Source organism: Melospiza georgiana, chromosome 21 (genome assembly GCF_028018845.1).
Source record: "Melospiza georgiana isolate bMelGeo1 chromosome 21, bMelGeo1.pri, whole genome shotgun sequence".
Taxonomy (NCBI): Eukaryota; Metazoa; Chordata; class Aves; order Passeriformes; family Passerellidae; genus Melospiza; species Melospiza georgiana.
The window spans coordinates 3,411,300-3,614,793 of NC_080450.1; the positions used below are offsets into that span (position 1 = coordinate 3,411,300).

Here is a 203,494-nt window from a genome sequence, read left to right on the forward strand (position 1 = left end):
CTCTTTTTTTTTTCTCCTCCCCTTCCCTGGGCTCGGAGCGCAGCTGCGGAGCCCGAGGGTCGCTGATGCTGGCGGGGCCGGTACCGGCAGGCGGGGGGGACCGGTCAGAGCCGGACACGGAGCCCACCCCTGAGAAAAGCTTGGAAAGTACTTTTTCTCATGGTTTTTCTACGGTGTAAGTTGGATTTTTTTTTTCGCCTATTTGGTTTGGGGTTTTTTTATAATTATTTTCCTGTGGCTTTTTAAAGTTCCTTCCCTCAAAGAAACTCGGGGGAGCCGGGTGCGGGTGCCGAGGCTGCTGCAGGTGCCGGAGCCCCTCACGCTGTCCCCGTGTTCTCCTAACTCCCCGCCCGTGCTGAAGGACCGCTGCTAACGCGGTGCTGGCTGCTCATGAATCCCAGAAACTGCTTTGCATAACAGTTTTATTTTCATGGAGTAATCTTCCCTGTTAGCTGTGTTTTCAGGCTCTTTGGCAATCAGTTCTTAATACCTCGGCTGCTTTGCAAACTGGCTTTTTCAAGGCGTTACCGACTTAGCTGCCGTGGATGGGTGCCCTGTGCTCTGCAAAGGCTGTTGTGCTTTAGGGCAAAGTGGACAAGAAACTGGGGGAAAGCAGCTCGCTTCAGGATCTTAGGAAAGTTTATCACCAAAACAGGATTCCAGTGTTTCTTAAAAACTTTTCCTTCCCCTTTAATTGAAATAAGATCCAGAACATTTTAGTATTGGATCTTGCTGTAAAATTTACATTTATATTTAAATTTACGTCTAATGCCTCGTAACTCTTTGAAGAATAACCACCAGCCAAGCCTCGGATGCATTACCACTGCAAGAAAATACTTGTGCCCAAGAAGGTTTTCAATATTCATCAGTAATGCATTTATAAAGAGAGAGCTCCTTGCAACAATGTAAATACACGAGGAAATAAATCTAAATAAATCCTTTGCATTTGCCACCCAGTGTTAAATCAGTCTACTTTTTAATTCAGCTTCAGAACTAGCTGGGAGTGCAGTTGTGCTGTCACAGAGAAGAGTGTGGGTGGTCCCAGCCTCAACCCAGGAGATGCCATTTCAGGATAAAATGAAAAATAATAACCCTCCTGTGGAACTTGCCATGGGCCATCTCTGCTGTCCCTGCTGCCAGCCTGACACCTTTCCCAGGGCTGTGACTTGTGTTTTCCATGGGCACTGTGCAAGGAACAGGGATCAAAGAAAGCTGAAAGCATGTTTAGGATCCAACTAACTTTGTGTCATTCAGTCCAGGTTGTTGAAATGGAGTAATTCCTTTTCCTTTTGAGGCTGGTTGCCTTTGGTTCCTAGTGAGCTTTATCTTACTGGCCATTTTTTAATGTTAGAAAATGCAAAAGTTTTCTTCAAAATAAATTATAATTAGAAAAAGCAGTGGAAGAGAGAATTATCAATGTATGCATATTTTTTAGATATAAACACATATCCTCCGAAGTTCAATTTGGAGAAGACAGAAATTTAGTTGGGTTTATTTCTCACATAAGCTTTTTTTGAGTCCATTTGTTCTGACAGTATTTTTTTATAATGTGGGAAGAAAAAAACTGTGTGGCAGTGGCTGAGTTGTTGGAGGATGTGTGCAGTGAGAGACCCCACTGTTATCACTCTGTCTCTGCTGATTAAAGTTCCAGATTGGATGTACCAAGAGGCACAGGCTGCTGTGATTTCAAGTTCCACAGTGGATGTACCAAGAGGCTGCTGTGAAAAGGTGGAAACTCTGCCCTGTAGGGACAGCCCCCAGAAAGGAGCTGGGGAGGACCATGGGAGCAGGGGAATCCCAATGGGTAAAACACAAGGTGGAGATGTGCCCTTGCACCCACTGCTTTTAATGATCTTGGCACTTTAACCCTTTCAGCCTCCATGTGAAGGAGGTTTTAGTCTGTTTTGTCCAGTGTATTGCCTAAACCCTCAGTGGAGGTGCCAGAGCTGGGCAGGGAGCCAGCAGCTCTGGCCTGGGGGTGGCTGCCAACACTGCCCTGTTCAAGCAGAGCCTGCAAGCTTGGAACAACTCTCCTGTTTCCTTGTGCTGTCCCCTCCAAGCTCTTTCAAGGTCCTTGTTACCAGATTGAAAGATGAAGACTTTTAAAAATTGGTCCAAAACAAATGGGGCTCCAAGGGCTCATTAACCTTGGAAATTCTGCTCAAGGTGAGAATCAGAGCAACTAGCTTAAGGGATGAGATCCCAAATCCAAACAGCCTAAAAAAACTAAACTTGACTTTAGAGCCACTTCTGTGGTAACATCTCAGGAGGCAGAGAATGGCCCAGGAACTTGAACACACAGATTACCTGGGAAGAAAGAGACTTCTTGTAGCTTTCACTGACACGGTTCAATACAGTACTAAAGGATAATTAAACAAAATAAAATTATTATATATCTTATTATTGTAAGATTATTATATTCCTCCTACTGTGAGAGGAACTCAGTATCTATATGAGATATTTCTTTCTCTTTCCTTGATGTGCATTACCCCAGTGGAAGCTGCAATTCTGCCTTCCAACCTCTGCTCTCCACCACATCATTCACAGCCCCCAGGATGAGCTGGCAGCCAGGCTGGGACTGAGCCCTGGGCAGGGCACAGAACCAGATGTGTTACATGCTGATTACTGCCCTGCATTTCCAGAACTGTCCAGACTTCCTAAACTCCTGGAATCCAGTGGGGTTTCATGGCAAGAGGAGAGCTTGCAGTGCTAGACTGCCCAAAGAGAAAGGGAGCAGGGGCTGACATGGAGTCTGGGGGGAGAAGAAAAGCAACAGTGGACGTTGGAAATGTAAGAAATACACAAGCAATAATGGGGAAGCACGAGAGAGTAACAAAGACAAGGAATTCCCACTCAGCATCATGAGACTTGACAGGATTCAGATCCTCAAAAGCCTAACAGTGATATTTCTAGGGACTCATTATAATGATAAAATTTTCAAAAACCTTCTGATAAATGCAGCAACATCAAACTCAGTTCCACATGTACATTTTTTAGGATTTTGAAACCTTTCAAATCTGAAAACAGCAATTTCTTACTGGATGTTCAGAAAGCCCACCCTGCCAGGACCATGTGTGCAAGGAATCCCTGACAAAGCCCTAACACAGTGTCTCCCTGCTCTTCAGTCAGGATCCTGAAAGTGATGCTGGCTCACAGGGCTTCCCCTGCTCTGTGAAGCGAGGAGCCATGCCCTGCTCCTTGGGGAATCCAGGCTCCTTGCCAAAACCAGGGTTTGAAAACCTGGGGCCACTCAGGGCTGCCAGGCTCCCTGCCATGAGGCAGAGATGTGAGCAGGGCTCTGAAAGGTGTGGCACAGGTTCTGGCACAGCTGGAACTCTCAAACCCTCACTTGCTCCAGGCCTAATGCAGACTTGGTAGCCAAAAAGCCCTGGAGCTCTGACTCACCCATGGGCTGCACACTTGCAATCACAACTGCAGCCTGTGAAAACAAAACTATTCTCATGATTTGAAACTTACACTGCTACTTTTTTCTTTCTCTTCTGCTTTCACAGGAAATTCAGAAAATCAATTTCCATTCTATGCCCAAGTTCACTCCCATTTCTGGGAACTGGTATTTCATGAATACAGAAATCTCCATTTTCAATCAGCTCCACTCATGATGTCTAACCAGAATGCAGGAAAAAACATCACAATTAACATGTAAGAGTAATAAGGACATAACAGAATACATTCAGCAGGGAATTGCCTCCCTGACCCTGCAGCCCAACATCCCAGCAGGCTTCTCAAACAGTTCCTTCACCCCTGAGCAACAAAACAACAGGAGGCCTTTCTCAATGCAAGTGCCAGACAGATTGCAGCAACAGCAGCAATGTTTTTATTGTCTTAGCACACTGGGCCTTTACAGATTTTTGAACTCCCTCAGAAGCAGCAATCATGGGAAAGTAACAGAAGTTAAGTGGTTTAGCCTCTGCCACAAACAAGGCAGTGGTAGACCTGGGATTAGATAGCAACAGTAGTTCTTAGTCTTGGTAAACAATAAAGCAAATTCTTTCTAAGCAGCCATTAATGGCTGGTTATTAGGCTGAAGAGTAGCAAGTTTTGATTTTCCAGCATGAAAATTCCCCTGGAATTTCTCCAGACTCCTCTAATGAACAGATGATCTCAACTTTAATCTTACTTTATAATTATCCATGGGTAAATTTCAACATGGACTCCTAAAGCACATGTAATTTCCAGAGCAAGTAATATTCAAACTAATTCATTTCTCCTTTGATCCACAAAATGAGAGCATTGAGAAGCAACCAGCAACAAGGGGATGTTGAGGGTACACTGAGGAGACAGAAACTATAAAGGTCAGAGTAATGGGATGGTTTGATCCCACACTGTCAAGATCAAAGATCTTCAGTCTCTGTTCATTTTTTCTTTTAAGAAGCTGGCATGTCTTTATGCTGACCTTTGAATTGCTCATGGAGGACTTAGATCTGACATATATCTGCATTCTTGAGATGAACTGGCACCAAAAATGTAGAGGTTTTTTCCTAGCAACCTGAATGTGGCAACCTTTTCAAGACAGACTCAAGAGACACTTCCATTTTCATCAATAGTAGTCTGCAAGCAAAAAAAAAAAAAAAAAAAAAAAGAAAAAAACCCAGCAAACCCAGTCTTAACAGATTATTTTCCACTCACTTGGAGTTACCCTATAGCTTAATAATTCCAGAGTTTTGTTTTAAAACTTCTATTTTAACTTTGTGATGTTTGGGGAGAGAAACCCTGAGGGATTCTTGCTTCTGGCAGCAAGAACTCAGGACAGAGCAGAAATCTCACCCCGAGGAAGGGAGGGACTCTGCCTTGGGGACTATGCTCCAAACCAAGACCAAGGTGTTCCAACTGCAAACAAAAATCTCTTTCAGATCCAAAGGCTTGATCACTGTGGATCTTTGGCACAAATACAGACCATGGAAGAGAACCTTTATAATCTTTCTGAACTGGCTTTTAAGGAGATACCTGAGCTGTTGAAAGATAAGAGTTTTTCCATGTTCTTTTTAATGCTGACAGCAAAAGATGGTTTGTGAGGGGAAAGAAAGCAATTCCCCTCTCCAACAGACTCATGCTCTAAATGCAGCCAAAGGCAGCAGGGAGGGATGGAGCCTGGACAGAGAGGGAGGAGAATCTACAAGAAATCCAGAAAGAGCAGCCAGGGAACCACTGAAACATTCTACTCTAGGATAAAAAGGAAAAGAGGGCTGGCTGGGAGAACAGGTCCAACATATCTGGTAGAAGCATCAGAGGTTTAAATGCTTGGGGTTGAAGATTCCAGACCAGACTTCAACTGGAAGGAAAATGTTTATGATAAGAACAGGGAGAGGCAAGTTCCCACTTCCCCTGATGACCCATTGTTTCCCTCTCTGACAGCTCCTGCCTCAGTTTCCAGATGATATATTGTTTTCTAAGCTATCTGTGCATTGTTCTGACAGCAGCCAGTTTTGCTCATGCTACTGAATCCTCCCAATGGTCAGAACATCCCATGCTCACAAATAGTCATGACAAAATTTTAAACAACTTGTACAGCTGGGATTATAATAGACTTAGGAAGTTGGATGGTAAACATTCTGTACATTCTGCTCCTCTTCCTTCCCTTACTGATAGTTCAGCTGCCTTTTTGTTGTTCAAATGCAGTGAGCTAGATTGGTAAGGCTTTGAAAGTTAAGAGCCTTCCAAATTACACTCCCAAACTTCCCATCAGCTATGTCCAAAGTCAGCATTTCAAATGCAAATCACTGTTTACAAGCTTCCATCTTTTCCTGTCCCTTCAGACTTGCCTCACTCCAAATCTCTGTCTGGAGCCTCCCAATTTCTGTGTATTCACATGGAAAGAGCATTGGTCTGAATGAAGCTCAGAGTGCTTGCAAGGAGATGGGATTTATGTATGTCTCAATATATCACTTACAATAGTAGTCTCTACTTAATTAATTATGAACTGAATGCTTATGGCTAGCATTAAAAATCATTCTAAACCAGAGCAAATTCAATAGAAGTTCCATTGATTCTTAATACACTATTTGTTCTATTTTACTTCCTCAAAAAAACAAACCAGGGGGAAAAGTCCACAGCTTCCCTTCATTACAAGGAGGTTAAAGTAAATAACACAACATTATCTGCTCAGAATATAACACACATGATGAGAAGCAGCAGCTTCAAAGTACCAGCTTAGATAACTGATTAATTGCCATTGTAGCTCTTACAAACTGTACCAGCAAAACAGGCAAAATCAGTGACTTGCAGCAAGCAGACAAAGGTTTAGGTACTTACTCATGTATTGATTGCAGTTCACAATTAATTAATAAATTCTAACTGTAGCACCAAATAAGAAAAAGCATTATTCTTAAGCATAAACATCATTTTGTTCAAAGAGTATCTTGACATAACTTTACACTATTATCATTTCAAGTTACCTCTTTGTAAAACCCTAGGATTTTATTATTTACAGTATATCCTCTCAATCACAGCCTCAAAAATAGTCCTGTAATGAAATAACCACAGAATTATATGTTAGACAGGTAAGGGTTCACATTGAAAAAAAGAAATCACAAGACTATTATCATACAGGCAATACAGTTTTATTCTGTTCTTTCACCAATTGTAGCAAAAACATTTAACAACTGAATGAATAATCAAGGGAACTTAATTGTCAACAGGAATTTCAGAATTATGTTCTAAATTTTAGACCAGGAAGGCTTGACAGGGAGAAAACAAACCATATACACACTTGTAATAATAGTCTCTATTATGAAGATTTAATGCCTTCTTTAAAAGCACTGAGATTATTGAGGCACCTTACTGCAGGTTATGGATCATCTCTTCTTTGGCAATGAGATGTGTGGTTTTGTTAACTAGGGCCATGAGGGAGTTGAGTTTGTGAGACCAGTCATTGAGTATATTGTTTGGGTCCTTAGGCCTCTGGAAATTGATAATTCCTGCCAGCCTGTCTACTTTAGCAAAGATGGTTTTGTTAACTACTAGGTTAGACAAGAACTCCTCCGATTCCTGCAAAGACAAACAGCACTAAGTCAAGAAAACAGCATTTTTACAAACCACCAGAATTCCTCCCAAACAGCATGAAAGCACCAGGGACAAGATTTCCTTTATACATGAGTACAGCTGTAACAATATTGTATTTTAAAAATGAAGGATACTTTAATATTACACATGCTGGCAATGCAAGCTACTAGCACAAGCTATTAAAAAAAAAACAAAAACAAAACCTTTTTGTTTTCTATTGACCTATACCTGATTATTTTTCAAAAAATTAATGTTTAATATACAACCCCAACAGACTTTTATACTTTGGAATACTTGGCTACACAGATACCAGAACAAGTCGTGTGGCAAGCAAGGCTTGGGAAAACCCCAGTGAATTACTGACCACTGCCAAAAAGGGTTTTTCTGAGTTTGTGGGAAAAGCAGATTCCATGAAAAGGATAAAGCTTTTCATTTGCACTCAAAATACCAGGATGTGTCACTCTACTTGGAAAGCTCTTGAAAACACAAAGGGGGATGGCAGGAAGACCCCTCCAGCCTTGTTCCCAAAGTGCCAGCAGCCATGCACAGGGACATTTACAGGTGAAGGACCCTCTCTGCAGCTGGTTCTCATCACTCACTGACAAGAACCTTTTACCACTGAAACAGCAAACAAGGAGCTCCAGCATTTACACAAAGCCTTGAAGATAAATGAACTTCTAAGAGCAGCTTTTGCCTTATGGGCATGTGCATCATGAAACTGAGTTTAAGGTTCAATGAACAGTTTTCCAACTCCCATAAAGGCAGAAAATCAAATCAAACAAGAACATTACTCTGCTGAATAATCACATCTCTGCCACAAACACACCCCCCCTTATGAGAGAAGGCTGAGCAAAGCAAGACTTACATCAACAGACAGATCCAGGAGCTGTGCCATTCTCTTCATTGTAATTCTGGTATAATACTTAGCCATTATTCTAATATTCTGGAATAAAAGTGTTCAGAGTAGAGGGTTATGTGCAAAAAATAATTGAAGCAGGCTGCAAAAATATAAAAGTCCATGTTAAAAGGAGATTAGGAACTGTAGTGCTCTAATGGCAGTCCAGCATGGGGGACAGGAGGGGTTGTGAACAAACAGCTCTGTTGCTGGTGGAAGGTATAAAAGTCTCTACATGATAAATAATTAAGAAAATAAATAAACCAATTATGAATTTAATACAAAGCAAGACTTGCAGATTTATGCTTTATTGAAACATGAATGCTAAATCTCATTTGAGTGCAATATGATCTTTTTGGTGGCAATTATGCCAAATATAAACATGCAATAAAAAGATATGCAAGCAAATAAAACTTGAAATGCAACAGAAAAGAGACCTCACCTGCTGCTTTATTAGCTACTTTTCTGTCTTCTTTGTGATTAAAATACAGCAAGCAGAAAGCATTTTTAGCTGAGGCACTGAGTAAAAAGCTGATGTTCACAGACACTGATACTTACATGTTCCACAACTCTGTTCTTTAAATCTTTCCATCTCTTTTCCCCTTCCTCTGTACAGCCAAAAACATCTGTTGCAGGACTGTCAAGGGATCCTTCTCTCAACTCCTTCCCATATTCTTCAACTAGGGCACTCCACCTCATCAGCTCCATGGTGGTAAATAGTTTTAGGAGGTCTCTAAATGGTTTAGTACAGTTGGATTATAATCCTGTATTAATAAGCCTGGTTCATACTTAAAATAAATCAAAGGCATAATTTTAAATGTTTTATTCTTATTATCATAAATAAGGGGGGCAGCTAAAGTCAGACTTTTTCTAACAAAGATCTTTCTCTTACAAGAGAAAGAACATTTATTTTTACATGCATTTAGTTACATTTATTTTCACATACAACAACCATGACATTTTTGCAGTATTCCTAATGCAGCATTAAATTCAGAGTTGCTTACAGCAGACTCAGCATAAAGAGATTTACTTGCACTGTTAGGGAGAGACTTTTTAATCTAAGAATTGGTTATTAGAAAGGATACTTACTTATACTTGGGGATTTCTTCTAGCTTTTTGTCACTACTAATTCTGTGCACCAAATCAGACTGTTCATTGTCATAAGGTGAAAGAATAACATAAAGAACAACGCTCTTCAGTGCCTGTTCAAGAGGAAAGAGTCTGGTTTTTTTCCCCATAATTAAACAGAGGAACTTCCAAAAGTGATACAGAGCTTAGAGTTTAATATGTAGATGATTTAAGCTCAGTATATTAAGAAATTAGGGTGAAATTGATGTTATCTTTCAGAAATGAACTGTGGTACATTTAAATTGACACAGGTTAACCAGAATTCTAGTATTTCAAATACATGAAGAAAAAAAACTTTTCAAACATGAAAGACATCTGTACTGCACACAACAGCACCACTGAGACCACACTTGCACAGCTGTTTGTAATCTCTACACTTGTATGAAACAGTTCAGACACTGTCAATTTCAAAGGTAACAAAATGAAGATGTTGATAAAACTTTATTTTGAAATCAACTCCATCATCTGTTTTCAACTAACCAATTTGTTAATACAACCATTTAAATAAAAACAGACTGATGAGCTATTTCATCCTCTGTACACTGATGTGGTAAGAAATGGGGATTTGTTACATGGAAATGCAGTGATTCTGTAAATAAAGTTTTTTACCTGTTGCCACTTTTCACTTTCAGCCTGGATGCAGGGAGTGTCATAAATGGCTCTGTAGTGCTTACAGATGGAGAGGTAGGAGCCTTCATGTTGATCCAGCTGGATCATTAAGTTGTAGTATTTCAACTTTAGTTTCTGAAACAGTATCAAAAAGTCCAATTAACACAGCTCCATGACATGTAAATGGAAACAGCTGAACCCCAGAAAACAGAGGGATTTAAATAAATACACTTGGACCTGAAGAGAGGCAAGTCAGATTAAAATTTGGGTGGAGAGAGGAAGAAAGAGTAAGAAATCCTCCAATTACTTACTTCTGTGTTTTCTTCTTGAAAAAACTTTGTATTAATTTTTTTGCTGATAATCTGAGTCCGAATATAATCCTTTACAGCTAGGCAGAGTCTCATCTGCTCCAAGATAAATTCTACACGTTCTTTCTTTTCCATTGAACCGTAGGTTTCCACCTGAAATGAAATTATAACAAATTATTATTGCCAAAGCCAAATCAAGTGAAGGCTTAACTGTGCCAGAAGAGTGGGAGGCTGTCTGGAGGGAAAACACACCAAAACAAAACAACAGAAGAAAAGCTACTACAGAGCAAGGGAAAATGGAATAAAGGTTATCCCATTTTAATTATTGCCCCCACTTACACCAAGGAATCCACCAACACTTAACTCAATGCACTAAGTAGAGAACTGAAATCTACTTTCCAAGTGGAAGATATTCTATGTAACCCAACCATGAGATGAATAAAAGCAGTTAAAGCTGAACTGCACTTTCACTAACAATAGTTCATCTCATTCCAGGCATTTCTGCAAGCACACCTGACTCAGCTTCTAACAGTCTGAGAACAGCCAGAATTAATTGCTATTGCTGATGCAATTCTGAGCTCTGAAGTGTTACCTGCAACTCCTGCAGAATGGAGGCAGCCTCTTTCACCTCCCCGTTCTGCTCCTTTATTGTTGCGAGCGTCTTTGTCAGGCGAGCACGTTCGATTTCCACGTAGATCTGAGGGCAGGAGGAAGAGTTTAAACACTGGAATTCTCTAAAGAGGAGGGCAAACTCTGAGACTGCAACCCCACTGGAAATACACCTGCTGCTGTCATCACACAACCACTTTATTTATTGTGTATCCATCCAGAACACTGGCACTGTCCACAATATACATTGATAATATAAGATGGATAACCAACACACAAATTTTTGGCCCAAATTAATCCCAAAATTAATGTCTACACTGACCTATGACTCTTTCAGCAAACACAAGGGATATGGACTGTGAAGAAAGTATTGCATATCTTGTCTGCTAGAATATATCAAAAGATCTGGGAAGTTAGACTTTAATGGTTAATGTGTAGTAAGCACCATCCTTTGAATTATTTCATTTACTCCTAACCAGCCATTAATCAACAAGACTTGATCATTAACCATTTAGACTAACAGATAGAAGTCATAAAATTGACACAAATTTGCCTAATTCAGAATTCTTTCTTTTCTTAAAACAAAAGGACTGCAATATAAATAACTCACTTGGTATCACCTTCTGGTTATCATAACTATGTTTCTCCTTGCTAAGTGCAGGAGAAATTAAATTAAACCTGCTCATTTCCCTGACAAATTCAAATACATAACATTTTAAAATGTGAAAAGGAAATGGCATTTTAGAATTTTGAAATGTATTACTAACTATATTAATTAATAACACAACCAGATACCTACATCATAGGAACATGACCAGTGTTTCAGCATGTGATTTAAATATGGAAAATATCTGCAGTCTTTTGGAAGGAAATAAACTACTTGGCTTGTCAGGGTAATTTAAAAATTAGTTTTAATCTTACTTGCACAAGATTAAAAAATAATACTAAGAAACTATATTTTTAAAGAAGGCAAATATTTTTATTCTACCTTTTAGACACCGAGTCTTAAAACAAAACCTTACTTTTCCTTCTGTGACCATCCTCAATGTGTCGATCAAGCGCAGTTTCACTGGTAAATCTGTGATTTCTTCAACGTAAGTGCAGCACTGCTGGACCATTTTAGCAACTGCCTGATGTGAAAACAGAGGGGAAAAACACACTGTGGTTTCAGATTTGTCTAATGAAGTCAAGCTGTAACACTCAGAGTAAGTAATAAATAGTTTCACATCCCACTGAAGAGACTCATTTCAGCAAACAGCACACAAGACACATCTCCTCTCCTGGATTCATGGAGATGTGTACAATGATGCTATGGACTGATGCTACAAGGCAAACATGATGCTCTTCTGTCATTTTTTCCTCCAGTTTTTTCAATATTGAAAATAATCCATGCCATGCACTTCTGTCCCGAAAAGCAACTTGTTCTGCCAAATCCACAGGACTCACATGGACTGGAGAACTTCTCTGCTTGCCCTAAGACCTGCATGGCTGAAGAGATCTGTACCTCCTCTTAACTGTGTGCTCTACCGTCTCTCCTTGGAACAGCTGCAGATTCCTCAGGAAATGAAGGAAAAGGGAGGATTTCTTCCTTCATGGGAATGTGCACTTCCAGTAACAAGGCTGGCAAAGCTGGTGAAATTATTATTAAAATACCTACTTCTAAAAAAATCCCAGAATTAAACTTCTAGAAATGTCTTCCTCAAGAAGTTCCTCAAAATTCAACTGGAACAATCCATGCCTTCAGCTACAGTCTGTGCAAACTAAACTGTACTCCTACTTTTACACACACTAGTGAAGATCCTGCACACTAAATGACAGGTAACCTTTTCTTCCTAAAGCAATGATGCCATTAAAATCACCTGTTGCTCAAACTGAACACACAGAGTGCAATAAACTTCACACTGCCTTACATGCAAGTGCTTTATGCCAAAGTATACCAGTTTCAAAAGCAAGCATGCAAAGCACACATTTCATATGAGCACAATAAAATGCAGTAACTGTGTTTAATATACATCTGAACAAGGAATATGGAATATCTGAATAATTAACAAGGAATATGTCGGCAATACACACTGAGGAGAGTGCAAAAATGAACCACCATCTTTACACAGAAAGTCCCTACACACATGGGGAAACTAGAGACATAATACAGCTCCAAAATACAGTTTCATTTTCTGTTTCAAACAATTAAATTCACCTGTTTTAACTGACTTCTTCTCTTTGATAGAAGAATAATATTTTCATTAAGAGCATCCCAGTCTTTAGCTTCGTAACACATTTTCACTATGGCAACCAAGATGCGGGATGTGGAGACCATGTCAGAAGCCTGGAACAAACCAAGAGTGCGTTAGAGACAGGATCAGCAACCTGCAGCCTGCAGCACAAAGGGGAAAAATCACTGGGGCTGGTCTCACTGATTTGCTTTTTAAAGAAAACAAGGACTCATACTCCAAGGATACTCCAAGGATGCTCCCAGTGCCTTCACTGTAACCCAGTGAATGTAAGGTGTGTGCACATCCCAGCATCCCCACACAGCACTCACCGTCCGTGTTTGCTTTTCCAGGGAGAGAAGGTTTTCAATGACTTCCTGCAATCTTCCTTCCTAATAACACAGGCAAACAATTATCTCAGTGAGTTCAGAACAAAATTCAGTTTAAACTGAGAGTAAATAAATAAAAATACAGACCAGCCTGTACACTATTTTTTTTTCCTTAAAAAATGCATGCACAGCACTTACTTTAAATACACAGTTCTACACAGAGATAAAACTGGAGAGGTACCAGTTTCATTTTCACACAACACATGCTCTAAGTTGTCTGCCTCAGGAGAGAAACCTGGCAAGTTTCAGACAGGTTTGGTGAGCTCACACTCACTGAGCTGCATGGAAAATTCATTTCTTCTCTGGCCAAAACAGAGTTTTCAGTGAGATCAGATATGCAATTAAATACCTTGGCCAAAAAAATTCTTCTCCTATTACTTTCACCCATATTCATATCTTAATTACAGTGTATTACACAAAGCATTAATTACAAGCTTTACAGGCTAAGCATGGAATTCTAATAGTTCTGGTTTTGGAGAAGTTTTCAGAACTGTATTTGCCTTTGTTTGGATATCACAATGTACTTTTAGCCCTAAGTCACAAATCCTAGCAAATATCTAGTTAAGAAAAACTTAATATGGGTGAGTTTGTAACAGCCCATGGCAAAGGTGGGGCTGCAATAAAAATTAGAAACTAGAAACAAAAAATTGTTAGAAAATTAGTAACAAACCAAAGAAAATGAAAAGTTGTTTCTAAAACATCCCAGCTGAAATATTTTAGACTACACAGAATGGATGTAGTAGGATGTGCTCAAGTCAAGGCTGTGCCCTTACTGCCACAGAGTTTATGTGTTTTGCACAATGAAACATGGCCATGGTGTCCATTCCTTTGCAGAGCTGCACCTGTGGGATGAAATCCCTGTGCCTGCTCTCCATATAATAATCTTAAAATAATCTAAGATGTAATTTTTTTATCCTGGATCAATCAGAGCAGCATGTAAAGTGTCAGATGCCATCCTGCTGGGCCAACAAACGACAGCAACGACAGGGAACCTGTGGCTGCCCCACCCCTGAGGTGTTCAAGGCCCACCTGGACTAGTGAAAGGTGTTCCTGCCCACGGCAGTGAGTGGAATGAGATGAGATGAGATTAAGGCCTCGTCCAACCCAAACCATTCTGGGATTCTATGGTTCTGTCTTTTCTGAGATCTGAGCTGTACAAGAATCTTCAGGCCACAGAACTTTTCCATAAAACACCGATGCTGCATCGCTGCGAACCCCGTGTAACACACCCTGCGGTCACCGGGGCGGGCTCACAGCGTTGTTTACTGAGCCCAAGGAGGCAGAGACAGCCCAGAGCCCGTCCTGGCCCTGCGCCTCCATTCCAGCTCCCCGGGGCTCGCAGCTACCCGAGCTTGGGGATGCCCAGCGCTGCCTGTCCAGCCTGACCCGGGATTGTTCCACGCAGGCAGCTCTGGCACACAGAGCCCGGGCTGGACAAGCAATTCCGGGGAAGAGCCGCGGCCCTTGCGGTGCAGCGGGGCCCTCTGGTCTCCTCACCCGCGAGCTGCGCCCCGAAACCTCGTCCTGTCTCAAAATCACAGAACAGGCTGAGTTGGACGGAACCCAAAGGATCATCGAGTCCATCTCCTGGCCTTGGTTCTGCACAGGACATCCCTAGGAATCCATTTATCTGACAGTGCTGTCCAAACATCCCATGAGCTCTGGCAGCGCTGGGGCCGTGACCGCTGCCTTGGAGAGCACTTTCAGTGTTCGGCCACCAAGCTCCCTCCTGCTCGCCCTTCCACACAGCCCTGGGACGGCGGACCCGTTCACTCCTTCCCCTCCTCAGCACGGCACGGAGAGGCCGCGACCGGACCCGCACCGGGGCAGGATGCGGCCATGGCTCGCTCCGCGCCGCCTCCACGCGCGGCCTAGCGCGCCATGACTCAGCCCGTCCGCCCCGCCAGGCTCCTCTCCCGCCTCACCTGCGCCAGCCGCTCGCACTCGGGCAACCTCTGGTCCACGGTCGCGCTGTAATCCACCTCCATTTTGACGATGCGGCCATCGGCCCGCTCCGCGCCGCCGTCCGCCATGTCCGCCCGTTCCGCCGCCTCAGCGCTCACCGGAACCGGCCGGGCCCGCGCGCAGGCGCGCCGGGGGCAGGCCCACGGAAGGGCCCCACGCCGCGGCAAGCAGGCACTGCCGTGGGCAGCCTCGGCCGCCTCAGGACCCGCAGGGGGGAGGTGCCAACTGTGAGGGGACCCCGCCGGCCACGGCCCCTCTGAGGGGAGCGGGGCCGCGATCTGCCCTTCTGAGGAGATCTGCCCCTCAAACCGTCCTTCCGAGGGCATCTGCCCTTCAACCCGCCCCTCTGAGTACATCTGCCCTTCAACCCGCCCCTCTGAGGGCATCTGCCTTTCAACCCTCTTCTCTGAGGGCATCTGCCCTTCAACCCGCCCCTCTGAGGGCATCTCCCCCTCAAACCGCCCTTCTGAGGGCATCTGCCCTTCAGCTCGCCTCTCTGAAGGGATCTGCCCCTCAACCGTGTCCTCTTGAGGGCATCTGCCCTTCAACTCCATCCCTCTGAGGGCATCTGCCCTTCAACCGTCTCCTCTGAGGGGATCTGCCCCTCAACCCCCTCCTCAGATGTACCACTGAACCCGCTTCTCTGAGGGAGCCCACCCGGCCCACGGCCCTTCTGAGGTGACCGGGACCGCGATCAAACCCGAGGGGATCTGCTCAGAAGGTGGATCCCGTACCTGCTCCTCTGAGGCGTTCCTCCCTCAATCCCTCTCAGGGAACCTGGACCGCAATGTTCCCCACTCAATGGATCTGCCCCTCAGTCCGCACCTCAGCCCCAGCTAGGCGGGGAACTCCCCGGCACCCACAAAGGGGAGCTGTGAGTTGGTGCCAGATGTGGCGGTGACATCTCCCAGTGACATCCCGCAGTGACATCTCCCGGAGTGCAGTCACTGCCCGCAGTGTGCCCCTCAGCACGGCCACGAGGGGACACAGCTCCCACAGACACGGTGTTGCTCGGAGTTGGGGGTGTGAGGCAGGTGGGTTTGTGTTCTCCCACTTTTGGGGGCAGCCGGGCCATGTGGGCACACCCCAGGTGTGGAGCACTCTGGGTTCTGTAGCTGCTGATTTTACCTTGGGGATTTCACTTAAGTCTGTATCTCATTCCATACTTAAGTCTTTTAATATCTAGCCTTGCTGGAGAGGTGGAGGAAAAGTGTGACACACCATGGGTTTTAAGGGCACAAGGATCCTGATCTAGACAGTGTTGTACAATCAGTGTGTTTGAAAAGTTGTGAGATGTTGGTGCAACGCCTTGCGTGCAGGTGGCCATCATCTCCCAGCACAATTTCATACACTACAGAAGTTTCATTCTCTGGGGAAATCCAGAAAAAATTCCCTCATGTGTGCAAGCAAACCTCAAATACTCGGGGAACACCCTGAATCAGAATCACAGAATGGTTTAGGTTGGGACTTTAGGATCACCTAGTTCCAACCACCTGCCATGGGAATCTTTGGGTAGTATTTAGGATTTCCAGAAAGAGGAACTTACCACGAAATTACATTCTGTGCTGTGTTACTTTCAGATCATACTGTACACAGACCAACATGGTAACGTGGCAAAAGGGTATTTGAGATAACTGGTTTAAATCTTTTCTTGACAGAATTAAGACTGAGTTCTTACATCTGCTGCACTGGTGTAAATTCAGAGTAATTCAATTAAGAGAATACAGAGCTCCAATATTTGCAACTATGTCTTATACATGCCTTCCAATTAGCACAGCACAGATCATGAGCTTTGAATCACTTTCTGTTTGAACACAAACTTGATTTGCAAACTCTGCCAACAGAATTTATCCATTATCCTTAATCATTTTTACTTCATTTCAGTTGACTTAGGTACTGAAAATACATGCATGTATCACACAGAGTGTATCAGTTGTTCTTCCCTAACTCTGGCCATTTACAAATTTTTACAGAGCTTTTATTTTTACAATCTCATTCTTTTAGCTCATGGTAATATTAGTATATTTTTACAGGTGATGGATTGGGAGTGATGGCTTCCAGGGAGGTTAAAAGTCACATACTAATCTAATTGAACATAGTCCCATACACAGTAATTTGGTTCAGACAAGTGAGTGAAAGTGGAAGAAAATAAATGCCTTTTGCAATTGCTGGGTTTTTTTCCCTGCATGGGTATGCTGGGAAAGGAGGAAGCAGCTGTTGCCTCCAATACAGAGTCCCTGAGTGGCTAAAAAAGAAACTAAATTCTTATTCAAAAATCCTCAGTGAAACACCCAAACAGCTTGGCTCTGTCTCTTACTCTGAAGTGACACTTTGCTGACACAAGTCCATCTGGAGTTCATACTCAGCACAATTTAACATATGGGCTTTTCCCCCCAGGTCAGAAATGAACAATGAGTGAAAAATGTCTCATTTTCATAACAGAGCATCCAGAGCACGCTGCAGAGGTAAGACTAAAAATTTCTGCCAATTCATGGGAATCAAACCCCAAAACTGAGGCAGGAATGCTTGGCAGGCACTCCTGGCTTGTGGGAGCTGAAGTTTTGTGTCTCAGCATGATCACTGGGAAGCATTTGGGGAGGGTGCTTTGGAAAGAGCCTGGGCACTCCCAGCAGGGAGTTGTGAGGGATATCCTTGGGGTCACTGCTTTCCCCCAGCAGGGAGTTGTGAGGGATATCCTTGGGGTCACTGCTTTCCCCCAGCAGGGAGTTGTGAGGGATATCCTTGGGGTCACTGCTTTCCCCAAGACTGAAGAATGTTTTGCTGCAGGTATGGGAATTGGCCTTGGTTTCCATTTTGTTCAGGTTCTGTATTTGACACGCTGCTTTCTGCAGATCTTTGTTCATGTACACGGAGCTGTAAGGTTTGCTTTATGCTGAAATCATGTGATAGGTGATAAACCAGTTTAAGTCTTTCTCCTGGTTTTATTGAAATCAGTGTCCTTGCCTATAGCTGGGCAGCATCAAGGCCCCTTGCCAAGTTCAGGTTCTTTTACAATGTGTTTCAGCAGAAACCAGAAATATTGTTCCCAGTGGAAGAAACCACTAAAAAAGCACTTAAAACTGAAGAATGCTTTAGATCTGAATGAGGATTGCCTCTCATCTGTGGGTAATACCACAGAGTCACAGAACCACTATGGATGAAAAGACTTTTAAGATCATCAAGTCCAACTTGTCAGCCCAGCACCACCACTATATTCACCACTAAACCAAGTCCCCAGGTGCCACATCCAAACAACATTTTTGGACACTTCTGGGGATGGTGACTCCACCACCTCCCTGGACAGCCTGTTCCAATGCTTCAGAACCCTGTGAAGAAATTTTTCCTATATCCAGTCTAAACCCTGGCATTGCTTGAGGCCATTTCCTCTCTTCATTTGTTCCCTGGGAGAAGAGCTTGACACCCCCCTCAAGCTGGCCCCTCCTGCCAGGGAGTTGTGGAGAGCCAGAAGGTTCCCCCTGAGCCTCCTTTTCTCAGGCTCCAGCTCCCTCAGCCACCCCTGGTCCTCCAGGCTTCCCCAGCTCCATTCCCTTCTCTGGACACGCTCCAGCATCTCCATGTCCTTCCTGCGGTGAGATATCACAAGGTATTGCCTTGGTTTTGCTGTTTTGCTTGGAATTCCAGGAACACACAGTACCAACATTATGAATTACAGCCACAGTTTCCATATTTATAAATGGCTGTGTCAGATTTGAGACAGAAGTCTCATTAAACACATTGTTCATACCTCAGTTGAAAATCCAGACTGTTAATAGAGCTCTCAGATTTTTTATTTCTTTGTGTAGGTGTTTGCACTTCCCTGGGAAGGCAGGGATGTGAAATATTGTGCCATTATTGCAAGGGGCTGGCAAACAGACATTGCTGGCTCCAGGAGATGGCACTGTGTCCTCTGGGCTGAGAATAATACCCACAGCTCTGAAATGTACATCCAGAACCAATGAAATTCTGAGGGGCTTTTGCTCTTTCTTGTTATGAAACACACATTTCATTGTAGACCTAAATTCCTCTTTAACTGTCCCAAATACAGTATTTCATCACTTTTATATTTTGCAAATAACTGCTATGTGAGTGCAGATGTATATTTTACCATTATCTTTGCAGCGTCTTGGGCTTTGCTCTTACAGTGCTTCTCTGCAATCCAGTGAGTGGCTTTGTAGCCACTGGGAGAACAGCAGAAACAGCAGGATGAGCATTTTAAACATGAAATGCTGAGGTTGTGTAACAGTTTGGGGTTCCCAGGTAGTTTCAGAATTGGGTTCCTGTGCATTTCAAGTTGCAACTTAATGATGGGTAAATTTCTCTGAAAAACACGACCCCCAAGCATATTAAAAAACTATTTCACTGACAAATTCCTCACTGAAGGAGGGGGTGAGACCTCCTAAAACGGTTCTGGCTTTATAGTTCAGCTAGGAGGGAGGCATTTTTTCACTGAACTTTCTGAGTGTCATTTGTAAGTAAAAAAACGATATGAAAAAAGGGGGTTATTTGTGCTGCAAAATGTGCTGGCTGATAGCGGAGGGTTGACCAGAAGGGAAATGGGTGAGGCCTCCATATCCTGTGTATGTCCGCACCGAGCCCACGCTGTCCTTTCCTTTTGTACCCGAGGCTCACGGGCTCGCCGCTCCTGCGCGGGGGTGTAAATGCTCTGCAAGGTGCCTTGTCACGCGTAGGGCAATAAACTTCCAAACCCCGAGAAGTCTTCACGGCAGAATGAACTGAAATCGCGAATTCTTGGGGCTCCGCGCTGCCGGTGTCCCCTTGCGGGAGGCGCGGGCGGGCGCTGCCCGGAGCCCCGCGGGCCGGCCCCGCTGAACCCGCCCGAGCGGCGGCGGCCGCTGCCCCCCCGCCGGCCCCCTCCCTCCTTCCTGCCGCCCCGCTGATGTCAGCCGAGCCCCGCCGGGGCCGCAGCCGCTCCGCGCCCGCCCGTGAGCACCCCCGGCCGCGGCTGCGCCGGGGAACCCGCGGCCGCCCGCCCGCCTGAGCGCCGCGCTGCCCCCCCTGCCCTCCCCCGAGCCCAGCGGGAGCCGCGGCGGCCGCAGCCGCGTTGCGGCGGGGAGGTGGGAGCCGCGTTTGGCAGCCGGGGAAGGCAACGTTATAAAAAGCCTTTGTCTTGGGAATCGGCATCGCATCTCTCCTGCCGCCCGACGTGCTGCCGGCGGGGGCGAAAGCCACATTTTCGGCTCGTTTGTTCTTTTCGCCGCCCCAGGCATGTCTTGACACAGCCGCGAGAGAGCTCGGCGTTTCCATGCACTTCCGACGGATGTCTTCGGCTGGGGCGAGAGCGGTGGGGGTTTGAGACTTTGTAGCGTATCTCGGTGCGAGCGTCCGTGAGATTCCCATGATCGCAGTGTGAAGGAGGAAGAACTGGGAGAAAGAAGCGGTTGTGGTGGTTTCTCTTCTTGCTGGGTCAGCCTTCCTGGATGGTTGCATTACTGTCTTGTGGACACATTGTCAAGCGCGCACAGAGAAAAGAGGCTTAATTCTTTCCCCCCGTGTTTGGTTTCCGTCGTGATCTCTGTGCAGAAATCACCACTTTTCTCCCAGTTCGCCGGTCCGCACTGAGCAGCAGGAATATGCTCATGAAGGAGTACCGGATCTGTATGCCTCTGACAGTTGAAGAGGTAAGATCCGCGCTCGTACCGGAGAGGCTGTTCCTTACCGAGCCTTTGCTCTTGCAAGGCGAATTGAGGTTATATTTGTTTTGCTGAATATTTTTTCTTCGTGTAATGAACTTAGTCGGAGATGACTGGTTAGAGAGGAATGTTTTTATTGGAAAATATAGGAATCCTGCAGGAACGAAGGTAACTTAAGTGTATCAAAAGCACTGTGTCATGAAAATATTGATTATAAAGATTTTCCAACCAGATTTTTAAGAGGAATTTCATGCATATTTGCAAGGGAATGTTTTGTGCTGAAATTTCTATCTGATAAAGCATTTGTCTAAAACCCAGATTCTAATCATATTTCACCTTTACTTAAAATACCCTCGCAGCTGAACATGGCCTGAAACTCCAGTACAGGTAGGGAAGAGAGGCGATCATTTATTAGTAAAACTTTTGTCATTTAAAGAAGTCATTGAAAGTCAAACAGCTCTTTGTCGGTGTTCTGAACTCTGTGTTAGGAACATTATGTTTTTATTTATCTGCAGGCATCCCAACTGCTCACTGTTTTAATTAAGACTAATACCCACACGGAGTACACGTGCTCCGGAGTTACTGGTGCTCATGGGGTGTTTGTGGGTACAATTGGGTGCCCAAAGGCCTGATGGCGTTTGGAAAGGAGATGGTGCTTTATGGTTTCGTGTCCTGCAAGTACAAAAACACTTCGGTGTTGTCTTATTTGGCCATTTCTGCTGCGGATTTGGCATCGCGGAGGGGAGCGAGCCCTCTCTGAGCGCGCATTTTGCGCCGAGCTGCGCGCAAAGTTCCGCTGGTCCCGCGGGCGGCGCTGGGGCCGCCAGGGGGCGCCGCGCTCCGGCCCCGCCACGGCCCCGCTCCGACCGTGCCACAGCCCCGCTCCGGCCCCGCCACGGCCCCGCTCCGGCCCCGCCACAGCCCCGCTCCGGCCCCGCCACGGCCCCGCTCCGGCCCCGCTCCGACCGTGCCACAGCCCCGCTCCGGCCCCGCCACGGCCCCGCTCCGGCCCCGCCACGGCCCCGCTCCGACCGTGCCACAGCCCCGCTCCGGCCCCGCTCCCACCGTGCCACAGCCCCGCCACGGCCCCGCCACGGCCCCGCTCCGACCCCGCTCCCACCGTGCCACAGCCCCGCTCCCACCGTGCCACGGCCCTGCTCCGACCCCGCTCTGACTCTGCCACGGCCCCGCTCTGACTCTGCCACGGCCCCGCTCCAGCCCCGCCACGGCCCCGCCGGAGGGTCCCAGCCGAGGGTCCCGGGCGGAGCGCCCCAATTCGCTCATTACCCCGCTAATTAATGCGCACATTTGTTCTTTGGCTCCATCCAGGCGAGTGTTTTGCCGCACAGTTTTATTTTTTCCAATATATGAGCAGAAGTCCTCGCGGGTGTGAACAGAGTAGTCGTCTCAATGGTTTTTTTGTCGGTATTTTCAGATTTGGCAAATTAACAGTTCTCTAAAAGTCAGAATTGGAACTGCCAAATATTTACTTCAGGCTGCTCAGGAAATTCCTTTTGCTGGGAGCAGGAGCTAAAACCACCATATACATGAAGTTACATAGACATAGGTTTAATTCTAGCATGTTTCCATCCAAGTTATATCATATGCTGTGATATTGGATGGCATTTTTCTTTTAATACCTAATTTTCTTTGTTTATTGCATTACTCTAATGTAGACAACGTTTTATCCAAGCCAGTTCCTGATGTCCTTAGACTACCACACTTAGTTAATAACAGTTCATTACATCATCAGAAGGGAGCAGATCTAATTTATTTTGAAACATTATTGTTAAACAAGATTTCCTGATGCAGAAAAGTTCAAAAATCTTCCAAAACAGGAATGGTTGATTCATGATGAGGCAGAAGGCAATGGTGGATGTCATTTGTTCTCTAGAATGTTAACAGAATTAGTAAAGATACTCGATTTTGTAGTTTCTCTTATGTTGAATCATCCATTATTTAATCCAAGCACAGTAGCTGAGATGCCTGAATGAGGAACCTAGAACATGTCTGATGTTTAGCATCAATTTAATTATTATAAAATGAACCAGGACAAAACTTTAAAATTAGCAAATACCTTATTTTTCTTATGGTATTTGCACACTAAAGAAGTCCCACACTGTATTTCTCATGGTGGTTCATCTTTGTGACATTTCTTGCAGTCTCAGGAATGTGGTGTTATCTTATTTTTACCCTCAGCTGCACATTAACTACCAACACAGTGAGATTTTTTGCCATCTGTGTAGAACAAGGTGCTGCATTGTGCACTTGTCAGGAGAACATCATGGGGCACTGCTCACCCTTGCAAAGGCAGGAGCATTTTGGTTCTAAGAGGCCCAAAGTGCCTTCTGCAAGGGTGCCAAGTCACTCTGGAGTTCAGTGGGCTCAGGGGGAAAGGCACAGGGGCTGCAATGTCCTGCACACTCTGGTGTGCAGTGCCACTTGGGGACCTGACCTGCAGGGACACCACTGGCACTTCAGCACCCAAGAATTTTTGAGGTCCTCTCTCAACAGGTGTGGGAAAAATGCAGTACAACAGCATGGCTTCCCTTTTTATGCTGTTTCTCTCACATAGACTTAATACACTCTGTTTTTTCTGTTGTTTGGATGTTCTGCCTTTTATCCTGTGCACTTTATGCATACATCCAAAAGCACTTCCCTGAGCAAATTTCTTTTTTTAGCACTGCCTTGCCAGTTATCCATCCGTAGAAATCTCACAACATGAATGAGAAAGAAGTATGTCCTTAATTTGTGGCATTGTCGCCAACACCAGAGCGGTCTCCATATCATTCCTGTGGAAATAATCTGGCACAGGCAAGAAGATGAAGTGTTAGCTTTGTCAGCCAAGCACCTGTATCCAATCTTCTGCAGTCAGATTCTGTGTGTAATGTGAAAAATGTGCAGTAAAGTGTTGTGTAATGTCCAGGCAAGTAACTGGGAGTCGTGACCTCGCCTGTAAATACCTGTGCAGGCAGCAGTGGAGGAGCTCGTGCTGCTCTGGCTGACTGTCACCACCTAAATTTATCTCTAGAGAAGAGTTAAAAACTGAGAGATGTCAGTGGAACAGCAGCACTGGCTCCAGGTTTAAAGAGTTTCTGGCACTGTTGTGGGTAGGAAATTCCTTCATTAGCTACAACAGATCCTGTTCCTGAGGCGTTCTTTCCTTGATGCCCTTATTAGATAAGATACCCAAATATTTATAGGAGGTTTGTTTATCTACCTGTCTGCTTGGAAGCCAAATGCTTTCTTGCAAAGAAAACATCTCATGGGAAATGCTGTTTGCTGCAGGCTGAACTGTTGTGGTGTATTTTGAGCCAGGATACAGGAGCTGGAGATGAATATTTGTTCCTTGTCCATGAGCACCAGGAAAGATGGGTTGTTCCAAGAGTTCTTGCTGAGGTGCAGTGGCACCACACTACAGTTCTTATTCAAAGCTGAGCCTTCCTCAGTAAATTGAATTTTTGACAGCTGTTCAGGTCTGTTACGTGTGCACAGTCACAAGCTGCCTGATCAGCTTTAAAATATTTTGAGAAAGGATGCACCGTGTTGACTGCTAAGCAAAATAATTACATCTGCTGAAAGAACTTTGCAAATAAGGTCAGGATGGGACTGTTGGTTGGCAAAACCAATATGATTGCCAATGAGAAGTCACTCTTTACCTCATTTGTGGTGCTTTTGGCAAATTGAATCCATTTGTTAACACTGAGACCTTTTAAATGAGCAAAAGCCCTTTCCTTGCATTAGTACATAAAGTGAGTAAAATCTGTTCCAGCAGTTCCACAGGATATCTTACCAGTCTTATTCCAGCTGCAATTAATAAATAAGCCTGCTGCTTGGTTATTTTTCCCCTTGCATTTTCATGTGTTAGTTCATTCTTACAAATAGCTTGTTACATCATATGAGAGAATATTATAATAGGCTGCATTGTGGGTTTTAAATATCATCAGTAAAAAAAACCACATTCCCAAAGAAGTGAAAAGAGCACCAAGCAATTGAAAAGAGCAGAAATGCTAAAAAATTCTCAGGCTTGGATCTCATTGCAATCAGAATTCCACCATTTTTCAAAGGAAGGATTTGTGCTTTAGAGATACCTATATCTGAAAATGTAGCCCAAATGTGATAGGTTAGTGTGGTACTGAACTCTTCTGGAAGAGGCAAAGTACAGTGAAATTCTTGATTTGTGAGCATCTGTGTAAACAGTGATTATTCTTAGGGAAATAGATGGAAAGACATTTTGCTGGAAATTTGTGATGAAAATTGAGTTGTTACTGCTGTAAAATGCTATGAGTGATGTGAAGCTGGGTTGTGTAAATTTGAAAGCTGAACATCAAATAAACTACAGGACTCATAGGGTTTTTTCCTTGGAAATAGGGATGACCATTAAGGCTTCTGTTCGTTTTGAACTGTATGTGCATGGCCAGTCCCTAAAGTCCTGGCAGGTTTTTCTTTCCTTTGTTCTTTATTTCAACCAAGATTATCTCTGCTGAGGCTGGTGGAATCACTCCCACTCTGTGTTTTAAATAAAAGTCAAGTTGAATCTGTGGGGAGCACTGCCTGCATGAGGTGTGGAGGAACAGCTGTATTGTCATGAATACAAACAAGCAGAGACCTGCAAAATGTCTGTAAATGCAGATCATGGTTTTCAACAAAAAGTCCTTTCAGCATTAACAAATTCTGGTTTTAGAGGTGTTATCCTTGCTGCTTTATAAAAATATCCATTGTTTAGTTCTTGCTTCAAACATTACGAATTCTCCCAGTGTGGATTATTTACATAAAATTATTTCAACAGCATCTGTGTAAACAGCATTTGTATCCTCTGAATCTTGTGTACACTTCTGCTTTAGAAGATTTCATAGCTCCCATTTTGTGTACAAGGGTACATGTTACAACATGTTTTATTCAGACAGATTTAAAGCTCATTGAAAGCATATGAGAAAGGGTTGTTCTGCCCTGAGAGTCAGCAGGTGTTACAATATTTGGACATAACTATGTGTATGTAGTACAGCAAAGCCTTGAGTTGGGTATAAAGTGTAAAATAATTTTTTTTAAGTACAGTGATCTGCTGCAGGGCAAACTACATCTACTCATCCTGCAAACAGATAGATTAAATAATGGTCAACTTTGTCCATTTTCTTAATTTTCCAGCTATAGTCACAGAACATATTTTCAGGAATATATAAATGTATGGAGCATTTGTAAAAGCAGTATGTTGGTCATGAGCAAGAGGACTATAAACAAACTAAAGATGAAGTCATCTTATCAAATTTCAGTTATTTTAATTACTCGTAAATGAAATTGTACTTGGACCGTGTCATGTCCATGACCTCTGTAGAAAATGTTTATCTGGCATTTTTGAGCTGAGGTTGCCCAGCAGAAACAGAGGCTTATTGTGCTGTTTTAATTTAAGCTATCAACAGCTCTAATGCATCTCACACCAATCCCTTTACAATAATCTGAATTGCTGTGAAACATGAAGGACCTTTTGCTGTAGTTCATCATCCTGCCAGGGACCCTTCTGAGAACAGCAGCAGCCTCACCTGCCTTTTGCAGTTAATACAATGGAGGCCCTGACACCTTGGTCTGAGGAGGATTCACAGTTAATTATTGAGCTGGAAAACCTCTTTGCACCATTCTGAGCATATTTTTACCCTTTAAAAGAATTCCTTGTGTATGTCTCTTATCAGCAAGGGGTTGGATGTGGTTTTGGTGAGCGGTCATGTCTACTCTCCTCACACTGTGCTGCACTCAGTGTGACCTTAAATTCACCTTAAATCTTATGGCCTGGCAGGAGTCGTTGGAACAGATAAAGGAGAGAAAGCACCAGAAGTTAACTCCTAGCACCAAGGAAGAATATCTATTCCATTTTATTTTGGACCATGGTCTAGTTGCAAGAAGGAGCAGATGAAAGTGAGAGCTGGTTTTTAGCATGGGAAAAAATAAACACCTTGCTTTGGTTTGGCCCTCTTACATTACTTGTGGTCAGCTGTAAAAGTACACAATGCAGAGCAGATGTCAAACCTTCACTGACTTCCACTGCAAATAGAAATCTAGAAATATGCAGTTTCCCCCTTAGTCCTGTTTGCACATTTCAGCATAACTCTGTAAAAGAAACAAGACAAACTTTATTCTGCAGACTTCAGTGTAAATCATTAAAAAAATCTTTCTGTGGAAAAGATTAGATATTACCCAAGGAACACCAGACTTTGACATCCATCTCTCTATCTCTCTTGTTCTGTCTTTCCTTGTCGTGTTTTCTATAAGATGTGTATATATATATATATATATATATAAAATGAAAAATACCACACATGTGATTTGAGGGCTTTGTTAGCTAAGTACAGGCCCAGTTTTGCATTTCCCACAAAAGAAAATGCAGCCTGTTGGTGCTTTAGGACATTTTGTAGCTAAAGCCCTCTACAGAACCTTGATGCTATCAAGAACTCCATGAGCTGTGTTTGTTTTTGAAGCATAATGTAGGTTTGGAAACAGAAGAGCAGGGGGAAGAAAACACTGAATGTCAATACTGTCTTTTAAAACAGAATTTTCTGTTTTATTTTGGGGTGGACTTTGTCTTGCTGAGAACATGAAGTTCTTGTAAGAGTTGATGTTAATGTTGAATGATCAACACTTCTGAAATTCTGACAACTTCTGTTTATGTACCTAGTAATGAATGGAGATGTCAATATTGGTGTCTTGAAGTTTGATAGCTCTGATATATCCCATACATTTTCCAATAGTCCAGTCTGTTTGATTTCTTCATTCTTCATAATTTTAAAGTTAGAAATAATATAACTACATAGCTATAATAATAACCAATATATATAATATATATTGGTAATTATTATAGTTATATTATTTATAACTTAATAACTAATATGATATAAGATATAATGTTATATATAATAGATAGTATATACTCTATAACTATATAGAAATAATATAACTATACACATTTTCATGTTCTTGACTGCATATATTATAAAAAATTCAGGTGATTCATAGTTCTGAAAGTCTGTAAAGCCCTTTAGATTAGAGAAGGACAAAGATTTTTGTACTAATTGGGAAAAATTACATATTATATTTTCCTTCATGAGTATTCATTTGAGTCTGATAGGCATTTGCATTGTTAAAATCTGTCAGAGTTCATGTTCTTGGGTACAAAAGGCTGCCCAGTCAGATAATGGAAAATCCATAGTTTCTAACAATGATTCATTCACTGAACTCTTCTGTGTGACTGTGAGCTGACAAATGTGATCCCCAGGCTGCTCTTAGAGAAGCAAGTCAGTTGTGGATGCTCAAATCCACTCAGGCTTTGCATTTTGGCTGCCCAGCCTAACACACAACCAACCATTATATACTCTGAGCATGGATAACACACACATGCCAACCCTTGAATATTCTCAGTCATTGTGGGTAAGGAATAACCCTTTGTATCCTTAATAATGGAAAACTTTCTTGGAATTTATTTTTTCCACTGAGTTATAATTTTCCTTCTATTTATCTTTATCTTCATGGGTTGATAGAGCATCTATCAGGATCAGCAGTAGATTTAGTGAGACTTTCTACCAAAATAAAGCAAATAATGACATTTCATGCAAATTTGCTGTGAGAGCCCTCCAGTGCAGCCTGAAGAACTCTCTGCAGGGATGTTGTGCATGTATTTAAGTGTAATTGCCAGTGTCTGCAGGCATCTCAAAAGCAAGGAGAAAGGTGCTCCCCAGGATTATTGACTGTGTTCAAAAAGGAGTGAAGAAAAGGTAATTTAGACTTCAAGTTGGACTAACAGATGGATTTACACTCTGTAGGTGGAAGAACCAGACTTGAACTTCACCTGTGTTTAAATATAATGCTTTTAGTCTAGGCTTAGTCTTGTTTATTTCCTTCTAAATTCATCATTTCTTTCCAATTTTGGTTATAAGTGATCAGCCAATTTTGAATCCTTGGATATGTATCAAAAAGCTATTTTTAATTTTCTAAAGTACAATGCAGGGTGCTAAATTGTAGGAATGACATCTTAATGGCTCTTCTTGGGGAAAAAAATATGCATCTTCCATCTTTTTCTTGTTTGTGGTTAGAAAATGCTGAAGCAGTCTTGGGTTCTATTGGTTTTGTACTTTTGCAGTTCCCAAGGTGGATTTGCTGTGCACCCTCTGAGCTCCAGCACATCCATAACTTGCACACACACTTCATTTAAAGCACCAGGAGTCATGTGAGTCACAGGACATGAATGTTTGTGCATTTAGTAAAAGACTTCTTCATATGCTCTCCAGAAAAATCAGGGTCTTTATTTAGGAGTTTTTACGTGTCTGTTCTAAGATTAGTCCTGCCCAAGTGATTTAGGAGTACTGAGACTCTGTGGGAATTGTTTTCTGTGAGCATGCTGAGAATGCCCTATTTTCCATTTCATCACACTTAATGTCATCTTAGGTTTAATGTGTTGACCAATTAATGACTGTGTTCAGGGTTTTTTCTGTAAAAATATTATTACAATGCATGACAAAATAATTGTGTGATAATGACACTCCAGTGTGACACACACTGTTGCTTAAGTGCTTGATTAACAATCAGCCACTGATGACAAATACAACTAATTTTTGAATATATTTTCAGGTTTTTGCTCTCATTTTATATGAAAGTTACTAAAATAACCTTTTGTGCTAGTGGCACCATCTTGCTTGAAAGGTTCCCAAAATAAAGAAATCTGCCATGAACTAAAAATTGTCTTTATCAGAAAGGTAAAAACAATGATCATTCCACTGAAATTCTTACCCATGCCAAGCTTGGCTCTCTCCTGGTCATACATGGATGTTTTTAAATAGTCTCACTTGAACACTGGGCTGAGTATGTATAATCTTATCTTCTGAAAGATGCTTGACAAATTTATCCAACTACTTCTCTGATTTTGTCAAGTTTTCTTCAAAAGTGCAAATTAGCTGACCTCTAGGTAATATTTTCATTTAATAAATTAATTGTACCACGGCTTGCAATAAGCCAAATGAAGCACATTAAATACACACATGATTACAGTCTTAAATAACCTACCTGCTTCTTTTGTCCCATAGACTTGATGTAAAATTGATTTAAATCTTCCTTCAGTGGGACAGTTTTTATTTTGCTTCACTCTGTGTGAACAGAGACACACTCAGTGGAAATTAGACCATAGTAACACCAATGAGTGCTGTCACTGATGACAGAGAGACCAAGATTTCACCAAATATGTGTGATAAAACACAGCATATTTTTAGAACAGAAATGTTGAGAATTTAAATTCCATTTTAATTGCATGGTGTAAGTCTGAAATAATTCCATTGACCTCAGGAGATCCATAACAGATTTTTATCAGTGTGATCAAAAATTGACTTTAACCAATGGCTGTAAACGAAAAGAAAATGTAAATTTTTCAAAATCTGTTGTTCTGAGCAAGAAAGAGACCAAGCTGATGTCTAGATCTTTATTACTCTTGCCTAACCTAAATAACATCATCACCTGCTTAGAATAAGGCCCAAGATTTGTGTCAAAACTCTGAAATATCTGTGAGCCAACATTCAGTGAAGTTCTTGCTGTCCTCACAGCACAGCCTTCTCAGTCCCTCTTTGCTCTCAGTGTTCAGCCCTGGTTTTGCAGAGCTTTGATTTCCTCTCCTTTGCCCACTTTGAGCCCTGCTCCCTGGGAGGTGGGGGAGCCTCTGCAGCCCCAGGCCTGGGCCCAGCTGGCAAAAGCTGCTGCTCCTGCCTGGCCTGGGCTGTGCAGGGCAGGAGGAAGTGCCCGGCAGACTGCAACAACTGAGAGTTCAGCTCCCTCCTGAGCACTCAGCTCGGGTTGAATCCCGGTGTTCCCTCAGTTACCATGGCCCTTTCTCCCAGAATGAAGCTAGAGACCAAGTTCCAAAATTTCTCCAATGTCTCAGAGGGTTGCTAAGTTTATTTGTATTTCTACACTATTTGCTATTCAGTTAAGCCCTTTTTTTTTTGTTTCTTTTAATTTTTTTCTTTTTTTTTCTCCTCAGGGATGATTCAGTATAAAAACATGTTTGTCTATATTAAGGGAATTCTGTTATACATTTGGGATATGTTGGGATTTTTTTCCCCATTAACTTCAGTGGAAACAGAATAAAGCCTAAATAGGGATTTTGTTGTTTTTGTTGTTAATTTGTTCTCCACTGATCTGCTATTGCTTATTTTCTCCACTATCTCTGCTTTTTTTCATGTCTGAACTTGAACTTGCTTGGAGTCAAGTGATGCCAAACTTCTAAATCTGTTCTGAGGGAGTTTGAGATGAGGCAAACAGCATTTGAGTGGAAATGTTATGTCATAGTAACAAATGCCTATGGATTAGTTAGTTTATTTCCAGGACCTCATGGGCTATACATTGCTATTTATAATTTAACTTTCTCAAGCAGCCACCACTGTGTTTATGTTGCCATGGTGTTCCTTGCCATACTTGAGGGTGGATAGTAAATGCTATAATTGAAAATTGATACTCCCACTGAATTAAGGGTAACAGGTGGTTATGTTTTTATTTAATCATGCTGCAAGCATATTACAAGTTAAATGTAGATACCTCTACTCCTGCCTCTTTGCCAAGACATTTTCAGACACGCCAGTTTGTCTTCAGTGGCCAGAACTGGAGTAAACAACATGAGTGATGTGTCTTGTGACAGGCCAAGGAATGTCCGTGGCCATCAATGAGCATCCTCCACTTCAGAATCAAAAGTTCTTGTGCAGGAGGGAAGGAGCTGCTCTGGTGCACAGGGCCAAGTCTGTCTCACCCCCCCGGGGGACTGAGCTCTGGGTACAGCTCTGCTTCCTGCCCAGCACCTGAGGAGCAGCCATTGCTGTTTGCTCGTGATCTCCCCACACTGGCCCTTTACCTCATCCCAACTCTTCATTTCCTTCTCTTTTCCACCAAAGTTTTCCACATTTCCCATGTAGGCAAGACACATCCCACTATCTCAACTATTCCAAGCATCCCCCTCTCATGACCATAAGAACAGCTTTTGATTAAATTTTGTCAACTCCAATAGAATCAGTTAAATGGTATATCTACAATACATAACACATTAATCTATAATTATCTATAATAATATATAATATAATGTAATATAATGTCATATCATATCATATCATACAATCTAATATAATACAATGTAATATAATATATAATATATGATATATAATATGTAATATGTAATATATAATATATAATATATAATATATTATATATCATATATCATATATCATATATCATATATCATATATCATATATCATATATAAATATGATATATTATATATTATATATTATATATTATATATCATATATCATATATCATATATCATATATAACATAATATAATATATAACATAACATAACATAATATAATATAATATAATATAATATAATATAATATAATATAATATAATATAATATAATATAATATAATATAATATAATATAATATAATATAATATAATATAATATAATATAATATAATATAATATAATATAATATAATATAATATAATAATATATGTAATATATATTTATAATATATAAATACGTTTTCACATATGAATATGTACATATTTTTCCATTCTTCAGAGTAAAAAGACAGAAATACACAGATACTATCCTAAATTACTCTTTACATTTAGATGGAGGGGAAAAGGTGTCGTAGATTTTTCTCCCTAAAATATTCTAAGATGTGAAAATTAAATAATTCAAAATAATTTCACGCTCTGTATTTACTGCAAAAAGCAATATGCCCAGGAGTATAAAGTAACCAGGTGCAAATACTCCAGTCAGGGTAGTGTGGTTATTATCAAAGGCATTTATAAAATAAGTGTTAATAGAGCCATCCCAAGGATGCCTAATTGGTGCAATTGTGTGAGCACTGAAGTGCAGAGTGGAGCTGCTGCCTCAGTTCTGCACAGCACTCTCCTGTTGAGGATTTTTGTGCCGTTTTTAGAAGCAGCTGTCAGACTTTGGTCTTTATTAAGTTTGGCTGACTGGATCCTCCAGTTTTTCCTATAGCTATAGGATATAAAATGAATTTTCAGGAACAGGAGATAGGTGCATGCACAGAGTTTTGTCTTTAACTCAGTTCAGGGTTGTTTCTTGTTTATCAATTTTCCTTTCACATTTTACCATTTTGTAAAGCAAAACCAAACAAAATAACTTTCATGGATGGCATGTTTTGTCATATTTTGGGTTTTAAGCTGGTTTACAATGGCTGGAAATGTCCATGTTATTTAAGCCAGTGTCACTTGCTTTGTACACAAGACCAAGAGTCAGAGACCCCTAAAGCTTTGCAAGGGGGTCCTGAAGGCCTTTTACAAGCTCACAGCAATTGCATTCCTTTCCATGGGTTGTTATACTTAACATCTTTGTTTGCAGGCCTTTTCCACTATTTTGGAAGTTAGACTTGCAAATTAAGTGAGCTACTTCAGGCTTATGTTATAGGTAGCACTTGATTGAGTTTATTGTTACAGACATTCCCTAGGGCCACTCACAAACCTCCATGTAACAGTAAGTGTGCAGGAAAGCATTAGGCTTTGAAGTGTTCATGCATATTTAATGGTAAGGGAAGGAGAGAACTCAGCATTGTAGCCAATTCAAACCCATGACAAGAACAGTGAGTCAAGGAAAAAAATTGGAGTTTGCAAGATGGTTTTGATCAAAGGGAAATAAAAAAAGCATTGCTGAAGGTGATTAATGTAGATTAGAAGATCATGTGTTTTAAGGAGCATGTCTTGGATTCACAGATCTAATGGAAATTCAGTCTCCAGCTGGGGTTTTTCTTGGCCTTTCTGAGTCTCCCCAGCTCATCTGTCCCTTCACCTCCTTTTGGAGATGTAGGACCTCTGCTTTCTCCTGGTGCTGGTACTAAGTTTGAAAGTCCCAGAGTCCTTGTGTGAACCTGTGCCTTGGAGCTGCCTGAATCTGCCATAAATAGACATTGACCTGAGAAATAACTCCCTCTTCTAACCAGTGTTACCTGTGTGGGCACAAGAGCAAGGCTGGAGTCAGGCTGCTGCTTCAGCAAGGTCTTCATCAGCCACAAACCAGAACTGAGTCTTGAAGGTTCTGAAAGCTTTACCACTGTGCTTTACCAGGCTTCATTTTGTTGAGTTTATATCAGGTTATTCCACACTTTTCCTAAGCAGTTACCTATGAATATTCATTCTTAACAGTCACGATTCTCCGTGTGAAATTGTAGCATGAATTTTTATCTTGGTGTTGATGGGTGGTTCCTGATACTCCCTGCTCCTGTGCTGTGTTCATTCCTCTGGTACCTTGCTTTTTAAATACAGATTATACTGCAGTGAAAATGCTCCTGGTTTAAAACATTTTTTACCCATTTTGTCAGTTAAAAGAAAAGGGAAAAGGAAGGGGAAAAGGAAGGACACAGAATGCATTTTTCAGAGAAAGGAATTTAAATAAGGTTTAAAGCAATAGAATTCACTCACTCCATCAGGTGACATTTAAAAGTATTTTTCATTTTTTGGAAACTGGAAATATAAGGAAACCATGCAGGAAAAGGAATAGAGTTGCTGATTAAATGTTTTATCATGCAATCACTGACATAAAAATAATGACAGAGCTGTTGAGGAACATTTTTGCCTGTCTTATCTTGCAAACCCTTCTTTTACTGTTGGACTTTTGACTCTTCCAGCCAAGAGTTTCAAAGCAAAAGGTCTTTTAGCTCTATCAACATTTCATCACCCCACTGATTTATGTGTGCAAATTGTTTGCATATGTCAGATTTAAACAAAAACTGGTTTGGAGGCACAGCAAACTTTGCAAGTTGACATATGAAGTTCACCTCAGGAAGTCAGCTGAAAATTTGGTTCCTTGTGTCCTTTCTGTAGCAAATGGGTGCACTGCATCTGCTTGTGATATTCTAGAAAACAGGGAAAGAAAAATTATATTATCAAAGCCTAAAAGGTGTAGAGCATCCATAGAATTTTTTTTACTATTTCTCATGCTTGTATATTGATGCTAGTTCAAAACAGTTTCTGAGGCTTCAAAGATTGATTATTTCTTCATATGTTGCATTTATACTTATGGAATAACGAGTTGCTGGGGTTTTTTCCTGTTAAATCTGTAGCAATTTTTATAAACTCAAAAAATATGCAAAGTCTTCTGTGAAAGGTTTCTTGACAGAAGCCAGCATTTCAGTGTATCTGTCTAATGAAGCTGCTCAGGGAATGGCTGTCATGAAAATGCAAAGCCCTGTGGGTGGCATAAAGCCATTCTGACATCCTGAGTATGGGATCCTTTTCAGGCAGACTCTGTACAACTGCACAAATTAATCATTACCTTGAGATAGGATAGCACTGGGATGTGCACTGCATTTTCATCAGAAGGAGAAATGACTCCCCCAGGATGGAAGGCTCATGTCCTGTATCCCCTGTGTCCCTGCCCTGCCAATAGGGGAGGTCTGGTTTCCTCTCGGAGACCTTGGGAGATGTTTCTCTGTAATTTCACACTGCCCAGCCCTGGGGCTCAGCTGTACCTCTCTGCTTCAGAAGCAGAAGCAGCAGAGCTGTGACACAGGCTCACCAGCAGGAAACTGGGACCTCTTTGCTTCCTCTGTGTGTAGAAGACCACGGTGAATCCTAAGTTTTCATCCCCGAACTCTTCCATCTGCAGTGCTGAGGTGACCCTGTGGTGAATTTGAGCTAAAGAATTTCAAGCTGATGTCCCAGGTGTTCATTCTCTCTAAGGTCAAGGAGATAAAGTTACTGAGCTTTTCATCTAATCAAGAGTTGCTCTCTGAGCCTTGCAGGCTGCAAGTGATCACTGTAACTGTATCCTCTGTGTTCTCTCCTTTTTTCTCTTTGTACTCTCTGTAATATGCCTCCCACTCCCTCTTTTAAATCCTTTTTGTAGGAGGTTAATTTTGAAAATGTAGCTTTCCATCCTTGTTGAGTTCAAGTTATCTTAAGTTGCTACAGCCAATGTTAATGATGAGTGGAACACTCAGACCCACCACAAATTCCTCTGGGATTTAACTGGTGCCCTCTCCAGTGTTAAAAATTCTTTGTCTATTTATTTCACTTTGTATTGCACCTTGTAAACAATGATTTGTCTATGCAAGGACCTTCCTTATGGGAAATTTGTTTCTTTTAGAGCGTGGGGGAATGTGCTCTCAGGGACATGGTGTGACTCTTGGGGATGTCCTGTGCAGGGCTGAGTTGGACTTGATGATCCTGGTGGGTCCCTTCCAACCCAGCATTTTCTGTGATTCTGTGGCCTTGGCAAAATGGGCTTTTGATATTAAATTGGCCATTATCTGCTGGGTCTGCTCTGGCTGTGTACCTGCTGACCTCCTTAAACACAGATTAACACATGACTTCTCCTCACTAAAGCTGTCTTGAATTTCACTCTGTGTTATGCATTCAAGCTGTGCTAGTCACACACTTTTTCTTCTTTTTCTTGAGTAATAGGAGCCACTCTCATATGCTCTTTCTCAATTTTTTGTTCAATACATTGAATAGATGATAGCAAATGAAAAGCATATGAAAAGCAAATCAATACAACTCCTGTCTTACTTGGTGGAAGTATAGAATTATAATTTAATCCCAACACAACATACTGAATTAATTGTAAATGCAGAGATGCAATCTTTAGAATACAACTGAGATTTTTTTTTACCTTGGCTATCTGCTTTACTACATGTAAGCACTAAACTTCAATAGAGGATTTTTGATTACTGTTTTTTAATTGTTATTCCTTTAAAACATCAACTATTTGAGGACTGTTTCTTAAAGAGAATCACAGAGGTAGCAGTAATGCTAATAGTTAGGATTTCAGGCAGTTTATTAATATTTTTTGCAAGTAATATCAGTGCACCAGTATTTGCATATTATATTAGAAGTTGTTTTGCCAAGTGCTGGTTGGCAGGATGTCATGTTCCCTGCTTTCCGTTTGGAGCTCTTCTGATTGTTGCATCTCTGAAAGGAGCTGATGTTTGCTTTATTTTAGATCCCAGCTCTTGCAGGATGCACAGCATCTAAACTAACAGGGTCCTGTGCTCCAGGAGAGATTCCCACTTTGTCACTGCCAGGAGCCAACACGGTCCTGATGCTGTTCCATCCCCACAGCCCTGCTTCATGTCCAGCACACACAGAACTGTCCATCTTGAAAACAGAGATCCATTCCTATGTCCCTGTTTAACTTTGATTTGTAGTTAGATTTTTGCTCTAACCTCCTCCCTGGCTGTAAATCAGTACATGAGAAGCACACCACGAACACCATCTGCAGTCAAACATTTGATATGCTTGTCATTAATTGACAGCATTCCTGTACATGCTGGTCAGCAAGATCAATGCCCTTCTCAGGTCCACTTCTACACAGTGAAGCCAGTGGGAGTTTCCCTTCTTTTGCACTAAGAATACAAAAATATGAACCTGAGAGAGAATTCATTGAATGAGGAGCTGTGTGTGATGTACAAGACAATTCTGTCCTGAGCTGCACTCTGTAGAACTCTGCTGGCTTATGTAAAGTGCTTTGTCTTACTCTCCCACAAAGTACCATCAGTCATTTTTGCATATGACATTCACATTTTTGTGTTCTTTAAACTGTGCTAAACTGGTACCAGAGAACCAAATTATGTTAGAAAATTTAAACTGTCTCCTAATGACTCCTAATAAAATTGTAAACCTGATTATTTGCTGAATTATATATAATATGGACAAAAAGGCACAAGATGAAGCAAGGTTTTTTCTGGTCAGTAGATATCCAGGAGGAATGAGCCTGGCTCAGTAAGCCAGAACATTTTTCTGTTCTGGCACTTCTTGCTTTGCTGCCTCATCTTCTTCAGCAAGAGAGTTAATAATCAAAAATCCTCATGTGGCTCCTTGTTCTGGAACTACAAAATTGCATTGTCCTCTGCTGATATCTAAAATCCTGTCCTCCTCAGGAGAAAACCTGTTTTCCTGATCAGAAAATTGAAACATTCCATGACTACAAGTGCAGGAATCCTGGCAGCCCCAGTTGTGCTCCACATTTTACGAGCAATGACATCAGCAGACTTTGGGACCTTTTTGTTTTGCTGCTCGTGCTCTCCTGTGGTGGCTGCAGTCCTGGAATTGATGGCCCGTGGAAGCTTTTGCTGCCAGGAATGGGGGAAATATGCAAATAGAATAATCTTCTGAATCATCTTGTAGAAGGCATTGCTGTAGTCTGAGGCAGAGTTTTAAACTATCAAAACATGCAAATCACGTTTGTGTGAGTGACACAGTGAGGGTGTCCCTGTGCTTAAGTAGGGCATTACTCAAAATAGTACAATTCCAGCTTTCCATGGGAAAGTACTTTCTGTTCAGTGAGATGTTTTCTTTCTCTACCTAGTCATCAAAAACACCATCAATCCCCTTTCCAGTGAGGCAAGCTTCTGTGGAATGTGACATTCCTTACTTCACTTACTTGATAAGAGCTGTAGACCTAGATTTGTACAGAATGCAACTCATACTTTTTAAAAAAAAATATTTCTTTATGCTTGAAAAAGGCCTTGTTCAGAGGAACTTGGCATCAAAAATTTGATTTTCTGGCTAGATGCAAGACAGGTCAATTCACTCTTTCTGTAGTTTTCATGTACCTTAATGCAGAGAAGGAAATAGGAGTGAGTTTGTTGGAGTCATGATATAGAGTGTATGGTTGGAAATAATTCAAAGGTAACCTCCTGTTGCTGCTCTTTGTGTCTGCTGAAGAAAAGAACATTTTTACAGCAGACAACAGTCAGATGATATTTCAGAATTTATATATTACAGAAATAGAATATACTGTGGCCATTATAATGATGCTACCAATTTAGTGAATGTTTTTGCTGGAATGGACAACATAAATTAAAATCTCTACAGGCTATAAGCATATTATTCAGCCAGCTGCCTTCCTGGACCTTCAGGCTTGATCTTCTTTCCTTTGCATGCATGGAATTTGTGCAGGCATCAAGAGTTTCATGCCAATAAATGAGGTGGCTGTCAAACAAGATCCAGTGAACAGAGGTGATCCCACTTTTCCCCCCTCAGTATCCCATAGTGTAATCGCACACAAATATATCATGGATCTAAAGAGAAGCTTTAAATCCTCATAAAACACAGGGACGTGTGTGTCATTTTTCTGTTACTTTGCCTCACTTCTGTTTGTGTCCTGTAAAATAAAATGTTTGAGCCTTGCCACTAATTTTTTCAGTTTCTATGATCTTAACCATTTATGATGATGCACCAATTCCTTTTGAAGCACAGAATGAGGTGTATTCATGCAAGTATTAGTCCTGGTGTACGTGTCCTGATGAATATCAAATTAATAGCTTGGGTCACAGAGGTTAAAAGGAATTTCAAGTGCTGCTCTAATGAGGACAGACAGGAACATCTTTTGATACCTTGCACTGAATTGAAGCACTTGCCTATCTGATATACTTGATAGTGGTGCCCGCTCCGCTTCCATAATTATGGGCCTGTCAGCATTTCCATTACTAACCCCTATATTACAGCTGAAAATATCACTCCAAGATGAAGTTTTGTACAAAGCCTTTCAGCTGTGAACGAAGAAGCTTTCAAAATTAATTTTGCTGCTTCTCCAATTTAAAAAATGAAGTTTTGCTGTTGCTTGCTCTACCCTGTATTAATGTTTTGTTTTCAGAAAAAAAACCCCACAGGGTCAAAATACTGATGTTTGTTTCCTGTAGCATGACTATAACACATTGAAAAGATAAGAGCTGAAAGCTGAGTGCTTTTATTTAACCACAAAAAAAAGCACAAGCAGGAAAAAGCACATCTGCAAGCTGCCACTCTGAGCTCAGAGCCACCTCACTTCATTTTCACCTGTCTGCAAAGATTTCAGTAGCCTCTATCCTTCTGCAGAGATTAAAAAACAGCAGGGAAATTAAAACTTTGGTATCAACATAGACTGATTAAAACATTGTTATTTAAGAGTTCAAGGGCACTTAGAATTAGGAGGTGCCAAAATGATTGTTGCCCATAAAATTTTGGTTTCCTGCTTTTTGAATATATTTTCTATACAACTGGCTGCTGAAAAGGCTGGGTGTGCTTGGGTGTGAGCACCATGTTTTCACCATGTAATTTTTTTGTCTTTTTTTCCACTAACTTACATCTCTGAAACTGTAACCAGTGTCTACTGTGGCTTTGAGTGATCCTTATCACTGAAGTGTCCGAATATTTACTAAATGTTATCAACTTATTTTCATTACACTTTGTAGAAGTTCTATAATGTTGCTGATGACTGTATTGAGACAATAGTTGATAATATTCACCCTTTTTGAGTATCTAAAGTATTTATGCTCTTTTTTGAGTATTTAACTCTTGGAGCTTGATTTTGCAGGGTGGAATTGGAATAAGAGTTCTCATAGCCGTTAGCAGCTGGCAATCTGGTAAATATTTATTATTTCTCTGAACCAGATCTCTTGTGTCGAGTAGGTACCCAGATGATGAGAAACAAGAGAATAGCAATTGCTTGTGAAAAATTTGGGATGAAGTGGTTTGGTTTGTGTTGTCTCCATTGCTCAAATGTCATCACTCCTCATCCTTCTGCATCACAGCTGGGCCCTGGGGCTGGCCATGCCCAGAGGACACAGCTCATGTGGAGTCCTCACTTCATGTGACCTTGAGCTGCCACTGTTTGCCCTTCCCAGAATGTTTTTCAGCACTTCAGCAAATGGAGCAGAAGCCCTACGTAAACTCATCCACATTAGTATGCAACTGCCTCAGATAGGGAGAAAAAGTGGTACATGATTATTTAATTGTGCCAGTGTTTAGGTACCCAAGTGCATTTAGCTCCAATCAGACACCCATCCCTTTCCCAGCTCCTGAGGGCCTGGCTTTACAGGCTGAGCAAGATTTCCTTCAGCAGAGTTTTTGTTTGTAATTATCTTGGGGGATTTTGCAAACCCCTGAGAAAAAAAGAGTTTGACTATCACAGAATCACAGAATGGTTTGGGTTGGAAAGGACCTTTAAAGGTCATCTGGTCCCCACCCCTTGCCATGGGCAGGGCCAGCATGTGATGTGTGATCATCCTGCCTCATGTGAGCTGCTGGCTCTTATCACCAGTGCTGGAACCTTGGGATGCACTGCACAGGCTGCTGCACTTGAGATAATGGAAGTAATGGATAAAATGAGCATTTCAAATGTACACAGTGCCATATGGGAGAAGAGAATAAGCAATAGAAATAAGTCTGTGATAAAGAACACAAGAAACATATATCCTAAATATAGTAGGATCCGTGAGAGTGTGCAGTAAGAACAGAGTATTTTGATAATTCTTCTGGAAAGCCCTAAAAAGCTTCTTTGAGAATATGGAGCTGTATTTGCAAAGACTTAAATTTAAAGGTTTCTATTTAGCCAAGGGATTTTCATGCATAAGTATTTATGCAAAGACTACATGTCTGTTGAATTTCAAATCCCTTTCCTAGCTCCCTGTAGGCATAAGAGCCTTCCAAAGTAAAAAAAAATCTGACATTTATTTCCAATACAATGAATCATTTTTATTTAATAATTGCTATTATTTTTACCAGCAACTGAAACATTCTGGAGCCATTTCCATTGTGGCTCTCTGAGCCTGAAGTAGACACAGTAAAACATCATGCAATTAAAATTCAGTGAAGTTTTTAGCAGCAGGAGAATAATCTCTTGCACTGGCAGTTGTTAGCCAGTTAATGACTGGTCAGCTGTTACTTTCTCTGCTCATACTTTAGATACAAATCTCTTCAATGTAAGTGGCTCATTTTCATTTACATGAACCACTTACTGCTACTGATAACGTGAATTTTAAATACAATTCTGTTAACCGAAAAATACCACTACATATTTACACAATACACTGATTATGTCAGTGTTAAAAGAAATAGTTGATGATAACATAAACTTGTGTTTTACTTAACTGGCAATAACCTGCTGCAGTATCAACATCATTGTTAGCAATATAAACAGGCAGTGAGTAAATACACAACACATGCACTGAAGTGCCTTCGTTGGAATTACTGTCAGAGCAAGGCTGGATTCAGTCAAACTGCCAGCTGCTTTTGATATTTCAGACCAGATTCAGCAAGACAGTGGCCGCTGTCAAGTCAAATACGGATCAGCAGGAGATGAGAATGATTATTTGGCTTCAGTTATGGAGTCCTTTATATTTTGTTTCAAAAAACTAGTAATAAAGCAGAAATTATGGTTAAGAAAAGCTGAGAGAGCTAAGAGGATAGGGACAGTGCTGAGGGCAATATTGGGTTGGTTGTCTCCACCTGGATCACCTGCAAACGTTGGCCTGAGTGTTGGAAACAATCTCATCATGGGAGCACAGAGCAGTTCAGCCAAACAAGCCAGCCCACACTGAGCTTGCACTGCACTCCATGTCTGTGTTATCCTTCATTTTTTCATCTTGTTTCACAGGTTAATTATTTGATAGCTCTTAAAACTCATCTTCTTTCAGCATCTTTTTCATATAACCTTCAAAACCACATTTAATCTTTCATGTCAAGAAAATTCAAGGCAGTTCCACTTCTTTGAGCTCCTCACTTAATAAATACTCACACAAATCTTCAGGCTGATGGTGTTCTCTGAGACACTGTCTGACATGGATTTCTTCTATCTTTATTTATAAACCAGCACATTTTTGTTCATAGTTTTGAATTCTTGCAGGGGCAATTGCAATTTTAGGAATTTCAATGAAGTTGTTGTGATGTGTAAAAAATCATTTTGAGGATGATACACAATGGTGAGAATTCATTTAATGTCACTTTTTCCTTCTGTTGTCATTGGAAGAAGAAATGTCACTCAAATGGCCTTAAGGAAACATTTGGTCTATGGATGAGTGGAGAGGCAAGCGTGTCTCTGCAAGTTTCAGATTGCATTTCTAGACTTGAGAAATTGCAAATTGTGCTTCATTGTTTCCCTAAATGTGTGTCCTCACAAAGCTGGGACAGTGACACCGCAGTGACGTCTGCCAGTTACTCACGTGGCAAAGTACTAAATGCAGAAAAGCTTTCACATCATTCTGACTTCACAGGCTCCTCAGCTGCAAAGATAAAAGCATCCATTTTGTAAAGGTTGAGAGTTTTGTGATATAAATCTCACCAATGGATAGAAAAGGACAGGAAAGAAAAGGAGCTAAAAATGGAATGGCAAGGAATAGTGTAATATTTCAGCCCTGCAGCACTGCCTTCAATAGTAAGTGGAAAACCAATGCTAGTTTGATCTTCCTGTTGTAATAAAATTACTGAATTATCCTTTCATGTCCACAGATATAAAAAAAAAAAAAAAAAAAAAAGAAAAAAAAAAAAAAAAAAAGAAACTTGATTGTTCATAGGTATTTATTGATATGAATGACCTTTAGCCATCCTGGCTGTCTTTGTGTCAGGGAAGTCAGTGCTTGAATGGCTGGGGCTGTCAGGGCTTTGTGGCACAGCTGAGGACTGGAATAACTGTATAAATAGCAAGCTTCAAATTCAAACCTTCTGGCTGTAGAAGAGCATTTTGTGTCTCTGTAGCACACATCAGGTCTGAGAGGAAAAATGGAAGGTCTATTTTTAAGAAAAAGAGCCTTCCCAAGTTAAGGCAGCTACATGAGAGTTTGGGTCTCCAGTTTGTGAGTTCTGGCACCAAAAATGAAGTGACTTTCAGGGAGTCACCTGCAGTCAGGGTGTTCTTTACCAGTCCTGTGCTTGGTGCTGCTCAAACAGTTTCCTAAATTTTGTTAGGAGGCCACCAAGAGCCAGGTGCATAATGATCCATAATGCTGCATAGTCATCCTTGTTCTATCCATCTTATTTTGCCCATAAAAACAAAAAACAGAGGAAGGTAGAGGACTGCCATGAGAGCTGGGATTTGTACCTTTGGGGGGAACTGTGATGCAGATTTGCTCCATGTGGAATTTTCTGGCCTTCATGAAGGCAGCATCGACAAGTAATACAGGAAATATTGTATGAACCCAAGGCTGGAACTCACACTTCATTTTCTTTCTTCCACTCACTGTCATTCAGGTGCTAGGATGCAAATCTTGGATTTGTTCTCAGTAGCTCAGGAAGAACTGGGCAATGGGAATCCTCTGAGCTGTGAGAGAAGAGCCCTGACCCATCACTAAAACCAATTGAATTAAACACAGTTTGCCTTTTTGGAAGCCTTGTTTGGTTGTTGGATCTCAGCTTTTGTACTCTCTGTTGATGGTCATTATGTGTTTGTGTGTTGGAAATTATTGGAAGAATGAGAAAATAAAGCAATAATCAGTCAGGCTTGCCAGATTCTGTAGTTTTAATGTCACTAAGTGCCATGGGAAAATGACATGAAAGCACTTGTCATCCAGCAGCCTGAATACAGCCTTGCATCTTTCCTTGCCCTAAACCAGCTTTTTTGCAATATTAACTTCTCTTCTGTGTTTAGGCCTCACTTTTAAACACCTTAAATATTTTTCAGTAGTAATTATTGGTTTTGCAATTTAAATTTAAAGAAACAAGTTGGAATAAAAAGTTTCTTTTGATTTTTTCATTTCTACCCCCTTTTTTACAATAAATATTATTCTTAAAACCACTGCATTATCTGTTCTATTTTATTATATATCTGGAGTACTTTTTCTTTTCTAAACTAACTTCATTTCTGTGTGTTATTTGTTTATTTAGTGTGAGTTATTGATGATCCAGATTATACCAGGTGGCTGTGGAGCTAACTCAGAATCACAAGAGAATGGGCACATGGCAGGTTTAGTAGGGTCAGCTGCAGTATACAGAGTCTAAAGAATATAGTGGATAGTAGAATATACATAAACCTTGTGTGCAGTGATGGCTCCCACTGGGAATGCCAGAATTCTTCCCACATATTGCCCTACTTGCCAGCATTTGTGCTCACAGCAAGATGACCACTTGGCTCCAGCAGAAGTGACACTGTGAGCTTCCCACAGAGCCAAACTGGTGGCTGCCCCTCGTGACAATTGTGACCAGTTGAGGCAGCAAACTGCTCATTATCATCCTTTCAATCAAAGAGTAGAATTAGATGCATTAATTTATTTGGGTTTAGCTAATTGTCTGTGGCCTGGAGAGAAGAAAATATTAAAGAAGCATTGCTTAGATGGGTTGTCTGTGGTGGCTTTGCTAATCCAAGATTGGGATGTGGGTGTATCAGATGCTGAGGATCAAGGAAGGTGCAGCTGAGGAATGTCCCTGCTCTGCTGTTCCACTGTGCAGCTTTAATTTGTGTGTCTGAGGTGCTGGAGACAGTTCAGCCGTGGCAGGGAGGAATTCACAGTGCCCAGATGGTTATCTGCCTCTCAGGAGAATCCTGCAGTCCACACTGAGCACAAGGCAAAACAACCACCAGAAAAAAAGAGAAAGAGAAATAGAGAATTTCACTTTCCAGGTTGGGTAATTAACCATTAACATTCCTTATTCTGTGAATGAATGTGAGAGACAGAGGAATGGAATATTCTAAAGATTAACAAGTGTCTGGATCCTGCAGGAACAGTTTGCCATGAGCTCCCACTAAAGCTGTTCCCTGAACTATTTTGCTAAAATCTTCCCAGTCAAGCTCCCAGGCCCAGCATGAAATACCACATGTTAGAGGTTTCACTGTTTTGGTAACACCTGTCAGGCTGTGTGACATCCTCTCCTCTCTTCCCACCCCAAAAGTTTTCAAATAAGGGAGAGAGATTTAAAACAAATCTGAGAAACTGTCCACAAGGGCACTTGATTTGTTAGTGAGGAAATTCTTCAACTGGCATTTACCCAGCCTTTGGGCTGCTGAAGAAATCCCTGAGTATTCCCATTAAGGCATGGCATTATCTGGTTAACAAAGCTGAGTTCATAAAGTGTTTGGACTAAAAAATTTTGTCATAAAAATGTTTCACAATCACAAGCCTATAGAAATAGTAGAAATTATCTAAACCACTATAAAAGCAATGTTTTAACTTAAAAGTAATGCAGACATGTACTGATATACATGTTTGACTGAACCACATGCATTTAAAAGTATGTTAGACTGAAATGAGATTACTGACCAACCTGTGAGACCTGTTTGGGCGTGGACATTTTTAGTGAGTTTCATTCATGTTTTAATATTTTCTTCCATTTTTTTTCTGTAATGATACCTTTTTGTGTTTCCCAAGGAATAATTTACAGGCACATGACATATGTCAAAGAACTCTCTAAGTTTGTCTGAATTCTTTATTTTTATGGAAAGTAATAGAGAAGGTCAAGCTGTGTTGCCATGCAACAAGTTTGTGGTCTTGCTGTCTGGTCTTTCTGCATGCTATAAAAAAATCAAAAACGAAGGAGATAAAGAGCTTTCATTGGGTTGCCATTGCTGGAGCAACCACTTCCTCTCTGAGTCTGAACCAATGGCAGGAGCATTTGGGGAGTAGAAGGCCCTGGGTGCAGGAAAGGAAGTGATGATCTCTTTGTAACTGTATTTTTAGACTCTGGTGAGGAGAGGCTTTTGTTCAGCTTGTGTGTGTGTGGTTTTTGTTTAGGGTTTTGTCAATTATTGAAGTCTACAGCAGAATGCTTTACATGAATTCTCTGACTTTTTCCAAACCCAGCTTTTTACAGGGTGTGTGCACTTCAAGTCCTTGAGCTACATGTTTTCCATTTCAAACATGTGTCCTAGCAGATTCCAGCCTGGAGTACTCACGTAAACACTGCTGCCATGAGAGTCTCAGAGCACGGTGGTCTGAGGGGCTGCAGGAAGAAAACCAGGTTCTCTCTACAGAATTCTTATCTGTTTATACATTTTGTTGTTATGGCTTTCAGCTCCATTCCCTGGTGCTGCAGAACACCATGAACTCTTATACCCAAAGGATCAGTTCCAAGTGACGCAGCTGGCTCTAACTAATGAGGAAGTGGTTAACTGGGCTAGGGAGTGCAGGAAGGCTGTTTGCTCACTTATGTACAAAGCTCTCTGCAGTCAACAGGAGAGGCTTTCCATTGCACTCAGCAGGATCTGTTCCAGCTCAAGTGGCCTTTGGAAACTTCTTTGCACTTGCAAGTTTCCAAAAGGCCATATCACAAAACAAAATTCTCATGGTGGAAAGAAAGATCTTCCCATTTAGAGGTACTGAGAATCTGCTTTATCTGTTAGTGGTGGTGTAACAGTATCATTACTTCTGGTTTTGGTATCCAAAGGGGTAAGGCCAGGATATCTGCCCTAGAAGAGTTTTTCAGTTCCCTGGTGCATGGTCAAGGTTCCCTCAGCCCCACTGGATTCTCTCAGATGCTGATATCTGCACTGATAAATTGCCAGTTGTGTCTTACAGTCCCTGCACAGACTCTGTGGAAGATAAAGATACATATTTGTTGTATAAGCTTGAGAAATTTTACCCAAGCATTATCATTCTTTCTAATCTTCCTAAGTGTGATGAACCCACGTAATTCTCCTGTGTTGGTTAAAATCTGCAGGTTTTAGTTTCCTGCACCTCCCTCTGCAGTGTTTCCAGGTTCTGTCCCAGAGGAGATGCTGTGTTTGTGTAATGTTCTAGACTTCCCTTACAGAGCACTAAAACCAGACGAGCTCTGGTGGAATGCCTAATGCTGTGGCCCATCTGGCAAAAACATCTGGAGAACATACAGCTTCACATTCCTGCATTATGATAAAACTGAATTAAGCCTATAGAGTCCCCTGTCAGCAATTCTTTGCCTCCATCCTCCCTTCAGTCTACATGTGGTATGGAAAGAATGTCTGCTCTGGAAGCTTTTCAGTCAGGAATGTGGTCCTTCCTGGAAATTTTGCTTATCCTTACGTAAGAGCTTCTGGTAGTGCTGGAAGGCAGCAGCTCTGCTCAGCTCTACATCATCAGAGAACTTGCACCTTCAAGGTGGAGAAGTTTGAAATGAAAGCTTGTGTGCTCTAACTCCAGACAAACCCGTGAGCACCCTGACACCTCCAGGGTGGGCACCCTCAGGTGTCTCAGCTGCTTTTTGCTCTGCAGCAAAACCCAGGTTTCTGCCCGAGAGTTTATTTGGCTGCAGTTTTGATTTTCCATAAAGTAGAAGGCAAACAGATTTCCCCCCTAAATGTCCTCCCAAGATTTATTACAGATTCATACATGTAGCAGAGACATAGGTACAAAACTAATAAGTTCCTATGGCAGTGATTCATTTCAGCATGGGGGGATTTTGTCACAGATATATAGAGTAGGTACTTAAATTACAAATGTTTGTTCTAATTAACTAAAATGGAAAAATTATATCTTCTTTCAGTATTAGTTTTTAGACTTCAGTGTATCTCAGAATCTTGGGAGGAAAGTATGTCTTAATTTCCTACTTATGCAATTGCTCTCATGTGCTTCCTTCCATCAGATGACTTCAGATAACCTTAATATTTTCATCATCCTGATCCCTGTGTGAGATGCAGAGATGCAGGAGTGACCTCAACTATTTACAGTCACTGGATTCTTTATAGCATTTGTTTTATCCACAGGATGCAGGAATAAAACAAATGCAGTTTAAAAATTAAATTGAAGTCAGTTTTATTTTAGAAGATCAGAAAGTAGAATGGAGTACTTCTGATAATAAAATGAAATATTCTGGACTGTGAATATATTTTTATTTCATTGTAAGTAGCAAACAAAATTTCATTTTCTTCTGAATAAAATATCAGAAGGCAGATTGGATTTGTCTTGTTCAGCTTGTTACTACTAAGTACTAAATTCTGATGCTGTTTTATTCATTGTAGATTGTGCATACTAAGAAAGTTCTCATTTTTCCATATTTATAAGCAGAATTATATTGCCTAAAATGCGTTGTAAGGAACTTGCTTGCCAAAAAATGTAATTGCAGAATTATTCCCTGCTGTGATTCTGACAAAGTTTATGGAATCCTTTGTAGTCTCTTTGGTGCTTCTAAACTCAAAGTTTACTCAATTTTTTTTCTGAAAGCATTGAATTCTCTGCACTTGAAAGTTGATGGTGTTGGCGTGAGAGAGATTTTTCAAGTCATAAAAATGAGTAATTACTGAAGAAGAGTAATTAGAGAAAAGGAGCCTGAGGGGAAAGAAGTTCTACTTAAACATTAAGGAAATACCATTAGCCATGCAAAAAGAGAAAATAATTTCTAAAAGCGTTAATAGATGCACACGTGTTTGGTCCATTTGTAGTTAAAGATAAACCTAACTCTCAAGTCTATTTCGGCACTTCATTGAATTTTGACAGGGTCAAAGGACGTATGAAACTCTAAATACACCCAGCTTAAACTGAACTGAATTAAAATAACCAAATTTCTTAAATCCTGCACTTCACAGAAGTCAACCTCCCTGTTCAAAGGCAGCTTTGCAGCCCTTTGACACATTGTGTGCCTGGCTGGCCACAGCACATCCCAGCTCTGGGAGCTAAAATGTGTTTAACATGCAGGGCACAGGAGTCAGTTTCTTCTCTTCCCCCCCACAAATCCTGTTCATTTTAAAGGAAAAACAGGTAACAGCTTTTGCTGTCAGGTTTAATAGAGCAAGCTTCTCCATCAGCATCACTGGGCCATGGAGAATGTTCCATTTCACTGTGAGTGAAATAGAGTCCTGTGGCACCCCATGTGCTGGGAAGAGATTGGTGACAGGGATCAAGAAAAATGCCCAAGCTTTTCCACTCTGACTGTTCTTGGAATATCTGAAATGGAAATAGTGTTTTCCTGGAATATCAGGAAAAGAGTTTATGTCACTGAAAAACCCTTAGTAACCTCTACAAAAATTATGTTGCAGTTTTACTTCATTTTACTGCATTCTAAGTTAAAATTTTAAGATATTTACTGAACAGGCTTTAAATTAACAACGACCTCATTAATGACTTGTGGCAAACAGATAAAATTTGTTTTTGCCTTAGAAAAAGATTCAGTAGTGTTTGATAGTTATCAAACTGACTGTGCACTGTAAAGCAGAGTGAACTTGCATGAAAGGCAGGAAGCTGGAATCAAGGCAGGGCATGTTTGCAGACAATCACCAGGTACTCATGAACAGGGCTGAGAAGATGTGGAGGGACCTGGTCACTGTGCAGCACTGACAGACTGCTCAAGACACACACTAAATCCCTTTTAGCTGTTTTTATGTGCACAGAGGAGTTTTGAGACAGCCTCCGGAAATGTATCTGCATTCCTTGCAGGAAATACATGGATAAATCTACATAATAGAATATCATCAGTATTTATGTACAAAGCACATAGTGTACATGCTGGGAAAATGTAACCAGCTGACTCACTGTAAAATATTGTTAATAAAAACTGATTCTTAAAAATTGTATGAGCTTGTACACTCCAGATAAACAGCTGGCTTTTCTCAATAGCACAGCTGGTGTAGAAGCATAAAATGACTACAATTTGAACAAGACATGAGCTATATTTGGCAAACCATTTGCATGAAAGCTGAACATTTGCAACTTAATTTTCATTTATTTTAATTTTCATTGTACACCTATTAAGCAGAGACCTAGACCTGCTCCTGTTGGTTTCAGTAGCACTTGTTTAGCTGTAAGCCTCTATGTGCCAGGGGATTGTAAATTTGGAGTGGGCCATGTTGCTTCAGCTGAAAGTACCAGAGGAGGATACTGACTTCCAACATCCAGCGTGTCTTTGCTGAACTGTCATTCACGGGAATTTAGGCAGATAAAGCATCTTAAGGATGTAATTTCTTCCTTGAAAAGGCAAAGCAAACATGAAAGCAGCAAGAATGGCACTTCACAGCATGCAAAAGTCAACTGTTCCTACTGCAACTGTTGGTTTGTGAGGCTACAAAAGCATGTTCCCATGAATTTGGGCAACAGTAAAGAATACTGCTGATGCCAGTCAGCAGATGTGTCGTGCTTTGTGATTCACAGATGCATGCAGGAATTAGTTGAAAGAAAAATTTCAAGCTCAACTCTAAGCTCTGACTGGTCAGATTCTTTATAAATTACTGCAGGGAGTGACATTTATACCACCAAATAATTTGCATGATTTGCTGGGGCCTCAAATCACTGCAGTGAATTATGCTGAGATTTAGACTTTAGGACCTAGATGCTTGATGTTATTCCTTGATTGATTTTTTTGTACAGATAAAAACAGATTTCCTTTTGAGGACAATCATTTAGAAGTCCACCTTTGCTCCTGGAGCTATTTTCTCATATTTGTGCTTTGGGGGCAGCCATTTAAAATACCAGTTCATAAAAATTTCTTTGCACTTCCGATGTTTCTACATGACAGAGAATGCAGTGCAAAGGTGCCTGGTTTGCTCTAAACATCTTAGCTTAGAAACAAGAAGTCAAACCATGCATTAGTGCAGACTCCACAGTGCTGTTTGGCCAGGCTAAAGGAGATTTAGGGTCAGGTCAGCAGGCTGGGAATCTGTGCACAGCACTGCCCTGGGCTGTAAGAGCCACCCCCTCCTGCCTTCTCTGTTTACCATTCATGCTTTCCTTGCAGAATTTCCCAAGCAGTCAAACCCAGCAGTTCTCTTTTCACAGGACCCTAGCCCACAATGTCATTATTTTACCAGGAAATCACTATTTTGGAAATGTAAACCACTACTTTCACACTGGTAAATTGTGCTACATAAGAGAGACTTCCAAGTTCAAATTTACATTGAATTTATTTTCTTCCTGCTTTCTTTCCTGCCTCTCTAGGAAAAAAGGACTATTTCAGTGGCAAGTTATCTTACTCTGCAGTGGTTCCAAGTCTGACTGATTTCTCTCCATAGCAGTAAAACCTTGAGCTGGTGGTTATCAAGAAATACCCACCTCCACTGCTTGCAAAGTCATAGCCCTGTGCCCCAACTGAAACCAAACCAAACCAAATTCCTAATTCCAAAAGCAGCCAATACAAGGAGGAGCCAATACAAACCCACCCATACATGAAAAATCAAATAGCAGCACACTGCACATTCTTCTATTCTTGTTAAAACCAATCCAGGAATGTTAATAACAAGGCAAACAAATCACTTTGTCGGAAGCTGGAGCTTGTGTCATGGAAAAGAGCTCCTGAAATGATTGTTAATGGCCATGAATCATCACCTGCAGGAGTCTGGGGATCAGAGGGCACAACCTCAGAGCTCCAGCAGCCAGGCCGGTAATCGTCCACATGTGAGGGAATCAGGATTCACCCATTGCAGATGAAATGGTGTCTAATAATACTAACATGAAGGATTTATGGTTAGTGAGGGAGATTAGAGAAACCACTTCTCCTTAAGTAATTATCATTAAGAATTAAGAAGAAATTACAGGTGTGTCTTGTGGTAACAGCACTGAGCTGGAATCGTGGAGGCTAAATTCCCTGCTCTACCACAGACATATTTTTTAAGGTTGATGTATTAATTTCTGTTTCAATTAATCAAATATGAAATAAGGTGAATACTATCTTTGCCTGTGTTCAGTGGCTAACTGGAAGCTTTTCTTATCTATAGCAGTGTAGGGCTTAGGTCTTGATCAGGACCTGAAAACAATGCCCTCAACATCAAAACAAACACAAAGGAAACCTCAGTGTACCCTCCTAAACAAAGATATTTACTCAAGCAAGTACATTTCCAAACAGTTTATTCCAGAGGTAAAACTGCTGGGAAGAGATTGCTGGGAGTGATGGGCTGTGCATGTTTGAAAAGTAACTTACCTGGGGATCACCATGTTTGTCTCATGGTGGTTCTTTGAGGAATAATCAGCAATACTTTTAAATAATTCAAAATGTGGAAAAGTGATAAATAATATTCCTATTAATACTTTTAGTAAAAAATATTTAAAACTGAGTCCTGGAACACATTCACAAGGAGCACACAGAGCATCTTGCAAAGACTAAGACTTAAAAATAGATCATAAATGTATCAATCAATTTTAGGATTGTTTTCTGTGAATGAGACAGCATTCTATAAATCAGAATTCCTTAATAAAATTGCTACTCTTTTGCCATAATCAATGCCCTTGGTTTCAGTGTAGCTGGATTGATATAACTGATAATGAAGCTGATTAATTGTATTTTCTTGCTAGAAATAAATCTTAACTAAATTGAGGCCAATGACAAAACAACTATTGCCATCAGTGGAGGCAGGGTTGAACCTTCAGAGCTGCCTCTGTGCAGGAGGACAGAGCTGTTTCATTTTAGTTGTTGCTGCTTTTTTTTCTTTTTTTCCGTTTTACCTTTGCAATTTTCTGAGAACAGGACTAGAAGCCACCGGCGTGTTTTAGCATGAACTTGAGAAATACTTTCCACTGTCAAAATGCAGCTCAGCAAACAATCATTACCCTGAGCAGGCAGAAAAGACACTCAGTGGCTTCTGGACTGCAGCTCCTCTCTGCAGGAAGGGATCTCACCACAGGCTTAGAACAAAAAATCGAACAAATTGAAATGGCAGCACCATCCCTGACGGTTTAGTGTAGTTACAGAGAAGTAAATGTAGATGAAAGTGTTCAACCATTCTTTTGAATATGAGAATTATGTAAGATGAAGACAGTGATAAATCTGTTACATTTTCTGTGAGCATTCAGATAAGAACTTCAAGGAGTCATATGAAAATTTCAGACACAAGATCATTTTGGCATAATTTCTCCTTTGAGAGAGTTTTATTTTTTATATTCCACCTGAAGTTTGAAAGTTTGTACTCTGAGACTTGCATTAAATCAAAACCTGAGCAATAGGCAGTCAGGCTGAAAAAATTCAGACATGTTTGTACGAAGATTTCTTGTGCAGCTCCTGCTGGAGATGGTGGGAGCTCTACAAATGAAAGATGGGTGGGGTGGACCCTTTTAAAAATTTTTTTCATTTTTTTTTTTTCTTTTCCCTCCTACCTAAAGGGATAAAAATGTTTCTGGTCTCACTCATAATTTTAACCAAAATCAGATTGACCATCCTTATGCTGTTGCTAGCATGAACCTTGTTTCTTGTGTGACTAAATCCTAACAGCAAACACCATCTGCCTGTTGAAGGAGCAGGCAAGTCACCACCGAGACAAAGTCTCACTCATTAGGGCTTGGGAAACATCAGGGCTCCTTTTCCACATTCTGTGCATTTGTTTATTGAATTTCTTGCTCTGATATTGAATAAATTTTCCCCTATTAAACTGAAGATTTTACAAAGAGTTTTGCTCCAGATCCAAATTCATATCAGGTGCCATTGTGTGAAATTTTACTGAATTCCTTGAAGCAGTAGATGGTCTTGGAAAATTATCTTACAGCTAAGAACACAGAAATTCAGGCTGTGATAGAGCAACATAAATAGTAGTGGCACATCAGTTTACCCTTGCAGCAATAATGTGTATCAATTACTGTTGTGAAACGATTCTTAAGTGCTATTTCTCCACAATATCCATAGGAACTAAGAAAAAGCTGTGACTTTTTATTCAGGCATTTAAATTCCAGCAAGTTCTAAAAGGCACATCTTTGCCTTGGATTTTATTCATGTAAATAGAAACATACACTTGAAAAAAAGCTATTTTATCTGAAATAATAGATGTGCACTCTCTGATTTAGTAAAGTACTATTATTTTGGAAGTTAACATTTTCCATTCTGCTCTAGAATGATTTTAACATCTTGTACAGCAGGTAGAAACAAATGAATAGCACACCAGAGTGCTAAGTTAGCTACTTTAAAGTACATTACAAATATGTTTCCTTTGCTGAATGCAGCTGCTTTCCAGCAGGACTGCCCGGTCACTCCAGTCCTCAAGAAAGGTCCCAGAATGGGCTCCCTTGGAAGGGACCTCAAAGCTCCTCTTGTCCCAGCCCCTGCTGTGGGCAGGGATGTCACTGCCTGCACCAGGCTGCTCAGGGCCCCATTCAAGCTGCCTTTGAAGGTGGATATTTCTCCTGGACTGGTGTCAGATCCACAGCTCTGGAAAGTCATGGTGCAGAAGGCGAGGAGCAGTGGGGTTCCTGCAGCAGAGCTGTCCAGCAGTGGTGCCTTCTGTTCCTTCAGCATCTTCCAAATGGGAGGCACCACGCTGGGCTGCCTGGACACCTTCTGTGAGATCGTGGGCATGATTGGAGCATGTGGGATTTTGAGCCTCAGCTGAGGAAAACCTTCCTTTAGGCACTTTAGCATCTGGAAGGCAGTTGCTCTGGCAGCAGTGAGCCTCATCTGCAGAGTGCAGTGGGCACAAGGCTTAGCCCCCTTAAACTTCTGCTCAGATTCATTTGCAGTCTTTGGGATTTGGTATCTTGCAAGCATTTTGTGGTGGGATGGGTCCATCCATGAAAGAATAACAACCACTGTTAACAGAATGTGGTGTTGTGGGGGTATCTCTGGTCCATGATGCTGGAGCAAATGAAGGCACCAGTACCACCCCACAGTTGGTTGTCAGTGGGAAAGTATATTTATCTTGATTTGTCTGAGGCAACATTTCCAACAGAAACTGGGGTGTTTGTATTTGACCATTAAAAGTGAGAGCAAAATTGCAAAGGACTACATGGACATAGGAAATTGATATGTGCAATTATGAAACACTTTCCAGAAGTGTCCATGGCAACTAAAATTCATAACTTTATGGGATAACACAAATCCCAATAGAGATCATGATCGAAATATTGACTTTATGTCAAACTGTAATTCCTCTCTCTACTCATCATCTAACCTTTTCATATTCCACAGGATACAAATTACTGACCTCTTCCTTTCCATTAGAAGATAAGGACCTTATCACCTTCCCTCTTTTCTGCCATCCTTATCACTCTACAGGCAGGAAGTCTGTGCTCCCAGGTGGTCTAATTGATACATATCTAATTAAAGGCAAAGCATTTTTTCTCAGCTTGTATTCAGCTTTTAAGTGTGTTGCTTTGATTTCAGACCCGAAGAACAGCTTTGTGTGCCTGAAATTTACTCTTTTTCAAACTGTACTAATTGGTCAAATCCAATGTACTACAAACTTTGCCTTCACTAATACATTCATTTTTGTTAGAGAAAAAGAGAAAACAAATTGTCATGGATCTAGTTAAAAGCTATGTGTGAGGTCTGCAGATCTTCAGAGCCTTTGAGATTAGGACAAAATGTTCAAATATGATGAGATAAAGGATTCAGTAGAGACAAAGGTAGAGAAGTGGATTAGCAAGTAAAACAATGTTAGGACTTAGTCTCTTAAATCAAGATGCAAGTTCCAAATCTCTTAACTTCTTGTGGCCTGTTCCTGTAGGGGAAAATATTGGGATTATGCAAAATGGAGGAACTAATACAAGAATTGGGGAAAAATTGGGATTATGCAAAACTGAGGAACTACTAACCATCCTCCTATTCCTTATCATTTTGTTTAGTAAGACTGTCTTGTTGCCACTTGCTAATAAGGTTTGTTATGGTTTGGGGTTTTTTCTGAGCTAATTGCTCTTTTGATTTGGGCTCTTTAAAGTATGTGATAGGATTGCTGTTATAATATGCAATAACCACAAGAATCTCATCGAGTTTTCTGAGGACAGACTGTCACAAGCCCTTTGTTTGCTTGTGCTGAGCTGGTACTTGGCAGCTTGTGTGGCAGCTCAGCCATTCTCTAAATTAACAGGTTGTTCTTTGTATTTGAGGGGGGATTGATGTATTGAAGTGATTAGCATGTCTATGCCTAAACAAATTGCTCTGAGGAAGAGAGGGTTCCAATCAAGAAAACTGGATAGGTCCAAACACCTATCAGGGTTGGAAGAACCCTGGTATGTTCCAGAGTATGCAAAGGACTTGAGAATAAAATTTTAGACTAGAATATGATTGGGAAAGTAGAATTTTACTCTAAAACCTTGGTTAATGAAAGTTCAACAATGTATTTTTGTTAGATTTCTTTGGAGGCAGAAGCCTTGATGCAGATACAAGACATAGTGAGAAAAACTCAAGTGCAACAATTTATTTTTCTGTGATAGCAAAGTTGGGCCAATCCTCACAGTGTTTGGCTTCCTAAGTTACTTGAGAGTCTACAGGAAAATTATCATTAAAGTGCTTAAATGCATTTTAATAATATTGCCAAGTGACTCAAACTTCTTTTTTTCAAAGGACTTGGAGCCTACATGTGTTTTTTCTTAAGAGCTGGTGCTCCTGTCTCTGTGAACCAGCCATAGTTACCCCAAATCTTATTGCAGGGCTCCATTGTGCTGGCAGGGCAGGAGAATCCTGTGTCCCACAGCATTTTAGAGTTCACCTGCTGGTTGAAATCCCTTTACATTTCAGCATGTGGAAGCACTTTATTCACTGTTTACTTACTCTTAACTAATATACTTACAAAGTCTAATAATAGAGGACTGGCCTAATTCTTTACATTTGTATGCAGACAGATTTTGTTATTTTTCCACAAGTGACACCATGGACTTCATAAGCTAATGGGAAGACCCCAAAAATACTGGTTTTCACTTCAAACTACCTTTTATTTACACATAGTAGTATATCATTGACTAAGATTGGCTTTTGAATACATGTGCAACATAAAACTAACCTATTTTTTCTTTTTTTGCCTTGCAGTACAGAATTGGACAGCTGTACATGATCAGCAAGCACAGCCATGAGCAGAGTGACCGAGGGGAGGGTGTGGAAGTGGTGCAGAATGAGCCCTATGAGGATCCCAACCATGGCAATGGGCAGCTAACAGAAAAACGAGTCTATCTCAACAGGCAAGTGCAGTAAAACTCCCTCTCCCAGCATGGGCTGTAAGAAAAATCTGCAAGGAATGCAGGCAACAGCCTTTCCTTTTCAATATAAGATGTTCCCATGAATACCTGCTGCTTCCTGGTAGCCATGGGGAGCTGGGACAGATCAGTGGTTTGAAATAGAGGAATTGGCTGTTGTCCCTTCTAGACCATCTTCTCCATGAGAAGGAATTGTACCTTAGAGTTCAGGATATACTGAAAGACAGAACTTTTGTTTTCTTTTACACTTAATTGTTTGACATTCTGTTTTCCAAAATCATTGGGGAGGGGGAGCCAATAAACTAAACAACAAAACCAGCAAAGACCTACCCTCCAAGAAAAACAAAACTGAACCTTTAAAAAGCTTTAAGTTTCTCTCACTCATAATCATGTCACAAAGGCAGCATTTTTGCTGACTGTATTCTGCCTCAGCAAAGTTAATTGATATTATGAATGACCCTTGTACAATGTCAACCTTCTGGATCATTAGGCTTAAAGACATGGTGGAAAATTTGGGGGTTTTCTCCTTGAAGTTCCATCATTTCTCAGAGTGAAGTGTTTGTCTTCCTGTGCTGAAATGATGCTGCTGAGGATCAATGTCTCCACACTCACAGGCTGGAGATGTTCAGATGTATATATTTGTGCAATATGAGATATAGTGCACAATCTGCTCCCATTTTTACAGCTGCTGATTTAGTTGGATACCACTGCTTTTTCTGAAGTTCTTCTTTTCCCCTGGACCTGTTTCATTGTATTAAACTGATGCTCTGCAGCATTTTTGAAGTGGGCATACAAACACTGAGGCTATTTCTTCTACATTACAAGTTCCTCCTGCACTGCAAACCTGACATATCTAACCTTAATTCAGGCCAAATTTAATCACCAGTGATGATGCACACACACAGACACAAAAGAGTTCAATAATATATAACTTGCCAACATTTAATATTATTGTAATTGTAAGTGTTCTTTCACAGGCTAGATACAGAACTTTAGAAAAATCAATATATGTTTTCCCATAGTAGAGCTCCCACAAGTTGTGGGGTTTTTTTAAATGTTTCTGGGTATTTCTTTCCTGCATGTTAAAAATAAGGCTTTAAGCATGGAAGAGCATATTCAGAATTGTCACTTCAGGGCAATTCAGAATGACCACAAGAACCTAGAAGCCATGTACAAACCATATTTGAGAAGCACTTGATTCCTGGTAGTGCAGGCAATGGAACACAGGATTTCTTAGCCAAAGATGGGTACAAACACTGACAAAGCAGATCTTTGTGCCTGCAACAACTCAGGACAGTTACCTAAAGCTGTGGTGGATGTTTGAAGTCAGGTTCACTGAGTTTAATGATAATTCTGAATCCTCCATCACCAGATTTTTTATTTGAATCTGGCAGTGGTGTCACAATCCCACCAGATACTGCAGTACTGTTGTAGCTTTGTGGAAAGGATCAGGAGGTTTTCAGGCTGCTGTGGATTTTGCTGGGAGGCCAGGATGTCCCTGGAGGATTTCACTCAAGGAGATGTGCTCCCATACAGGATGTGCTGGAACTTCTCCTCTGCTGCCTTGCTGAGGAACTTCCACCAGCACAGTTCTGTCCCTCAGCTTTTCTTCTTCCTGGGTCCACTGCCCTAACAAACTTTGCTTTGCTCTATTTTGATCTGAACTGATAGCTCGCAAAGAAATTTGTGGCTGAACTTCATCTGAATGGAGAAGAAATAAGGAAAACAAAACAAAACAAAAAAAAAAGCTAATGTGATCCTCATACCTGTGCTGCTGAAATAGAGAAATTAACTTTTCTTGGAGTGGACCTTGGAAGAATTTATGTGTCTCTGTGACTGGGACTCGCTACCAATTCTGAGTATAATCTGTGTTTTGCTCATAAAGTTATTTTTTTCAGGATGTTCTGTACTGGTGAAGATAGGTAGACAGACAAATATGCTAAAAACAATAACCAAAAAAAGTGCAAAATGAGCAGATGTATATTTTCTAGTGTCAGTATAACCTTAGTTATATTTAGAATTGTTTATTGCCTCTTCTCTCCTGCTGGAGCAATGTTTTCAGAAGCTGAAAGTCTGCATCCTCTGGTATTTATAATTTAGGCATCAGAGCAAAGTTTAGCAGGGGTAAGGGAAACATTCATGGAAACACTGACAGAGGCTGACAAAATAAACAGAAGATCTGATACAGGGAGGTCTATTATGCAGGATGTAAAATACTGCTTAAAAGCCTGTACACAAGAAAGGTTTATGTAAAGAAAATAATCCAGTTTTGAGTAATGTCATCAAAGAGCAAAAGTCAATGCACTTGGCTTTGAATCTGTAGATAATGTACTAACATCTGCATTTTGCCTCTGGACAAATAAAATATTTATATGTAGCCAGATCATGGTTAAATAAGCCTTAATGATCCCAAATGTATTTTCTTCAGAATTTTGCTAATATGGAAAGTTAATTTACTTCCTGCACACAGTTATCTAAACAGAACTATTTCAAACATTTACACTTGGGAAACTGAGGTTTGGAAGCATCTCCTGCAGTTCAGCACAGTCTTGGCCTGGGTGCTCTGCTCGATGTTTTGCCAGACCAGCACCATTTGAACTGAGTTCCCCAAGCTCAGGGATGTTTGTGGTGTCCAAGGGCTGCTGTCCTTGGAATAACTAGTTCTGCATCTTTTGTTCCTGGCAGCCTCAGTGCTTATAACTGAAGTCATTAAGAGAGGGTTGAAAGATGAATTAGAGTGAACTTGCCTTTTTGAATATTCCTTTTTTCATCAGTTTTTGTACTCTCTGTGACCAGAGTGCTGGAAATGAGAGATCCAAGAGCTGGGTAAAAAAATGCTGCCACCCTTCCATAGTATTATTCAATTCCCCTTTAATGATCCCTTCCAGTGGTGTATCTGTGTCTTTGATTTCTGGTTCTGCTGCCTTTGCACCACTGCACTGGTGAGTTTTCTTGACAGAATGAGCTCTGAGCTCTAATGTCAGTTCCATTAATTCCCTTCACTTTTGTTATTTACTCTTCCCATCAGCAAAAGGGGACTAATGCTGCCTACCAGCCTCACGAGGTGTTTTGAGTGATCTGTTAACTTTAATATAAAAGCTTCCTACTCAGGAATTGCTGTTGGTAGTGTGGGAACAGCTGCGTGCCAGGTGAGCTGAGCACGAGGGTTTTGGTGCTGACAGAGAACATAAAGAAAGAAAAAAGAATCTGTAAGAGGAAATAATGGATTCAGGATCGAAGTGGACTGAAATACCACATTTCCTCCTGACCTCTTGTTGGAGAGTGCCTCCCTGTGGCTGAGCACACGGTGCCACCGGGACACCTTGTTTGGCCTCACCTGTTGAGGTGGCCAAAGGTCCCAGGCCATGAATTCCCAAAATGAGCAGCCTGGTTCAGCCCACTCCAAGGTTGCTTCTCTGACCCTGATCTGCTCAGAGCACAGCTGAGGCAGAAAATGAAAATTCTCCTGAGAAGTTTGGGTGTTGCTTCTTCCCTCAAACACCTCACAAATGATGGGCATGTTTGGAAGGATCTTTATTTCTACAATACACAGAGAAATAGTCATAGTATGTTCTAAGTCATAATATATTCTAATAACATAAGTCATAAGTCATAAGATATTCTAATTTTATATTTTCTTTTTACTTTCAGCAAGCTGCCTAGCTGGGCTAGAGCAGTTGTTCCCAAAATATTTTATGTTACAGAGAAGGCCTGGAATTATTATCCTTACACAATCACAGGTAAGGAATGTGGCAGAAATGATTGCTGCTTTGTGGTTTGAGGATAGTTTAGCTTATCTTCAGAAGCTCCAAGTTATATATTGAGCTACAAGCACCAAGTCTCTTTAACATCTCCCCTTGAACTGGATATATTTTTCACCGTATATTTACTGGTATCAAGAAATGAATATTATAAATTAAGGATAGGTAAATACTGGAGTGTTGTGTCTATGCAATTTCTTACTTGCAAAGAAAACATCAGGTGCTTGGATTCTGTCTGACTTGTGTCCTTTATTGTCCCTTAGACTTAAGTCAAATATAAATTTGTAGACTATCTGACACAATCATTTTTATTATTAATGAGTTTTTACTGTAAGGATCTTGCATCATTGTTTTATTTCATGTTTCTCTTTTTTTCTTTTCTCTCTTCTTTCTTTTTTTTTACAAACGGACAACTGGAAATCAGAATACACAGTAAGTTCTTCTTCCTCTTTTTATTCCAAAAATAGAAAATTGATGTAAAATATAATAGTAAAATCCAATCAGATCCCTTCTTAATATAACTTATTTATTATGCATTCAATAGTGAAACCTTATTTTAGTTATTTATAGTTTATAGTTTATATTTATTACTTATAGTTTAAGCAATTTAAAGGGAAATTTGAAGTTATTCTAAGGGGATCCTATAAATTATTTTTCTTTATCACTTCAAAATAATTTGATATGTTTTTACTTACTGACTCTAAGAGAGAACCTTCTGTTAAAAAGGGTGAGGCTTTTAAGGTTCCAGTTGTTACATGGAGACATGAGAACAGATTTTATTTATTGGTTTATTAACTTATAAAATGCTCATCTCTGGTATAGTATCTGGGAAACTGTACAATCTGTAGACAAAATTAAAGATAATCTGGGCACAGTGCCCAGAAAAATCATCTATTCCCTCTCGCCTAGCTAAGGCAAAATATAGCACATAAATCATGAGAAAAATTGTTTAAATATGCTGGTCTCAATAATAGCAGTAAGTTTCCAGCAGCCTTTGGAAGGTGAGGAGGTTCCAGGTGAAGGAACCTTTCAGAAACTCCTCCTTTGATTTAGCTTGAACTTCTGACTGCAGGTAAAACATAATGCAGATGTTTCGTTTTAATTCTGCAGTGTTCAAAATGTTTGTGCAGATTTTTTAAAAGCTCATAAAGCACAAAGTGGAAAAAAAAATAGTGTGATAAAAAGAAAAAAAAATAAAGGGATTTAAAGGCTCTGATCTGAAAACTAGAGATCAAGAGTTACAACTGTGATAGCCAGGTTTGGGAACCCAAAGCAACAAACTGTGCTCTCCAATATGTGCTACAGGTAATTAGAATATTCATTTGATTTTAAATGTCCCAGAATGGACAGCAGTGATCAGGGACAGATTCTCAGCTGGTTTTGCCAGAAGAGACTTTTGGTAGGGTCTGTCAGAGTTCACATTAATTAAGGTTTACCTTTGATAGCACATTTAGTTTTAGGCTGGGAAGTTGACGTTTGCTGTGTTGAACTGATATCTCTCCATGGTAAATTTTTTCTTTAACTGAAAGTAAATTTGAATCTTTTAATGTGATTTTTTTTTCTTTAACTGAGAGAGACAAGTGGGGATGATGCAAAGGGTGGTGGCAGACAGAAATATGTGTCTAAATTTGAAATGCAATACATTATTAAAGCCAAACAGCAGTGCTGTACTTAGAGAATCTGAATCAGGAGGTGATTTCTGTCTGAGCTGGTGAAACAACACCTGGTGCAGGCTGGAGGAAGGTACAGCTACAGAAATGTTCCAGAGCATCAGCAGAAGTGTTGAAGAGACATATAAAGAAAAATTAAATCAGTCCAGAAATTTGGAAGGTAGGCAAAACAATCACTAAGTGACACTGAAGCTGCCTAGGGGAGCTGGGGACTGATTACCATGGAGCAAGGAAACAGAACTAGAAGTACTGGGAGGAGATAAGGGAAACTGTACTTCAGACAAAAATCAAAAATATGTATTAATGGAGCTGATAGGGTATGAATTTATCTTCATGGAAAACAGACAGTGCCTTTGCCTCCAACTGTTGAATCTAGAACAAAAATGTTAAACATACCACTGGGAATAATTGCTATCCTTGTCTGGAATATTTCTCTAAATTTGATCTTCTGTATTCATTAGAGAATTCTGAAAGAAAGAATGAATAAGCCCACAGACATCGCCCAAAATATGTAAGATAGCTTGCAAACTCTTTTCTTAAAGATCATAAATTATTTCTGAAGGGTCTGTGGGAAATGGTGAGAGTCAAATTGAGCCTCATTTCAAGGAAACTCATTCTAAAGGCAGGCCAATAATTGGATAAATAAAGCATAATCTTATCGAGTCAAGTACGTACTGCTCTGTGGTATGTTCACACCTTATTAACCTTGTACACTCCACTCTAAATATAAAGAGAAGGACCTTAAAGGCTCAGCATGTTATTTCAGTGTGTGTTAGTGCTTTGGAAGAGGATGTGAACAGCAGACTGAACCTTACTGACAGTCTTAAGGTTTTTCAGTTGCAAAATATGTAAGCTGTTGAGAAATAGAATTCAAACCCATACTCTGGCATTTAGAAATGCAGTATGGAATAATTTCATCAATCTGATTCTCCTGTGAACATTATGGAATTCATAAATACAACCTTCTTAAAGACCTGAAATTAGGACACCTAAGAAAAAATGCTCATCAGGCATTGAAAAATAATTTTCAGAATATTGTTCTGTGCCGTGGTTGTATAAAAAGCCAAGAGCAATTGGATGCATGAAAACAGGAATGGAAATTACACTGTCATGATGTTAGTCCTCTGTAATCTGGATCCAGTTATGGTGGCATCTGCTTGAAGCAATGGTATTTGTTACACAGCAACCCCCTAAATCTGGCAGCAAACACCACATCTGCTACTGGGTATTGACAACCATGTTAACAACATGTAAAACAAAAGCCACACTTGAGATAACGAGTTTAACAGAACCATTGCACAAGTGATGCTTTTGTGAGGTGCAATTTGTGCTGTAGGGTCACATCAGGAGAGCATTTGCAAATGCACCTGGTTCAAGCTGCCATACAAAAGATTTCCTCTCAGGAAGGTGACACATGGGGGCTGTCCCAAGAAATGCTGTATCAGAGCTGGAGCTAGTCCTTGAAAGCTTCCTGCTGACATGGAGAGGGAGGAGGAAGTCAAAAAATACTGTCAAAGCTGGAGCCAAAGGAAATCATCCAATTTGGGGGTACTATTTAGGGAATAAGATATTCCTGTAAAGTTCAAAGTTTTGGTGGTTGGGATGTTACTTCAGACCTGTATGTGAGAAAGTGTCTTCAAGATAGGCACTGCAGCTGCTTTGGTTTTGATCTTGTCATTAGAAACCTGACAAGATATCTTGCTAAAATACATGTTGAAGTTTTATCTACAAATCCATTTATTTTGTGATTAGGTTGATGTTAAGACAATAAACCTGTGAAATGCAGCCCCACAGGGTAACTCCAGTGGATTCCACTCTATAAACAATCCCAGACCTGGGTGTGGTCAGGTTCCTCCTGCCCAGCTACACCGGCTCCTGGGCAATGGGTGCTGGTGGCTGCTGCCTTTGGGAAGAATTCCTTTGCTAGTCAGGGCCTGGGGCCTTTTTCCCTTGGAGGATGGACACAAGATGCCTTGCAGCTCTCAACAACCCCTTGTGTGCCAGCTTATCACAGCCTTTGCAAATATGTATCTTTAGTGGAAAATATTTATGCTGTTCACAGTGGCAAGAACAACTGAACTTTCAGGAAGCTTTGTTATTTTTATTTCTGAGGTTGCCCAGCAAGATTAGAAATAATTAACTAGAAAGCAAACTTGTGTCTACTGCAAACCAAACGAAGAAGAATTGCATAGAACTAAGTTTCTTTACCTGCATTGGGATATTGTTGAAAAATAAACAGCCCAGAGCAAATATCCATTTGACCTGCACAAGTGACAGTGGAGATTCTGGACAAAAAAAGAGAGGAGCCTCAAGCAAACAAACAATCAGATCATGTTTGGTGACTAAACCATGGTACAAAATCTTCATGTGATCGAAGAACACTGAAAATGAGCCAAAGTTTAGCTCTCAAGCTGGAGTAGAAAGTGGTTAGGAAAAATACAAAGAGAATTTAAGCAAACTCTTCTGGGTTTGAAGGTGCAGTTCAAGTGTTTACCAGGAATCAGTTCAAACAGATTTTCCTGCCCTCAATGGCTTTGGTGGTGTTAGCAATATTTCAGTTCTGGGGCTGAAATTGAAAAACAACTGGATAATTTTTTTATGCATAATTTATGGACAATTGTTAGTTTCACAATTATATAGACAAAACAAACATTAAAATGGCATTGTTTGCTTTGTACAAGGAGGAGGAGCATTGCCTCAACTTGCCAATGTCCCAAACATCCTGATGAATAGAATATAAACCCAGAATATTTATGAAAATCAGTTATGGAACAGAAAGCAGGAGACAGCAATTCCTTTGATGATTTATCACAATGACATTTATTCTTCTACAGCAAATGACTGAGGAAAATAAAATTATGTCATCTGGTATGTGTCAAGGCCCCAGAGTGAGAGTTGCTAAATGGTCCATTACTGACCTGCTGGTTTCTGATTACTTTTGAGAACAGGCATGTTTTGTGCTTCACTTAGCTGCTGGTTTATCCATGAAGTAAATTATCTGGAAGGAATGTTTTTGTATTGTTATTTTTATAATGAGATGACTTGAGAAGGAAAGCAGTTGTTTCAGATAAACATTGCTGTAGAGTTTTTTCCTGTGTTCTCCTTATCTGTTTACCAGCCCTTGAAATTTGGATCTAACCCCTCACTCTTCAGGGCTGAAACTTTGCTGCAGCCTGAGGATTTGAAGAGTCTGCATCAAAAATGCAGTACAAAGAATCCATACTGCAGGATTAGAGCCTAATGCAAAGTTACTACCAGCATCCCCCAGCTCAGAAAACAGGCTCACTGATGCCATTGTCCTGGGAAAACACAGATTTATTTTCCTTAGTAGAGGTTCCAGCAAAAGGAAGGACCTCTGTAGTATTTATAAGAAAAAAATAATACATTTTTTAGAGAGCTGCAAACCTGTATTCTCATTTAATAGCTTAATCCCACTGAAATGAGTAACTCACAGTGCTTGGGAGAATTCCCCTTTTTCCAGCACTGCCTTATTCCAAAGCAATCCAGCCCCCTCTCTGATAGATGGGACTGTCATTTCCACTTGTGCACGCTGCTTTTCACTTCATTTCTTCTTCAATAAGCAGGTTACTGTTCCCATGTATCAAAGAAAAAGATCCTGAGGGAAGGCAAAGGCAGAGATAAGAATTTTATAGCAGTTGGAGGCAACTTGTTACTCATCGTTCCATCTCCAGGTTATTGTACACAATACAAACTGGTTTTCTTCCTTGCCTTGTTTATGAGAGTTTTGCTCCCTTGTTTATTTTTAAGCCCTGTTTTTGCATTGTTCTTTTCCTTTCCACTCAACAGCACTTTTGTTTGCTGTTTGCCACCTTCCTGTGCTTATCTTGCTTTCCAAATTCTCCTCCCTCTCACTGAGTCACATCTTCCAAATGCCATCACCCTGCCCAGCCCTTTCCGTCTATTCTCTTCCAGCCTTGTCACCCTGATTGATGCTGGTGTGTGCCTGGGTGACCTGATCACACAGCAGCTCTGTCTGCAGCAATCTGAGGGGAGTCAATAACTCCCCATTGTCCATTTTCCAAAAAACATTGGATATTCCACCTTCCATCACCCCACAATTCCACATCCCCTTTGTCGCTTACAACAAAGTTGGGACTCCACTTCTCTTTCCCAGGTTCTTGATCTTCAATAAAGAAATGCTGTTGTTACCCCCTGAGAAGCAAAACAGTGCCCAAAAATTTTGAATTTAAAGGATGTGATATATGGGAGTTACCCTATGGAAAAGATTTCATTTGCTTAACACTCTCACCTCATTGTAGCAGTCACTTTGTTCTTTGTCTTTAGGCTCTGTGGAGATCACTCTCTAAAAATCCAGTTCCACCTGTGTTGTCAAAATAATGCATATGTGACCATATAAAAAAATCATCAGTCTGAGAAGTGGTGGAAGATGAGAGAGAACATTTGCATGAAATGTCTGCCTTGCTGGGCTTTTATGTTAAGATTTAGGGAAATATGCTTCTGCTGCTTAAAAAAAAAAAAAGTGGGATTAATTTTTACTGTGCAGAAATCACTGCCAAGGATTGTGGATTAATATTCACAAGGAACAGGAGAGGTGAAGAGCAAGGATGAGGTCTCTCGCAAGTCTTTGAACATTCTGCAGGCAGAATCCACATGGAAAATGAAACCAGCTGCAACAGCAGTGATGAACTGACATTGCTCACACAAAGCAGGTTCCAGAGGGTGAAGAAGCCTCTCCCAGACCAAGATATTTGCTGAGAACTGCAGTAATTCCCACAGCCACCTCAGGTGTAATTACTGCACCGAGGTGAATCTGACAGCCCTCTGCATCCAATGATTGTCACACCCTGCATGTGTTTGACTGTCTCTTTAAGACTTTGCCAAGTGTTTTGGCACACTTCGGTTCTGCCCTGCTCTTGTAAGTGTTGCTTATTGCTATGGCAACGCTAATCAATCATGGTGCTAAAAATAGGCCCTGCGTTTTTCAAGAGGTTATATGTAGGGAATTGCAAACACAACTGGGGGCTGTGCTTTCCATATGCTGCTTTCATTCCCTTCATTCTAACGTGGAAATGCCCCTGCTCACGCTGGTAATTACTGGTTCACTCTCCTGTTATTGCACTGGTGCTCCCTTGAGCCTTCAATCTCTCCTGGTTCTTCCAAAATTGAGGTGCCAAATATAGAAAGTTTAGGAGAAGAAAAAAAACAAAACTGAATATTCCCCTTGTCTTTTGAGTGTCACAGGTGTGCTAGGGTATAAAAATTTTTAAAGGACTTGATAAGACATTTAAAAAATCTGGAGGTGACAATACCTGGAGATGCCTCCTTTGAGAGCTTTTCACAAAGACACCGTATCATTGAAGACACTGTGACTGAAGATTTTGAATTATTCTGTAGAACTTAGGTTTAATTTCGAGTTAAAGATTGAACTTGCCACTATTTCATTCCCAAGAGGGCCCTTGCAGGCTGTAGAGGCAGTGAAATGGAGAGCTGGAAACAGTGCCCTGTGCACTCCTGTGTGTGCTCAGATCGATCGCCTCCAGGTCAGGGCTGGAAGAACACGGGCCCCAGAGGAGGCAGAGCACAAAGGGAGTGGTGCTCAGAAGAAAATAAGAATCTCCTAAAAGGTTTATTACCTACTATTCACTCCCCAGTTTGTTTCTGACTGTTGCATAACAATTTTAATCCCCAGTTAAGTAAATACGCCGCCACTTGAGGGGAAAAACCCAACTTTGTGCACGATGAATAATAGTCTTTTGAATGATGCATAAACAGTTTTCTGGTTCTGCCAGAGCCCTCTGCCAATTAGTCAGAGTGCAGCTGATGAATCATGAGACACATTCTGTGAAATGTTCAAAAATTTGGACCCTGCTAAGTGTTCCCGTAAGGCAGCGAGACCCCCCACAGCTGCTGGAGCAGTGGTTGCCAGCCAGTTGAGTTCTCAGAGGGATTTTTGCGGTGGAGGACTTCTGGTGGATTTGAATTTTCATTTGGGGTAAACCCATGTTGCCATTTATAATCTCAAATTAGGTTGTTACAGTTCTCTCCTTCATGCTAAGCACACAGGGAGGCTGCCTGTGGGTGGCTTTACAGAAAGTGGCTCTCTAATGAGGTGGCTTGAGGTAAATGGCACCATTCTCTGCTAGTCTAAGGAACCTTGGTCTTTTCTTAATGCTTCTTTTTGAAATACAAGGTTAGAGGATCTCTTGTTTTAATTAGAGTTTAGATTCTGGGTCAGAGGAATCAATCTCCAGCCAGACTCAAGCAGGGTCTTGTTGAGCTGCTCCAGTGCAGCCTCACATTCAGGACATGGAACGGTGACATTTCAGTGTCATGACCTGACTCATTGCTGGCAACCTCCTGACAGTGATTGAAAATAGCAGGCATTTCTTTAATACCAAGGTCAAAGGGAAACCTGACATTTGCTTTTATTCATAATTCCCTCTGAAACTGCACCTGTGCTTCAGATCAACAGCATGAAGGGGGTTTCGCCTTCCATGGCACCAGAACCTTATTTTGAGGAATCTGCTCACTTGTTTTTTTCAACAAGGATTGATTCTAGATGTGCTTATTGATAATGGATATCCTGTGATCAGAAGACTGAACAATGACTTGTTGGGTGATTCCCAGTGAAGGAGGGATGAAGTTGCTGCAGTCTCCAAGGAGCTGCCTTCGATTTCAGCTGTTGCTCTACACCTGGCTCCTAAACCCCCTCTCCCTTACTCACCAGCCCCTCCCTTGAGGAACTCTGAATGTTTTCAAGCCTGGACCAGCAGCAGTGTGAGCACTGAGGTGTCCAAACCCTCCTTGTATAACCTGGATGCACAGCCCTTGGAGGAGTCATTTGCCACAGGGGATTAGTGATGCATCACACAAGGAAATGCAGGGAAAGCCTCGGTGACTAACAGGGAAGATGCTGAACTGGTGTCATTCAGAGCTGGTTAGACAGCTGTTCTATCTGCTGTCTGAAAAGTTGCTTTGAAGGAACTGTGAAATGATAAATAAAATAGATTTGAAATATTTATTATGATGGGATTATGTTGCCTAGTAATATAAACTCTAGCCTTCCTAAACCAACTAAGCTGAGCAATCCTCAGAAAAATAAATTTATCCCCATGTAAATACAGAATGTTAATCTTTAACAGGAAAACATTGGTGTATTCTTCTTTTTTCTTTTTTAAGATTTATTTGGATTTAGTAAAAAAGAATTTTCACAGGGGTTCATAAACCATGAATTCCATATTAATTTCATTAATAGGAAATTATGCTAAAACTCATTTCTCCAAAAATTAAGAACAAGCCCTCACATATGAAGGCATTGCTGTCTGTTTGGTCAGGACCTGCATCTGGTGAAGTGTCCTTGGGTTTTCCTATATGGGGATGGACTGGTCTATAATGAGGGGTATCCAGTTGCTCTCAAGATCTCAGTGAATTGAATTTCTAACAAGACATTCAGGACAGTCATACTCTTGGGCATAGTGAGCATGAAAACCATTGCATCTAATTATTCCAGACTGCTTGTACAGATTTATTTATATCTTCATCATAATTTTCAACTTTTAGATAGAATCTCTGGATCCCTCCAGAATCATCAAACCTTTCAGGTTTACATTCTGGGAACATTTTTTTCTTGAAGTAATCTGAAAAAAATAAGAAAAGTGATACCAAAAGGGATCTGAATGTGTCAGCTGATGAAGCAAGGCACATTTCTCGTGTTAAATATATTTTTCTTTTGTTGCAGTGTTCGTTTTTGCCTAAATTCTCCATTCATATAGAGACAAAATATGAGGACAACAAAGGAAGCAATGACAGTGTAAGTATGGCACCTTGTGCAAAAGTTGATTTAATGCTCTTGGTTAACCACAGTCTGTCTGGGGCCTGGAGGTCTCTCATTTGGGAAAAGGCCCCAAATTTGTGCCTTTGTCCCTCCCTGGGTGTCCTGCTCTGGAGCAGCTGCAGAGGAGTTCCCTCTGAAGTACCAGGAGGTGAAAGATCTGTGTACCCACCTTCCTTTCTGCCTCTTCTTTCTATTTGTTCCTTCTCTAAACACAGCATCATTACATATGTGAATTTAGTCATTATTAAATTTATGGAAAGTAAAGAAAAGATGACTGGGGTTTTTTTTGGTCTGCTTGTATTCCACTTTCTGTGTTTCACATTATTATCTCTGAATAAAGGGGGTTGGATTCCAAGGAGGTGTCAGGAAGAACAAACAGGAAACTCAACAATGGTCAGAGATGAGAGATCTCAGAAAGCAGCCTGGGGAACAATGGCTGTGCACTTAGGTGATGCTTTTGGCAGTCACTTTCCCAAAGTTAAAAATTTTCAGAGTTAGAGATGAGAAGGACAATTGACTATGTAAAATCCTCTGTAGAGGAAGGGTGGGAATGAGCAGCCAGCAGCTGCTGATCAGAGAGGCTCAGGAGCAGAAGGCAGGAGGTCAGTCAGGCTTTGCTGTGCAGAGAGCAAAGCAGAGTCTGCTTTTTCTTGCAAAAAAAAAAAAAAATAAGAATAACTTTCACTAAAGCCCAGCATGTAAAAATTGAACCCTTGGGTTCATACACAAATATGTTTCTTCCTGTTTCGTTTTGGTATGCATTGGTTGCAGACTTGTGGGAAGAGGTTTCTTGTAGGCATGAAAAGTTTAAATGTCTGGAAATTTGATCTGTAAGAGAGACAATGATGGGGTGTTTGAACTCATTCTGGTAAAGGAAAAAGGCAATCAAGCAGATTTTAAGGGGTCTTAGCACAGCCTTGCAGTGTTTTGGGGTGTCCCTGCAGCAGCCCTGGGAAGAGGAAGGTGTTCTGTTCTCCAGGTGGGAGGAACATTTCCCTCAGGCCCCTGGGGCTGCCTGTTACTGAGGCTGACAGCTGTTGCACTGCTTATGGCAGAATAATTACATGTACAAGAACAAGGTGGAATTTGGAATACTGCTTTTGGCATGCAGACACTTTCCCACTGGGAACATGACAGGGATCATCTATTAACCACCAGATACCAACCACTCACAGGGGCTGCCTCTCTAAGCCAGATCAGTGTGGAGTTAAAAAGAAGTGTATTACATTACCAGCTAGATGAACATTGTGTAATTTATGCACTTTTTAATGTTCACTTGTGTTTTTTGGCAGCACTTTAATTCAGAGCAAGCCCACGCCTTTGGTTTTGGGAGGGTGCAGACTAATTTTCTGGTGCATTCTAATGTCAGCAGTGAGCAGACATGGTCTGGGCTGCTGTCTGACAGAGGAAGAACTGAAGCTATTTAAGTAGAGTGAATTCTTTCAGTGTGTCAGCTTGTGGCTAAAATACTGTGAATCAAACCCTGAACAGTATCCAGCCAGGGAATTCAGATGAAAGTGGCACAGAGGTGGGATACTCCAGTGATGTAAATCAAAGAAACTCTATTCTGCTTGAATCCAGCTCTTCCAATGTCATTTTTACCAGACTGCCAGTGGGGCAATATCATATTACCTTTCTATTGCAGCACCTGAGTCACAGACTAAGGCAGTGTTTGCCTAGATTAAGAGATTTCACTGACCCCTGCTTGAACTGAGGAGGAGAAAGAGCAGCTGAATTAGAGGGTTGCACTCCAGCCCTAATTTCCCTGATTTTGTAATTCTGAGAGCTGTGCTGTTCCCTGGTGGGAACACAGTAAACCAGTGAAGATCTACATTTTTGTGCTCCCATGACCTTTATCTGGGACCACAGACATGACTGGTACAGCCCTGAAATGCTGGAAGGTTCCTAAATATGGAGAGGCTTCTGTTAATCCAAACACCTTGGAACCAGGAGCAGGAGTCAACCTCATTTCCATTGCTCAATGGGCAGGCTTAAACCTCCCCTAAGAACTTGCAAAGTGCATTTCTCCTTTGTGACAGACAACTTTAGATTAAATGTCACTGTTTGTCTGGGTAGAAAACAACAGGAAGCATAGCACCCATTCCTATAGATTTCCATAGATACCCTTATTTTCCTTCATTGCAACTATCAGCCTTGTTCTGATGAAGAAATAATGAATCCAAAAAAAACTTCTGTAAATTTTGCAGTTCTAATGCAAAATAGACTAAATGAATATTAATGTTACAGTAATGAGGGCAATAATACAAATCTGTTTTTAACTCAGCTATTTCTCAATGTATTTTTTTAGATCATAGAGATTTTTTTAAAATCTTTGCACTCTGATCTATTCTTCCATACTGTCTGATAAAGTAGATATTGATTGTGAAAAGCAATACCTGGACATCAGGATACTAAAACTAATTCCACTGATCCATGGAAGAAAGCAATATAAATGGCCTTGGGTTCCTGTCATTTGGATGTTATTAGAATTATTTCATTTAACATGTTGTGTTGTCTGGTATAATTCTACCTAATTATTGCAATATATCTTGATGCAAAGTTCCTACTGATTTTTCTTCCCATTTGGCATGACAGAAGATAGTAGTGATACTAGAGAAACATGGTATCTGCTCTGGAATCTGATTTTTCTATGTCTTAGAATTCATTTTAAGCTATTTGAAATGTGTTAAAGCATTCTTGTTCCAATCTGTTAAAGTTTGTGGTTGATTTGCACAAATATAAATACTGACAGAAGAACAATGGACAATAAATATCTTTATTTAGGCAACCTTGTGTAGTAGTGCAGAACCATAAATCTACTGAGCTGTGATTTCAGTGCTCAGAGCAGCTGATTTTAATGTATCCCATGTAGTTGTTCCATGGCAACTCTATTCTTAGAAAAACAGAGCCAGTGTTGGATGAGCATGTGAGTACATCAAATATTGTCCCTGCTACCTTGTAGCTTTACAGCTTCATTAACACTGTCAGAAATTGGACCAGTGAGTCAGGCCAGTCACTATTTCCTCTTGCAGATCTTTTAAATTAAAAGTCAGCTTCTTAAAGAGAAATTTTATTTTGATTTTACTTTTGTTTTAAATTACAAAATGGAATTTTTAAAAATTAGAATGGAGATGGAAATGACATGGGAGGTGGCATCTGTAGAGTCCATGGAAATATTGCTTCCCTTTGTACCCTGGGCAGTGCTGGGCAGGGGAAGTGCAGGGGCTACAGCTCAGTGGGCACAGAGCAGTGCAAAAGGGCACAGCAATCACACCCTTCTCCCAAAGCAAAATTTGCACTTTGGGAATTTGAATATAGATAGATAAAGTCTGTATTCTGAATATTTAAACCATAAGGGACATCTCACAGAGAGAATTCTTACATGAATGAAAGGGTAGAGGCGCAGGCAGGAGGGTGGGAGTTACTGCTTGTGTGTCAATAAATTGGGTGTGTGCTTTCCATGAGAACACTTCCTCAAGCTCTTTTTTATTTGGACAGGTATTTTCTTTCATCAGTCCGTTGACTGCTCAGTATTTGTGTCACAAAGGACTAATTTAGTGGAACTGTCATCTCCCTCTCACTGTTTCAGTGTGCACCACAGACACAGGTTTTGGTTTTTTCCTTTTCGTGGGGAATGCACCAACTGTGCCTTGCAATCAGCTGTGTTGGTTCCAGGCCACACCATATGGCTGCAGTGGCTGCAATCAGTGCCCAGCCATGTCACACATGGCAGAGCCACCCTGTCCCTGCCTGTCACCCTCTGCTGCTGGGAAATGCCTGCAAGGCAGTGGAGGTGCAGCAAAGGCAGGCTGGGGACAGACACTGCTCAAGCAAATCACAAAAACATTCCATTTATTCCATTTTCCTATTTGTTGCACAAGCATCATTATGTTTGACTGATTTCTGATTTGTTTTGTTTTGTTTTTTAGGCACAGAATTAATTGCTGCTGATATTTGGGCAGTGATTTTTTGCCATCTGATGGTGTCTGGGGAAAGCAAAAAAAAAAAAGTACAGCTTGTCAAATAATTCAGAGGTTGTCAATAATGAAAATTCACAGTATGTAGAATTTCCTGTGCCTTGCTCTTTGTAGCATAATATTTTTCTCTGGAAAACTCAGTGTCTGGATCTTGATTATGAAACTAAAGTAAAATAAATTTTAGATATGGCAGCTAAAAAGAAAATCCATTTCTAGTTTGGTTGAGTTTAGGGTGGCTTTTTCTCTATTTTTGTCTCCTATCTTAGTAATGTGGAACTAGGTTGTAACAAACTTGAATATAGCACATGGAAATTAAATGTAAATTCACTATTTAAGGCAACTGCCATGAAACACTGATTTCAGCTGAAAAGGATTCAGCTGTGCCCTGGTTTAACCTGCACCACAGGATCTCACTCTGGAAACTGTCAAAAGGATTGCTGGGCATCACTCAAAAGATGCAAAGTCAAAGCAAGGGACACTTGGAGGGTGGTTTTATTTGCACCTGGACTTTTCCTGTATGATGGTACTGTGTATCTCATAATTTGCAATGATTTTATGATGCTTTTCCCCCTCTAAAAAGTCTGAAAAGATGAAGGCAAACAAGTGGAAAGGTTGGTCTGCAATTCCTCCTGAGGGAAGAGCTCTCTTTGTTGAAGTGCAGATCCTGTGTCCCAAGCACATATGGCTATCACAGAACATATGACAAGGCCCACACTGACAGAGTGTGAACAAGTGAGATGGTTGTGCCTCTACTTTTTCATTTTTCTAAATGAACTACTGAAGTTAGTCAGTAAATCTGGCACTTGAACTGGATGTGACTTAAAAAACTAATCCCAGTAAATATTATAGATAGTCTATTGAGGTCTTGGAAGCACAGCTACTTTGGCATAATTACGTAAAAATCCAGTTCTCTGTCCAGAAAGCACAAATCTTAATGAGATATTTCATAAGAGATGGAATAATAGGGGAGTCATGACATGAGATCAAAAGGAGCAGGGAGCAAGGCTGCAGATAAATATATAACTGCCTCTCCCACTCTGTGGCACACAGGGATATTCCCAGCCAGTTCAGGGAGCCAAATTTTCTTTTCTCAAAGACAGATTCAATCTTTTTCCATAGAAAAATTGCTCCCAATTATGTGTGTCCACATAAATAGTTTTATCCCATGAACAGGTTCGAAGTTGGTCAATTCCTGTAATCTCTGCCCAAATAAATCTCAAAAGGAAATTAGGGAATTTGGAAGTAGCTGAGGTTGGAGCATGACTTACTGAAAAGTTACACACTGATTGAATTCCATGGGTCAAGTTCTGAGTTCTGAGGATTTTTCCTTCAGAAAAGTGAGAGCTCCAGTGCTCAAGGTGTGCAGCAACACTCTGAGGAGCAGCCAGTGATTCTGGCCACGGCAATCTGCAGAGATGAGAATTTCAAGGTGGAGAGTATATTTTGTGCATTTTTCTAATGGAAGAAAAGAATTATTCTTGCAGTCCTCACCACAATTACAGCCCTGCCATGAATTAGCTGTCTCTTTACAGCCTTCTGACCACAAACTCCTTCTGTTTAGGCTGGAAAAAAAAAAAACATTTTGTAGTAATGACAGAGCCAAACACCTTTCCAGCTGGTAATCCCTTGGATGGCTCCTTTGCTCTTGAAGATGGAAAACAAACATCACAAGAGAGAATCATGTATTATGAAACAAAGCCAAGCCAGAGGCACAGATGTGACTCTTGGAGTCCTGGTGGTGCAGATGAGTGAGGAGTTTGCCAGTGTGGATGGAATAAATGCATTCAGCAGAAATTGGCTTTATGCTGTTTATATCCAATCCAGGTCAGCTATGGAGATTGGCCATAAAGTTATATTTTAGATTAACTACATCTGAATAAAATTGAAGCCAGCAACTTAGCCTAAACATAGAAAAAAATAAACAGATAGGAAAAATGCTTGTAGAAAATAGGATATTAAATTTCCCATCATATCCTAACATGATTTTCTGTTCTGACTGTGGCTACCAGGAGAAGGGAAGTTGCTAGCAAAGCATGGGCCAGGACATGTCCTTGCAGGGCAGGAGGGAAACAAAGGAATGAAATTTAAGTTCACCAGTCCTTACCTTTCTGCAATATCCTGGATGAGCTGTTATTCTTGAGGTTCTGGAATCACCTGCCTGGGGGGATTTTGTGTACTTTTCTTTTGGTTTCTGGTTGGTTGATTGGTTGGGTTTGAAGTTGGTTGGTTGGTTGGTTGGTTGGTTGGTTGGTTGGTTGGTTGGTTGGGGGTCTTTTGTTCTTTTTTAGTGGTTTAGAGTTTTTTTGGTTGTTTTTTTCGTTCTTGGTTTGTTGGTTGTTTTGTTTGATTTTTTTGGGGTTCTTTTTGTTTGGTTGGGGTTTTTTGGTTTTTTTTTTAATTTTCACCAGAAGAAACTATTGACAGTCATAAAGGCCCAGTTGAAACCTTCCTCCCACTTTCTGTCATTCTGTGGGTGATGTAGCCTAAACCATGCTGAGTTTTCATTCCTCCTAGGAAAGGGAAATATATAAATGTTTGTTGTAAAAAAGCTGTCACGTTACTCTCCCCAAAATCAAACCAAAACCCACGGCAAAAAGGCCTCTTCAGTCTGAATGTTGCTCTTTGTTTTCCATTTGATTGTGTATATTAATCTCAATTAATTACTTGGCTTCCAAATGTAAAGCCTGTCCAGTTCTTTCCAATATAATATTTAATATTCTGTCTTCTACATCATCTTCTTAAGGATACAGATTGTTCTTACCATTCAGTTTCTGCACATTTGCAAATACAGTTGCACAGATTGGGAGCCTTATGCTTCTTTTTGTGGCCTTTAATCTTTTCCTTTAAAACTTTTCAGTTTCTTTAGTGTCTTTGATCCCAGCCACAATAAACCCATCGTCCCTACAGGATTTCAGGCAATCCAAGATTCTGTGGCCAAGAGAGGCAATAAGAGAATTAGAGCTAAGAAAGAAATCAGTCTTGTTCTCTAATGACTTCTTATTTTCAACTGCTGATAGAATGAGAAGATTAAATCTCTAGCTGCAAATCTTGTGAGGACAATCTGAGAAAAGGAGAAGCATAAATGATTAGACAACAAGTTCTGCTGGCAAAGGGAAGTAAGAATGTCATTCAGCAAACTTCTGGAATAAAGGAAATGGTCACAGACAGCCTCGGCAGCAAATAAGGCATCGTTGAAATGGTTGAAAAATTCCTCCTGGTTTTGACAGATTGGCAAAGGCATCTGTCATCCCCACTTCCATCACAGCATTTTAAAGAGAGAAAAGGAATTTAGAACTATTTCCATACGAGGTGAAATATGTGGATCAAGTCTGGGACAGAGCAGGGCACATTTCTTTGCATAAGACACTGGGTAATAATCTCCATTTACGCCATTGCAAATGGGCAGAGATTTGCATGTGCTTGAATTTATGGGGCTTGTTCCTAAACCATGCACAGATTCAAAGCCTCAGCTGATCTGCTAATGTCCACTTAAGTCCCATTTCCAGTATTTTAGAGAGATTATGGTGAAATGCATCTTACTCCAGAAATAGTTCAACTGATTTCGTCAGGGGCTGCTCTGTATTTCTGAATTTGTTTAGGAAAAAAGCAAGCAAGGGAGCTTATAAAAGGTGACCTATATTATATATATAAACACAGAAGTGATTTACACCAATGTACCCAATTCAGAGAAGGAGCACAACAGGAGAAGGGCTTTCCTTCAAAGTTCCACATTGTTCAAATAATTAACATATTTCTTGCAAAACAACAATTGCAGAAGGATAATAATACAAATAAAACCAGGTTGGAGTTTCTCAGTTCTTCAGCAGTTTCAGATGTGTGAATATGTTACATCCAGCTCAGTGAGCATTCAGTGCTGCCTGTTTTATTCACTACCAAGATAAGTTAAAATTGTAGAGTCAAACTTCAGCTTTTCCTGTATTTGAAAGACAATTTCCTGAGCAATTTTCTTCCTACCAGCTGGTTCCTGTGTTCCCTGGAGTCCATTGCTCTTTTGAATGCTTTAAATGGGCAGCCCCTATGCTTTCAGAAATAATGAAGTAGCATTTCTGTTACTAAAGTGTTGCTGGCATTTTGTATTTTTAACTGTTCCTCTAGAATTTAATTAAATCAAGAGAGCATTCAGGGCATATATTTAAAAAAAAAAAAAAAAGAAAACAAAAATATTTTTGCTTCCTGGAAATATCAGCTATAGAACATTGTGCCCTAAAGGAAAGAGCACATTGTGAGCTTATTACTGCTCCTGACAGTGGATGCACAACTTCCCTGAATTTCATGGCACTAATTCATGGTAGCCTTTTAGCTCAGCGCTGTTTCCAAGTCTCAGAATCATGAGGAAAATGTATTGCAGACACAGTGGGTCACTGAGATGCCTAAATAATTAAATTATGGATACAGGCACAGAAGGATATTGTGCTGCAGCTGCAAATGACCTGGATTTTCAAAATATCTCCATCATTCACCTTGCATGGAACAGGAGGCTTGTGTTCCAAACAAGGTCCTAAAGGATTGAAATGTGTGTGCATGGATGGGCTGGGGAAGCTTGCAGCTTCCACTGGGGCAGTTCGGCCACAATTTTCATTTTCAGTGTAACAACAACTCTGACTGTTCCCAGCAAACACCTGCACATTGCTGGAGTCCTTAGAGGGGAAAACCCCCTGAGACCAGAGAGTTGGGTTTTTTACAGTGACAGACTCTAGTACAAAGAATGGAGAATACAGTAAAAACAATCCAAATTGTTGACCTTGCTGTTTTTAAGCAAAGTCTCCATTCTAAAAAAATCCAAGGAAGAGCAGCAGTGGGAGCAGAAAGTGCTGAACACGATGTGAGCAGTAGGGTGGAGAATGTGTTCCTGCAAAAACTCGAATATTTTACACAAAGCTGTTCAGGCACTTGCCTAAAATACATTCTGTTGCACAAGTCATTGAAACTGCTTGTAACAGTTATTCCAGGTGGATTTTGTGAGGATGCTGTTCTGTAACAGCCTTGAATTTCTTTAACTCTTGCAGATTTTTGACAAAGAAGCAAAGGATCTGGAGCGAGAAGTCTGCTTCATCGATATTGCCAGCGACGAGATTCCCGAGCGCTATTACAAGGAATCAGAGGTAAGAGGCAACTGGGCTGTGAACATAGGAATCACAACCTTTTTATTTTTGTATAAAATCTTGCTGCTCAGTAATATCTCAAGAGCCTTTGGTCAGAGGGGAAGCAGCCAGCAGCCTCTCTGTCCAGATTGCCCAACACTTTCTTTTCCAGATAATTCTTTGAAATGCTTTCCTACCCTTATCAGAACACACCCTGAACCAGACCTTTGATATTCACCTGAATTAGTCCAAACCAGAAAAGGCCCTTCCTTTGCACTGTGAGGCTCAGTGAAGAGTTTGCAGATCTGAGCACTTTTAAACACCCCTGCTGTCCTGACTTGCATCCCACCCTGATCAGTGAGCCCTGCAAAGTGCCCAAGCCCAGCAAAGCACAGATGTGCTGCAGTGACAAGGGGCTGATGCACAATTACTTGAAGGGAACAATGTCACAAGACCAAGAGGGACCGGAGCACACTGCAGACTGCAGCAGATCTGCCAAAAAGCATCAATGGCAGCAGGCAGAGTCACTCAGAAAACTCCCTGGGAAATTGCTCCCATGTATATTTGATGGAGCACATCTCTGAAGAGCATGCTTCTTCTAGGTCAATGCAATTCACTGCTTGAAATCAGCAGCCACCATGCAAATGAAGATGAGGTCTCAATGTTTTAATCTCAGAGTTGATAAATGATGGTTCACAACAAGCAGCTAGAGAGGAATGATCAGATCTATGCTCGCATTTAATTTTGGAGATATGATTTGCCTCTGGAGCCAAGTCTATATTCATAGCTGGCACTGAGTATGGCAGCTGTTTAACTATCTAAAACGAGACTACATAATCATTTTTAGGATAGAAAGTGAGGACTTGCCAAGGAATATATTTCTATACTATAGGAGACATGATTTTCTGACTAAAAATATCAAGTACTTTTTATCTTTCCATTTATATAGATCCTATTTTGAATGCTGTGTACGGGTCATAAAGCAAAACTGTGCCTACAGTAGAATGAAAAGTAATTTTATTACTTTCTTTAGATAATGAAACCTATCTGTTTAGTACCAAAAATTATATAACACCTCATGAAACAGCTTATTGGTCCCATCATCTTATCTGAGCTCCACGGCTTCTGGTTCCATTTAGGAATGAGCTGCTAATGGAACAGGTCAATAATATGACTGTACTTTAAAGAAATCCTGTGAGATTTTTCATCTCATTCTCTGCACTTCAGAACCTGTAAACACAAAGGTGACAACCAGTTTTGCAACTTTCCTGCTTGTTTTTAATAGCCAACCATTAAAGCATAATTTCCCTGTGATTAATCTCCTGATACAGAAAAACAGGCTCATTTTAAAAGAGAAAAGCATTTCAGAGTCTTTGTGATGCTATTTCAAAGTCAAATTTAAAAACCAGATTCCAAGCGAAATGGAATTTTATATGGGTTTAAACAACAAAAATAGCCCAGCATCTGTTGTTTTTTTCTGTACTGATGGATGATTTTTCTGTTGACTACCAAATTCTGTTTCAGAATTCATACAGAGCAGCAAGAACACCTTTAGTATTTAACTGTGTACATGCTGTAACTGATAGTGAATTAGTAATAACTGAAAACAGTGGATCTTCCAAAGTTTACAACCTTGGGAGTTTTTATGTTACCATATGACGAACATGAAGCCAAATTCCCATTTCTGATGAGGCCTCCTTCATAATTTAGAGACTATAAAAAGATTTTTTATGTTTTTAAATGTAATGTCCGTCTGCTTTCAATCAGAACAGTAATTCTATGCAAATGAGAAAGGGTTTGTGTTTCCCAAATAGCAGCTTCAGATAAACCCAGCTTGTGTAAGCTTTTGAAAGGTATTTTAGTTGCACTAATAACAACAATTTGGCTGCTTTTAAATCATGTAATCTGAACTGATACAAAGTTTAAAGATTAAAAGTGAAGTGCAATCCTCAGGATTTAACAATTAGATCCCACAGGATAAATGTCCTGGCTCCCATCCAGAAAGACCAATGAGAACAATTTTAACTTCAGGCATGCCAGTAATCTCTTCATTTCAGTGGCTCTTCCACAGGCTTAAAATACAGCAAGTTCTTTTTCAGGGTCAGCATGTTTGGCAGCTTCTAGAAATGAGCTTTAGTTTTCTTTACACCCTAACGAAAGCTCATTCCTCTTCAATTAAAAATATACTTGAGATTTAACAGCAAATATCATTATTTAGCTGTAATACTCCATCCTAGAGAGTGGCTTAAATAATTTAAAGCCTTCATACACTATTTTCTCTGCTTGCCCTGTGCTGGGACTTATGAGCCTGATAGAAGGTAGGAGGACAAAGCCACTGTGTCCTCCCACCTATGATCTAAAAAGTAGTTTTTCAGTTGTCCTGACATGAATCTTAAAAAGAGATTTCATTTTCATTTCCATAATAGTGATTCACACATAAAAAGACAAAATATATAAATAATCCTTGTATGTATAATATTCCATTTGAGTTGAACAGCTCATTCTCACCGGTGCTGGGAGAGGAAATGTGTTCCACAAAAATGTCCTGGCTGAAGGGAAAATGATTGAATTCAACTTTGTGCATATTTGCTTTTCTCTCCTTCTAAATATTAACTAAAATTGAAAAGTGAAGAATCCAGTTAGCTGGAGGCTTCTGGAGAGCTGCTGCTTCATTGCAGGACACTTCAAGGGAGCCTCTCCCAGGAACACTGGGGGATCTCTGGAGCAGAATCCTCCAAGTGATTGGGATGCCCTTAAGGATGAGGGGCTGGCAGAGGGCACAGGGGACTGAAATCTCCAGGTCAGTGGTGAATCAGGAGGCAGATTTGGGAGCTATTACACACCCACAGAGTGCAGCTCTGTCGTGGGGCTGAGCTGATTTCTGCCTTTGTGGAAGGCTGGAGGAGGTGAAACTGCAGCAATTCAGGTATCCTAAAGCAGGTGACCTCCCCTTACCTTCATGAGCATCTACAAACTCCATTGTGAAGCAGCCACATCTCAAATACAGAGCTTTCTTACAAGTGTGGGCCCAATCCTTCAAGTTTTAAGTTTAAATGTGAGGTTCCAAATGGAGAAAGGTTAATTCTAGACCCCAGCTAAGAAATTTACCTGTTTGTCTGTGAGGAGCCCTGTGTTTTCCAAACCTGCATGTACATATTGCATCAGGGACAGAATTTTGTTTTTCTGTACAGAGAATGTACCAGGCAGGTAAGAGTAGTTGTACATTTTGTGAAGTCATTTCCTTGTGACTTTAGCATCAATGAATATGTATCAGCAGCTATATAGACAGATATATTTGTCTGAAATATAGAAAAGAACAAAGCTGAGCTGTGCTGAGGAGTGAGGGCCCCCAGTGAATCATTCATGAAATGAAACATTTACCGTGGCTGTGAGCTACTGAGCAAAATGTTCAGTGCGAACATATTCAAGTTCTCAGAATTAACAATGTTTCATTTCCTGTTTATAACAAAGCAATGGAGAGCTGGACAAATGGAATAAACTTTCCAGGCTGCTTCTAAACAGATTCCATGCAGCTGCTGCAGTTTTCTTCTTCCATTGCTGGCTTTTCTCCTTCAGCACAGCTGCTCTGGGACAGGTCCACCTTAGGGCTGTCCAAGTGCTTTCAGAGTAGCAAAGCCTCTGTCACATCACTAAATGATGGCAGCTGAAACAATCCAGTAAGTGTGGGCACCATGTCAGCTCAGGAGTTCAGGGAAGGATATGAAAAGTATGAATATTTCCTTTTCCTTACTCACTTGGTGTGTGAGTTCACATAAAGGCTGGCTGGATTATCATATTTTAACACCTCAGAACTGTCCCAATATTTACAGTTCTTAAGTATTTAGCTGGATCTTCCAGAAAATACCATTTAATGGAAATTTTTTTAGAAGTCCTTAAAAAATGACTCTACATAAATGTCTGTGGTAGCATCTCTACATCAATAAATCTTTCCTGAGCACTGCCTAAAAAAGCTGAAATCTAAAACCTAGCAACTACAGCTGATGCTGAAATGCCAGATGACAGGTATTAAACCCATGATTGGTTCTGAAATTCAAGATAAAACAAAATGGTCTTCAGCATAAAGAGGGAAAAAATGATTGCACTTCAAAAGCACCATGATACTGCCATAGGAGTCTGAAAAATTTAATCTGAAAAAATTCATCCAGGCATTAAAGAGAAGGAAGGATCTGAGAGGGCAGGATGCATGGCACAAGCAGGGTGCACTCTCACCTCTGGCAGCTCCCAGTCAGGCCTGGTACCATGGCAGAGCTGAGGGCAAGGGTGCCAGGCAGATTTGCAGGTTTTCTGTAAACAACAAATGCATTTCATTATTTAACTCTGAGTACAAAGGAACAGGTCAGAATTAATTGTAAAAAGGCATTGCAAGAACCCAGGGCTGGGTTTGCTTCCTGGAAAGGACCTTTCCACTCCACGTCTGATGCACGTGACATCCGTGAGGGAAGTTAAATAAATAAATGCTAAATGATAAATAATAGACTCCATCAATAAACACATTGACTCGAGCTCTAAGTAATAAAACCTGGGAGAGTGCTAGGTTTGAATCCATATCCCACATCCAGAGGCTTTTATTTCATTGTAATTTTACATTTCATTCTCAACTAAGCCCAGCTCACGGGTTGTGATGTTTCTGCTCTGCTGGCAGAAGTGCTATTTTTAAATCACTCTGCACCTGGCAATAATGTATTGCAAATACAGAGTAGGTTTTGCTCCTCTAGCAAAAGGATTTGCCAGATGGGCTTTCCTAATAAATTGTGTCTGATAAAAGGACAAGAAGGTTATTTAAACAAAAAGATTTTAGCTGTGCCATTACATTTAAAACAGATTGAGGATTTTGCCAGTAGATAAATCAAGGGGAAAATAGTGAATAGACTCAGTATTCTTTGCATGATGCCTTCTCTGGGAAGAAAGGCATGGGTGTCTAAAAGCAAAAATAAGGAACACACAAAATTAATTATCTAAATAATAACATAAAAGTGGGGTCAGAGCAAAGTTCAGCTTGCACAGCTTCTAGGTACAGGAGAAAAGCTTCAAGTACGTGTGCCACAAGTGCTGCTGAGAGAGGCAGTGCTGGGTACCAATATAATTTCTGTTTGCTTTTAATGGAAAATTATCAACCCTGCCTCATTTTTTTGTTATAGAAGGACCTTGTGTGCCTAATTGCAGAAACAATTCCAGGTTGTGAGTCTAAATTTAGCAATTTGAACCCACGAGTCAGGAACATAAAATCATTCTTGTCCAAGTTCTCATTAATTTCAGTAGGCTTTGGATCAGGCATTGAAGAGCAAATTATGAGCAGTCCTGGTTCCACCAAAGTCCTCTGGCATGGCCTGCTGCCCATGGCTGTGGTCAATAGCACAGGCCTAGGAAAGGTGTAAAAATATAGAGTGAAATGTAGAGAATCATCCCCTAAAGGCTTCCTTGTATGATCCACAGCACAGAGACAGAATTTGTGTGTTTCTAAACCAGCCATGATGTTGTTAAACATGTAATTTTGTAGCAGCTGGGTTAAAGCTCTGGGATATTAGTTTTCCTTACAAGGGCTCACCTCTGTCAAACATTTGTGCCCTTTGAGCTGATGGCCCAGCCATGGAATTCTCAAGTTGACTTTGCCCATGTCAGTGTGCCTTGCAGCCTCTGAGTCTCAGCTCCCTGAGCAAGCACTCAGGAAAGTCTTTAACACCTTGATCTTTCACACAGCAGCCTGGGAATCTGCTCCTCTGAGCTCTGGCTTCCATTCATCAGGCTGCAGTTTTATAGTAGCAATATGTTAATGTTTCCAGAAAGGCAGGAATTTCCCTAAGAGCTCTTTGATGGGAGCTGCTGAACTGGCTCTTCCCATGGAGCTCTGCAGCCAACTTGTGACTAATCCTCATGTCCTTCAAGAAAAAGGGACAGAGTTAAGGGATGCAGAGGTGCCATCTCTGGGTGCTGTTAAGGGAATTTGCACCTGGGGCTGATGGCATGGATCAGTTGCATTGCAGTTGGTGGGTGATTTGTGGGCCACCAGGTTCAGAGTGATCCCCACTGTGTGTCCCCTTGTCTGCTGGGTTAAACTCACCAAACCAAACCAGACCCAACCCATAAAACTTGGCAATCAGCAGTTATTCATTATTTCATTTTTAGTTAGAATTTCCTGCTATTTGATACCAACTCAAATTGATTACATTAAATCCCTTTGGACTGCACTGAAGTTTCTCCATTATAGCTCTGGTTATCTCTGAAGGATTGTGAAGTACAACACTCAGAATTATTAAAGAGTGTATCTGAAATGCTGAATCAAGGCAATGGCTCCATCACACCAGCACTGTGTGTGTGTGTAAGAAATAGCAGACCCTGACTTATAGGAAACTATTTTCCTTTTTAGAGATCCTTATTTCACAGTGGAATATTTTGCAACCATATTTGAAATTGTATTTTCTGTAATTTCTTTTTTTAAGGAACCTCCAACTAGAATGTTGTGTCTTTTTGAATATTATGTTTTCTTCCCTTTTTGCTTTTTATTGGTGTTATTATTATATTGATTGCTTCAGGCAATGATCAATTATTAAACAGCTCTTTCAAAGACCAAATGTGTAGATCCATCTGTGGTTGAGCTCTGTTGGGTGACAAGATTGGCAGCAGCCTGTGACCATGGGCTGTGCTGTACAGGGGGTGTTGCTCTGATAAATGATGATGCTGAACTGTTTTATGGTGATTTAACATTGAAACCTTATTATAGTGTGAGCTCAAAGTCTCCCCTTTGCAAAGGCTGTGTCAGCAATAAAAGCAGTGACTTTCACAGGGAGGAAGGACTCTCACCTCATTAGAGAGAAGCTTTAGTGGCAGAGCTTCAGTTTAGGATAAAACCAGAAGTCAAGAGATAACTAAACAGCAGGAACATGAATGCTGGTGATACATAAACTCACACTGAATGAAGCAAAATGTAGATCAGAGTAGTTATCAGTTTTTTGTGGTTTTTCTCCTGATTGTCATCCATTTAATGCATAATTTAAACACTGTTTAAGTACATGATTAACTACTTTTACAACAAAGGATCTTCCCAGACCTCAGCACTGGGGAAAGAACACAGCTGAGCACTGCTGGTTACTCTTCAGGACAGATTTTAGAAGCTCCACTATGAATTTTCTGAAATGACATAATTTTCAAGTTCTGACAACCAGTGCTTAACCATAAATTATTTCTATTTACAAGATATAATTAGCAGGATTGGACATAAAGGGAAATAAAATTATACCAATATGGAAAATAACACTTTCATAGATAAAACTGTATCTTGTACAGATGAATGTAAACTTTAAAAAGATGAACCAATGCCTTTAATGGTTTTATGAAATTATGTTGTAATTTCAAAGTTGCAGTTCCTTTGATTTCCCAGTTTCTGAAAGAGAAACAGAGTTGGGATTACTCATGTCTGCTCATGACTTAGTTGTAACCAGAGATGGACAAACTGCAGGAGTTCCCCACTTACCTTGGGATGAACAAGTGCACTTCAAACTGAAGGTGGCGTTGTCAGGGTCAGTGTGGAAGTGTCAAAGCCCCAACTGGACACAATTTCAGGAGACAGGCACAGGTGGAAAGTACAAGCAGTTCACACCAAGGGGCAGTGGAAAAACAGCCTCTGAAGAAGCCACTATTTTTATTTTTTTCCCAAGACCATAAGTAACCCTTGGAGTGCACTGCACTGTAATGACTTGCAGTAACAGATTTTCCTACAGCAGAGAACAGCAGTCCTGGATGATATGATTGTCAATGCTGCCATTGATTCACTGCCAGGCTTGGATTTTAGGATAGCCTAGCACATTTTAAAAGTCAATTTCCTATAACTTTTCTATAATGTTTATTAGCATGTTTTGTGTCTTCTCACAACTTTTACTTTAGCAAATTGACAAACACAACTTCCCCTCCTGCATTTCCCTGTATGTTTTCTTTGTTCTGCAGGATCCCAAATACTTCAAGTCACAGAAAACTGGGAGAGGCCAATTGAAAGAAGGCTGGAGAGAGACCCATCAGCCAATTATGTGTTCCTACAAACTTGTGACTGTGAAATTCGAAGTCTGGGGACTTCAAACCAGAGTAGAGCAATTTGTACACAAGGTCAGTGAAACAGGAGCTGTTTCTTATCCTCCACATGAGCAGAACTCGAGCATTCACAGGAATGTGGCAATGGCTTTGGAGAAGCCTGGGAGCTCAGCCCAGGCTCAGACCTCTCACAAGGTCTCAAAGAGCTGGAGCAGAGCCCAGGACATCACTCCGGGTACAAAAGTGACAAAGCCCAGAGCTGCTCAGGCCTAAGGTTGAGAAAAATTACCAATAACATTTTCAGTGCTGTGACCAATTTATGAGCTGAGGTATCTCTGGGTGCACAGGGGTCCCATACACACAGCACTGAGGTGAAGAATCCCTTAGAAACAGACTGTCTAGTGGGAAATCAGTCTACTAAAAATTCCAACTTCCAATCAGTCTACTAAAAATTCAATTAATGAATAGCACAACTACAAGGTGATAACATTTTTCATAGTATTGACCTGCTACATGTTTGAAAAAACTGAGAGGGGAAAAAAAGAGATCCAGAATGTCTAATTGGCCAGAGATTATTGGTGTTGTCACTACACTGCAAGAGTTCTATTGTCATTACATTGCAGGGTTCCCTATTGCTGGATCTTTGTACCTCCTTGATGTTTCTCGTAGGCAGCTCCTCTAGGCACTGACTCTTCCTTCTTCTCACAGCAGCCAACTGACTCCAGTTCCCTTTCACCAACCAAGCCACTCTTTTATAACACTCTTCTTCTTATTGGCTATAGCTGTGGCCTGTTAAAGTCAGGCCTGCTCCTGATCTTTAATAATTAACCCAGTTGCAATTCTTTTAGGGGGTTAGATTACTTTCTATACTATCTTTATTTACTTATATTCCACCCCCCTACATATTGGTATTTCTACACATTCCAAAATGGATTCCTTGCTAGTCAAAGCCAGGATTCAGTGCTGGCAACAGATCCAGTTCCAGTGGGAAGCTGGAATAGGAGCCCTTCAGGGCCAGAATGACATTTTAGACACAGAACTGCCAGAGGGTTTCTCACTTCAATCCTGTTGAAAGACACAGATGAGATGTTTTGTTGCTGCTGGGGCCTTTAACCCTTTCCTTGTTTGCAGGTGGTCAGAGACATCCTGCTGATCGGTCACCGGCAGGCGTTTGCCTGGGTGGATGAGTGGTATGGTGAGTGTCCTCCTGAGCCAATTAACCTGCAAATTAACCCTTCCAGGGGGCTGGGACAAGCCTGGGACAATTAACAGCAGGTTCTCATCTGCTTTCATGGATCATCAGGTCCTAGTGTGAATTGTTCATGGAGGAGGTGGAACCATGTTAAAGATCATCTCCTTCCACCCCCTTCCATGGGCAGGGATTATTCCACTAGGCCAGGCTGCTCCAAGCCCCATCCAGGCTGGCCTTGGACCTTTCCAGGGATGCTGGATTTGGGCAGCAGCCAGGGATGCCTTTCCATCCCAGCATGTCAGTGGACCTGCCCCAGTGCCTCACCTGCCCTGCAGGCAGGAGTTTTCTGTATGGAGAACCTTGTGCACGTTTGAATAAAGCTCCTTCTTAAGGCTGCCTTAACTTGCAGCCATTTCCATCCTGAAGATTCCTAAGGCTTCTGACCCAACACATTTCCAGCTTTTTAGGAAAGTCTGAAACTATTGATATGGATTGCAACAAAGAAAAGATGGAGCTTTTCTGAAAAAAGATGTAGATAAGCATAAATCCTATGGGGTCTGATTCAGCAGCAACTGCCTGCAAAAAGTGCTGGAATCCATGAGGCAGCTGTGGGAATGTGGGCACTTCCAGCAGGACAGAGCAACCTGAATATCAAACCAGTAATCACAGTGTCTAAAGAGAGCTCACTGGTTTGTACCTTTTACATGCATTTTCTGTAAGACATATCCATCACCACAGCTGCTCTTAAAACAGGCTCTGAGACAGGCCATGGAAATGCCATAGGAATTTGACAATATATTTAGAATGTTTATTTAGGCTCTCCTCAAGCTTCAGGAAACACCAATTTGGGCATTTCATGGGTGAGGGACAGCTCTCACCAGAGCTCAGAGCATTGTGCATTGCTCAGGGAGTCACTGCTGCAAACCCATCTCTGAGGTGTTACAGCCCTGCACTGGAATTCAGCCTCCAACCCAGTGGGCTCATTGTTTGGAAATAGAGAAAAAATTGCTTTGAAATCACAGTGTTCTTATAAATTTAATACTTCATTAAAATCTTGTGCTGTAATGGTCATAAAAATCCTGAAACTGCTAAAAATATCTTTTTCTATTGGGATAGCTGTAAACTAGTGAGAGAATTTTATATCCAATGAGAAAGTTCTTCAGAGCAATTTTTTTTTTAATTTTAGATTTGTTTCTTTTTTTACCTGAAATAGAACAATTCATTCTTTTCCCTGCAGCAAGTCAGGAAAACTGGTAACTTTAAATAAAACAGCCTGATTTCATGTAAAAATTGAGCCAATAAATTTGCTCCCAGTCTACCCAAAATATCTATCCAGTGAGAGATGGAGAATGTTACTGAGGAGCAAGGTGTCAGCTGCACTTTAGCAGAGTTACTGATAACAATGACAAATGAACAGCCATGAAGTCAAACATACCAAACAGGTTTAGCTCAAAAACATTTCACTATAGATTTTCCCCTCCTAAGTCTAAAATCTCCCTGCCAAAAATACTCTTTCTACAGATGAAATACTGTGTTCACAATTATCTTGTGGATTTTTCCTTGTCAGAGTGAGCCTTTTTACTAACTAACATAGTGTATTTTTAAATGCTTAATTATCAGCGTAAGTACAAAACCTAAAAAATCTGGGCTTAATAAAATAGATATAATAATCTAGCATCCAAAATATAATTTTAAGTGTCTATTAACACCTTTTGAAATTAAAGTTTGAGAAAGACCTGGAGATGATGGTAGTCAGATAAACTGAATCAAATAATCAGTGTAATAAACAATGTGTTATGTTAATGACTGGTTGCTGTTACTGACCTTGTAAGTATGAATGTGTTTTGTCATTTAATTTACTGAACTCTATTTAGTTTTATTATTAAGAAATTCTATTTTCTCAGTGTTACTTACTAATACAGAGCATGTTCTGTGCTTGGCAAAGTGCATCCCAGCATGTTACTGACACAGCTTCTCAGCTTGTTTCTCATTCCAGACAACAGTAAAGACAGATAGAGTATCAGTTAGGGGTATTCAATGTTTCCTTCTCAACTTCCTTGATCAAAATTTCAGACTGCATTTGTTTTTACTGATGAATTATGACATCAAGCTGAAGTTGTATCTTGCCTTAAAAGCTGCCTCATAAAATGCAGCAGGAGCCTCAGAGCTGAGAGCAGGGAGTGGTGTGATCCAAGAACTCCCAAATCCCAGTGGCACATCATAAACTTGAGGAATATGGGAGCCTCAAGAGCAGATCACAGTGCATGACCAAAGGGGCACCCATTTCAAGCAGACTGTGCCAATAAAATGCTCTTTAAGTGTTTGGAGTCAAAAGTTGATGGTTGTTTTTACAAGGCTCTGAAGCTACCAAAGCATCGTAAAGAGCAGCCCAAACCCTGCCACTGCTCCTGCTCTGACTCCTCACTCCCCAGGGCATTTATGGAAAGCCTGGGAATACTCAGAAGAGTCACAGGCAATTATTGAGTTCTTTATGTTTTCCTGGAGCTGTGGTTGGTGACAAATGCTGTTCAAGGTGTTACCATTGCCTGGTGTTCCACAGCACCTGGCAGGCTGTGCTGGGCAGTGCTCAGTGACCCTGCTGCTGGGATCAGCCTCACTTGAGGGATATTTCTAATTTTCATCATTCATTCAATTGCTTGAGGCTACACAACCATTAACATCCTCACTATTAATTCACTTAGCAGTTTAAGTGTTAGTTTCTGGAATCTAAAGTGGTGTGGGCTCTAACACTGTGATTTTTTGCTGGTTATGAGATGTACAATGCAAAGTTAACTAAAACTCTTTTTGCAAGTGCTGGAAAGGTAAGTAAATATTTATAATATTTCTGTATCTGTCCTTTATTCCAAAGGATCTTCTAAATTCTCTTTAGAAGATCTTGGCCTTTGCCAAGGCCTGCACTTCAGTACTACCTGCCTACCTTACATTACACAGATACTCCTGAACAACTTCCACTCCTTCCTGTTCTCTGACTCCCTTTGACTTAACCTTGCACCTTCCTTGGCTGACACAACTACCTTTATGAGGTAATTTTCATAAAGCTAGTTGCTCCTTGCTTTTTAAAAAATCCTTTGTTGGCTTCTGCTGAAAGACTTTGTGTTCCTAGAACCTTCTCCTTAGGAAAAAAAAAAAAAAAGTTTGCACTGAATCAATGGAAAATGCCAACAATTTTGAACTTTTTACAGATATGACTATGGATGATGTTCGAGAATACGAGAAAAATATGCATGAAAAAACCAACATTAAAGTTTGCAACCAACATTCATCTACTGTGGATGAAATAGAGAGCCATGCCAAAGCAAGAGTATGTCAATTTTTGAAACATATTGCCCATCCTCAGCCAATGCATCTGCACAGACCAGAAAAGAGCAACCAATTGCTGATCAGCCAGTGGAATTTTGGGGAGGTTTTGCTTCAATAAGAACAGAATCTTTCTCCATGAAGTGCAATGATTTTGCCTTTGGTTTGCACTGTGACCCTGCCAGTTATGTAAGGGAGGGTGGGGTTGGGCTCATATACAGCTCCCTGGCTTCCAGGAAACACAATGCTCAAATTTCACTTGGATACATAAAGAGGAAGTTAAAGAGGATTTTTACTTTCTATTCTTTCAAGAGTTAAAAAATGCAGGAGTTCACAGTGGTCTAGTCAAAAAGCCAAGAACATGGGGAGTGGAAAACTTCTATGGGATTCACAAAATTCTTTCTTTCACCAGGAAAAAAAATCTAATGAGTTATTCACTCTTTTCAAGGTAACTTTAATGTTACTGTCATTGATTAGCTACCAACAAGGTGGGAAGTATTTTCAAAAGTATGCAGCAGTGTTTTGTGGAAAAGGGCAGCTTTCTGTGTATGTTCTCTGGTCTGGAGATTTCATAAAGTACTTATTTACCTAATCCACAAGTAGAGGCCTAAATTTAGAGGTTGATACTCTCTGCAAATAGAGAAGATGCAGCAGCCCTTGCCCCTGCAATGTCATTATTCCTTTATTTCTGCTAATGGTGCTGTGGAGCTCAGTGCTGGGTTTAGCCATGAAATCAGTGTGGGGCAAGGCTTGAAGGGCTCCAAGTCTTTCCTTGGCTCTTGCTCAGTGCCAGCTGGCCCCAGCCTGAGGAGATGTTGTCTGCACAATCCCTGGGCAGGTAATTCTTGTGCTTGTGACACAGCAGCTTCACTGACATCAAGGTTACTCCTTAGCAGAGAATCAGTTCAGATTTTGGCTCTACACTTCAGGATCTGGTTCTGAATGAAGTCTGCCACCTGTAGTTTCCATGTGGAAAAATTGTCATTGAGGTCAGAACAGAAGTTGTTATTAATGAAAAAAAGAAAGTGAACCTGAGTCTTCCTAGCTCAGTGTAAGGACTGTTTTACTTGAGTGTATATCAAGCAGAAGGAAATTAAAGCAAATATAAGCTAAAAAGTAAAAGTCAATTGAAGTGTTTAATGTCTGAATAAAAAATGAAGAGTCCTGGAGGTCCCATTCAGTAAGATTTCCCTTCAAAGGACAGTGCACTGACAAACCTTCCTGTCCCCTTCATTTGTCCAAGACAGCTTTTGGTTCACAGCATACAGAATTCCTCAATCAAAATCCCTGTGATTTCAGTGGGATTTGGGACACTTTGAGTGCAGAAATTCTCACCCACTGTTACAGGGTGTGAAACGAAATGTAAACCAGCAAAACAGGTTCAAACCTCTCTCCAACATGAGTAGGTACAGTTCCCCTGGGACCATCTGTTTATTGCCAGCACTTCTGTCAGATCTGCAACAGGCAGATTCTCACTGCTAATGGTGCCAGTGTGGGCTGGAGAGGTCCCTGCAGTGTGGTGCAGGGGGAGCCAGCACCGTGCACGCTTTTATTTCATGTAATATTGGAACACAACAGAAAGCTGCTTCAACAGCCAAGGTTGCACGTGTCTGCAGCTGGGTAGGGGCAAAAAGCATCAGTGCCCTGGAAGAACAGGATTTTATCACAAATTTGGTAATCCCCACTGCCAGCCCTATGCTTCAGACACTCGAATATGTGAGACTTCTTAATTGATTAAAAGACTCCTGGTTTTATTTCTACATTTTTGATCTTTCGTGGCTCAAAGAATCTATAAATGGTCTAATGAAATACTTCAAATTTATGAATTTAACTTGACATTCAGCAAAAATCTTAACATTGCCTTCAGTTGGCTCGGTGGGCGTCTTGCAGGCACTGCAGACATGGAGCAGCAGGTTCCAGAAGATCTTTGCTGATTTTCTGCTCAGCTTCCCCGGTGGTAGCAGATGTCACTGCCGTGGTTTATCGCAGGTTCCGCACGGCTCCGCGCTGGGATCGCGCTGCCCTCTTGCGGGGCTGGGCAGCACCGGGACAGCTCCGGGACAGCTCCGGCAGCTCCGCGCCCTGCCCGCCTCTCCTTCCCCAGGGCTTTAATCCTCATCTCCTCTGCCTGGTTCCGCGGGAATTGAGCATTTGAATCTTGCGGCTTTGTCAAGGGAGAGAGAATTCTTCAGGCTTTATTGGTGGCAAAGCAAAACAGGCTTGGTCCTTGCATGAAGCTGCAGCTCAAGTCAATGGAAGGAGAGAGAATTTTTCATCCCTTGATAATTACAGCAGATGAACAAACCATGACAACCCTTTGCCCACTTGGCCTTATAATCGAAATGAAAAATTTAAAACCCTTTTCAAGTTTGAAAGTTTGAAGTTCTGAAAAATGCTACCTGCTGACTGTATCCAAATGTACTCTTTAGTTGCCTGTGGAATAGCTGGGTTTTGCCAGCAATTCCAGAGGCAGCAATCTTTATTCAGCTCAGACCCAGGTAGAGGAACCATTAGGACGTGATTAATGTACTTAAAACTTTGTTTCCTTTACACTGTGCTCATTGTGCTCCAGTCAGTGCCTTACAATGGGGAGGCATTCATGCGGAGAAGCATTTAATGAGATGCGTGATAAGCAATCTTCCCTGCTTTAGGATTTGGATGGAAGTAGTTTAACTGAGTTAATGAAATGATTATTTGAAATTATTCTAACATGCCTTTGTGTTTCATTCCTTCTCGTTGAAGACATGACAATGGATGAAGTCCGAGAGTTTGAACGAGCCACTCAGGAAGCTACCAACAAGAAGATTGGGATTTTCCCACCGGCAATATCTATCTCTAGCATTTCCATGCCTTCCTCAACCCGCAGTGCTCCATCTAGTGCTCCATCAACCCCTCTCTCCACAGATGCTCCTGATTTCCTAACAGTTCCCAAAGATCGGCCTCGGAAAAAGTCTGCTCCAGAAACTCTCACTCTTCCAGATCCATCGAAAAAAACCTTTTAAATTAGCCCTGCATGTTTCCTCCTGATAAGCCATGTCTGCCACAGCAAGAGTGACATAACTCCATTGCTCCAAAGGTCGTGCTGGTTTGTTAGTTGGTTTTTTTGTTTGTTTCAGATAAACTTTCCGGTGTGGAAAGATGACTCCTTTCCTCAGACTCGATCCTTAAAACCTTCTGAAAAGTGCATGCAAGAGAAAGTAGTTTATATATTCCTAAAGTAGTGTTTCAAGCCATATGGTGCATCTTACTGCCACCAATGGAACAGTCTGAGGGGATGCTATAAACGAAACCCAATCTTTCTGTAGCAGTACTTTGCCTGCAAACCCTCATCTAGGTCACAGCATTTATAATTAGGAGTAGGTATTAAGTAAATCTGCCAAGGACTTCTGAGGCAAATTAGTGCCAACTAGAAGGCAGGGTTAACAGAAAAAACCCTCCCATTTTCTTCTTTTATAACCAATTTTAAAATCTTTCCCACTCTCAGGCTTCTCCTGTGTGTTCATAAACCTTTGACCTGTAACTCATTGTACTTGAACACCAACAGATCCACATTTTGCTTAATATGACTCAGGATTTGGGGCCTAAAACACAAACCACAAATCTTTTCAAACCTAAAATATCACTGTATCAAAGCCCCAGTTGTAATTAATTATATTGACTTTGAGGCCATTGAACTATTTCTACCTTGCACAGAATTTGTAACAGGAACCACCTATTTCTTGTAGATAATGTATTTTACTATCCTTGTCCTTTTGTGAGCTCAGAGTGTTGGTGTTCATCAGTGGTGTTCTGTGACATTGGAAAAAGCAGCTGAATTGTGCCAGTTGAGAAACAAAAGCAATGAATTCTGTCTTTTCCTCACTGGAAGAAGAGCAGTAGTCAGGCTGGGAGACCTTGAATGCAAAGGGAAGAAAACAGGAGATTCTTTTTCTTTCCTGCCTTGAATCTCTGCTAAACAGAACAATCTGACAGAGCTGGGTGCAGGCACTGCCTCATTGGGGAAAGGGACAAAATCAGTCACTTCAAAAAGCAAACCAGTGGTGGGTGATGTTGAGGAACCAGAAGTGATCTTCCTGGTGTGTGTGTGTATGAAATCACTCCTCAATCTCAGGAATTCAATTGTTGACAAGGATGTTTCCCAGAGGGAGGTGTAGATGGTGGAAGAAGGAGAAAAATAAATGGCAGGAGTGGCTCTTCCTTCCTTCTCTTCAAAGCATGAACTGGGTGAGACCCTTTCCTCCTGCCCCCTCTGTGGGACACTCTGCTCTCCCCCACAGCAGCTGCTGCTCCATGGCTGCTGCAGCTCCTTCCCTTGGTGACATCAGGGAGCCCCTGTCCAGTTCCAGGGAATGACAGCTCCTACCTGAACCATGATCCCAGTGGGTGACACTTTGTGCCACCACTGATGGTTGATGGATGGAGGAAAAAAGAGACTTCTCAGAGCTGAGCTGTGCCTGAATATTGAACACTCAGTTTGGGGGTGCCCAAACCTGGGGCACAGTGGCTGAAATGCTCTGAGCTCCTCCTCTCTGGCTGCAGGTTTTGTGAAATGAGTGGTATTTGGGAAGAGGTTTTAGGAGCAGCAGCAATTCCACTGCCAACCTGCACTGAAACAAGTGTTCATTTGTCTGATAGTGAAAATCCTGCAGCCAGCAATGTCCAGGAGCTCTCTGCAGGTTTGCTGTGGTCCTGCATTCTCCCTTGTCCTCTCCATGGTTGGCTTTGCTTTTCTCTCCAGAGCTGGGAATTCTGACTCATTGCTGACCTGATGGGTGATGCTGCTTTGTTTAAAAAGAAGCTGCTGTAACACTGCAAACAAAACTTTCCTACATTGGTTTATTATTTCAGCTTAACCAGGGTGCACATTATGGAATCATAGGATCATGTGTAATTTTTTATTGTAATTATTGATTTAGTGTCAAGATTGGAACGTTGCCAGCAAAGGGAAATCTTTAAAAACATAAAACATTGTTTGGTTCTATTCTCATTGCCTGACTTTGGCCCATACAGAAATAGTTCAGGTCTGCTCCACCTGAAAGTCTGTTTCAATGGATGTTTAATTTGTCCAAGACAAATTTGCTCAGCTCTATTCAGTGTCCTGGTGCTCATGTGACTGTTTCTATTCACATTTGGGAATCTGGGTTTGACACAGATTGTTAGACCACAGCAGTTCCATCTTTACTCATTTTAACTGATTGATTTCCAATACATTGATCAGGATATTAAGTAGGTTTGGGGACAAGTCATTTGTGAAAATCACTGAACAGGACAGATTTGGATATCTGCCTGGTGGAGATGTAAGAGAGAGAGACAGATCCTGGAGTGTCAGAGTGACAGAGTGACAGAAGCCTCCCTGCTGTGCCCAGCTTCAGTGTCCCCACCCTGGATGCAGCACTGGCAGGGTCAGGAGCAGCCACTCTGCCTCTGCTGCTGCCCAATCAAGGCCAATTAAAAGCTCTGTAATGTGTCCCTGCTTTGGATAAGAGTGCCCCAGGTTTTCACTGATCATGCTGAGTTCTGCCTTGCAGTCCCCAGCACTCATCACCCAGCTGGTCAATGACAGGATCTTGAAATGCCTTTTTCTGTTTGGTTGGCTGCTATTTAGGGTAAGAGAGCTTTTTCTAGAATATTCCCAGCAGGCACACATGAAATGAAATGGGAAGGAAGGTCTGAGTATTTCAGTGTAACACCTTGAGGGGAAGGGATTGTTTTCAGTGCTGATTTTTCCCTTTCTGTTGTGTTTTCAGACATGTTTATTAGGATTAAAATAGAGAGTTTTGCAGGTGTTCCTGACTTTGTTTGCAAAGATAAACGCTGTCATTATTTACTGGGTGCAGCCTCAGAGCTTGGTGAGCACAGCCTGTGTTCCTCTCCTCTGCCACAGTGACAAGAATCCCATGATGCAGCCCTGCTAGGACTTGGCAAGGAATTTTTTATCAAGGAGAATACAGTTCAGAGCAAAAACTGTGATGAGTTTGTTCAGGTTTCTGTGAAAACCTCCAGGCTTTGCTTGTACTTTTGTGTATTTTGGATAGAACAATCATTACAAAACAACTGGCAATTCAGTGCAGCTTCAGAAGGGTCCATCTCCTAAAATATCAAAAAGGGAGGGACCCACAAAAGTTGTTCCTGAAACCTGTACTTAATGGGATTTCTTATGAATGTAATGGTTAATTTTGTAAAGGACTGGATAAATACTATGGAAAGAAACTCTTTAACCTTGTTCTTTGGCTTTTTTGATTATTCTGGAAGGTGATTTTGTGACATCTAGTAGCCAATTTGCATTAATTGCTGCTGTAGAGACTTTGAAACTGAAATATTTGTTCCTTGAATTTCAGTTTGTAACAAGACCGCTAGACTTTGCTAAAACTGCTTTGAAGCTTGCTGCACTATAACTTCAAAACAATGTGTTATCCTTTGAAATAAGCCAAATGTATATGCTTTTTATGAATTAGTGAGTGCAGTAAGAGAGAATTCAAAATCTTGTCAATAGGAGATTTTCTGTTGCCATTGTTTGGACTTGGTTTTCTATGTGTAAGTTAAAATTGCTAAATAAGTCTAACAATGTTTTGCTTTAAATGAACAGCATGGTCATTGAATTATGATCTCCTGTAGTTTTGTGGTGTCACTAAAGCAGGTTTTATTGGTTTCTTATATTTCTGTGATAATTCCACATGATTCTGTTATGTCCAGTAATTAATTTCTGTTATTTAGAGCACTGATGGCAACATCAGGCAATGCATCACCACCGTCAGAGAAGGACCAAGTCTTGATTTGCTCTGCACGTTCAATAGTGCAAGGCTCAGCAGGAGAATTTGACTGTCATTTTTCTCATATCACTTAGTTTCTGTTTTTTTCCAAGTTATTTATTATTTTTAATATTGTATTTTTCGTTGCATTTTGTTGTAAATAAACTACCAACAACTATTCTTTACAACAGTGGTTGTTTTCTCTTACCGAGTCTCCTGTAGGCAGAAACCTCCTCACTAACATGTAACATTGACATTTCTATCCCAGCTCTGAAAGTCACTTCCTCAAAATTAAATAGCACAAAGAATTAACTTTGTGAGGAAAATTTAAAGCACTTGCAGCCTCTCCTGGGTTCTGTTGTGCCCCAGGTCTGTTAAAGGTTTTACCGGGGCAGTGCCCCATCGGTCTGGCATTAACCCATTCACTTGTAAATGACCATTTGGTTGACAAGGAAGTTTTCCATTGGGGAATCTAATTCTTTATGCAGGATTTGGCAGCTCAGTGCTGTACCAAGTAACTGGAAAAGACTGGAAAAGAGACCACTCGAATGCTCTCAGGCTTGTCTCCAAGTCAGTTAATTTTACTCATCAGAATTTTCCCTCGCACAACGGTTCTTTATAAGCTTTTACACAGAGACTTCACTTCTTCCATGGAAACGGAGCCTTCCCTGCTCCAGAGGAACGGCAGCGCTCATTCAGGACGGAAAAGCTTCCGGGCAGCGTGGGACAGGGCAGGGGAACAAAGAGGGGACTGGAAATGTTTTAAACTGGAAATGGGACGGCTCAAAGGGGACAGAGCCCGCGCAGCCCCGGGGACACCTCGGCAGCCGCTGGGTCACCGTGCCCGGCCGTGCCACCGGAGCCGGGAGCGCCCGAGCGGGTGTGGACAGTGACCCCAGGGACCCGCACCGACCTTCCACAGCCGGGGCTCCTGGTCTCGGGCACGGCTGAAATCTGCACATGCTCAACATCCGCACAGGGAAACACAGCGCGGTGAAATCCCGAACGGGACCCCCCGGCTGCGCTGTCAGCGGGGCCGGGCTGCGCTGCCCTGGGGACAATCCCACCCCCCCAGTGACACTGCCCAGGGCACAATGCCCGCCCCGTTCCGCTGCCCTGGGGACAATCCCCACCCCCAGTGACACTGCCCTGGGGACAATCCCCGCCCCGTTCCGCTGCCCTGGGGACAATCCCCACCCCCAGTGACACTGCCCAGGGCACAATGCCCGCCCCGTTCCGCTGCCCGGGGACAATCCCCCCTCGGTCCCTCACAGGGCACTGGCACGGGCGCGGCCGCTGCCCGGGACAGCCCCAGCCCAGCGGGGCCCGCGCGCACCCTCAGCCCCAGCGGAGCCCTCAGCGCCCGTCCCGGGCACATTGACGCGCACGTGACCGCCTCATTAACATACGCGTGACCTTCATTCCCAGAGACGTGACCCCGCTCATCGGCGTGCACGTGACCCATTCATTAGCGTCAATCTGCGCCCTCATTAGCATACAGCCGGCCTTGCCGTGGGAACGCCGCGGGAGCGATGGGGACAGCCATCGGACAGCGGCGGCGACAGCCGAGTGAGGGCAGTGCCCGCGGCCCCCGGAGCGTCCCGCTGTGGGGCGCTGTCCCCAGGACAGCTGCCATCGCTCTCCGCACCCCTCACAGTACTCAGGGCCCGTAACGCCTTGGGAGTGCAGGGGCCCGCAGCCCGCAGCCCTCAGCCCTCAGCCGCTCGGGGCAGGCGAGACCCGGCCGGGCAGCGCCTCACGAGAGCACCGCGCGCTCCCTGTCGCGACAGCGCCGGGACCGTCCCGACCCCGGCCGGCCCCGCCCCGGGTCACGCGGGGGCGCGCGCGCCGCGCCAATTCTCGCGAGAGCAGGGCCTGGCCAAGATGGCGGCGCTGTGCGAGAGCTTCACGCTGCGCGGGCCGGGCCCCGGCGGCGGCGGCTCCGGACTCGACCCCGGGCTGTGCCTGGAGCCGGGCCCGGGCAGCGACCTCGTGCTGCTCACCGAGCGCGGCCGGGCCGCCACGCTCTTCAAGGTACCGCGCGCGCGTGCTCGGGGGCAGCCCCGGCATGGGGGGTGTCCCGGGCAGGGCCGGGGCCGCGCCGTTTCCCGTGTTCCCTCTCTCCCGGCTGTCCGGGCCAGGCCCCGCTGTCCCCGCCGCCATCCCCGTTGTTTATTCCCACTGCTGGGCTGGCTCCAGCCCGGGAGCGGTGCCGGCTCGGCCATGCTCTGCCCGCTGCGCTCCCTTTGCTCGGGAACGCGGGGCGGCTCGGGGGCTTGTTCGCGTATTTCTCCTTTTGCTGATATTCTCTGTCCGTTCCCCGTCCCAAAAACACTTCCCGAAGCCACAGACGCGTGTCCCTGCAGTGCCAGGTCCTGCGCTGTCAGCTCAGTGTCAGCTGCCGTCCTGCGGGCAGCAGCAGAACTTTAGTTCGCAGCACTTGAAAATGAAAATGTGTTCTGGTCTCTGTTATTCAGTAGACCATAATAAGAAACTTTAGGGCGAGTATTTGAGTTTCTGTGTTTAGTTGGCTATCACATACACAAGGTTGGGGATTGCAGTGACAGGACAAGCAGGAATGGGTTTAAACTGACAGAGAGTAGGTTTAGTTTAGATATTGGGCAGAAATCGCTCCCTGTGAGGGTGGGCAGGCACAGGGTACCAGAGCAGCTGTGGCTGCCCCTGGATCCCTGGCAGTGTCCAAGGCCAGGCTGGACAGGACTTGGAGCAGCCTGGGACAGTGGAAGTGTCCCTGCCATGGCTGGGGGTGAGACTTGGTGATCTAAAGTCCCTTCCAACCCAAACGATTCCATGGTCTAAGTGGGTCGATGATACAATCTCCTTTGGGTTGTTTATTCCCAGTGCCAAGACCATCTGTGAGAACACAGCTTGTTGTAAATACACTCAGTGCTGTAAATACACCCAGTGTACTCCTGAGGGAGGAGAGGGGCTCAGCGCCCTGGCTGTGAATCACACAGAGCAGGAGGTCAGACTGCAAAATCCACTGCTCTTGGTCTCAATAACTCACCCTGAAATAGAGGAGAAAAAGCACAAGTCTGTGTGTGATTGTATGAGTCAGTAAAAACAAATGCCACTAGTGATAAAATGAATATTTGCCCTTTGAAGAAGCCATGCCTTGTACCTGTGCTTCATGGCATAAACCCTTCAGACTGTGACAGGTCAAACTTATTTCTTACATGAAAGGAAATCTCATTAATGGAGAGTTCTTTCCTGTTATTCTGAAATTGTTAGAGTTAGAGGTGGAAACAGGTATGTTCAAGAGGAATTTCTGAGTAAAGCAGCCTCCATATGTGGCTGTCTCTCATTTCCTTTCTGTCATGGAGAAGTCCCCAGAGTGTTTCACATGTTCCATTTGACTGGCATTGTCCTTGTTCTCACTCCAGATTTCGGATCAGAAGCCCCTGGGCTGTTGGTCAGTCAAGCATGGGCAGATCCTCACCTGTCCTGTCGTGTGCAACTTTGAAACCCACGAGTACATTGCAGTTCATGATGACAAGGTGAGAGCCTCACCCTTCTCTAGAGGGAAAAGGAGTTGGGGGATCCTCCTGAGGGATGCAGGTAGGAACAAATCAGCAGTGGGACATTTCTGGTTGAGTGTGGGGAGCCCTCAGCACACTGGTAATATGTGAGGGTACCAGTTGTGGGTTTTTTCTGGGTCTGGACTGAAGGCACTTGAGACAATAATTCATGTTCAGACTCAGGTGTTTGTTATTTCTTATCAGTAAAACAGTCTCACCACTGTGACTTTGGCAGCTTTTCATTAGAAGGCACAAAATGGCCAACAATCTCTTGTTCCAAGGCCTTTTAAGACTAAGCTATCCAATTAAGAGCTGACACCTGGATTATTTTCCCTTTTAACCCAGTAACTGATCCCAGAGAGCCCCCAGTGCAGACTTTTCCACCCAATTACAAAATGCCACCCAAACCCAGGATGACAGCCTGTACCCTCCATCTTGCTTCCATCCACAACTTACTAAAAATCCCAAACCATCAATTTCTCACCAAGTGATTCACCTACACTGCTCTCTGTGATCTATTTCACACTTTTGTGGAGGCTTTCTCCACAGATGAGGGTCAGAGTCAGTGCTCCCCTGGGGGTCAGGGCACCCAGAGCAGACACAGAAATGTTTCCTGTGGTGCCCTGGGTTTGCACAGTGCCGTGAGCAGGTTCTGGCTGAGCACCATGGTCTGGTGGCCTTGCACACAGGAGATGCTCAGTGCCTGCTGCTGCCCTCCCTGAGGATGAGTTACTTCTCCTCTTGCAGCCTGGGTGACATTTACAGCTTTGTGGTGCTGGAATGGCTCCAATAGCTCACACCCCCATCCTTGTTTTCCTGCTCTTGTTTCACAATTCAGAGTTTCTCTTGTGTTTATGGAGCATTTGCTTGGATCATGCTGAGCCTTTGGCTTTTCATTGTTGAGAACTATCACTCCTGGCCTTGCATTGCTTGTGAAAATCTGTATCTCACCTGTCTCCATCACTCTGATCTACTTTAATTCAGAGTTCTGCTGTGTCTTTTTCTTTATTTCCAGCTCAGGATTTCTGAGCTTGGTTTCTATTCCTGCTGTTTCTGCTCCCCCCTGGGGCAGTTCTCCCTCAGGTTGCTCTGAATGCTCCCTGTTGTTTCCTCCTGTTGCAGTTGTTGGTATTTTGAGTGCTGAGAAGTCTGTGTGTTACTGCTTTATCTAAAAATGATGCTTCTCTTAAAGGTTTTAAGAATATGGAAGAATGAAGACCTTAACTTGGACAAAGCCTTTAAAGCAACAGTAAGTGTCCTTCAGGTGTTCTCTTTTTTTGTTTTGGATCCTGGTGGACAGAAAAACTGCCCCAATTTTCATAGTATTGGCCATGTTACATTTTAGCTTAACTTGTGCTTCATGATGTTGTGGAGTATTGCAAGGAATCCACTTGCACTGACTTTAGCATCAGAATATTTCTCCTAAAGTGATTTTTATACCAAGGCCAGCATTTCTGAGGACTTTCTGAAGATGATGAATTGTGTTCAGTCACAGATCTCCATGTTCTGCTGGTTGATGTGTTAAACATCACTTTGTGTGTTGCTGTAGAGCAGTTGTGTCACCTCCTGACCCTGTCCTGTATTTTGTGATGTGATTCAGGAATGTGATGCTGATCAGGACATTTTCCTGGCTTTTTTTTGGGGTAGTGATTTACATTATTTGTGGCATTTCAGCAAATCATCAACATTCAGATCTACATTATTAAGACTCTTAAAGCTTCCTAATTTTTCTATTAAAAGTGTGAATAATGCACTAATTAATCACTTAAGTTTTCAGGGATGTGTAGCAGAGAACAGAGATGTGTTTTTGCTCTTGCAGCTGTCAGCAGATGTGTACAGGATCCACTCCCTGCCCCAGGGGGGGGCCCTGGTGCTGTTCAGGGGAGGGGGGGTCCGGAGCCTGGATGTGCTCCTGGAGGCTCCTCAGCAGGAGATCGAGAACCTCATCTCAGCTGAGACCATCAGGTCAGTGGGGCCTCTCTGGGAGGGTCTTGCTGAATTCTTGGACTGTGAAAATTGGGGAAAATCAAAGACTGAGATCATGGAGTTGGGTGCTTTCTTCCAACGTGTGGGTTTTAAAATCTTAGAGTTATTTATAGAGATTTCCTAAAAATTATCAGTGTGTAGTGCTATGACTTTCTGTATAAACCTGGAATTTGGAGGATGTTTATCCAGCTTTCTGTTTTTAGGTGGAGTGGAGCTTTTATGGAAGGCCAAGAACCTGTCTTAATTTTCATTACTCAGAAAGTGAGTTAAATATTTTTTATTTTAAAAACTCTCCTAGCAGGAGACCTGAGTGCTTTTATCAAAATCCATCACTGGTTTCATTTGATTTTTTCAAGCTTTTAGTAGAATCATTATCCTGATTTAAATGGAAGTTGTGTTGCATTCAGGGCTAGAGCTGGGCTCTCAGAACTGCACAGAACAGTTAATAAAACGAAGTACAGTGGACATTGTGTGACTCTTCATTGCTCATTGTGAAGATCTATTGAATAGTTCGTATGTTTTTAAAAAAGGAATTATACCTGAATCTGTCTTTATGCAAATGTTTCTTCCTGTAAATCCATTTGTTGCATCAAATAAGAATTTTCTTTACTTGTTAGTCTGCAGATAACTCCAAATAATTCTGTATGTCCTATAGAAAACACAATTTCCTAGTTTTGCACAACATCCAAAGTTAAGCAGTACTGATATCTGAATTTCTGTTACATCTTCTTTGTGTAAATTAAGGAAAAACTTTCTTTTCTTTTTTTTTTTTTTTATTTTAGGATAAGGATTTTTTTGTCTATGTACAGAAGCCTAAGCTGAACAGTCTACACAAATACAAGCTTGAACAACAGAAATTAGCCAGGCCACTGTGTTTCACAGCACACATTACAAACCAAACTGTCACACTTCTGTGCTTGTGTAAGTTGTATTTGTTAATGGGTTGTGATAATGAAGCAAAAAATTGTATGAAAGGACATAATATGTTCATATTTATGAAATGCTGTTTAATATTTTTAGGTTTTAAGCTTTCTAAAATAGCTACAAGTAGTAATGAAAGATTCCTGATACTTTAATGGTTACAAAGGCCAACTGTTCCTACCTGTGATCACTTGTACCCTGCAGATCTCACTGCACCTTCATTGCTGTACTTTTATTTTGCTGCTTTGGATTATAAAAAGTCCTTTAAATATCCTGCATTAATTCTTCTTTCAGCAGTCACTGGATATTGGGGTTTTTTTTAATGTTCTTTTGCCAAATTATATCAAACAGGTTTTTTCCACAAAAAAACTTTGTAAAAGAGTGATTATTATTTTTCTTTTGACAGATACCAATCATTGTGTGTATCAGGTTCTGATACCTCTACAGCAAGATACTGAAGAAGAAGAGGAAAAAGAAGAAGAAATTTTGTCCAAGTCACTACTACTAAAACTTTCAGTATCTGGAGCTGCTCTGAAAGGAACATCTTTAGTTGTCCTGGACAAAGACCACATTGCAGTGTTGGGCAATGTCCCTGATCCTGGGAGAAAGCCCAAAGGTAACTTGAAAAATCATCTTAAGCTATTGTAAGGTCTAAAATGTCCTTGGGCAAAGCACTGGGTGTGAAAACTGCTGTCTGTCTTGTCCCAGCCTCTGCTTTAAAGCTCTTCACTGGAAACCCAGCATTTCTCTGAATTGGGATTTAACCTGGGTGATGTAATTCCTAATGCTAAATCTGCCTGAGCTCTTTTGAAACAGTTATTTCTGTTTCCTCAGCGTTTGTGACTGAAAGTAGCAAAGGCAGATGTGCTGCTTGTGTTGCTTTTTGGTCTCATCCATCTGTTACTTCCCTCAGAGTTCCTGACCATATGGAATACAAAATTCCAGACGTTGCAAACCTGCAAGGATCTGCCCCAGGGGACCAGTGGCCAGGTGAGGCTGAGCCCTGGCTTTGGCTCCTGGGCCTTTGTGCTTTTGGCAGCAGGGCAGGGAGTGTTGGGCTGCAGAGCTCTGCTGCTGCTGGGGGAGCAGGAATTGCAACTTCTGCAGCAAAATTATTGCTGACCAGTTAATGAGCACTCTCTGTCAGAATATTCATTGGGAGAGTGGTGCCTGTAGGAATTTCTGTGGCCATTTAGTGCTTTATCACTTCTCATGATCATGATTATTTGGTGTGAATGAAATCACTGAGCACAAACCCCAGCAGTGTCTGTTCTGTTCAGGCAATTTGCAGTTGAAATCCTAAATGATTCTGTGAACACCTGAGCAGCACTTCAAGCTATTCCAGAGTCAGATTGGTGAAATGACACCTAAGGAATAAATGCACTAGTGAAGTGAACCAGAGCAGCTGACTGCTGTTGTCTTAAAATTGCACAAGAGGAAACTTAAAAAGTGAAATTTACAGAGGACTTAATGCTTTGGAGCAGCATTATTGCCCCCTATATTTTAGGACATCCCTGGAAAAATACTCAGCATTTGTAATTTCTGTATTTAAAATCAGCAGTTAATGAAGGTTTGCTAGCAAATGTTAAACCTACCACAAATAATTTAAAATATTCTGATCAGTGACTTCCAGTTGAAGTTTACAGTAAGGAGTTACACATGAGTGCAGGAACTCACATTTCTGCTTATCTCATTTATGATACATTTTAATATTTTGTAGTTGTGGTGTTACGAGGAAAAATTTTTTCTAATTCATGGGAAAGTGCTGACTGTAATTATGTACAAGTGTGAAACATCATCCTTGGCAGCTGCTGTGGGAAAGCTCAAGGACAGTCAAAGCCTTGGTAAGATTATTATTTTTTTTTAACAATTACAGTGAGAAGACCTTGCAAAAGGAAGATGTCTGAAATGATATAAAAATTATTTTAACACAGTCCTATAAAATTAATTCATTGAATCTAAACAGCTTGAAGCAACTTCACACTGTCCTTTGTTCCTGGCTGCTAAATTTACTGGTGCTGGGAACACCAAAGCACACAAATGTCTGAGTTTATTGTGGCTTCACTTAGCCTGGGTTGTCATTCAGATCCTGGAATCACTGAGAACACTGGAATGCTGGTGATGAACACTGAGAACAAAGTGAAATGTTGTCTCCTAAAAAGAATTTTCAAAGAGTTTGTGGTTGGATAGGGCAATGTCAAACCTTAGTTTGTAAACTTCAGTTTAAAATTGTACTGTCACAGTGGTTTTAAACCCTGCAGTGGTAAAACACTGCAAGTAATGCTCAGGATAAATTGTGTAATAACTTTCTTCTCCTGCTCCCAGAGGCAAAATGGAGGAACAGTATAAAAAAAAACTCATAAAATTACCCACTGCTGAAATAAAACTGGCAACTTTCTTGGCATAAAATCCCTTGCATTATAGTTTAGAAAGTATCTATTAGCATAAGAAGTTGATGCAATATTCATACTTCAGTAAATGTGCTGTAAGTGTTACCTTCATGCAGTTTCATTTGTGTGTTCCCAGATGTGTCCTCGTTTGTGAACTGGAATACCCTGGAAGAGGAAGAGCTGGTGGCTTCCCTTGAGTCCCAGGAGTCTGTAGCTCTGAAAGCAGAGTCCAGAATGAATGTGAGTTAGCATTGGGGTCATTTGGGGTTGTTGTTTGTCTTGTCTCTTCCCCATGCTGCTGCTCTTAAGTGTTGCAGCAGAAAGAAATTTCAGTTTATCTGTTACTGATTGTTTCTAGCACTGTTTCTGGAATTAAAATTAGTAATTATAGTCTGGACAGCAAGTTGACACATGAAGTGTCCTTTTATTTTGCTTGAAATCCTTAAACATTTTGGAGCTGAATAATAACTCTGTGTTTTTCTTCACCACAGTTAAGATCAAACAGGAGCACTGGACGATCAGGGTCCTTATCAGTTGAGCAACTCTTAATAAGACTCAAAGTAAGTAACCCAAATATCCTCAAGTAGTGTTTAGACACTCAGAATATTCTAGGTGTCTCTTTAGCTGTTACTTCTTTCCACATATCAGGGTGACCAAGCTGCCTTGAGCAGGTGAGATGAAGGATTTTGTTATTGTCATTTTTGTGCATTTGGGAATGATGAAATTAAGTTTTGTCACAGGAGTGTATTTTGATAACTGTACATGGCTTATAACAGCTGAGTTCTGGAAACTTGCACAAATTTGTTCATTTTTAATGACAGTCTCTTACAGTAAATAAGGGAGGATATTTCATCTGACCTTTGCTTGTTTAGGTTCTTATTTATGGCCTTAATTTTGTTGAAGGCATTTTGGCCATAGGAAGATGGAGGAATTGTCAGGAATTCCACTGTAAATTCAGCAAAAAGCTCTTTAGTTCCTTTCTAGAACTTGCTGCAAGTGCTCTGATAGCTCTCACAGGAAGGGAAACTTACCTACAGTTCACGTGGCATTGTCACTGATGGAACAGGTGATTAATGAGCTTGCCTGAGTTCAGAGTGAGGAACCTCCTCATTTAGCTCCTTCATGCTTGAGAGAATCTATCCTATCAAAACACAGAGTGGTGAGGGATTTCTATAAATTTTTGTAAATTGAATTCCAAAATAGATCTACTTCTATTCTACTTAATGCCACCTTCTAATTAATGCCAGGGTAGTTGTCAAACATGTGCCATGCACTTCTGAGTTGCACAGTATTTGTCTTTTCCAGGATACTTCTAATTATGTGGTGGAAATTGAATTGAAAAAACTAATAGCAAGAGCACCGACCCTAGATCTGCAAGCTGCCATTGGCTGTGTGGTCACTGCCCTTACAGACAGATGTAAAAAAAATCCAAAGTTCTACCCTCAAAGTTTACTGCAGGAGATCGTTGAAACCCGGGACTTGTCCTACAGGTAATGACTCTGCATTTTTTAAAGTGTAAGGAGTAATTTTTAAAATTAAAGTAGAAATAAAATTTTTATAAGCTGCTCTTGAATTATCAGAATTTAGTACCAAAGATGTTTATTTTCTTGTTGGTGTTTTACATAAAATTCCATCTGGGGAGGAAGATTACTACTACTACCTGAAGTGTAGTTCTCAGTGTGGACTGTGCAACCTATTAAATTCATATTCTTATAGTTTATGTCCAGATTTAATGGCTGTTGCTTTGGAGCAAAAAGACCTGCAGCTCTTACAGATCTGCCTAGAACGGTTTCCAGATATTCCTGAAGAAATCACTTATGCTTGCCTGAAAGCATTTTTAAGGTAACTCCAAATCATTCTTTCCTTTTTTTCTTCACCAAATTTTAGTCTGGTTTTGTTTTCATAATAAGCTTCATAGAATTCATTATATGTCTTGATGACATTGCTGATTTTAAAGCTAATAATTAAAAGTGTTAAATGTCTGAAATTTTCTTCTACAGCACAAGTGAAGACCATCTTAAAAGTGTAGATGTCAACCTGGATTCTGCCATCTGTTACGTTGATGTTGAATGCAATGACATGGAAGTTAAAACTGAAATTCTAGAAAATGGTTTCAGTGAAGAGATGGACCAGGACATGTGTGATACCAAAATCCCAAAGGAAAGGCAGAGTGATGGTGGATCCTGCCCTGTTGGGCTTCAGAAGGCAGCGTTGCTGTATCCTCTGTGGGGAAGTGTGACAGTGTTCACAGGGGTCTGAGGATGAGGGAAGAGATGAGGATCTGACTCCATGTGTCAGAAGGATTGATTTATTATTTTATGGTATATATTGTATTAAAACTATACTAAAAGAATAGAAGAAAGAATTTCATCAGAAGGCTGGCTAAGAATAGAATAAGAAGGAATGATAACAAAGGTTTGTGTCTCAGACAGAGAGTCTGAGCCAGCTGTGATTGGCCATTAATTACAAACAACCACATGAGACCAATCCCAGATGCACCTGTTGCATTCCACAGCAGCAGATAATCAATGTTTACATTTTGTTCCTGAGCCCCTCAGCTTCTCAAGAGGAAAAATCCTAAGGAAGGGATTTTACATAAAAGATGTCTGTGACAGGGAAGGGCAGCCAGAGCTCTGCACGTGCTGTGGGTGTTTGTGTTTGCTATTGCCAAAGGCACAACCTCTGCTACTGCTCAAGGTTTGAGTTCTCCTAAGAGCTGTTCCTACTCAGTAGAAAAACTGTTTAAATATAAATAGAAATATTTAGCTTTTAGAATGTATCTACACCAATTTAAACTTAGTTTTATTACACTTTTGCAATAATTTTTCTCTACTTAAGAGCAAAGGTATCAGTGCTTTGGATATTTGCCTGTTAAAGCACATCAGGCAGTTACACTCTTGTGGGGGACAGAACTGTTCAAGTTAAATCTATTGTAATGATTCAGTTGCTGTAGATATTTCATTATAGAAATAAGATTCAAATAGAGCTTCCCTCAAAAACCTGGAGAAATATTTTCTTTAGAATTCACTCTGCTTTGAAGAAAGTGGTATTTTTCCTGCAGTGTTGTTCCCTTAATAGCACCACACAGAAATGCTGTTCTCCATTCACCTTACACTGAAACATTTCTTTTGCCCCACCTGAAAAACCTTCCAGCTCAACAAGCTGTTGTAAGTATTTTAGCATTAAAAAGTATAAAACCACTTATTTTGTGGTGAAGGGAAAAGATTTTTCTCTATTGTATATGAGAAATTCACCATTTTTTCAGGAGTCTGAATAACAAACTAATGCATGAAAATGAAATTAGGATGCCTAATATGATTTAATATTAAGGAATATCACATTTTTCTATATACTTATGTAATTTTCTTGATATTTGTTGTCCTTGCTTATTTTAGAAGATGTAAGTAAGAAACTCTCTTTATGACCCAGCATACCTGGAAAAAGTTCATATTCTGTTAGCAAGGAATAATACCTTCCCTTGATTTAGATGTTTTTTTAAGAAAGGAAAAAGACACAGTAATTTAGTCAGTCCTATCAGAAACAGGAGTTTAGAAAATATGGGAAAAAACCTCTGTATAATCCCAAATGTAATACAAATCTAGATCACCTCAGTTTAGGAAAAAACCCCACCAAACTCCCCTGTTTCTCAGAATCTGAAATATAACTTCAAGAACTGTGTGTACCTGAGCATATGTGTGATTTTCCAGTGATTTTAGAAAAGCCCCACACATCAAAACAGAGCTGATCTCATCTCTGACACATTTCCTGGAACAGTGATTACCCCTGAATGTAATTTACACTGAATATTGCTGGGAATTTTCAAACATCCAGGTATGGGTGGTGTAAGAGAACCATAAAACTTGTTTTTAATGTGTAGTATACAGGCATCTATGTTGCATTCAAAAGCAAAAAAATTAAATTTTAAAAATCCTTATGACTATTACCATGTGCAGAACAAAACCCCTTGGTCTATTAAATGTTTGTCCCTTACAAATATTCTGACTTTTCTGCTTTCAGCTATTTCTCAGGTATTTATATTACCTGTATGTGAAATGCAGTGAAAAAGTGAACACCACTCTTCCTGGAATACGTTCTCCCACAATAAACCAGGTGAGCAGCTCATTCTATCCCACAATAAACCAGGTGAGCAGCTCATTCTATCCCACAAAAAATCAGGTGAGGAGCTCATTCTATCCCACAAAAAATCAGGTGAGCAGCTCATTCTATCCCACAATAAACCAGGTGAGCAGCTCATTCTGCTGTGCTTCCTTCTCTTTTTGGGGTGTGTAACTGAAAAGTTGGGAATATCTAAAATCAACTGACACCTGCATTCATTCTACCAAGAGCTGTCCATCAATGCAACCTCTATGAAGTCAGATGTAACACTTTAACAATCAAAATGCAAATATTCCTTAAAATATGCCTGAACATGTGAGCCCATGCATTTTGCAGTAGAAGTGAATGTCTCAGAGTTCAGCTTTTAAAGGCAAATGTGTTATTTCCAGACTGGGAAGTGTAAGTGGACTTTCTTTGTTTCTCTTCAGATCATGGATTGGATGTGCCTGTTGCTTGATGCTCAGTTCACTGTCATGGTGATGCTTCCAGAAGCAAAGGACTTGCTTTCAAACCTGCATAAGTTTGTGAGAGCCCAAGTAAGTTGCATCTTCTGGGATAATTCTTTGATTTTCTGTTGGATTCAGAATATGGATGTTGAGAACAGGGGGAGACAGACAGCAACAAATTATATAGTGAATCAAATAATGTCTGTCCTCCTCTGTATGCTCCTTCCTGAGCTTGAATTGCACTTGCCTCTGTGTCATTTGGATTTCAAAAGCTGTTTCATTTGGTTTAAATATCTTAAGCTGTGCAGAACCAGAGATAATTCCCCAGTATGATGATGTACAAAAAGAAAGGGAGATTATATTTTACTATAAATGTCTCTGTTTTCTTCCCTTCAGGTACGGTTCTACTCAGAACTGAACAAGATTGAGGGAAGTTTGCGGGAATTACAAAGACTGAACCACCTGAGAGAATCTCAGACCTATTCTATTGAAGTGCTGGAAATCGTTTGAATTTGAAGCTCATTAACACATTTATTTTGTATTGATTCCTTTTATGACAAGGATGTATTAGCACTCCATATTGGGGCTGTCAAAAGTTGTTTTCTACGTAGGAGGAGCCTGGTTACTCTGTAGCTACATGGGAGTTGTAAGTTTGAACCTTGTGTATTAAAATCTCTCTTTTTGACTGGATGAGAAGCTGGATGTTTGCTTATATTTTCATGTAGAATTCTGAGATCATGAGAACTTCCTAGAATACCACACAATTCTTGGCTAAACACAAGATGGTTGTGGCAGAAGTGCTGAGGGCATAACTTGCTCCCTTGGGCTGTGGAACTGGGAAAGAGCTGCACACACAGTTAAAAAGCTTGAGTCACTTTGGAAGGTGACATGTTTGGTTGTATTTGTACACTGTCAGTACCAAATGTATGTACAAGTGTGAAAAAAACCTCTGCAGTAGCAGCTGAAGATGTATAGAGGGGACTTCTTGGTGCTGGTAGTAAGTTGCTTTCAATATTTTGGACAAGAAAACTTGTCTTGAATTTAAAATAAGAACATTCTTACCTATATCAGTTTGTTTTCTGTAAGTAATTTTTCAACTACTGAACACCTCAGCTTAGTTAATGTCACCTGTGCTGCTTGAATTCTAGCATTTCAAAGTATATCTTAGATGGATTTTGACTCTCTTTGAAATACAAAGAACTAAAGTTTTATGTAGACAACATTTGTTGAAGATTTTACAGCTATCTGTTGACTTATTCTTCTGATGAGGCAATCACTTAAAGCTGACCTGTTACAAGATACTGATGGGACTATTCATCTGGAATAGGGAAAAATGGGAGAGAAACATAATGCAGAATTTCCTGGAGTTGAGTATGAGGTGGATTGTTGGGGACAAGATAATCAGTACATTTTCAGAACAGCAAATATGATGTTATTTTTACTAATTATCTGATGGAATATTAGTAGAATTCAGCATATCAGTATATTGATACACTTTGGTTTTCATCATCTAAATAAAATGACAATTGGAACTATATTGAATTACCTCAGCAAAAGTCATGTAAGCCCTTCCTTCCTTGCTACACCTACCTTCCTTTCTGCTGCTGAGCTCTGGTGTGACATTACTGTTAGAAAAATGCCTGTGGAACTGATTTGAGAGCTGAACACCTGAAGACAATTCCTAACACAAATAGTTTGGAGTGAAGGACTGGACAAAAGCATCTCAATAATTTAAGCAAGAGCATGTGCTCACTTGTTCTGAATGCCATCCAGCTGTAGGTTCAGCTCTTTCCCTTATCCTTGGAGAAAGGAGCCCACCCAGACAACAGCTTGGAACAACTGGGCTGTTCATCTTCTCCAGAGTGCCTTGTCAAAGGAAGCTTTTTCTCCATCTGTCCTAAGGATGGAAGCAGGGTAGAGTTTCCACCCACAAATTCCTTTTCCTGCTGTATTCAATTCACTTATAAACATGCTCATTTAACTACCAGCAGACTCCAAACTGGAGCTCCAAATTCCAATCAGTGTATTCTGCTCTACTGAGTGGAATGAGCAGGTTTTGGGGTTGGAGTTGATTTCTCCACTGAGCTGTGTTGGAAAGGACTAATTTACATCCTGTCCCTGAAGGTAACACCTCTCTGTGCACCCATTTCTCCACCTACAAAATGAAAATTCAGTGAGCACTTCCACATCACCAACTGATAAGGGATGGGATTAAGAGACAGATACTCTGGTTCACAGTTCAGAAGCACATGATTCTCAGCACCTTTGATCTACCACAAATACACAAAATCCAGTGTTTTGGAGGTGTTAATGCTCTCAGAATGCAGCAGGTACCTTTGCTAGATTCTCAGTGTATAGATGGCAGAATGCACAGGTGTTTTTCCCATGGTACCAGAAGGAGATAATGGAAATGTGTGTCTGTATATTCATGTATTTAGAGTTACCACAACCCTCTGCCACCTTGTGAGAGGTAGCAAAAATCAACCCCACATAAGCAAACTAAAGGTAACTTGGAAAGGTTCAGAATACAAATTGAGTAGAAAGAAAGGTGTAAATGGAGTTGGGCAGTGTTGGCTGATGCTGTGTGTCATCCTGTGTTCAGGGCTTTGGGCCTGGGCAGCTGCAACACTGAATATAATAAAAGACCTGCAGATAAAAAGCTGGATATAGAGTGCAAAATGGGCTAAACCCTGCAGCCATTGTTGTGTGCTTGGTGCTGTGGCAGGTTTGTGGGTTTAATGAGGTGCTCGGCCTGAGCAACAAGTTAATGTACAAAAGGACTTCAAAAATTACTATTGAAGAATGCAAATTAAATGATATATTGGACATGTCACTGCCATGTTTGTGGCATGACCAGTGGTGGGTTTTACCTTGCTCAGATGTATAAACAAGGGACTGAAAGAAATGAACATGCAAACTGATTTTCTAATGATAAGGCTTCTGGCTTCTCTGAAATCCTGAGGCTGTCTTGATCTAGCAATGAAAAGGAAGGCTGATTGTAGGAAATACAAGATATCTGTGTGCCTTGGGCTGACGTTCAGGTTGTACTGCTTTTACTTATGAAACTGATACCCTGAATCCAAGTGATGGCATTGCAAACTCAACTGTGCAACTGGTTTTTGTTGATTTTTAGTTCTTTGTAGGCTCTGGCAAATGAGACAACCAGAGGGAATACAAAGCAGATGAAGCCCATCTCTTTTCCTAGTGCTCCAGAGAACTGGAAACAGAGAATAGAGAAAGCGGATGGGCAAAACGGTGATGGTGGGTCCGTGTGTGATCTCAGTGTTTGCTTTACACGGCGCTGCCTGTGTAAGGGTGAGCTGTAAGTGGGGTTTAAGGGGCGAGGAGTCAAAGCGCGGCCAGAGCTGAGTGCCAGTGGCCAGAGGAGCTGCTGGTGCCGATGGCGGAGGGAAGCGACTCCCGAGGGACACCCGGGGCTCTGATTTGGACGGGGAACGAAGACCCTCGTGGGGAGCCCCTGCCCAGGGCCTGGCCCGCACCTCGCTCAAAGCTGTTCCCGATGGGCCCGGGGAGTGACCCCGGCCACGGGCCCAGCGACCCCGCTGTGGGGAGAGGGTGAGGCCGGGGCAGCGCCGGCTGAGGGAGCGGCGGCGCCGGGACCGTGAGCTGCGACGGGGGCGCGCTGGTGCCAGCGGAGAAAAGGGGCAAGCGGAGCAAAAAGGGGCGAGGAGTGGTGCCGGTGTCTGCGGTCGGTGCCGGGGTCGGATTCGGGGTGGGGGTCGGTGCCGGCGTCGGTGTCTGGGGTCGATGTCGGTACCGGTGTCGGATCCGGGGTCAGTGGTCGGTGCCGAGTCCGGCTTCGGTCCGGGTTTGGGGTCGGTGTCGGGCTCGGTGCCGGGTCCGGGTTCGGTGTCGGGCTCGGTCCAGGCTCCGCGTTGGGTCCGGCTTTGGCGTCGGTGTCGGTGCCGAGCCCGGGGCTCCGGGGCCGCCCCGTCGCGGCTGCTCCCTCACGGCCGGGGCGGGCGCGCCCCCTGGCGGCGGCGGCGGGCGCGGCGGTCACGTGAGGCGCTCGGGGCCTGGTGCCGCTTCCCCCAGTCAGCGCGGAGCGGCCGAGGCGCAGGCGGGGAACAAGATGGCGGCCGGCGGCGATCCGGAGCGGGGCGCCGGCGATTCGCGTTGAGCCGCGGCCCGCTCGGCCCGGCCCCCCCCCCCCACCCCGGCCCCGCGCCCTCCGCGGGGCGCGGAGCTTGCCCGTAGCCGCCTGTCCGGACTCCGAGCGCCCTCCCGAGCCGCCCTTCCCCTCCCTTCCCCCTCGGCCAGCGCCCAGCGATGCGGGGCCGGCGCGGCAGGCCGCCCAAGCAGCAGCAGCCGGCGGCGGCCGCCGCTCCGGCGAGCGCCCCGGCCCCGGCAGGCCCCATCGGCGGGCTGCGCTCCCGGCAGCGCGGCAGCAGCCGCGGCAGGTGGGCGGCCGCGGCCCAGGCGGAGACGGCGGGGCCCAAGCAGAAGGGAGCCGGCGCTGCCCAGGCCTCGTCGCCCGCCGCCGCCGCCTCGCCCAGGGGGGGCGGCAAGAGGAAGGCGGGCGGCGGCGGCAGCAGCACCCCCGGTGGGGGAGGCAGCGGCGGTAAGGGCAGGGGCAGGGCCGGGGCGGCAGGAGCAGGGGGAGGAGGAGGCGCAGGAGGCAGCTGCAACAGCCAAGGCAGGGCTGCCTCGTCCAGGAGGAGCATCAGCAAAGTGGTGTACGACGATCATGAGAGCGAAGAGGAGGAGGAGGAGAGCATGGTGTCCGAGGAGGAGGAGGAGGGAGACCCCGAGGATAACCAGGACTCCGAGGAGGAAGAAGAGGAGGAGATAATGGAGGAAGAGGACGACGACGACTCTGACTACCCCGAAGAGATGGAGGATGAAGACGATGCCAGTTATTGCACTGAGAGCAGCTTCAGGAGCCACAGCACCTACAGCAGCACCCCAGGTAGAGAGTCCGTGGGCGAACTCAAACAAGTCGAGGGCACCCCACATGCTCCCTCTAGGTTGGCAAATACGCTCCGCACTCCCATGCGAGGATGTGAGGGATGCCCGCAAGCACTCCCAGGGAGAGGGGATGCAAATAACCACTGGCAGCCCCGGGGACGCGGGGAGCATCGGAGGATGCTCGGATGCGCGGAGAGGAGCGGGGAGGGCGGGCGGCACTTGCTGGAACAAGGGGATGCTCTGCAAATGTTCACGGGGAACCTGGCGACCGCAGAAACGCGCGATCCACCAGGACGTGTTGCAAACAATGTCAGAAGTGTTGTGGAGCATTCACTTCAAATTTAAAAACAAGGGAAACCAGAGGCATGCCTTGCAAAGAGATCTTTTCAATTAAATACAGGAAAGGCTGGCTTGTGCTTGCAAATACAACTTGATGTTGAAAGGAAAGGAAGCGCATGTGAGTTGAAGTGGCTTAAAAAACCAAAAGACTATAAACACCGAGAATTTTCAGGCTCTTGAGGTCAGAGCTATAACTGGATCCAGCATCTACTGGCTTTAAGACAAAAGTAGCTTTCCAAGGAGGGAAATGAGGTGCATTGTTCAAAATGGAGATTGCATTGTTATAGTTTGGGGAAAAGTGCACAGGGCCTCATTGCAAGGATGTAAACCTAGCTGGAGTTCAACACAAAGATTAAAAGGTGGAGGTTGAGTCAGAGGTCTTGCATTTAAACGCTGTGTTTATCTTAAGGTATGGCAACCTTTAAAACTCATGTTGGGGTTAAAATTCATTAAACATAATAGTGATTAATTTTTTTCATTCTAATGGAAAAATTGGGATTTTTTAAGGTCTGCATTTCTGTTTGTCCTTAATTGGTTCCTTCACCAAGCTTCAAAAATTCTTTTATTTAAACTTAAGCACTTTGGATTTATTTGAACTTGTTCCAGAATGGAATTCGAGCTTACAATATTTTATTTTATTTTTATTTTCTTTCTTTTTTTTTTTTTAAGTCTCTGAACCAGGAGAGTAGTTCAACTTATAGGTAATTTGGGCTGCAGGATGGCAGACACTGCTGTTGTTCCAGTATTTGGCCACTTTGGAAGGGGGGAGGAACAGGTTGTTGGTGTGAATGCATTGCATCTTAATTAAAAAAGGAATGTAGTTCCGAGTAGTTAGCTGATGACTTTTTAAAAGGGGGAAGTACTGGCTGCTAAATGTGTAATTTATTTTTATTTTGGTAAGTTAATGATATCAGCTCATTCTGTGACTTCATAATAGTACTTTAAAAAGCTCTATAGGTTTTTCTATATATTTTTTTAACTTATATCCATATGCTTCAGAGCCTAAATGAATCAAAATAAGTACATACAGTACTACATTTATTTAGAGATAATTTTTAGAAGATGTTAGTTTACCTGTTGCAGGAATGTCCTGCAATCAAATTGAAATTTTTTGGATAAAGATTGAGACCTGACTTCACAGAAGGAAAGCTCTAAAATACTCTATTGACTTTTAACTCTCCATTTTCTTCTTAGTTGTGATAACTTTCATTTTTATTACTTTTTTGGGAGTGCTTATGTCAGGGAAATAATATTTTTCTGATTTTAACTGGCTAGGTCAGGATAATATTTTTTACATGAGCATCCAGGTTTAAAATGAGTTCTGCAGAGAATGGGTGTATGCCATTTTTCAAATGTGCTAAGTGTTTTGGCAAATCAGGAGATAGCTCTCTGTGCATTGTTGTACAAGCATAGACAGGTTTTATGTGGTATTCAGGTGTATCAGAAACCATTTTGATAATTTATATGTTTATTTCTCACTTGGTCAGGATAACTTAACTTTATTAAGAGAAGTGTAAGTGTAAGCATTTTAATCCTCAGGTGCTTTTGCTCTCTACTGAGAGTTAGAACGTTTGTGTTGTTATTTTGGCACTTTACTGGTGGTTCTCATTAGCTCAGTGTTTGCCTAGAGGTCTCCCTCCCTCCTGGATACATTCTTGCCCAAAGTTTTCATTCAGGCAGCTCCGTCCGTGCCTCCTCCTGGACAAACACCTGCCCTGGGAGCCAGGGTGGCACTGATGGGAGTCTGAAATCCCAGTGCACTGATGGAAATCTGAAATCCCAGTGGCACTGATGGGAGTCTGAAATCCCAGTGGCACTGGTGGGAACCTGAAATCCCAGTGGCACTGGTGGGAACCTGAAATCCCAGTGGCACTGATGGGAGTCTGAAATCCCAGTGGCACTGGTGGGAATCTGAAATCCCAGTGGCACTGACTGGAGTCTGAAATCCCAGTGGCACCGATGGAAATCTGAAATCCCAGTGGCACTGGTGGGAACCTGAAATCCCAGTGGCACTGGTGGAAATCTGAAATCCCAGTGGCACTGGTGGGAGTCTGAAATCCCAGTGGCACTGGTGGGAATCTGAAATCCCAGTGCCACTCATGGGAGTCTGAAATCCCAGTGGCACTGGTGGGAGTCTGAAATCCCAGTGGCACCGATGGAAATCTCACTCCTGGCATAATCCAGCAGGAGATGCCAGCCCTCAGAGCAGCACTGGCAGCAGGGCAGGGTTTGTCTCATCGGGATCTCTGTGTCTGACAGGGCAGAGAGGAGGGCAGAGCAGGGCAAGGCTGCAGTTGTCTCCCGGGTTCCTCCAGGGGCTCCAGGTGCTCCCTGAGGTGGGGTTGGTGCTCAGCTGTGTTCAGGTACAGGGGGGTTATTTCATAGCCCTGTGTTTAGATACAGGGGTGTTATTTCATAGTGTTCAGATATAGGGGTTATTTCATAGCCCTGTGTTTGGATCCTGGGGTTATTTCCTAGCCCTGTGTTCCATACTGGGGTTATTTCATAGCCCTGTGTTCAAATGCAGGGGGTTTATTTCATACTGTTCAGATACAGGGGTTATTTCATAGCCCTGTATTTGGATACAGGAGGGTTATTTCCTAGCCCTGTGTTAGATATAGAGGTTATTTCCTAGCCCTGTGTTCCATACTGGGGTTATTTCATAGCCCTGTGTTACATACAGGGGGGTTATTTCATACTGTTTAGATACAGAGGTTATTTCATAGCCCTGTATTTGGATACAGGGGGGTTATTTCCTAGCCCTGTGTTCCATACAGGGGTTATTTCCTAGCCCTGTGTTAGACATAGAGGTTATTTCACATCCTTGTCTTGCAGCCAGGCAGGGTGTAACAGTGACAGAGCTCCTGTGCTGGGCTGCAGGGCTCTGAGGAGCGTCTCCTCCCTTGGCTTGGACGGGCTCCTGACAGAATTTTTACCAAAGAGATGATGAACAGTCCTCTCCCCTTACCCTCCAACCACTTCCATGATGTACTCTGAGGGGCTGAAGAGTTTTTGAGAGCTGGCTGTTGAATAATTGCCATCCCAGTCAAACTCTGCTGCCAGCCAAGCTTTTACACATAAATCACATCCTGCTTAAATGGGGAATGGACTTGCTGCAGTTTTTTCTAACTTACATATAACAATGAATTAAAAGATCACAGAGCAATGTTTCTGGCCAAGAAAGCTTCAGGTTTTGTGCTCTGGTGGGAAGCTTATGATTTATCTTGAACTTAGATGTAGGAGTACTTTCTACTATAATATGGTAATAAGTTAATATTATTATAATATAAAATAATATTATTAAACTATTTAAAGAAGTGGAATCTTAGAAAAGATAAAATGCCTAATATACCACTTAATCATGGTACAATAAAAACATACTGTGTGAATAACAATTATTTCTTTTTATTCTACTGGATATACTTTTGGTGGAGGGATTTTGTATGTGTAATGTCCCTTCCCTCTCAGCCCTTTGCATCCCCAGAAGGTGGATATTGCTGGGACAGGTATCCTGTATAACTTGTATCACTAAACATTTTTGCCATTCCCTGCCCAATGTAAATTCCACTTGAGGCTTGTCACTGTTGCATTATAGTTACTAAGTATTTTTCATATGTTGCAGAATTTTAAGAGAAGGGTTTAATGGTGATGCCTAGAAGTGCTTCATTTTTTTGTTTATTGATTTTTCTTCATCAGAAAACTAGTTTTAGGAAGAGCTATACATCTAGATTTCAGCTGAGATCATCAGTCTGTCAAACAAACAAGTACACAATATTTATCTTAAAATACAATAAATAATAATTTTAGTTGGATTTGGCTTGTCTGAGCATTTGCAGGGATTGACCATTGCTTCAGTTAACCAGTTACTTGCCAGTGTGCTTTTATCTTCAGAGTGAGAGAGTTTAGCTGGGAACCAGGTGCTGCATTTGGTGTGTCTGTAGTAATTTTTTATCTGAACATGTTTTCATGCTCTTGAAGAATTGTCTAAGTGGAGACACTGAGATACAACATTGAGATATGCAGCCTCCTTTGTCTGCCGTGGGAGAAGATTTACCATCCTCCCAAACACCTCACCTGGGGTACCCTGTTCTCTAAATTCAACCTGGTGTGCTCTTATTTTACCATTTACTGATCTGCACTTTGATTTGTGCTCTGGAGGGAAGGGTCACTGGTTCCTCATGCCAGGCTTGGAAAATGTAGGGAACAATCCTTGACAAAGAAATTGTGTAGAAGGCCAAAGGAGTAAATCTGGGGCTGATCCTGCTGCATTGACTTGTAAATTGGCAGCTTTATCTGAGGAGAGCTTTGTCAGGCATCTCAGGAGCTCTGAGCAGCAAATACCTCGCCCTGATAGAAGTATGTGTAAGAGATAATGTGCTGGAATTACTTTATTGGGCAAACTTTTTCTGTAGATCTGCAGTAAAATTCTGTCAGTGCTCATTGTGTTGCATGGGACAGGTGTAAGGTGAATAAATGTGGATTTTAGTGAGTTGGGGGTGGCTCTCAGGGCTCACTAACTTATTAAATTTGTTACAGCTTATCTGAGTGTGTCCCAAGAGATTGTCTAGCTGTTCCTGAGAATCATTTTGCTTGTGCTACCTGTGGTTTTGTTGGTTTTTTTCTTTGCCTGGGTTCTAGGCACTAAAGGGTTGTGCCTCACTCTGAGTCCTTCTCTCACCTGCTGCTTGTGCTGCATTTGCATTTGTTCTCCAAATGTTAAAATTGTTCCATAGAACACGGGGGGTTTGTATTCCTGGCTCCTGGGGGTGTGCTCATGGCCATAATGTTGGGAAATTAAATTCTTAAAAGTGAAATCAGTTGAGAACCCTGGTTTGATTTAAAAGTGCATGCTGACAGGTGTGCAAACTGAAAAGGAAGCAGCCAAAAGTTTCACAGTTTAAAAGAACATAAAGAGCTACTTTTGTACAAGCAATGCAGGAATCAAACTTTACTTGGGAACATGTGTAGGAATTTGTGTGATGTGAGTGCACTCAGGATCTAGTCTAATAATCAGAGATGTTTTAATTTGTTTTGCAACTTCCAAAGCTTTTTTTTGTGCTTGGAATGCCTCATTTTTAATGTTTGTTTAGTTCTTAAGTTTTATTTATGGCTGGATTTTTCTTTTCTCCAGACTAAATCAATAAATTTGGGTTAGGTGTGATTACTTCAGAGTAATATTCAAATTAAAGCTGCACCTACAAGTAGTTACAAATGCATCTTATTCTCTTAGAAAAATTTTCTGGGAGAGACTTTGACTGTGAATATTAGAAACATGATTATCATGTTGGCATTTTTAAAAGAGAAGAAACTGTTTTGTGAAAGTCAAAGCCTTTCATTTCAGCCCATCCCAAGAAAAATATTTAGATTTTTCTATTTTGGCACTACTTTTCATAATATATTCTTATTTTATGTTGAACTCATTCATGTTACTGCTGTTTTTTCTTTGGTGGAAGCTGAGCAAACGTTCTCCCAAGAGGTTGACTTTTAATTAAAGAACCAGTTTGGATATTGCTGTGGCAAACATTCAGCTCTATCCAGTTCCTGCATTCTGCTGTGAAAGGAAAGAAAGAACACCAAAAAAAAAGGTTTTCTTACACATTGTCATCAGGTGTTTCCAGTTTTCTCAGTGATATCTAACAAAACCTCCTGTGTTGCTGTACAGGCCCATTTGAAACGTGCCTGCTGCAAAGCAATAACATGGGACAGCAAGTGAGTGTTTGTTAAAACCAAACCAAAATAGGAGGGAGTTTGAGGGCAGGAAAAGGCAAAGTTTCCAGAAGGAAGGAAAATGTAGGAGAGGGCATCTTCTCTGAGGAGTGCTCTGCTCCAGGACATTGTATATAACTGGCAGCTGGTCTTTATGTTGAGGAGTTTTTGCAGTGACTCACGATCTGGAAAACAAAACCAGCCCAGTTCTACTTTACTAAAGATGGACTTTCATCTAAGAGTTCTGTGGTTTTGACTTGGCTTGTGGAGCTTGAAGCCAAAATTTTATTCTTTTTTTGGGGAAAATTGAAAGTCCTTTCTGTGGTCAGTTAGTGGAGTGTGACTGGAGGGGTTTGTTCTGTATCTTCCCCTCCTGTAGAGGTTGCTGAAGTACCTGAAACTCCTTGGTTTCTTTTCCCTCCCCAGTGTCCTACCAAGCTGATCCTCTCCATGGCACCTGAGAGCAGCAGCTAAGTGCTGGGAAATGATGGGGAAAGGAAACTTCTGAGACAAGTGAAATGAGACCCGTTGTGAACTTCCAAATCAAGAGAGACAGGAACCAGTGTTTATTTTTTAGGCCACCACTCTGTCCCTGTTTAAACAAGACAGTGGTTCTGGCAGGATATTTGTTCTGAAGGACATCCATCCACCAGTCCAGAACCTGAAATATTGGGCTGAAAGGCTCTGTTTGCTGGAGGGGAGGAATGTTTAACATCAGTGAGACAAGGCCAAACTGGATTTTTGTGATTTTTGTTAGCCTACATGTGTAAGGTGATTGAATACAACCATAGCTGAAGAGCATGAAACTGTGTCCTGGACGCTGATGTCTGTAGTTTATTCAGATATTCTGTTTATATAAACCAGCAGATGTGTTAAGGATGGTTAAAGTAGTTTTAAATTCTCTATTCTCCCGTGGTAAAGAGTAGATATGGCTTTCCCTTTTCTTCTTTCAGTCTGTGAATGAAAGTGGGGACAAAGTTTTTGATCCTTTTAAACTCATTTCAGAATTCATTTCTGAATTCTGAAAGGGTCAGCATTTGAACCAAGTAGGTTGAGTAGATGCAATTTAAAAAAATAAAGCAAGGTTTGGGTTTTTAAAGTAAATTCTGATTTTGGATGTTTAGACTGTTACTTGAGTAACTTTGTTTTATTTCAAATATCATTAGTGTGTTTGCTTAAATATTTGTAATAGAAATTATTTTAGTAGATTATTCTAAGTGTAGACTATAATTATCAGTATCTGATAATTGTAATGTACCATGGAAATAGAATTGTTTACTCTTTAATCTTAATTACAGGCAGCTCTTTAACTAGAGAATTCAAAATAGTGACAGGTAACCACTGCAGACTGCTCCAGCACTTGGGGAGACACAGTGAAGGATTTGCCATTTAAAAGAAGCTTGTGCCAGATAGAAATATAAAGCTCAGACACTCCAGGGGATCTGGATCCTGTCAATATTCCAGCTGTGGCAGCAGGAGGCAATTGGCAAATCAATTTTTTTCCACCAAATAAAGCTGTGGAATTTGAGTGGTGTAGAAGTGGACATTTTCTGCCTTTGTACTGCCTCAAACTTGGAGGTGAAATTTGATTCAGAGGCTTGGTTAACATGCAGAAACTATCTCAGAGTCTCTCATTTGCATATCATAAAACTTGAGTATGTTTTGGGAAACTTCAGTGTGGGTAAATTGAGAGTAGATTTCTTGAATTTAGAGTAGTTACATGAAAATTCTGTTTAATGTCTGGTCAGTCAGGTGGTGGTGCTTGAAGGAGAAGTAACCTGCCAGTGCACCTGCTCTGCAATCCCCTTGGTGGTTTTGGGGTTAAACAAAGCAATTTCTATTTGAAACAAAATTTCCCTGTGGGGGCCCAAATCCTTGACAAATGACAACAAGTTAAAAAAAAAAAAAAAAAAGGTTGTCAAATCCTAGTATTTCTTAAATAATTTAAACTAAAGTGTTTGAAGTGGCCAGAGTTCTTTGTGGGGCTGTGGGGTTTTTGTGTCTGTCGCTAAATGTTGAATTTAAATATTGGCCCACTTGCCTCATGAAAAAGAAGATTGTCTTTGAAAGTGAAGAGCTTGAAAAATTGTATGTGTTTATTGCATTTTTCAACGTTTGAGGGATTTTCTTTTGTGTTTATGAGGCACAGTAGGGTAAACATGGACTGTGGCCTTCAAAAACCCTCACACAGGAGGTGGAGCTGCTCCAAAGCAGGGTGAGCTGTGTGGGTTGTCAGCACACTGAAAAATCAGCAGTAAAATAGCAACATTTCAGCTTAAAAAAAAAAGACTTGTAGCACTTTGACATCATTATATATTCCATTGACCTGCACTTTTAATTCCAGTTCAGCAGCCTCTTGCTATGCTTCAAGATTTATGAGCACCTTGGCAGAGAATGTCCATCCTTCTCACTGGAGATTATTAGATTGCTTGGATTTGTTGGTTTGGGTTTTTGAGGTTTTTTTTTTAAAGGTATCTGAATGTTTCTTGAGATCACAGTTGGTGTATTGGCCAGTAATACATTGGAGCACAAATTGCTGGGAATTTCTGAATATCCAAATCACACTTTGTGACTCTCTTCTCAACTTCAAATTCTCTTCATCCCCAGTACAGAGAATATTAATAACAAATTGAAAGTGAAATTGGAAAGAAAAAAAGCCAGCATAGAAAGATTTTAAATGCTGTGCCATCAAGTCATTCGAGAAAAATACAGTTTCTTTCTAAAATATTCTGCATCTTTGAATACTTGCCTTTTTTAGCTCTGCAAACCAGTTTATATTTAGTTGAGAATTGTTCAGAGCAGTTCAGTGTCCAAAAACAGAAATTATTTGAGCTCTTGAGCTGTGGTGTGTGGTTTGCAGTGTGGATGGGGAGTGTTGAGGTGCACAATATCAAAATGTGCTGCAACTGTCAGGCCTAACACAAATGAAGCACACATGTTTTAACCCACTCTGCTTCTCCTATTGTCTGTTTTATTATTGCTTTTGAAATTTCTGCTCTTTATACCAAAACAAACAAGAAAATTCACAAATTGCTTTAAGTAGGAGATGGAATGGTATGACTAATGCAGCCACAGGTTGTGTTGTGCTTGCACCAAAGTACAATTCTTTATTGTGTTATTATGACACATTTATATCCTGATAACACATTTCTTCTAGATGTGTAATAGCACCAGTGTGCTTCCTTTGTAAGAGGAAGTGTTAGAGATTAACTTTTTCAGAACATATTAGGAATGCCTTGTTTTAAAGTTCTTTTTTTATTCCCCTATTACTTTCATGTGACAGATCTACAAGTGTCTTTAAATTGCACCAGTGGAGGTTTAGATTACATATGAGGAAACTTTGTTTTGCTGAAGGGTTGTAAAGCACTGAATGCTGAGGAAACTGGTGTAGGTCACACCTCTGGAGGTGTTCTGGGATGTGTGGATGTGGAACTTGAGGAGATGGTGGTGGGGCTTGATCCTGGAGATGTTTCCAACTTCACTGGTTCTATGGTTCCATCCCATGCTTATCTCATGGTAAAGAGACATCAGCAAAATTGGTGTTTGGAGTCCATTTTCTTCCAGCAGTGTTCCTTCACTCTGTTTTATCTTTGTCTAAAATTACTGGGGGGATTTGTCACTTCTCATTAGTTGAGGCAAAGCAGGGTTAATGTCCTTGCTGCTCTTTCTTGAAGGGCTGTTTCATGGCTTTGCTGTGTGACAGACACATTTTTCTGCTCTAGAAGGAATCCTGGTTGATATCTCTGCTGCCTTTTGTGATGCTTGCACTCTGTGAGGGCCATCAGGGATTTCAGAGTATCTGTTCTTGGTGTCCTGCATGGCCAGGACTGCAGTGTTGAAGGAAACTTCAATGAACTTCAGGTTTATTGTGTGGGCATGGCTTCTTTTGCTTTTGGGGTGCTTTAATTAAACCAGCTGTGGCTTATGGGATCATGTTGGTAGAAAAGTTGAGTTGAATCTAGAGAACACTTGCTTTGTGCCTGGCTGTGAAACTGCTTTGTCTTTGTGTGTTTGCCATGATTGAACATTTTCCACTGATTAGTGCAGAGGCATGTTGGAAGACACTCATAGAAACATTCCTTCACTTTCCACAGTCAGAACTCAAACTTGGAAAGTTATTTTTGTCCACAGATGAGGTTGATCTGTTACTTCTGTAATGGAAATATCTTGCAGTTATCTTCTATATTGTTTGGGTGTGTAATTTGTTGTACAAGACTTCATTCTTTAACACTGAAAAGGGAGAGCTGTGTCTGGTGCCTTCTTGCCATACCAGCCTAGGAGCTGATTTATTTTTCTGGAATCATTTGTTGTGCCTCAAGTTGTTTCTTAGAGGTGGCTTTTCTTTCTGGCAACTTTTTTTCCCTTTTCAATGCATTAATATTTTAATGATGGTGTTTCAGATTCAGCAGGATCTGCCTTAGCAGTTAGACTTATTTTCTGTATTTCTGGGGGTATTGAACTGAGTAGGGTGAGTTGAACAAATGCCACAGAGAACCACTTCCATTTAATGGTAACATCCAAGCTGACTGCAACTCACTTTATCTCTTCATTTTCCTCCCCAGTTTTTGGGGAGATGTCCTTATCTGCAGAATATGGTTAAGAAATTATGAATGTGAATCTTAAAATTCCAGAATATTGATTGTGTCACTCTTCAGTGTCACAGAGTTTAATAGATGTCCCATTTTAATGAAGTGTGTGTGGGAAATGGCTGCTGTGGATAGCTGCAGTTTTTCTTTGGATTTTCTCTGTGCATAAAATACATCCTGCTGCCACTTGTCTATAGACAATGGATAATTTTGGAATTTAGTTGTTGACCAGAATCTTAGTCTGCTTAGTAAGAGGACCTAAAACCCATTTTCATCTCAGTTCTTGGATTAAACATAGATGATGGTTTATGAGGTTTTCTCAACTTGTTTTTTTTCTAGAAAGGGAAATAAGCTTAATGAGTGCATCTAAAACTTTTAACTGATAGCTGAGAAATAGTTGCATGTAGCTGGTTATTCTGATAGAAGATTAAAATATTTCATCTTTCAGGTAGTGTCATTTAAAAAAACATTCCTTTTTTTTTTCCTTCTGCTTGGCATCAAGGACAGTGGAATCCAAGGGAAGGAAATGTAGCATCTTATCTGAATTGACATCTGAGACTGAATTAATTATGCTCAGTGTCTTTTAGGTAGTAAAACAGCTCTTTAGCTTTTATTGGTAAACTTCATCCTTCTGTAATTTTGCCTTTTCATTCTGTGGATATGGCTCCTATTTTATTGAAGCATGAGGGTGGATTGGGGAGGTGGTTGTTTGTTTGTTTTGAGAAATTGAGAATTTTTGAAATATTTTCATAAACCATCACATTTACTTCCTGGTTTTGGTTTGTAGGTAGTCAGGAGAAACATTCTAGTTAGAAAGCAGTGGGCAACATGCTTTAGGTTCTCTTTTGTATTTTAATTTGGTTTAGATTGATGTCCTATGACATCTGCTTGAAATGAGCTTTCCTGGATGCCCTTGCTGGATAGGAGAATAATTGCAGTCATTTAATACAAAATATCTGTTTGGAGTGTGATGTTGAATAAAAGTGAGAAAAATTATTGTTTTGGCTGCAGGAAATGTCTTTCTTTTTAAGTAGTTTAAACAATTACATTTCCATATATCATTTTAAAGCATCAGTAGATGTGTATTGTGTGGGAAATGCAATTCCTGTATGTGTCTAAAGCAAAACCTCAGATATCTTGTGTTTTATTTTCATACTGTTAGTTAAAGTATGAGATGATTAGCTGAGTTAACACATTTATGTAACTGTGAAGCTTGTGAAGCCTTAATTTGCATTAGTTCAGAATGTTTACACAGTGATTGATGACAGATATTCAAATACACTGACCTGTGAGCAGCAAAATTCTTACTGTTGTTTCTTATTCCAGGTAGGAGAAGACAGAGAGCACATCGTCCTCGTTCTCCAATATTGGAAGAAAAAGATATCCCACCCTTGGAGTTTCCTAAATCCTCAGAGGACTTGATGGTGCCTAGTGAGCATATAATGAATGTTATTGCCATCTATGAGGTACTGAGGAACTTTGGCACTGTTTTGCGCCTCTCTCCTTTTCGTTTTGAGGACTTCTGTGCTGCTCTGGTAAGTCAAGAGCAGTGCACACTCATGGCAGAGATGCACATAGTGCTGTTAAAAGCAGTTTTACGTGAAGAAGACACTTCAAATACTACCTTTGGACCTGCTGACCTCAAAGATAGCGTTAATTCCACTTTGTATTTCATAGATGGGATGACGTGGCCAGAGGTTCTGCGGGTATATTGTGAGAGTGACAAGGAATACCATCATGTTCTTCCTTACCAAGAGACAGAGGACTATCCTTATGGACCAGTAGAGAATAAAATCAAAGTTCTGCAGTTCTTAGTGGATCAGTTTCTTACCACAAACATTGCACGTGAGGAGTTGATGTCAGAAGGGGTTATTCAGTATGATGATCATTGTAGGGTTTGTCACAAACTCGGGGATTTGCTCTGCTGTGAGACCTGCTCGGCCGTGTACCACCTGGAGTGTGTGAAGCCGCCCCTGGAGGAGGTGCCCGAGGACGAGTGGCAGTGTGAGGTCTGTGTGGCACACCAGGTGCCCGGGGTGACTGACTGTGTGGCTGAAATCCAAAAAAACAAACCCTACATCCGCCACGAGCCCATCGGCTACGACCGGCACCGGCGGAAATACTGGTTCCTGAACAGGAGGATCATCATGTGAGTGAGCCAAGCACTGCATCCTTTCTGAGCAATTACACTGTGTGTTTAATACTTCATTTAAATTGCTGTTTCATCTTAAAATTGCTCTTCCTTTAGATAAGGCTTGCTGTTTTGTAATATTGCTAAAGACCATGTAAATAATCCATATTTATCTCAAATTAATATTCTCATAATCTATACATAAAAACAGGACCTCAGGCTTAATATTAATGTGCCTAAAACACATAAATGTGAGGCAAAGAAAGGGAATATTAATGAAAACTCCCCAGCTTCTTGTAGAAGTTACTGAAGAGAAGTTTGATTCTATTTATGATCACACAGTGTGTAGGACACTGCTTGTGGTCTGTCACCTGCTTAAGCAGTGCTTGGCTGCCAGGTGCTGGTGCCAGTTTGATGCTCTGCCTTTGAAGCTGAAACTTTCAGAGATGCTCAGAGGGATTCATTGTTACTAGAAATGTAGAAAGTGTTGCATTGAACGTTGTTCTGTAGTGCAGAGAAAGTCATCACAGAAAGTTGTGCCTGTCTTGGGGGGAGGTACTGTGTGTGTTTCACACAGTTTCCTGTTACTGGTTGGTCTCAAGATACAAATGTACCTCAAAATATTAATAGGAAGCAAACCCTTGCTGGTGAGGGCATTGTGCCCTGGATTTTACTGAAAAGTTGAATCTGAAAATCATTTCTCACCAAAAAATGGCTAAAGATTGGTTTTGTCATAAAAGACTGTTCTTAGCTAATTGTTCTCATAATGGAGAAGAAACAATATTTAAGTGAAATTAGTGGTATTGTTAAATTAGGAGAAATAAGAGACTTTAGCAGAGCTCTGAAAACTCAGAAACAGAGTTTCCATTCAGTGTTACAGAGAAAATAAACCACAGCTGGGTACCTTAACAGAATTTCATACAAAGCAGGTTCCAGTGAATGTTAAGATAGTAGCCAGCGTGTTTAAAAGGGACTGTGAGGTCTGCTGATGGTGTTACATCTTGCAAAGAAGACACTTCTGAGGGCTCATGGTATTCCTTTAAAATGTGGGGCTGTTTCTCTGGGGTATTGTCAGCTGATGCTTTGAGTATTAATTATCTCTGCTCTGTTTCCTGTGTTCTTCTTTCATATTTGTAAAAAAAGAGTCCATGTTTGATCTTTTTTCGTTTCTCTGGGTTATAAATGTCACAGTAATGCCAAGTAACCTTTCAAAGGATGCAGGGAATCTTTTATACTCTTCTCTTTTTTTCCCCTATATATGTGCTCCGTGGTTATACTCAGTGCCATGCTCCTCAGTGAGGGGTGGATCACTCAGGTGGTTCACCAGGATGGGATGGGCACCTGAAGTTGTTGATATCCAATTATTCCATTGCTTCCTGCTGAATTTCCTACCTTTTGTTTTCAGAAAATGTGTTGAAATTTTGATTTTCACAAAAAAGCTTGGTTGTGAAGGATACACAACTGGGATTATTTTTGCTCTAGTTCCTTGTGCTTTAATAGCTTAGGGTTATCTCTGCCTTGGTTTTGTATCTTCCTCCTCAAACTCTCAAGGAAAAGGTTGTTCTAAAGATGGATTTGTCTTCACTGCTCTCCTGTACTGGCAGAGATCTGGGAATTAACATTAGAAAATCCAGATCACTCAGGAGCTGATTTTGAGCTAAATGGGCAGACTTTGTTTCTTCCCTGTATGTAGGCAGATAGGTAATTATTTTTAACCAAACTTGATCTGTGAAACAATGTTTTTTTCCCAGTGAAGTAGAGTATTTGATGTTCAGAAGGTTTTGATACAGGCAATACTTCAACATACTTCAAACTGAAATGAATCACGCAGGTGCTTCGTGATCCTTTGAAATCTGCACATGTGAGAGTTGTTTCTTTCTAGCACATTGGTAGTAATTTTAACTGCACTTACAAGAGACATCTTCAAAAGTTAAATGTGTTGAGTTTTTAAAAACCAATATTTTGCATTCCTTTTAGGTGTTCTGTGGGCAAATTATATCATAAGAGGTCAAAAGTAGTACACAACTTAATTCCAGGGAAATGCAACCTTAATAACTCACATAGACATTAAACTCTGTAATTTCAGTTTTTAAATTCAGTAAGCATGCTGTATTGCAAACCCAACTTTTTTGCATATATTGACTTATTTATTAACTTATTTATTTATATATATACACACTGAACAGGATCAAACCACACCTGAGATCTTGGATAACTGAAGGGTAACTTAAAGGATAACTGCCAAATGCTAAAACATGAGATTCATGAAATTATATTATCATATCAACTTTATTAAAATGAGTAGAATATATTCCCCAATGCCATGTGATTAAATGTATCAGAGGAAACTAATAGATCTAAAAATAATCTGCACAAATACCAATTTGAAATCCTGCCCAGGAGGATTAGAGAACTGAAATCTTAAATTCTTGGTGGTTTTGTTTCTCAAAAGGGTTTTCAGAGCTTTTTACTTCTTCTCCCCTCTTCCCCTTTAAATGTCATAAATCCAACCTAGTGCTGATTTTCCTGCCTTTTAAAGGGTTTTGTAGGCTTGTTCCCTGATACTTTTGTTTCCATCACTGGCCTTCTTTAAGCCCATCATTGTGGTTTTGTTTCTCTTTTCCACTTCTTCCGTTTTACAGAGATGGAAAAGTGGACACTGAAGGAGTCTCCTCATGAACAAATATCAACAAAATTAAAACAAAAAACAGGCCAAGAGCAAATGAATTCCTGATGTTTTTATTTCAAGCTGTTTACAAATTAAGGAGGATGCCTCTGGGTCAATTGCATTTGTTTTACTTGTGAAGATTATTTCTGCAAGTTATTAACTCAGGAAATTTGGGACTTTGACTTGTATTGTCCTTCTAAACTGCTGCAGTGTTTTAACAAGTTTATCTTTATAGAAATATTGAGATACTTTGGATTTATCAATTATCTGTGAAAACAGATAATGAAACACTGTTTGGCTTTCATTTTGATAGCAGAAATAGGACACACATTGTTATTCCTGAGTTGTGTGGATCTTCCTCAACAGTCAAAAGCAGTTTCAGCTTTTTTTGTTTGCAAGATTTGTCATGCTGTTTATGTTCTTAGGGGGTCCTCCTCTATTTTCTCTAGTTAATTAACAAGGATTTGGATCTTCATTTGAATAGATTGTTCTAAACAATTTCCTGAATTCTTCAGTTTCCAACTGTATCATCATGGAATTCAGGAAGTATCTGCTACTTAGTGCTAAATATTTTGTTATCACCTTGCTTGAAAGGTTTGATTATCTTCTATGTTGCTTTTATCAATCTTTAAACTTGTCTCTGCAGCCTGCCAGTGAATAGTTCCTGGCAGCCAAGGAGGCTGAAAGAGGTAGGAAATAATCATGTGATTCTTTTCTCCTCCTTGGCCTCACACATTGTGTGTGACTCAGCTGAGTCCCCCTGTCCAGCACCAAGCTGGCAAATCTGCCTGGACTGCCTGAGAACAACGCTGGGAGCTGCTCCTTGTCAGCCTTGGACATTCCAGCTTTTTCTCACAGCCCCTCTGATTTCCTCAGAGGGTGAAAGTCGTGTCCCTTTAGTAAACACAGGAGGGTGTTAAGGGAAAGTTAGCTGGAATTATATAATTGTTAATTTAAGCCTTATCTAAGTTGGCCAAAATGGATTGCATGGAATGATTCCTGCTGTGTGCTCCAAGTCCTCCCCTGGCACACATCTGAGTCTTGGAAAGAAGTCTGGCCAGAGATGAGCTTGGTGTAAGCACACAGACCAACCAGTTTGTGCCATTTCACATTGTCTGTGCTTTTTCCAGAGAAAACTCTTCAATTCCTGAAATTCTCTTGTTAAGGTTGTGATTGTCTTCAGACCAAAACAAACTTTGTGCTCAAACCCTGATATAAATGAAGTAGAAGGGTATTAAAATACTCTTGGATAACCTCATTGTCTGTTTCTAGAATATTACCTGAGCAGTTCTTTAATGGGCAGGACTCAAATCCCACATGGAGGGATCAGCTCCAGGTGCTTTCTGCAGATGCTCTTGGTGGTTTGATGTCTCAGCTCTGCACACTGAGCCTGGGGTTTTCTGGTCTGCAATACAGCAAAGCTTTACTGGTGCTGAAGGCTTTTCCTTGACTTATCCAGGGAAACTGGAAACAACAGTTCATTGCTTTTCAGCCCAATGGAACCTTGCAAACCTAGAATAGAAAGAGCTGATGGGAAGGGAGAAGCCAGATGCTGCTTGGGAGGCTCAGGTGACACAGACTCACCCTGTCTGCATTAGTGCAGCTGGAGCAGTCTTAGATTTGCTGAATGGGGGGAGAAACATGAAAATAAGAAAACACTTGGATGGCCACCATGAAAATAGAAGCAATGTGTACAGGATGCTTGTCTGGCAGATGGATGCAGGCACAGCCTTTCCTCATGGAGAGGAATATGAGAATATATTGTCAGACTTATCTCAAAGGTCTTTTCCAGCCAAAGTGTCTCTCATTTTATATAAAGCATTTATATTGTTGCATATCTAGGTCATATAAGAGGATGTATAAATGGCATTATCTCTCTAGCAAATAATCCTGTAACAGCCACAACAGAAGGGATCAAAATGAAAGATTCAAGTTCCCTTTTTGGTCAGTTAAGAAACAGAGTAATAACAGCATCACATTCTACAGTCATATTTGCCAGGAGCACAGCAGCCTCACAACTGCTGCTCTGCAGGGTCTTGCACTTGCCATTTCCCTTGGCCACTTGCCTGGCAAAACTCAGAAGGCACCCATTCCCTGTCCTTTTTAGTTAAGCATTTTATTTCATCCTTTTATTTCCTCTCACTGTGTAAAGCCCCATTCTTGCATTCTCATCTCCCCCTCCATCTTGGTTTTTGGGCATTTGCCTTTATCTTCCTCTTCTGTGGCTTTTGTTCACCACCAGTAATGAAAGTGCTCTCATTCCTATTGTTGTTAGTAAATAACTCTTGGTTTAGAGGAAACATGGTTTAAACAGTCATTTTTCTTTAACATGGAAGTTTACAGGCCTAGAATATTCCATAGAGTGAAATGATTGTCAGTGTTCAGCTGTTACATTTTGGTGTGTTGTACATGATGGTCTTTCTGAAATGAGCTGTTTTCTGAGAAAACTTGTCAAACTTAACAGGTTGGTGTGGTTAAAACTAATGGAATATTGGCAGTTTAGAGGAATAAATGGGTGAAGCAGAATTAGTTGCTTTTCATGGGCAAAGGCCTTTACAATAAAGATGCAAGTTTCTTTCAAAACACCAGGTTTTATCATCAAAACCTAAAGTCTGTTCTGTAATAAGGGTTGTGACAGGTGAGTAGTTGAATTTTGTGTAATACTGCCTCTACTAACTTCACAACCACCTTATTTCAGCAGTGTTCTGTTTGAGTTACAAATATTAATTGTTTCACAAATGCAGACTGGGAGGCAGTAGAACAACAAGGATCAAGTTGCCTTAAGGTTGTTTGTCTTTCTGAATCCCTGAAGCCAATTTGTGCCATTTTTAATGTGTGAGCCACAGGAAGGGACCCAGTAGAGAGGAACCTGCAGCAAACCCCACAGGGGCAGAGGTTTGAGATTTACAGTCAGCTTCCCATTGCTGTCAGCACCCTGGGTTGGGGCTCTGCAGTGCTGGCACAGGGGTGCCAGGGCAGCAGGAGTTCAGTTCCTCTGCCCAGGTGGGGGCCAGGCTGGGCATCAGTGGCACCCGCATGGTGTGGGGAGCACTGGGATGTGCTGTGGAAATTATGGGCTCATGCCAGCCTGGATCTGGCTCGTGCCAGCCTGGATCTGGCTCATGCCATTCTGGGTCTGGCTCTTGCCAGCCTGGGTCTGGCTCATGCCAGCCTGGATCTGGCTCATGCCATTCTGGGTCTGGCTCTTGCCAGCCTGGATCTGGCTCATGTCAGCCTGGGTCTGGCTCATGTCAGCCTGGGTCTGGCTCATGCCAGCCTGGCTCTGGCTCTTGCCAGCCTGGATCTGGCTCTTGCCATTCTGGGTCCGACTCCTGCCAGCCTGGATCTGGCTGCTGCCCCCCAGGATGGACCAAGCTGAGCTGAAATCCAGCAGCTGCAGAACCACTTGGAGCATCCTGCCTGTGCCCTGCAGGCTCCAGGAGAGTCTGGAGTTACCTGAGGTATTGATGGAGCTCCCCTGGGTCTGTGGCCCTGCTGAGGTGCTGTTGGCACCAGGAATTCTGGACTTGTGGAGTACTGCAGATTAAAAATGTAGAAATCCCTTGATCTTTTCAAAGGGATTGTGCTGTGACTCATCCCTTCCTGGTGCTCTCACAGGTGGATGCTGTAGGATGCCAATATAAAATATTTTATGAGCGTGACAGTCTATACTTCGAATTTTCTGACTATGTTTTTTCCTGAATACACTGCCAGAAACTACCATTATGGATTCGGGACTTACAAATTGTTTCAGATTTAGTAGTAAATTACTGGTTAAAGAAATAGTAAATATAATAAGAATAAACCTTGTTGTCAGACTGGACAAACGAGTTTTAAGGAGACTTCAAAGCTTTCCTGAGGAAGTTGTCATGAGAACTGAGGGGATGAAGAAAGGGAAGGAAGCAAGAAAGGAATATTGGTATTAAACTGGGTGCATATGAGCAGTGTGATTTATTTATTCCCACTCAGGTATTGACATTTCACAGTGCTCTGCAGATAGCAGGTGATAGCAATTTTTGTCATTTATCCAGATATTTTAAAATCAGTATTTTTTAAACACTCCTACAGAGAGGAAGATTCAGAAAGTGAGAAGGATAAGAAAATCTGGTACTACAGCACCAAGATCCAGCTGGCAGAGTTAATTGAATGCCTGGACAAGGATTACTGGGAGGCTGACCTATGCAAAACCCTGGACGAGATGCGTGAGGAAGTTCATCGGCACATGGATGTGACAGAAGACCTTACAAACAAAGCAAGGGGCAGCAACAAGTCTTTCCTTTCTGCAGCAAATGGTAGGAATATTTGGTGTAATGAGAATAGATGCTGCACTTTGAATCAAACCTAGTTTATCTTACATCAGAAGCAGGATTTATGTCGTGTTGTTTGTGCTCCGTGGCTCTGTAGGTGGTTTGTTGTTTCATGTTGACAACATGCTTTATGTTGTAGATGAAATTTTGGACATTATCAGAGCAAGAAAAGGAGAAATAGTGGAAGATAAAAACACAGGAGATGAGGAAGCAGAAAAGGCCAAAAGTGATGTTGATAATGACCAGACAGATGCTGAGAGAGACAAGGAAGAATCTGGAGACCAAGATAAAATTGAGGAAACACAGAGTGAGCAAGATGTGGAAAAAGAGAAAGCAGAAGGTAAAGAAACTGACTGTGCTTTAACAGCTCCATTTAAGTGAAGTGAACCCCCCATTTATTTAAGTGTTGATGCAATACTTTCTTTGTATGATTCTCCAAGATATTTCTGTAATAGGTGATATTTGTCAGTTCCTTTGTGCTTTGTTGGAATTGTTCTTGTTAAGTAATTTCACCAACTTTCCTACTTCTATACAGCTGGCTCCTAGATACCCTGCCTTGAGGTACAGGTGGCACTTACAGGTTGTGATCAGCATGTTTGTAGTAAGCCACAATTTTTAACTTTTTCCTACTCACAATTGGTTTGTTCTTTGATTCTGAGACAATACCATCTCATAGCAAAAAAAGGAAGGGAAAAAGCTTGCTGTTTTTCAGCATTATCAAACAAACAAAGCTGCTGAAGTTGCTTTCTATGGATGATGCCAAATGACATCCTAAGGCATAATAAAGAACATCCCTGAAGTTTTGTTGTGCGTTTTACTGTAGAGGCAACAGTCGTTGGGGATAAAAGTAACTGTGTGACCTGCAGCCCTGATGACAGCACCACAAACCCTCCTGCAGGAGAGAATAGTTGCTCTGAAGGGAAGGACGCAGTGGGGTGTCAGTCAGAAACCCTTGATAGCAACAACGTGGCAGAGAAGAAGGTGGCATCAGAGCTCCCTCTGGAACTCTCAGGTACAGAAGGCACTGTTACCAATGCCTCTGTAATTTGGGGAATCTGTTTTTCTCTCTGATTTGTCCACTAAAACCATTCCCAGCATATGTCACTCATGCTGTTTGCTTGCAGTGCCATCCTTTACTGCTACGTTGTCATTATTAACATTTCAAAGTTAATTTTCTTGCAACTAGTGCTTGAAATTTGTGGTCCTCCATGACATTAGCATTTGTATCCATGCCTTCCAAAGACAACTATGGCTAAGCTTTTTATTTTCTGTTTTCTCTATATTTTATTTTTCCATAGTGATCCGTAATGATTGTTAGCATCCTCTCAAAGTTTATTTCAAATCTAATTTGCTGCTGGCTTGTTTATTATTTTAACCTCTCATTTACTGTATAAATTACTAACAAAGTGTTTTCATTCATGAGAATAAACCACTGCACTGAAATGTCAAGATTAAAATTATCATGCTGGAAATTTAAACAGATTTCAGAATTATAAGCACAAGGGTTATTGTATTTTAACATGTTTTGTTCTGCCATGTCAGTGACTCAAAGGTAATAATATACACTAATTAAAATCAGACAAACTTGCTTTAGGAATAAGTGGGAGTTGATTAAGTGTAACATGAAGCATGAGTGTACTATTCTAGAATTACTTTATATTACATTTAGAATTATATTCTATTACAGGATTTACTACATAACCAAATGTTGTTCTAAACAGCTGATCACCTTTAAAATTATCCAGATTTTCTTTTCAGTTTTATTCTCAGTTCTTAAAATCTGAACATGTGTGATGTGAACATACTTAGTGTGTTATGTTTTAAAAAGGGGTAGTAAATGTTTTCTCTCCTACAGAAATAGTTCTCCACGCAGTCACAGTCTGCAGCTTTTCAACTTATGAAAGTCAATGCATCCAAACCTTGTAATAAACTTTTCTGAACAAGAGGACAAATGAAAGCTAAGATTAATCTGTAATCTGCAAGCCTCATAATACACTTTTTAAGTACAGGAAATGTCCTGATGTACAAGACAAAATCCATATATTTTTGATACATGACCAAATATTTTTGCCAGTTCTCCTATTTTTTATTCCCTTTTAAAGTTAAAATAACTGTGTAAAGATTTAATGGAAAAGATACAGAGTATAATTTTGTTTCAGACACCTTTATGGGTTTGTATTTTATTTTAAAGATTCACTTACATAGTTATCATTATTTATTATGGTTTCACAAGTACTTTTCTCCTTCCAAAGCTTCTGAGTTGTATATTCATGGACTCTTTTATGGTAGGAAAGTGTGTGTGGAGGTTTTTCCTCATGTCTAATTCACTATATTCACAGCAATGTTTGTGTTCTTACTATGAAATTCATTTTGAGACTGTCAGAGAGAGATACTGAACCAGGATCAGTGAGGCAGTTATCTCCAAAAGAAATGGGAAATATGAGTAAAATCCAGAGATAGATGAGAATGTCTGTTACCATCCTTGTTAAATGCAGTTTGGATATTAATCTTTATTAAGAGTCTGCTTTGGGTGCTTCCATTCTTCTCCAAACAGCAGCCATGGAAACAGATCCATTTCTCCTCATAGTAAGAAGGGAGGTGGATCAAACAGTGGTGGTCACCCATTTGGCACAGTCAGAAATCAGGATGCATTCAGATTAGGGATCCTCTAAGAATTCAATATTTATCTGATCCATCCTTCTGCTGGGAGTGAATATTTCACAAAAAACAAGTTTTGTTCTGTCACTCTTAACAACATCAGAATCCCTGATGCTTTGGAAGAATTCTAGAACCAGGCAGATCTGGTAGGTTTTAAACAGCTGAGCTGTCTCCCTCTGGCACTGAGCCCAGGAGACATTGCTGGCTTTGCTGTTTTCAGGGATGGGGGCTCGTTCCTTCTGGGAGGGTGCAGGGATTTATTTTGAGGTGGCTGCAATTCAGTGATATTTAGGCAAAAATTCCTCCTGGGGCAGCACAACAGGTGAGGTGACAACAGAGTCCAGAGCTGTCAAGACAGTAACAAGGACAGCTGGGGACCAGGAACCCATTTGAAGCCACATCAAGATCCATCAGATCAGGAAGGGGCTGATATTTTAAGTGGGCTGATATTTAGAGTGGTGCCAATGGAACAGAAATCTGTGGGATTCTGAGAATGAAGGTGCTGAGGAAGAGAAAATCAGAGACTCATCGGAAAACAAGGGAAATTGAAAGGTGTGTGCTCTGAGGAGCAGCTAAAGAAAATTAAAAGAGAAAATCAGATGCTTCAGGAAGACCAAATTTTGTGAATTCTAAATGCAAAACGATCTCAGGATTATCGGTGTGTGCATCTAAAGAAAAAAAAAATCTTGGATGAAATACAAATGTATTTTAAGTAGAGATATGAATTTCAGTTCTTCAGAGATGTAGAAGTTGAAACTGCTTGAAACAGAAAAAAAAAAAAGAACTTTAATGGACACAGTGCTCTCTAATATTTTCTATGTGTTTCCCTGCAGTCCAGCAAAACACGTTCATCTGCATTTTTTTAATGAAAACTTTAAAAAGTTGCATTGATCCAATTCAAAAGAAAAAACTAAAACTGAAGTTGTTCTTTTGTAGAAGAAACTGGTCAGATGATCCCCAGCAGTGGCTCTGCTGCCCCTCCACAGGCAGATGTTGAGAACAGCAGTGGCAGCGAGCTGGGCTCTGGCCAGAATGACTCCATTAAGACTCTTGATGATGCTGAAAATGCAGAGAGGGGATCCCAGGCTTCAGAGGATTTAGGTAATAATAATAATAATGATAATTATATTAATAATAAAGATGATAAGGATAATGACATCTCCAACTTCCATTTTATGCATATTTTCACTAAACTTTCTGTTCTTTTTGTAAATTCCCTACATCAGTAGAAAACTTCCAATTGTTAAATTTGTTTTAAAAGCCTTTTTTTATTCCTGGGCAGGAGAGAAATCCAATGGTGACAGAAGTGATTCTCCAGGGGCAGGGAAGGGCACACCAGGCTCGACACGGATGCTCACCAGATTGAGAAATCCAGACAGCAAACTGAGCCAGATGAAAAGCCAGCAGGTTGCTGCTGCAGCAAATGAAGCAAATAAGTTATATAAAGAAACCAGAGAGGTTTGTGCACATCTTGGAAAACTTAAAGAACTACAGAAATGTTCTGAAAAAATGTTAATTTCTTTAAAGGATACTAAATTTTACTGAAAATTTTTAAAAAGTTATTTTTTTCAGGCAATGGAGGTACTTTTAAAAAAGGCAGTAATAATAAATTAACAAGTGGTGAAATTGTTGTATTACAGGAAGCTTTTCCCCCCCTGTCCTTTGCTCTCTTGAGTGCTCTCTACAAAGTGATGGCAGTGACCCAGAGCACTGGTGTAGTTGTTTTGTATGACTGGGTTGTTTGTTGTCTTGGTTCTGGATTTTTTAAGGAGCCCAGTTTTTCCAGGAAGGAAATGCTCAAACATTGGGACATTTTTGCAGTTAATTGTCTGAATATTATTTTGTATACTAATTTTATTTTTTATAATTGATTTTCCATGTAAGTTAACACTTAGTGAATTTATTGGCAAACAGATTAGTCCAGTGATGTTACCTATGCCATGTTTTCAAAGTCCAGGATCCTTGTTTCTCAAGCTGCATGCCTGAATTCTCTGATGTACCAAGGAGGGGGTTCACAGAGGGCTTACCTGAGTTTAATGAAGCTGCTTTCCCAGAGCTCCCTCCCTCCATAGGCACAATCAGAACAGCAAAACAGGTTCCTGTTTGGTCTGAGAAGTTGGATGATGTTTTTTAATGTTAAATTTGATCTGGGAATATCCTAACTCTGTAGACAGGCAGTGATGAAGTACATGTATTGGTGTTTGGATGAACAGTTATTTGTTTCTACACACTGGTGCATTTTTATTCTTGCACTGGGGTATTTTTATTCTTTTATATGTAGACATTTGAAGCATAAATCATTAATAAGAGAAGGAATTACTTTACAGATTCCCTGAAAAGTTTCCAATATTTCTTTCATAAGGTTCTGGTGGTGAACTCCCAAGGGGAAGTGTCCCGAGTGAACACCAAGAAGGACGTGGTGATTAAAGGAAATATCAACAACTATTTCAAACTGGGGCAGGAGGGGAAGTACCGTGTGTATCACAACCAATATGCCACCAACTCCTTTGCCCTGAACAAGCACCAGCACAGGGAGGACCATGACAAGAGGAGACACCTCTCACACAAATTCTGCCTGACCCCAGCTGGAGAGTTCAAGTGGAACGGGTCTGTGCATGGCTCCAAAGTTCTCACCATATCCACCCTGAGGCTGACCATTATTCAGCTGGAAAACAATATCCCAGCATCCTTCCTTCACCCTAATTGGGCTTCCCACAGGTAAATGAATCAATGGAAATACATATTCTCATATTTTACTTGTGGTTATGCTAGCAGTGGTAATAAACAATAGTCTTTGTTTTTTCAAATCTGTGATTTCCAAGCTATGCTTCACTATAATAAAACAAAATATGTGTTTATGATGAAGGCTAAAAGGGCTGTACACTTGAGTAAATTATTACTGCAGGAGTTTTTATCCTAACATGAAGTCTTCTTAAAATGGCAAGGTATGTTTGTTCATGTATATGTTTCAGATTGTTCTCTTTTTTCCAATTTAGGTCTAATTGGATTAAGGCTGTTCAGATGTGCAGCAAACCCAGAGAATTTGCACTAGCACTGGCTATTTTGGAGTGTGCAATCAAACCAGTTGTCATGCTGCCCATCTGGAGGGAATCCTTGGGGCATACGAGGTAAAATTAATAAATACTAAAATATTGTTGAATATGAGAATTTTACTTTAGCTTGCAATTGCTAGTTCCTCTAAGCCTATAAGAATTATATTTAAATTGAGATAATCATTCAGCAATTGAAGTGTATTTTCTCAAACAGAAAGAGTGAAAAACCATGACAATATTTTTATAGTGTCATTGCTCCTGTGTCTGTTTTATCTGAGCCACAGTCTCAAAACTGCTAAAACTCTGGGAGAGTAGAAGAGCAAATTTCAACACTCTCAGTTCAGTGGAGTCTGGGTTTTGTCTCTCATTTTGTCATAGGAGCAGAAAATAAATGTGTCTAGTGTTAGACACAATTGCATCCAGCTGTGTTTGCCTCACTGAAATAGCAAGAAAAGTGATGTTCCTGTTACAAGTAATACCTAAAACCTGATAGTGAGCATTGCTCTTAACTTCAGATATTTAAACTTATTCAAAGGATTATTAGGTGCTGTTGACATCTTACATTTGCTTGCAAAATCCTGTACTTAAATGCACTTAAATCTCTGTGGATCAGATTACGCAGAATGACAGCAATAGAAAGAGAAGAAAAGGAGAAAGTGAAAAAAAAAGAGAGAAAGCAAGAAGAAGAAGAAACAATGCAGCAAGCTACATGGGTGAAATACACATTTCCTGTCAAACACCAGGTGAGGGTTTCTGTTGTGGGAAGTACAAAGAAAGCACAGAAACTGTTCATTTCTGACTCTCTTTCTGTTTTTCATTTAAACTTAGAGTGTTCATATCCTTGTGTTAGTCCTACATGGAAATAGGAACCATGGCCATGCATTCAAGCACATGATCTTGGTCTGAACTGAATTTGATCTGTGCCATGCTCTTATTGACACTGCCCAAGTGACATATACTGGTCTGCAAATGCAGCCTTTCCTTATGGAAGGTTCTAGGGGGTTATTAGAATCTTGTCTGTGTGTCTGTCCCTGTCCCACTCCCTCTCCCCAAAAAATCCAGCCTTTGAAAGGTTGTATAAAACAATGGGAACTACTGTAAAAACCTCCATATTCTCCTACAGTAGATATTAACTACTTTTGTTGGAGTAGTTCTTTGCTCTACACTTGTTGAAACAAGGATGCAGGTGGATTTAAAAGCTCCTATAAACATTAATAATGCAGCTAATAGTATCATTAATATTGGGGTTTTTTTAATATTTACAGGTTTGGAAGCAAAAAGGAGAGGAATATAGAGTAACAGGATATGGTGGCTGGAGCTGGATTAGTAAAACCCATGTCCACAGGTTTATGCCCAAATTGCCAGGAAATACTAATGCAAATTACAGAAAATTGCTATCAAGTAAGTGTCTACAATGCTTACTTTTTTTTAATTGTAGTTATTAGTTAACATTTCTTTAGGAGACTTTAGGAGTAATTTTCCACCAAATCTTTTGTGGATATCTGGTAATCTTGGTCAGTGTAACCTGTTCAATTGTCACAGACATTTTGTAGCTACATTAAATTGCTTCAATTATGTTTTGTGTAACACTTGTACATCTTTGTATAACCTTATTTAAATTAAAAGTAAATAAAAGTTATGTAGAGCATCAAAACAAAAAACCAACATCTTAAATATTGAGGGTGTGTGTGTGTGTGTATATATATATATGCAGTAGTGCACTGTTTAATCCCTGGTGTACTAGATGCTTAATTCTTTTTCTGAATTTCACTAATGGCGTGCAGATGATTTGAGAGGTAAACTAACATGCATTCAAATGTGGCAGAGTACAAAAAATACTCTGGATAATTGAAATAATTTAATTTGTTAATAGCAAAGAGCGAAGATGAAAAATGCAACTTGGATAAACGAAAAGGTGCAGCTAAGGTAAAAGCAGAGAAAGACAGAGCAAAGGATTCTCGAGATCTGCAAGCAAAAGAAAAAGATGTTTCAGAAACCTTGGAGAAAGTACAAGTAAAAGAAGAAAAGTTGCGTGAAGACAAATTAGAAGTTGACTCAATTTCTGAAAACTTAGATCATGCAAAAGACACAGGTGATAATCTTTTGTTATTGTGAAACTCATGTTATTGCATGAGTAAAAGCATAGAACCTCAGAAATAACTAGTGAAAAACTGTGTAACAGATTTTGTCAAGAAATCTAAAATGTTAAATGATTGCCTGTTATCCATTGTGGTAGTGTCTGAAGCTTTTGTTCCTTTTTTAATTGCAATCTTTTAATATGCTAAAAGCCCCATTTATTTCTTAGTACTTAATGTAAAAATATAATTTGTATTCATTACTGGGGAGCTCACTAACTCAGAGTTACTTCTTCTTCACAGTGGCAAAAGACACCGATGGTGAAAACGATAAAGTCATCAAAGAAGAACCTATGGATGTGGATGATGTGAAAATTGAATCCTCCATAAAAGATGAGGACAGTCATTGTAAGCGGGATATAATCAATGTCAGTGAGGGATTTCATTTAAGGACTTGCTACAAAAGGAAAGTAAAATCATCAAAATTAGATGGGCTCCTGGAGCGGCGAATCAAACAGTTCACACTGGAGGAAAAACAGCGTCTAGAAAAGATGAAGCTGGAGGCTGGTGCTAAAACTGGGGGCATTCGACCTGTGAGCCCCCAGAAAAACACAGAGGAGCTACAAGTGAGGAATGGGAAGGAAGGAGGCCAGTTTGGCTCTCCTTCCCAGGATCAAAGCTACATTTCAGACAAGACCCAAGCTGAAGATGCAGAACAGGACTGTTTGCCCATCAGCAAAGCTGGGGATGAAGATGAACCTTCCTTGCCTTTGTCCAACAGGCTCTCAAAAGAAGGGCAGCTGCTGGATGAGGACTGCCCTCAGTCCTCTGAAGGAGACAGCTCTGTTCAGAATGATGGCAGAGCAAACAACCCTGAGCCTTCCACTGCTGATAAACATCAAGGACAAGAGGCTCTTGGGGAGTCTGAGAGCTCTTTAGTGGATGGCTTGAAACAAACCAGTGCAGAAGGCAGAATCAAATGGGATGTTTCAGAAACAGCCCAAAAACCCTTGAAACAAAAGCTGCCTATTACCAGAGTGTCTCAGCGAGAACTTGGAAACTTAGGACCACTGGTACCTGAAAGCAGCTGTAGAAGAGATGCTGTGGGCACTCTTGAAAAACCAGACTCAGAAGGGGATTCTGAACAGCAAAGCAAAGATCCAGAAAACAATTGTATGATAAAAAGCCATATGGAAACCATGTCCTCTCAAGAAAGTGAAATGGAGGAAGAACTTGCTCCTGTAAAGACTGAAAGCAAATCTGAAAAGATGGTATTTCACCAAAAATCAGCTAATAAAGATCTAGAATCATTTAAAACGGGGCTGATTTCTGAAAGAAACCTTGAAAGTCAAGGTCTGGAACACATGGATGGGGAAAATGATAACAAAGATTTACTGAGCTCTAAACTAACAGAGGCTAATGGTCGAAAGAAAGGTCAGGAACTGAAAGTGGAGACAGGTACCATGAACAAATATCTTGATCAGACAAATGTAAATACTATTACTGACAAAAAGAGTAATAAAGATGAAGAAACTGAGACAGAAAAAGAAAAATCATCATTTCAAATGAATGGAAAAGACAATGACATTAAAGCATTATCAAATGATGACTGCTTAGTGAAAAATACCTGTGAAGCTAAGGCAGGGGGTGATATTGAACCAAAAGTTAATAATATTAATAAAGCCATTCCAGAACATGAAATAAAACCGTTGACTTTTAAGGAATCTTCAGTAAAACCATTCATGAATGGTGACATCATGGGAGAGGACACAAAGGATAAAAATAATGTGGCCTCAAAGTCACATCTGCAGAGTTCAGCTGAGTCTGGAGAGAGTCTTCAGCCACCAGATGAAGTGCCCAAGTGTGTGCAGAAAACTGAAGAAAAGCAGCTTTCTCCTGAGAGATCTGCCAGTGGGGGCTCTGCTTCCCTGCCAGCACAGCCTGTCTGTAAAGAAAATAACCTGAACAGTGAAACAGAATCTATGGAGACTGAAGCAAGTGAGGAGAAGAAAGTTGCTCCATCTCCTGTAACCTCATGTGAGGAATCCATCTTGAGCAGTCGCTTTGCTGACCAGAATGGAATAAATAAAATGGAAAATATCAATGGAGAAAGTAAAATGAAAACTGTTATTACTGAAGTGACTACCACAACCTCAACTGTGTCCACAGAGTCCAAAACGGTGTTTAAGGTAGCAGAGACTGGAGCTGCCAGTGATGAGAAGACCACAGTTGTTTCCTCTACAGAAAACTGTGCCATCTCCACTGTCACCACCACCACCACTGTCACCAAGCTCACCACTCCAGCCTCAGAGAGTAACTCTGATGTCATCTCTGTGCAGGAGCACAGTAAAACAGTGGTTACCACCACAGTCACCGACTCGCTGACCACCCCAGAGGGCACTTTGGTGACTTCCATGACTGTCAGCAAAGAATATTCCACAAAAGACAAAGTGAAGTTAATGAAATTCACAAGACCCAAAAAAACTCGTTCTGGAACTGCCTTGCCATCTTATAGGAAATTTGTTACCAAAAGCAGTAAAAAAAGCATATTTGTTTTACCCAATGATGACTTGAAAAAGCTGGCCAGGAGAGGAGGGATCAGAGAGGTTCCTTATTTCAATTACAATGCAAAGCCTGCCTTGGATATCTGGCCATATCCATCCCCAAGACCGACATTTGGGATCACTTGGAGGTACATACCTTGCATTTTTAAGAAAAAGTCTAGGATGTGATGAAATTAATTGATTTTTTAAAATACAAGTGATACACATGTTTATTCCCAAATACGCAAATTTTGCTGGTTTTTATTCAGTCTTCTATATTATTTAGAAATAGCATGGAAATCCTTTGTCCTGTTGGTTTGGTTGGGTATTTTAAATTTATTTTAAAGTATAATTTTATATTCTGTTATTAGGTACCGACTCCAAACAGTCAAATCATTGGCTGGAGTGAGCCTGATGTTGAGGTTATTGTGGGCATGTCTCAAGTGGGATGATATGGCAGCTAAAGCTCCCCCTGGGGGAGGAACCACAAGGACAGGTATTGTTATTTTCAATTTCTGGTTTTCTTTGCAAAAGCTTTTGCTGTAAATTCTGAGTGTTACACTCAAAACATTTCTATAAAGACTCGCTGTCAGCTGTGGCATTTGAATTTTGTTTGTTGCTTCTCTGCCTTGAGTACACTGGGTTGATTGGAGATTTAGCTTTATTTGTTTCTGTTATTAATGTGCTGGGACTAATTTGTTGCAGAAACAACTGAAACTGAAATTACAACAACAGAAATAATCAAGAGGAGAGATGTCGGTCCGTATGGGATCCGCTCAGAGTACTGTATAAGAAAAATCATTTGTCCCATTGGTGTACCAGAGGCTCCAAAAGGTTGGTTTGTTTATTTGCTTGTTTAGACATTCCCCCCACCCCCCTGTAATCTAGAGAAATTAAAGTAACTGGATCTTTATGCTAATTCAGCCCATCAAGGGAGCAAATGCAGCTTGCCAGGAACTATTAATTTACCTATGGGAAACAAATGCTGCATTTAACAAGTGGACATGATTTATCTGAAGCTGAAAGGCCTTCCTGTTTATAAAATGGGGACTGAAAACATCCCTAAATCTTGGTTTACACTTCAGTTTCGTTTTACAGTATAGCTTAATGTGTGTGTTTTGACTGCTCTCTAAAGAAACTCCAACGCCCCAGAGGAAGGGACTGCGATCGAGTGCCCTCAGGCCAAAAAGGCCAGAAACACCCAAGCAAACAGGCCCTGTTATAATGGAAACTTGGGTAGCAGAGGAGGAGTTGGAACTGTGGGAGATCAGGGCATTTGCTGAAAGGTAAAGTGAGCTTTTAAAGAAAGTAGTCTTCATTTGTGTGATTGTTAAATAAAAGTTCCCCTGGAGAACACAAAGCTGGTCACTGTGATCAATGGAAACACAGCTGTGTTGGGTTTTTACTGGGCCTTTTGATAAAGTTACAAAGCTAAACTATCTGCTGGTACCTAAACTAAGGTATGCAGATATTTCAGATTTGTTAGAACTAATATTGTATTAATTTTTCTGTACTTATGAATTAACTACTGTTAAATGCTAAAAGGTTATTACTGTAATGCATCAAAAGGCTGTAGACTGCTTTTGGCATGACTTTGTACAGTATTTGTTAAATACTTCTGTAATCCAAAGAAAATGACTGTGTACAAGTAAATTGAGCCTGAGAATACTCAAGTCATAAGATGCATATTTTCAGCATCATGTGCTTAAAGTTGGAACATTTTTGAGTCTCTTAGAGCAATTTTAAATGTATGTTATTGCATGGGTTCCTTGCAGTCTCAGATGTGATTATAAATTCCAGTTTTGATTAATAGTTTCCTGTAAGATGTTGCAGTGTTTTAGCATTAGGATATTTCAGGCATGTTGCATGCAACTTCAGTAGTTTATTTCTAAATATTTTTAAAGCTGTGACCAGTTTTTCAGTGATCTTTTGTCTTGATGGTTGCTCTTACAAGAGCAGTTAAACTGAGTAAAACAAAATGCAGTTTGATGGTTGGATTTTATGTGGTGGTATAACTCACTTTTGCTTGTGTCTTTGGCAGGGTGGAGAAGGAAAAGGCACAGGCAGTTGAACAACAGGCTAAGGTTAGTGAACAGAAGAAGGCAGAGGAGTTCAAGGCCCAATTGGAGGCTCAGCTAAAACACCAACGTTTGGCTGCCCAGCAGGTGGGGAGCTGTTGGTCATCCCAGCAGTCAGCAACTGCACTGCTCAGCACATGCATCATAGCCTGGGAAATGCAGTCAGCCCTTGCTTACACCATTTTCAAATATTCCAACTGCAGATTAAGCCATCAAACAATGCTGCTGCCACTGTATACATCTGTTATTTTGAAACAGGGTTAATGCAAAGGTTTGTTCTGGATTGCCTGTTTTTCACCCACGTCATTTGTAACACTTTAGGAAGGTTTAGTTTGTTATCATTTTAAAGAAGGCTGGGAAGCACCATCTCCAGGTAAGCTTCTCAGTGTTCTGGGTGTGGTGGAAAGCTGCCTTGGAATACAGCTGACTTGGGAATACAACTGCATTTCATGCTTCACTCAAATTGAATCTTTTGATTTTATTTTATCTTACGTTATCTGAGTTAAGCCCATTGGTAATTTTATTTAAATATATGTAGATATGTATATGTATTTATATCTAAATGTATGCAATTAAAATTAGGAAATCTGATGCCATATTGATATTCCACATAACATTATTAAGAACTATGCTTTTACTCAACACATTCCTTCTTCATTACATCTGCCCTGACAAAAACCCTTTAATAGTGAATGAGTGCTTCTGATTTGTGGGCATTACTGCAATATAGTGCTGGAATTTAAATTAGATAAATACAGATATAATTCCAGTAACATAGGAAAAAATGTTAGATTAGTTGACATTTTAGAAGAGCCTGCTGATACATCCCTTCACTAAGGGAATCTCTAGATTTAATATGCTTTTTCAACAGTTACACCACAGAAGGTCACTGGGTAAGGTAAGGGATTTTGAACCTAATTTTTTTTAAGCAGGCTGAAAACTGGATTTAAATTTAAAATAATAGTTCTTAAAATTGCATTCTCAGTGGTGAAACAGAATGATACAGTCTGGTTTTTTCTGTAAGTGGCAGGATCTCAGTGCAGGAAGCTCTAAATTTAGGAATGCTAATAGTAAACTCTGTGTTGATGATGATGTACCAATTACTGACATAGATGCATGTACATGGTCAAAGCCAAATATAGATGGATATTTTTAAAAGTTTTTTAAATCTTTCTGATTAATCTGAGACAAATTAATATGTTGTGCAGGTTTTTATAAGTAAAATGTGCAGTGAAATTAACATAAGGCAAGGATTTAAAAGTTGTTATAAAGGAAAATTTCTGGCTGTGTATTCTAAGCAGATTTGTAGTTCTGGAGATCAAGGAGCCTATTCTTCAATCCTCTGCATTTGAACTAAAATCCTAATTTGAGCTAAAATCCTACCAGAGGCCTTTATCTCTCAACACTGGGTAGAGACAATGTTGATGTTGTAAAATCTGAAAATACAAATTATCTCTTTATTCCGTTTTTTTCTGACCAGAAGCGGCTGGAGCAGCAGAAGCAGATCCCTGCAGGAGGGGTGGTCCCTGCAGCCAGCACAGCCAGCAGCACTGCAACCACAGTGTCCACACCCCAGAAAGTCGTGGTGGGCCCTCTGACAGGCCCTGTCCCCACAGGAACCAAAGTAGTGCTCACCACTAAAGTGGGGTCTCCAGCTACAGTAACATTCCAACAGAACAAGAATTTCCATCAAACTTTTGCTACTTGGGTTAAGCAAGGCCAGTCTTCAACAGGTAAGGAATCATTTGTCATGGAAGGAGCATTGCTGGAGTTCATCCTGTGTGTGCATCACATCACATCTTCTCCAGACATGCAGCGTTATTACATTTCTGGTTGTCTTTGCTCTTAACTCTTGCTATGCCAGAAGGACATTTCTGAGATTATATCTGTCTAGTTTCTCCTTGTTCTGACTTCTGCTAGGAAGACTCATTTCTGACCTGTCTCATCAATTACTGACAGTTTTTGTGCCAGTATCATTCATGAAAGCATTCTGTGATGTAACATACTGTTTCCAATAAAGAACCTTTACCAAAGAAAGCATGACACATTAAAAAAAAAAAAAAAAAAAAAAAGTAAAAATAATCCTGTAGTTTGCTGTTTCATGCTTGAAAAACAGTCATTTCATTGACTAATGATTCTCCTCTAAACCTGCCTGTTCTGTGTGCCTCAATAGCCACTAGCACAGCTGCCAGCTCAGCCACAAGCATTGCCAGCACAGGGCAGACCTTCCAGCTCTCAGGCAGCCCAGTAACGATGGCAGGGAAAGTGATAACTAAGCTGCCACTCCCTGCAAACAGCAAGATTGTTGCCGTCAATGTGCCATCAACTCAAGGAGGTAGGGCAAAGGGAACTGAATAAAAACTGTATTCCAGCTTGCTGTTTAATTCTCCTTTGACACTATTTTCCCAGTGAAGTAAACTATGATGTGAAGGGGGAAAAATATATTTTATATATATATATAAAAGTACAAGTTTCTACAGCTTGTTCCCCCTGTGTTGCATATTTGTGTCTGTAAGGGGAAAAGTGCAAGTTTTTTGCCTATAAATTATTCTGCATTTCACAGCACAAAATTAGGAGCTTTATTTTGACCTATGTGGAATGAAGCATGGTTTTTTTTTTGTTATCTAAATCAACAAAGAAACTTTCTTCACAAAAGTATTAATGCCTACAGCTGCTCTTCACTGATGAGCAGGAGTTTGGCTCCAGACTAAGATTAGCATTTTTGATTCTCTCCTCAAGAAGAGGACTTAATTTTTTTGAGATTTATGTATGTACATTGAACAGAAAAACTCAATTCTCTGTCTCCATTATATTTAGCATCTGAGCACATCATGAAGGCTGCAGATTTTGCATTGAAATTTCATAGGTGACAGGAGAAGCATTGCCCATTTTCTTCAGCACCACATTGTTGTAGGTGAAAGGTGTTTAAACTGCTCTCCTACATTTGAAATTAATCAGATTATAGCTTTTAATGGTTGTATAACACTAATTTGTGGCACTCTGTCAATGCAAGGACTTCTTTGCAGTTACCATCAAACTGATCTTTGTGAAGATTCACACTTTCCTTAATCTTTTCTAAAACATCTGTTTCTTAACTTAAAATGTAGTTGGACTATTGACAAAGTATAATGCTGCTTCTTTTTACATTATGACAAAGGCTTTCCCAAGAAATGTTGAAAGACTCAAAGGTATTTTAGAAACCTGGAGACTTGTGTTCTAAATGCCACCCTGGAGTTGCATTTACTTCTTTTGCTGGCCATTATGTCATTAATGAATTCTCAATTTTTCTTTAATTAGGTGTGGTTCAAGTTCAGCAAAAGGTATTGGGTATCATTCCATCAACTACAGGTGCAAGTCAAACCTTTACTTCATTCCAGCCAAGGACAGCAACTGTAACCATTAGGCCAAACACCACAGGGACATTAGGAACAACAAGCACTTCACAAGTAAGATGTTTTTCTCAATACTATTAAATTCAAAAAAATGTAAGTGTGTATGGTATTTAGCTCAAAAAAAAAAAATTAAATGTGTAGACTTTAAGTTAGGGGCAGATATTAAAAGTTCTGGCTAATCGCTTCTCAATAGTTTTGACTCGTCACAGCAATGATGTGTATGGATCCTTTATTCCAAAGAGGTACAAGAGTTGGGAAAATTAAAACACAGGTGGGAAGCCATTCAGGGCATGTTCCAGGGGCTTTTGCTCAGGCTGACAGGTGCTGTCCCCTCTGTGTGCTCAGGTGGTGCAGGGGACGCCGCTGCGCCCCGGGATGACGGTGATCCGGACCCCGCTGCAGCAGCCCGCCCTTGGCAAGGCCATCATCAGAACGCCTGTAGTGGTGCAACAAGGTATTCTGCCAGCCAGTAGGTTCACTTTAATATTTCAATTCCCAGTGTGAAATCCATGGTTTGTTTCTTCATCAAATCATTGTGTCCCAATGCAAGAATCCCTCGTTTTGATGCTCGATGAATGCCTTTTTCAGCTTTTGGATGTGTTTGTTGGAGGCTTTGTCAATAATAATAATAAGGTTCTATATTATATAATAATATAATAACGTTATTAAATATATATTTAATAAGTATATATAATAATATAATAAAATTATTAAGTAATAATTGTATTTATCATTTACACATTAATTTTAAGTCAATTCATTTGGGAAAATAAACCAAAACAAAAAAACCCCACAAAACTGAAAAACCCTAAAAACCCATAGAGTAATTGTGCATTGAGAAAGCCCTTTTTTTGTATGTTTTATCTTAAAAAGAAGCTCAGCGTTTGAAAGTTCTTTATATGCATGCAACTGTAGTTAAACTATTTTGCAGACATTTTTCAATCACACAAATGGTTTGTAAAGAACATTTATGTGCAAACTGCAGCATTTGCTTCACCTGTCTGATCACCATCACACCCCATTGCAATTTGTGACTTAGGGGTTTGGTGTGCCTACAGTTAAAAAGTTTAAAATGTGTTTCTGAGCTCAAATTCTTCTCTTACAGGTCAGACCCAGCAAGTGGTGACTCAGATAATCAGGGGTCAGCCTGTCTCAACAGCAGTTTCTAGTACCAGCACAGCTTCCTCCAGCACTGGGCAGAAAACCATCACAAGTTCTGGGACAGCCCCTCAACAAGTTCAGCCTCAGACCCCAACACCTCCCCCTCGCCCCCAGCAGGGCCAGGTGAAGCTGACAATGGCCCAGCTCACCCAGCTCACACAAGGGCAGGTAAAGCACTGCACAGCCCTGGGTGTGGAAGTGTGCTAACCCATCCTGCCTTTGCATTTCAGCATTTAGTGCCTGTGCCCTTAAATTCATGTGTCTGGCTTCATTTAGGATGAGCATTGGCATAATTACAGACTGAAAGCAGCTTAAATAGTAAATAAATATAATAAATAGTAAATACAAAGTAAGTAGTTTTAATGGTAAAGTTTTAATGCTTGCTTCCTGTTGTACTTCCCAGTAAGGTAACTGGCATCAGGAGTGTTCAGCAGCATGAAAAAAAATTGTTTAGTAGCAGTAAGGGACATAATTATTCTGTATGGTCTGTTTTGTAGACATTCAGATCATAATTTTGATTACTTGTCTTTTGATTTGATGTGAAGATCTAGTTTGCATTCATGCTATCCAGAATCTCAGAGGAAAAGTTGCAGTATCTGTGAGCAGAGGAGGAAAAAGTTCTTACAATTTCTGTTCAGATCATGGAGGTCTGTTGGCAAAAAATAAGTTGAGAGTCATTTTTTGGGTAAAAATAAATGTCTGATTTACCACAACATCTGTTCTTCAAACTATAAATAATTCATATAAATGATTGCAATGTACAGACTGCTTGTTGCCAGATAAGGTTTTTTGTAGGTGGAACAAGACTTGGAGTTTAAGCTGAAGGGGAGGGTAGGTTTAGATTAGATACTGGGAGGAAATTCTTTGCTGTGAGGCTGAGGAGGCCCTGGCACAGTTTGCCCAGAGCAGCTGTGGCTGCCCCATCCCTGGAAGTGTCCAGGGCCAGATTGGTGAGGCTTAGAGCAACCTGGGATAGTGGAAGGTGTGGGTGGAATTGGGTGAGTTTTAAGACCCCTCCCAACCTAAACCATTCTGTGATTCTGAGTTTCTACACCAAAGACTCAGAGTTGTGTTGGGTTCTTTGGATTCACAAAATGTGTCAGTCCAACCCAGTCATCTGTTGGCAGTAGAAAAGTTGAAAGAGTCCTTGAGTGTTTCATGATCTCAGATGCTGGTTTTAGATTTTAGGAGTATGGTATGTGATAAAACCATTGAATTCTGCAATCCAAACCCCTAATTGTTCTGATTTTCAACAAAGTCTAAGAATTACATCACTAATACATCGATATTAACTTTTTTTTTAGGGTGGCAGTCAAGGCTTAACTGTGGTAATTCAGGGACAAGGTCAAACTACTGGTCAGTTACAATTAATCCCTCAGGGTGTGACTGTAATACCTGGTCCAGGACAGCAGCTTATGCAAGCAGCTATGCCAAATGGTACAATTCAGAGATTTCTGTTCACCCCACTACCAGCAGCTGCTACTACAGCTAGCACAACTACAACCACTGTTTCTACTTCCACCTCGGGTAAGCACCGTTCTGTTCAGCAGAAAAAAAACTTCCATTTCAATTGCATGGGAGAACTTACGCAGCTGGAGGTTGTCTGTTCCTGCAGTTAATGTTGTGAAAAATGCCAATCACTTGTTTTTTTAAAATTTTAAAAGTAATAAAATGGTTATAAAATTAGTAATACAATTAGAGTAATAATAATTTGGACAGTTTGAATTAGGACAATATGAGACAATAAAGACAAAGAGTTATGGACCTCTGGGTACCTTTTCTGGGCAGCACGAGCCCAAAAAAGGATCCACGTTAACAAAGGATTAACCCTTAAAAACAATAGCCTGTTGCATATTCATACATTTCATACATGATGCATAAATTCCATTCAAATACAGGATTCTGTCTGGTCATTATCAGCTTCTTCCTCTGAATTCTAACAGCGCCTTTGAGGTGGGAAGAAGTTGGTTTCTTCTGATAAATTCTTTTTCTCTGAAAGATTGAGGTGTCCTGTGGCTGCTATATCGCTGCAAGTTCTTCCTTTAAAAAAAGTATCCCACATAGCATAGTTTCTATTTTAACATTTTTTTATAACCTAAAACTGTATTTACCACACTACTTAAGCGAATTAATACAGCATTACTTTCTAACGCAACACATATAACATTCATTTTAATATTTGCAAAAAGCCAATCATAAAATACGCATTTTTCACAATGTGTTGGAAGTGCATTGCAGAGTCTGTTGAGTTCCTGCACAGAGCTTTGCAGCAGTTCCAGAGGGTTTGGGTTATCAAGGCTCACAGCCGTGCCATTTGCAGTGATGGAGCCCTGGTTTGTGTTTGTGTGTTCAGAGCTGCAGCTTCGCAGCAGTTCCAGAGGGTTTGGGTTATCAAGGCTCACAGCTGTGCCATTTGCAGTGATGGAGCCCTGGTTTGTGTTTGTGTGCTCGTAGCTGTGCCATTTGCAGTGATGGAGCCCTGGTTTGTGTTTGTGTGCTCATAGCTGTGCCATTTGCAGTAATGGACTCTTGGTTTGTGTTTGTGTGTTCACAGGTGCGGGGGAAGCCAAGCCGGCTCTGCAGGTGGCTCCAGCAGCGGCCGTGTCCGCGGGGCAGGGCCCGCCCCAGGCCCAGTCCCAGGCCCAGCCCGCGGGGGCTCAGGCCCAGCCCGAGGCCCCGAGCCCGGCCGAGGCTCCCGCCGAGCCCGCAGCCCCTGCCGAGGCTCAGCCCTCCAAGTCCCCGGCTCAGTCTCCAGCCCCGGCTCCGGGGCTCTCTCCAGCGCCGCCCGCGGGGCTGCCCCCAGGCCAGGCCCAGGCTCAGCATCCAGCTCAGGTGCAAACTCCAACCCCACTGCCTGCTCTGATGGGCCCCACGCTCCCAAACAAATTCCAGCTTGGCTGCAGCAATTCCAGCCTCAGGTTCAGACCTCGGGCACAGCCCTTGCAAGTACTCAGAGTTTAAATCAGGTTCCTGTGCAGTGCCCAGCTCATCCTCAGCTACAATTTCAGCAGCCTCCAACAGGTGTTACTGCAGTGCCCCAGCTCCAGCAGCAAGTGGCAATCCTCTGTCAGCTGCAGCCCCGTGCTGGGGCTCAGATCCCAGCCCAGCAGGGCAGTGTGCCCCACATCCAGCCTCAGTTACCCCTTGAGGGCCAGCCCAGGAGCCCAGCTCAGGCTCAGCAGCTGGCCAGGGTGGTGGCAGTGCCAGCAGCTTCTGTGCAGGGGCAGCTGCACCCAGTTCAGCAGCTCAGGGAGCAGCAATAGATAGAAGTTAAACGTGAGCACACCCTTCAGGCTTCTAATCAAAGTGACATTATCCAGAAACAGGTAAAGTTAACAGAAGGAAATTAACACTTAATGAATGAAAGAAATCTAATTTCAAATGCCTGTTCTTGTTAACAGTGTTAATACATTTGATAGGCAGTTAATTTGATTCTTTCAAAGATAGTGCACGATTGCTATTGGCAATTTAAGGACATGTTCCAAGTTAATTCAGCACATCAAGTCACTTGTACCATGTTTGCATTCTGCTGTCACCTTGATTCACTTTACCATTAGCTGCTGGGACAAATCCATCTCTATTCTCAGTTCAGGAAAGATAGGTCAGAGCTAGGAGAGCTGCTGGACAGAACTTTCACGTGCAGAACTTTCCTTAACTGAAAACTGAGGTTCCACAGAGGTATCTGAAATGTGGCACTGTTGGATGGCTGCAGGGCTTAAAAATATAGAATGGATGATTACCACTTTTAAAATAAAACAACCAGTCACTGAGGAAATACAGTCAATTTACATTTAGTTCCTGGGTTCAAACTTGACATAAGCAAAATATCCCATTCTGGGGGTGGTGGTGTTCTTCCTCAATTTCTTTTTGAATTTTCAAATAATGGTTTTAAACAAGCACTGCTCCCCTGATAAAATCAGCTTTATAATAAATGACACTTTAACTTAGGAAATGTCCTGGTTCTCCCCATAATACTGTGAAATACTGGCTAAGTTTTCATCTTTTATTTTGGATTCTGTATCATCCTACAGGTGGTTATGAAGCAGAATGCTGTCATAGAACATTTGAAACAGAAGAAGACACTGACTCCAGCTGAGAGGGAAGAAAATCAGAGGTGAATGTGCATCACAGTGTATTTGTAGATATCAAATTTTTCATTTATTGCATCTTTTAATGGTTTCATCATGAAATGCTGATTTGTAAAAACCTGCTTAAAGAAGTCTTGCAATATAAAATTGGTTAGAGTAACACTTAAAAGTAGCTTTCATAATGATCTTTATTTCATCTTCTATATTTCAATTTTTTTTGATAATATGTGTTTAAGTAATATTGCATATTGTGTTTGAAGCTTGCCAGTTTTTAAACTCAAGTAAAGAAGCACAGAATGGAGAATTAATGCTTCTTGCTGCAAAAAAAAGCCTGGATTTTGTTTGTCCTTTATCATGGCCATGTGTTTCCATTCTTGTCCCTGGACATCCCACTCTGCAGAAGGAGCTGAAGAGTTGGAAGACAGATTGACAAACTGAGAGATTTTATGCTTGAAGCTGTTAAACAGAAATTTGGAGTGTTTGTCATTTGTCTTGGGATTATTTTGACTCCTTTTCACACATACAGTTGCTCCAATTAGATAATCACAAGTGTGTGTCAGATACTAAGAAAAAGAAGAGTATGTTCTATAAAATTTTGATCATCAAATCACAAGCTCAGTTGATTACAACACCACCCCTGGGTGCCACTCCTTTACTGTTCACAGTTGCATAAAGAAAAAGATGTATTGGATATGCTTTTCATTTCATTGTGTCAGATAACCAAATAGGTGTTTCGAGTGACAAAAGCCCAATTTAAAAGAAAGATGAAAAAAAAATAGTTCTGACTAGCTTGGTGGTGCAGCTGCTTTTCCATCTCACTGATTTATTCTTCTTCAAAAATACGATATGGGGATCTTTAATCTGTGAAAAAAACAGACAAAACCAAGTAGATACAGGGCAGGTATAAAGAGCAAACTAAACAAAATTGTATGACCCTACAAATATTTGTGTACATATTCCATTTGTCATCCAAATCCAGCTGTCTATCAAAGGATAAAATATCTGAGACCACAGAGTTGCCAGCAGCTGCTTGTCCTGGCCATTGCTATTCTGCTGTTTCCTCTCAGCTCAGTGGGAGTTGTTTTTCATGGTCACTCTGGCAACAAGAAGCATTTGGTTTTCTAATGGTTTTGGAAAAGAATGGGGAAGGGAAAAGTAAATTCAGAAGAACCCAAATACATTCATTTTCTAATTGAAATATAAAGCAAAATAAATTAGAGGTGCAAAACAAGTGAGCAGGAAAATAGATTTATAGTTGAAGGTACAACAAGGAGACAAAAAACTCATCTTGAGCTGTCATTAGTGGAGAAATTGAGAACTGTTTGTAGTGAATTCTATACAGTGAAAAGTGTTTGTCAGTCCTTATGCCAAAACACAAAATCTTAGTAGTGTTTCACTGGAGCATAGAAATGTCTGTTTTTTAAGTTGCAGGCTTCCAACTCACTTTCATCCTGCATTAAAATAAAAATGCAGCTCCTTCAAACAAATTGAGGAAACTGAATCGAGCAAAAATCTCTCTCATCCTACCAAAGCCAAAGCTTTGTTGGGAATCAGATGGGGGAGGGGAGGAACAATTAGTACTCAGATCATTTAAGTGAAATTGGGATTGGCCCTCTGGAGCCTAACAAGGGACTTGATCTCTCCCAGCAGTGCTCTAGTAAATAAGCAGGAGTGGAAGCACTGGGTGTTGCTAAATTTACCTTGTACATCTTAGGAAATACAATAATGAGCTTGCAGTGACTGGAGAATTGATTCTGCATTCTCAACTGGGAATAAACAGGCAGGTCAGCACAATGTCCTTTTCCTTTCTTCCTTCCCCAGAATGATTGTGTGCAACCAAGTGATGAAATATATTCTGGATAAGATAGACAAAGAGGAAAAGCAGGCAGCTAAGAAACGGAAGCGAGAAGAGAGCGTGGAGCAGAAGCGGAGCAAACAGAACGCGACCAAGCTCTCAGCTCTGCTGTTCAAGCACAAAGAGCAGCTGAAAGCTGAAATTCTGAAAAAAAGAGCACTTCTGGACAAAGATCTGCAGATTGAAGTGCAGGTAAGGACAGAGTCTCGAAGGCTAATTTGATGTTAAGCTGGGGAGAGTATCTCTGTGTTAATGTTTGTTTATTTAGTGAGATTTTAAGGAAATTTACAGGAAGAGGCTGTGGTTGTGGATCTCTGCAAAGCTGCTCATATGTCCTTTGAGGGCCTCTTGGTTTTCTTCTGGACTGAAATTACCTTCTTTCATGAAACAGCTTCTGATAGGTTACAGCCAATGGGCCATTGTAGCCCAGGAATGTCATCCCTTAATGTTATGTGAATTGTGGTTCAGAACATGAAAAAATGCATATTTAAATGGATTTAATTGTTTTCTTTTGGTTAACCTTGGGGATTTTTGCCTAGATTTTAACCCTGTCTTGCAATAATCATATGAAGTGCCTCCCTCTGTTTATTCATTTAATACACTTCAGGAGGAGCTAAAGAGAGACTTGACTAAAATTAAGAAGGAAAAGGAGCGAGCCCAGGCAGCAGCAGCTGCTGCAGCCGCCGCAGCCGCCGCGGCCGCCGCCGCTGCGCCACCAGCACCGCCACCAGTGCCACCAGCACCGCCACAGCTGCCAGCTGCCAGTGTCACCTCCTCCTCCTCCACCACTGTCCCCGTGCCAGTCTCCTCCCAGAAGAGGAAACGAGAGGAGGAGAAAGATTCCTCGGCTTCCAAGTCCAAGAAAAAGAAAATGATTTCTACTACCTCAAAGGAAACGAAGAAGGACACAAAGCTTTACTGCATCTGTAAAACGCCTTACGACGAGTCCAAGTGAGTAGCGATGCCCCAGCCCCTCCTGCATGTCCTCAGCTTCAGGGTTAGAGTCAGCTCTTAGTGCCAGGCAGTGCTAGAAGTGGAGCTAGTGGCAGGTTATTGCAGGGATCACTGAGGTGTAGAGAATAAAGTCTCTATTTCCACTAGCAGATATTAACATCCTTGATTGATACTGTTCCTGTGCGTGGTTTATATTTTACTGTTTGCATGTCTCCATTGTGTGACCTTCCTGTCTCACATGCACATACTCCTTTCTTTTTTCCCTCCGCTCTGTTACTCTTTCTTTTGCTGTTTTGCCTCTGCCTCAGAAGCAAGTGACAATTTGGTTTGAGCAATTCCTTCTGAAGAAGCAGTTGATGTTCTTCAGAAATAGCTTCGGTACTGTCTTCCAATAAATGACTTTTTTTGTAAGGCTGTACCGGTAAAGGGGCCTCTGAGTCACTGGACTGCAGTTCACTTTGGACAATGTTTCAGGGAGAAATGGTTTCCATGCATTATTATTTGTATGCTGGGGTTGATAAAAATGAATATTCAAGCATTTGACAAAGTGAATACTGCAGTTTTCTGTAGTTTGATTCTGACTGTGAATGAGGACAGGTATTTACCCTGTGTGCAGTGCTTGTGGAGAAATGGTGTAAATGCTGGAGTGGAGAATCCAGAGGATTCCAGGGAATAGAGTTCCATGTTGCTGCTTTAGCTAGAGATGACTAACAGCAGTAGTTAGTAATGGTTTTCTCACATCTGAGAGCTGTGCAGAGATGTATGTATGGTAAATTTGACTTTGGGCCAATTCCAAGTAAGTGTCAATAGCCAAAAGTAAGAACTGGCACTGTTTGATTGTACTTTAAGGGCTGATAACAGGGAAACCACAGATCTGGAGTGGTGCATTCACTCCATGGTCATGGTTCTTTGTTCCAAGTTTAGGGCCAGGACTAGGGGACCTCCTGAGGTTCCTTCTAGCCTTGTTTGGGTTTTGATTATGTCTTTTAACAAAGTTGAGATATTTGAGGGTTTTTCACCTTGGTTTTGAGTAGCTCTGACCATTGCACTGTGACTTCAGTGTGGGAAATGGGGCTGCTCCTTGGACTGCCAGTGCTGCAGCAAGAGCAGAATGATGCTCTGGCTGTTCTGTCACTGTCACCTCTGAGAGGTGTCCCCAGCCTCACTTAACTTTGTGTCAGGTTTTCTGTCACCCTGTGTACTTAGGAGGGACCCAGTTCCCTGATTGTGATTCCAGAGGTTTGTGTGTTACTGCATCTGGACTTAGTGAGTGAGCAAAGGGATTTGTTTGTCAGACTTTGTGTTGACTCCAGTGCTCATAGAGTGAATTTTGGTAGCTTGAATTGAGAACTGTGCTTCAGTGCACTGAATAAAACTTCAAGAAAAAGAAATGTTAATAATTCAGTACTATCCCTAGCAATATGATTGAGCTCTGCTGCTTTGCTTTTTGTGAATTTTAAATTTGATGTTCCTACAAATGATGTCTGTACTGTTGAAGTACAGAATCCTTTTGCTCTTTGGCAAGGAATTAGTCAAGTTTTAAAACAGCTTTCTGAGAATTTTTTAAAATTTTTTTGTATATATGTAGGATCGTCCTCTTTGTGCTGGTGTCTCTTTTCTACTTCAGAAAAGATGGGTGTGCTACTTGAAAAGCCAAGTTGTGGTATTTTATGAATACCCTGTGTGTTTTCTTTTGTGCTGTGCATTTTATTGCAGATCTCTTATGTTTAGTTCTCATTCATGATACTCCAGGATTACAGGGATTTGCTGGTACTGTTTTCAAGGATGGTCAGTAGGGATATCTTTATAAGATTCCTACTGAGATTCCAACTTATTTGTTAAATCATAATGTGGCACCTGCTCCACATTGCAGTGGCAAGGTTTGGCATCTACACCTGGATGCAAATGTGCTCCCACATCACCAGGAGCAGCCACAGCCCCCCTTGGGAAGGGGGTGCAGGCTGAGTTGCTGAGAGTTGTCAGAATCAATGTCTGGCTGTTCTTTATGGAAATTGGGTTGTGTGATATTTATTTTAGGATTTGCCTGACTGAAAAACAAGAGAAAAGGCAGAATCTGAACATCCAGGATGTGTGCAGAGGCCCAGGAAATCAGAGATGCTTCCTGTGGAACCTGGGGTAGCTGCTGCCCTGTGGGTGCTGTGGTGTCCCCAGGGTGTTGCCTGCAGGCTGTCAGGGGGGCAGGAATTCCCACAGCAGCACCTGCCAGGGGGTTGGGGTCTCCAAAATCCAGGAGGATGGAGGTTCTGAGTCCGCTTGCTTTTGCTCAGGCAGAGAGAGTGGATGTGAGCGTCGCCCATGTGGTTGTCACTGGTCACAGGTGTGTTCTGAGAGATCCATACACCAGTTACAAACATCCTGGCATAATATTGTACACTTTTGTCACATCATTCTGTGCAAGGTCCCATCCCCATGATTCTGTCCCTGGTTCCCTTCACTTTGTGTCATACCATACCTGGTTCTGTCACACAGCTGTGTCTGAGAGGAGACATTATTCACTCCAAATCCCACTTTGTCACAGTTTTAAGTAGTTTATTATCAGTTTTTCAGTGCACACCCCCCCAAAAAAAGAAACCACCAAAATTTAAAATTAACAATCATGCCCTGACCCCATTTTCTTTGGTATCATGTTACACCAAGGTGTACCTACACACTGCTGGTTGCATGTTCTTGTAGTGTACTCGTAACTCCTAGTTGGTGTTTGCGCTTTGCTTTTGTTTTTTAAATTAACTGAGACCTACATTTTCAAACCTTAAGGAAATGTTTCAGTGGCTTTTGAGCTGCAATTTTGAAAATGTAAACCTTTTCCTTTGGCCTTGTCTTTTTGTGCCTTTGACAGTTTTTCACACACGCCTTGAAGTCAGTAGATTTTTAGCCTATGGCTTTGTCAAAGTCTGGTTACATATTAATATGTACATATTAATACATGTGCATTTTGATGAATTGTCAAATTAAAATTGACCCAAGTGACCTTACTGCCAGTCTAGCTGCAGCATGAGTTGTTAGTTTGTAAGGAATAGGGAGCAGGGAAGCTGAGACAGAAGGTAGCCCAGCATCAAATGCATCAGACAGAAATGCAGGGAAAAGTGCCATGCCATTTGAAATGACAATTACATTGTCATTTTCATTGTGAACACTTTTAGGTTCTATATTGGCTGTGATCTTTGTACTAACTGGTATCATGGAGAATGTGTTGGAATCACAGAAAAGGAGGCTAAGAAAATGGATGTGTACATCTGTAATGAGTGTAAACGGGCACAAGAGGGCAGCAGTGAGGAGTTGTACTGTATCTGCAGAACACCTTATGATGAGTCGCAGTGAGTTCGGATAAGAACCTCTTATTCCATGTCTAGGTAGCAAAACTGCTCTGACTGTGCTTTCCTGTTCCTTGCAAAGAGTAAAAAACGAGTTATTCTGCATATATTGTATTCGTTCGTAATACAAATTGCTTTCCAGTAATTGTCTCCCCCTCCCGAATGTTTCTGTTCAGTAAATGTTTAGGAAAAGTGAAGTCCCTCAGGGCAGTCAAAATGTATTGTGGCTTTTCTTTTTAACAAACTACTAAAACACCATGTACTTTAAATTGGGATTTATTTTCTTTTTTTATTTTATTGTCTTTAACAGGGGATGGTTAGAAAGACTGAAAGATCAATGCTGTATTTAGTGGATCTTTTTGTGCTTTAATCTGATCTGGCTGGAGAATATAATTTTAGTATGGGGGGTTATATGGTTGGTATATGATCATATATGTGTGAATTATATACATCTTTTTCTGTAAGGCTTTGTGTCATAGAATACTCCCTCTGTACTCAGTTACAAGGCTGAAGCTTCCATATGAACAGTGCTTGTATGCAGTGAAACAAGCCCTAGTTGTAGTCCAGTTTGTGCAAAATGCATCTTGAATTGGTTTGGATACTGGCTGGGTGAGGCTTCTGGCTTTACACTGTTCCTTTCATCTCTAAAGCAGAGGAATTATTTTTGAAATCTTGATTTCTAGAAAGTATAAAATCTAGGAATGTGTTTGAAATGGTCTGTAAATACAAAAGCAGTTGGAGTAGAATTTGTCACTCTGAAATCTGACATTACCTGTTGTCTTTAATCATGCCAAGTATCTGCTTGTGTGCAGGGGATGGCAGGTTGATGTGGTTAAATGTGAGCTGGATTTGAGGCAGATGAAGGCTCTGACTCTTGGTTTGGCTCTTGCAGATTTTACATTGGCTGTGACCGGTGTCAGAACTGGTACCACGGGCGCTGCGTGGGCATCCTGCAGAGCGAGGCCGACCTCATCGATGAGTACGTGTGCCCCCAGTGCCAGTCCACTGAGGATGCCATGACTGTGCTCAGCCCCCTCACTGATAAGGACTATGAAGGCTTGAGGAGGGTCCTGCGCTCCTTGCAGGTGAGGATGAGGATGGCAGCACCAGGGAGTGTGACAGACACAGTGGGTCTGGGAGGAACAGGGGATTTCTCCTTGTTAGCTCTGAAATTTGGGGAATAGCAAAGCTGTGCCAGCTGCAAACCTGCTTGGTGTTACTGTGCTGAGGAACTTTTACAATAATTAGTAAATTACTGCTCCTGAGTGGGTGAAACTGCACAAACCCTTCAGTGAAAGGCTTTAGAATCCCAAAAGGCAGAGTGGGAGCCCACCTGCACAGGGTATGGAAGGTGCAGTGTTCTGTTCTCAGATCAGTTTCCTTACTTTAATTGAGATTTCAGGAGTGTTCTCCCAGGGATCATTATCAGCATGTAACTGATGGCATCCTCACAATAAGAATGATGTACACTGTCTGATATTTCTGGTTTGTCTGTCACTCCCAAATAGGCTTTTCTGCTACAACTATAAGGAATTTTTAAGAATTCTGGTAAAATTCTTAAAATTATGATAACAGAAATCCTGTAAGTAATATTTTGCATTGTCCTGTATTTTACATACATTTATAAAAGTGTATTAATTTCAGGGTACTTGAAAGCACTCTCAGTAAATTCATGCCATACTTTTCCATGCAGCCTGTTCAGCTCAGTATCCTGTTATGTCTGAATTTCAGTTTCCTGTTTTGAAGCCCAGCTACTGGGTCACTGACATTTAAAACTTTACCCAATCATCAGATGAGAACTGGTTCCTTTTCATATAATGCTGCACTTCTTCCTGAAATTCAACTCCAGACCCCAACAGATAAAAGGATGAAAATATTTACCTATTAGTAGTGCCTAATTTAACTTAATTGCATGTTTTCATTCTCTCCTGTTTCCCTGCCAGGCTCACAAGATGGCATGGCCATTCCTAGAACCAGTAGACCCCAACGATGCCCCAGATTATTATGGTGTCATCAAAGAACCAATGGGTAAGTGTTGGTAGGAGCAGCCTCAGTGAGGGGCTTTGGCCTTTGGAATAACAAGTTATTAATTTAATTATAATTCATTTCCTGCTGACCACTTCCAGCCATGTTTTGCAAAATACCCAGGTTAGGCAGGTGAAACCCTGTGATTCTCACTGGTACATTCAGAAGTTCCTGAGGGCTGTTTTATCTGCTCTTAGGCTGACTCCTCCACCCTAAATGCTGCCAGTCCTGCAGATGAATGTGGAAGTCAGTGCAGCGATAGGAGAGAATTCATTATTTTAAATTTCTGTATTCAAAGAGGAATATTTTCTTCTGTCTCTGTAATGAGCTCCAAAGGTTGGGATGTACAATCCAGAGGCTGAGGAGGAGGTGATGCTATGGAAGTGTGACAAGCACCTTAAGATGGAGTTCAAAATTATCTTCATCTGACTTGATAGTATAGTAAATTTTGTATTATGTGTAATTTGTCCTTAAAGCTGCAGGGAGAAAAAGGATTCAGATGTTGTGAATGTGGGCAAAGTGGAAGGGGAGATGTTGCAGCTTTCCAGTGCTTTAATTTGATCTTCTTAGATCTCACCAGTTAAAACTGGATAAGCACTTGCATGTGAAACCTCCTAGGAAAATCTACCTCCTGACAGAAATGGTGTTGGGAACGTTTTTCCTTTCCTTACAGTATTGAGGAATTTCTGAGTATTATAATATACAGTATTCTGGAATTATCTGAATTTCCAGATCTGTAAATGAGAGCCAGTGTGTCATTTGACACCTACTCTTTACTCATCCTAGAAATAGGAAAGTTCAGTTTAGTATCTTAGCAAACATGTTTTGGTATTTTGACTGAAAATAATATTTTGTTTAGGAATTGTGTCCTTTTCCTGTTCCAAAGTTTTGGGCTGTGCTGTTATGACAATGTGAACAACTCTGATTCCATGATGGATGGGTTAAAGTTTATAAGGAAAGCTCAAATAACAGAATTATTGATGGAGCAAACAAAAGCGCATTTAACCCTTTCTGACTTAACAAGGAGAAGACATTTGTAATACAAGTAAATCTGAGTAAAATACACCAGATAATGGAGATCTATCTGCAGTTGTTTGCACAGGTTCTGGCATTACTGGCATTTCAAAATAAGCACCTCAAGGCATTTTCCAAGGGCAGATAGTTGGTTTTTTGGCTAAAAATGCCACTGGACATTTACTCAGCTATATTTATATTTGACAGGTTTTGTTCCTCTCTCTGTTTTTAATTGATATTTGCATTAGAATGTGACAATTACTACTCACATCACCATTTCTGTCTCCTTAATGTGTGTGGTCAGTAAGGATGAGAGTTCTGGCATTTTGCATGACCCTGCACTTGAAATCTTTCATCTGTGCCATGTGTAATGTGCACATGCCCACGAGAATTGATAGCTCATTCAAAGCAAGGCAGAAATTCAAAAAATAATTAGTAGGTGATGACTGTTCCATGTCCAGGGTACCTGGATCCTCATTGTCTGACCTTTTCCCTTCATTTCTTCAGAAAAAGTGGGAGCTCCTTGCAAAGGTTTTCCCTGGTCATTCTTGCATTTTATTGAATTTCCCTGCACACAACATATCCATGCCCAAGGGTCTCTGCTGAGGGAGAGCTGCTGCTGTCAGCAGTGACCACCAGAATTCCTGGAAAATCCCCTAATCTGGATAATGCCTTGTTTCCCACAGTCTTGACAATGTAGATTTCTGTTTAGGATGAAAGTCTCTGATTCAAATAATCTTTGGTTTCTTTAAAGACCTTGCTACCATGGAAGAAAGAATCCTGAAACGTTACTACAAAAAGGTGACGGAGTTTGTGGCAGACATGACCAAAATTTTTGATAACTGCCGTTACTACAATCCCAGTGACTCCCCTTTCTACCAGTGTGCAGAAGTTCTCGAGTCTTTCTTTGTACAGAAACTAAAAGGATTTAAGGCAAGCAGGTAAGCTGGAGTGTTCCTAACCACAGGTGTTGTGCTGAAATCTCCCTTCTAAGCCTATCTTGTATTTGCACAGGGATTTGCTGTTCCATGTGCTTTCCTGGAAAATTTGTGCAAAATTAAGGCTTAAATATGATTTCATGAAGGTTACTTTGGAATGTTTATTCAAAAGGAGTTGTTTAAAATATGGGTATCACGAATTTGCAAAATTTGAGTGATGCTTCAACTCATTGCTGCAGAAAACTTAATAATTTCTGATCGGGGCAAATGCTGTGCCTGAGTTGTGCTGATGTTCTACTCTGCAGTAAATACTTCTTATGCTAGTCAGAGACAATCCTGCTGTGAAGGTAATAATCCAGTGAAAGAAATTAAAATACTTCAGTGTTACTCCTTCTCTCCTCTTTTTATCATTTACCACCTTTGAAACAGGGGAGTAAGTAAGGTTTAAAGTAGGGTATGGAAAATGGAACATAATTCAAAATTTACCTTTCAAAATTAAACTTTTCATATTATTTTTTTTTTTTCTGAAGAAGGGCTGATATAGTGTGTTTCCCTTACATAGACATTCCTGAAAAAGAATATCCATTTTTCTTTCCAGTTCAATACTGTAATAATGATTTTTGTCAGGTAGTTTTCAACCCATGTTTGTGTCACTGCCATGAGCTGGGTCCCCAGCACTCCCCGTGCTTTCCCCTGATTTCACTGCTGCATCTTTTTTGTTCTTGTTTTTCATTTATACCATCCATCTTCTTTCTTTTCTTGCAGATTGTGATAAAAGTTCTGTAGTCTGAACTTTTTAACTGGAATCAGAACTGGATGTTGGGGTCACTTTCTTTTATTGTACAATCCAATGACATTAAACTGCCCTAAAAATCCAGATAATTTGTCTAAAAAGTAAATGTTGTTTCTGTTGCCAGCAGTCACACTGCTGAACATAACTGTATTAGCAAAAATGTTCCATTCCTCAAATACTGTATTGAGAAAAATGAAAAATTCATCGTGGAAACCTTGTATTTTATTGTGTTAGTTTAAGTCACTAATAAAACTGTGAATGTCAAAGAGGAGTTTTCTGAACTCTGCTTAGAAAAATGTGATTTTAACATGCCTGTTCAGTTTTTTCCTATTAAGTTAATCCAAAGACTTATTGAATAAATTTAAGCAAAGTAGACCTTATTATAAATATTAAAAACTAAAAATGTCTTTTTTCTTTCCTTTTGATGAACTACTATTATGTAAATATGTGAGTAAAACTGATTTCAGGCATTTTGGAATATCCCAGTGACACACTGCATTTTCCAAGTACTGAAATATTTGTATTCTGGAGGAGAAAATGGGCTTAAAATTCAGAGCAAGAATTATTATTTTTTCTGAAGGGGCAAAAAAATAAATGAAAGCAACATGGTGGTAATTCCCTTATTGTGATTTATTTTTGGCTACACCTTGCAGCAACTGTGTTCTCCAAACTGAAGGGTGCTTAATTCTTCACTTTCTTCTGTATTCTGCAGGTCCCATAACAACAAACTGCAGTCTACAGCTTCTTAGAGTTCAGCGTGTTAACCAAACACACGAGCAAGGATCTGGTTGTCTGACAATTTTTAATTAAGGAGCCAGATGTTTTTAGTCAGGTTATCCTGACAAGACTCGATGTAAACTGCGTTTTTATTGGTCACAACAGTCAAATTATATTCTTGGCTTATTTTGTCCAAAGGACAAAGAAATAAAAATCAGCAGCACCACTTTCTTGTCAAGATCAAATTGTTGTACTATTGTGGCAGAAGCAGGAAAACTTTGTTTTGTTGAAGGAGAGAGAGAAAGAGAGCAAGAAAAAAGATACAGTAAATGGGGTCACGTTTAACTCCATGGAAATGCCACGTCTGTTCTTCAGTGAAGAAGCTGGTTTAAAGTCCACACAGAAAACTTTGACTGTATTTATTTATTGTTGCAAAAAAGACGCTTTTTTATTGCTGCCCTCATTTGTCAGCTAATTATTTTTTCTTATAAAATCCAGCCCTGGTTCCATGTAATCCATTCTGTATCTTAACATGATTCCTGTAGGTAAAAGTACAAGAAGACCTCTAGATGTCTTTTCTTTCTATGAAAGGAGCTGCTATGTACACATGTGCACACACACAGGACTGGGAATCAACAAGGAGTTTATCATTCATGGTAGATAAAAACAAGCTTGCATAAAATTTGGGCTGAGTGGTCACGGACTACAGACTCTGTTGCCTTGAATATAACAAACAGTACAATTTGTCATTTACTCTGCACCAGACTGAACTGAGTAAAATCTATTTGAAGGTATCTTGTTTGTAAACATTTGTCAGATTCTAATTTTTTTTTCTTTTGTATTAAAATTCAAAATATGGATGTATATGAAACAAAATAAATGGAGATCATTGTTCTCCCCACAGCAGTAGGTGTGTTTGAGTGTGCGCTGCCACGTGTGTGAGACACTCTGGGGATCTGTGCAGGGATTGCCAGGAGCAGGGGGGGGAATGGCCAAGGAGGGGGACCCAACCCCATCAGACATTGCCACAGGGGGCCTGAAGGACTGTCCAGGAGGGACAGGGCTGGAGCTGTTGGTGAGGTTTTCCTGCCCACTGGAGCTCAGTGACCTTTGCCAAGTGCTCTGGGATTGTGGAGCACCACCTGTAATTGTGTCCCTGGGGGCTCCTGGGCTGCCCTGAGGGGTGAACTGCAGCCCAGGAAGGTGCAAACTGCAGATGAGGAGGTTTTTCCTTCCCTGTGTGTGACTGACTTGCTCTGGTCCCTGTCTGTAGCTCCCAGCCTGGTTTCTCTGCAGCTCCTCACCCACCTGAGCAGCTTTTGCACTGACTCACAGTCAACTTCTGTTCTCCAGTGGTTTGGGATTTACCTGATTTATGGATAAGCTCCTTTTGGGTTTAACCTCACACCTTGCTATGCAAGAACCTCTTCTGTTATTTTTCTTAAAAAAGATGTTGCTACTGACCACCCTTTCTTACACTTCCAGCTCAGGTGTTCAGGTTCTTCTGGGGGGATTTTCTCTACTAAAAAGCCGTGTGTTTTTGTACATACAAATGTTGTCATTTAACCAATCTGTGAAAATTACTAATTGTTCAGTGTGGAAACAATAATCCATTTATGCTTCTGAAAGTCAAAGAAGAGTAGTTGCATTTAGGTTATGTTGTCCTTTGAAGTTTTAAAAAAATGCTGCATATTGTAAGCATTGTGTTTTAATGGGACAAGGAAAAATCTCACCTTTAACAGCACTGGGACATATCCTGCATCTCATCCCAACTTCTCAGCATTTCTGTACTATTTATTCATACCTAACTCCATATTGACATGGTTGAAACCTTTCCTACCTGTAGGCAATAGATTGCTGTTTTTAACAAATTGTGGCAAAATGAAGAGTACTTTTTTGTACCTTATAGGACATATCATCCTAGACAAATAAAGTAATGTGTTTGACATGGATTTGGTGGTGTTTCTAATGAAACATTGATCATGTTCTTGGATATAGGTCTTGGCTTTGCCAGATCATATGTAACTGAATCAGGTTGATTAGGGAAATAATCCATCCATGCAAATTAATGCTGAATAATCACCCAACCCAAACCATTTTGTGATTCCATGAGAGCCTGTTTCAGTGTGTTCAGTGTCCATTGGGCAGGTCAGGGTACTTCTCTGGATTTGCTAGTGCTGATGTTTTATAGTTAAATGCTGTTACAGAAAATAAATCACTTGTAATTAATCCCCACCTGCCATCAAGCGTAAAGTTCATAAGATTTGTGATCTCTGCTCAGTCCTTGTCTTCTTTGTATTTTATAAATTATTGCAACAGTTGTTTTGAAATGGTCATATGTTGTGAGATATTGATAATGTGAGCTGTGCCAACTTGATTTTCCTTTTCTGTCTCCTCCAGCTTGAAGCAATTATCCTCAATCTCAGTTCAGTTCATGCAGAAGTTAATGGAGATTTAAAGTACAGTAAGAAGTTGGCCTTACCCAAAAGCCTTGAGGACTTTATCCTGGACAGACAGGGTGAGAACAGTTATTCCCTTACACCCAGATTTCTGTGTGGTGGCAGCAGAATTTTCCATACCTGTCCTGCTGGAAAGGAAATTACTGACTGTGAGGTACCAGAATTACCATGGCAGCTGTTGAGTGTGAGTGCCATCCCATTCCCAGTGTGGTTATTGCTGGGAGGGGTTTGGAATAGCAAGTGCAAGGCTGGAAATCCTCTCCATCTGGAATTGTTGATGTTCAGGAGGTGTGTTTAGGATGTGAGGAGCCTAGTGACAACAGTCCTGCTGTGCTCCAGCTCTGTCTCAGTGGGGCTGTGACACACAGGGATTTGTTCCTTGTAGGGGCCTGAATATATGTATTGTTATAACAACAACAAGAATACAACAACTGAAGTATAGTAGGAGTCCTTGTGAATATCTATATGTAGTGAGAGTCCTATGTATTGGATAGGTGGGTCCTGTTGCTCTGGATGAGCTACAGCTGCGGGGTCCTTGGTTGGGCAGCAGCTGTAGCTCATGAAGGCCTCTGGGATAAAAGGGGGTGGGTCGAGAGCCCAGAAGGAGCCCCTGTGAAGCCATGAGGAACTGCACAGCAGAGAGGAGCTGCATAATAGGACCAGCAAGAAGGTATGGACTTTAAGAATATCATAACAAGAATATGGGACTTGAGAAATATGCACTACAACAGTTCCTCAGCTGCTGTGGGAACATTTTAAGGAGGAATTTTCCAGTCAAGAAGGGAAAGGTAAGAGGATTTGGTAACACAGGAGGAGATCATGGGGTAAATCACTTTTCAGGCTCCCAGAGCAACATCTGTATCCCAGTGTTTTGTGTCAGTTGTGGGCACTGAACTCAGGCTTGGGATGTCCTTACTCTGTGTTTGTCCCTGCCAGAGGGAGGCACAGGCTGGGTTTGTGCCCACACCTCCCTGGGCTGCAGCAGGATAAGGGAATGGGGCTCAGGACTGCTCTGGGGGGATGCCTGGAGGAGCTGCTGCTTAGTCCTGGACTTCCCTGAAAATAGAAACAAAGAAACTCAAGATGCACATGTAACCCTTCCTCCTTCTGTCCTCCCAGTCACTCCAGAGCTTTGATTCATTGCCAGAACAGCCCTTCTGCCAAATCAAAACCCCCTCAGATTTCCTCAGGAAAATTCCATCCATCCATGCTGTGCTCCATGCAAAGTCTTTCACATACCAAAAGTGAGACATGGTATTTTTTAGGTAGACTCATGCTGTGAGTAAATTTCTATCCAGTAAGAGCCTTTTGGGTCCCAAATAGGGGATGTTTGCTCTTGGTATTTGGCTCCATGTCAAGAAATACTTGATGCAGCATAGCCCATCCCATCCCCTGCTCTGTGCCTTTCCAGTGACACCAAATGCAGCTGCAGAGGTGTGTGACAAGTACAGGGTGTCAGAACTACCCTTGTTTCAAAACAGAAAATGCTTCTGTAGAAGCCACTGCTTCCTGTGGCAGCTCACATCATATTGCTGAGTATGTGGGGGTTTAAGCTGTACTCAATTTTTTACATTTCTTAATAGAAATATGTATCAAATCCTCAGCCAACTTGTCACACAAGGAGATGCCTCTGTGCAATATCATTACATAAGATTTTTGGGTCTTCAGAACCTAGGAGACAGTGAAAGCAGAACTTCATGAGCATTTTATTAGTTTCTTTTACAGACTTATTATTTGTGAATACTGACTGGGAACAACAAACATCTCAATTTCAGCACACTAAAGGTAATAAAATATTGTCTTTTTGATTTAAAAAGTAACTTTACTCTTGTGCAAGTACAAGCTTGGCAACATTTCTCCTGGGGAATGGCATTCAGCACAGCTCTGGGACAAAGTGCCCTGGCACACCCAGTGTGTGCAGCCCATGCTCATTTTGCATTCCCTGCACCATCACTTGTAAATGCAACTGGGCATTTGCAGTTCTTGATTTGCTTTCAGTCAGTGTTCATATACTCAAATTATTACACTCTATTCTGTATGCTTTGTGTGAACATCCAGCTCTGCTGGAAGAATGGTGTAATTTTCAGAAATACCATGGACGTGGTTGAGGAGACAAAAATAATACAAATGGTACTCAGTGGTGTTGGCTTCTCTGAAATCAAGTGCATTAGGCAGAACTGTGAAAGCACAGTGAACATCCTGTGTAGATAAAGCTGTGGTATCATCTAATGTGTTCAAGGTGAAGCGTTCAAAGTGCAGTTGTTGCGTACCGAGGACGAAACTGCCAGAATTTTGCATTACAGTTACTACAGATTATTCGGGGCGCACTGCAGCAGGGGAAGCAACAATAACCTGTGGCTCTGCAAGCAGCTGGAGCAAATTCCCGGCCGGTTCACATTCCCTAGAGTGAATTCTGTGCCGAGCCTGGCCGGGGGTGCCTGCCCGAGGCCCCCGGTGTTTGCTGAGGCTCCAGCGGGAGCGCTGCCCTCGGCCGGGGCGCTCTGAGGGCCGATCCCGCCGCTCCCCCGTCCTGACGGAGCCTCAGGGACACCTGGAGCGCGCTGCCCTCACCCTGAGATCCCTTTTCCTGTTGAATCTCCTCACGAAGCCGCTGCCGCTCCCGACCCAGCCGTCCCCGGGGCGCAGCCGCCCCCTCAGGGCCGGGAGCAGCTCCGGGGGCACCTGGCGGCGCTTGTGGTGGATGTGCCCCATGACGATGTAGCGGCTGCCTGCAACACAGGAACGGAACAGACGGCAGCTGAGCCTCAGGGAGCCAGTGGGAGTCACTCCGAGGCACCGGGGGTGCGAACAGACACGAACTTGTGTCTGTGGAAACATTCTGGGCACGGAGCTTCCCCTGCGGCACCCTGAGCTCTGCTGGGACCTAGGAGTGGGGCTGGCATGGAAATGATGATTTACTCTTGGTGGAAATGCTGGCATTTGATAAACTTGCACTCAAAAGATGGATAATGAGGTGGTTGGCTCTCACAGTTAAGGGATAACTATTGTGTGAATATTAAGAAAAGCTTTAGTGATGTATAGTTATGTTAGAGTAGTTTGGATGTCCTCTGTTCTCCCCATAGTTCCCTTTTCCCCTGTATTGTTGCCATCAGACAGCCAGGGCTGTCTAGGACAGGTACAAAGAAGCTGCACAGGTGTCCCTTGCATGGGGCAGCCGGGAATGGAAAAGCTTGGGGGTGCTTAGGGGGTGCAGCAACACCTGAGCTCCAATCCAGTTACAACAAAGCAGTCCGCACTGATAAACTTTGAGTACTTTGAGTAAATACTTTTCTTCCAAATTTTCCCAACAACCCAGGCTAAGCCTATTAAAGTAGGGCAGACTGAGCTTGCAGTGCATGCACAGGAATAGCAGAATGGATTTAGCTGGAATGATTTACCAAGTTTAAAGTCTGGGCATGGTTTGCTGCAGTTCAAAGTATCCACAAGCAGGATGTGAACTCGGAAGAAGGCGGCGTCGGGGGTGACATAGAGGCGGCTCATCCTGTACAGTCCATCAGTGTCCACCAGCAGGGTGACCCACTGCACCCCATGGCCCAGGCTCTCCAGGTTGTAAACAATTCCATTCACTGCTGCTTTAAGGGAGAGGGGGAAAGAGGATCAGATTTTATATCATGGCAGTTTTCAGGGCATGTGTGAAGGCTGTAATTTGAAATGCTGTAAAGGAAGTGTCAGCAGGAATCCCTTGGCTCAGGAGTGGGCAGCAGGAATTGCTTCAAATAATCACATTTGGTGAGGTCATTGCCTGAAGTTTTGCTGCTTTGCAAACCTTGTGCTTTACAGGTTTGAGGTGTTTCTTAGGGAAGAAGCAATGGGTTTAGTACCATTTTCTATCCTGATATATAAAAAGTGGGCAAATTTACCTAACAAAGTAAAATTTTCAAATTTAAAATTTCCCAATGAAGTACAAAGCCAAGCTGGTAATGAAACGCTTTGGCTTTTGAAATAAAAGGCCCTTGTCATACCAAGAGACAGGGGCACAAGTAGGTTGTGTTGGGAGCTCAGACAATCACTTCATGCTGCTCTCCCAGTTTCTGATTCTGGCAAGTGCTGAGCTGGGTGCAGGGCTGGGAAAACAGCTCAGTGTGAGTGGGGCTACTGCACCTGGTGTTACACCTGCCTCTGATTCAGTAATTTATTCTTTTATCTGCACTGTAATATAAATATAATATAAAGAGAGGAAAAGCTTTCTCTGATGGCTGCTGTGGAACCTTGGCTTGTCTGTTGCTCAGACTTTTTCCTACCTGTCCTTTCAATTTAGGAGCAGAGCTGTTTGTTAAGGGCTAACACACACAGAGGTCGGGTTGCTGTGAAGCCCATGTTGGACAGGAATGTGTGAGAGTGGTAAAAACCAAAGCAGGACAACATTTGTAGAAAGCACTTCCTGACTTCTCCATTTAGAGAAAACAGATGTCTCCCAACGTGTTTATGTTCTACAAATGGAAACATCTGTTACCACTGGGCTTGTATTTTCCTTATCTCTTAAAATACTGTGAGAAAAAGTTGGTATCTGTTTCACAACTCTGTAAGCACAAGGCAGGGTTTCAGTCAGAAAATGTTTGTCCTTAAACAAAGTCTACAAAAATACCAGGCTGTTTCCTGCCACCTTTAGTTAAACCAGTGTGAACACAAGGACTAAAGACACTGAATCCTAAGGAACTTCAAGAAGAATCCTCTCTAGAGAGAGGATCACAGCCTTCTTTCTGTTTGGTTCACTATTTTATTTTAATTTCAAACTTCAATCTCCAAAATCAAACTTGCTCTAAATGGGAAGAGATAAATAACCCAGCTGTAGTGGTTAATCTGAGACTATCTAAAACAATTGGTCTTTTCAGTTCCATTGATCAGTCCCAAGGACACTGTTCCTCCAGAGGAAACAGAAAAAAGGGCAGTGCTAGTCCAAGGCAGGGAAATAGTAATGTAAGAATGTTTATGAAGAGCTGTGATGGGTCCTTTTGGAATACTTGGTAATTATTGAACATACTTACTGTATCTAATCACAGTATTTTTAAAGTGGAAGTGCAGTATCAGTGACAAGTGGACAGAAGGTGCTCTGTCCCTGGGGGTTGAGGGGGACAGCACCTACCGAACTCGCTGGCACAGAAAGCCTCCCCTTCATCCCGCTCCTTCCTGCACTCGCTCTGACACAGCTTCTCCTTGTCACCGTCTGCAAGAGGAGCACAGCCTGAGGGACAGCCAGGGCCCTTGGGGGATCTGTCCCTGCACTGTGCCCCAGCTTTGGGCAGCTCTGGGCAGCCTGTCCCACTGTGGGCAGCCTGTTCCACTCCCAGCAGCCCGTCCCTCACCTGTCCCCAGCTCGCCCCGGTGCCTCGGGCTGGGCTCCCAGCGGTTCGTGACCCACGAGGCCTTGAGGATCCTGCCGGACGGGTCGGGCTCTTTGTAGGCCATTCCCTTCCCCGCTCGGTTGAAGTGGTGCAGCGTGTCAGGATCGTTGGGCTCCCCCATTCCAAAGTCCGGGAAAGGATGTGTTTCCAGCAGGGCCTTAGGGCGGGGAGGGGCTCGCAGGGCCCCCAGGCTGTTGGCAGCCCCGGCCCGCCGCCGCTCCGGGTGCGGCCTGTTGGCCTGGCCGGGAGCAGCCCCCGGGGCCCGGAGCCCTCCGAGCTGCCCCAGGTGCTTCCTCGGCCCTGTGCTGTTCTCCAGGGAAGGCTCCGCGCGTTTCCTCTTGTCGGGGGCCAGGGAGGGGATGCCCGGGGGCCCGGGGGGCATTCCCGGGAGCCGCCCTTCCCTGGCATTCCCGCTGGCACTGCCCGTGCCCCGCGCTGGCTCCTTCACCCGAACCTCAGCTGCGGCACTGAAAACATCTTTGCTCAGAGCCTGGCCGGGCTTCTCAGCATAGAGCAGGGATCCTACGGGCAAAAAAAGAGAGGGAAAATCAGTGTTTTAAATCTTTTATTTCAAATGTTTCAGAATGAGAAGATTTGAGGCTCTAATCCAGAAGTGAGGCCTTCAACAATAAGATATAAAACTAATAAATAGCTCAATAGATGAAGCACAGTAGAGCTCCTCGTTCCTCTACTCAGATATTGAAGGTCCAGTACAGGGAATGCAGCTGTGTGAGCAAAACAGGAGATTTGCATTTTTACTTTATTATTGTTGCAAATTAAAAACAAACCCTTTTCTCAAACCCCTGAATCTCCAGGGAGCATCTGAGGAAACAAGGTTCACGTTGCCATTTGGGATGCTTGTTTAAGAGACCATGACAGCAGAACTCTTTGGTTTTCCCATCCATGGGATGCCTGTTGACAATGTCATCCAGACTCTTCAGCAGCTTTGGATGCTACTGGAAAGGTTTTTTATACACAGTTTTGGATCTCTGACTCGAGCACATAGTAGCAGTGATTAAGCTAGTGCTGCTAGTAACAATTATTTCACAGCTTTGCTTAATTTGAGAGGACATTTGAGAAAGAGAGGAAGTGTCTGGAAATCCAGGGAAAAAATAACCTAATGGCACTGTTCACACAAGCTGGGCAATTACCCACACTTTCATTTATACCTTCACCTTGATCCTTTGAACCTCACAAAGAAAAACAAGCAAAATGTTTAGCCAGGCAGGAGAGAAATTTCCCCTGGCAGTCTATTTCCCTTAGACCTTCCCTGCAGGCTTGGAGCGAGCCAGCAGAGTTTTCACACAGCTCACCCACACACAGCCTCTGTCTGGTGCTCACGGCCGTGGTTATCCTGTGTAGGAGGCTGATCCCAGCTCCTTGTGTGAAAAGAGAGATTTGACATACACAGATGAACAACGTCCTGGTTTATCTCCTGTAACTGACTCAACTGCTGACCTTGCCACTTCTCCCCCTGTGTGCTCTCACCAGCTGCTGTCATGGGAAAGATTCCCTGATATTTGGGCTGGCCACACGTAAAGTCTAAAGAATGTCCATGGAGAGAGGGGTGGAAGAAGTCCAAGCTGCCAAAAGCAGCAGGCAAGGGGGGTTTGGAGATGGTTCAGTGTGAAGCTGTGCCCTCTGAACAGGTGCCTCAGACTTGGGTGTGTAAATAAAACTCTTCTACCACTTTATCACGCCTTCTCAGTCACAGATTGTATCAAGAAATAGTTCATTTTTCTCTACTCAGTCTGTTCAGGACCTTGAGATTCCTCATCCTCTAACAACATATTCCTGTCTAGTTATTGCAACCTAAGAAATACGACTGCAATATAACTAAATCTCAGTAGAACAGATGTAAATGCTATTTCTGTTCTGTCAGTGAGGCACTAAAACCCAAATAAATCCATTCAGGACAGCTTGCTGCAGGCACACAGGGCACACTGAACATGTTAAAGCCAGTCAGACACCTGGAGTTACAGGTGAAGGGGACTAAAAGAGAAAGGTCACATACAAATTATAAAAATCCCAGATGCAGAAGCAAATCCAGCTTCACCTGATACAAATTATAAAAATCCCAGATGCAGAAGCAAATCCAGCTTCACCTGATACAAATTATAAAAATCCCAGATGCAGAAGCAAATCCAACTTCACCTGCCAGTGGTGGCTGGCGGGACAGAGGAGCACCAGCTCCCTGCCTGCTTCTGCCAGGTGCTCTTAATTCTTCCCAATGCTTGCAAATTAAATATTGCAATCTACATTCCCATCCCACAAACACGTTGAAATGTTTCTTTCTCGAGCCCTTACTTGCTGCAGAGGCTGCAGGCTGGGGGCTGCCGTGTTTGTAGGAATGTCCTCAGCCTCAGACGTCCCCCAGCCCCACTGCAGAGGTAACAGACTTACCAGAAGATGATCTAATGGCAAAGCAGAGGAGCCAGAACACTTGGGTTGTCATTTTGAAGTAAAGTTTTTCCAGACTCAAAATGAGCTGGAGCCTTTTATGCCCTTCCCCCGATCCATGCTAATGAGAGGCAGCCTGAGGGGAAACGGGAATCACTGGCTGGACAACCCACTGGAGCAGGACCAAGCTGCTGCCTCCACCAGCCCTGCCTGGAGGAATGTGCTCCTTCCCAAGGGGAGCAACCCCCCGGCTGCAGCACCTGTGTCCTGGGAATAGCACACCCACACGGGGTTCTGCAGCACATTTTTATTTTGGGGAGAGTCTTGCGCTCCTCTGGCACTCTGTAAGGAAAAGCCATAGGGAACAAGGCTGGCTATGGAGAGCTGTGCTCTGGAGAGAACTGGGAGGTGCTGGAATACACCAGAGCCCTGGCACACAGGGTCTGGAAGGGATGTGCATGACAATGGAACATATCTGGGGATTTCTGGCCACCTCCAGTGATACAGCTGCTAATCTCCTCTTTTACTTTCAGGAACCGGTTTCTGTGATTCTTTTCAGGCTGAAAAATGCAGTAGTGAGTGCCTAGTCCAAGGGAAAGCTCTGCTGATCCCACACAGCTTTATTTTTAAATCTCTCTTTGCCATCATGAAGAACTCTGCAAATTTTCACACACCAAGCCAACCCTGATTTGGATTACTGAGTTAAGAAGGCTTATTTCTAAGTGACCTTATTGCTACACAAGATTTCCATTGTGACAGTTTAACTCACCAGCTGCTGCCGGGTGCTGTGGAAGGTGCTCATGACTTTAGAGGCAATCAACAATTTAAAACTCCATAAAGGCACTGAAAGGCTCCTGAAACCCACCCTTGACAGAAAATGTAACCCTCAGCAATGTCTGTGGCATGGGATTCAGTGTTGCTTAGTTTAAGCAGTTTGTTTTGTCCTGCCTTAATTAAGCATTTCAATAGGATTCCCAAAAGCTCAGGGCTTTGTCTCCAGCAGCCATGGGTGAAGATAAAGAAAATTCACCAGAATAGTGTGGAAAATAAATGACATTTCACCACATCTATTACTCAAGAAGTTACATTTCTACTGCAGCACTTACTCATGCTTGTTTTCCTCTGTTATTTGAAACATTTTTAATTCCAGAACTATCCCAAGATAGCTCTTACAGGAATAGGAATGTAAACCGAGCATGAGGAAGAGGAGGGCTCCTCCATTGCTTTGGTGAGCAGCAGGTACCTGCAGCTGGGAGAGGGAGATGGATGGTGATGGATGGATGGATGGATGGATGGATGGATGGATGGATGGATGGATGGATGGATGGATGGATGGATGGATGGATGGATGGATGGATGGATGGATGGATGGATATACAAACACATGAACATCCCACAGACCTGTATGCCAAGGATTTTTCTGTTGAATTAGCTGGTGGTGCAATTCCATCCTCATTCATGTGTCTGCACTGTTTCCCCAGACTCTTTACCTGGGCAGGACCTCCATTAAGAGTAGAGTAAATATGCTTGGAGCACTCCAGCATTGCAACAGGGATGCTCAGGCAGGAGAGATTAAAAGCTTTCCCAGGGGCGATGGGGGACCAAAACAGGGACCAAAAGCGCCGTGGCACCTGCGGGCGCTGCTGTTCCCCGGCTGCAGCTGCGACGGAGCCCTGAGAAGAGAGCGGGACGCACTCGCACGATCCCCGCGGCTCCAGGCAGCACTCGGCGCCCGGGAAGAGCGGGGGCTCGGGGCAGCTGCGGGTAAAAGAGTCGGGGATCCCGAGCACGGGGCGGCCCCGCGGCCGCGCCACAAAACAGACAGGGCACGACCCAGATGGGACTCGAACCCACAATCCCCAGCTCCGGAGGCTGATGCCTTATCCATTAGGCCACTGGGTCACCCAGCGCTGTCTGCGCGCGCCGCCTAGTAAGAGCTCCGCCCGGCCCGCCCTGGCTCCGCCTCCCCACGGGCCGTCACGTTCTCCCCGCTGGCGGCGGGCTGGCCCCGCCCCACCCTCCTCGCACACCATTGGCCGCGGGGCCCACAAGCCCCGCCCCCCGCGGCCGCGCCCGCGCCTCAGAGCGGTTCCCGCCCTCACTGTCAGCCCCGCCCGGCCACTGCCGCCCTCCTGTCCCGCCTCTTTAAACTTACCCTCACGGGCCCGGTCCGGTCTCCTGTGCTGCGGCCGGTAACGCCATCCAGTCCCGGTGGCTCCACACTCGGCCTTCTCGGGGACCCCCCCCTGCCCCCTCAGGGCTCTGTGACCCCTCACGGCCCTTTTGCCCGCCTCACACACGGCTTCTGCTGCCCCACAGCCTCACCCGCAGCTTGGCCGCTGTCCTGCCCCAACTGCCCAGTCTCCCTCCACCTCTCTGTCGCTTCGGAGCTGTCCCCTCCCTCACAGCCCTCACCGCTTGCAGCACGTCGCACACACCCCCTCGGGCGTCCCAGGCACTGCCAGGCCTCTCCCTGCCCTCATCACCCATCCCTGTGCCCAGATTTCACTGCTCCACACCGTGCACTGCCAGCGATTCATGACCCAATGGAATTTCTTCGAGCCAGCCTTCCAGTCCTTCAGGAAAGCAGGTGTTTAACCTCCATTTCTGCTTTTGAACTGCCTTTATTTTTTCTTTGTCAAACTACTCTTGTTTAATATCTCCATTTGTTAGCAATGTGCTTTCTCTGTTCTTGTTTTAGTGGGTGTTTTTTACAAAGCTCAGCACTGAAAGGCCCAAACGCGGCGATATGAGATGTCACTGGTAATTCCTCCTCCTCAACAAACATCCTCTGCGCTTGCGCCTACAGATGGGCATAAATGGTTTAATGTGATGGTTTAGCACACAGACATATCGATGTGCATAACTGACGCTTCTCTGTTGTAGGTTGTAGGTGTCTCGAAATGTCAGAGTTGCTGTCAGGGTTGTGTTTTCCCTACAGTTCTTTGGTTTGAGTATCTCCTGTGAAAATCAGTGTTCTTTTGTAGTCCATCCCTCATGAGCAGGCCAAACCCATCAGAAACAATCTCATCCATTTTCAGGCTATGCCACAGGGGCAGGAATCCTTTTGTTATTCCGTATGATTTGGTTTCCATCTGCCCTGATGGCTGCAGAACTGCTTTCAACTGCAATCTCCTATGCCCTTTTCATTGCATTTCTGTGCACCACATTTCTAGGAGACAATAAGTGAGGCATGGAGCCATGGAATCACAAAATGGTTTGGGTTTGTTGGGACCCTAAAGCTGATCCAGTTCCAGCCCCTGGCATGGGCAGAGACAACCTCCACTACCCCAGGTTGCTTGGAGCCCCATCCAGCCTGACCTTCGACACTTCCAGGGATGGGGCAGCCACAGCTTCTCTGGGAACCTGTGCCAGGGCCACACCACCCTTATAGGAAAGAATTTTTTCCCGATATCCCATCTAAACCCACTTTCTTTCGATTTGAAGCCGTTCCCCTCGTCCTGTCACTACACGCCCTTTTCGCGGGGGAAGCGTGCGGTGCCGCGCTGGTTGCTGAGGCAGAATCTGCGCTCTGCGTGAGGGAATGGGTGCTTCTGCCCCAAACCGCTCAGAGCGAGACCCCTCCGGGGACGCAATTCCCTCACTCCGACCCCCCGCTCCCGTCCCGGAATATCACCGAGCCCGGCCCCACAGCGCACTACAGCTCCCGGCGTGCCCCGCGCAGGTAGCGCCAGCAAGCCTGTGTGGGGCGGCGCGGGGCACGCCGGGAGCTGTAGTACCGGAGCTTGTCCATACGTCACGTCCGACCGGCGCTTCCGGGAGGGCATTCCCCGTCATCGCGAGCCGGGCTGCTTTCAAACCGGCCAATCAGAACCTTGCTTTGGCTCGAACTGGCCAATGGCAGGGCGCGGCCGCGGGAAATTTAAATGCCGCGTGGGCCGGCCGTGGGCAGTGGCAGCGTGCGGCAGCAGCGGAGCGACCGGCGGCGGCTCCGGTCGAGGTGCGGGGCCGGGGCGGCGGGGACGCGGGGCCTGCGCTGCCCTTTTGGAAAAAGCCGTGCTCTGCCTGCAATCCTGCCGGGGCCTCTCTCGGGAGCCTCCTGCTTCTCCGCGGTCTGCACTGCGGCTGGCAGGGCTGGTGTATCCCAGCGCGGGTTGGCGCTCCGCCGGGGCTGTGGCCGAAGCGAAGCCGGTTCTTATACTGGGGGTGGCCGAGGTGCAGGGGTTTTCTTCGTTACCCGTGTAGCCGTTGTTATGTGCTGCTGGCTGCACCCGCTCTGCAAACGTTCCTCTGGATCCTTCCCATTGCGAGAGCTCGCTGTTCTCGTCCAAAAAGGTCGGGGTGGGGCTGGGTGGGATCCTGTGCAGCACAGGTATGTGATAGTGAAAATAGTATTTAATAGCATGGGTGTGTTGTCTGTGGAAAGGAAAATCTATGTTGCTCCTGAAAATAATAACTAATAGTATTTGGTTTAAAGTTTCTTAAAATCGCGTGACTGTGTCTTCTGCTTTTGTGTTGATGCTAGAGCTTGTTTGTAACATCTGGCTCTTTAAAGAGACAGCGGTTCATCAAGTCACATGTTGTTATAGTATTAATATAATCAAGTGCCTCTTATTCTAGAGTATGGATCCAATTTTTAAAATTTAACTTTTGTGGAGTAATCTTGCCTTTACTCTGTTTTCAGGCTTGTTTTTATCTGTCCCGCTCGAAACTCTAAAAAGCAAGATGTCTACTAATGAGAATACACCATCGGCTCGATTGAATAGATTCAAGAACAAAGGAAAGGACAGCACAGTGAGTACTCTGGTGCAATTAGTACTTTATCCAGCCGTTGTCTCTTTAAATCTAAGTTTCTAAGTTTTGAAAGCCAAGAACTTACTCTGAGTGTTTTTCCTGCAGGAAATGAGAAGGAGGCGAATCGAAGTCAATGTGGAGCTGAGGAAAGCTAAGAAAGATGATCAGATGCTTAAAAGAAGAAATGTGAGCACTTTACCAGACGATGCTACTTCTCCCCTTCAGGAAAACAAAGGCAACCAGGTAAGTGGGTCCTCAGAACACTTGGAGGGTGTTACCCTCTAAGGTCCTGCAGCCAGGCCAGCATGAGCCCTTCTCCAGGGCAGGACAGCACTGCTACCATCTGCATTGTCAGCTCAGGCCTGTGTTATCACCTCTAATGGACAGCACTCTTACACACAACTGGGCATGCCTTAAGATTTAGCCTTCATATTTTTCAGATTCTGTAGTGTGTAACTCTGAGCTTCATATTACAGAATCACAGAATAATGGGGCTGGGGGAGACCTCTAAGATCATCGAGTCCAACCTATGCCCTAACATACCTCAACTAAACTATAGCACCAAGTGCCATGTCCAGTCTTTTTTTAAACACATCCAGAGATGGTGATTCTACCACCTCCCTGGGAAGAGCATTCCAGTATTTTATTATTCTTTTGGTGAAAAATTTTTTCCTAATATCCAACCTATACCTTCCCTGAGGTATCTTGAGACTGTGTCCTCTGGTTCTGTCTGTGCTGCCCGGTGGAAGAGGCCCCATCTGTCTACAGCCTCCCTTCAGGAAGTTATAGAGAGCAATAAGGGCACCTCTGAGCCTCCTCAAAGGGGAGGCTTAAGTGTTAGCAAGTTCTCTTCACAGGGTAGGCAGACAAAACAATCCTTTTCCAGCTTGGTCAAGGACAACTATTTCAACCTCCAGGCCCAAAAAGTATAAACAATGGTGAATTGATGAGAGAAGAATAAAGAGGATGGAACATCATAACCTAAAGCTATAACTGGACAATTAACTCCAATATGCAAATGAACCAAAACTTAAAAAAGTGTCAGACCTTGTTACCATTTGTGGTTGTGACCATGGTCCATTTTGTGACCATTTTGGTTCATCTTTGATGTAGTCCTGGCCAGGCTCTTGTACTGCCCAAGGTGTATCCATTGAGGCCTTTTAATAAATACCTACTTTATTCTTTAACTCTGTCTGGCCTCTCTTCCATGTTAGTCTTCTCAAAGCATCACTGGCTGCAGCTACATTTTAAGCCTAGCATGACTGGTATGAAGCACTTGGTTAAAAAAGCTTTCAGCAGTTCAGGTAACTGCAGATGCAGCTGTAGCTGCTGAGGTTTTAGAATACCTCATGGTACTAAGGGCAGTGGCTGTAAATTGGGGCCTTTTCATGGAATTGTGTAAGAGCTCTCTGTGGTCAGGAATGCCCAACAGGCCCAGTGAAGCACTCGTGTTGTGTTTTCTTATACAGGTTTTGGCACACTGGTCAGTGGAAGAAATAGTCAAAGGAGTTAATAGTAATAACATGGAGCTTCAGCTACAGGCTACTCAAGCTGCCAGGTAAGCACTTCAGAGGAAACCAGCTCAGCTGTGCAAGCCAGTAACTAGATAAGGTGAGAGAATTGACTTATAAGCCTAAGTGGCTGCTTATGTCTTTCTTATCAGGCAGTGTTTCAATAAACACCATCTCATATACCATGTTGAGGTACCCATAACTTAGGCATAGTTTTATTCAAACCATGTGGCTTTTGAATATTTAAAGTGCCTGAATATTTTAGTAGGAAGAAGTAATTTGCTCTAGTGGTGGCAAATTTAATAGCAGTCACCTTAGATTTGAAGGAGTAATTATAGTAAACCCTTTATTATAGCAAAGTAGGGCACCTTTAAACTGTGTTAACACTCGAGTCTGATATGTAGGAGTGTGGCAATCCACCTTAGAATAATGTGAACAGTAAGATGACTGGGGTTTGAAGTCTGCTGAGTTTGTTTCTTCTTCCCAATCTAAAAGATCCTTTAATAGGCTTGCATATTGCTGCAGTGCTGCTTCTGGCAGTCACTGAGCTCTCTGCTGAGAAGCCTCCAGCAGTTCAGATGTGTAATGACTCCTGCAAGTCTGTTTTACTTCAGAGGCTGAACAGAACCTCTCCCATAGTGAAGACATGCCAAACCCAGCATTAGCAGAGGCCTAGGAAGGCAGTGTTGAGCTTGTCTGCATTTCTCTTTCATGCTGTGTTGTGTTGCCTTCTCTGCATGTTAAGGCAATGCTAAACTTTTTACCTATGGTGCTTTTAAGACTTTAATTTGTTGTTCAGATGTCTGCAGGCAAAAATAATGCTTCCTGTTTGCCTTCCTCCTTAGGAAACTCCTCTCAAGAGAGAAGCAACCCCCAATAGACAACATCATTCGGGCTGGTTTGATTCCCAAGTTCGTCTCGTTCCTAGGCAGAGCAGACTGCAGCCCCATCCAGTTTGAATCTGCCTGGGCACTCACCAACATCGCCTCTGGCACATCAGAGCAAACCAGGGCAGTGGTGGATGGAGGGGCAATCCCAGCCTTCATTTCCCTGCTGGCCTCTCCACACACTCACATCAGTGAGCAGGCTGTGTGGGCCTTGGGGAATATTGCAGGTATGTCCCTGTGCTGCACAGCTCTCATTATCCTCCTGACAGGAGGTTCTAGTCAGGTGGGGCTGGGCTCTTTCTCCAGGCAGCACTGACAGAACCAGAGGACACAGTCTCAAGCTGCACCAAGGGAAATATAGGTTGGCTGTTAGGAAAAAGTTTTTACAGAAAGTTCTGGAATGGTCTGCCTGGAGAGGTGGTGGAGTCACCATCCCTGAATGTGTTTTAAAAAAGACTGAATATGGCACTGGGTGCCATGGTTTTGTTGAGGTATTAGGACACGGGCTGGACTTGACCTTTAAGGTCTCTTCCCACCTGGTGATTCTGTGAATTCTGGAATTCAGACCTGTCCCCTTGTCTGAGGTGGGAGGGCATCACTGACATCACTCTTGCTGTGCCATGCCCTGTGCTGAGCTGCTTGGGAGCTCTGCCCTAGTGGTTTTCCAGTCATGACATGCCCTGCATTGCAGAGCAAGCTGCAGGAAACTTTGTCTTCAGAGCTCATGCAATGCCTGGCCCAGCCTGTGGGCTGTATTGTGGGCACTGCTTCCAGATTTCAGCTTTGATGGATCTCTAATCGTGCTACAACACAAACCTTTTTCAGACATCACAGTGTTTTTGTGACTCAGCAATGAGCTCTGTTCTGTGTGTTGACTAAAAGGGGGAAGGCAGGAAGCAGTGACTCAAATAATTCTGTATGTGATGGCCAATATTTCTTGCTTGCTAATAAGTATTGGTCCACTGAAGTTTCTCATGCTTCCCTCCGGATTACTTGATCAGCCAGTGTTGGACCCAGTCTTTAAAAATTGGTCAAAATAAATAATATAATTAAACATTGTACCTGCTGTATTATGGTGTCCAGTGGCTGAGCCCTAGAGAACAGTGAATCTTCACACAGAGAATGTTATCTTGTTTAAAAGCCTTGTTTGATTGGGGTTTTCTTAATGTTTGTCCTTAGACTTTTAAAATCAATTATAAGGTATTTATTATACCCTGCAATTGAATTCTCAGTCAAACTCTGACATGCCATCAGCCTTATTCTGTAGTGCCCAGTCATTCAGCTGATGATTATACTGCATTTCAAGTCCCATATTGTGGGAATAGCTCTGTTCTAGTGTAGGGCTTGGATTTGTCTCCAAAGAAACATGCAAGACCGTGCATGGTTATGAACTATAGAGCTTTAGGAAAAGCTGCACAGAAAACACTCTGCATTACATTACCTCTTCTTCTAACACAAAAGGTGAAGCTCAGGGGCTTGATTGAACATGCTTGTCATGTGACTGAACCATGGCACTAGTCCTTCTGTCCTCTCATTCCTTCTGATTTTATCCAGCCTTTCTTAAGGACTAGAACAATTAATCCTCTAACACACAGTGGTTCTGTGTACACATATTCCTTTTTTCCTGGTCTTCATCTGGCTTTTTTTCTTGTTTCTTTGCAGGAGATGGTTCTGCCTACAGAGACCTGGTTATTAAATATGGTGCAATCGAGCCTCTGCTGAGTCTCCTCGCTGTTCCTGACCTCTCTTCCCTGGCTGTAAGTGTGCAGAGTGATTCAAGTTACAATTACTGAGTAGAGCCTAGCTGAATTATTGCTAACCATTTATTCTTTGTTATTAACCATTACTCTTTGATTAACCATTGCAGTCTGGGTATCTGCGCAATGTTACGTGGACCCTCTCGAACCTGTGTCGCAACAAGAACCCCGCCCCTCCCATCGAAGCCATCCAGCAGATCCTCCCCACCCTTGTGCGCCTCCTGCACCACGATGACCCCGAGGTGTTGGCAGACACATGCTGGGCAATTTCCTACCTCACAGACGGTTCCAATGACAGGATAGAAGTTGTTGTGAAAACTGGATTGGTGCCCCAACTTGTGAGACTCCTGGGATGTAGTGACCTGCCAATAATGGTAAGGGATTGGATATGCAGCTGTTGTGCAGCTCTAGCCGTGATTCAAATCAAGCAAGTGAAGGACAGTAGTGTCCATTGAACTGAATTGCTCCTTTCATACATGAGTCAGGTGCCTGTTCTAATTTTTGTCAAGTGAGACATCAGTTTCTCTCCTGCCTGGGTGCTGTCCTGCATGAGACAGTCATCAGCAGCAGCAGCCTATCAAGCTGCTTTATTTAATCATTGAATTTACTTCACAGGCCAGCACAGCAGTCAACATTCACTAAGCTTGCCTTTCAATTGCTGTTTCAGATCCAAATTCTAGGGACAGTGTTCACAAGTGTGCTCTGTACACACTATAATTAGAGCATAATGAAACTGCATTAGTATTTAGCAGGTAGTTTCCCTAAGCTCTGTCATGGGTGGTTGTTTGCAGCCTGACCTTGGGAGGTGTGCAGTCTGTGCATGCAGACAGACGTGAGTGTCTGCCTGTGGAATGCTAACAAGAAGCACAAACCCCACTTGTACATGGCAGGTCATGCTGTTAACTGGGAAGGTTAGAGTGGGTGGCCATCAAGTATAGCTATGTTTGCTATAATCTAATCTGGTTTTGAACAATTTTCCTAAGTATTCCATTTGTCTTTGTTTCAGACTCCTTCACTAAGAGCCATAGGAAATATTGTCACTGGTACTGATGAGCAGACACAGGTTGTTATTGACTCAGGAGCTCTGGCTGTCTTTCCAAGTCTCCTTTCCCATCACAAAAACAACATTCAGAAAGAAGCAGCCTGGACAATGTCCAACATCACTGCTGGGCGTCAGGATCAGATCCAACGAGTTGTAGACCACGGTCTCGTGCCTTATCTCATTGCTATTCTGAGGAAGGTAAACAAAGCCTATATTTACAATGTTGAGCCTTTTCCTATTGCTTCTCTCTGTTCAAACACTCTGCTTTTACCTTCACAGGGGGATTTCAAGTCTCAGAAGGAAGCTGTGTGGGCTGTGACGAACTACACAAGTGGTGGAACAATTGACCAGATAGTGTACCTTGTTCAGGCTGGTGTTCTTGAACCCCTGCTGAATCTTCTCTCAACTAAAGACAGCAAAACTGTGCTCGTTATCCTGGATGCAGTTTCCAACATCTTCTTGGTATGTGGGTGCAGTTATACTTGATTACTGTCCATGTTGTTGCTAATGGCTCTCCAGTAGCTGCTGCTGTGTATCTTTCCAGAGGTAATTCCACACTTTTCCTGTTGCAGGCTGCTGAGAAGATTAATGAGACTGAAAAGCTTTGCCTCATGATTGAGGAGTGTGGGGGTCTAGACAGAATTGAAGCTCTCCAGTCCCATGAAAACGAACAAGTGTACAGAGCCTCATCCTCCATCATTGAGAAATACTTTTCAGCAGAAGTAAGTGGCTTCAGGGGTCTCTTTCACTTTTATTTTCTATTCCAGCACTGACTACTAGATTCAAATGCCACTGCTATTCCAACCTTCTTCTTTTCTTTCCTTCTAGGAAGAGGAAGACCAAAATGTTGTACCAGACTCTACTGCTGACAGCTACACTTTCCAAATCCAGGACAGTACCCCAAATTCTTTTAACTTCTAGGTCTTGCATATACTGCAGCCACCTACAAGTGGTTTAGCACACAAATGACTGCCACCTCTTTGTCTTAATAGTTCCTCTTGCCTTTACTGGTTTTTCTGTGTTCTGTAGCACTTTGTCCAACTGAAACATACTTGAACAGTTCCAACTCTATATGTATTTGTGAATTTTTAAATGTAAACCTCATTCTTTGAGATGTACTTGTAAATACTTCATGTTTCTGTCCTTGTCTGGGAAAAGAGAGCATGTGAGCAATTCAGGCCTCTCACAAAGCATTGAGCCACTGCTCTGCAGGCCTCCCCACAGCCTCTTACCTTCTACACTACCTGTTGCAGTGATAAATACACTGAACAGGCTTTTAAGGAAGACTTACTTGAACTTCAATAAAGTGTTGTCAGTACATCAAATTAAATTGTGTCAAAATTGAACTTGCTCTCTTAAAAGCTGACTGATGGGATAAGGAAAATTTAGACAAAAGTAGTTAATGACATGAAGGTAGGTGCAAAACCATGAAAGATTCATTGCTGAAGATGGTCAATTTAAAGCAGCTTGGTCACCCCAAGCTCTGATTTCTGCATGCAGCAGCCTTCTATTACAGGACCAAGGAACTGCTGCTTCTCTCCAGGAACTTCCTATAGAAATCTGATTCATCTTGCCCTGTGTGTGCATAGCTGAGCTAAGCTACCTTCAGCTTCTTGGAGAAATATTTAAAGACTAGTAGTGCTATTTAACTGTAAGTAGTGGTTTGGAGGAGAGGTAAGTACAGCAGTTAACCTGTTCCATACATGTTCAGGTACCCTTTTGATAGAGCAGAGGAAATGCTTTGAAGCAGTTGCCTGCCCCTGAGAGCAAAAATGAAGGCTTTGTCTTGGAATCAGCTGTCCCTTTATTTCTAAAGTCATTACTTACAGGAACCTATTTTGTCCCTCAAACGGGTTGTGCAGGATGGAGTTTGCAGGGGGAAGAGTATTGCATGGAAGAAGAGCTGTAGTTCTGTTTTCCATCTTTTTTGGAAAACCTTGGATTGAGCTATTTAACTTAAACCTCCCAGGAGTCAAATGTGCTGGAATAACTACATTGTCTCAGCTTACTGAGTGTCTCCAGCTCCAATGATGCTGTAGGAAAGGTCAGAGTTCAGGGCTAGATGTTTAATAAACATGATCTAATTGGACCACAGTGTGTTACTTTTTATTAATAAAAGTAGGGGAGGAAATTCTGATATGTAGGCAATTCTCCCAGAGTTCTCATTAGCTTTGCTTCCACCTTTATGGATGGAGGGGAATAAAAAACTCAAACAAATACAAAACAAAACCAAAACACAAAAAAAGCCCTTTATTCTGCTAGGTGAACCTGATAGAATCTGGTATTGTCTCCTGTATTAGTCACCTTTTGTATGCTTCCAAGTTTATTTTGAAATGCAGAGGTGTAGAAAAGTGGATTTGGGTGTAACTCTTTGGCAATCCATGAAGATCAGGTGTGCTTCATGAAGAATTCACTCTTGTGTGCTGCTAACAAAGATCTCTTTAAGTGTGTTCTTGCTAATGTAGATGATGTCACTCGTGCTTTCATTGGTGTGGGGCAGGTCTGCTGCTCCCTGTCCCACACTTGCTGGCAGATGGTTCCTTCCCTGACTGAGGCTGGTGCTGACATCCATCCCTGGGACCTCTCTGGAGCTTGGCTATTGCTGGATTGTGATGAAGTTACAAAGGGCAGCAGATAATTTGTCTCTATCTACAGTCCTATACGTCTCATTAGCAACAACAGTGTGCTGTGCAGAGCAATCTGTGAGTCACTGCCATAATGATTGTCCTGCTGGGCCAGTGGTGCTGTGGGAGTTCCTGCATCCAGCTCAGAACGTGGCCCTGGTGACACATTGCTGTCACTGATGCACCAGCAGGGCTCACAGATTCTACCTGTCACAAAGGCTTGTAAAAGCCACACCATCCTGAACTGATTCATGACCTTCATACTTTGGCCTGCACCACTTTAACTGTTTTCTTTAACTCCAAAAAAGCTGTAGCAGGTACTGAACCTTTCTGTGGTGTCTCTAAAGGGGCTGAGCTGTGCCTGTGCTGTGTTCCAGCCCTGCCTGCCCCTGGACAGGAGGCTGAGGCTGCAGGTGGCACCCAGGGCCCATGGAGGACAGTGCCACCACAGGTCCCACAGCACAGCACCCCTGGGACCAGAGTCGGGTGCTGCACAGGGGAAAGCACCAGCCTTGCAATGCTGGAGCTTTAGTCTTTTGGGGGGAAAAGCAACCAACCAGGGTATTGATGCACCTGCAGTGAAACCTCCTGTGTCCTTTGTTGTCAAACATCCACCCTTGACCTAAAAGCATCAGTTAGAAAATAATGATTTTCTATGTGATTGTAGAGACTGAAAGAATTGACCTTTGTGGTGGTGTTTGCAGGGCTCCCAGGACCAGGGAAGAGATGAGGATCTGACTCCATCTTTCAGAAGGCTGATTTATTATTTTATGATATATATTATATTAAAATTATACTAAAAGAATAGAAGAAAGAAATTATTTCATCAGGAGGCTGGCTAAGAATAGAAAAAGAATTATAATAAAGGTTTGTGACCGAGACAGTCTGGACAGCTGGACTGTGATTGGCCATTAATTAGAAACAACCACATGGCCCAATCACAGATGCACCTGTTGCATTCCACAGCAGCAGATAACCATTGTTTACATTTTATTCCTGAGGCCTCTCAGCTTCTCAGGAGAATAATTCGTAAGGAAAGGATTTTCATAGAACACGTCTGTGACAAAGCTCTGCGAAAGCAAGGATGCAAAGCCAGCGTTAATGAAGGAATCATTCCCTTCCCGGGTTTTTGTCTGGGGTTCGCAGGGGCAGAGCCCGAGCGCCCGCGGGGTTTGTGGCGCTGCGGGGCCGCCAGGGGGCGCTGCCCGAGGCGGGATGGTCCCGGCGGAGCGCTCAGGTGGGATTGCTCCATTTCCCAAAAAATCCTCCGAGCTGCGGCTCCGGGGCGCTCCGTGGGGTTACACAGAGCATCCGTGCGCTAACTCACAAGTATATTCGGTATTTAACCTGGCTAAAGATACAACCTTTTAAAAACCCCTTTAAAATCAAAGCACTGTTACCTCACAACACAACTCCTTTAATTGCTCTTTAGCATTTGCAAAGCAAGTAATTTGGCTTTTGTGTCTCTGTTATGGTAAATGCAGAACACCGTTCAATAGTGTTCTCTCGGTTTCTTTTTTTCTGAATTACTTGTTTCAGATTTATCCAATATATTGAGTTAATAATAGAACACTGCAAGATCTTTAGATACCTGACAGCTCAGTGGCTTAATTATTAACTTTCTGGGGCCAGAGACTGTTTTTATCCAAGAAAAATGTGTCCAGCCTATCCACCAGTGAGCCCTGTTGGCAGCATGTATTTCCACAAACAACAATCTACAATGATTATGAGTAAGTGACTGGGGTGAGTCACTCCTTATTCTAAGAAAATGCAAACTATTTCTGAGGTTAGGATCACAGTCACCCATGAGGATATGTCTCTAGCTTCAAAAAAGTGGTAGGAGCAAAAAAGAAGAGGAGAATTGTTATTGCCCCTGTTTTTCTGTTTTTAAAGTTTGTTTGGTTTGGTTTTTTTGGAGGGGTGGGGGGGGTTAGTGCATGGCCCAGTCAGATTTAAGAGTTTGTCCTCTGTATGTGTCAAATGCCTCATTCAGGACAAGGGCTGGAATCAATGTCTGGTGGCCTGTGTGTCAGTCTGCCAACTCCTCTGTGCTGAGAGCAACAATAACAGACCCCTGCTGACATCAACTGGCTTGGAATGCAGTTGTTGCTAATGCTGTTTTATCTGTGTAGTGATGGCAAGATTGCAGTCTGAGATCTCAGCAAACGTAACTGCCTCTGAAATTCTGATGGCAGCAGATGCTGCCTGGCTGATTGTTCCATTTGCTGTTCCCCAAGGTGCCAGGCCCTGCAGGAGAGCTGGGACTTTGCAGGCATGCAGTTCTGTTCACTTTCCCCTGCAGGAAAAGCAGCTTAAACTGTGGGAAAGTTAGGAATGGTTAAATCAGTAGAAATCTATTTTTTCTTTTCCTGTGAATTAGACTGAACTATTCTCTTAAGCAAAGCTGCTTCCTGCTACTCTATCCAGAATGATTTAAATTGCACAGAACCACAGTGGTGTATCAACAGCAAGAAGCAGCTGTGGTTCTGCAGGAAAAGGAATTCACTACCCAACAATATTTCACAGATCTCTTCTGTTTCCAAATCTATTTTACAGCAGAGCAATCTGAGACACAAGAAAGTTATCCACAGCCATTCAGAAAGCTGCTGGCAGAACTCACCTGGAGCCTGGGAATCCTGATGTCTGTCCCTGCAGTTAACCCATGGTCACTGTTATCCTTTTGCTGAATATGGGATTATCCCAGGAGTATGGAAGCTCTGTTTTGATAAGGTATGATGCAAATTTAAGTACAGATCTAAACTTTGGGAAGTGTTTAAATTCGGGAAGAGGCACTGTTAGTTAAAACAGAAGTAATTAATGAAGGTTAATTGTGTTTAGTTATATTTGACCCAAAGAGGAAAATGTTACTACTTTCACTTAAAACCTAACAGGAAGCACATTAACCCTTTGGCCTTCAGAGGAACATTAGGAAAAAAGGCTAAGAGGGAATTAGGGTGGGAGGGGTGCACTCCCTGAAACTGGAATTTTCAGGAAAATCCATTCACAAGAGGATTCCTGCTCTGAGTGTGCAGAGCTGTCCCTTGTGTTTGTAGAGCACTTTCTGCTCACTGATCCAGGCAATGGCACTGACATGAGGAGGGCAGAAACTCAGCCTGTGGACAGCTGAGGGAGAATTGATTTGCTGTGAGTTTCGTAGCACTTCCTATGGATGAAGGGTCACTGGATTGCAGTCCTGCTGCTGATGCAGAGCTCTGGCTGCCTCACTCTGGCTCCAGGAAATGGACGCTCTTCCACAGCAGCCAGGAGACTTCAGGAGTTTTCAGGAGATTTCATGGAACAGCCATGGCCCCTCTGCAGGCTGCAGTTCACCCACTGCCCTGGGAGTGCCATCAGTGGGAGGGAAGTGACATTGGGATTTAAAGGGACCAGGAGGGGAGAGAAAAAATAAAGCAGGATGGAGAAAAATCCTGTTAGTTCTTACCAAGCACAACTTGCTTGACCACGTTAAAGTGTTGTGCTGATCATTTGAATAAAACAATGGGCCTGCTCCAGAAGTGATGTGTAAATCATGTACCAGGAACAGAGTTTCAATTGACTGACACACTGGAAGCAAAATCAATGGCACTGACTTCACTGTGGGGGAGTTTGGATCACAACTACACTGCCTCTTTTGTTGAGCTTGTAATGAGGAATCGTTCTCCTTTATTTCATATCTTTCTCAATTTGCATTGCAATGTGGAATGAAAATCATGGGGTCATCTTTTGAAGGTCTTTTTTTTCAACATATATAGAAATCATGGGGTCATACACACATTTCTATATTAATATATATAAAATAGTGGAAAGCTGCCTAATTTTTTCTCTGTAACACATTGCTTTGTGTGCAGCTTCACAGTGGTAAAATAGCTGTGCCACCAGGAGTATTAATAATGCTCTGTGGGCATATGGAAGATTGGAGGTACAAAGTTATCAGAAAATCCTCAGTAATCTCCAAAGCACATTTCCACCATCCCAATCACTTCATTTTTACCCACTATATGAAACAGATGTAAAAATAGCTCTTTCATCAGTGGATTGCTCCACATATTTGGGCTGCAGAGGCTCAGTTCTGTTCAAAGCAATGCTGTGAAATTGTGTGCAGAATGTGCTGTTAATCAGAAGCAGCAATTTAATGTTACGTATCCATTTCTCCTCCCACCTCCAATCCCCTTCCCAATTCTGAGCAGGAAACGACACTTGGATGGAGCTCAGCACACTGAATTTCTGGAGAGACTCTCTAGGAATGAGGAGGGACTTGAATTCTCTCCATATGTCATTTCCTTTCCCCTAATGGCTAAAAAAACCCAATTGCTGCAGTTCATATAACATATAAGAGAGAGAACATGACCAATCTGGGGAAACAAGGGCAGGGGGATGGGACAGGCAGGACAGCCACATTCCACTAATGAAGAACTGCTTTGGAAACCTGACTTAAATGGAGCAGGAGTTTTTCATCTGTGTACAAATACTGGTTTATGTAGCTCCTTAAACTGGAGCTATTACCCCATCTGTACTGAAGTGTATATCAACACCTGCAGTCTGGGGCCAGACAGGGATTAGGGAAGGAAAATGTAAGCAGAGGGGGAGTGGAACAGCCCTGCAAGATGTAAACTAACTCAGAAAGGCAAAACAGAGGGGATTGAGGGAGACTGGCAATGGGGACCTAATAATTTTTAATAAATCCAATTTTAATAGCAAATGATCTTAGAAATTACTTAAGAAAAATCAGAGTAGCCCACTCCTGCAGCTTTTTCCAAACTGTCTTTAAAAACTTTTCTGTTCAGTACAACCAAGAGCTCATGCAGATATCCTGCCCTGCTGCAGGACACAAAATCTGATCTGCTGTATTGCAAACTGAATTTGCAGCTGTCAACAGAATTCAGTGTGCTGTAGTTACAAACAGAAAAAAGCAACCCAGGAATAAACATGACATAAAAAAACCCCAACAGAAACCACTTTAACTGAAGGGTAAGCTTACTTCTTCATAGCCAGCCCACTGCATTAGACCCAAATTGGAACATAATGTCTTTCTAGCAACATAATCCAAGGGTTTGTTAAACTTGTAACCAAACTGTGCAGTGCTTTGCAGGACAAATGAGAGGTGACATTTGCTCCAAAAAGCCTGAATTTTGCAGTCAGGGAATGAGAACATGTGCACAGAGGGGCTGGATGTGTCTCCTTGCAGGGTGATTATATCTGACTGAAGAGCCAAGCCCTCCCATCTTTCATTAGACACGTTGCCTAATTAGACATGTTGTCCCTGAATATTAATGATAAAAGAAAAGGAGAAAATTACCTTTCCTCCAGTTCTATTTTAAAGGGTTTCAAGAGTGGAATAAAGGAATGATCAAGATACATGGTGACAGATTTTGCTTTAGGTTACTTTTAGCACTTCACTAGACCCACTAACCTACTTAAATATCAGTGCTGTTCCTACCTGGTATAAAACCTTGCTTTGTAGCTTTTAAAATGAAATATTTTAGAGGTATTTTTAGAGATAACTTTATCTTAAATCCTCTCAAATTGATTTCACAGTGGACTTGTGGGTGATTTTGTTAAAAGGAAGCACAAAAGAAACCAGTACAGCCTGTGGATAGGTTAGGTATTTCTGCAGTTCAGAAGGTATTAGGAATAAGATTTCTTTAAAAAATAAGAGGGATTGTTGAGCTTATTGAACCTGCAAATGCTTTTGTGTCATGACTGAGCTTATTTATGGATTTAGTTTTCACACAGCATGTTTATAAATGTCTCCAGACTTCATGTAAGAAGTTTCCAAAGCTGGACAGCCTGGGCTCCTTTCAGCAATTCCCAGAACTGTGAGTAGATGTGGTTTGCACAGCTCATCTGACTCTTAGTGCCTGCTTCCCCGTGGCAGAAAATAATCATCCCATGGGGTTAGGGCTTTGTGAGCTATTTTTGGGTTTGAACCTTGCACATTCAACTACCTGTAGGACTAGACAACATTGTTAGAACTTGATACATTTCCTGGAATTAATCTTTTCTCTTGAATGGAAATACTTGGAAGTAACTTGAGTGACACACATGGAAAAACTTCCACTTGCTTGAAGAAACAGAGAGAATCAGAACTCTGAGGTGGGGGCTGGTTTAGGTGGTTACACTGCCCCTGCCAACATGAGAGGAGTCTGCTGCCAGCCTCTTGTCCATCTGTGGCTGAATTTGTCCCTAACAGCCACAGTCCCTGCAACAGGTCAGAACAGGATAAATTGCTCCTCTTAAACCTCATCATAAGCCCTGACATGTGGAATTCTGTACAGCTTGGAACATTCATCTCTGGATTTTTGGATAAGTCATGATGGCCAGAGAGAATTGGGTAATTATGCCAAATTATCAAGGCTTATCAGACAATGTTCCAGGGCTTTTGGAGAGCCAGGAAATCTTCTCTGCTTTCCATGGCTGCATGGCTGGAAGCTGTATCACAGCTGTTACCTCTTGCACAGCATTAAGCAGAGCTTGTGGTGCCAGTGAGGTGTTACTGGGCAGAGCAGGGCTGATTGAACAGGGCAATCACCTGCCAGTGCCTCACTGCTCATCACCAGGGGCTGAGGGTGAGTTTACAGCAGCAGGGCTGAGTCAGCCCCTGGCATCCCAGCAGTGGCACCCTGCCCTTAGCAGCACCACCATAATTAAAACTCACAGATTTGCAATACAGGAGATTTTACAGCTCACCTTTTGCAGATGACAAAATAATTACTTCAAATTGATGCTGGGTCACGGGGAATAAGGAAGATTGGAGAAGGTTTGATATTCCTTTAGTGGCTAAATAATGTGGTTGATTTAAAACAGTGCTGTAAGTCAACTCTTTAAATACTTACTTGGGCTGAGATTCTTCGTCAAAACACCTCATTTGTCTGAGCTCTGGGACAATACACAAGTTGAATCAGACCCTATCTGCAGACAGATGTTGTGGCCCAGCAGTAAATTAAGTTCTTGATGTATTCACTAAGAGAGGACTGTCTTCTTCTGTAAGGTCTTCTAGGAACCTGCTTTGTATCAGGCAAGGAAATCTAAAGATGAGATTCTACACTTGCTTCATTCAAAACACAAGAAAGTTGCACAGAGCAGTTGCACAAGGGAACGTGTGGTTTTTCAGGAAAGCTCCCTCGTTTCAGTTGGAATATTTAGCACATACTTCTCAGAGCACTTGACAAAGCCAATTGTCCAAGAGTCTAGAAAAGAAATTGTATTATTGATAGTGTCCTATGGATAAATAAGTAGAAATCATGGAAGAATAAAAGAAATATTCTTCAGACAGAGATTTTTTTTGCCCAAGATTTTGGAGGCTGATTTTGTACTGCAAGTCAGGAGTCCCATTGATTTTGAATCAAGACAAGTCAGGGAATGTATTTTAAGCCTAAGACACATCACTGTGCTTGAAGACTGAAGCTGGGCTCTGTCCTGTGTGCTGGGCTCTTAAAATGCTGTGCAGCACCTGTCAGTAGATTCTGGGCTGTGAGACACATCCTGCAGCACAGAACAGGGGTGACATGAGCTACACAAGAGGCTGGGCTGGCACATGGGTGTCACCTCCAACCATCTGCCCAGGCAGGACATGGTTTTTCACAACAGATTTAACCCTCTCAGAAATTAGATTTCAACCCCTGTCTAGTAATAAAACACAACACATCTATTTATTCCATGTTCAAAGCCTGTCTCTAAAATCTCCCTTTTCTCCTTCTGCTAAAGTCACATTAGGATGGGGCTGTCCTGCAGGACATGATGAGGAAATAAGATGGCTAGAGAACTGCATGGAATATCTGTGCATCAGTTACTAATCTGTTCTGGATGGATGGACTTAGAAGTTATCTTAGTGACTAACCACTGGAAAATCCTGTGATATGGAAGCTCATGCATTTTTTTTGTGGCCACAGCTGCAGTCATTTCCCTTCAGAGACACATCATTTCCCCAAGACACATCCTGTCTCAGAGGGCCACAGTGTCTCTGCTCCAAGCTGCTGTCCCCTTTTGCAGGAGCCAGCACAAGGGTGGAGATTTCCTTCCTAGTTTCTTCTCCTGAAAAGCTTCATCTCCAGCTCCAGCTTGAGAAATGGATTGATTCTTGACCTCTTGCATAAACATTGTCTCTGCATGCCAAAGGGAGCCTTAGTGAGAACCAGAGCCCCTGTCTAGACATGTTTCTTCATCCCAGAGCTCTGATAGGTTTGTCCTCCTCTGCTGGGTTAACTCTCTTTGTCTCTGAGCAGCAACAGAGTAAAAGCAGATATTTAAGCATGTGCATCTCAATGCTTTCATGTAGTTTGTTCCATTCAGCAGCAACACAAATAATCCTCCAGTCTGACAATTTTCATAATCTGCAAAGGGAAAAAAGGAATCTTGTACAAGGTGAAATTTTCTGTTCCTTATCTTGATTCCTGAAATACAGAAGCATTTTATACATGACTGCAGTAGGGTTTGCTTCTTTTAGCACAGAAGAGCAGCAGGGAAGGTAACAGAAAGCCTCAGGGAGGACAGAATTCCATTCAGGAACAGGACAAAAATGTGATGGATCTGCAATGAATTCAGGAAGTACTTTAGCTACAGTGAGGAGTTATGATTGGCTTAGGGAGGGTTTAGAAGAAAAACCTGAGCCAAAGAGGCAGACAAGGAGAACAATGCCCTTTGCAAGAAAAGGTGTTGATGAATGCTTTGAAAGGGTATGAGTTAACCAGGTAAATTAACAAAGAGGCAGAGAAAGCTGCTGGTAGAAACATTCATCATTCTTCACAATTTCATTCTTCTATTTTTTTTGGGCCAGATTAACAGAACTTTACCAAAAAAAGAAAAATACTGATGTGATAAGAAAGGGAACAGACTTTCATAAATATTTCAAACGTATCTTTCTAGATGAAATGAAACCTGATCAATTAAAAATTTTTAGGGTTGCCTAGATGTAATCTGCTATAGCACTTTATTTCTCAGAACTACACCATTAGGTGGCAAAATAGGCATTTAGCATTATCAGTTATACATACAATGGAAATACATCATAGAGAAAGAAGAAATGAAGGTGTAATTCTCTGCTGATCAACTCATCTTTAACTCCATGACCTCCAGGGCTGGTGTCTATAATGTCACCCATGTCAGGCTCTGGGAAATTCAGTAAATGATGGCTAGTAGAAGTAAATACAATCCAGATAATTTTTTTTTATTGTCTCAGGAAAATAGTTTTAACCTTTTAATTAACTTACAAAATCATAATAATAGGGGCAGAGCTCTCTTGCTTTCTTGGTACCTTTACAGAAACTGGGGAAGAATGTGATGTAATACCAGCCAGCTCTCATTACTGCTGAAGGAATGTGCTGTGATTAAACCTATATACAGAAAGAAATGGAATGTAATTCTTAAATGTTGATTTGCCTTGAACACATTCCACATGCCAAGGAATGAGTTTCCAGTATACTCTTCCATTTCTAAAGATGGGGAGGACCTCACCTCTAAAAAAATTAACTACAACCATCCTTTTCTGAAAATGAACACTACTTGGTTAAAGATGTTTGTACACATTTCCTGCAGTCCAGAATCACTAAATCCTTTGAGAACTACCTGGAAAAGCAAAACCTTCTCCTTCTTCCTCTTGGTAAATTCAAGAAATCAAAGCCCTTTTTTGTGTAGTTGTGGAACAGATGAAATTTTTGTGTTTCTAAATACTTCTTCAAAGGTTCTTTCATATGACACCAATACCACTGATGTGATATCACAATGATACCAACTGTTATTTCTCCTTGTGGATTCCTCACCCTGTTGGTGCCCTAAAGATACCTGACCTTGCCCCTTCCCTACACTTTCCTCTGCTCCTTTAGAGGGTGGCTCAGCTGAGAAGCTCTGCCTGAAGAAGCTGGATTGAATTCCCAATTCCAACAAGGCTGTCATCCAAAATGATCTGCAGGGTGATGCAAGGCACTCCCATCCCTGAGGATCCCAGCAGCTACCTCATCCTGAAAGGATGTGCTGTTCAGTGACACCAGCCTGCTCTGCAGCAGCTCTGGTGATATTTGCTTGTCTCTCTCACAGGATCAGCCCTGCCAGAGTGAAATCTCCTGAAATGGAGCTCCATAAAGACAATTTGCTGCAAGCTCTTGGCTTCTGAAAGTGAAAGCAGGATCAGCGAGACATTGGTTCTGTTAATCTGAGAATATTTTGAGAATCTGGGGGATAGTGCTGGCTCAAGAACCTCTGGATCATAACATTCCAGTGGGATTCCTGGGTTGGGAAAGCAGCACTTTCAACCACCAGGGACTGCCAGCACCTTTGGTCCCCTGCACTGCTGCAGTTCCTGGTGCTCTGCCAGGCTTCCCTTGCTCTGCTGCCTGCAGATCTCACACTGGTCCCTCATGAAGCTGCTCAGCTGAAATCCTGCCTGGCAGCTCTGCTCAGTGAACAGTGAGAGAAAATCCTCATTTCCCAACAGAACTGGGAGATAGGACAGGACACAAAGAGCTGTGGGACACCCAAGGCACAGCCCTGTGCCTGGCACAAAGAGAAGGGAGGCAGCAGCAGCTGGCTCCTGGTGCCTCTGGGTGTCTCAGCCTGGTCCAGGTCCTTCTCCCCACCTCAGGGACAAGAGCACCTGGTCCTGACCTGACTGGGACCCAGCCCTGCCAGGCTGGTGGGAGCTGGAGCCCCTCTTCTCCCCCTGCTAAACACACACCTGCTCTGCAGGACTGTCCCACATGTCACTGATGTATTTGGGATGGATTTGTCACAGTGCTCAAGTCATGTTGGTTGTTTAAAAATTAAGTAAATAAAATCAAATATGGCACATATTGAAGAAAAATGCACAGCAGTAGCAGCCATCCTGCAGGCAGCACATTTTATATGCTGACCCAAATGCACAGACTGTCAGTTAATGCTCTAACACTTGCAATATATCACAGTGTTTTCACTGAAAGGTGAGCAGCATGTCCAAAAACCTTAGAAAAATTTATAGTTCAGCAAGTTCCTTTCTGAAAAGCAGTTTGAAACCAAGTATGCTTCATGACCTTTAAAAAACACTTTTAATGAAAGCATTAAAAT

General features: G+C 41.9%; 6 protein-coding genes and 1 non-coding gene across 15 annotated transcripts; 4 read left to right on the forward strand and 3 right to left on the reverse strand.

The window, feature by feature from the left end:
* Nucleotides 1-6,562: 6,562 nt before the first annotated feature.
* PSMD12 (proteasome 26S subunit, non-ATPase 12) lies at nucleotides 6,563-15,253 on the reverse strand. The gene is made up of 11 exons (XM_058038737.1): nucleotides 15,094-15,253; nucleotides 13,112-13,171; nucleotides 12,767-12,895; nucleotides 11,592-11,699; nucleotides 10,553-10,657; nucleotides 9,964-10,113; nucleotides 9,653-9,787; nucleotides 9,005-9,117; nucleotides 8,474-8,648; nucleotides 7,886-7,963; nucleotides 6,563-7,005 (listed from the first exon to the last, which is right to left on the reverse strand). Exons 1-11 carry the CDS (start codon nucleotides 15,199-15,201, stop codon nucleotides 6,796-6,798), a joined length of 1,371 nt encoding a protein of 456 aa, XP_057894720.1. The 5' UTR covers nucleotides 15,202-15,253; the 3' UTR covers nucleotides 6,563-6,795.
* A 4,971-nt stretch (nucleotides 15,254-20,224) lies between these two features.
* PITPNC1 (phosphatidylinositol transfer protein cytoplasmic 1) lies at nucleotides 20,225-95,008 on the forward strand. The gene is made up of 10 exons (XM_058038747.1): nucleotides 20,225-20,772; nucleotides 57,137-57,289; nucleotides 60,956-61,040; nucleotides 61,486-61,493; nucleotides 70,452-70,523; nucleotides 79,552-79,647; nucleotides 87,586-87,741; nucleotides 88,798-88,861; nucleotides 92,062-92,180; nucleotides 94,919-95,008. The coding sequence occupies exons 1-10, from the start codon at nucleotides 20,725-20,727 to the stop codon at nucleotides 94,922-94,924; spliced, it is 807 nt and encodes a 268-aa protein (XP_057894730.1). The 5' UTR covers nucleotides 20,225-20,724; the 3' UTR covers nucleotides 94,925-95,008.
* Nucleotides 95,009-100,809: 5,801 nt separating this feature from the next.
* On the forward strand, nucleotides 100,810-113,858 carry NOL11 (nucleolar protein 11). Its single transcript, XM_058038733.1, has 18 exons — nucleotides 100,810-100,959; nucleotides 102,330-102,443; nucleotides 103,657-103,713; nucleotides 104,284-104,429; nucleotides 104,654-104,711; nucleotides 105,233-105,371; nucleotides 105,778-105,987; nucleotides 106,285-106,361; nucleotides 107,092-107,215; nucleotides 107,898-108,001; nucleotides 108,253-108,321; nucleotides 109,067-109,251; nucleotides 109,478-109,603; nucleotides 109,762-109,977; nucleotides 110,850-110,928; nucleotides 111,779-111,871; nucleotides 112,306-112,413; nucleotides 112,720-113,858. The coding sequence occupies exons 1-18, from the start codon at nucleotides 100,810-100,812 to the stop codon at nucleotides 112,831-112,833; spliced, it is 2,169 nt and encodes a 722-aa protein (XP_057894716.1). The 3' UTR covers nucleotides 112,834-113,858.
* Nucleotides 113,859-116,613: 2,755 nt separating this feature from the next.
* On the forward strand, nucleotides 116,614-171,617 carry BPTF (bromodomain PHD finger transcription factor). 7 transcript variants are annotated; one of them, XM_058038718.1, is made up of 32 exons: nucleotides 116,614-117,253; nucleotides 129,210-130,032; nucleotides 136,751-136,974; nucleotides 137,129-137,329; nucleotides 137,813-138,001; nucleotides 140,584-140,748; nucleotides 140,930-141,105; nucleotides 142,010-142,365; nucleotides 142,644-142,775; nucleotides 143,314-143,443; nucleotides 143,966-144,101; nucleotides 144,574-144,792; nucleotides 145,079-147,467; nucleotides 147,690-147,814; nucleotides 148,024-148,152; nucleotides 148,454-148,604; nucleotides 149,360-149,483; nucleotides 150,877-151,129; nucleotides 151,570-151,731; nucleotides 152,694-152,842; nucleotides 153,134-153,257; nucleotides 153,894-154,117; nucleotides 155,254-155,476; nucleotides 156,504-156,781; nucleotides 157,981-158,063; nucleotides 159,859-160,084; nucleotides 160,500-160,843; nucleotides 164,008-164,181; nucleotides 165,071-165,263; nucleotides 166,122-166,206; nucleotides 167,972-168,158; nucleotides 169,661-171,617. In XM_058038718.1, exons 1-32 carry the CDS (start codon nucleotides 116,614-116,616, stop codon nucleotides 169,695-169,697), a joined length of 9,051 nt encoding a protein of 3,016 aa, XP_057894701.1. In that variant the 3' UTR covers nucleotides 169,698-171,617. The 7 variants fall into 7 exon arrangements, with proteins under 7 accessions (XP_057894701.1, XP_057894702.1, XP_057894703.1 ...); XM_058038719.1 differs by having other exon boundaries at nucleotides 149,360-149,402; XM_058038721.1 differs by having other exon boundaries at nucleotides 116,973-117,253; nucleotides 153,134-153,242.
* A 2,184-nt stretch (nucleotides 171,618-173,801) lies between these two features.
* On the reverse strand, nucleotides 173,802-181,771 carry C21H17orf58 (chromosome 21 C17orf58 homolog). 3 transcript variants are annotated; one of them, XM_058038742.1, is made up of 5 exons: nucleotides 181,378-181,771; nucleotides 177,449-178,009; nucleotides 177,229-177,309; nucleotides 175,523-175,717; nucleotides 173,802-174,853 (listed from the first exon to the last, which is right to left on the reverse strand). In XM_058038742.1, exons 2-5 carry the CDS (start codon nucleotides 177,867-177,869, stop codon nucleotides 174,666-174,668), a joined length of 885 nt encoding a protein of 294 aa, XP_057894725.1. In that variant the 5' UTR covers nucleotides 177,870-178,009; nucleotides 181,378-181,771; the 3' UTR covers nucleotides 173,802-174,665. The 3 variants fall into 3 exon arrangements, with proteins under 3 accessions (XP_057894725.1, XP_057894722.1, XP_057894721.1); XM_058038739.1 differs by lacking the exon at nucleotides 181,378-181,771 and adding an exon at nucleotides 179,891-180,041 and having other exon boundaries at nucleotides 175,523-175,714; XM_058038738.1 differs by lacking the exon at nucleotides 181,378-181,771 and adding an exon at nucleotides 179,891-180,041.
* Nucleotides 181,717-181,789, reverse strand: TRNAR-CCG (transfer RNA arginine (anticodon CCG)). The gene has a single exon. It is a non-coding gene; the product is annotated as a tRNA-Arg (tRNA).
* A 2,752-nt stretch (nucleotides 181,790-184,541) lies between these two features.
* KPNA2 (karyopherin subunit alpha 2) lies at nucleotides 184,542-190,991 on the forward strand. Its single transcript, XM_058038736.1, has 10 exons — nucleotides 184,542-184,642; nucleotides 184,748-184,885; nucleotides 186,112-186,200; nucleotides 186,999-187,267; nucleotides 188,703-188,797; nucleotides 188,908-189,171; nucleotides 189,804-190,037; nucleotides 190,119-190,301; nucleotides 190,412-190,561; nucleotides 190,668-190,991. The coding sequence occupies exons 1-10, from the start codon at nucleotides 184,574-184,576 to the stop codon at nucleotides 190,758-190,760; spliced, it is 1,584 nt and encodes a 527-aa protein (XP_057894719.1). The 5' UTR covers nucleotides 184,542-184,573; the 3' UTR covers nucleotides 190,761-190,991.
* The last annotated feature ends 12,503 nt before the right edge of the window (nucleotides 190,992-203,494 follow it).

Bases quoted from the DNA above. Each gene is read 5' to 3' on its own strand.
- PSMD12 (XM_058038737.1), bottom strand. From the start codon at position 15,201: ATGGCGGACGGCGGCGCGGAGCGGGCCGATGGCCGCATCGTCAAAATG. The intron at 12,896-13,111 runs GTGAGTGCTGTG...GGTTTGTTCCAG, and splicing joins TGGAAAAGCAAACACGGACG to GCTTCTGACATGGTCTCCAC. The intron at 9,788-9,963 runs GTAAGTAATTGG...ATACTGTTTCAG, and splicing joins TTCAAGAAGAAAACACAGAA to AAACTAAAGTTGAAATACTA.
- PITPNC1 (XM_058038747.1), top strand. From the start codon at position 20,725: ATGCTCATGAAGGAGTACCGGATCTGTATGCCTCTGACAGTTGAAGAG. The intron at 70,524-79,551 runs GTAAGTATGGCA...TAACTCTTGCAG, and splicing joins ACAAAGGAAGCAATGACAGT to ATTTTTGACAAAGAAGCAAA. The intron at 88,862-92,061 runs GTGAGTGTCCTC...AACTTTTTACAG, and splicing joins CTGGGTGGATGAGTGGTATG to ATATGACTATGGATGATGTT.
- NOL11 (XM_058038733.1), top strand. From the start codon at position 100,810: ATGGCGGCGCTGTGCGAGAGCTTCACGCTGCGCGGGCCGGGCCCCGGC. The intron at 108,002-108,252 runs GTGAGTTAGCAT...TCTTCACCACAG, and splicing joins AAGCAGAGTCCAGAATGAAT to TTAAGATCAAACAGGAGCAC. The intron at 109,604-109,761 runs GTAACTCCAAAT...TTTCTTCTACAG, and splicing joins TGCCTGAAAGCATTTTTAAG to CACAAGTGAAGACCATCTTA.
- BPTF (XM_058038718.1), top strand. From the start codon at position 116,614: ATGCGGGGCCGGCGCGGCAGGCCGCCCAAGCAGCAGCAGCCGGCGGCG. The intron at 138,002-140,583 runs GTACAGAAGGCA...GTTCTTTTGTAG, and splicing joins GCTCCCTCTGGAACTCTCAG to AAGAAACTGGTCAGATGATC. The intron at 160,085-160,499 runs GTAAGGACAGAG...AATACACTTCAG, and splicing joins ATCTGCAGATTGAAGTGCAG to GAGGAGCTAAAGAGAGACTT.
- C21H17orf58 (XM_058038738.1), bottom strand. From the start codon at position 179,942: ATGACAACCCAAGTGTTCTGGCTCCTCTGCTTTGCCATTAGATCATCT. The intron at 177,310-177,448 runs GTGAGGGACGGG...CTCCTCTTGCAG, and splicing joins CCGGGGCGAGCTGGGGACAG to ACGGTGACAAGGAGAAGCTG. The intron at 174,854-175,522 runs GTAAATCATTCC...CCTGTGTTGCAG, and splicing joins ATGCCCAGACTTTAAACTTG to GCAGCCGCTACATCGTCATG.
- KPNA2 (XM_058038736.1), top strand. From the start codon at position 184,574: ATGTCTACTAATGAGAATACACCATCGGCTCGATTGAATAGATTCAAG. The intron at 190,038-190,118 runs GTAAACAAAGCC...TTACCTTCACAG, and splicing joins TCATTGCTATTCTGAGGAAG to GGGGATTTCAAGTCTCAGAA. The intron at 190,302-190,411 runs GTATGTGGGTGC...TTCCTGTTGCAG, and splicing joins CAGTTTCCAACATCTTCTTG to GCTGCTGAGAAGATTAATGA.